The sequence below is a fragment of the Sciurus vulgaris genome, assembly GCF_902686455.1.
Source record: "Sciurus vulgaris genome assembly, chromosome: 1".
Classification (NCBI taxonomy): domain Eukaryota; kingdom Metazoa; phylum Chordata; class Mammalia; order Rodentia; family Sciuridae; genus Sciurus; species Sciurus vulgaris.
In genome coordinates, this window is record NC_136461.1 from 165085706 (window position 1) to 165374063 (window position 288358).

The 288358-nt window shown below is 36.2% G+C and overlaps 3 protein-coding genes and 1 long non-coding RNA gene across 5 annotated transcripts; 2 read left to right on the forward strand and 2 right to left on the reverse strand.

Annotated features, from left to right (window-relative positions):
- Positions 1-3398: 3398 nt before the first annotated feature.
- On the reverse strand, positions 3399-39384 carry NBN (nibrin). 2 transcript variants are annotated; one of them, XM_079143780.1, is made up of 16 exons: positions 39082-39373; positions 34587-34720; positions 32601-32749; positions 32027-32186; positions 29402-29505; positions 25602-25719; positions 24854-25047; positions 18084-18181; positions 13745-13874; positions 11635-11886; positions 10011-10458; positions 9096-9161; positions 7947-8102; positions 6814-6927; positions 4744-4793; positions 3399-3576 (listed from the first exon to the last, which is right to left on the reverse strand). In XM_079143780.1, exons 1-16 carry the CDS (start codon positions 39116-39118, stop codon positions 3546-3548), a joined length of 2241 nt encoding a protein of 746 aa, XP_078999906.1. In that variant the 5' UTR covers positions 39119-39373; the 3' UTR covers positions 3399-3545. The 2 variants fall into 2 exon arrangements, with proteins under 2 accessions (XP_078999906.1, XP_078999907.1); XM_079143781.1 differs by lacking the exons at positions 29402-29505; positions 32027-32186 and having other exon boundaries at positions 39082-39384.
- Positions 39385-44435: 5051 nt separating this feature from the next.
- Positions 44436-48626, forward strand: LOC306663612. The gene is made up of 3 exons (XR_013764486.1): positions 44436-44767; positions 44956-45055; positions 48154-48626. It is a non-coding gene; the product is annotated as an uncharacterized lncRNA (long non-coding RNA).
- A 2173-nt stretch (positions 48627-50799) lies between these two features.
- DECR1 (2,4-dienoyl-CoA reductase 1) lies at positions 50800-90493 on the forward strand. Its single transcript, XM_079143815.1, has 10 exons — positions 50800-50956; positions 66958-67160; positions 68256-68313; positions 68436-68522; positions 69456-69603; positions 80768-80867; positions 85846-85918; positions 88442-88588; positions 89013-89075; positions 89179-90493. Exons 1-10 carry the CDS (start codon positions 50888-50890, stop codon positions 89236-89238), a joined length of 1008 nt encoding a protein of 335 aa, XP_078999941.1. The 5' UTR covers positions 50800-50887; the 3' UTR covers positions 89239-90493.
- Positions 90494-96316: 5823 nt separating this feature from the next.
- Positions 96317-119672, reverse strand: CALB1 (calbindin 1). The gene is made up of 11 exons (XM_079143937.1): positions 119408-119672; positions 118813-118889; positions 115214-115288; positions 107321-107404; positions 107167-107223; positions 104085-104162; positions 101471-101526; positions 101344-101383; positions 101166-101219; positions 98340-98411; positions 96317-97996 (listed from the first exon to the last, which is right to left on the reverse strand). The coding sequence occupies exons 1-11, from the start codon at positions 119484-119486 to the stop codon at positions 97883-97885; spliced, it is 786 nt and encodes a 261-aa protein (XP_079000063.1). The 5' UTR covers positions 119487-119672; the 3' UTR covers positions 96317-97882.
- Positions 119673-288358: the final 168686 nt, after the last annotated feature.

The window sequence follows — 288358 nt, forward strand, 5'->3', positions numbered from 1 at the left end:
CTCAATTCATAATAGTCAAGTTATGGAACCAACCTGGTGTCCTTCAACAGATGAATTGATAAAGAAAATGGAATGTTATCAGCCATATGGCATTTGCCAGTAAATAAATGAAATTGGAGACTATCATACTAAGTAAAATAAGTCAATTCCCAAAATCCAAAGGCCAAAGCTTCTCTGATATGTGGATGCTAATACACAGTTAGTGGGTGGGGAAGAATAGAATGCAGATTAGACAATGGGGAATGAAGGGAAGGACAGGGAAGGATGGGGGATAAGAATAAGAAAAATGGTAGAATGAAATTAGAACTTTACTGTTTGTATATGAATACACAACCAGTGTAACTCTGTATCATGTACGACCACAAAAATGGGAAGTTATACTCTACATATGTATGTCGAAATATATTCTACTGTCATGTATAACTAAAAAGAACAAATAAAAAATTTAACAAAAAATCCAATTTAATTTTTCACAATAACCTAGACTATTTCAAGAATTTCTTAATTGCTCATATAGTAGAAATTGTAGGTTGGCTCACCCCATTCCATTCTCTAGGAAGGTCAAGAAAGCTTACAAACCACATGACTGACTATCTTGCAGCTACAGAGTTCTACCTGCAAGTAGTCTGAACTGGCAAAAATAGGTTAATTAGATTCTGGCAAATGGAAGGTGAAAACAGCTTCCTGACCCTTTTGCTATTTCTAATTATAAGGGAGGTCATGGAAAAAAATAATTCCCCTGTGGCATTGTTCCATTCCTTATTTTCCAGGAAGCATTGTTCCACTCCTCATTCTCCAGAAAACTGATTAGCTGGAGTGATTCTTAACTGGACCTTCCTCCTCTCTGGATCATAGGTACACAGAGGTATTATTGAACTTGGAGCTCCATTGAGGCCTCCGAGGTAACAATTACTTGAATAGGTCTTTTCTAAGACCCTGACTAGAACCTACTCCAAGTCTAACCATTTTAAGCTTCTAATTCCTTATAATCTTTTCTTGCGTAAGACACAGTGCTTTGCATCAGTTAGCATTCAGTGTAGAAATGTCTGTCTTCTATTTCCTCATATGCCTTATGTAGAATACACTGATTTTGAAATTCCTATTCAGAAAGTGTCAAAAACTCCCCCATTTTCTATGGAATACAATCCAGATCTCTTATCCTGATGTTTAAATTTGCTAACAAAGCTGATGCTTCATTTTAAAGAAGTGCTATTCCCCTAGTTTGGGAGCCTGTAGAGTGACAAATCAGAAGCAATTCAGTGCTACAGTTCAGCAATAAAATACCTTCCAACATATTTACCCACCCCATGTCATCATCTTTAAAGGAAAGTGGTCTGATTCAATACTTTTATTCTTATAAATTCAGTCAACTGCCTGACAAGAAGGGCAAAAGCATTCAAAAGGGAAGCTATACAGAGCCTTGCTATATTGAGGGAGAAGACATTATCCAAGTCCCAATTTGCAGCAGTCGCTTAAGGAATTTGGGTCATGATTCCAATTCAGATAATCAGATGTAGATTTTCAGTGTGACCAACAACAGAGCTTCAGCTGAACAATCAGGAAGAAGTCTAGGGGAAATAGAATCCTCAAAAATAAGTAAGCTGTGCTCTGAGAAAGAGAAGAGGGTGTGCCACAGGATGGAGCCTGCTGGGGAACAGTAACTGTCAGATTGTGGCAAAGGCAGGTCACCTCTTCCCTGCCACTGGGGAGCTGAACTGATCCTTAGCACCTCAAACCTTAGGCTAGAAATGGGGTCACAGTTCCTATTCATCTAATGAAGAAAGGAAAGTGGCACATTATCCCTCCTCTTCTTTCTCCTAAAACACAGAGTTAGAAAAAGAGTTCCCAACAAAGGCAGGGGGAAAATTACAGACCCCAGTTAAGCAAGCCTGTGACTCAAGTTGTTCAGTCAGAACCACATTATACAGATGAAACAGTGCTGAAGCAAAACAATGGGAAACACATCCATCCACTTAAGCTTTTTCTATGCTAAATAAAACTTATTATTTTAAGAAAGGACCATCAGTTCCAAGTAGAGATCTTCAGTTATTAATCTTTGAGTTCCTTCCTCTGCTAGTTAAGAATTTGAAAGTATAATGAAAGGTGAGAATAAAACAGACCTAGGCTGTGTACAAACGATCTCCATTAAAAAAAAAAAAAGTATATTCTGAGGGCAGGTCAAAGGGTATCACGGACAAACTTTGAAATGTGACGACTTCTTTAGATTACATATGAACATTGAATCTTTCATGAAGATTTAGCTACTGTATATATTAACTTACACTAGTTTTACATTTTACACTCTTAACAACCTATAAAAGGTAATATTTTAGGGTGGCAAAACTTGCACAAAACAGAAGACCTTCAGTCAGTATAAAAGCCTTGTCATACTTTGTAGTATATAATGCCTCAGTCCTTAGAATTGATAATGAGACCATAATTCTAAATATACACCCAGAGTTGAAAACCACTATCTATATTAATGAATGTGAAAAATATTTTCTGTTACCATCTACCTTAAAGGTTAAAAAAAAAAAATACAGTCTCATCATTTCTATTTGATAGTAAAACTAGGATTTTTAAGAAGGTCAAAACAGGCACACTTAGCTCAGTAAGACCATCAAAAAGGGATATAGGGCTCTTCATTCTGGTGAGATTTAGCTATAAGTTTGATGAAGTTACCCATCAAACTTGTCTTCAGTTTCGAGTAATAGAATAACATGTGACTAACATGTTCACCACTGAAGCCATTCTACCTGGGTAACATCAGTGTAGGAAGGCTATAGTATGATGGAGAAGAAAAAAATTAAAAGAAATTCAAAATTACATTGATATGCTTATGATCTTCAAATCCATTAGATGAAGAGCAAGGTGCAACATTGTATGCTATGCAGTCATCTGTATAAAATGAATAAAAATGATATGCATAGGAATTTGAACAGAAATTAAAAATCTGGACGACTCCCAAGAAATGAGCATCATGCATTTTTTTCTGTAATAGCTAGATGGGTGGTAAAAGGAATGCTGGTCTTTACCCTTATGTACTTTTTTGGGGGGTACGAGAGATTGAAGTCAGGGGCACTCGACCACTGAGCGACATCCCCAGTCCAATTTTGTGTTTTATTTAGAGACAGGGTCTTACTGAGTTGCTTAATGCCTCACTTTTGCTGAGGCTGGCTTTTGAACTTCTGATCCTCCTGTCTTAGCCTCCTGAGCCACTGGATTACAGGAGTGCACCACTGCACCCTTATGTATTTTTAAGAATTTGGACTGTGATTATATCAACCATCAAATAAAAAGTAAACACATTTTAAAAATAGAAAAAAATTTATCATGAGATATGAGATGGCAAAAGCATGAAAACAGAACAAACAATATTCATTACCACACACAACAAATGGAGTTCTGGGCACTTTAATAAATTTAGGACATGGAGTACTTGTGATTGAAATCTCTGCTATATGCTATTTCATATATCTCTGTTAGGATGGACGCAAATGATTGTTAGGAAAAGTGTGTCCACAGCTTCCTTTTAAAATTCTCAGTTATCTTCTCCTTTTTACATTAGGATTGTATCTGCAAAACAAGAAATGGTGTTAAGAGACATTTAGATAAATGATCTCATTTTTTCACCTTTAAAGTTAAAGGGATTAACGCTAGCCACACTTTGACAAACAGGATGAAAGTGATAATTTTTGTCCTCAGAATCAGAAAATAAACACATTTTTATTTCCATTTATTCTCTTGATATTGCTTTGATGGTAAAAACCAAAAATCACCCAATAACAAAAAATTGTGTAAAGCATTAAAATAATTAAAGAAATATTAAAAATCTAGTACAGCATCAAAACAGGTCCTACACCAGCCCTTCCTTAAATCAAACTATACCACTTGCACAAAAAAGGCATAATTAACCTAAAATATAATTACTTCTTTACAAAATTTTCTCCTATAGACATTAAGCAAATGTACCTGGGAAACCAGATAGTCTCATTTGATTAATTATGAAAAATCAGTATTGTTTATCAACATTTTCATCAGCCATTTATAATGTCAAATATATAATTTGAGAATCATAAAACCGCCTCAAAACATACTTAAAAATATAGTATTTTCTTACATAAGTTTGGGAAAATGTTACCCTCTGTTTGCCAGCCTGTACCACCTACAAGGTATTTTATTAGTTTCTGAGAGGCAATTATCATAAGGTTTGTTGGGCCTCCACAAATGCTGAAATTGTGTTGAATCAGAATTACATTATAATCACTCATTATACCGCTCACAAAAACCTGCTTTGAAATCCTAATCTAGTCTTTGTTTTCATTCATGTGCCAATTAAAACTAAACATGTGCTCTGGCTTTTTACTTGTCTAAATTCAAACCCATTGATTCATAATTCTTCTCAGAGCTTAAAAAACTCACAAATTTATAAAATAAAATTCACCCAGTAGAAGCCTCATTTTGCCTAAATGCTCCACACAATTTTTTTTTGTATCTTATTGTACAACTTAATCAGCCCCAATCCTTGAAAGTATAACCAGTAAACATAATTAAGAGGTGAAAATAATAAAAAGAAATATATATGTAAAATAATATTCTTTAGGTGAGGGACTAAGTAAAGACTAAGTAAAGACAGAAGAAACATTTTTAATCTCTGTGAGCAAAACTGAATTTTATATATATCTCTCAAAGGTACAAAAGAAAGCTGAATCAATAATTTACCTAAAAAAAGAAAAAATTTACCTAAAGAGATCATCAGCCATAGACTCTTCTTTTGCATGTTTTTGTTGTACCTGTCAAAGTTAACAGAATTTCAAACATTTGCTTTGTAGTAAATATATAGTTAAATGAACTGCTATATGTACAGGTTATGGTAAGCCATCTTTGTGAGTTCCACATCCAAGATGTTATATTATAGTCTTGTCTCTTCAACAACTCTCCCATTCAACAGTTCCTCTCTATTTTCACTGCATGGTAAGATTATTGCAAAATTGCTCTAATTAAACAACTTTCTCCAGCCAACTGCCTCTGAAAGGCAATAAACATAGATTGCTAGCTTTCTGAGTTTTAAAATTCCTTTCCAGCAGAATCCTTTTACTGAATGAAAATTCAGTGCTCTGGGGTCAGATCACTGATGAGACCGAGAGGGCACTATTCACCCCACCTTCAACCAGGGCAGCTCTGCAGGTAAAGGGACTCCTTCCTTTTTGTTTCTACATCAGAGCTTAGAAGTTGCTGAACTACCTCACCCACCAAATAATTTTAAACGCAAACTCACCAAGCTCCAAAAGGGCCTTAGGATTAGAAAAATCCTATGCTGAATACATCTTCCTAAAGTCCAACTATGATCTTATCATTTGCCATTTGAAACCCTTCCATGACTTCCGTCAGCTACCAAACACAATACACACTCCTGATTCTGATCCTTAAAATATGAAAACAAATCACTGAAAGATACACTATGCCCACAATAAAGCAAGAAAAGGAATTCTGATAGGTTAACAAGTACAACAGCCAGCTTTTGTCCTCAGGTATCTGTAAACCATGAAAATTTGTTCTCATTTGATATCTATATGGGGTATGAGTGATATGAAAGGTAACCCAAGGTACGGACTTTAAAGATCCCAGTACTAAAGGGAGAAAGAGAAATAATAGAAGGAAATGGCAAAGAAACTTACCTATTTTGACTTTAGCACTTGGTGAAAGAAAGAATGAAAAGTCTTACTTGAAGTTTAGGACAAGTTGGCTATCACTCATTCTATTGCAAATACATACTAAATGCTTGAATAACCCAAAACAATCACAAGAAGAGATTTTAACAACAAAGTGAGAGCTAGGAATGTAGCTCAGTGTACAGTGCTTGCCTGGCATGCAGGAGAGTTTGATTCTAGCACTGCAAAAAAAAAAAAAAGTGTGTGTGTGCGTGCGTGCACGCACGAGGGGTGGGGGCAGACTTAGATTGGTAGAACAAGACTCGCAGACACGAGCGTTATCTTCTGGAGGAAATAAACCTGAATTTAAGACTAAGGAAATCCTACAGATTACATTTCAAGAAAAATGATCTATTCTATATAAAGATCACAAAGGATATACTCAGAAATAAGACACCCTAAGAGCAAAAAACAGATCAACAACAACTTTGATATCATTAGGCAAACACGTCAGCAGGGAATAAGAAGATTTAGAAAAGAATGAAATATAGTTCTAGTCATGAAAAAATGAAACAGACTGAGTTTAAATCTCAATGAATGGGTGCAATACTAACCAGAGTTGAAGATAACCTGAAGAAATTATCAAAAATATCATCCAGAGAAACAAAGAAAGATGATGAGAAAATTTAACTTAATGTCAAAGGGAAGTTCTAGAAAGAGATAATGAACAAAACAGGAAAAGGGTAATGTTCAAGAAGATGAGAAAATTGCAGAACTGTTGAAACACAACTCCTAGATTTAAAATGGACATTTTATTTATATATTACCTCATTGATATATTTGTAATTTTCCATATGACTATACAGCCATCCTTTTAATTATTATTCTTTAGTTTCTTTTCAGATTTTTGTGACTTAAGTTTTTTTATCCCCCTTTACATTAGGATATACACTTAATTCATCTGTTGAAGTCCCACACTTAAACGATAAAAATAAATCTAGAATTCCCTTAAAGAAATGTTACAGATTAATATCAATGCTCTCTATTCTAGGAATACATTTTTGAATGACCTTAAGTTTGCTTTTAAGAAGAATCTGCTCTAAGAAAATCACAAAAGACTGAAGTGCAACTCAAAAAGTTTTGGGCCTTACTTCCTACTAACCTCCATTTCCTGCCTCAGCCAATCTTCTAATTCTGTATTCTTTCGAGCATGGTGAGCTATCAGATCTGATCCTCCAATGATATGTGGAAGCTTTCCTGTTCCAGGAAATGTGACCTGTTAATAACAGTAGTGAGGTTAAACATGTTAGCAAATTAAGATGACCATTTAAAAAAAGGATTAAAAAGCAAAGATTATACATCATGCATAAATTTCAAAGATGTTCTACAACTTTGAAGATATTCTACAACTATAAGTGAGAGAAAGGAAACTGCTACTAAACCCATCTGCTTTTGCCTGTTTCTTCTCTAGTCATAACCATATTAAGATTTAGACATGTCACTAAATATAAATTTAAATTTATATATTTAAAAGTATATATTATTTATATATTTAAAAGTTTTAATTTGTAGTTTTTATTTAAAAATGGCCTTAGGTTATCAATTAAAACAACCAAAGTGAATATACACATTGTAATTTAAAGCACCATATTTTGTTTCAAAGATTTCAGAAGGTTTACAACCTCCCTTTCTAGTACTGATGAAAATTTTAAGACTTTTCAAAACTTTTCAGTTTATAGAGCCTTAGCAAGGGATGTTGCAGATGGCAACAATTTGTACTTTCAGTTGACATTTTAGTTGTTGAAAAACAAAGGGATAAGGGCTGGGGTTGTAGCTCAGTAGTAGAGCACTTGCCTAGCACTTGTGAGACTTGGGTTCAATCCTCAGCACCACATAAAAATAAATAAAATAAAGGTATTGTGTCCATCTACAACTAAAAATACATTTTAAAAAACCCCAAAAAATCCAAAGGGGTTAAAAAAAAATCCTATGTAAACTTTATATCAAGTACACTGATAATATTGTATTTTAGAGAATAAGTAATAAATAAATTCTTAGTATTTATGGGACATGCCAGGTTTAAGTAGTAACCTATAAAGAATTCAGTCTTGATGAAATCTTTTTTCATTCTAGGTGTTCTATATATTATTAGTTTATATCCTTACTAATTTTTTTAAAGTGGAAGAAACTGCATTAGTTTTCAACATACTGTTTTTATTACTATTTAGTGCTACTGGTATTTCTAAAAACATTCTAAACATTGCCCTCTTGTGACACAATTAAAGAAACACGTACCTTTTTGAATTTCTTGAAATTCTTTATTTGACCATAATCATTATTTACCACACATGGATTTCTGCAAGTGGAGTTATTAACCACCAGTGATCTAAATTCAGTCAGTAACACCTTTCTTGGAAGCATCTCACTTTTGTCCTGAAAGTCATCACTGTTCTTAAATGGGGTTAAAATGGATAAATTAGAAGAAATAAGAAGGAAAAGGAAAATTACTTTTTATTTGGGTATATGAAGAAAAAAGTTAAACTATTTGATAAACAAAACAAAACAGTAAGAAGGATTTATTTCTTGTACCTGAATTTTGCATTTGGAATCAAAACATCTATCAGTATCAATAGTTACTAAATCTGAAGATTTTTCAATTGTTCAATGAAATTTCTTGCTTTATTATTTAGTACTATATAGTTAGCTACATATCAACATTGTTATAGCTGCTTAAGGCTAACCATCTTAATTCTTTTCACTGCTGAATTATATAATTCAAATGAAAGTTGCTATCAGGTCTAAGATATGTGCAAATAGGAAGAAAGGGAGAAGCCAGAAAAAAAGATCATCTGATAGTGATAGAATATAATCAGAACCTCAATTAAATAAAAATGGCCTAACTCTTTTGGAATTTATAAATATTTCACATCTATTACTGTATTTGATATAAACAACAATTATTGTATTTAATATAAACAACAACCCAGCTAGAAAAGCATCAACCTCATCTCACAAAGGACCTCAAGTTCATAAATATGAAAATGACTTTTTCAAGGTCACTTATCTCTGCAGTAGAGCAGAGAATTATACCAGGCTTTTCTCTACACAACACTGTATCATGATTATAGTATGATTTATCCATTTCCAGAGGAGGCACAATCATGAAAGAGTTCAGAATTATACTACGCAATATTTAATCCTAAGAATATAAAATAAGAGAAACTGATAAGACAATGATCCTTTTAAGTCAAATCTTCATGCAACATACATCAGATAAAAAAGAATTTCCTGGGCTAGCGTTGTGGCTCAGTGGTAGAGTACCTGCTTCACATGTGAGATACTGGATTTGATTCTCAGCACCACATATGAGTGAATAAATAAAATAAAGGTACATCAACAACTAAAAATATAAATATTAAAAAAAAAGAATTTCCTTATAGATACCTCTTCTTTAGTCGACCACAGTGATTCTTCGTTGAGCTCATGTTTCTTCCCAATTTCATTTTCTTGCTAAAGAATTAAAATAAAAAATACTGTTCATAGAAGTTATTAATAACATTTCTAAAAATCTTCGAGATATTCTTGCTGACCCAGCTACGTGTACCTTCAAGTATATTTCCTAAATTATGAGATGAAAATAAAAATAAATGTAGAAATATTCTAGTATGAGTATTGAAGCAAATAACTGGAAGCCATCAAAATTCATATAAATTATATACTTAGAGAATACTCAAAAATATGAGAACATAATTTAGAATTCACATTTTAGTTTCATCAGATCTGTGTTCTCATCTAATGAGTTAATCACTACAGAAAGTTGGTCAACTCACTGATACCTAAAATAGGAAATAACATGAAGAGCCTTCTTAGTGAAAGTAAGATAAATTACCAACATTCATGAAAACAGAAAAGCACAGTAAAGAGCAAAATTCATAACAAATATCCTAGTGACGTCATACACGTTTTAATCTAAAATTTTACTTAGTAGATAAAGTACTTGGTTCTACTAATGTCCTTCAATTTTCTGTGCTGTTTATTCTTTTAAAGCATCCTCCATACTTACTAGCATGGTCAAACGTCTTTTATAGCAGTATAGTTTAATCTGGAAGTCTACCAAAACAATCATGTGTAATAGTTCTATTTGTTTTCATTTAATTTATCAAGCTGAAAAACCACTGTATTTTTATACTTACCTAATGGATCAACAAATTCTTATACTTCATACTGAGTGTTCAAGACATTAATTTCTTTTTCAAGTAGACAAGTATGGATGCTCATACTGTGAATACAAAATCTAAAGTAGTTTTTACCATTCTAAGTTTCTACTGGCAAAAGTTCTCATTTAAAAATGTTACTTACAGATATTTTGCTACTTTCTGGTATTGTTTCATTATTAGAATTAGTATTTGTTTCTATTTCCATCCTTGGCTTCTTTCTTATATTGAACTCTTCCTCTTGTTTTTGAACTTTCACTTCAATTTCTAACTCAGGTTTCATATTCTTGAGTAACTCTTTTGATATTTCATCTTCTATGGACAAATCATCTATTTCTTTTCTTTTTATTGATCTAAGGTTTTCTGAAGAAAGAGATTTATCAGAAGAATTTTTCACACTGGATTCTAAATCTTCATCATCTATAAATAAGTTATTTGATTTTTGGTCCACAGGTTCATTCTGAGATAGATTTTCTGCCTTATTTTTCCATAGTGAGTGTGTAGCAGGTTGTGTTTGTTCTAAAAGAGAACAAGACATTTCTATTCTTGCTGATTTGGATGAAGACAATTCTTGATTTTCTTCATCCCTTTCCCTTAGATTTAAAAAGAAAAGAGAACAAAACCAGAAGATCAACACGGTTAAGCAGTTTCTAAAATTTGTCACTATTCACCAGTCCCTCCATTTAATTCACAATGTAATCCTGATTTTATTAATAATATCATTAGAAATCAACAAATAAACATTTGAAAACAGTACACAATTCACATATGTTCTGTTTTGAGAGGACTTACAGGCCCTATAAAGCAATGGAGAACTCTATTTCCTTTGCTGAAGTAGAATCAGTTGATATATCAAAGTGAAAGAAAACAAAGATAAATACACAAAGGACCTACTACTACCAGGAGATCACAGCTTACTTTATAATGTAGGGAACTTGTGGGTAGGGAAAAATTAAATTGGGTATATAACCCTATGGGTTAATGGGAGATGGATTCAAGATAATAAACAAAACTGGCTAAATATAAAACAAACTTTATAATGCATATACTATGTGAATCTATCACTGAGAGTATTCTATACAATACTGTACCATTCACTCAAAAAACGTTGAAAACTCTGTTCATGCAAACTGTACTGAAGTCCACAGAAGACATAGACTGAGTCTCTATTCTCTAAGAGCTTAAGGGATTCATGGTGAATTGAATAGTAAATGTGATGTACTAATAACACTAATTTAATGTCAGGGTACTGGGCACACAGATTATTCAAAAGGTTTTTGTAATAACTTAGATGGTCAGAGTTTGAAGGAGGGAGCTGACAACACAAATAGATGGCAAGGAAAGGATTGATAAGCCACTGAAAATAAGAATCAACAATGTTCATTTGGGAAGGCAGAGGAGAAATACACAAAGATTATACTAAGGTAAAACTCACTTTACCTTGTGAGAAAGGTTATCAAGGGAAAAAAGCAAAAAGGTGATTTTGGAATGCAGGTGTAAGTAAACTCTTCTCAAGAGAAGTTCAGCAAACAAAACCACAGATAAGCTAAGGTATAGAAGAAGAAAGATGAAGAAGAATCTGTTTAATGGTTTAAAAAGGGAGGAAATTAGGGTACTACTCAGAATGAATGAAGGAGACAGGGGGCCAGAGCTTTCCAAAGAAGCATACTAAAGCAGAACAGACTAAAAAAATACTCTTCTACAGTAATATAAAAAAATACTATTTTTTTTTTTCCAGAGATACAAGAAAAAAGTTATTAAAGAGATACCTTTTTTTGGCAGATGGTTGAAAGTAGTTTTTGATGGAGTTTGTCTGCTGCTGTTGAGAAGACTGATCTCTACTTTTATTTACACCTGGGAATTTGGTTGGTGAAAGCTGATAGTTTGGAACTTTTTTCCTAACCAAAGTATTTGATACTATGTTGTTATTACTGAAGCTTGTTTTGGAGGGTTCCTGTACAGTTTCTTTTTGTTCCATCCTGGAGATACTTATTTCTTTTGAATTTTCACTCAAAAACATACTGTAGCAAAAGAAAATAATAGAAGGTAAAGTTCATAGCAACTTCTATGTAGAAACAAAGATCTTTAAATGGTTCTAATGTACTATAGATTTAGAAAATTATATTTATATAATAATTTGGGTAATATATTGTATCATCCCAAGAAAGTAGCTCCTTGGTCATTGAAGTGCCCTGAAGAAGGCTGATATCTTACTCTTCTTCATTCCCTATGATACATATGTAGAGGCATGTTCTACTATAAATAACTATCAAGCACACATGGAATATCCACCTACTATCCTATTATAAATTAAACCAGGTGATAATACTAGGTAATTTGTTTTGTTTAGAATTTTTAAATTATTTCTGTGCAAAAGTACCTTAAAAACTGGAAAATCAGAATAAACTCTTATGATTCTAGGGTCTAAGTACCAGAATAATAGGATCACTTTAGATAAACTGATACGATTCTATCCAAACTTTAAAAAGTTAAATCTGGACCCAATATAAAATATGACGATAGTAAAAATTAAAATAAGTATGATCTAATATAGTGATATCACAAGTACATTAAATAAATACATTGATATAGAATATTTAAAATACACTGTACTAAATAAAAAATACCACAGAATTAAAAAAGCTAATCCTGTCCATTGTTTTTTAACAAAACAAAACAAAACCTAGAATCCCTCTTCAAGTAACTAATGAAAAACAATCTTTATGGACAAATATTAACTATTCAGATAGCTAGGCAGACTCTATCAAGTATCTGAAAAATTAAAAGTAATATTTAAATATAATCATAATACAAGACAGATATACATATGATACCTCACCATCTTTAGGGGATACATTCCAAAACATTCTATGCATGATTGAAACCAATGATAGAACGAAACTATATAAACATTTTTTCCTATACAAATAAAACTAAGATAGTTTACTTTATAAATTAGATGAAGAGACTAAAAGTGAATAATATAAGTTATAACAGCATACTATTACAAAATTCATACAAATGTAGTGCCTCTCAAAATATTGTACTATACTCAGTTTTCTTGTGATGTGAGATGATACAATGTTTATGTGATGAGATGAAGTAAGATGAATGACATAGGCATTGTGATGTAGAGTTAGGATACTATGTAAGGATTATTTAAACACAAGTACTGCAATACCAAGACAGTCAATTTGATAATCATGATTGCCAATAACTAACAGGTAAGTAGCACATAAAGTGTGAATTCCCTGAACAAAGGGATAATTCACATCCTGGGTAGGACATTAAAAGATTTCATCATGCTATTCAGATAGGAGTACAATTTAAAAATTATGAATTATTTATTTCAGGAGTTTTCCATTTAATATTTTTGGACCACAGCTTACCACAAGTAACTAAAACTGTAGGTAGTGAAACTGTAGGTAAGTGGAAACTACCATATTTCAAATTTATTTCACCAGTACTATAATTCTTTTAGTTTCCATGTATATTTATAAAGGTATGAAACAAATTATCCTATGACAGGAATCAACAAATTACAGTCTATAGGCTAAATCAGGCCTGCCACTTATTTATGTAAATAAAGTTTTACTGGAATATAGCCACACTCAATTATATGCTGGCTGTCTTCAGCTACTTTCATGTTACAATGGCAGAATTAAGTAGCTACAAGAAACCAGTGGCCCACAGTGCCATATTTACTTTATAGAAAATCTGTTGATTCCTGTCCTAAAATATCATTTTTCCTGACATCTCATTCTCCCATGCTTTATCTCTTAAGGAATAACTTGCTAAAGACATTGACTTCACTTCTTGAGTATTCTATTAACCTATTGATAAAACAATAGTAACAATGTTTTAACAAAGAAACTTTACCATGTATCTGCTTGCTCTGATTCTGTGTCAGCTACGCATGTTGTAGTATTCATGGAAGCCTTTGGCATTAGTTTTTTATTGACTGATAAACCTTGTGAAAGGCTGGGTCCTGGAGTTGTCGTCTTTAATCCTATAAAATGTATAAGTGGAAATAAAAATATTATGACTACCAGACACAAGATGGACATTTGATCACTTAAAATTTTAAAAAAAAGTGTCACACTGAGAATTAATTAGCTAATATTGCACCTGGTGGTCTCCAGTCAGTGGAGCCAATAAATACTTAATGAAATAGTCTATAAACAGCCTGTTGGGTGGGATCTATGATGGGCTTATCTAAAACAAATGACTTTAACTCTTTCGCTGTGATGAATTATCAACTTTCATAAAAATAAAATCAACTTAAATTCTAATTTGAATGATGTTTTAAGTCAGTTTAGCAAAAAAAACCCCTTCCATTTATTCCCCATAGAAAGTGTATCTACCCTGCCATCTACACAAATCAGAATCAAAGAAAGTTTTAATTTAAAAAGGAATACATTATTTGCAATGAAAACATGTAACACCATATCTTTTTTGACTACTCCAGAAAACCATAATGATTCTCTATTTAGTTCCCAGAACAGCAATGTAGTTCAAGCATCACTCTTTGGGAGTAATTATTTTGGAAACTCCCACATTGGACTATGTGATCCTCAATTCTGTTCCCATCCTACCCTAATGAATCACACTAAAGATTCACTTATCACTAGTTGCATGATGTGAGTTATTTAACGTCTTCATGCCTCAGTTTCCTCATCTATAAAATGGGAACAATTATAATACATTCCTCACAAAGTTGTTTTGTGGCAAAATAAATTGATATCAAGATGACATTTAGCAAAATGCTTAGTGGGCTGGGGAGGTAGCTCAGTGGTAAAGCATTTGCCTAACATGCATTAGGCCCTGAGTTTAATCTTCAGCACCACAAAAAGGAAAAAAGGAAAAGAAAGAAATGCTTGGAATGTAGTAAGCCCTATGCCAATGTCAGATGTTACCATTATCATAACTTATTAAACCGGAAGCTCCATGAGAATAGCGATGAACTCTTCTTCATTTCTATTAACTTCAGGGCCTAGAGTGATATTTGGTATATAGGAAATTGTTAATTGAAAAATCTTAAAAGCTGACATTTGCTAAGTATTTAAGCTATATTATTACTTGGTTTAGGTCCTCATGATACAGAAGGTACTTAAGAAGCATTTACTACTGAGTCTAAATTCAAATTATTTAAATGATTTCTGCCACTGCATTTCCTTAAAGGCACATATCTCTGTAATTCATTTTAGCTTGCACATTAGTTTGCAAAGAATAAAAATTATAAATGCTTATCAATCACTAAAATAAACATTTATAAATCTAATCTATGACCCAGAGTAACTGGTATTCACTAACAATAAGATTATTTATGATGTTTTCCTTACTCTAAACATCATGAAGCAAGGATTTGGTGTGATTGTCTCACCTCACTATTCCTGGCGCTTAGCTTGATTACAAATATATAACAAATATTTGAAAAATATTTACTGAATAAATGAATGAATGAATATGAACAGAAAAGAGAAAATGAAGAAGGGGAGGGAAGAAATGAAAGAGATATTCACTCTGTTCCCCCAAAACTGGTTGTTATAAAATTATGTGAGGGGTCCATGACTTGTAACCCATGCTAAGTGTACCTATGAATATGCACAAGTAGTATTACTAATTACAATTTACATTTCATTCTTTAACACATTAGAAGAAGTGCTGGTCTAGTAATCAGAAATCAAATTTTAGGACTGGCCATGAAGTACTTGGAGAATTCTATTTTTTTCTTTGAAAATTTTATTAATAAAGAATAGCTGTAGATTTACAGAAATGAAAAGTTGAGGAGCTAATAGAATTTCCACAGTCTTCCTGTTAGCATCTAATATCCATATGTATAGTGTATTTTTAAAATTAATAAGCTAAGGTTGATAAAGTATTATTAAATAAAGTCCATTATTTAGTCAGATTTACTTTTTATATAACATCCTGTTCAAGGATACCTTGATATATTTACTTACGTCTTCTTTGGCTGCTTGTGTCAGACTCAGTACTTTTTTTTTTTTTTTTTTTTGATACTGGAAATTGATTCAGAGGCACTTTACCACTGATCTACATCCCCAGTTCTTTATATTTTTTGAGACAGGTCTTACTAAGGATGGTCTTGAACTTGGGATCCTCCTGCCTCAAATTCCTGAGTTGCTGGGATTACAGGTATATATCACTATGCCCAGTAACCAATCTTTTTTTATTTTGGTACTGAGGATTGAACCCAGAGGTACTTTACCACTGACCTCAGTTCCCATTCCTTTTTGTTTTTCATTTTGAGACAGGATCTTGTTAAGTTGCTAGGCCTGGCTAAGTTGTTGAGGCTGATTTTGAACTTGTGATTTTCCTGACTCAAACTCTCCAGTTACTGGGATTATAGGCATGCACCACCATGCCCAGTGACTTGTCTTTTAGTAGAAAAATTAGATGATCTTGAAGGATCTTTCAATCATAACAGGTGGATGAAAGAATTTTGTTGCTCCATACTGATAAAGATAATTTCATACACCAATAGGTTAGTAAAATTAAGCAAATACTTACACCTACTACAAGTACTATAAGTACTACAAGTACTACACCTACTATAAGTACTATGCTAGCTGCTCTCAGGGGTCCAAAACTAGTAAGATCTTACAATTAATCTAGTAGGGTAAAAGAGGCATGGAAACAACTGGTTGTATCTTCAAAGAGGGAAGAAACTCTATAGTTGGAATGTAAAAAACAAACTAACCATTCATCACCACCACCACAAAAATGTTACTGGAATAGAGAAATTAATTCTGACTTGCAGGATAGTGTGGGAGAGAAACAACTTAGAAAATCTTCACAAAAGAGGTAAGCATTTGCAGAATGAATCAGATTTGATGAACAGTACTGGCACTTTTGAAACCAGGAACATGATGAGAAAGGTTAGGAATGTGGGAACTATAAAAATGATGATATGCATATTCAACAGAGACTTTTTTTTGTTTTGTTTTTTGGGGGTAGTGGTAAGGATTGAACTCATGGGCACTTAACCACTGAGTCACATCTCCAGAACTATTTTTGCAACAATGTATGTAAAATGCTAACTCTAGTTTCTACATACTCAAAAGATGACAGTTATTACTACTACTAATCACTAATGACCTACACAACTAATAAATTCCTGGTCATTAGGCCCTAAATGGTTTACATCTTCCAAAATGTAGCTTAACACATTCCTTACCTATTTAAACCAAGATTGCAGAGCACTCAGCACCAATTTCATAGGTGTCGTTCAATGGACTACAGTGTAAATGATACTCCTGCCCCCAGATAACATATAATGATATGGTTTTGTTCTCTAATTTGTCTGTTAGCCAAAGTGCAATAACTGTTCATGGAATAACTGCAGAAAGCAACCATAAAGCAAATAAATGTGCACAGTAATACAGGCTGGATGTTTTGGTAGCTAGGCAAAGAAGAGACAGTGATTAGGAAGAAAAAAGGTCAAATTTTCTAAGGTAAAATAACAAGAAAATAATAAAGGAATGATCTTTATAATGACAATATCGATTTATTTCCAAAAAAGAGATAAAAAGTATAAGAATATATAGTCATTCCTAAGCATCCACAGAGGACTGGCTCCAGCAACAGAGGACTGAATATAAAAGGAATAACAACAACCATCTCTGAGTACTACTACAATAGCTTTCTACTGATAACCCCACTTCCATTGTGGACCTCTGGAATCCATTCTCCACACCAGAGTGATCTGTTCCTTCTACCTGGGATCCTATGCCAGATTCTCACATGCTTGATTTTTCTTGTCATTCAGGATGCATGAAGCTCAAATGTCACATGTTCAGTGAGACCTTCCCTGACTAACTCTCTAAAATAACCTGTTTCCAGTCACTATCACATCACGTTGTTTTGCTTTCTTTTTTGTACTTGGCCCTGTCTAAACTCATGGTGTGTGTTTTTCTGCTTGTTCATTATTTGAATCTTGACCTTTAGAATATAAAGTTCACAAGAATAGGGCTCTTCTTTACTTTTTTCACCACTGGAATCTTCAGCACCTAGAACAATGACTAGTACATGGCAATGGCAGAAATACTTTGTGAATAAATAAATGAATACACTGTTTAGTTTTAAAGGAAGGTGAATACAGTCACATCTGGCTGGTACAACTCCAAAGTGCATACAATCCATCATCAATTTCTATAATAATGTTGCTAAGAAATCAATCAGATAATGCTTTAATTACCTATATTGGGCTGGCCCTGAGGATCACAGTAATTCTCTGTAGTCATGAAAATAACTGCCAATCCAATTTCTGCTTCAGGAATAGGTCTAAGACCTTGCCTGTTAGAAAAAAATAGTTTAAGTATAATATATTAAAATGACTTTTACTGAAATGGTATCAAGCTGAATACACTTTTTTTCCCTCCCAAAGTCACAGCAGAATTTTATGGTGTGGACAGAATCTGAAATACACAGAGCACTAGCTTACTCACTGGGAAACTTTATTAGGTCAAGTTCATCATCTGTTAGTGACTCAGTTAACTTCATCTGTAAAATAAGGAGCTAGAGGAAAGGATACCTAATTTTCTAGTTCTAAAATTCAATTATTTTCAGAATAAAAAGTAATATGCACATGAAATAATAAAATAAATTTTTAAAAACAAATTTGATAACTGTGATTCTAAAAGAGGAAAGGAGGAGAGGGGGAAGAAGGGATAGAAGTACAAATAACTATGTGTAAGTTATGTCTGTTCATGTGTATAAGTTTAATAAATTAAGTCATTTTCCAAAATTTATATATATTAAGGTATCTCAGTAAAGAAATCTGATGAATCTATTTTTTGCTTTTCTGTAATATGAATGATTTTATAAAACAAGGAATACTCAACAAAATTTTCAGGTAATGCTTTATAGAAACTGCACCTAAATTTTTTAAGATTTCTTTTCATTTGTTTATTTATTTATTTTTATTTTTATTTTGCGGTGCTGGGTATTGAACCCAGGGCCTTGTGCTTGCGAGGCAAGCACCCTACCAACTGAGCTATCGCCCCAGCCCTCTTTTTATTTTTTAGTGTTAGATGGACATAATAACTTTATTTATTATATGTGGTGCTGAGGATTGAACCCAGTGCCTCTCATGTGCTACGCAAGTGCTCTACCACTCAGCTACAACCCCAGCCCCTAAATTTTTTTTTTTTTATATAACAATTCAATTTTTTATTTTTTTCCTAAAAGTAACGTATTAAACACAGTGAAGAGTATCTGAGTGTTGAAAACTTGGAAGATGAGTTCCCTAATAATTTTCTACATTGTTTTTAAAATTTATGTAATTTCATAAAATAGCTCATATTACAGTTTGTCAATACATGAGTTTAAAAATGGAGACTTTTTCTTTTTTTATTTTCTTTTTTTCTCTTTTTATTTATTGTAAACAAATGGGATACATGTTGTTTGTCTGTTTGTACGTGGGTTAAAGGCATACCATTTGTATAATCATAAATTTACATATGATAATGTTGTTTGATTCATTCTATTATTTTTTCCCTTCCCCCCACCCCTCCCATCCTTCTTTTCCCTCTAAACAGTCCTTTCTTCCTCCATTCTTGTCCCCCTCCCTAACTCTAACCCTAACCCTAACCCTAACACTAACTCCCCCCACCGTCCCCCTTATGTGTCATCATCCACTTATCAGCGAGATCATTCGTCCTTTAATTTTTTGAGATTGGCTTATCTCACTTAGCATGATGGTCTCCAATTTCATCCATTTGCCTGTAAATGCCATAATTTTATCGTTCTTTATGGCAGAGTAATATTCCATTGTATATATATATACCACAGTTCCTTTATCCACTCATCAATTGAAGGACATCTAGGTTGGTTCCACAATCTGGCTATTGTGAATTGAGCAGCTATGAACATTGATGTGGCTGTATCTCTGTAGTATGCTGATTTTAAGTCCTTTGGGTACAGACCAAGGAGTGGGATAGCTGGGTCAAATGGTGGTTCCATTCCAAGTTTTCTAAGGAATCTCCACACTGCTTTCCAGAGTGGCTGCACTAATTTGCAGCCCCACCAGCAATGTATGAGTGTACCTTTCTCCCCACATCCTTGCCAACACCTGTTGCTTGTATTTTTGATAATCGCCATTCTAATTGGGGTGAGATGGAATCTTAGGGTGGTTTTGATTTCCAGCCCCTAAATTTTAACAAAAAGCTACACAATATCTTTTAATACTCATTGTAAATATGTTTTATGTGGTTATATTAGTCTAAAATACTTAACACTTTTTTGTGTGTGTATTGATTTACTTAAACAGGATTCAACAGTATGTGCAATTATAATAGTATTACACTAACAAACCAAGATTTTAAAAACATCATATATAGCCTAGCTGGGTGTGGTGGTGCACGTCTGTAAACCCAGTGGTTCAGGAGGCTGAGGTAGGAGGATGGATCACAAGTTCAAAGTCAGCTTCAGCAATGGCAAAGCGCTAAGCAACTCAGCGAGACTCTGTTTCTAAATAAAATACAAATAGCGCCGGGGATGTGGCTCAGTGGTTGAATGCCCAAGTTCAATCCCTAGTACCCACCTCCCCAAAAAAGGATCATAACCTGGAACAGTGGCACACAACTGTAATCTCAGCAATATAGGAGGCAAAGGCAGGAGGGTCCCAAGTTGGAGGCCACCCAAAGCAACTTAGTGAGAACCTGTCTCAAAATAAAAAAGAGTGGGGGATATAGTTCAGTGGTAAAAGGTCCCCTAGGTTCAATTCTTGGTACCAAAAATAAAATGAATAAAAAAATTTCAAATCAAAATATCAAAATATTAGAAAAATATAAATGTCTTCTTGATCTATGAATAAAAGTCATAGAAATACAAAAAGAATTGATTATAAAAGGATATTAATTTTTACTATATTAAAACTAAGTAATGTCTTCTTTTTCATCCCACTAAAAAATGTTAAGTTATAAAGTGGTAACAGATTTTGCAATGTACTGAAGTGAAAAAAGGCTATAACATCAAGAAAATGTAGAAAACTGCTACAGATCAAAAAGAATACATGAAAATGTAATTACCATAAGGCACAGCAATTGGTATCCCTGTGCATTTAACCCAGAGAAATAAAAACTTGTTTACATAGAAACCTGTAAATGAATTTTCACTGCAGCTTTATTTTGTAACAATCACTGTAAACAATACAAATTTCCTTCAGTGGTGAATGACAGTAAACTGTGGTATATTGGTACCATGGTACACTACTCAGCAATAAACAAGTATTAACTATTGATACAACTTAGGTGAATCTCTGAGGAATTTTGCTGAGTGAAAAAAGCCAATACCAAAAGGCTACATGCTGTAGGATTTCATTCAAATACATTTTATTTAAAAGCCCGGTGGGGTAGCTCATATCTGTAATCCCAGCGGCTCAGGAGGCTAAGGCAGGAGGATCTTGAGTTCAAAGCCATCCTCTGCAAAAGTGAGGTGCTAAGCAACTCAGTGAGACCATGTCTCTAAATGAAATACAAAATAGGTCTGGGGAAGTAGCTCAGTGGTGGAGTGCCCCTGAGTTCAATCCCCCAGTACCCTACTACCACAGGAAAAAAAAAAAAAAAAAAAATGTTAGAAACAAAGTAAGTGGTGGGCAGGGTTTCAGGACAAGGAATGAATAGTGGGAAAGGAGATTTGGAGGTGGATATAGTTATAAAAGGACAGTGTGAGGGTCTTTGTGGTGATGGAACTGTTTTCTATGTTGACTCCAGTGATGAATATAGACATACATGTGATAAAATTGTATAGAACTAAACACACATACACTAATGACTAAAACTGAAGAAAATAAAAATAGGAAAATATAAAACTGGGTATAAATAATACTGGGTAAATTTGTATTAAAAAGAACACAGGGCTGAGAGTATAGGTCAATGGTAGAGTGCTTGCCTAGCATTTGCAAAGCCCTAAATTTCACCCTCTGCATAAGGAGAGAAGAAAAGGAAAAGAACATAATTAACAGAAAACTGGACAAGAGACATAAATGGTATTGCACAAAAGAAGGAAATCAAATGTTTTATAAATGTGTGAAGAATTAAGTATCACTAGTGATTAGGGAAACACAAATCAAAACCACAGTAAGAAATGATTACAAATCCATTCACCAGGTAAAAATGAAAATGTGACAATACCAAATGTTGAGGTACTGGGGTCTGAATTGGAACAAGATATATTCCATGCTTGTATAATTAGGTCAAAATGGATTCATTGTCATGTATAACTAACAAGAACTATTTTTTAAAAACCCACGATAAAATTTATATTTAAAAAAAGATGATATGCATCTAGAAGGATCTCTCATATCTTGTGGGTAGGGATGTAAGATGGAAAATAGTTTTATATTACTGTAAAGTTGAGCATTCACATAACTTATGATTCTGAAGTTCTATTCCTATTTCATATACACACATTTTTTGGTACTGAGGAGTGAACCCTGGGGTGCTTAACCATTCAGCCACATCCTCAGCCCTTTTTTATTTTGAGACAGGGTCTTGCAAAGTTGCGTAGGGCCCTGCTAGGTTGCTGAGGCTGGTCTCAAACTTGTGATACTCCTGCCTCAGCCTCCAGAGTCACTAGGATTACAGGCACAGGCAAGCATACCTGATAATAGAAATATTTTTAAAAGGAAATCTTGTATAAGTACCAAGAGGGGAAGGTACAAAAATGGTAACAATGTTTACAATTATAAAAATCTGGAATCAAGGTTTCAAAACCAGATGGTAAATCTGGAAGCTGTATAAATGAACTGATATATTCACAAAGTGAAACATTCTACTATTGGAAAAAAATAATTTACTGCTTGCCTAGCATGCATAAGGCCCTGGGTTCAGCACTACCAAAAAAAAAAAGTATAAAATCAAAATACTTACGATATGGATAAAGAAAATGTGGATTTATATTTGATGGAATACTACTCAGTTTTAAATAACAATGAAATTATGGCATTTGCTGGTAAATGGATGGACTTGGAGAATATCATGCTATGCAAAATAAGCCAATCCCCCAAAATCTAAGGCCAAATGTTTTCTTTGATATGTGGATGCTAATTCACAGTAAGTGGGGGCACTAGGGAAGAACAGAGTTACTTTAGATTAAGTAGATGGGAGTGAAGGGAGGGGAGGGGATATGTGGATAGGAAGGATAGTTGAATGAAACAGACAATGAAACGTTATGTATGTATATGGTTCCATGAACGAAGTAATTCTACAATATGTAAAATCAGAAAAATGAGAAATTATACCCCATTTATGTATGATATATCCAAGTGCATAAATGTATTCTACTGTCATATATAATTAATTAGAATAAAATAATTTAAAAAAAGAAAAAAAAACAAATGAGAAAATAACAAAGATTACATGTAGCAAATAACCATGTTACAAAGTTAAATAAAAGAGACACATACAAATTCATATTAGGAATACATTAAAAAACAATGAAACTGTATACACCAGCAAGCAGGTAAATTGAGTGTGGTGTACGCCTGTAATCCTTGTAATTTAGGAGGCTAAGGCAGGAGTATTGCAAGTTTGAAGGCAGCTCAAACCACTTATCAAGACTCTCAAAATAAGAAAAAGTAAAAAGGGCTGAGGGTGAAGCACCCCTGGGCTGGATCCCTAATAACACACACACACATACACACACACAGAACAAAAAAAAGAAAGAAGGAAGGAAAAAGTACAAGCAGATAAATGAAGATAACAGGATTCAGAATGATCAAGGATCTAGCACATAAAGTGGCAGACTGTAAGATATTTATTGCAGTATTAAAAATAACTAATTATATAATTATTGTATATAAACCATTTATGCATGGTTGGACAATGGCAATGTATCATTTATAATTCATCCAATTTTGTGCAAGTCTGGCAAATAGATGAGGAAAGGAGATGATAAAGTAATAACAGGCAGAGTTTCCAAATTTCATCTAAGGTTCTAGAAAAATACAGTATATTTTGTTGTAGTAGCAGAATGGTGTAGCTTTGTTACAAAAGCTGCTTTTATAATGGTTAATACATATTTAGTAAGTAAAATATTTACACAACAGATGATTAAATTTTAACTTTTTATTTTGGGAAATCTGTTTAGAAAAAAAGCAATTCCCATAGTCAAAAGGACTTCTGGGAAAGGAAACATGGGTCTTTTGGAGGGAGCTAGTTGTGGACTTTTCAGACATTACATTCTAGGCCCCAAATGCTTTTTGCTGGTGAATAGAAATTTAATCAACAGACAGCCAAGTCTGGTATTTCTATTAGTTTTTGGCTTCAACAATGCTAATATTATGTAATAGAGTCTAAGGAAGTCAGGTGTGGTGGTGCACAACTGTAATCCTACTTCACTAGAAGGCTGAGGTTGGAGTATCAAAATTCTGAGGCCAGCCTGGGCGACTCAGTGAGATTCTACCTCAAAATAAAAAATAAAAAGGGTTGGAGATGCAGCTGAGTAGTAGAGTTAGATTCAACTTTCAATACCACAAAAGAAAAACAAAAAGTCTATGGAAACAAACGCTTGATGTAGCTCTTTTATATTCTCCCTCACCAGTATGAACATGCGTAAGTGCCCATATAAGATGGATAGAAATTTTATATGCATTTTAACGAGTAATAAACATCAAGAGGCAAATACATTTCAGCTTCAATTTCAGAAAAAAAAATTACGTTCTGACTTTTCACTTTGCAATATATTCTACGGAAAAACAATATTACTTTATTAATTTAGAGAGAGAAGTTCTATAAATTCTAGAGTAAAAAAGGCAAGCAATCTTGAGGTACAGTTGTTATGTACGCAGATATTCTAATTCTAGCATACCAAGTCACAATCAGTTCTCATGTATACTACAGGTTAAATCCTTTATAATAAGTCGATCTACTTTTATACTGCTAAAATGAAGTACAACAAGGAAAGTTACATATAAAATCTCCTCCTTGCATTTTTTTTCTTAACTAATATAGAATAATTCTGTACCTTTGGAGCATATCCATAATTGAATGGACCCATTTTTTCTGAGAGTCAGGAATTAAGATCTGTGTATTTGTTATTCCTATATCAACAACACAAATTCCAGGAGCTGAAAAGAAACTATCTTCTTCTTCATTTCCTTCTGTTATCAACCTAGCTTCTCCACCTCCAAAAATGACTGCTGAACTTAATTTCTTATGCTAAAAATGAAAAGAAACATTTTTAAAAAGTGATGTAACAGCCACAGTTCTTTTTTTTTTTAGTACATTCTTCGTATTTAAGAATTTAGGGATTCGAAGTAGAATTTGTTCTACTTCCTGAATGGGCAACTTAAGGTTCCACTTCGGAAAAAATCCCTGGTTCAGCAGGTGTCTCTGCAGCCCTTTAATATTTACCTTGCCTGTGGTTCATCACATTTACCACACAGTCTAACTTACCTGCATAATTCTCCACTACAACATAAACTCTTGGAATCGGCATTTTGATAGACAAGACATTCCACAAATGTTTACCAACTAAAGAAGTTAAGATATAAGTTTTCTGTCCTGTCCAGTTTATTTATATAAGCTTAATTAACTGATAATAAGAAATACTGTAATCATACACAGGATTACTTGGCAGGTTCTGGTGCCTAGGCAGTTTTTTATTCTATTTCTCATAGCTACATAATGTTCCCAAATGAAATGCCATTAATAACTATTACGAAGAGTACTAATGTGTGCTATTCTGTAATGTTTTCTTTGGGAAACATTACCTGTTTGGCACTTAAAAATACAAATGTTTTTCCTTTGAAGATTTGTTTTCTCTCCTGTCGTCCTGAGAGATCAATATTTTTACTTCCAATAGTTGGTTCATCAATAGGTGGGTAAAAACTGTAAAAATAAAGTATACTCTTATACCACTTGTATGTTTACTATTAAATTTGTAAATGAAGTGACTATTTGATACTAGAAAGACTCAATTTCCATAATACCATTTCTGTATTTAAAAAATAATTAGAGTTCTATCTGGCACAAAATGATAAAATGCATCTAAATACCTTTTCTAGAATATGGTGGCAGGTGACACATATTACAGCAGAATTGGTCTTTACTTTCTCAAAATAAAAAAATTCAAGGTAGTAATCACAACAAGATACAAATTAAACATATGAATCAAATAAATTATATGAATTAGGGCTGGAGTTGTGGCTCAGTGGTAGAATGCTTGCCTAGCGTGTGTGAGGCATTAGGTTCTATTCTCAGTACCACATACAAATAAATGAATAAAATAAAGGCCTATCAACATCTAAAAAATATTCTTAAAAAATTATATGAATTAAAAAGGTTGAAAGTTTTGTGGCAGGCCTCCTCACCCAAGTTCTACAAGGAAAACAAAGAAGGCACATTATAGTAGTTTGTTGTGAGAGCGAGGAACAACGACCTTGAGAAATTATGGTTTTATAACTATTTAGAAGGAAGTCTGCTCTCTGCCCAGGGAGGGAGACATTACTTCATTTTTCAAGGTTTCTCACTGTAAACATTACTGAGAAGGGGACTGTGTAAAGGGTTTTCAGGGATGTGTATTCTTGGCATATCTAACAAGTTGTGTATAAATGCAAGAGACCCATGGAAGATGGGTCCACAGTGTTGACCCACTGATGTCCTAAAAGTGTTTTCCCAAAACAATACTTTTTTGAAATAAGGTAATATATTAAGCACTCCATAATATGAGAGATTCTGTGAAAATTAAAGTCCTCTTCTTTTCTAAGGGGTAATGTCTTTACATTCAGACATATACAATATTTTAATAAACATCCTTTATTACAATAAAGATGATCAAAATTAAATATGCCTTTTAAACAAAATCTTTTAAAAATGACTTCATCTACACTAGTACCTTGAGGATGGTTTATGAAAATGAGATATCACAAATCATGTCAGGTACATGAAGGTGTAGCTGCTTATTGATGACAGTTCAAAGATACAGATATAGCTGATATAGCTGTACTAAGCAGGACTGCACTTTTTTTTGGGTAAAAATATCTTTTTGCCCCCTAACTTAAATACAGAATTAGTAATGATTTTTCAGAACTAAAATAAAAGTTACTCATATAGTCAAAAGAGTCACTAAAGTTTATTTCCTATCTCTTTTGGAACTCATTTCTATTACTAGTTAATGTTTTTAAATAAAATATTTTTTTTTCTACTAGTAACTGAGTACTTAAAGAAATCTTCAACAAGTATATCAAAATAGATCCAGATAGGTGCAGGAATCTATTAAGGCAAATGATTAGGTACTTTAAAATGATATTAAAAACCTGATTATTAATTGTCATCATCAAATATGGGCTAATGTAATAGACTTTCCTGGTTAACAGTGAATTAGAAATTATTCAACAACCTTAAACTAGTGATGTTTTCTTATAGTCATGTTTTTAAAAGCAGACATCTATCATTAATAGTGATATAAACAGTACCTAAAAACTCTGCATTGAATGAAATACCTTATAATAAATTAGTAACAGTTTATATTCAACTAGGAAACATTTTAATTTTAAAACCTACTCAAATATTAAAAACTCTCCTGAAGAAACATGATGAGCTTATAGTAATGCACAGCCAGAAATTAAAGCCAGAAACTGTGCTGAACCTGTGATCAAAGACAGATCCAGATTAAACAGAGGAATATGAAAAGGAGGAATCCATGACCAATTCTTTTTTTCTGTATCAGGGATTGAACCCAGGGGCACATAACCACTGAGTCACATTTCTAGCTCTTTTTAATATTTTAATTATAGACAGGGTCTTGCTGAGTTGCTTAGGGTCTTGCTAAATTGCTAAGGCTGGCTTTGAACTTGCAATCCTCCTGCCTCAGCCTCCTGAGTCGCTGGGATTACATGTGGGTACAGTGGCTCAATGACTAATTCTAAAAATTCCAAGACCAAAAAATACATCCACCAGTAGTGAAAACTTATCAGACTCTCTACACTAAAGTAATCTAAAATGACCAATGGCCTATTATTTACAGGAATTATGAACTCCCTCAGGAGGTTCATGAATAAGTTTCGGGGGTAAAACATGATTTTGTTACACACTAAGTTTGTAACATGTAAGTGAAGTTTACTGAGGAGAGCCCCATGTTTTCACATTCTCATAAGGGTCTAAGACTCAAGAAGAGTTAAGAATGTTCTATTTCAAAATCTGAGAACCTTTTTCCAGAGTCCAGAAGTTATACTACTGTTTGCCAGGTTATAAAATATTAAAAAACCTCCCAAATGAAAATCATAAAGAAGATGAAAAATCTGATTTTTGGCAACTAAGAAAACACATCTATTATTATTATTTTTAAATATATTTTTTAGTTGTTGATGGACCTTTATTTTATTAATCTATTTATATGTGATGCTGAGTATCAAACCCAGTGCCTTACACATGCTAGGCAAGTGCTCTACCACTGAGTCACAACCCCAGCCCAGACATTTACTATTAATAGGGATATAAATGGCACCTAAAAATTCTGCATTGGGTAAACAGTTTGTAATAACTATGGATAGTTTAAATTTAATTTGAAAAACATTTTAATTTTTAAAACCTGCTCAAATATTAAAAACTGTCCTACAGATATATGACAAGCTAACAGATAATCTATTATGCCATACAGACTATAATCTACTGACATGTATTTTTAAATAATGATGTTCTTATGCTATTCAATTGACTAAATTGTATCATGCAATTTGAAGAAGAAGCCAAATATCTTCCTCCTCAAGGATAATTTGTATTACTTCTATGCATCACTAACACAATATATACAGGGCTAGATCTTCTAGTCTGTTGGTTCACAAACTTGAAACAGCATCAAAATAATAATAAAGCTTTTATGAATCTTCCCATATATTGTTTTAATTAGCAACAAAGACCATTTTTTTAAACAAGGACTAATTACGACATTGGGCAACATTCTCAGACTTTAAATACTGTATATTCTTACTAATACTTTTTTTTTGTGTGGTGCTAGGGATCCAACCCTGGGCCTTGTGCTTGTGCTTGTAAGGCAAGCACTCTACCGACTGACCTATCTCCCCAGCCCCCTTACTGATACTTTTAAGTACTCAGCTGCACCATTATTAGTCTCATTTTTGTAATGAGATAACTGAAGCTCAGAAGAAAAAAGCTCTATAATCATGGTAATAGTTTTACTAATATTTTTGTTGTGTGCTACATGGCTCCTGAAGATGGTTGCTGCACCATGCACTTTCAGGGGTTCCTTTTACATGATGGAACATGTGCTCTTCTGACCAAATCTGAGGGCCCTTTACTATCTTTCAATTTTTTTCTTTACGTAATTAGTTATTTAATTAACATATGTTTCATGAACATAAGAAACAACCAAGAAGGAATTTGGGGAATCCTATCTTTACATGCTAACAACAAAGTGCCATTAACAATATTGAACAATAATAGCAACTACTACATGCTAAAATAGTCATTAAACAGGGTATTAATCTAAATAAAATCAGTGCTATTTTATATGTTCTATCATGTTATATTACATTCAAAATATATGATGTACCTTTCAATTTGTGGAGGCTGTTTCTTGGACTGAACTGCTTTGAGAAATTCAGTAAAATACTCTGGCTTTACAATTGGCCGTCCACAAATGAGTGCACATATTGTCTGAAATGAAGAAAATTTACATAAATATATATAATCATAAATCAGTTTTTCCTAAAAAATGAAACGTTTTAAGCTATAAACTACAAAGATACTGTTCTATGCTGTTTTTTCTTTTAGAGTCCTAAATTTATAAAGGAAGCACAATTTATAAAATACATTTGGTCACTGCTTAGTTTTGGAACACAAGTCATTATAAAATCAACTCAAGCTTAAGAAGCCACCATTCACAAATTTAATTTAATAACTGCTTTTTTGGGGAGGATGGGACATGTAACAAAATGTCAATCAATTTAAAACACATTCCAATTTTAAAAACATTAAAAATGTGAAAAGCATATTATAGAACTGAGAAAATGCATCTGTTGCAGAGAAGACTATTAAGAAATAAATGTGAGACATAAGATCACTTTAGCCAATTGCCTTTTGAAAAGTTTACAACCATGGAATAAAGCATTTAAAGAAAGTAAAATGAAGAATTGTATGGGGAAGTATCAAAATTCAAAGTAAGTATCAGGCAGGAAAAAAAACTTTAAAATGAAAATAAGCTATGAGCCTCAAATAAGATACAGTCACAAAATCTGAAAAGATTTGAAAATATGACAGTGGGCAATGGAAATGAAAATATAGAAGACTGGGCGTAATTCTATGAAATAATACAAAAAAAGAATTTATAAGGATGCTTTTAATAACAAAGGGTATGGCCTAAACAGGAGAGAGCAGATATAGGGCATATCTCAAGAAGAGAATCTGAGATGTTAACCTCCAGTATATATGAAATAAACAACTTACAGCATGAAGCAGTAATGTGCAATTTAATACTGGCCTGCGTAAACCATAACACAAGCGACTCCGGGAAAATTATTTAATTGTTCCATATCTCAGTTTATACTTCAAGGTTCTCTTCTGGTCCTAACAGTCTACAATTCTAACAATATAAGTTAACTTGCATTTTGGAAAATTTTCCAAAAAACCAATATAATGACAATGTTTTCTTTTTTGGCATATGATTAATCAGAAATAGGGAAAAAGATGAAAAATAATGAAAAAATTCTGCAAACCATGTTGATATCTAATGGGGAAAGAGTCACAAGATGACCATTAGCCATATGGCCATAATGTTTAGGTCTGTCATGAACTCAGTACAATTTCTTAAGACAGTCTAGCTACCTTTGATCTGTTTTACACCTACCAAGCCAGTGTAATGATTATCTATTCCATTTCCCTAAGTACCTTACTATCTTTATGGGGATTTCCTGAAGCCCTTACTCAAATATTCCAAACAGTGTAAAAGTATATTCTTACTATAAATTAATAAATAGACATTCTGATTTATGAATCTACTACCTGTGGGTTTATCAGCATGAATTAGTACTATGGAGGCTATTCATTTGCTGAATATGTGAATCAATCTCATAAACTTGCAAAGATGAAAAATTCCTGATGAGATAACCCCAAATCAAGGTACAAGTTTAACTTGAGGTTCAATCTAAGCTGCAAGTCTTTTTCTATGACACTTCTTTAGAGTAATGCTTATATTTTATTAATTATATTAAACATTAAAATATTTCTGAATCATCTCTATATAGATATTAACCTAAAACAACCCCACATATCTACAGTTAACCTGTTTAAAAGGAGACAAATCACCTCCCAATGCCATTCTTCAATTAGATTTAGATACAAACAAATCTGAGGAAGATGCAAAATCTGAAAACATACCAAAATATATTTCTGTTTTAATATATAAGCAGCATCTTCTGAAGGTACATATCTACATATCTTTAGGTTGTGAAGATTCACTAGTGTACAACTACACAAGAACTTAAAAGTCCTTGTGATTAGGGCCTTAAATCAAATAAATACTGAATAAGAGAGCTTTGAACCACAAAATGGTATCAGAAACTGGAGGAAGACAACTTGAGAGAAGAGACATGACATGCTCATTTTGAAGACTGGCAGGCAGCTGATCACTAGTCTTTTTGCTTCTAGACTGAGAGCACAAACTATGCACTCCATTAAACTTTATGGTGAAAGGATAACAACAAATCCTTTCTGAAAATGCTAAATCAAAATCTGCAGTCTAATTTTATGTGCTTCTGCTTATCTCAGATAATAAACACATTACTCAAAAACCATTTGGACCTAAATAAAGCCAGGGGGTAGAAATACATAAATCTATGACTAACAGTTTTGATAATCTCAAAGCAAATCTTTTTAAAAGTCTGCATAAAAGTCTGCATATAGGCCAGGTATGGTGGCACATACCTATAATCCCAGCATCTTGGGAGGCTGAGGCAGTAGGGTAGCAAGTTCAAAGCTTCAGTAACTTAGCAAGGCCCTAAGCTATGTAGCAAGACACTGTCTCAAAATTAAAAAAATAAAAAACAGATGTGGATGTGGCTCAGTGGTAAAGTGACTCTGGGTTCAACTCCTGGTATCACGAAAAAAAAAAAAAAAAAAAAGCTTAGTAGGTGAGTAAGCTTAAGTTTACAGAACTTAATTTTAACATAAGAAGACCTACTTTAATGGTAACTTTAACTGATATCATAACAAGGTGAGTACATTCTTCTGTCCAGTTGTTTACAGTAAGTCCTCCAAGATGCAATATAGCTTGATTTAAAGCAGTTTTCCCAGAGACATCTAAACAAGAAGAGCATGCAACCAAAGGCTCATATTCTACTCTGTAAATGAAAATAAGTTATAAAAAGTTCTATTATTATAGTTATAAACATGACAATTTTTAGTGATTTAAACTTTTAAGTCACATCACATTTTTATGTACCATTAAACTTTCTAACCTATGAAATTATCACTTCCTAAGTCTTGAGTTCCAATGAAGATAAAACAATGATCAAAGTTAACATTATACTTTCACCTATGTCAAGCAACTGAACTCCCATTAAGGCTCTGAGTCCACATAATCTGACATTCACTCTTGTCACTATGATTGACAAATGCATAACTACATGGGTTCACCACTGTGATATATAGACAGACTGTTTTTAATTCATTATCCATAAATATTCTCATCTTTTAGAACTAGATTGGTGTGAAATAAAACTGTTCATTTTAATATCAAATTTAAAACTTCTCACCTGAATTTACTTTCAAATACTCCAAAGGTAACTCTATCCCCTGTCTTCAAAGTTTGAGAAAGGCCATTCTGCATTTTTTCTTCATTAATAAAGGTACCATACTTAGAATTATCTTTTATTGTTAATGTAGGGATTTCATCTGTTTGACTCTGAAAAAAAAATTAACAAATAATTTATAGTCTTTTACTACTCAGTAATTCAATTTTCAGGAAAAAGCATTTCAAAAGATAAATAATTTTTTGAATAGGAAAAAGCTAAGTAGACAATATAGTTTAAGGCTGTCTTCAGGGAATGATCACTCAAGTAGTAATTAAAAATTTCTTAAAGAAATTTCTTAAACCCAGAATTACTCCTTTTAGAACATATATTGTCTTTTTCTTTTTTAAATCAGTGAATTTATATTGATAATCATAAATTACAGGATTTTCCTGACTCCCTGATTTCACACATTTTATAAGTTTTTGCTTTGGGCCAGTCTGTTTCATGTATAACATGTTTCAATCTGAAAAAAATTCTCTTTTTTTACATTATCAAAATAACATTGTAAAAATTGGTTCAATGAGAATAAAGAGTTTAGCTAGAGTTTCTGACTTATAGTAATAATTTTTCTTTTTCTGTAGGAATTTCAATAATAATGTTTCTGAATATCTAAAAGAATAGTAACAAAACCAAAATATCACAGAATGAACCCAGGTTTTGCTAAATGTGGTCACTGCTCAAAATAATAGATCATCTTTTTTAGTAACACAAGCATTATCATGAGCACACATATTTATATACATTTCTCTTATACACTTCTACCCATGCTTGTGATTAAAATAAATAACCTCAAAGCTATTCAAAGGAGCTGTGTGGCATACTTTAAGTGAAAATTTATTTTATATGGGAAATGCTTGTGTGTATAGGGGGAGTCATGAAAGTCCAATCATTCACTGCTCTATTCCTAGACTTGGCACAATGACTGATACAATTACCCACTCAATAAATGTGTGATTCTCTGGACCTGGAGTGCATCCCAAAGGCCCATATGTTCAAGGCTCAGTTGTCAGCCTGTTCCTCCTCTGGGAGATGGTGGAACCTTTAAAAGTGAGCCTGGAGGAAGGAAATGTGCCCCTGAAGAAGATAATGGAACCCTGGCCGTTCCTCTTTGTGCTTTCAGGCTGCCATGAAGATGAGCAGTTTCCTCCACCAAGAACTCCTACCATAATATCCTGTGCTGTGACAGGCCCACAGCAACATGGCAAGGTGACCATGGACTCAAACTATGAACCAAAATAAATCTTCTTCCCTTTAGGTTGTGTGTTAGTATTTCTCTGATAAGTGGATGATGATACATAATGGGGGGGGCGGCAGGGGGAGCGGGGGGAGGAGGTAAGGGAAGAATGGAAGAAAGGTGGACTTTGTAGAAGGAAATGTGGGGTGGGGAGGGGCCGGGGGGGGAGGGAAGATAATAGAATGAGACAAACATCATTACCCTATGTACATGTATGATTATGCAAATGGTATGACTCTAGTTCGTGTACAACCAGAGAATGATAGTTGTACCCCATTTGTGTACACTGAATCAAAACAAAACAAAGAAGAAAAAATGTAAAAGAAAAGAAAAGAAAAAATATAAACATGTCCTACTTCCTCTGAGTTTCTAAATCACTAAAAGAAAGAGTAAGTTATTAACAGAGAAACTTCAAATTTTGAAACAAATATCACTGGTACCACTGCCAATTATAAGGTTGTTTTAAAATTTTATTTATATATATTTTTTGTAGTGCTGCTAATTAAATATAAGACCTCACACATGCTAGGCAAGTGCTCGGCCACTGAGCAACACCCCAACCCCAATTATAAGTATTTAATTTTGTTAACATTAAAAAAAAATCCAGTTCTATGAAAAAGAAAGGTTCAAATGAACTCTCATTTGCACCAAGATAATCTTTTGTGATTTCAGTTGCCTTACTGCAAATTAATGAAATAAAATTAGTAACATACCAGGTTGGTTACAGAAAAGTTAGCTGTTAACACAGCATGATTCCGACTGATTGACTGATCCTCTTCAATTAAAATGGCACAGTTTTTTCTTCCAATAATGTACTCAACACCAGTCAAAAGTCTGTATGGTTCTCCTAAGCAAAAAAAAAAAAAAAAAAAGTAAATTGAAGGTACACATGTATAAATACACATAAATACATATGTATACATGTATACAGAAAATGTGATGTCAAATATTTAAATAAAACTTTTGTGGTTTAAATGTTAATCAACTTTGTTTATATCAAACTTGTGTTTTCTAATAAAGTCTCACAGAAGGACACAAAATATATTACCTAAATAAATGAAAGGCTATATCATTTTTCTAAAGGGAAAACAATATCAAAAGAAGTCAATTTCTTCTAATTAAATTGTAAATTTAATATATTACCAAAAAAAATCATATATTGTGTTTGGAACTCAATGAGAAGGATTTAAAAATTCACTGGGAAAGTACATCTAAAAGTAGTCAAGAAAAATCGGAATAATATTACAGGGACTTGCCCCATCAGATGGCAAAGTGTGCTATAAAGCCATAGTAATTAAAAAGTCTAAAAGTTACAATTCATCCCTAGCAAGAAGAATGAAGCAAGAGGCACCACACTACCAGACCTTAAACTATACCACAGAACAACAGTAACAAAAACAGCATGGTACTGGCACCAAAATACACATGTAGATCAATGGTACAGAACAGAAGACAGAGATAAACTCGCATAAATAGTTATCTCCTACTAGACAAAGGCACCAAAAACGTATATTGGAGAAAAGACAGCCTCTTCAACAAATGGTACTGGGAAAACTGGAAATTCATATGTAACAAAATGAAATTAAAATCTCTCTAACCATGCACAAAAATCAACTCAAAGTGGATCAAAGACTTAGCGCACTAGAACAGAGACCCTGCACCTAACAAAAGAAAAAGTAGGCCTAAATCTTCAACATGTCAGCTTAGGACCTGACTTCTTTACCAAGACTCCTGAAGCACAAGAAGTAAAATTAAGAATCAATAAATGGGATGGATTCAAACTCAAAAGCTTCTTCTCAGTCAAGGAAACAATCAATAACGTGAAGAGGGAGCCTACAGAATGGGAAAAAATCTCTACCACCACACATTTCAGATAGAGTACTAATCTCCAGGATACATTAAGAACTCAAAACCAAAAAACCAAATAACCCAATCAATAAATGGGCTAAGGATCTTCACAGAAGAAATAAAATCAATCAACAAATGAAAAAACATTCATCATCTCTTGGAATTAGAGAAATGCAATGATTTGCATTCTGACTCCAGTCAGAAAGGCAATTATCAAGAATACAAGCAACAATAAATGTTTTCAAGGATGTGGGGAAAAAGGTACACTCATACATTGCTGGTGGGACTGCAAATTAGTGCAGTCACGCTGGAAAGCGGTATGGAGATTCCTCAGAAAACTTGGAATGGAACCACTATTTGAATGTTATTCCGCTTGTCGGTTTATTCCCAGGGAACTTAAAAATCGACATAAAACAGTGAGGCAGGCACATCAATGTTTACAGCAGCTCAATTCCCAATAGCTCAACTAAGGAACCACTTAGATGACCTTGAACAGATGAATGAATAAAGAAACTGTGGTACATATACATAATGGAATATCACTCAGCCTTAAAGAAGAGTGAAATTATGGCATAAGCTGTTAAATGGATGGAACTAAAGAATATCATGCTAAGTGAAATAAGCCAATCCCAAAAAAAACCAAAGGCCGAATGTTTTCTCTGATAAGTGGATGCTGATCCATAGTGGGGGGTGGGTAGGGAAGAATGAAGGAACTTTAGATTAAGCAGAGGGGAGTGAGGGCAGGGGTAGGGCGGTGGGGATGTAAAACCAATTAGAACAAAAAAATTTAAAAAAAGATTTGGATCCTGACATTAGTTAAGAGAGATCCCACTCTCTACTTGTACATACCTTTTGTATTTTAAGTTGTGCATTTAATTTACAACGTTTAGATATAAATTGTACAAACTAAGAAAAAAAAAAAAAAGAAAGTTATAATCCAGCTATACAACTCCTGGTGAAGTCAGCAAGCAAGAGATACCTGCATATCGATGTTCATTGTGGCACTGTTCACAAAAGCCAAGATAGGAAATCAGCCTAGGTGCCCACCAATAAATGAATTAAAAAAAATATATGGTATATATACAGAATGAAATTCATTCAGTCATAAAAAAGACTGGAATGCCATTTGCAGGAAAACGAATAGAAATGGAGGTTTTCCTATTAAGTGAAATTAGCCAGACACAGAAAAATTAAGTACTACATGTTTTTAAAACGGGGGAAAAAAAAAAAAAAGACCTGAAAATAGAAAATGGACTGTCAGGGAAGGGGAAGGAGACTGGAGGGTACTAAAGAGGGCGGATATAATCAAAGCATCACGTGTAGCCAGGTGTGGTGTACACCTGTAACCCCAGCAACTCAGGAGGCCTAACCAGGAGGATCACAAGTTTGTGAGGCCCACCTGGGCAACTAAGTGTATTTAAAAAAAAAAAAAAGGCTGGGAATGTAGCTCAGTGGTAAAGTACCTGTGAGTTCCATCCCCAGTACCACCAAAAAAAAAAAAAAAAAAACAACAAATCCCAAAATAATAAATGTACATATGGAAGTGATACAGCGAAACCCATTAATTTGCAATTAATATAATTGAATAATTAGAAAGCATTCAAACATAAACCAATAAATAAAAGGTATTAAATGGGTTAGGAATAAGTAATATAGATCAAGATAATAAAGTCTGGATGGGATTCAGATGCATATTTTGGGGACTTCTGTTTTTAGGTTAAAGGTAGCATCAGTGGGAAAAGGTTATTAGTTTTAAAAACATGTTGTAAATCACAAATTGCTGAAGGATATATGTTGGAATTTAGCTTAGAAGTAGGGGATTCCATTACCACAATGGTAGGATGATTGGAGCAGATGCTAGACATTTGGAAAAGAGCCCAGGAAAGCCCTGATCTCCATTCTAATAAGTAATTTGGACTATATATCCTGTTAATCACAGATTCATAATCTGGACAGTTTCAAGAAAAAAACTTTGTGTTGGTTTACCACACAACACAATAATGGAGCAGGGGACTGGTCCACAGCTTGCATTAGATTATGAGAAGAGGTTATGACCCTCCAAATGTAAATAGTGAACCACAACCTTAGTATCAGTCTATTAGAGTGTCTGCAGCTGATCAGACCAAGGTTACATGTCTCATCACACTATGCCCAAATGAGGCAAGTGCTGAGGTGGAACTAATCAAGCTGTTTTGTATGTCACTTCCATGTTCTGTCTATAAATGTTGCCTGGCCCAGATGTTGGGTGGAGCCCTCTGAACATTTACTGGTTGAGGGTTATGCTTGATCCACAAATTCTTATTTCCTCACACTCTGCTCAACTTAATTTGTTCCAAGTTTCTGTCTTTGTTTCAGCAGTGCTAGCGTCTGGCACATGCTAGGGAAGCATCCTATCACTTTAGGTTTCCCTACACTGTCCTGACTGGTCTCAAAACTTTTCCTGCCTGGGCCTCCAAGTAGCTGGGATTACAGGAATGCACCCGAGGCCCTGGCTGGCTGATGTTCTCCTTATAACATACCTATAGGAAAACAGTCAGGTTTCTTTAAATGAACGGAATTCTAATTTGCCCATCAACACAAAATTTGTGTTCTACCTTCACAGTGCTCCAAGCCACAGGGATGCCCTTTTCTTTGCATTTCTGTAGTATTTAATCTTCACATTCCTATACATTGTCAACTCTTCACTGATCATTTTTTTTTCCCCCCCAATCATATGTAAACTTTCCGAGGGCAAGACCCAATTATAGGTACTGGCTTAATCTTCCATCAATGAATAACTACACACTGGAGGCAACCAGTTAACTTATGATGAAAAGTCTCTACTGCTGGAAGTGCAGGAAAGTGTGTGGATGGGTGGGTGGGGTTCAACTTTTTCCACTGCACAGATATTATTTGGGTAAGGTCTGAAACAAATCTGAAAGCAAGCTTTCCTGTTTGCCATGTGGTTCAAAAAAAAAAAAAAAAAGAAAAGAAAAGAAAAGAAAGAAAGAAACGCTATGTCCCAGACAGATAGCTTCATTGTCAGGCTGCAGTCTGGCTTTGGTAGTTTGCTGGTGGTGTGTGTCCAAAAGACCAGGCTCCCAACAGGTAGGCGGCCGGGGCTGGCTCCCGCAGCCCGTGTGAGCCGGGCCGGCTGCAGTCTGGCGCTGGAACGAGTCACCGCACAGCCCCGGAAGAAAACACGGACGGTGTCCTCACGCAAACTCCCGACTTTCGCATCCCGCTAGCACAGAATCCCAGGGCGGGTATATGGGCAGCGCCGGAAGGTAATGAGAGCGGACCGGAAGTGTTGCTCTCCACACTCCCAGCAGCGGCGGCTCTGAAGAAAACCGGCCCCCTACCTTTCCCTTCCACCCTTACCTGGGGCAGGGCCCGCAGCGGGAACCAGCTTCCACATGGGTCCGGCTCCTCAGGACCCGGGCGGACCACCGGCCGCGTCGCAGGGGATAGCCGACGTGCACGCGGTCCCAGCGCCTGCAATGCGCGGGAACCCGAGGACGTGCGCGCTCCCGGCAGCCGCGCAAGCCCGTTGGAAACCGAGGGATGAGGTGGGAATACGATTGAGCGCTAGGGCGCCACCTGGTGGTAAGAAAAGGAGCAGCGCGTTATGAATTGAAGGGTGTTGCATTAAGAGAACGAAAGCCGTATTTTATTTTAAGGTGTTCATAAAATATATCTACTTTTTCTGATTGTGAAAGGAAATAAATTTAAAAATTAGCCTTAAATCAATTTGAGGAAATCGTCTGATTAAATACACTAACTGATCATGCATTTGCAATGTCTTAAGTTACGGCTGTTCCTTTGTATCAGTCCTAATGATGCTAACAATGATGAAGATAAGGATTTCACCTCAAAGTCAACTCATTACATTAAATATTTTCCAACTTTAAATAAACTTTTCTATTTCATCAGGTTACACTCTCATCTCATCCCTTTCTAAGTACTGGCCAGACTACTTTCCATTTCCAACTGTCCTCTTATTAGCCCAGTATTCCTCAGGAGGACACCGCTCACCTCTTGCATATTGCCAAATAAACACCCGAAGTCACACTTTTGACCATATAATTTCTAGTTGACAAAAGTGGATTGTAACAGAAAATAAAAATATATTACTTTAAAAAAGCTTGGATTACCAGTCTGTGTTAGTTACCAACGTGAATGCAGAAATCCTAACACAAGATTAGCAAATTGAATCAAGTGGTATTATAAAAAAAATAACCATAGCCAGGTGGGGTATATTCCAGAAACAGAAGGGTGGGTTAACACTAGAGGAAAAAAAAAATCAATCTAATTCACCAGAATAATTTCTTTATAAAGGAGAAAAATCTTACCACCATCTTAATAGATACAGAAAAAGCATTTAATAAAATTCAAAACTCATTCATGACAAAAGCTCTCTGCAAAATAAGAATAGAAGGATCATTCTTGATCTGACAAAGGACATCTACAAAAAAAGTACAGCTTATACTTAAGATAAATTATTGATCATTTTCCCTTAACATCAGGAATGAAATAAGAATCTCTCTGTTCTCTCTTTCTCTCTTTTTTTTTTTTTTTTGCAGTACTAGGGTTTGAACCCAGGACCTTGTGCTTATAAGGCAAGCACTCTACCAACTAAGCTATATCCCCAGACTGATGTCTTCTTAATTTTCTTTTTTTGCTACTGGGGATTGAATTTAGGATTTTTTTGAGAGGGGCTCTTACCAAGTTGCTAAGGCTGGCCTTGAAAACATGTTATTGAATGTTCTAACCAATAATAAAAAAGAAAAACAAAACAGACTAGAAAGGAAGAAACAACACTGTCATTATTCACAAATGATGTGACTGAGTACACTGGAAATCTAGAAGAATCTGTTGACAAATTATTTGAATTGAATTTAATAAGGTCATTGGATATAATGTGTAACTTTATTGAATAAATATAAAATAGGTGATTATAATTGCACCAAAATCAATTACTTAGTAGTAAATCGATGATGAGATGTCATACAAAACAGGATTGTCTACAAAACATGATAGAAGTGTTTTGGATTATTTCAGGTTTGGGGATATTTGCATATATATAATGAGATATCCAGGGGATGAAACTGAAGTCAAAACATGAGATTTATTTATCTTTCATATACATTATACACATAGCCTGAAGGTAATTTTATATGATATTTATTTTTAATTTTATTATTGTTGTTATTATTATTATCATTATTTTGTTACAGGGGATTGAACCCAAGCCTTCCATGTCTTGAGTACATGCTGTGCTACTGAGAAATATCCTCAGCTTAAATAATTTTTTTTATGAAACAAAGTTTCATGGTATGGAATTTTCCACTTGTGGCTTCATGTCAGCATTTAAAAAGTTTTGGTTTGGAGCATTTAGGATTTTGTAAATATTTTCTGTTACTTGGGATCAGTACATATTCACAGGATTTAGTATAGGTTCAAGTTATAACAAACAGATATATAGGTGTATATCTAGGAATCTTATTGGAATTACTTATGCTAATTGAATGTGAATACTTTCATAGTAGACTATGCTTTCTGACAAAGTTGGGACAGAACATTTTCCTCATACCAGTTATCTCAAACCACTTATGTGAAGTTATGTTGCTCTGCTTCTGTAAGACTTTTTTCTCTGTTTCTTTCATCCTTTTGTCTATACTGAAGATTGAACCTGGGAGCTTTACCACTGAGCTATACCCTCAGTCCTTTTTCTTTTTTATTTTGAGACAGGGTCTCACTAAGTTGCTGTATGTTTTGCTAAATTGCCCAAGCTGGTCTCGAGCTTGCTTCTTCCTGTCTTGGCCTCACAGGTTGTGGGGAAGTATAAGTGTGTGCTACTATGCCCAGCTGCTTCCATAAGACTTCACATAGTGTACAGTGGTCCTAATTGGGGTTATTACCTGGTCCAGTTGCAGTACTGTTTTTTTTTTTTCTCTAAAAATGATTTCTTTAGAGCAAAATAACTACCATTCCTCTATATTATTTTTTATTTACTTTGTTGATGGTGCAATTTTAGAGGCTCCCTATTGGCCATTTTGACAGCTTTTACATCATAGGCAAGCAACTGACGTGGGGTTGACTAATTAACAAGTAGGTTCATTTCTGTTATACTTTTGGAAACTAGGAAAATGACCATCAGAGAGGTTTGTGTGCCCCATGTACTCTGCTATATGCCACCATATGGGTAAGGACTTCACTATCTGACTCTTGTATACCTCTACTCTAACTGGTAGACATAATAGTATTTTGAGTTCTAACATATTGCTATGGTTTGCATGAGTGTTCCCCAGAAGTCCATATGTGAAGGCTTGGTCCCCAAGGTGATGGTATTGTGAGGTGCTATGGACTTTTAAGAGGTAAGACCTAGTGGTAGGTCCTTAGGTTACTGGGAGCATATCCTTGAAAGGGATCGTGGGACCTGCGTATCTCTTTCTCTCTCTGTCTCTGCTTCCTGGCTGGAGAGGTGAGCAGTTACTCCAACATGTGTTCCCACTGTGATGTGCCACCCTTGACAGAGGCCCAGACCATGGGACTTGAGCCTCCAGAACTGTGTAACCCATGTACCACATTTCATTATAGTGATGCAAGGCTGACTAGTAGAGTATCAGTAATCATCATGTACAACAGTCCTCAAAATGAGCATTCTCTTTTCCTCAGCACATGTTTTCCCAAGTGAGTGGCCACAAGTCCCTTTGGGGGAACGAATGGGAGTACAAAGGGGGCAGAGGAAGTCTTCACCACATATTCTCGTCATGGTGTTGTGTAGGGTCTTTCTTCCCAGCAGCCCTGTCTCTTCTTCAGCCAATGGATTCTGGATGGGAAAACTGGTTCAGATCAGGAAATTGGGAGACTGACATTTTATTGAGATTGCTGCCCTTGGCCTTGTATCATTCATCCATGGTATCTTTTCACTCTTTAGATTGAGCATAACTATTGGCTTGCTTTTATCTTTCCTCCTAGGGATGCCATATCCTACTACCCATCTTTAAGCTCTCTCTGGGTCAAGAGACTCCACTCTTTCAATTTTCCACCAGTAGAGTTACTATGTCCCCCATCCATTTCAGCATATTACATACTTACATCTCTCATAGGCCAGGATCATTTCATGACTATCCTGTATACCTCCTGTTAGTATTACCTATCACGTATATGTCCATATCACTTGTCCATATTCACTGAGGACATTGTTACCTATGTAAGAGTTCTTTACTCTATCCCAGTTCCTGCCGTCTTTCTGAGTTAATCAGAAGCTATACGAGTAAAATCATTTTACACACTAGGTTTACATTTTTTTTCACTTTCTCAGCTCCTGTGACTTTCATCTGCAGACATGTACTGCCCTCTTGCATGGCCACACTCTAGAGCTTCACATCAGCAGAACCCTCACCTTTATTATCCTGCATTCTGACAGGAGCTTCGTGGTCTTTAGCTTATGTGCTCACTTCTATTATACCTGCTGCTTAATCTCTTCCAGGTCTCTGATTCCTCCACTGCCCAGGTTGTTAGTCTTCTTCTATCTTCCTTTCTTTCCAAGCTGGATACCAGGATCTTTAGTTTGATCATTTTTACTCTCACATGAGTTCTTGGTACTGAGCTGTAGCTCTCAGAGTGACTTTTACTCTCAGATCTTAGCTCTTGCTTTCAGCTCTACAACTCACTTATCTATGAGCCCTACCAAGCTCCCAACTCTGAGTCAATCCTACAAAAACCTTCCCTACAGAGGCAAAAAAATCTGTCCATCTCAGAAGATATGGAGTTAATGGAAACCCTAAATTCTAAAATTAGTTGTATTACCAACCAAAATTCTTTGGTGTGTTTTCCTGCTTTTAAGAAACCCATTCTCTATAACCCTGAAGAGTGATTTCAGACCTTTGCCAAACTCCTCAAATCTGGTCATCTTTTCCCTGTGGTATCATATCTAATTGAGGGAATCCATGTAAGAATAGCCTTGTAATTTCTGACCCTACTCCTCTGCTTTTAGTGTATATATATATGTTTTATATTATATACACACACACACACACACACACACACATATACATATGTATATAATGGCAAGACAAACTTCTTTTCTTTTAGAATCTTTACCCATATCTCATTCTTGCTTTCTTATCTCGGCTTCAGGATATGATTTGACTTTTTTTTGGTGGTACTGGGGATCAAACTCAGGGCCTTGTACTTGAGAGGCAAGCACTCTACCAGTTGAGCTATCTCCCCAGCCCCATGATTTGACTTTTTAGTTTAGAACTAATTTCTCCATTTGTACTTAAACCCGTCTTTTTTCATTTTTCTAGGGTTTTGATTTATCAGTTTCCTTTTCTCCTATTTAATCTTCATTTCCTCTCTCAGGTTCATTCATTTTTAAAACAATTTTTTTCTTTTTAAAATTATTTTTATTTGTCCTTCATTTTATCTTAAGAACATTTAAAAGACTCTCTTGCCATTCCCTCAAATTCTATTAACCCTGCCAAAAATGTTTAACTAAGATTAAGTGAAAGTATAGGTTTAATAGAACTAGGATTTACTTGTTTTCAAGATCACATAACCCTTAACTAAGAAAACTAGCTTTTATCTGTAAGTAGGATTACATAATAGTTGCCTTGTGGAATTATTGTAAGGGAAAATTAGATACTATGCTATGTGGTAGGTATAAAATATTAGGTTATTTTCCATTTTTTGAAGGTAGGCATGGTGTTTGAGATGTTTTTATGTACTTACTGTAAAATCATATTTATATCTCTAGCATTAAACATAGTGATGGATAAACTATCCATCATTAAAGTTTTTTTACCCTTCTTTCCATTTATTACATATGTTGGAACCATGAAGGACAGTGGGGTTTGGAGGAATGAGAACCATATGGAGAAAATGTGTTGATGAAAGTTGTATTTTCATGACTCTAGAAATTGATTATATCAATAAGTACTTTACTAGAATAAGTAGTTTAACTTCTGTGTGTTTTACTTGTTGTTATGGTTTTGATCTGGAACATCCCACAAAGGCTCACATGTTGAAGGCTTGGTCCCCAATGCAGCAATTTTCAGAGGTAAGGCTTTTGGGAAGTGGTTGGCTCATAAGGATGCTAACCTCATATTCATAGCAGAATGGGCTATTAGGATGTGGAGTTCAGTTGGAGGAATAGGTCACTGGGAATGTGCCTGCGAAGGGTATATTTTATCTCTGGATTTCTCTCTCTTTCTCTCTCCTGCATTCTGGATGCCATGACATGAACAGCTCTGCTCCACCATGCCCTCTCCACCATGATGCTCTGCCTTACTTACCACAAGTCCACAACAATGGGGCCAGCCAATCATGGACTGAAACCTCTGAAACTGTGAGTCAAAATAAATCTTTCCTATTTTAAACTGTTTATCTCAAGTATTTTGTCACAATGATGAAAAGCTGACTAACATACTTTTTTAACCTTTATATGTGAATATAATAGTGTGTGTGAGGTTAATCTATGTATAATTAATAGAATGAATTGAAACACTTTGAATCAGATTGGCCATAATTTATTTTTTAAAAAATCAAAAGACAAAAGACTGTAAAACCCCAAATTATGGAATGTAAGACCTGACTTTACAGAATAAGAATAAATAAGCCTATATAATGGGATCATGGGTAAGCCTCCCTTGAAGAAGTCATTCAAAAGCTAATTAATGAATGCAAAGTACTTTGAAAATCATAGAAATAATCATCTAAAATGTGTAAATTAGATGAAATATTCAAACACAGAGATACATAAGACATGTCAGTTATTTTATCTTAACAGCATTTCAATGACCTCCTTAGTACCATACCAGGTGGCCTATAATATTTCTGCCAAATCAAGTTTATTTGCAAAATCACAGATTTTTAGAATTTCTAGTGATTGTAAAGTAATTCACACTATTTTTCCTAATTTTGAGGAAAATATAACTGATAAAAGTTTATTTGCCCAATAGCAAAATGCCAATTTGTAGCAGAGTCATGACAACAAGATAGCCAGATGAACTGCTTCTCAGTGCAGCTATGAACCCCAGAGCCCATACTGGACAGAGTAGTTGAAGCTCTACTCTGGAGCAATCCCTGGGTGTACAGCCTAGAGTCAATGCTGGGTCAAAAACCAGAGAGAGGAACATTATCAACTTTAGTTTCTTTCTTCATGCACAGATTCAGACTTCTAAAAATGCCAGTGGGCACATGTCTGGAACTTCCCACCAGAAGTAAGCATGGCTCTTCCTTTCAGGTTGGCCCTCTAATGTTCTTTAGTAATGAGAAACCAGTCAAAGAATTACTCAGTCACTTTACTCCCTGTGCAAAACAAGGCTAAGCAACCCTCCAGCCATTTCTGGAAGATACGATTCTTCATCCTCCTGGCAGTACAGGACATTGTAATTAAACAGCTTAGGACTGGGCACCAGGAGTTTTGCCCAGAGCTCGCTGCTATTAGGGCAATATAATTAAAGACAAAATCTCTACCACTCCAGACAACCTTTCCACAAAGTTAGAAGAGAAAGGAAACTGTTTTACTATTGAGTAAGTGTCAGACCATGCAGGCAATCTGCTGAAGAGATTGCAAAGACATAACAAAAGCTTAGCCTTCTACAGCCAAGCAGAAACAACATCTTCATACATGTTCTTGTGATAAATAATAACTAATGCTCAAGAGGACTTGGCAGCAACACTTGTTACATAGTTCATAGTAAATTTACTTGGTAATTGGGATGGTAGCTAACTGGTTCAATCCAAAGGAAAAATAAACTTATCATATCTTACTGACAGAAAATAGGTTTGCAGCTTGGAGTCAGAACCGTCAAATATTAGGTTCCTACCTATAAGGTCTTCCTTGAGGATTCTTCCTTGTGGATTACATTTCAAACGGATGGCTTTTACATCCCTGAGAAAGACATTGCTGGGTTACTAGCAAGAGGCTTACTTAGCCTTTTTTAAAAAAAGATTTTACATACATTCGAAGACAAAGAATTTATAATGACAATTTGTGTTAGTCAGCTTTTCATCACTGTAACAAAATACCTGAGATAAACAACTTATGAGGAGCAAAGGCTTATTTTGGCCCATAGTTTCAGAGGTTTCAGATCATGGTCACTTGGCCCTGTTCCTTTGGGCCTGTAATGCCATGGTATTATAGAGGAAGCACATAGTAGAGGAGGCCTATTCACCTCATAGCATCCAGGAAGTAAAAGAGAAAGAGAGAGATAAGTTCCAGAGTCCCAATATCCCTTTCAAGGCATGTTCCCAATAACTTAACTTCCTCCCACAAGGCCCCACCTCCTAAAAGTTCTACAATGTTCCAGTAATGCCAAAGGCTAGGGACCAAGCCTTTAATACATGGGCCTTTAGAAGATATTTAAGATCCAAACCATAGCACAAGTTTTACAAAATGCAATAACTTAAAAAAAAAAAAAAAAGTCCTGTACCCTTAGTGTCCCCAGGGAATGGTTCCAGGATCCCCATGGATGCCAAACTCCATAGATGTTCAAGTCCCTTATATAAATGATGGCACTGGGGTATAGCTCAGTGATAGAGCCCTTGCCTAATGAGCATGAGGCCCTGGATAAAAGTAAATAAACAATTAGCATATTTGTGTATAACCTCTATACATCCTCCTTTATACTTTAAATCATCTCCAAGTTACTTATAATACCAAGTGAAATGTAAATGCTGTGTAAATAGTTGTAATACTGTATTGTTAGGGAACACTAAAGAAAAAAGTTGGTATGTTTGATACAATTTTCTTTTTCTGAATATTTTTGATTTGTGGTTGGTTGAACTCCAAAATTCAGAACCTGTGGGTATGAAGGGGCCATTTGTAAATGCTCTAAGAAAAGGGATTAGGGGAACCTCTTCCTTTATTTTCAACAGGGAGAATTAAGACTTTTTTTTTTTTTTTTTTTTTGGGTACTAGGGATTGAACCCAGGGGTGCTTTATCACTGAGCTACATCTTCAGTCCTTTTTATTATTTTTATTTTGAGATGCGAGTCTCACTAAGTTGCTTAGAAGCTTGCTGAATCACTGAGACTGGCCTGGGAATTTACCTCCTGCCTCAGCTTATTGAGTTGCTGGGATTATAGATGTGTGCCACTTTGTGGCTAGCCTCATATTCTTTTTAGTGTGTGTGCGAGTATGGGTATAGTTTAAATCTATAAATGTCCCCTGAAAAGCCCATATTTGGGAGACCAATACATTATGGTCCCCAAAACAATAAGGTTCAAAGGTGGGGGCAAGGATGAGAGCTGCAACCTCATCAATGGATTAATCCACTTTATGGATTGATAATTTGAATGCACTACTGAGTGGTGGCTGGAGTAAGAAGTAGATCTCTGGGGGCATTCCCTTGGGGATTATATTTTGTCCCTGGCTCCTCTCGCACACATGTTCTCTTCTTTCTCTCTTTCCCTGCGTCCTGGCTGCCTTGAACTAAGCAGTTTACTGAGCTCTGCCATGCTTTTCTGTCATGATGTTCTGCCTCACCTCAGGCCCTAAGCAATGGAATCAGTGGACCAAGAACTGTGACCTCTGAAACCATGAGTCCAAATAAACTTTTCCTCATCTAAGCTATTCTTGCATGTATTTTATTCACAGTGACAAAAAGCTAAGGAACCCAGGGTTTATTCGTGGTTAAATCCAGGGCCTCACACATGCTAGGCAAGTACTCTACCACTAAGCTGCATTCCCAGAACTTTTTTAAAAAATATTTTTTAGATGTCGATAGACCTTTATTTTATTCATTTATTTATATGTGGTACTGAGAATCAAACCCACTGTCGCACATGTGCCAGGCAAGCACTTTACCACTGAGCAACAACCCCAGCCCATACGTTCCCAGAACTTTTTACTTATTTATTTTATTTTGAGACAAGGGCAGCTAAGTTGCCCAGACTGGCCTTGGACTTGTGACCTTCCTACCTCAGCTTCCCAAGTAAGTTCTGTATTCTTAATTGTCTTTACATTGCCAGGCTGGGTAGAACAAATCACTCTTTTCTCAACCTCTTCCCCTGGGCCAGAAAAGTTGTGAGCCTTTGTCCAAATACATTTTTATAAACTGATTTTGGGTACTATATATCAGGTTTTATAAAAACTCTCTTAACAAATATCTTAAATAGTATTGTGAGTAATTATGAGGTACTAATGCTTTGACCAAGGCATTTGAAGGTTCTTCCCCCACCTTTTTTTTTTCCCATGAGATAGTATATTTTCTTGGTATATATACTATGTAGTATATAATCTTGTTAAATTTGCTCAATAGTTGTATGTAGCCTGTGATTCCATAAAAAAGAAACATTATTATAATAATGATGTCAGAGGTTCTCCTCTAGTTTTTGATTAACACTGGTCCACTCTTTATGTGTTTACTGGTTGTTGATGTGCTGGGCTCTGTTCTAAGTGTTTTAAATATATAATCTCACCTGTACCTAGGTAGAACTTCACGAGTGCTTAATATCTGCATTTCACAGATAAGGAACTCAGAGTGTATAACCTGTTAAACATTACACATCTCATGAGACATATAACTCACTTTGAACCTCAGCAGTACAGTACATGAACAGTCGCCAAGAGCAAGAACACTACAGTCAGACAGTTGGGCTCAGATTCCATCTGATTCCATAAGTTGAAAAATTTACCTAACTGCTCTCTGCCTTGGTTTCCCCAGTGTTGATAATAATAGTGTAAACTTCATGAATGCTTATGAGGATTAGTGAAACATACGTACAGGATGTTGAGCAGTTTGATACCCAAAAGAATTTTGAGAAATATTAGCCTTCATAAGTAATATAGCGCCAAGCACTAAGTTGGTTATATCCCATGGCTCCTACCTAATGGAAAGAATTTGTTGCTTCTGGAATGGCATTTTTCTTTCATGCTTCTAGTCTATTCCTTAGTAGCTCCTATGGATGCTACAAGTTTTCCTCTATTTTTATTTTCCCATGTTTAGAAAATGGCAACAATATCAATACTTATTCATTGGATAAATGTTTGTTGAAGGCTCACTATTGTGCTGAAGGGGGGATAAAAGAATGGTAAATTAACCCACCCTTCCGAAACTCCTTCCAAACTTACCTAGTAATACCCTGCTGTCAACTGGAAGCCTTACCATTAACATTAACAGTCAGCACATATTTTGAATGATTATGTTATATTCAGCAAAAAAACATGAAAGAACTTCAAGGGATCGCTTTTTACTGCAATATGTACTGCAGATCATCTAAAAGATGGTGACACCCAAGCTCACAGTAATAGCAAAAGGAAGTGGCTATGAAATGATTAACATAATATGTACTACAGTTAATTTTATGCATCTATGATTTAATGCTGAAGCTTGACCTTTTTTTACATTTCTATTGACTACAAATAGCACCATGTATGGTCCATGTTTGTGTGCCTTTTTTGACTTTAAAAAATAGATTCGTGCCTATTTTTTGATAGTACATAATAAAATAGACTTTGCTATATGTATCTAATGCATTCATGATATGTAAGTTTTATTTTTTTCAGTATTTCTATGATCCATGGATTGCGAGTTTTTTTCAAAATTTTCCAAACCTCAAAAATAGGGAAAAATTTGGGGGGAAGTAAACAGACCCTTGCCGTTCAAGCCCCTGTTCTTCCAGGATCTATCTACCTTTGTGTATCAGTTCCTGTGGGAGAAAAACTGTCCGGACGGTCCATGCCACACTGCATTTCGGCGATAGGCGGCGGTGTGTCCTGCAAATTAGCAGCAGCTTCTCCTTAGGAAAAGCGAAGCCTTGTTTTAAATCTGAGATACTGTTCCGCTGGTAGTTTGTGAGTTAGCGCGCCATCGACAATGGACTTAAACGCGCACTTAAGGAACAGACACAAATGACCGAGAAGGGTGTTGGCACTGGGTGGGCAAGGGGTGTATGTAGCGCGTTTCTGCAATTTTGCAGACCCTTGTTTGGCGCCGGTGTCCGTCCACCCACACTGGGAGCACCAGAACCTCTATGCCCGCTCTTCAAAACGCTCTGGGTCTAGGCAAGGGGGAAAAGTGGCCAAGAGGCCGCGAGATCGCGTCCGCGGCGGACCCGGGATGGCTGCCCGCACTCCCGCAGCCGCCAGCGCCCGGGCCCGGCCCCCGGAACTCGGTACTGCCGGGCCCGCCTGAAAGCCCCGGGGCCTTCCGGCCGGAGTGTCAGAGGTGACATGGCGTTACTGGGCCGCGTGTGTTTTGCTCGGGTGTCTCAGCTGCCCTGTGGCCTCGGCCCTCGGCGGGTAAGGCGGCGCCGGAGGGGCTGAGGGGCCGGCTGCTCCCCGCGAGCGCCCTGCTGGAGCCTTCCTCGGGGAGGCGGCGGGACGCGCGGAGCGGGGACCCCGGGCCCCAGGCGCAGGGCTGCGCGAGGAGCGTGGACGCGCAGCTGCCCGGGCCCAGCCGCGTGCACTGCGAGGAGCCGGGCGCGGGTCACAGTCCCCTTTCACCTAAGAAGGCCGGTGAGCGTAGGTGGATAGGGAGGCCCGCGGTCTTCCGTTTCCGCGATTCCTGCAAGTTTCGAAGTCGTGTGTAAATAGGCGGAAGGAGGTAGGAAAGGATACGTCACAGCTCCTCTGGTGAGACGGCCTTGTCGGGAATGGTCCCCAGAGGGAGCGCTGGTGTTTTCACGATCAGAAGTCTTCATTACCCCCTCCCCTCGTTCTGAAAATGAACCCAGACCCCGGCTCCTGCTAGGCAAGAACTCTGCTAAGATACCTTAATGTGTTAATTAACTCAGTCATTCATACAGCCCTTCAGAAGTTAAAAATACAGAGACGAATCTCCAGTCAAGGGACTTTTATTTGGATTGCAGTCCACACTGGGTAGCTGGTATGTCCAGAGAACCAAGAGGTTTTATTAGGACAGAGAAATAGCTATTTTGGAAGAAAGTTCATTGGCATCTTACCTACTTTTAGCAGCTGGCAGGCTAAAGGTGGTCTTAAGATCATAGCTGGCAGTTCTGTAGGTAGTTGCTAAGAAAAAAGAAGTCTTATAGAATCGGCAGTTTGTTTTCTTGGATTGGTTCTGTGATACAGTTCCTGGAGCAGGCATCTCTGAACAGAGGGTGTCCCTTTTTTTCCCGCTTCTCAGTCCGTTTTAGTGAATGTGACAGAAATGGCCCCACATTGTACAGTGAATTTTCACAAAGCAAATTCACGTAAAAATGAAACAAACAAAAAAATCAAAAGCTAAACTGTATATAGACCCCTTCCCAGGGTTAAATATGGGAGAGGTGCATCTCATGATGTAGAAAAGTTTATCTGTCAACTGTTAAAAAACCTTTCTTAAAAAATCAGTTTGAAAGAGTGGATAGCCATAGTGTTCTCTTTAGAAGAATATGGGCAGCATTGGTGCCAGTTACGAACACAGGAATGGGTATGGTGATTCTTTCAAGTCAGAGAACTTTTAAAATGAGATTTGTTCAGGACTAGGGAGGATTTTGTTGATACTGTTTCCTCTTCCTGTAAAAATAAAGTTATAGACTATTGTGGGGGGAAAAACAACCCCAAAACCAAAACTATTTTCTTACCCCACCAAGAACTGCCTCATTTGAAATCTACAACAGTCTGAGGTAAAAAAAGGTTCAGTTTTTGTTTTATTTTTCTGAACACAGATCATTAGTATTGTCATAATAAGGTCAGTTAGAACATATCCCACTTCCTCTGAAACAAGTAGACAACACAGTTTGAGAAGAAAAAAAAGAACTCATTTAAAAATTAATTGTGATTTATTTGCTAAATTCCTTTGCTTAAAAGAACTGGAAGTTTCGAGGTTTGAGGTTTTGAGGCCAGAGAGCCCACTGTTAATGTGGTTTTTCCCTCATTGGCACATGGAGGTTGGAGTTTTAATTCCTAGTAGAAGAAAAGTCTTCACATCTGTGAAGTGGGAGATTGTTCCAGGAACCTCATGTTTTTGAGGGCAAATACAAGTAGTTACAATTAAAACCCCTAATTTGAATATTTTGTTACTATAACCAAGAGAAATGTTTCCTGTGTCATAAGACCTATTTGTGAAATGGTATATTAAATTGTGCCTTTAGCTAGTGGGCTGAAATTCAGTACCATAAACATTTTTTGAGAGCAGTAAATGACCCTGTGCTATGTCCTGGAGATGAAATAATTAAAAAAATATGAATCCTGTTCTCAGTTGCTCTTGGTTCCCCTGAAGAAGACATTCGATCATTCAGTTTATCAGGAAATGCTAACTTTACATTTCTACTAAGTTTTGTGTATTCTTTGGTGGTCTTTGATTGAAAAGACAATTTTACCTTCAATGGGGAAAAACTTTCATTCATTTTTTTTTTTAATCCTTTTTCTTTTTGGTACCAGGGGTAAACTCAGGGCACTTAACCACTGAGCCACGTCCCCAGCCCTTTTTATGTTTTATTTTGAGAGAGGCTCTCAGTAAGTTGTTTAGGACCTCACTAAGTTGCTGAGGCTGGCTTTGAATTTGTGATCCTCCTGCCTCAGCCTCTTGAGCCTCTGGGATTATAAGCCACATTCATATTTTGAAGCTGCAAATAGTAGCTCTTGTTGGGCCTTGAAATCAATGTAGTAGCACAAAATATATTAAAATGTAAATTGAAATAAAGTAGGCAATATCAGAATTTGTGGTAAGGTTAAGTTTACTTTATGAAACTTTTTAAAGCTTTACCATTCTTTGTAGATTCATTAGTACTGACACACACTGCCATTCCAACCTAACATTCTAGAACATAAGCTCTATTACATCTGGTTTGGAGTAAACTCTTTACATATTTTTAAAATGTCTGAAAAATGAAAGTCTAGTGAGTCACCACCAGACATCTATAAACTGAAAGCCTGTACTCTGATATATACAGGCATGAAACCGTCTATAAGAGGCAGTGAAGGCTTCCTACAGGAGGGAAGCCTAGAACTGAATCAGGAATAGAATACAGGGCCTCAGAGGTCATCAAGCTGAGGATGTAGCTCAGTGATAGTGCACTTGTCCACCGTGTGTGAGGCTCTGGGTTCAATCCTTAGTATCACACAACATATACACACAGAAGAACAGCATGATTCTTTTTTGGAGTGTGACCTATTTTTTAAAATTCAAGTGTATGGGTATTGTGGAATTTGTGACATGTGAGGGCAAAAGTGAGACTGGTCAGGCTTCTGGGGGCCAGGATATTGTGTGCTTCCCTTATTTATGTAGCAAATTGAGCATTTACTGTGTGCTAGGCACTGTACCAGAGAGATAGGAGTGAGAAGAATCACTGATTGTTACATGCAAAAAACTTACAGTGTAATGACATCATGATATAATATGGTGCATGTTGGGGTGGATGTTGATTTTGGAGGTGATACAAAATAAGTAATCTCTTTTTTTTTTTTTTTTTAACTGAAAGACAAGAGTAAAGATTAAATCCTTAGTATTGCTTTTTTTAGGGCTTGTTTTGAGTTCCTTCTGGACCTTAACTGTTGACTGGACTTCCCACTCAGGAGGAGGGCAAAACTAGCTCTCTGAGGGCAGCTAGCTCCCAAGAGGGCGGATAGCTCTCATGCCCAGTGATTCTCTCAGAATTTGCCAGTCAGATAAACCATCTCTACAGGGATAGGATATCTAAGGAGGCAGAAAGGAGACTGGAGCCACATATCTGAACTACCTGTGAAAGAGAGACATGAAAACCAGATGTGGTGGTTTACATACATCTGTAATCCCAGTGACCTGGGAGGCTGTCAGGAGTATCACTAGTTCCAGGCAAGCTTTAATAATTTAGTGAGACCCTGTCTCAAAATCAGATTTTAAAAAGGGTTGGGGATGTAGCTCAATGATACAGCATTTGTCTAGCATGTGTGAGGCCCTTGGTTCAGTCCCCAGTGCTGAAAAAAAAAAAAAAAAAAAAAAGGTGGGGGTAAGGGAAATACCAGACCTTGGAGGAAGCATTTCCTATCCCTCCCTCACCCAGCATTGGAGAGCGTCTAGTTTTATGGGAGCATTGTTTTGGGTGCATATTTAAGCTGAGTCATGAAGAATGAAGAGGAGTCAGCCAGTGGGAGAGGTGTGAGAAAGTTCTATGTCAGACAGTGGGCTGTGTGAAGGCCCCAAATTAGAGGTTATCAGAAGAGTGGTCGTTAAAATATCACTAGTTGGTCTCATAACCCAGAACCTTATACAGAAACAGGCTGTGAGAGACAGCAGCCTGCTGGCCACATGAATGTATCAGAGTTTTGTTCTGAAGCCATGGAATTGGGGTTTAGAGTGGAGGCAGATAGTCAAACCTGAGTGATTGTCCTCAGCTGAGGAATGGCACTGGCTATGGGGAGACTTGAAGTGGAGGAATGTTTAGGAGATATGTTGAATGGTTGAAGGCAGGAGCTGGGGATAAAGATGGAAGATTGGAAGGGGCTGAGAAGGTGATATGATGCCATCACAGTTGCAAGCAGGAGGATGATTTCATTGGGTGGAACTTGAGAGAGGGAGATCAGAAGTCAAAACAAAAGTGATGAGAGGGCCTGAACTAGGGGCAGTGTTAAAGCTACTAAGGACTAAAATGATCTGGAATGATGGTTCAAATGTGTGGTATATGATGAAGTCCAGATCTCTGTCTTTGACTCCTGAGCTAAGGACCATGCCACTATTCAAGGGGGCATTTAAGGAGGAGTTGTGTGGAGGAGAGGAGTGATGTGAATCTTGAAATGTCAGCAGGCGCTGGGACTCCTGCTGGCTTATATATTCTGTCTGGGAGTGTCAGAGAGGGGGACAGAACTCTGGGTTTGAATGATGAAGTGGGAGTGATGGTGGGGAGTGATTCATGACAGATAGGGAGGTAGGAAACTGGTGGACCCCTGAGCACTTTCCCCCCGAGTATAAATTTCAAATAAGATGAGGCATGGGAGAAGGGCAAGAGCTAGGTCCTGACAATTTGGCACGCTCTGTGAAGCTGAGGAATCTGCACTTTATGCAACTCTTGAGAGCCATTGGAGAATACTAAGAAGAGAAGTAATGTGGTCACATTTTGAGTTCCCTGGAGACCAGCATTGTGGGTGGGTTGGGGTGAGCAGAGACTGGAGGCGGGAGACTATTAAAAGATGACACCAAGCTGGGTGCAGTGGCACACACCTGTAATCCCAGGGGATTGGGAGGCTGAGGCAGGAGGGTCTAGAGTTCAAAGCCAGCCTCAACAAAAGTGAGGTGCTAAACAACTCAGTGAGACCCTGTCTCTAAATAAAATACAAAATAGGGCTGGGATTGTGGCTCAGTGGTCGAGTTCAATCCCCAGTACCAAAAAAAAAAAAAAAAAAAAAAAAAAATGACATTGAGTAGGCCCTCAGTATTTGTGAATGGTGTGAGATATGGGCCTTTGCAATCAGGCAGTGGATAGAGAGGAAAGATACAGTGTCCTAAAAGCAGTGACAGATCTGTAAGCTTTCACAAAAACTCTGTTTTTTTTCTGTTTCAAAACTGGTTTAGGTCCTGCCTGCCTGCCTGCCTGCCTTCTGTCCTTCCTTAGAGTAGTGGTCTTTTACTGAATCGCTAAAATATCACTAGTTGGTCTCTTAACCCAGAACCTCATACAGAAACAGGATGACTCTTAGATCTTATTCATCAGTCTGCTGAACTGTTCGGGAACATAGATGCAGACCAGAACTTCTTGATATCGATATCCTTGTTTTTAACTCTTTGCTGAATCAAAGCAGCTGAATGTGAAACAAGTTCAGTGTCATTTCCTTCAAGGATTAACTCTTCTTTCTGGGCTTGTTATCTGAATAGGCACTACCTGTCCTTATCCGAACCCTAAGACTATTTTTTTACCCAAGCACTGAATAACAGTGCTGATGGAGAAATAAGCATACACAGGCCTCATCTTGTCGTGCCCAGAATCTCCCCCTGGATCATGTTCTGTATGTGGCTACAGACAGTGTGAACAGTAGCCAGTTCCTTTTTGTTTCTCCATCATTTGTCAACATGGTGTCTCTTTTCTTTCCAAGGAGATTGAGTTCTGTATTGATGTCCCTCTGGAGGGTTCTTTTAGGACTCTTCACAGTTAATACGTGTCTCTTCAGAGTGATTCTGCAGGCGGATTGCCGAAAGTGTTCTTCATTCTTATAGTAGGTGTGGCAAAGAGCCCAGTTTCAGCATTTCAAGTCTAGAACTCTATCCTCAGTCCTCCAATGTGGGTCTTCTCATGTCAATCCAGTCATTTTAGTTACACTGCCATCCTGGGCTCTTCTCTTATTACTTCTAGCCAGTTAGTATTTGGGTGCAAGCTAATTTATAGGTTCAGTGTGTGGAATGTGTTGTCTCTATTTTTAATGCTCCAATATCTCTCACCTAATTAATGCCTCCTGTCTGATGGGTCTCAATTCTTCTTCCTAGCTCAGTTAAATCTTAATCTTTCTAGAACATGAAGACAATGCAGAAGTAGCAGAGGTATTGAGGTAAAGTTGAGACAGGTAGAAAAAGTTTTGTCAATTGAATGGCCTTGACCTTTTCAGTGACCAAATAGACCACTTATTTATCCATTTTTAGAAAAACTAGGTCAAAGTATAAAGAGGTTGGACTTAAAGTAAGAAGAAAGATTTGAACCAGGCAATGTTAGGTGTAGTGATACTGATCACATCCTCATTTTCTTGGACCTTCATATTTGCAAGTAATTTTATTTGCCATTTCTAATGATTAACATCCTGGCTTAGGCCATTGTCAAGTCTTGCCTGGTCTGCTGTACAAATGGCTTAGTCTCCCTGCCTCTAACCTTGTTCCCTACCCTCCATTCTCAACATAGCAGCCAGAAAATGTCTCTGAAAACTTAAGGCAGATCATGTTAATCCTGTGCTCAAAATTTTTCAGACTTTACGGTCAGCTCAGAACAAAAGTGAAAGTCTGCTTAGAGACTGACTCAGCCTGTGTGATCCATTTGCCTCATTGTTGTCTTCTCCTCCCCCTGACTCCCTCTCTCCTACTCCAGTCATGATGACCTCCTGCCCTTCCTCCAAACACTAGGCTTCCTCCTAAGGGCCTTTGCTATATATTCTTCCCTTTGCCTGAAATTGAGTGACTCATCCTCTACCTCCTTCAGGCCTTTGCTCAAATGTCACATCAGTGAGGCCTTTGCTGACCATCCTATTTAAAGTAGCAATGCTCTGCCTCTATTCCATGCCTAATTTTTCCCTGCAGTACAGATCAACATTTAATATACTATCTGTTTCACTTAATTTGTTCATCCCTTGTTCTCCCAAATATAATATCGCTAAGGAGCGACCATTGTCTCTGTTTCATTCACTGCTATATTGCCATTGCCTGAAACAGGGTCTGAGGCATAGCATATGCCATAAAACTTGCTTGTATACCTAACCATAATGTCACGTTTATCTCTAGTGCTTTTTCACAATAGCAAGTGCCCAAATCAAAAGAAACCCTTTGGGAGAGCAGGGATTCTGATTTTTGGTTAAAAAAAAAAAGAGTCACATTAGTTTTGGCTATGGAATAGGGGATCAGTAAGAGATGACTCAAATGAAAGGCAGACAAGAGTGAAGATCCTAGTTGAATGTTTCAAATTGCCTCCTAATTTACTCTCTGATTTCATCTCTTTCCACTGTATAGTATTGGGAAACATCTGTTTGGTCTCTATCTAACTGCAGATAGATAAGAATTGTGATAAAAATGGGGAGTACACTCTATAGCACAGAGCATCTACTTTTTCAAGGACTCATGTTCCCTGCTATAACATGTATCATTATTCAAAAATGTAATTTCTGTCTTGCTACTGGCAGTTGCATGATTCAGCCTAGCCATGGAGTTCAGTGAGGCACTTTTATATTTGCTCAGCCTTACCTTCAAGTTGCTGTGGGAACAAGGTCTGTGCTCTGCAGTAGCTCAGACACCAGTGTCCTCTATGCAGTGCGCTGCTTTAGGTTAAAGATTGGGTGGACATGCTCAAGCAATCCACACAGACACAGAGCACCAGCTTACCATGGCCTGTGGTGAGCTGTGGATGTGGAAGAGTTTGGGTACTTTAGTTCTTTAACCTTTGCTACTGGCATTTAGGGTCAGACTATTCTTAATTCTGTGGGACTATCCTTTTCTGCACTGGAACATCCAGTAGAGGGCATCCTACCTAGCTGCCTTTTGTATTTCTGGATACTCCAGCCAAGAACTTCGTGCACCATGCTGAGGAAGCAGTGGTCTGGGTATTGAAAAAATAATTTTGTGGCACTGACAGTAGCTTCTAGCAACTGGACAAGATAAAGTGGGATGTAGCTATAGAAGGGTTAGTATGTGCAGGGAATACATGAGGTGCTTTAGTAGTACAAAAGTGAGCATTTTTCAGATGCATCCTTTGAAAATTATGGTTGGCCAGTGTTTACCAACCTGACATTTTTATATTACAGCTAAGGCCAAGTTTGTAAAGTTCTTAGGATGGGAATTTGAATCAATAAATTTGACTTAAAAATATTTGTTCCAAACTGACATATACTTCAAACCCCTCCCCCAAAAGAAATGGAATTATTTCATTGTCTATTATAAAGCTCACATTCAAGTATTGAATATAGAGTACTTACACTTCAAGTAAGGCATATGTCCATATTGAAACTGATCCTATGCCACTTTTCTTCTTCCTATAACTTTGTTTTTCTTTACACCCTTCCTGTATTGTGTGCTCATATATGTGATTCAGTTTTGTGTTAACTGTTTTTAATGACATTAATTAATGAACATATGGAACATTCAAGCTATACCAAAGAATATACAGTTGTCCATACAGTAAGAACTTCTCCCAAGAAGTTACTATAATGAATAATATCTTATGGGTTTTTCCAACAAATTTTGTATATATATCAGCATATGTACAAAGATACTCTCATTTTTTTAAAAAACACCCAAATGGGAGCATATGATATATATTTCTCTGTCTTGAGTTTTTCACTTAACACATAATGTCTCACATTATTGGTATTCACCAAATGTTTATGGAATGACCGAATCAATAATATAACAATGTTTATATTCAGCATATAAGTTCTCTTTTTAGTAGATAATAGAGCCATACTTTAATGAACCTTGTTGGCTGTTTGGATTCTGTTGCATTACATATCAATTTTAGGTAATTTAGTCAACCTTTGCAGAAGCCCATTTGGGATTTTGATAGGGATATCATTGAATCGGTGGATCATCTTGGGTGTATTAACCTCTACACAAAATGAAGTTTTCCAGTACATAAACATAGGATATCTTTTCATTTATTTAGGTCTTCTTTAATTTTTTTAAAATGATGTTTTATAGGTTTCAGTTAACAAATATTGCATTTTTGCATTTCTTTTATTAAATTTGTTAGTATTTTATTCTTTTCTTGTAAATAAAATTTTTTAAATTTTATTTTTATCTTTTTTTTTTTTTTTTTGCTTTGCTGGGATCAAACTGAGTCTTGTGTGTTAGGCAAGTGCTCTACTTCCCTTTACCGCCACCCTGGCACTTAGTATATATCTTTGAACAGAGCTTCTTTTCCCACCTCTCCCAAATGAGTCTATCTATTGAGTAAATTCCTGAATGTGGAGCTATTGAATAAAAGTATATTTATATTTAATATAATTTTATATATTTAATATTTTGATAAATGTTTTCAAGTTGATCTCCAAACTTACTACAGTTCATATCAATAGAGTGAGTGACTTTACTGTTCGTTTTGTTCTGTATTATGAAATTTTGAATTTAAATCAGTCTGGTAAGAGAAAACTGATATCTTCCTTTGTTTACACAAGCTTATTCACTTATAAATATGATCATATGTATGTTCTTTGTGTGGGCTACTTTTTCTAAGCCCTTTTTCCTATTTGTAGTTGACTTATTAATACTCAGATAGATTCTGATTTTCTTGGTATAAGCTTACAGTTAAGATGCTGTAATTTGTGGTCATTGGAAATGATTTCTGATTTTTTAAAATAAGTGGCAAAGAGCTGGACTTGTATTGTATATTTGTGTTAAGACTACATGTCTGCTTCTGTGCATTTTTGAATGGAATTGGAGCCTGGCCAACCAGTGTTACATCCAATAAAACAAGCATTTGTTGAATGCCTAATTGGAGCCAGACACCCTGTGACAGTGAGGAATAAAGTATGTTCTGCCTTCCTGAGTGCAGTGGAAGTCAAGAGTCTAGTGGAGGGAGAGGTTCATTGACCATATTTAATTGAGGAGGCACTTCTAAAAGTTTCAAGGAAGGTGTTGACATTTTTGCTTGGTTTGGAAGCTGATTCTGCTAGGTTGAGAAAGACAGTGGGTATTCAGGTTAAAGAGAGAGCAGGAACAAAGGTTAGAAGATGAAAGTGCTTGACAAGTTTTGGGAATGCTGAGGAGTTAGAAAGTCCGTGAGGTGGAAGCTAGGCCAAGGCAATATTGTGCTGTGGTTTGAATGCTAGACTCAAGAATTTGACTTTTTCTTTTTGATTCTGGAGGATATCATTGTGTTTGAGGAATGGGATTTTAATATGGAGGCCTTACTAGTAGAGACAATGATGATAGTAGTGGTAGTAAAGTAGCTAAGCTAATGCTTATTTAAATATAAATTTATCTTCATAACTTACATGTAAGAGGCTATTACTATATAAATTTTTACAGATGTGAAACAATTTGCTGAAAAATATATCTTACCACATTAAAAGAATATTTTTATAGAAATCTGTTTTATATGAAATTTCAGAAACTTATATTATGGTGCCAAAAGAACCCCCCCACACACACACACACATACACAAATGAAGATCCAGCCCTCACCTTCTTCTTCTGTATTGCTTTTGGTTTTATTTAGACTAGGGGTCCTATACTCAAATACCTCAGGTTCATAAAGATTCTGTAAATGAAAGAGGCCACGCAGTAAAAAGGGCTTACTTTCCCTGTGGGCCCTGGGAGCCAAGCAGAGCCAGGACCTGTCCCAAAGGACAGGCATGGTTATGCTGAATCATGTAGGAAGGTGGACCCAAGTGTTGGTAGCGTCTCTGAATTTTGTGAATTCACCTAGTATTTAAATATTGACTTGAAATTTTCAAATTTGGTTTTATAAGACACATTTGGCCTAGGATCACCAATCTACCTCTTTAGATTTTGACTCTAGACATTTTAGACTCGCCCAAATCCTTAAGTAATTTAGGTGTGACTCTTGTTGACAACAGTGTTTATCCTCCAGGGAAGAGATAAGGTCATGACCATTAGAATTGCCAGTTTGATGTTAGAAGCATGGTTGTGACTCATTAGTTGACGTGTGATTTAGCAATACAGAAAGGAGGAAGATATTGTTTATATGATGTGGGAAAGTGACAAGTTTGGAGATGGAGGTACACCAGTCATAGCCAATCTTCTTGAGGCAGATTATAGCTTCTAACACTAAAAAATAAATGTGTATTGTCAAAATTGGAGAACTTTAGAGAGTCTTAAGAATTTTAGGTCACCAAAGATCTCCAGGGAAATGAATCTTGATAGGAAAGGTGTTATTTCCATTTTCTTTTAAAAAATATTAAAAACTTATTTTAATTAGTTACACATGATAGTAGAATGCACTTTGATACATCAAATATAATGGAGTATAGTTTCTCATTCTTCTAGTTATACATGAGGTAGAATCCCACCTGTCATATAGTTGTATATGTACACAAGGTGATAATGTCTGGTTCATTCTACTATCCTTCCTATCCCCATACTCCCTCCCCGCCCTTCACTCCCCTCTCTCTAATCTAAAGTAACTCTATTCTTCCATAGTCCACCCACCCCCATTGTGAATTAGCATCTGCATATCAGAGAAAACATTCGGCTTTTGTTTTTTGGGGTTGGCTTATTTCACTTAGCATGGTATTCTCCATTTCCATCCATTTACTGGCAAAGTTCATCATTTCATTCTTCTTTAAGGCTGAGTGGTAGTCTATTGTATGTGTGTGTGTGTGTATGTGTTTGTGTATCTCATTTTTTTTTAATCCATTCATCTGTCAAAGGGCACCTAGGTTGGTTCCGTAGTTTAGCTATTGTGAATTGAGTTGCTGACTTGTGAGTTGAACCACATTGATGTTGCTACATCCCTGTAGTATGCTGATTTTAAGTCCTTAGGGTATAAACTGAGGAGTGGGATAACTGGGTCAAATGGTGATTCCATTCCAAGTTTTCTGAGGAATCTCCATACTGCTTTCCATAGTTGTTGCACGAATTTGCATTGCCACCAGCAGTGTATGAGTGCACCTTTCTCCCCACATCCTCAACAACATTTATTGTTGTTTGTATTCTTGATAATTGTCAGTCTGACTGGGGTAAAATGAAATCTTAGAGTAGTTTTGATTTGTGTTTCTCCTATTGCTAAAGATGTTGAACATTTTTTCTAATATTTGTTGATTAATTGTTATTTCTTCTTTGGTAAAGTGTTTGTTCAGTTCCTTAGTCCATTTATTGATTGGGCTATTTGGTTTTTTGGTGTTAAGTTTTTTGAGTTCTTTATATACCTTAGAAATTAATGCTTTATCTGTGTAAAGATTTTCTCCCATTCTGTAGGATCTCTCTTCACATTATTGTTTCCTTTCCTGAGAAGAAGACGTTTAGTTTGTATTTACATTTTCAAAAACAACTTATTTCTATACAACTTGTGTTTTGAAAAACTACAAAGCAAGATTTGAAAAATCTTTCGAGGCCTATTTTGTATCCAGTTTTTATAATTCAAAGGAAATGCCCAAGTACAATTATGGTTATTCAGGATTCTTCTTTGTAGAAATATGTGAGTGAATACAGTGTGATCCTGTGAGACCTGATCATCTATGTATCTCAGTGTTGAGATGAACAACTAACCTTGAACAGGCCAAAGGACGGCTGAATTTATATTCACGTATATGCTGTGGATAGTCAGAGGGTAATGTGAATTAAAATAGTATACCAGGGTATTTTTTTTTTTTTTTACTTTTGGATTGATAAAGTGATGAAGTCATAAGATCAGTATTGATCAGATCAGAAAAGATAGGTAAGATCTTGTTATGCAATAATCTGTTATAGATACTTACTAGTATTATTACTATTATCAAATGTGATGTTTTACTTTTAGAAGTTTTCCCCTACCAGTTAGGAGGTTGAGAAAATGTTTTTAAGTTGTATATAAATATCTTCTTTAGTTATTTTTCATAAAGCCACACATCTAATTTTCTCCACAAACTAAGTAAAAAATATTCATGGTAGCACCTTTGGAAAATTAGAATACATTTTTTTCATTATTATTAGGTAGTGACAAATTTACCAGCCTACTCATGCAAACTTCCTGATTCATCATCTTAATGCAGTAATTCTGGAGGTGGTGGCAGCCTTAGGTAAAACTGCCATTTATGTAGAAAAAGATTATTATAGGTTACTTGAGATTATCAAGCTTTGGCAAAAGGATACCAAAAAGAAAAAAAAAAAAAGCTGTGTCAACATGAAGTTAAGAGAAATATGATGACTGGCATTGAACATAACCCGATTTGCAGTTTATCTTCAATTTTTTTACATACGTTTTCAAAATTTATCTTTCAATAACATTTTTCCTGATTATAACATCACTGGGTGGATTTTGTAAATACTAAAACCAACCAAACTGAATAATAAACAAATAATTATACATAATCCCATCACTTAGAGGTAATAACTGTAAAGAATAGACTCTGAAGTCAGACAGATCTTAGATTTGGATCACTTATGTACTTTTAAAAAAATTTGTTCTAATTAGTTATACAGGACAGAATGCATTTTGACACATCATACATAAATGGAGTATAACTTCTCATTTTTCTGGTTGTATATGATGTAGAATTACATGGGTCGTGTAATCATATATGCACATAGGGTAATAATGTCCGATCCGTTCTACTATCATTTCTACCCCATGCCTCCTCCCCTCCCGTCACTCCCCTCTGTCTAATCCAAAGTACCTCTCTTCTTCCCGAGCCCCCCCACCCTCATTGTGAATTAGCATTTTGAATTAGCATCCGCATATCAGAGAAAATCTTTAGCCTTTGGTTTTTGGGGACTGACTAATTTTGCTTAGCATGATATTATCCAGTTCCATGCAAATGCCATAATTTCATTCTTCTTTAAAGCTGAGTAATATTCCATTGTATATAGATACCACAATTTCTATATCCATTCATCTGTTGAAGGATACCTAGGTTGATTCCATAGTATAGCTATTGTGAAGTGAGCTGCTGTAAACATTGATGTGGCTGTGTCATTGTAGTATGCTGATTTTAAGTCCTTTGGGTATAAACTGAGGAGTGGGATAACTGGATCAAATGGTGGTTCCATTCCAAGTTTTCTGAGGAATCTCCATACTGCTTTCCATAGTGGTTGCATCAATTTTTAGTCCCACCAGCAATGTATGAGTATACCTTTTCCCCACATACTTGCTAACATTTATTGTTGCTTGTATTCTTTATAATTGCCGTTCTGACTGGAGTGAGATGGAATGTCAGTATGGTTTTGATTTGCATTTCTCTAATTGCTAAAGATGTTGAACATTTTTATCATGTATTTGTTGATTGTATTTCTTCAGTTCCTTAGCCAATTTGTTGTTTTTTGGTTTTTTTGAGTTCTTTATATATCCTGGAGATTGATGCTTTATCTGAGGTGCATGTGTTAAAGATTTTCTCCAATTCTGTAGGCTCTCTCTTCATGTTATGGATGGATTAAAGTACTTATTATATAAGTACTTTATTACTAAGTAAAACTATACAAATAAGTAGTGAAATACTTAGTATTTGTCTCTAAAAATGCATTATATGGTCTTTCTGTGCTTCAATTTCCTCATCTATAAAATGAGAATGGCAACAGAATTTACCATATGAAGTCTTTGGGAGGAAAGTCTAAGAGACCTTGGTAGATGGTAAATAATCCATCTATTGCTTACTGCTATTGTTTCCTTCTAGTCTTTTTTGCTGAGCATTTGTTTTTATTTAAGAACATACTATATATTTTTCTTTCTTTCTTTTTTTCTTTCTTTCTTTTTTTTTAACTTAACTTCACATCGTAAATGTTTTGTGTAATTTCCAGTTGCTAAATAGCCTTCCTCTAAATTATTGACCGTATTTCTGATTAATTTCTTTAGGGGAAATTTCTGGATATCCTCGATCAACTGATGGCAGCTTCTTTAGCTTACAGGAATACTCTAGCAGGAAAAAATAAGACTCTGGAGTTTTAACCTTGTGATTGTTTTCCTGGTGGGAGAATATCAAATACCTCACTTATGTGATCATTAGGCAGGAGCTTGGAGACTAAATAGAGGCAGTATACAAGGTGGTTATCAGAGGAGGGCTCCAGAGCCTGTCAGCTCATGTTTGAATCTTGTTCCTGCAACTTGCTCAATTGTTTTAATATGTCTGAACCCTTCCTCTAAATGGGATAAAAATAATACCTATTTCATGTGGTAGCTGTGATTACGTAGTTTAATATTTGACCCAGGCATATGGTAACCCCTTCTTAATGAATGGTAGCTCCTGTTGTTCATTATGTTAACTCTAAAAGTTTGTTTTTATAAATTAAATGTGAGAGAATAGCAGTGATTTTCAAATATAATGTGATTATAAATTTTTAAAATATAAAATAGAGCAAAGTTAATATTTCTTGGTTTAAAATGGGTTGGTTTTCCCCAAATTAAATATAAAAGAAATATTTTATCTGTTCTAAATTTATTGGTTAGAAGAAAACATAGAGGCATTTGATATAATTAGCATTAAAGAATTTTTAAGTAATTTTTTTCTTCAGTAATTAAAAAATGAAATGTGATATTTATCCAAATTATTCTTTTAAAAAAGAATGTTTTATATTAGTTTTTTAAAAGTAAAATTTAAGTAAAACCCTTGCAAGTAATGTTAGTATGTGTAGAACATATAGTACATGTTAATGTGCTATACATATATGTTGTATACATATATACATACGTATGCTATATACTATAGTTATAATTATTTCAGGTAATCCTATGAGGATAAAGTTCTTTTATTGCCATTTTATAGATGAAAATGAAGCACAGAAAGGTTAAATAACTTTCTGTTTTCTATATAACTAGGAAGAAATTCCACACTATTTAGTCTAGCTCTAGTACCCATGCTTTTTAAGCTCTTCATTACATTACTAAAAGGAATAATAATTGATTAAATACAATAATTATGTTTGCAGTACATTTGTATTAATCCAGTAATTTAATTAATATTAAGTTCAAGAACAAATTTAAAAATATCTCTTGTACAAATATATGTCTGCAGTTCGACTTGCTTCATTTTGTTTTTTTCCCTTTCAGTTTTTCAGTTATGTAACAAAAATATTGTATCAAAACATGGAAGCTTCACGTTCAAAATTCTTTCCACCCCTTCAAAAAGTGATGCTGCCACCTAATAGCTTTCAAGGAAAAGTTGCATTTATTACTGGAGGAGGTACTGGCCTTGGCAAAGCCATGACAACTTTTCTGTCTAGCCTGGGTGCTCAGTGTGTGATAGCCAGCCGGTAAGTCTGTCTCAGCAGTTTGCTTCAGAGTCTATTGAAGAACCTGGATGTGCCACAGTATTGAAAACACTGCTTGCTGGGGTGTTTGATTTGCATCTTAAACTTATATGAAATATTCTGCAGATTACTAAATAAATCTCCTTGGAAAAAGTCATTATGATTTGAGATGATAGAAACAATGACAATTATGGAACTGATGTTTACTTTTCCCAAATCCAGACTATAGAATTTTTTTTTCTATGTATGAAGTTAAATATTACTATGTAGAGGCTGCTTTGTTTTCAGTGGGAGTGTTTGTGATTACTGCTTCAATTGACAATTAACCTTGTAGCAGGATAATGGAAATAAGCCTTCCATTTTCTTTTAGAGGCACAGATATTTCAAAACATCTGTTGTGATGAATATGGGAAGAGTAAAACCAAGTGGAAGGAATTTCTTCTTTCTTAGGCATATCCTGATACCCTGTGACTATGTAATTCTGGAGCATTGGTGACTAGCACAAGATCCACCCCTTCCTCCAGTTTTAAGTGGTGTAAAATTTTAGGTAGATCATCTGAATGACAGTTACTGTGTCACTCGCAAATGCTCATTGACCAGAACATTTTTGTTTTTAATGTTGCAATGTTTTTAAGTGTTTTAAAATATTATTTTCATTTTAATACTACATAATTTATATTTGTGGTTTATTTTGTGCATTTCTTTCAGGGACGTAAGACTGAAGTCCTACAGGTTATCTGAACAACTTACTAACATTATAGCATGAATGTTTTTATTTTTAATTTTTGTAAAGCTGGCTTAGGTGGAAAAACAGGTTCAATGATTGTAATTAAGGTAGTAATTTAAATCTTAGTTGTCAAAGTAAATGGTATAAAAGTGCCCAATTTAGTGAATTGCTATCAGATATATAAAAATGGTTTGAATTTAACTTTTAAAAATGAATTCATTCGAATTGATTTGTGTGTATATATAACTCATATCTTCTCAAAATGCATTCACTTTAAGCTAGATTCTCTGTGTCATTTGACTTATGGAATTAAAAAGAAAAATATGAAGTTATTTCAGAACTCATGCCATGTACCATGTGTTTATTTCTAGGAAGATTGATGTTTTGAAAGCTACTGCAGAACAAATTTCTTCTCAAACTGGAAATAAGGTACATTTAAAGAGTCATTTAAATTAAATTTGTGAATTATAACATGTTTAAGTAATTTACTCATGTTTTTGGTGTAGGTCATCTGGGGAGTATAGATTTCTTTTTTCTTTTGTTTTATGCAGGTTCATGCAATTCAGTGTGATGTGAGGGATCCTGATATGGTTCGGAACACTGTGTTGGAACTGATCAAAGTCGCAGGACTTCCTGATGTAAGCGTAATGGTGATAAAGCCGAAATGCGAGTCTTTTGAAGTTCATAACTTCTATCAGGATGCAAAAAGGAAATAAACTCTGATGTGAGCAAGGGCTGTATTGAGAAGCACTTATTTTCTGTCCCTAGGAAAATGCCAACTCTGCTTAAAGCAGGGAGAAGATTAAGTGGACTACTACCCTCCTTTCTTGCAGGAATACTTTAAAAATGCATTTATAATCATGGAACAAACTTGATTTCATTTTATGTAATAAAATTATGAAATAACAAGAGCAGTTTGTCCAAGTTTACATAATTCATGGTCTTTGCTCTTCTCAATAACTTTTGATTATTTCTCAGTGGATGAGAACAGTACAAATAAGAAAAACTACAGGAAATTCCAAATTTCTTCCAAGACCTGAGATATAAATGGACATTTCACTTTTATTTGGTGCATTTAATAGAAATAAGCTATTTGTTCCAATAGTCTCAATGAGAGTACTTTTCTATATTAATGATATTTTTAAACCATCTAATAATATTGAATCTGTCATACAACTAAGCAGTTGATAGTGAAGAAACAGATCAATGACCAAGAATTTCATCAAGTTAAAGTAAAATGGTACCAGAAATTCAAAGGCATTTCTTGAGATTCTCTGAAATAGTGTAGTTACATGATAAACATCCTGACCCTGTTTTTCTCCCTTAATAATAGAGTCTACCCTAATTTAAAGACGGGTTGGGATTCTAAACTTGGGAAATAACATAAGAGATTTTCAGACTCAAAGAACATGAAACTGAACCCAGGCTCATAGTATTGTTTAAATAGCTGACTGTGAACTTCAGCCATATTGTATTATTTGGATTAATAAGCTTAAAAACTAAAAGCCCTAGTGGGAAAATGTTCTTCCTTTTCTGAAAGTTTATGTAACTTGCCTTATCCACTTAATTAGGTCGTGATAAACAATGCAGCAGGAAATTTTATTTCCCCTACTGAAAGACTCTCTCCCAATGCTTGGAAGACCATAACAGACATAGTTCTAAATGGCACAGCCTATGTGACACTTGAAATTGGAAAACAGCTTATTAAAGCACAGAAAGGTATGTTTGTTTGTTCTTCCCATATTTATTTGGTCTCTCCTGTGCACGGGTTCTGTGCTAAACCCTGGGACACTTAAAAAGAAAAATGAGACAGTTTTTACTTACACAACTCACTTTGTAATGGAAGAGATGCTTAAATAAGTATAATATGTTATGATGTAAGTCATAATGTTTGCATGTTTCAAGGGCTTGGAAACCCAGAGCCAGAAATGATGACTTCTCCCTAGGGTCAGTCAGCTTATTGAGGAATACAATGTAATTTGAACTGAATTTTAAAAAAATCTAGATGTGAAAAAGAGAGCTAGGAAATGTGTTGTCCCTGGATAAAGAGGCCTGGTAGAGGGAAAAAGCAGAAGCATTTAGGGAATGATGTGGATAGAGAAGGGGAGAGAGAGGCCTAGGGAATCACTCGGGGGAAGTAGGTAAGGTGTAGCTGGAAAGGTTTCCAATGCCCAAATAGGGACTTTGATGTTAATTCTTTCCATTGACAGTATCTCATTAAGAATGTTACTTAATTCATCTCTCTCTCTTTTTTCTCTTTTTCCCTCTTTTTTCTTTCTCTTTTTTCTCTCTCTCTAAAAAAAAGAATGTTACTTAATTCAAAAGTTTACTGGCAACAATGTGGGGAATGGAAAAGTTTGAAAAGCCCCATTCAGGAGATTTTTTATTTTATTTTTTAATATTTGGCATGTGTATACATGGCATGGGAGATAAAGTAGAAGACATAGAAAATAAGAACAAGAGGCCTTACTAATTAGATAAAGTAATTTGTAGCTGGGGTGAACAGTTTGGACAGTGATGACATCAATGAGATGGAGAACACTAGAGGGAGAGCAGATTTACGTGGAAATTACTAGATTTTTTTTTAGTACTAAGAACAACTTTATTGAAGTTTTGTAGACATAAATAGTAAACACATATAATGTATGTATGTGTATGTATACCTGCGTATGTAGGACCAACTTATATTCATCTACAAACACTGCTGACTTGCATGTGCTACATGCCTGAGGCAGAGGTGGACAAGACTCTGTCCCTGAATAAGTTGGACTTGTACCTTGAATGAGGGGGCGCTTCTCAGAGAGGGTGGAGAGTACTCTGGACAAGGACAAGGAGGAAGAATCCTGATCCTCTTTGAATGGCCCTTGAGGAGTAAGGGGAGAAAGGCAGGCCTGGAGCTGGCCAGGTTCCCCCTACTGGGTCAGAAGCCTTTGTCTTATGAGGTTCAGTGTCTTCTGTACAACATGGCTAACCCGCAGCCAAGCTTGAGGAAGGGTGTAGAAATAGAAGGATGATGATGCTGAGGCACAGGTTTTTTTTCCTTGTTTTTGGATACTAATAACTTCCATCCTTTCCCCATACACCTGTTGAAATTGAAGTACCTGGTCCCTCCTCTGCAGCATAGTGGATATGATGTACATTTGCAGTTTATATAGTTTTTAATTTACTTTCAGAAGAGATAGGTAAAATTGGGGAGGGAGACAGAAAGAAAGGGCTTACTTCCCTCTCCCCTCCTCTGTTCTGGACCTTTGTATCTCTTCTTTGCTTCTCTGTGTCCATCTGATTTTTCTCTCTTCCTACTTCTTGCTCATATCTTTATTTTTCTATCTCTCTGCCTTTGTGAATTTTTCATTTTTGGGTATCTGTTTCTCTCTTTATCTCCATCTCTTTCATCATTTTGTCTTTTTCTGCTTCATTATCTCTTTTATTTCTTCTCTTGCCCATCTTTATGACCCTTAGATTTCTGTCTGACTTTTTTCTCATTATTGTCTTTCATTTTAACATAGACTTTGATCTATTTTTATTCATCACATCAGATTAAAATTCTATGGGCTTCATTAAAAATACATTAGGTAAGACTTTTTAAAGATGGAAGCCAGTTTTTATTCTTCCCAGATTCCTGTCAGTTATTGATGTTGTAACCTGACAGAATTTGGAGAACTTGGACCCCTGGGCCAATGAGAGTACAGTGCAAAAGGGTCTATTCTAGCAACGAATCAACAGTGAAAGAGTTCAAGTGTTAAGACCTCTCAATTGTGTCAATGTGGGTGACTCTGGAAGTCGGTTCAGAATCCGCAGTGTGTGGTAGTCTGTGATGAGAAGTATGTTAAGTGGCCCAGAATGTAAGAAATCAGTCAAGGAAGGATATTGGGACAGTCAGTCAGTGAAGATCAGAGCACAAGAAAGACACACTAATGTGGGGGGTTGAGGGTCTAGTCACAGGGGATGTGGATAGCATAAATACTGAATTTTTCTGTTAAATAACTAGATTACTGTAAACAACAGGGACCTTTTGAAATTCACAAGAAGTGATGTTTTTGATATGTAGTAAGAATTGTTTTGTTGAAGTAGTATGGATAAACATTTTAATCAGTTAAGGCTTCTTTAACAAGTTATTATGGGTTGCCCAGTTACTCTTCCCATCTTCTGTAATCTAGCACCCTCAACCTGTCCAGTCTGTGTTCTTTCAGAATGTTCTTGTTTGCCCCTTTATGCCTGCTCTGACTAGTCATTTTTTCTCTAGGCTAGTCAGAATCTTTTAGCCCAGCTTGAGTCCCCACCATTCAATGAAGGATTCTCTCATTAGAGGCTGTAATGTAGACTTCAGCATTTAAAACCAGGCTGCATATAGCTCTTGTTTCACGGTAGAAGTCTCCTTTTCATACCCATCAAGATCTACAGGACCCATTCCTTCTTCCTTACCTTTAAACACTTTCTATTCTTTCTCCTCACCGTTCTTCTTTTTTTTAAAATAGGATCTCACTAAGTTGCTTATTAGTTCCTTGCTAAGTTGCTGAGGCTGGCTTTGAACTTGGGATCCTCCCGCCCTAGCGTCCTGGCTCTGCTATTCACTATTCTTATTTTGAAACACAAAGATGGTGCTTTGTTCATTCAGTGAAACCTTGTAGAGACCTACACAAAGGTAGTTGAGGACATATTTAACCCTTCTTTTAATTATGTCCTTCAGCTTTACCTTTAGAGGGCAAAGATGACCACATAACTCACAATAGAATGGAGGCAATTGTGTCCTATTTCAGAATAGGAGGAGAGCAGAATAGGCTTTGAGTATTTGTCAGCAGCATGAGTGTGCGGTGTGTGCTGTTGAGATTTTAAGTATATAAGAACCATGTGGGTACATTTGTTTGGCTCATGTCCAAGCCTTTCTTAACTGCATTTAAAGACTATTTGAAAGAGTACTTTTAATAACCAATTGAAATTTTTATGGCAGCATTAGTATCCTTTTAAAATCCCTTTTTGCTAGAGTCTCCTTGCTAGATGAGTAGAAGATTTCACTCACATTTGTTAAACCAGCGTGGAGTAACTATGTGCCTTTGCTGTTTTGTGAAGAGAATGTAAAGATAAGGTGACTTTGGAATTTTGAAAAGAAATCTTTTTTCTTTTTAACTATGTAGTTGAAATTTCATAAAGAGACTGATTTACAAGTCAGCTGTTTTGTTGCTGTGACTAAATGATCTGATCAGCACAAATATAGAGGAGGAAAAATTTATTTGAGGGCTCACGGTTTCAGAGGTCTTAGTCCATAGAAGACCTGCTCCACTCCTCAAGGCTTGAGGTGAGGCTGAACATCATGGCAAAAGAATGTGACAGAGGGAAGCAGCTCACATCATCAGGAAGCAGACAGAGAGAGAGAGAAAGAGACTCCACTTTCCAGATACAAAATATATACCCCATAGCCATGCCCCAATTCCCACCTCCTCCAGCCACACCCTACTACTTCAGTTACCACTCATTTAATCCCTATCAGGGGATTAAATCACTGATTGGGCTAAGGCTCTTATAACCCAGTCATTTCTCCTCTGAACCTTCTTGGTTTGTCTCCCAGGTGAACTTTTGGAGGATACTTCATAGCCAAACCATAACCCATAGTAATAAAGATTATTGGTTCTAAAACCAAATGGTCTAGCCTGAGTACATCACTTATTAGTCCTATGTACTGGGGCAAATTACTTCTCTGTCTCTGCCTCTTCTGTTAATAATAATGCCTAGCCCAAGCTAATGCAGGTTAGCTATTGAAGAAAATGTTGATTTCCTCTATAAGTGTATTTTTAATGCTTCTTTTATAAGGGGACTGTCAAGTACCTGAACTTTAGCCTATGACCCATAATTAAAATGAATTAGAAAAGCCAGAACCCTGGTTATCACTTATTGTAACTTAACTTGCAAGTTGCAACCTACATGAGAATGTGATATATTAAAGATTTAAATGAGAAGAGTTGTTACTTGATAGATAATATTCTATTATATAGTGCTACTCAAGTTTCTTAAAAAGATATGTGGGCATTTGGCTAACTTTTAAGAGCATTGATGCTTTTTAGCTTAGTCTGGGCTTTATTGAAAAATGGCTGAGAAACAAATTTCCTTATAACCCTCATCAAAAGATGAAATTTCTCTTCTTAGGATTGTGGTAAGATTAATTGCCAGCAATAGTAATAGAAGAGGTAAAGCTGCAAACAACACTTAACCTGTGTGTTCAGAAGGTAAAAGGGGTACCATACCACTGGAGAGGCAGGGGATGTGGATTTTATCCTCTAGAGATGGGTAAAGTTAAACTGGAGGGTCTTAGGAAGAGTTACGTTCAGAGTGGAGATAGGACCATGGCTGATGGCTCAGGGGAAGGCCCAAAGAAAAGAGGTATTAAAGATGATGCAGAAAGAAGAGACAGTCAATGAAAGTATATTCTAGTTTTCAGAGCTGTGAATCTGAAACACAGGTGGAGGTGCTTACTATGTATGTTGAGAGTTAATGAGTTATGTTGAGAACCCAGATGAAATGTGTTGACAAATCTTTCCAATGACATTCACCCACATTTGTAACAGTATCAAACTCCCTCTAGGTAAGAGTGAAGAGGCAGTTGTGTTGAGGTTGTGGGTGAATGGCTTAAGAGATGGCAAGGAACTGAGTGATTAATTCACATCATAGTCCAGACTGAACATCTGAAAATTAGAGTAGGAGGAAATTATAAGCCTAAAGAAGGAGAAGAAACACCCAGAATTTGTAAGAGTCTTAAAAGAATACATGTTGTATGAAGGTGTGAGAGAACTGGGATGACTGAATCTTGAGAATGAAGCATTATATTCACTATTTTGTAATGATAACAATGATTAGGTAATGGCTAAATTGGGGAAGTACTAAAGGTCCGTGGGGGTGGGGATGTCATAGAAACTATAGGATTTATGATTTTATCCACCCAAATGTTGGTACCAGGGTGATGGCAGAAATTGGGTTTGAGATGTGGGTACAGATGTATTTGTAACCTTGAGGCCAGGAGTCAAATTTTAATAAAAGCAGCAGAGTAGCCGGGAGGTCAAATGTAGGCTCTATTGAAGTTACGGATGATTAAAAAGTAGGATATTATTAGTTTCAAAACGGGGCATTTTCCTTGAGGTAGATGAATAGTGGCTCAAATCTGAGTCCAGGTATCTTTATACTATACTGGGCTATCTCCGTTGGCACCAAAATTGTTCATTGACTGGTTTGATTTTCATTCTTTGTACTGAAACAATATTTTTAGAACTTTTGGGTCTTCTTCTGAAATTTGGACCTAGTCGTATATACATTTTATTATTTTAATATGCAGTGTGATTTTTTAATATTTCTGTATTATAATTTTTTCTATTTCGAAATAATGAGGACAGGCTAACAATTTTTTTTAATTTTTATTTTTTCTAAATTTCTTTTTACAGACTGCATTTTGATTCACTGTAGTAATTTTTAATTTTATATATTTTTTTAGTTATTATTCATGGCTTGGTTCTGTACAAAGAATATAAAGCAGAAGCAATGAAAGGAAAAGGCACACCAGACCAAGTCCGGGAGACCAGCTTCTGGAATCCTCTCCCACTGGAGTTGCACAGTTCATGCTTAGTTCTCCTTTCTCTGCCTCCTTGCCAGCATTTGTAATGTTTTTTGTCTTTTGATAATAGCCATTCTAACTGGGGCGAAATGGTATCTCCTTTTAGTTTTAATTTACATTTATTTCCCTGATGATTAGTGATAGTCAGCATTCTTTTTTTCATATACTCATTTGTATGTTTTGGGGAAATGTCTATTCAGATAATTTGCCCATTTTAAATTGGATTGTGTTTTTGCTCTTGAGCTTTTCAAGTTCTTTGCATATTCTGGACGTTAATCTCTTTTTGGATAAATAGTTTATAAACATTTTCTCTCATTCTGCTGGTTTTATGTTCACTCTGTTATTTCTTTTGTTATGCAGAAACTTTATGGTTTGATATAATCTCCTTCATCTATTTTTGTTTTTGTTGCCTGTGCTTTTGGGGACTTATCCAAAAAATCCTTGCCCATTCTAATATCCTGAATTGTTGCCCCTGTGTTTTATAGTTTCAGGTCTTAAAATTTAGGTCTTTATCCATTTTGCGTTTAGTTTTGTAACTGATGAAAGATAGGGATTTCATTTCATTCTTCTGCATATGAATATTCAGTTTCCCCAGCACCATTTATTGACAAGAGTATCCTTTCTCCATTGTATATTCTTGGCTCTTTTGTCAAAAATTAGTTGACTGTAATGTAGTACATGGATTTATTTCTGGGTTCTCTATTCTGTTCCATTGGTCTCTGTGTTTGTTTGTTTTTTGTTTGTTTGTTTGTTTGTTTGTTTTTCTTTTAGTACCAGGAACTGAACCCAGGGGCATTTAACCACTGAGCCACATCCCAGCCCTTTTTATATTTATTTAAACAGAGGGTCTCACTAAGTTGCTTAGGGCCTTGATAATTTGCTGAGGCTAGCTTTGAACTTGCAATCTTCCTGCCTTAGCCTCCTGAGTCATTGGGATTACAGGCATGTGCCACTGTGCCCTGCTCTGTGTTGGTTTTTATAGCCTAATTTTTGTTTCATTCACTGCTCCCTTTTTCCATTTTCTTGACCTCAGTAAATAACATAAATTCATTTTTGTCATCTGTATTGGGCTTTTAGAAACTTGCTACTTACAAATCTCTTCCATGGTTGTTACTTTCATTGAAATGGCTGGCTTTCATACAAAAATAAAGTGTATCGGTGACTATCCCTGGGAATTTGGCAATTATTTACTTTGAACTTCTGGTACCACTGTTTGTTTTTTGAAGTCCTACTGCTAATTGTCTCACCATGTAGCATTCATTCTTGTTGGAACAGTGCAGTTTCTTTTTATTAAAAAAAAAAAGTATATATATATATATATGTGTGTGTGTGTATACACACACACACACACACACACACACACTCATTATTATTATTATTATTTTTGGTTGTCAGTGGACCTTTATTTTTCATTTATGTGTGGTGTTGAGAATCGAACCCAGTGCCTCACACATGCCAGGCAAGTGCTCTACCACTGAGCCACAACCCCAGCCCTGGAACAGTGCAGTTTCCAAGTTTTCTTCCTGTTTATGCTCAGGGAAAATTTTAAAAAGAGCAGTACTTAATTCTAGGTAGTGGACTATCTGGATTTTCTAGACCGAGAAAATAAAACTACAGGGAGAAGGAGAAGTTGCAGTAACTTTCATTTTGGCCTCTAAATTACATTTGGAGAAACATCCTTTTAATCTTAGTTGGGAGATAGTGCACTTTCTGTTGGAGCATTTGTTTTGCGTGAGTAACTGTCACTTTTGAGGTAGTTTTTAAATTTCAGTGTACGAATGATGCTGTTAGCATCTGTTGTCAGGACACTGTAATGAAGCACACTGGTGTTCCACATCTCTCCTTTCTCACAGAGTAAGATTTTGGAAGCAAAGGAGTTTTCAGAGATCTGAAAAGCTGAGTTTGATATATAAAAGGAGTCACCAGAATGACTCACATCACTGATCTTATTTCTCATATCCTCAAAATGGTACTCCTGCCCCCTCCTCCACCTCCATGTTCTCCAGCATGTGCTGAGTTTTGCTTCTATTCCAAAGAAATGTTAAAGGAAAAAGAAACCAAATATGTGGAAGATTTAAAAAAAACCAAAAAACAGAAAACAAAAACTTACCTAAATGTTTTTCAAAATACTTCTTATAGTCTTTCAAATTTAAATTTCTTAAAGCATGTTTTATAAAATATATAAATGTATTTTGATTCTTTGTGAATATTAGAATACTTTCTTTTCCAGTGCTGTAACTAAAAATATAGAAAATTACTGATTTCTTTGGAACTAAAGATAAGTCTTTTCATCTTTCATTAATCTCTTTTATTTATGGAGAACCTGCAATACCGCAGGTACTATTGAAGTCGATATGTAGTATTATTTGTAGCATACCTTTATACCATCTGTTTTTTCCCTTTGTACTTACTTTTTCCTTTTTTATGTGTGTTTTACTTTTTTTCTTTATACAGTCAATTACTTTTAAAAGAAATTTTAAAAAAGAGAATATGTCATACATTTACATACTGGGTTTCTTAGCTTTTCATCACTGTGACAAAATACCTGAGAAAATCAACTTAAATGATGACAGATCTCTTTTCTTGGGGGGTTGAGTACTGGGGATTGAACTCAGAGGCACTTAACCACTGAGCCACATTCCCAGCCCTTTTTTCTGCATTTTATTTAGAGACAGGGTCTCAGTCAGTTGCTTAGTGCCTCCCTGTTGATGAGGCTGGCTTTAAACTTCTGATCCTCCTGCCTTGGCCTCCCAAGCCTGTGTAATTATAAGTGTGTGTCACCATGCCCAGTGAAAGATCTCTTTTGACTCATGATTTTAGAGATTTCAATCCATGGCCGTCCTCCTTCATTGTCTGAGCCTGTGGTGAAACCATAATCATGGTGGAAAGACATGTTGTTGTACATCTGCTTACCTCATGGTGGCTGGGAAGCAGAGAAGAAAGAGAAAGAGAGAGAGAGAGAGAGAGAGAGAGAGAGAGAGAGAGAGAGAGAGAGAGAGAGAGAGAGAAAGGGAGGGGGAGGGAAAAGCCAGGGATGAGATATACCATTTAGATGCACAACCCCAGTGACCTACTTCTAACTAGCTCCTGCCTCTTAACATTTCTGCCACCTTCCAATAGTGCCACCAACTGTGGACCAAACCTTTAATACCTGAGACATGGGTGGACATTCCCTATCTGGACTATAACATCTATGTATTTACTATTTCTAATATTGATCATTTTTTCTGATGATCTATTCTTTCATTTTCACTTAGCCTAAAAGCTTTTTTCAAAATGTGTTGTAGTGTAAGTCTTGTGGCAATGAATTCTCCCAGCATTTGTGTATCAGAAAATATCACCTTTGTTTTTGAAGTTTATTTTTTCTAGATATAGAATTCAAGGTTGACTCCCTACCCACACACACCTCAAAGATGTCCTTCTGTGGTCTTCTAGTTTATATTTTGATGAGAAGTCATGAAAAATGTTAGGTGTTCCTTGATTACCAAACCATCCCACCCCACCCCACAACTGCTATTGAGCCTTTCTCTTTATTCCTGGTTTAAGTGGTTGATTGTAATATGTGTTAGTGGGGTGTTTTACCTCCCCTATTTATTCTGCTTGGGATTTGTTCAGTTCAGGATAAGTTGCAGTTTTTCTCAAATTTGAAGCTTTTTTCAGTTTTTGTTTCTCAAATATTTTTTTCTTCCTTCTTAGACTCCAATTCTATATATGTTAGAAGCTTAGAGATTGTTCCATAGGTCACTGATGCTCTGTCCTTTAAAAAAAAAGTTTGTTCACCTTTTTCCCCTTTTGTCCTTTGTTTTGAATAATTTTGTTGCTCAATTTTGAAGATATTTTCTTCTATAGCTAAACTCATTCATTTAATTCTTTTTATTCCAGATATTTTTCTGCTATAGAAATTTGGTTTATTTCTATTTTTTTTTTGTTTTCTTTTTTTTCATTATATTCTTTTCTTTGATATCTTTTAGCATGTTAATGATAACTTTTTTTTTTCAGTACTGAGAATTCAACTCAGGGGCACATCTCTAATCCTTTTTATTTTGTTGAGTTCGTGTCTTCCTAAATTTCTGAGGCTGGCCTCAAACTTGCAATCCTCTTGCCTTAGCCTCCCAAGTCACTGGGATTATAGATGTGCACCACTGTGTTTGGCTTATAATAGTATTTTAAAGGTCTTTGCTCATGCTGTATTCTCTGTCATTTCTGAGATTCTGTTAATTGATTTTTGCCCTGGTTATATTTCTAAGTCTTTCTATGTGTAGCAATTCTTGATTGCATCTTGTGAAAGATGTTGTTGTTGTATATGTGTTTATCATTTTGAGTTTCCTTTTGAGATATGTTGAATTTTATTTTGGCAAGCAGATAAATTACTTGTGGATTGGCTCAATCATTTTAAGGCATAGAGAAGCCTTTACTCTCAGGCTAATTGAGCCCTTCCACTGAGCTCTCTTTTTGATTTCTCTCCATAAAGCCCTGAATGTTCAATGAAGCTGCTTAGAACTCCCGTGTCTCCTACCCTATGTGAGCTCAGTAACTTACATAGTTGTTCATAGAAGTGAAATTGTTCAACTTAACAGCTTCCTGGAAATTGTTCTTTGCTTGTCTTTGTGGAATATCACTCTCACATGCACAGCTCAGTATTTGGCCAGAGTGAAGGAGACTATGAAGAATGATAGAACGCCATCCCTGCTTAGTTTCCTCAGCTTCCCCAAACTCTGATCACATCTCCTTAGCTGAATGCCATTTTCTGCTTGGATTCTTTTTCTTTATGCCACAGTCCATGTTGTACCTTTAGGCTAAAACCCAAGATGATTTTAGGGCTCATTTCATTCTTTTTCCTTCTCTCAGGGATCACTGTCCTTCTCTGCCCCTGTACTGTGTCTGAAAATAGCTGTTTCTTGTGTAGTTTTTCTGTGTTTACAAAAGGAGGATAAGTCTTTCATAACTGAAGGCAGAAGTTCATAATTTTATTTTAATTATTATTTATTTTTATTTAAGTGATGCTTAGTTAATGGGAACACCAAGCACCTGATTACATAGGCTGTTATAGGAACATTTCTCTGAGGATAGGGCCTTTGTGTTGACTTACTAGGTGTATAATTCTAAGTATGTACAGACTGGGCCATCTGTAAGATTTGTAGCAAGACAGCAATTTTCTTAGAAAAAATTAAAAATACTTGAGTTTTTGTGATATTCCCTTGAATCAGATCCTGTTCATGTACATACTGCCTTCCTGATGGAAATTGATGTAGGTGTATTATTAATTGACTGTATCCTTTAATATTTCAGGAGCAGCATTTCTTGCCATTACAACCATTTATGCTGAGTCTGGATCAGGTTTTGTAGTACCAAGTGCTTCTTCCAAAGCAGGTGTGGAAGCCATGAACAAGTGAGCACTATATGTTAATCCTGTTGCTGAATATAGCTCATGGAACTAAAATTCATACTTTCTGGTCTCCATCCAGAGAAAAGTCTAACAAAGACAAATTGGATTCATTAAAAGACACATTCTCCTGGATGAGTCCTGTTTTTCTGTAGCAGCATTATCCAATAAAACTTTTTACAGTGATGGAAACATCCTATAATATCCAATATACAGTAGCCACATGTAGCCACTGAACCTTGAAATGCAGCTACTGTGACTGAGAAACTAAATTTTGGAAAAAATTTTAATAGTCACTTGGGATACAGTGTCTACTATTTAGATTTCATAGGACTACAGTCTTTTTCACTCTCTCATGTGTCTTTACTAATGCCATCCCTAAATTTGTGAATACATCTTCATCCTTTTATTGTACCTACTGTGTAAGATTAATGGGGCTAATACATACTATGAGCACTTGCCAAGTCTAGTGGCCTTTCTTTGGAAGATTGTGATGGCTTTTTGAATTTGTTTTCAATTGGCCTTTCTCATTGTCTTTGTTGTTATGGGGTCTCTTGTCATTGCTTGTCTGGCTTCTGGTAATAATCCTGCAATATACTGCTTTCAGCCTCTTCCTCTTCCCCTTTTATTTTTGTTCACATTCTCACCAGAAGTATCATTCTTATGAAAAAAATATATTTTTATGATATTCCCTAGATAAAAACCCTAGCTCATTTTCCGTTAGTATTTGGAATAAAAGCTGTAGCTCAGTATGGCATTCTAAACAGACTTGTCCCTGGCCTTTGTGTTTTTAATTAAGTGTTTTTGTGTGCATGCCTTTATAGAGATACCAAGGATGTGGTTGTTATGGAAATAGAACAGTCCTGGTCCTCACCTGTTTATATTCTTACACCATTTCATCCATTATTCCTGTGTTTTAATTTCCATTGAATTGTTTCACATTTCTTTAAACATGCTAGACACTTTATTTTTCTTTTCTTTGTTACTGGGAATTGAACCCAGGGGTGCTTTACCACTGAATCACATCCCTAGCCCTTTTATTTTTTATTTTGAGACAGGGTTTCACTAAGTTGCTGAGCCTGTCCTCAAACTTGTGGTCTTTCTGCCTCAGCTTCCCTTGTTGGTGGGATTATAGATGTGTACCATGAGGCCTTGCTTGTGCTCGATATTGTTATATGTCTGTAACCGGGTTATGCTGTTGTTGGAATTTGCTGTGATATATTGTCTACTTTTATGGTTCTTGTCATATCACCTCTGTAGCAGTGTTTCCTCTCATTACACAGAATTTATCATTACTTATTCTCTATGCCTTAAATCTTTGTTTAATTCAGTCTAGTGAGGAGACAACACTGAAAAATAGATTCTAAGATGAACTTAATATGTTGATGTAGCAGGGACACAGAAAAGGGAACAGTAGACTTTTAAACATAACATTAAAGCTGACATCCCCACTGAGGTGTGAGATCTTTACGAGGAGGGACCGTGTCCTTGTGTCCTCATTACCCAGCAGGATCTGGTACATCGCTGGTGTTCAGTGCTTGTTGAACTGCATTGCTGTTCTCTTCTTCCCAAGTTCCAAAATACTCAACATTTAGATCTGCAGTACACATTTGTTTGAGACAGAAAGGAATATTATTTTGTATCTTAGTCCATTTTGTGCTGCTATAAAAGAATACCTAAATTGGGTATGGTGGTGCACACCTGTAATCCCAGCAACTAGGGAAACTGAGTCAGGGGGATCACAAGCTTGGCCAGCCTGGAGGGTTAGTGAGACCTGTCTCAAAAATAAAAGAAGTGGGGGCTGGAGTTGTGGCTCAGTGGTAGAGCACTTGCCTAGCATGTGTGAGGCACTGGGTTCGATTCTCAGCACCATATATAAATAAAAGAATAAAATAAAGATCTATCAACATCTAAAAAAAATTAAAAAAAAAAAAAATAAAAGAAGGGGGGCTGGGACTATAGCTCAATGGCAGAGCACTTGCCTAGCATGTGTGAGGCACTGTGTTTGATCCATAGCATCACATAACAATAAACAAAATAAAGGCATGCTGTCCCATCTACAACTACCAAAAAAATTAAAAATTTAAAAAAAAAAAAGAAGCTCTGGGAATGTAGCTCAGAGGTAGAACACGGGTTTAATCCCCAGCACCCCAAAAAGCAAAAATAGAAACAAAAAACCCTGAAACTGGGTAATTTATATCAGGTAATTTATAAAGAAGAGATTTATTTATTCATAATTCTGGAGGCTGGGAAATTCAATATCAAGTTGCCGGCATCTGGCAAAGGCCTTTTTCCAACATCCTTCCATGGCACAAAATGAAGAGAGAGCAAAGGGGCCTGATCTATGAGAAGCCATTCTCACTACAACTAACCTGTTCCTGATTTAACATTAATTCACTCTGCCCTCATGGCTTAATCACCTCTTATTAGGTCTCACCTCCCAAAACTATTGTTTGAGTGTAAAATTTCTAACACATGACCTTTAGGGACACAGTCAAACCATAGAAACTTTATGCAGAAGTTGAATCTTAGTCCGAATAATTACCTTTTTTTAATGTCAGAAAGAATTGGAAATAAAGGACAAGAACATAATAGTATTTGTGTAATGTCAGTGTTTGTTTCAATGGGACCTCTGACTTAGAGGTTTCAATTTCATATCCTTTCAGGACTTGGATTCCATGCTGCTTCTCGTTGTGTTCCTACGTAGTGAATTGAACTTACTAGATGCTCAATAAATATGTGCTTTCCTTTGCAGCCTGAACTAACCCTCTTTCCTACTTTATAGTACACAGTCAACTGGATAAAGGCCTGTAGATTCCCATATACTACATGTTGTCTGCACCTTTGCCCTTTTCTCATACTGACCCATAGGCCTGGACTACCTTTCTCCAGCCTCTCCTGGAGAGACACCAATCCCTGCCTCCCTGCCATTATCTCCTGCAGCAAACTCCTAATCTTTTTTCAAATGCCAGCTTCCATACCACCTCCTTAGGGCCGCCGTCCCTGCCCTCTCAGTTTGCGCGGGTGCCTTGTCCTTCAAACAGCCGTGACACACTTTACACTATTCCAAGTCTAATAACCAGTATACAACCAAATTGGCATCTCTTCAGATGCTCTTGAGAGCAGACACTGACTTCCTTACCGGGGACTACACAGTACTTAAGGAATGTTGGCCCATGGTGTTCATGATAAACATTTGTTGCATGAACAATAATGGCTAACATATGTTGAATATATTGTACCTCAACTTAACATGCAGAGCTGATCAAATGAGGTAGATTCAGTATGTAACCTGTAGATTCAGTATATAACCTAGTTTAAGAGAGCAGATAGACTGTGCTAGCACGAAACAGATTTATCTGGCACACCTCTTAGCAGAGATAGGATGACTTTTCCTCTAGGTAGATTTTCTTAAAAAGTTGCACAGTGTTTCACAGGATGACAGATTCTGCTTGACTAATTCTGTTAAAACACAAAGTTACTACTTCTCCAGCAATTTGGAGTAGGTGTCCTGTAAGTACAGGCCTACGATAGGCATGGTCATGAATATTATCAAGAGCACTACTCAGAAAAGCAGTATTTATTTTATGTATGATTTGCCTGGAAGAAATGCTGCCCACCCATTTTTCTAAAATGCATCTAGGGTAAAAGTGTATCACAGTGAAGACAACTATTATGCGTGGTTATTATTCACTTAAAATTTAAAAAATAAACAAATAAAATGCATCTATGGACTAAGTTAGATTGACAGGTTGTACTAGATCACATGTCCCCTATCCCACTGAACTGGTTTTACTGAATTGACCTTTGAAGTGCTGACTGTAGTAAGATATATCTTATAGTCTCATAAAACTTACCCCTTTTTTTATCCATTGCAGACACATGTCTTAAAGACATTATTGTTATACAATTTTCCTTTTATAAATTTTCAAGGAAGAAATATTCTGATTTTTGTATCAGAAACAATTGTGCTTTTCCTGTGTATTAGCTTGCTTCTTCCTTTTGGGCAATGTGAGCTGGGTAACTGATTAGGCTTGCCTTTTTTTATATAGGGTTATAGAAAGAGTGGATAGAAATGTGTGGCCTGCCTGTTACAATCACATACAACATAGAATATATTTAGATGTTAACTTCATTCTTAGTCCCTTTGTATTTCTTTATCCTTTTTTTTTTCTTTGCCTTTCCTGCCTTATATTCTCATTTGTATTATCTATATATACCCTAACTCATTAACTGAAACTAGACTGTTTCTATATACACACAAATATACATTATCAGTATAAATTCATAAAATGAGTTTAGATTTTAAAAAAAGAACTGTTAAGTCTGTTTTTCAGTTTGCTTTAAGTTTCCATGTTTGCTATTAATGTTATATTTTGCTTCAGAACATTTAGTACGATTCCATTAGATTTTTATATCCTTTAAAACTCAGTTCAACAATTATATTAAAGCCTAGTTAAACATGGATGTGGTTATTTTAAATCTGTGTAATTCACTTATTCAATTAAAGTACTTGTGATGCCACAGACATTGGAATCCAATGCCCAGGGCTGTAAGTAAATTTATAATGAACTTTGTAAATGTAGTATTGAACTCCAGAAAATGTGAAGGAAGGGCATGAAGCTCTCATATTTTTATATGTTTAGTGAATACCTACTCTAAAAATCTGTATTGATACTAAATTTCTTATTCTACAATGTAAATGATTAATGGCATTAAAACAAATGGTAGTGGTACTACAGAGTGATTAAGGGCACAAACTCTGGGGCTAGTCATTTGAGGTTGACAGATTAGCCATATGACCTAGGGAAAATTATTTCATCTGTCTTCACCTTTACTACCTTATCTATAACATAGGAAATAATACTAGTATGTACCTGCTGGGGTAGAATCTTTGTGTGGAGTAAGAACGCAGTGAATCTTGGTTATTCGTGTTTTCAACATATGATGTAATATTTTCTAATGTGTGTTTTAAAATTTTTAGATCCCTTGCGGCTGAATGGGGTAATTATGGAATGCGATTCAATGTAATTCAGCCTGGGCCTATAAAAACCAAAGTAAGTTTTAATTGCCGTATTTTAACATTGTGAATGATTAAAGAATGAAGCAGTGATGGATGCATTCTGAGTGTCACGGGAAGGACTGTCCAGGGAGGCCTGGTTTTGAAGCCTTGGTCATACGGAAGAGAACTTTTGTCATTGTTCAGTATGAGAAATAATGGGGTGGGAAGGAATATAGCAGCTGTGCAACATCATGATGAGGTCTATTTCATTGTCTTCTAGAATCTTTTACAACATCAGCATTGTCATGCTTTTCCAATTTGCTTCTGTTATTGTAATTTGTTATCGTCTGGTATTTTTTTATTTTTGCCAAATTTTAAAGACTTGTTACTTTGACATCTTTTTTTTTTTTTTTTTTTTTTTTTTAATCATGGAAATGTAACTATATTTTTAGTTTAAGAGTTGCCCTAAAATTTTATCAGGAAGGCTTGGTCTTGCTATAGGTAGCATTTTCTTTGACTCATTCCTGTGCCTTTTCATTTTCCATCAATTATGGATGTCATCCAACTCCTACGTTTCTCTGATTAAAAATCCTCCTGAAGGCATGCATTTCACCTATAATTAATAATCCTTACAGATACTCAATGCAACTCATAATTATCACTAATGCTGCTACAGATGTTGCTCAGAATATCCATGGGTTCTCTATTCACTAACATTACCCCCAGATAATTTCACTTTCACACTTTTTGTTGGCATGTAAAGCAAGAATTTATAATCTCAGCTAGGTTATAGCTTGAAACCCCAGCCAAAATGCATAAGAATATAATAAACTATACTAAACAACATTTGGTGTCAAGGTAGCTCCGGAGTATTAAATATTAACATGGAAATGGCAACAACAATTTATTTAGCAGTTTAATGTGTGGAAATGGAATGAAAAATTACCAGAGTGAAGCTTATTTTAATATCTTCTATGAATCTAATAAAATCAGGGAAAAAAATAACTCAAAAACATTTATTAAAACACATTGCTTAGGGTGGCCTGTGCTCAGAATTATCTGAAAAGGATTCTGCAGTCACAGAAACTTACTCCTTGGACCCTAATATTTAGGAAAGATCACTTGCATTTTACTATTTATTTAACATACATTTATTGAGAGGCCACTGTGCACAAAGGTTCTGAGAATGATACAACAACATTTGTGACAAAATTCTTGTTATCAAGGAACTTACAGTCTAGCAGTAGAAATATGACATGTACCCAAATATTAGGTATATAGTTTTAAAGAGATTAAAGAAAGCTGAAAGGTAGAAGCTCTCTAGCAGGTGCAGCTAGAACAAAGAGTTTGGACCAGTCCCTGTGCTCTATCTGCCTAGGAGAACTAGAGTGCTTATGAGGAGCCTTAAATGTGTGTTCTATCTCAGAACTGTGTTGAGAAAAACCATCAGCTAGAACTCAAGGCTCTAAGACAGAAAACTCCAGTCATTTTTATTAATCAGTGCACATCTGTACCTCATCTTGGTCTATTTCCTGCACATCATTAACACAAAAACAAATTGGCTAAGTTAGTTATGACTTTTCTTTAAGATCTACATGAATTTAATATCCCAACATGCTTGTTTTAATCCTTTCCTATTATTTTGAGAAAAAAAGAGAATATAAGGAACTTCCTCTTATGTATCTCCTACTTGAGTCACCTTTCTCCGTTCATTAAATGAAATGACCAGTAGTGCCCCTTCCCACACTGTGGGAATTCACGTTCCATCAATTATGGATGTCAGAGGACTTTTGTATACATTTGCTAATTTGGTGCTTAAAACTTTGTAAGGTGGCTAAAGTACATAGTCTCATTTTACCAAGAAGAAACTAAGGTAAAAATGGTTATGTTCTCTGTGGGAAACCGTCCATGAATGGTGTAAGATCCATGTGAAGTTTGAGCCAAGAGACAGGAGTACCTGGTCTCACAGTTGCAAATCTGTTCGAGAAAGCCTGAGTCACATGGTATCCTGCACTAGCTCACTGCTCAGGTTCAAGTACAAGCACCAGAGAAGGGAGTGACCTGCTAGAGCCAAATAGCCTCCTTATCCCCACCCCTATCTTTTTCTTGAAGAAGTTTCTTCCAGTCCCTTTTGATCTCTACCTATATAAATAAAGCAAGTACGGGCTCCTTCCTTTGTTAAAGCCAGACCTCTCTGGATGCTCAAGCAGTCATGCCCTTGCTCTTAAGATATTCTTGTCTTTTGTCTTTATTTCTGATATATAAATTTCATAGCTTTTATTTTGCAGCCAGCTCATCCCTCCAACGGGAACCCTTTCTCTCACCTATGAGGGGTGTGAGCAAGAGTTCTCCATTGATTTTTTTTTTTTTTTTTAAATTTCAAATTTAGGTAAAATAATCGGTTTTGGCTTAAAGTGAATGTTAAAGAATTGAGTGAAATTCTATTACTCACAAGGCCTAAGATATGAATGGGATGCCATAGTAACATTCCATTTTATGCAAATTTGTTTAAGTAGGAGAATAGTTGCATTAAACACACACACGCACACAAAACCTAACTGTTTTGTTAATTTTTAAGGGTGCCTTTAGCCGTTTGGACCCAACTGGGACATTTGAGAAACATGTGATTGACAGAATTCCCTGTGGACGGCTAGGGACCATGGAAGAACTTGCAAACCTTGCTGTTTTTCTTTGTAGTGATTATGCTTCTTGGATTAATGGAGCAGTAAGCATTGCATCTTTTGACTTTTGGGGAGTTTGGGAAACCTTAATTTGGAAGCAGTTCTGACAGTGCTGCATATCATATTATTTAAATTATATACTTACTGTAAATAGTATAAAAATGCTATATACTTTTTAGCCCATAAAATTTATTCAGTAAATTATTTTATTAATTGCAGGTTACCCTGGTAGGCACAGCTTTAAGATGATCTTTTAGATTGGGTAGAATTTTGAAATTGTAGAGATGTTGGAAAGAGGATTCTAAAAGTAATAAATCAGTTTAGGTTTAATCATCAATTTTATTCTCTAAAATTTGGGCTTTGAAAATGCCAAGGAGATATTCCATCCAATTAGGATATGAGAATGGGTAATGGTTTAGAAGCTTTCAAAAAGAAGGTAATTTCAGAGTTTTTAATATTTTTTTTCAGACTATTAGATTTGATGGTGGAGAAGAAGTATTTATGTCAGGTGAATTCAACAACCTAAGGAAGGTAATGCCATTTTGTATATATAATCAATATTTTCAGCTAGGATGCTAAACTTTGTAAACATGCAAGAACCCCTGTAAGCTGATATTTTTTTTTCTTCTGTCAGGTCACTGAGGAGGAGTGGGACATGATAGAGGGACTCATCCGGAAGACTAAGGGCTCCTAAAACCACTCTGGCCTTCATCTTGGGTGCAGTAAAATTTAGACTACAAATGATATAAATTGACTGTCTTCTTTCAAGTATTTTCACATTTAATAAATTGTTAATTAACAAGCATTTGCTGAGAGCATATCATGTACCTGGCGAGTGGACGCTATTATATATTTGAAGATGAATAAGATAGGATATCACCTGTTCAATTTTCTTTCTTTCTTTCTTTCTTTCTTTTTTTTTTAATAGGAATGAGAGTAGAGAAAGGCTGACAGGTAAAAAGTGCTTAAAAGTGAAGAGTGAGGCATCAATAGTTGTGATCTGGAAAGTTAGGGGAAACCTGATGGTGAGAGTAGTATGTAAGTTGCATATTACACTATGCTTATTGTGCTGGGGCCTAAAAGAAAGAAATCTACACAAAATTCAATGGCTTCTGCCTTTCTGATAATTTCTTTTTCATTAGACTTGTGAATATCTTTTTAAAAATTTGTTCTTTTTGGTTATACATGACAATAGAATATATTTTGACATATTATCCATCCATGGAGTGTAACTTTCCATTCATGTGGTTGTACATGATGTGGAGTTACACTGGTCCTGTTTTCACATATGAACCTAGAAGTTATGTCTAATTCATTCTACTGTCTTTCCTATTCCCAGCCCTTGCCCTCTTGAAACTTTATTATCTCGCAGGATAGACAGACATATAAACAATTGGGCATGATACATTATTCCAGTAGTATTAAAGTGTGGAGGAAAAAGTTATTCTTTATGTTTCTGAAGTTCAAAGAAAGTGGCTCCCATGAGACAACATTCCATCTCAGCCTTAAAGAATCTAGATTCTTTGGGGTAGAGAGGATAAATAAAGCTTACAAAATATTGTTTGTGTATAATTTCATATTTGTGTTGACTAATTTATAATTCTGAGAATCAAATAATAAGAAGACCAAAGACTCAAGTCTATAGTTACAATTTTGAGCCTATATTTTTAAAAAGGCCATTTGCTTTCATAGAAATCACTGATAACATGTTCACTAGACTGAGTATTTCTGTTGCCCAAATTGCCAAGATAGGGGACCAGCTTCTATCTTACCTTATCTGAATAGGTCCTTGGAAGAATTCAGTTTTCCTATTTGAATTATATGCTGTCTGCCCTCATGACAACCTTTTTACTATGACAGTTATGTATCAATTACATTTATTTTGTTTTATTGGATATACTCAGGATAATGTTATAGATTTGGAATAAATGACCTTGGTTTTCACTGGCTTTTTAGGATGTTAGTACTTCTGCATGCTCTTCAGTACAAATACCCCATCTCTATTTTACCTTAAACATTAATCCTTGTTTTCTTCTCACTCATCTTGTACTGACAATTGTACTGACTATTTCTTAAAAAAGAAAAGTGTTAGCAATTGTGTCTTATTTTTTATTTCTTCATCTAATACAAGATTAGAATATCTGCTTCATGGGTTGTTATGAGAATTAAGTGAGAATAAATAAGTAAAAACACTGTAAAATATCAAACAAACAAATGAAAGATGGCCTTTCTAGTTTTTATACTCTTTCATTTTTAAGACCTGGTTATCATCATAGAAAAAGTGAGAATGCAAGAGAATAGAAAAGGACATGCTCACCAATTTCCTAAGGAAAACTTATATTCATATTTTGGAATAATTTTTCAGTCTTTTGCTCTTTTACTTAATTATTTTTATGAAAGTGATCTCTATATAATTTATAGAGTCTACCATAGTCCCCACTCCACCAATCATTTCCCATAGCAACTATGTTCAGCTCTTTTGACTGTTTTTTCGTTCTTTCTTTTTTTCCTTCTAGAATACACTTCTGGTTTTTTAAAGAAACATACTAATTTAAAATTTCTTGAATTTTTCCAGTTTTAGAAGTTTATTTCTTCCATGAATGATGGTTTAGCACTCTTACTCCATTTCCATACCCATCTTCAACCCACCACCTGTCAGCAAAACTACATGGACTCAGACACACTCCCTTCACTACTTCTACCAATATATCCATATGCCTACTTTTGGTTAAATTAATATTATATTTATTTTTATAACTTTAAAAAATATTTTCTCGCTGTGCACCATGGTTCACACCTGTAATCCTAGTGGCTCAGGAGGCTAAGGCAGGAAGATTGCAAGTTCAAAGCCAGCCTCAGAAAAAAACAAGGCGCTAAGCAACTCAGTGAGACCCTGTCTCTAAATAAACTACAAAATAGGGCTAGGGATATGGCTCAGTGGTTGCGTGCTCCTGAGTTCAATCCCTCCTCCTGCAAAAAATTTTTTTCTCTAGTGTTTTCTCAGCCACTTCCGTTTCTTTTCACAGTTCAGATTATATGACCAATCAGATCTTACTTTTTATAAAAGTATGATTTTTAGTGTTCTGTGGTTTATATGTAGCATAGTTTAATTCTTTGTTCTTAAAATTCATATTTTTAGTTAAATTTTTTTCATTCAAGTATACTTACTGGTTTGTCCTTTGGCAATGCATTTTAAAATTATTTGATTCATACATTATAACGGGTACATTTACGGAGGACAGTCTGATGTTTTGATATATGTATACAATGTGAAATGATTAAGCTAATTAGCATATCCATCACTTGGCTGATCTATATCATTTTAATGGTGAAATATCTGAAATTTGCTCTTTTTAACATTTTGGAATTTAAAATGCATTACTATTAACTGTAGTTCCCATGCTGTGCAATAGATCTCAAAAACCTGTTCCTTCTGTCTAAAATTCTTGATCAACACTCCCCACCCACCCCTAACTTTTGGAAACCACTATTCTACTTCCTACTTCTGAGTTTAATAGTCCTAGATTCTACATGCAAATGATATAAGGTTATTTTTTTCAGGCTTGTAAATAAAACTATATGAACATCTTTGTGTGCATAAAACATTTTTATAATTCAGATTTTTTTTCATAACAGATTCTTTTTTGGGGGGGTACCAGAGATTGAACTCAGGGGTACTTGACCACTGAGCCACATCTTTGGCCCTATTTTGTAGTTTATTTAGAGACAGGGTCTCACTGAGTTGCTTAATGCCTTGCTTTTGTTGAGGCTGGCTTTGAACTTGTGATCCTCCTGCCTCAGCCTCTCAAGCTGCTGGGATTATGGGCATGAAGTACCACGCCAAGCTTCCTCATGACAGATTCTTAGAAATAGTATTATTAATCAAAGGTTCTGAAGCTTTTAAATGCCCTTGATATATATCCAAATTTTTATTCCAAAAATGTGTATGGGTTTAAACCCCACTGAGCAATATGTGATGATTCCAATTTCAACAAATACCTGCCAACAATGAAAACTATTTACCAGTTTTATAAGAAACAAAGGATAGCTCTTTTACTTATGTGTCTAATTACTAGTGGGTTTGAACACTTTCTATACATGAGAATTTTGAGTTTGTCATTTTACCTGATGGAACCTTAACAATGTATTTAAATTTTTGATTTGTTATGAGTTTGTATGTAATTTTTTTCCTTCTATTAGTTATCTCTTGGAAGTTTTTCTCATTATATCACAAGAGGTTTCTGAGGGAGCTAAGCTTGTGAGCATGGCAGAGAGGACCATAAAAGATAGAGCTCATGGAGATTCCCCTACTATACATTCTTCCTGAGTCTGAAAGAGAAACAGATATTACTTGTGGATAGTCACTATCCTGATGACAGACTGCCTTTGGGCCATAGTCACATCAGCGTGTCACCTGAAGAGTTATTACTGTCACTCCACTTAGAGTCCTGCTCCTTTTGTACTAATGGAAGAATTAATATGTAGCCATTTAAAGAGAGGTCTATTGTTAACAATGTAGTTCATCTTAAAACTGACTTGTGGAAACCACCAGGAAATATTTCCATTATAGAGGGACAGTCATTTCTTCCTTATTGTTCTTGTGGAAACTAAAGCAGGAGGAATGTGACTGAATAGTAGAATCTTTTTTGTGGGGGGTGGTGAGTACCTGGGATTGAACTCAGAGGCATTCAACCACTGAGCCACATCCCCAGCCCTGTTTTGTATTTTATTTAGAGACAGGGTCTCACTGAGTTGCTTAGCACCTTGCTTTTGCTGAGGCTGACTTTGAACTTGAGATCCTCTTGCCTCAGGCTCCTGAGCCACTGGGATTACTGGTCTGCTCCATTGTGCCCTGCTAAATAGTAGAATCTTACAACTGGAGAAGCCTTAGAAGACATTCATTCTCAATCCTTTACTTTTTACAATTGAAACTACCCAAAGTCCAAACAAGTTGTGTGACTTGTTCTAGAACACATAGTAAGTCAAGCTCAGGTTGGCCCAACTGCATGTTTCTTGAGTTCATAACTTAAATCAAGATAATAACAAGGTTTTATGAGAGACAATAATATTGAAAAATCCCATTAGTTTTTTAACATTTTAATTTAAAAAGTGTACCAATCATGAATTATCACAAAATTAACACACACTTGTAACCTCTACCCAGGTCAAGAAACAGAATGTTACCAGAAATCTAGAAACCTCTTATTTGTCCTCCATCAAGACTCCCCACCTCCTTTTAAGACTACTGTCTTGACATCTAACACTACTATAGTTAATCTGCTTCAGAAATTGTATAAATAAAATCATGCAACATATATTCTTTTTCTGGCTTTTTTCTGTGTAGAAATTGCTCACACATTCTTATTGTCCTAGATCATTCCTTTGAATGTATACTATATATGAATATACATAATATATTAGTTCTGTTGTTAGTGGATATTTGGCTTGTTTCTAGTTTGAGGCCTTGCCAAATACAGTGCTGCTATGAACATACTTGTCCTTTGGATGGAGGAAAAGTATATATGTATATATGTTTATACACACATACATATGTACATAGCTTTCACCATTATTTTGATAAAACCTAGAAGTGAAATTTCTGGGTTATAATGTGATAATGTGCGCATATTTGAAATTTAGTAGATATTGGTAAATGGTTTTTTCAAGTATTTACAGTTTAACCTCTCACCAAGCAGTATGTGAGAATTTCCACTGTACCACATCCTCATCAATACTTAGAAAAGTCTCTACGTTTGGCCTTCTTGATAAGCATATGGTGGGATCCTGTTTTTTAAAATTTGCATTTCTCCTGAGTAGTGATACAGCTGATTGATTACTCTTTATATGTTTATTTGAAATTTACATATTCTCTTATTTGTGAAAAGCCTATTAAACTTTCTTGCACATTACTCAGTTGCGCTATATTTTTTAAAATTTATTTTTATGAGTATTATTTATGTATTTTTGACATGTACTTTTGTCAGTTTTATTGTTGCAAATATCTTCTCCCACTCTGAATTTTTTTTTTCTCTCTTAATAGTGTCTTTAGTGAACAAGCTCCATTTAAAAAATAGTGGCCATTTTTACTGTATAGTAAATCACTTCAGGGAAAGGCTGTGAAACCTTCTGGCTTCATAGGAAAAGACCTATCATGGTCACACACTGTTGGGAGCCTGTGGGACTGGAGACCAGGGGGGGAGCCACAACATGGTGGAAAGGGTCCGATGGACCCACTTGGTTGCGGGAGTGTTCCCAGAGGAAGAGACTGCTGGTCCAAACCATAACATCCTAAATAGTAGCATTCAAGATGAATCCGGGCTACAGTGAATATCAGAGGCCTAAGCTGGGGATCAGGGAGGACAACAGTGTTACTGATGGCTAGTTCAGTCTCTTGAGCAGATGGGTCTCATCAAAATCTCCTTTCTAGGAGTTGTAGCAGACACTTAAGACATTAGGTGTCAGGTCTGGGGTGAGGTAGGGGAGGCTCTCCAGCTCTATGACCTTTCAACTGTCCTAAGCCTAGGGTTACCGGAACTTAGGAATGTATATGAATTCCATCCTACCTCTGATGGGGCAGTTGGGACACACATTACTTCTCGACTGTTCTCAGTAACCTAAGAGAGCTGAGGACTTTGAAACTTCTACTTGCAGGGGCTCAGTGTTAAAGAACCCTGAGAGTTCTTTAACCTTTATCCTGGTGCACCCCTAAGATCCAGAGCACTGGTGTAGAGTCTGAAGTCCTGAGGGCTCATGTAGGCATCTGGTTGGATGGCCCTAGACAAGCAGTCTACCTCTCTCCACTTCATGGTTTGTTTTAATAGAGATGATCATTGTTTGGGAAGCAAGCGAGTCCCTATAATTATTTTAAATTGATATTAAATAAAAACATTTTTTCCAGTGTCCCCATTGCCTTTAGGTACTCTACTATATTGAAATGTGATTTAAATATGAGAAAAACTTTTGTGAATGTAATTTCTTAATTTTAATGTAGTACCATTCAGTCTGTTTCTTCCTAATTGGTTAAGATACATTTTCATACCTGGGATTTTGAAAATGCTCTTCAGTGTTATTGTCTGCATACCTTTTATACTTAGATTGGAATTAGCAATGAATTTTTTTTTTTTTTTTTTTTGGTGGTGTGAGATAGACATTGTGCTCACAGTCTTACATTTATTTATCCTTTCAGGTCTTTTTTTTTTTTTTTTCCATTCTTCATCCTGCTTTCTGTTCTAGAAAGCAGGCCTGTCAACATATAAGTAAATGTGACTGATTAGATGAGGTATGTGAATTTCTTTGTCTGATAGTTTTTAGGAGCCAAGGCCAACATGACAGTCATTGTTACCATCAGCTTTCCGAGAAATCTTTTCAGAAATATTACCATTGTACTATTTTGTCTTTAGTGTTTTTCTTTTTCTGTGCCATTCCTGATATAATTTTGGTGTATATTTTATAGTGAGTAGCTATTTTTCTATAGATGAAATGTAGGAAAATTCTTTATGTTCCTCCTGTTCCTTGGAAGATACTGCATGAAGAACTATCTGGTTATATCAGCTAGCCAAAAAACTCCAAATATTTGGATTTGTTGAAATTTGTCAGGTATAGTGTCAGAGAAACCTCTTAATTCAACAGGTCATCTCATAATTCATTAAGTGAAGTTTGCCTTTATTTGGATTCCATAGGCTGTAATAATTTGAGCATCCTGTATTTCCCACCTGGATTGTTTATGGATTATATGTCAACTAACATTTTGGAGAAGAAGCAAGTACAAGAGATTAAAGTCATCTTTATCTTTATTTATCCTTAGTAGTTAAATTCAGTCTAATGTCAGTGTTTCCATTTACTCACTACACGCAAAGCCAATCTATCACTCACATCATTGGATAAATTTTATTTTTTGGCAGATTTCTTCTATTCAGTCTTGAGGGAAAGAGATAACTCGCATTTTTTTGTTGTTATTTTTTATGAATTGAAAAAGGAAGTGTTGAAAGGGAACATTGAAGTTGACCCAGAACCATCATTAATTCTTTGGCAGTAACTTTATAAACTCCACTCAGATATTCTCTCATCGCTCCTGGCTTCATAATCATAGAATCTGAAATCACCAACCGTTACATGTCAACTATAACCAGTATAGAATATTCTAGCTACAAATAACGTGAAACTGTGACTGAGATGTGGGTCAAAGAAGGTTTCTGAATCCCCCTTGCTAGATAAGATAAATGATTACATTAGCATTCTCTTTGATACTACTTTCAACTCATTTGAAACTATTTGCAGATAGAAATAGAACTATTTTGAATGCTTAATCTCAATATGAAATATAGAATCCACAGAATACACAAAAGTATTGATGATATAACATTCAATAATCAGGATGCTATGAATTTTACATTAAAATTCAATTATGTAGTAAAAAATAGAGTTGTTATAGCTAGAAAAAAATATTTTCAGAGGCAGCAGATACCCTTGGTGGAAATGAACAGTTCTACATAGAAAGAAATCCAGGAAGTATGCAAACTGACACCAGGATACTCAGTATATTAAATTTAATCAGTTTACACACAATATGACATAAAGAGCAGTTTACTAGAATAATTATATCTGAAACACATGAAAATAGTTTAGAAAATGGATTAAGGTCATATTCTCAAACAGTAGACTTGTTGGAAACAGGCGCAGAATCAGATTTATGTTATCTGGTGCTACCTTCCCTTGTCACCAAATCAACTTGAGCCGATAGTTTGAATGGATTCAAGCAGTAAACATTTTGTTGATTAATAAACTAAATCTCTAGTGAGACTGTTAACTTCATAAAGACATAATTAACTGTTTATTGGTAATTTGGTGAGTATTTTACTAAATCAAAGAACATTCCTCTTAATAGTTGGAAATACAGCTTAGAAATATTTTGTGGGACAGTTCTGTGATTGTCTAAAATAAAAATGCTTGACTTGCATGTATAATTTTCATATTCAGAGCCAAATGTTCATTTACACATCAGAGATTAGAATTTTAAAGCTTAATCTTGGTGGAATATTTAGAGAAATCTTAACATCCAGCTGTATTTATGAAAGCAAGGATATGTTAGACTATTTTTTTTAATTGGGTTACTGATTGACCGAAGCATATGCTTTCTTCTTTTCAATCACAAAGTTACAAAAACTGTACATTACAAACAGTATAGAAACAAGCAGAAAAGAATGTGCCACACATCCTGGATAGTTATCTATATGCAATGAAATTTACAGATATAAAAGAAAATACAGCCTACTCCTTTATAGTGCACAGTTATTTTTTAGATACAATGTATCGCTAGCAAGTGGTTGTGGCCACCAACTCTAGTTGTCCCCAGCAGAGAGAATAAGGGCAAGATCCGTTCGGTACAGCTTCCCTCCATCCGACAAAGCCATTATGCTTTTCTTGTATGTTGGAATATTATTAATGTCCAGATCCTGTATAGAACATAGATGGCATTGTAATCCAGGAAATATGAAAGTTAATTAACCGCTGTCAAGTGAGAAAATGTGAGATGAAAACTGCTTGTTACATCAATCCATTAAGAAAAGAACTATATTAAATTCCCATACAAATGTGAACAATCACAAGATTGTTTAAAAAATCTATTTATCACAGTTACACTGATTTAGGCCAGAATCAAATTGAGTTAAGAAGTGAAATCTGCTGCTTATCTATTAAATTTTTAAAGCACATTTCCAAAATGGAAGTGTGGTTGCTTTTGGATGGATCCATGAGAGATGATTAAAGAAATAAGTGGTATGGTAGTAACTAAATTACCTGTTTATTTTTCTCACAGAGATCTTTCAGTAAAGCATCCAGTTCATTTTCATCTATATATCCATTGCCATCCTGGGGGAGGAGAAATAAAAACAGTATACAACTAACTCCATCTCCAGTAGTAGGGAATGAAGTGAAGTACAATGGAAATAATTGGAATCCTCAGAAAGTCTGTCAGTTGCATACTTGGCAGATATTCTAACCTGTTACATCAGACCTTCAATATTTTTAACCTCTCTGACATTGCAAAATGGGTGAGTTGCCTCTCATTCAATACTTTGTAAGATACCTTGAACTATTCAGAGTGCTTTCCCATTTTCTATTTTACTTGATGTCAATAATACCATGGTAAATATAAGTAGTCATAAATATATCCATGTGACAAGTGAGGACACAGGCCTGGGGAAGCTATGTCACTGGTCTGTCACACCAGGAGAAGGCATTTGTTCTAGAACCCAGGCCCAGGAACAGAGAAACTAGAGTAATAAGCTAAAGACGAGAACTGATGTCATCACAGTGTCTTTCTGCACACACAAGGTGTCACCACTGACTATGTGGGAGGCTTCATTCACTTGTTTATGAATGAGGAAATGGAAGCTCAGGATTTGGATCCCTTGTTTAAAGCCTCATGGTAGACAGGTCCTAAGGTGGGATTGGAATCAAGGTTTGTGCAATGTGGGACATGCCATCATACATTTGAGAAGAATGCTTTGGTTGTACAATTTTCACAGTCTGTTTTTCTTTTAATATGAACCTTGAGTTGAGGTTTTTACTTTCCCTTAGTGAACATTTTCCAGATTCTCAAGAATCAAATTACAGATAAAAGCAAACTCTTAGGGCATCCACATCAAAAAAGGAAGAAGTAAAATTCCCTGTATTCAGGTAATATGAATTTTACATTTAGAAAACTCTAAAGACTCCAGTAAAAGCTATAGGCATTTAAAAATTTAGTAAAGTTATAGAATATAAAAATCTACATTCAAAAATCAGTTCAATTTCCACTACTAACAAAAAAAATCTGAAAAGGATTAGAAAAATCACACTTAACAATAGTACCAAAAAAAGAAATTACCTAGTAATAAACTAAGGAGTGAAAGACTTACGTACTGAAAACTATAAAACATTAATGAAAGAATGAATAAATGCAGGCAAATGGAAAGACCCTTTGCTGTGGGCTGGAAGGCTTACTGTTAAAATGTGCATGCTATTCAAAAAGTCCATAGATTGAATGCAATCACCTTCCAAACTCCAATGGCATTTTTTTACCAAATTGTGAAATGATACTAAAATTTACATGGAATTACAAAAACTCCAAAGCCAAAACAGTTTTTAAAGAGAATGAAACAAGAGGCATCACACTTCCTAATATCAAAGTATGTGACCAAGCTATAGTAATTAAAATGATATAAAAGACCATCATAATCAGTAATAATAGTAATAAAGACAGGAATAACAGTAATAAAGACAAACAGACCACAAGAGAATAGAATAGAGAATTCAAAAATCTGTCCATATGTAGTCAACTGATCTTTGATAAGGATGCTGAGAGTACACAATGGGGCAAGGATAGTTTCTTCAACAAATGGTGGGGAAACTATATCCATATGAAAGGAATAAAATGGGCTCTTATCTCACACTAAATACAAAAATCAACCCCAAATTAATAAAGACTTAAGACTTGAAGCTGCAAAACTCCAAGAAGAAAACAGGTAAAATCTTTATGACATTGTTCTTCACTAGAATTTCATGGATCTGAGACCATCAGCACAGACAGCAAGGGCAAAAATAGTGGAACTATATCAAATCAAAGACTGCACAGCAAAGGAAATGTCAGCAGAGTGAAAAAGAAACCTACAGAATGGGAGAAAATATCTGCAAACTGTCAGATACAGTGTTAATTTCCTTACATGTAAATAATAAAATATTTAAATATATAAGGAGCTCCTACAACTCAATAACCCAAAACCTAATAATCTGATTAAGACATTGACTAAAGATTTGTATAGACATTTGTCTGAAGAACACATAAATGGCCAACCAGTTTATGGAAAGACATTCAGTATCACTGATCATTAATAAATAAATACAAATTAAAACCACCTTACACCTATTAGAATTCAGCTATGATCAAACAAGCAAAAGGAAAAAAAATTATTGATAAGGATGTGAATAATTTGGAACTCGTACATTGTTGGTTGGAATGCAAAATAGTGTAGCTACTATGGAAAAGAGTACACAGATGTCTCAAAAAATTAAAAGTAGAACAACCACGTGATCAGCAATGCCAGTTCTGGGTATTTATCCAAAAGATCAGGATTATGAAGAGATACTAGTTAGTACTCAATATTCACTGGAATAATGTTCACAATAATTAAGATGTGGAGACAACCAGAAAGTCCATTGATACATGAAAGGAAAAATGTGTGTGTGTGTGTGTGTGTGTGTAGATAGGTATAGATATATAATGGAATATTATTCAGCCTTTAAAGAGGATATCCTGCGATAAATTGCAACATAGATGAACCTTGAGAACATTTGCTAAGTGAAACAAGGCAGTCCCAGGAAGGTAAACACTGCATGATATATCTAAAATAGTCAAACTCATGAAATCAGAGTAAAATGGTTGTTTTCAGTGGTGGGAAAAAGGGAAATGGAGAGTCACCATCGGGCATAAATTCTCAATTATGCAACACATAAATTTTAAAGATCTGCTATACAACATTGTTTCCATAGTTAGCAATACTGTATTTCCTACTTTAAATTTTAAGAGGTTAGATCTTATCCTAAGTGTTTTTTTATCACAAGAAAAAAAGAACAAGCTTTTACCTGATCATATAACTCAAAAGCCTTATTGAACTCTTTCCCACACATTTTGACTCCCTAGAAGACAGAGAGCAAAGGTTAAGATGCAGTCATTGTATTTTAGTACATTTCTCTTGATGAATCTCCCATATTCTAACTAGTCAGGGAAAGTATCATGCACCATAGAGGAAAAGCTAAATACCTGAAATTTAAGAAGAAAATTCTCCTGCACTGGTAGTAACCTTTTGAAAGAAAAACATATTAATAGATTAGACTTTTGGATAAGGACCAGTTTATTCTAAGAACATTTCCATAGTCCCTAAACTCACCTGGCCATCTCAGTCAATTCCAGCTTCCCATCATTATTGGAGTCAAATAATTTCAGCTGAAAGACAAAAATTTTTTTTTTTTTTGTTTCCAAAGACAAAACAAAATATCATTGAGGAATGATTTATTGAATGAAGATGAACATTCAAAGTCAAGTAACTTACATTATCCATAAAGCAAAATTTCAGAAACTAGCATTTTTTAAGCTTTTGTATTTTGTCTTTTATTTTTTTGGGTGGGTACTGAGGATTGAACTCAGGGGCACTCAACCACTAGCCCTTTTTGTATTTTATTTAGAGACAGGGTCTCACTGAGTTGCTTAGCACCTCGTTATTGCTGAGACTGGCTTCAAACTCATGATCCTCCTGCCTCAGCCTCCTAAGACTTCCAATTTTATCAATTGCCAAAGTTCATTGGAACAATGTAGAATAGTCAAAGTAACCGTGGTCTTAGCTGGGTTTCTAAAATACTGTAAATTCATTTTTGTTGCATATATGTTTGTATGTATATCAAGAAGGCAGAGGGGTCGTGCCTAGAAATAAGTGGCACTTCCTAAATCTTCCAGATGATGGTAGGAAAATAAATGTTTAATACGCTTCACCCTTTTAAAGCACGATATAGTACAAACACAAGCAATAGGCAGATAACATGAGAGAATTCTTAGAGAACAGAAGTCTTGAATAATTTTGAATTATTTTACTTTCCACTGGGTACCAGATGGTCAATAATCTCCCTACCTCTCTACAGTACTTATGCCCATCCACACACTGAGACATGTCCTGACAGAAATACACTTATTCCTATATTTGGGAAGCATTTGCATTTTTAGAAAGTAGGAGCTATTATAATGTTATATTGAAATAGTACATGTGAAATAAAATACATGGAACATGTATACTAAGTGAATGCTAAATATGTAAACAAGTAGCCTTATTTTTGCTTTCAAAGAAAGAGACATGATCGAGTTATAATGGATCTAGGTTTAGTGAGATCTTTTTAAGGAGAAAGGAAGGGCATTCTATGGTTTGAGACGTTCTAAAAATTCTTTGTAGGAAGCAGGATTTTCATTGTCCTATCCTGACCTATAATATTGACCATAGATTCTAATATTGTCACACTGCCTACCAAGATACTGGACAACTAGATCACACAGTTTAGAACCCATAGGGAAATATTTCCCCACCTATATATTCAAATTTTAATTAGTTCTTGATTAATTTGCTTCCTGGATTTGAACTGGTTTATGACATTTAATCAGATATCCCAGGCCAATCCAACAGGGGGAAACTCCCATCAGAGTGTTTTTTGAAAGGCTGTTTCAAATTTCCACCTGGAAAGACTTTACTTTAAATAGACATCCTTTAATAGTGGAACAGCACAGAAAATTAATAAATATAGGTTATTGTCTATTTCACAAGAATTGAGTGAGGCCTTAGATCTGCCCACTGTGGCATATGGCAAGAAATCCCATTTATTTGCTAATATGCTATTGTAAATGGAAATGTAAGGAGGAATTAAAGAGAACCACACACAAAGCTTTTTGGTTATTTTAAAACTAAAGATTAGTCCCACTTTATAGTAAATATCAGTTTAGTGAATAAGGCAATAGTAATGTTTTAGAACTTTGTTTTTCTAGATAAAGTAGGCTGAAAGTAAACCTCAGCTGCTACAACAAATATATCAAACCTGTTTTATAAGATTGTTTCTCAGAGTAACCAAGAGTTTTAAGTTGCTCATCAATCTAATTTAGCATGGCAACTTTAATAGTATACAGTATATTTTATGGGTTATTTATTTAAATCATGGAGTAAGAATTCAAGGTACCTTCACAGTACATGTAAATATATGTATCTCCTGGAAGTCCCAATTCTGTCATAAGTTAAAAGGACCAAATTTCACCTATATGAGACAAAGTAACTTCATGGACACTGGTGTTTTTTGTTGTTGTTGTTTTTGTTTGTTGGTATAGAATCTCAATTATTTTTTCCTCAAACATTTGGAGCCTATGTATAAGAGGTTTTCTTGGTTCCATTATTTATATTCTGTAATAGATCTTGCTTAAACTGCTTACCAAAGCAATGAACTCAGGGTGGAGTTGGATTAATTTATCCATAGCATTGATACAATACCCCAAAAATCACAATCAAAAGAAAAGAGATCCATATTAAGTAACTTAATGAATTAAGTAACCAGAAGTTCTATTAAAACTCTAAAAAGTCTATGGTTTCATAAGCTGTAATAAAAATGGATTCAGAACCTCTGTAATAAGTGAGTTTGGGGTGATGTGATTTATAATTTATATATATAATATAACATATACACGTTATATAATTTGGTGATAAAGTCATGTGGACTTTGTAAGAAAAACAAATCATCTTTTGAGAGAGAAAAATGACATAGCCTTACAAGAAAAGAAATGTTCATATGTTGATACTTAAAGCCAATGCCTGTAGCACTCAACCTAAGATGGAAGCATTCTTAAGTATTTCAGTTTTCAAAGGAAATGATGTGCACGTGGTGGTTTGTTTATTTCATTCTGTGTAGCCTGGAAAATTAGCAAGAACACAGTTGCATTTCATGAGCTCTTGGTTACTGTCTTTTCCAGATCAGTCTTACCATTAGGTCCGTATACTCAGCTAATTTTGTGTCATCAACCGTCTTGTTTGCTTTTTCTAGCAGGTCCTTTAGAAAGTTCTGTTAAGACAAAGCATACCCAGGTAAATTTCATCAATAATATACTGTCTCTTTTTCAGCATGCCTTGAAATAGAATGTTTTAGGAATGCCAACAAAGCAGGTGAAGAGAGGACCTTAGAAACCAAACTGAACCACGTGGTCCTCATAGCATTCCATTGATGAGCCTGCCTTTGACAGATACAGTATCTGCTTTTTGTTGAGACAAGATCTGTTGCAGTTCTTAGCTATATCATGTGTTCAGGATTCCAGTTAAAGGAGGAACTTGATTGTGCACTGTTAGGAATCTGAATTAAAATAAAAACCAGGCAACCTAATGGATACCTTTCTACTTAATGATATCTTCACAAGTACTCATGTGATTCTTCTGTAAGAAACCCAACGGCCTTTATACTTCTGTAACGTGTGAAAAATTACCAGCAAACCAGATGGAGTTCTACCTCTAATTTCAAATTCATGTTCTGCCCTCACAGGCTATATTTCAGAGCAGTTTATAGCCATTATGAAGTCTGTTTCTCCAGAGAGCTTACTGGTTAGCTTTCAGTCTTGATGTAATGCAAAGAACTTTTAGTCAAGATGCTTCAACTGAATGTACAAACTAAAACAGTTGGTCACAGATGATGACATCTAATCCTTGAAGGATACATGAATCATAGTAAGATAGAGATTAATGTGGGGAGGATGAATAAAGATGATTAATAATCAAGTTGAATCTTAGGAGTGAATTTATTATTTTTTTAACAGAGATACAAATCAAATAAAAGCTTTACAAAGCCTTGCCATATAAATCACAGTGTAAGTCCTTAAACATATAATGGCCTTTCATCTTATCCTGTGTTAATCATTAGCAACTTTTTATTTGCTCAGAAAATAAATTAATGCAATTATGGGAACTGAGTGGATCCTGTGCAGAGATACTATTGGAGAACTGGGTTTCTTTGATTTAGCAGTGGTTTATCTCCCTCCAAAATGAACCAGTTCTATTGGGCTGATTTGACTTCAGTCTCTTCTGGAAGGAGACTTTTTCTTGGCTTGATAAATTTATTTTCACTTCAAACATTCTGTTTCACATCCAAAGTGAGGCATGGAAAATTCGCAGTTATCTGGTGGGGGTGAATTTTATTTTTGAGACTTCTGAGACTTTTGTCAGAGATTAATTGGGTTAAAAAGCCTCATCAGAGACTAAAATGGTGGTCACAAAAATAGCCTGGGAGAAACCTTGGAACGCTAAGATTCAAAGTCATGTCTGAGAGCAAGTGATGTTTTACTCTATTATGGATCTTAAAATTAGCTTTCTTGAAAGATCCATTAAAAAAGAATGCCAACTTATCTTCAAAATTCCCCAGGGAGCAGGACTTCTATTTAGAATCTCTTTCTGAGAATAAAATTTAGAACAAAGAAGGAGACTTTCAGAATATTTTGAGGTCAGTGTTGGAAATGCGCTAAGCTTTTCATTATGAACCAAGATGATTTTTCAAAGAATTTTTTTAATCTAATGGAAAAAAGACACAATAGCTTCACTGTCACCTTGTGGGCTCTAGATGCAGAGCCCTAAGTATGTAAATGACATGGTTTTTCAGCAACTTCACATTGAATGTGTTTTAGCAATTTTGCTATGGTGCAAAAGTTCCAGTTACATCTCTAAAATTATATGTTCTTTAAACCCATGTTGAACTATGACTAGGAAACTGTTTGATACTTGTATTTCCCCACATAGGAGCATCAGAAATAGTTCAATGAATGAAGCTTTAAGGCATGTGGTGTTATAGGAAAAAAGCACTATTAACATCAGCAGATATTCTAGGTCCAAACCTGGGTTCCCTTCCTAGGTAGCTGTGCAATCTTGAAAAATTATTCAACTGCTCTGAACTTCGATCTCTATACATCAGGAATGTTAAAATACATTTAAAGCACATAGTACCATGACTACTACCACATAGTAGGTGCATATTCAAATGCTCAGTAAATATTAACTTGTTTCCCTTTCAGTCACTCTGCAGTTAAGGAAACAGAATCTTTCAGATTGTGACACTTTAAGGTTGATTTGAGGAAATGTGATGAAAGATTTGTCCACATTTCTGAAAGGCTAGTAAGTTGAATTAATGTATAATACGATTTATTACGCCTTGCATTTCACAAAATCTTTCACGTATGACATCTTATTTGAGCTTTGCAATACATCTGAGAGGAAAGTATTATTACCCCAATTTTAAAGATGAAAAATATTAGATAGAACCAGGGAGTGATTTGCCCCAAGGTAAGACTTGATTTCAGATCTCTTTTCCATTATATCTTCCTCCCACACCACCTCCTCAGTCCTTCTGTGGGATATGAATTGATAAATTCACTTTCAAAGTTGCAATTTCACAAGTTCAATTCTATTAGGATTTTGTTGATGATGTTGTTGAGAGGCAGTAGGTTGTATGGAATATATAGGGGCTTTGGAGGCGGACAAGTCTGGGTATAAACACTGCAGACATATCTTTTTTTCTGTTTGGTCTTCAGTAGATCACTTAACTTCTCAGAAACCTTTTGTTACTGGGGTAATACTAATCTTGAAACTATGCAAAACTTAAGACAATGTGTGTAAACCAGTTGACATGAAATAGGTATCCCATAATTTGTCTTTATCTTTCTTTTGAAATGAAAGTCTATTTGTATGTGTTTATTTTATAAGATAAAATTTCCAATTTCAATGGAAATGGTGTGTCTTATTGAGCTTGTATATAGTTCTGTCTATGTATACGTTTGCCTGCCTTATATAATAATTTATGTACACCACAGAAAATGCTAATTTCTCACATTGCTGAACAGAATTTCAAGAAGCACTTGAAGTCTCTTTTTTGATCTGGTATTTCATTAATGATATGGAAGAGTGGGTGAAAATGTGCCATTGCTCAACATCGGTTTCTTTTGTGGGAGGTTTTTTAAAAAGCTATGAAGCCCTTAGCAGTTCATAATTGCATTTGAACGGAAAAAGCTTAGCCTAAGTTCGTATTTGCTTACCTTAAGCTCCTCAGTTTCTATGAAGCCACTGTGATCAGTATCATATTTTCTCCATGTCTGTAAGTAATTTGGGATAAGGAAAACAAAATTAAAAAAGAAAGTTGACAATTTTTGCACATTTAGCAGCTTTCTTAAAGTGATATCTTTCTTCTACCTTCATGAATTCCTCGCAGGACTTCAGCTGCTGGCATCGGAAGAGTAGCAGGAAATTCTCTTCTGTGGGTAATACGTGAGCCAACTGGAAAAGATTTAAAAGAACAGAAACACTGTGATAAAGAACTTGAAAACAAATCTCTGCTATCACCTGCTGCTTAGTTTTGTTTCAACATGTTCCTAAGAAGCAATTTTATTGCTTAGAAAAGCAGGAGAGGAAAAACATGAGCTGATATTCTCTTTCTGGTATTCTGCTCCTACAAACTCTATCAGGTTTCCCATTGCTCATGTGTTCTTGAGTACTTGGTTCTCCCGTCAGTGAAATGGTCATTACAGGACCACACACAAGCAGCTTCACCCTGGCAGCTTGAACCCTTCAGTATTCTGTGCTACGAACCAGGTCTCTCTCAGGGTTCACAGATGGCACACTTGGCCATGAATTTCATGTGAAATGGAGGAAACAAGAATGTAGGGGAAAGGAGGGAATTAAAAAAGTGGGTTTCCAAGTCAGAGGAAAAAGTCTACTTATGAGATGCAAGGGAAGTTGTAAAGCTGTGGGAAGATAGGCTGGGAGACCATTCACAATGAATAGTGGGAAACTGAACTGTCCTCAGAAAAGTCGAATTGTTGGGTTCTGCAAAAAGGACTTTTTAAACCCAAGGCATAGGTTAATTTTTGATCTTTACTGTCTGACTCTATGACGTTTCCCCTAGATTTCTATTCATAGCTTTAATACTTCCTCTTTCTTTTGGTTGGGGGAGAGGACTCTGGATCCCATTTTAAGACTAATATAATCCATCTATTGCATGCAGAGGAGGAGGAGGGAACTGGATTGATGGCCCCACTGCAGATGCGAATTCTATTTCTGGATCAGCTGCTAATGAGCTGAGGTCCCAGCAACTCCCTCATCCATTTCTGGACCTCAGTACCCTCCCTCATCACTAAAATAAGTTGAAGGAGAAATCAATGTCTCTTAAATGTGCTAGGTTCAAAACATCTTCTGTTGGACCCATTGTGCCTTCAACATTGAAGAATGAACCTACATGCAGTATACTTCATCTAATTTCTAGAACTTGATGGATTCCCTGGGGTGCAGACATGAACCCTCATTCCTGCAGTTTGAAGAAAGAATTAATATAAGTCCTAAAAGTGCTATCAAATTAGATTATCACACCTATTTTTAAAAATTTTATCATTTTAGTTTCATTAGAAATTTAAAATTTAATACAAAATAACATTTTAACTTAAATGCCAGCAATCTCATCTTCCTTAGGCCTGCATAATATGTCCTATAAATTATTTTGTTCTAGATCTTTGAAATAATAGCTCAAGTAAAAACTGTTTAGTTTTAGGCCATATACATGGGGATGAGACTAAGGGAAAGGGCCAAACAACTTATTAGGATGTTTAGCAGGACCCTGCCAGAAAACATCTTATTTTAAAGCAAAGATCACGAGTGTGGGCAGATGCTAATAAATCTAAAAGGTGGAAATAGGGGTTTCAGATTTACCAGTAATTTAAAAAAAAAGAGTCAGCTTTTAGTCCCCAAACGCACATATCACTGCAGTGTGTGCTTGTGTGTGTGAGAGAGAGAGATTGAGAAAGAGATGTGAGAGAGATCTAGATCTTAATAAATTCAGGTCTCTTCTATGGACTTTGATTTCTTTGAATTCTTAAATCATGGAATTATATACCTCAGAAATAATGCAGTTGAGTTTAATTTAAAGTCCCGATTTTTGAGTTGAGGATGCTAAAAATCCAAAGAGATTGAATAATTTGGTGATTGACAACCTTTGAAAATCAGTTTAATTCACTGCTTATTAGAAAGTTGTTAGCAGAATGCTTCTTGAAGACAGAAATAGAAAGGATAGGTTGCTTCTTCAATCTTAGGATACAAATAATATACTTGATGACTGATTTTTACATGTGACAAGATTGTCTGGATATGATAGATTATGTTTCTATTCATTGAAAATTAGGACACTATTTTCTTTATAACATCCCCTTTCCTCTTCATCTGTGAGTGGGTTGCTAGTGGAAATTGAACCATATCTGTTTCAAAATTTAAAGCTCACGTAACTCATAAAAAGTTCAGGGTTCTCTAAAATGTCAAAAATAAAGAGGGTCAAATTGTTCTTCATGTCTGAGGTCAGTGTGTATTTCCTGATCCATGCTGTTTTGTTCTTTAATGATTAAAAATTATTGCTGTATCTATCTATATGCAACATATTCATTCTTTTTCATTTTACTGAACTATTAATGATATTCTCAACACAGTACTGCCCTATTTTACAAACATTGGAAATGAATCTTGAACATGTAAATTATCATTATAAGACAAACCAGCCATTAAAAATCAATGACTATATATAGATAGGAAGGATGTGACTGTAGTGAACATAAGTCCTTTTTAAGGTGTGTTTGACATTGTGGTGGTCGTGTGTTGTCGATTGATCCTTCAGAGTGGGGCACGGTAATTTTCCAGCTGTAGCATCTAAGACTACATCTATAATGTGCTAATGGACCTTCATAGAATGTGTTAAATAGGGCTGCATTATTCTTAGATTTTCTAAGTCACTGCTGTCCATAGAAGTACCCAGTATTGCCTATACCAAGATGCTGGTAATTTATTAATCCTTGGGCTGCCTACCAGCCATCCCAAAACTTTTTTTATTGGTCAACAGAAGATAGTGGAGAATATCAAGGGAATGAATGGAAAAAGGATCCCTGTAGCTACAAACGGAATCCCTCAGATCTTCACTTATGAGGATTGATTGTCTGCTCCTGAGAACAGGGAAGCAAAACTTTCTATTCGTCTGTTTACTTACTGTGTTTTTTTACACAGCAACTGCACAAATTTCAGTAAATATTTATTGACGCGATGAATGAAGGCAATTGACTTTGTGTAGGGTCAGTATAGGCTATAAATAAATGAAATAAAATTCCACTGGAGATTATTCAAATAACTTATTACTGAGCTGTGGGTAAGGGTTGGAGTGGGCGTTATGATATGCTGCCAAGAACTCCAGGTTTTGGAGTATGCTGTGGCCTCAACTGTCAGACCCCTTTGAGGAATTGCCTGGATTGAAGAGAGCTGTGAGTCCAAGAGGTGGCTTCCCGTGACAAACCTGTGTGGGAATATAAATGGCTGAACCTCTCATTCAAAACTTGGGAAATCTCTGCAGGGTCACCCCTGCTTCAGAGCTCAACTGTAGGGTTAACCAAAGCCTCTATTAAGACTGTCATATCCCAGCATCTCCTTTTGTCCAGTCCTGTTCTCTTTACATCTTTATGCAGGAAGTGACCTCAAAGCACTTTCTAATCACCCTTCTCATTACTAGTCTCCCACTCAGATTTGCTTCCCACGGAATTCAGCAACTTTTCATCTTTGTTCTTTTTCTGGCACAGTATAGAGCCCTTGTCTTAGGTTTTGGAGTTGATGTAAATCCCATTCTAGGGTTCATTTGGCTACTAAATACAAGGTCACTCTGTTAGTAACTGGTAATTCATAGTCACCACCAGTAAGAATCTTACAGGGAGACGGATGATTTCAACCAAATATTTTTCTCGACAGTTTCAAGCAGGCAATAGACCCAGTGATAAAGTTAAATACTAGGTGTGAGCAGAGTACACATGAAGGGCGATTTCATTAGAGGTATACATGACTGAGATACATAAAGTGTATGAGGCACAATTCCTAACTTTCAAAGACAATCCCAGTGTATGTTCACCTTCTTGAGCATATTAGCCAAGCATTCACTTTTTTTTTTTTTTTTTTTTTTTTTTTGGGTGCTGGGGATCGAACCCAGGGCCTTCTGCTTGCAAGGCAAGCACTCTACCGACTGAGCTATCTCCCCAGCCCTAAGCATTCACTTTTTCATTTGAGATTCAGAGTAACATCCTAGCCAATAAGCAGGGAGTTTAGGAAACTTGCAAGGCAAATGATCTCATACATTTCAAGCTACTTGAGTTTAATGATTTGAATTTGACAAGTTATATAAGAAGTGGGGGGAAAAGAATTAGTATTCAGAATAGTGTAGATTTTTTAATAAGTTACTCTTCTATTTAATAATAATAGCAAACACATTTATTGAGTTTTTACAGTGGGCCAGCATCTATTTGTTTGATGTGTATTATCACATTTGATGTTAATACTTATAACAACTTTATGAAGTTAATACATAGGTCTTTCTGTTTAGAGCTGAGTAAATAGAGGCTCAGAGAGGGTTAATAGCCTATTCTTACTTAGCTTGTAGTTTGAGCCAGATTTGAAGTCAGTCAGTCTGACTTTTGATTTTTGAGATCCTTGTCCCTTACCTTCCTCACCCTCCATTTAAATCTTCAATAAAAAAATGCTTTCCTAAAAAATTATTTTAAAAAATAAAAAAAATTTGAGTCAGATTTTATTGTCAGTCATTTTCCAAAATTATAAGGTGAATGGATAAAGAGTCTGTCATGAAATACTATATTCACTCTGGCTAAACTTACATGCACAAATCACACTGTAGAAGGAAAGAAAAAAAAATTGGTTAAAGAAGTGCCTGTTTTCCTGGGAGGGTTGTTACACTTTTAGGATTAAAATAGCTCTTAGATCTATTTTTTTTTCAGTGGATGCACTGACCTGAACAGATAAAAATACTAAGACTGGAGAAGATGGTAGGGTCCCACACATTGCCCAAGGGATCAGGAAAAGCTTACAGATATGACATCCAGCTAAAGGAAATATGTATACTTCGTGTGAATCCCAGAGAAGAAAATTCCATTCCCTGCGAAATCACTTAGTCTCCTTATTTAATTGTTTTAATTGGACTTCTTTGCAAAGAGCTATTAGTTTGCATACACTTAGAACCATTTTTTGATTGTCGTACTATTTGTTAAATTATTTTAGAATTTTAATACTTGTTTTAAGTTTATATTAAGAATCTGTTATTACTGAACTGAATTTGCATGAATTTTAAAATCCATTTAAATGCATGAAATTATTCATGTATTCATATTCAGAAAAAAGTCATTTGTGCACATTACATATTACATTTGGAAAGATGGGGATTCCTGTTCCTTTAAAATTGGTTAGGATTTATGTCTTTGCGTTCCATATTACATGGAGGATTTCTAAGCAAGTAATATCATATTTGGAGTTGAATAAAGAAAGGATGAGCTTCATTTAATACAACTTTCTGGTAACACCAGAGGTCACACTGTAAGTCCAGGCATTCTCTGCTCTGTTTTCCCCATTTCCTACATGTTATCTGTAACTTTAAATTTCTTTTTTCCAGCTATTTTTCAGAACAGCTCTTTACTCCTAGTTAATCACCCTAAGTAACATGTATATGAACTACTGTGGCCATCTCCTCCATTCTCCCATTCTTTCATTCTCTTCTCTCCGAAGAATCCCACCCCACCTGTTCCCACGTCCATAATCTTCCTATGTCTTTGATAACTCAGGTTAATGCAAAGAGTTCAGGGATCAAAGTCAGATCTAGGTCTAGATGCAGGTTTTCACACTACCTGTTAGTGGGCTCTTGAGCATATCATTTAACCTTTCTGGGCTTCCATTCCTTCATTCTGAAAATGAGGAATTTTGGCTAGTGCTTCTCGAGGGTCCTATCTAGCAAAAAATGCCATATCCCAGAACACTAAAATCTTGTAACCAATTCTTACATGTCACACTTCTCTCCCTTCAAACTCTTTCTGCTTGAACTGATCTGAAAAGTTCTACCCAAATCAAGTTTCAAGTTCTTGGGCCAAATAGCCTCTCTGTATAATCCCCCAATTAGGATGGTTCAACTTATGATTTTTCAACTTTACAATGGTCTGAAAGCAGTATACATTCGGTAAAAATTACACATCAAATGTGAACTTTGATATTTTCCTAGGATAGTAATATACAGTAGGATATTCTCTTGTAAAACTGGGCAGTAGCAGCAAGCTGAAGCTCCCTGTCAGCTATGCAATCATGAGAGTCTGCAACTCTACTCCACAATGTTCTGTGTTGCTAAGCTGTGATGTCCGGTAGGCATAATGTATTAATAATACATTTTCACTTATGCTGCTTTCAGCTTCCAATGGGTTCAATCAAGATGTAACCCCATTGTGAAGAAAAGGAATTTTAATTTGTGTAACATTATACAATTTGTAAAGTTTTCAAATAAGTTGTCTTATTTGATCCTCATAACAATAAAATAAAGTCTAAATATAAAAGGAGGATCTATTTTTTAGTTGGGGAACCTGAACCTGAACAGTTTCTTATCTTAAGTTTTTGGGGAACTATATCATCAAATGTCCAGGACAATCTGCATCTGCTGAGTGACCTCTTGCTTCTCATTCACATTAGAATGAGATAATAATTATGTTATAAATGATAGATTACATCATGTATAGTAAAAGCTGGATTTAAAACATATCCACCCATTTTTTTCTTTTGAAAGTATAAAATTCATATGAATAAGAATCATGATTTTTACTGTACAGCCTAGCATCAGTAAAGAAGTGAAAGAATAAATAGGTAGATCCACTGGAGTCCTTCAAGGTGTAATATGTAGAATATAAGATGACAGTCTTTCCTCTACTACAATTATAGAGTACACCAAACTCTGAAATAACCCATCTAGACTTTCACTAATGTCAGATTCTCAAACTAGTTTTGAATAATTAGATTTACTGCATCTCATTTACCTGTGTTCATTTTAAAGTTATTTTATTATTCTTGACGATTTTATATCTTGATTAATTGGCCTCTATCTCAATCTGTAACTCCCATTACTAATATCTATTTATATATTAATGAGTTATACCTAGGCAAAGGGAAAAGGGCATACTCCAGGGAAAAATTTTAATTGCAAAGATAATAATAGTATGCCCTCCCTTAACTCTATTTGTAGCAGCTGTTTAAAATTAAGTGTATTTCATGCCAGTACCACAAGTGTCCTAATAAGATCAATTATTTGAAAACCAGGTTAGTTCTCTGAATCAAAGGTAAGTTATGACTAAAAGTTGTTGAGAGCCAGAACACCTGTCAATCTAATGCACTGAGAACATTCTATGAAAGTATTATTATACTTGTGACTTGGCGTAGTTTAAAATATGACCTTATTACTTTTTCTGGACAAAAATTTCCATTCAATCGCTATAAGTTACTTTGGAAAAGTAGAAATAAAGGAAGCAACAGGATTTTATTTTTTTTTTAAATAAATCTGAGAATGCAAAATGGATGCATTATCAGTTTTGCTTCCTTGATTCACTGACAAAGTAAATTGTCCTCAATAGGAAATGACAGAATTTGACACCTATGGTTTAAACTTTTAGAGACTCAAAAGAAATATTTACCTGTAACATAACCAATATTCACTTATTTCATTGGGTTCTTGTGGTTTTACTAAGGCCATAATCCAATCAAAAATAGAATTTCAGAAACCAGGATACAGCTTTTTGCCATATCTTTATGGCAACCACAAACATTTAATTTTAAATTTCAACAGAAGAGTCTACATGGTTAAATGATCATACGTACCAATGAAGCAGGTATTTGACTACATGACTGAAGTAAGGGTGAGTGGTGTTATGTGATGGGCACTCACCCAGAAGTTGGGGACTCCTTCCTCTAACTGCGCTGGTGCCAGCAAACATCTACATGACCACACTGAAACCATTTCATTTCTCAAAGGGTCTAAACTTTGCAATATATTATACTTAGGTTCTGGATTAGGTAACTCTTAGGTTTCTTTCATTTCTAAGTATTTTTTAAATTTCATATTTCTGAACAGAAGATTATGTATTACTTAGGTAAAATAGGACTCTCTGAATAAGTCTTGCCATATCATATTTGACTTGAATACCACTTTAAAAAAATGAAGCTCATTTATTAAATCAGAAAAAAAATGCACATGTTCCTTACCTCTACAATGCCTATTTTTCCATCATCTCTCTGCCCATACTGATCCACAAAAGTTTTCATCTCAGGCGATAACTCCTAAAATTATATAAAAGCAGGTATGAAGTTTATAAAACAAAACAAAACAAGATAATTATGCTTTTGATGGTGTTAATCTGTTAAGAAAAAAACCAAAGTGGGAACCATTTAGAGTTATGCATGTTGATACATGATTGTCATGAAAATTAGATGTAATTAATATAGTATTTATTAGTTTCAAATGAAATATTTATAATTATGATCATTTTTGTATCACTATAATTTATCTTTTATTATTAGTTTTGAGAAGGTGTTATCCTTTGAAAATATAGTTAGAATTACTCATCATTATTTACTTTAGTGAATTTAAATAGAATGATAGCTGTTAATACACTTTAAATATTAGCTTCATTAAAGATTATTTTATATTCTGCACTATCTTGTCCTTTACCATTTTCCTTATGCTGGTAGCATAATGTATGATCCATAGAAGGTAGTAGTATGTGTTTTTGATTTAGATAAGCAAAAAAAAAAAAAGTGAATGTTGAAGAGTAATTTACTTGATAAACAAGGAATGTTCCTAGCATGAGACAGGCATTCATTGATTAAATAAATTTAAAAATTGGTATTGGGATAAAAGTATGAGATGAAAAAAATGATTTTATCAATTTGTACTTTCACTAAGAGACAGACAATATTGATGAGCTTATTTTGGTGACCTTATTTTAGACTAGAGATTGTATACTTTTTTTGACTCCAACAGTAATTTAGGTAGAAGTTTTAAGTGTTTCCACTTCATCCAAGATATTTTCTTCCCCATATATTTTAGTACAATAAAACATGCTTAAGAGTGACAGAAGTCAATGCTATCTTGTAGCTTTTTTCAATATATTCTGTTGCTTTTATAATCTCTTTAAATACTGAGAGATTAGAGAGTTATGAACTAAAAGCTGTGATCTGAACATAGAGCTATTATTCAGGAAGTTTAATTTTTTACCCTTGGGTTTCTACAAAGCCCATTTAAAATAGCCCTGTTGCATTAACTGGAGCCTATTTGAAATAGGTCAGCCCTTACTAATATTCTACATCCTTCTGAAAGCAAATTAAGGACTCAGTTTTCATCATTACTGACAACACAATGGTTACCTACCACACAGGTTTGTTCTAGAGATAGACAGGTTAATGTAATTTAAAAGCTATATTGAGACTAAATATTACTGGTTATATTTACAAAATCCTTTTGATATCAGTGCAAATATCTTTAGTTGAACTAAGGTGATAAATAGTAACAAAGCAATTTAATTATATTGTAGTCTTACAAGAACTCTTCTACTGGGGTAAATTACCATTTGCATTTATTAAATTTTGTTAGAACAATTACAAGAAAATGAAATGATATTCCTATGGCAAGAGAGGTGTATCAGTCTTTATATTTTCACACAAATCTTAAAAGTAAAATAAAACCAAAGCATTCATTCTTAAATCTTACAACTACAGAAAACTATTAGTTTAACTAGCAGACTTAATATTTAGTTGTGAAATCTCTGGTGACAATTGTGTCAAAATCTATTTTGTAAACAGTGTAAAATATATAATTATCATTAAAGATTTATAAAGAGGAGTACAAATTTAAAGACAAAACATTATATTGGTGTAAAAGGGTAGTAGTTTCAGAAATATGTTGGACTGTCATCATTCATTTATGTTATATTCACTTGTTAACATTTTTGAAATTCCTAGAAAAATACTTAAGAACCAAGGTATTAAATAAATTGATATAATCTGTGCTCAAGTTTGGTATTATTGAAATAAAATTTAATAATTGGAGCTTCATACATTCCAGAATTAGAGTCTAGGCAGTAGAAAAAAATAAGGAAACTGTAAACTCTAAAACTCCAATATGAACATATTGTTTACAAAAAGGTTCAAATTTTAAAATGGGAGGAGGAAAGTAAACATTGGAAAAACTGTATAGAGCTCATGAGTATTTGAATTTCTAAGGTGAAAATAAATTTCAATATTAAAATTACTTCTAGAAAAAATATAGTCATTTAGCCTTTGGAAGCATTTTCAAAGTTTTAATTCAAAATTTTATGGAAAGTAAAACTTTTTCAACTGGGTATTTTAAATATATATTATTAAATTAGGAAGATTGGGCTTTTATTGACCAAAGATTCATAGAACTAGAATGATAGGATTCTATTAATTTATTTATATAGTAATGAATAAGATGGGAGGAGGGTGAGGGTGTGTAAGACATTTTTAATTTGATCTCATTCTATTTATTTTAGATTTGTATTATATTAAATCTGTATAAAACAATCCCTAGAACAAGATCTGGTTTAAACTCAGTTTGGTCAATGATTTTAGTAACCTAAAGTTCCGAGATACTCTATAATACATTTTAGAACCTTCTGGGATTCTTTTAAATCTGTTTTACAGACAAGTGATTTTAGATAGAACAAAAGATAATTCTATTAGTAAATTATGTATATGTGCATATATACATACCAAACAATACTAGAGGTGGTGATCGTCCATGTTTTATATCTATATATGACATGTATATCATTTGTAATGTAAAAATTTATTTCTAATCATAGTCCAAAGGCCAAAGACCATTAATAACAAATTAGATACCCAACACTTCTTTCTGAATGACAGTCTTACATAAACCCCAAAATATTGGTAAAATTCTTAACACATTTTTCTCTGTATGACCATCTCATGTTTAAAAGTTGGGTACATTTTATTTTTACATTGACAATGTCTTTTCTTAATAAGTTGATTTATGTTCAAATGAAATTTATAATTGATAAGATTTGTCATTTGCTTAATTAACTAATGGCTTAAACTACAAACAGCTATTTTCAAAACATCATTAATTGCTTCCCATTAGAATATCTCTTTTTTTTTTTAACGATACATCGAATTATTAAAATTGTTTTACTTTTTACTGCTCTAACGTTTGGGATTCTCCCCTCCCACAAACATGAAGACATTTTCTTGCTAAACTATTGTGCGCTATTATATTACAAATTGACCAAATTTCCCCACTAAAGGGGTCAGGACAGGATGCCTTCTCATCTCCCCAACTACTTTAACATCACAACAATAACTGGCATTAGAAGAGATTCGTAATCTGCAGATCTGTTTCCTGACCACCAAGGGGCAGAAATGTATTTCTACCCCCTTCTCACAGCAAGTAAGAGAGAAGTTAAAAATTATCTAACAGAATTCAATGATAGAGGTGGTGGTCTGCTAAAGGGTCTCACATAACCAGCTTTCTTTTTCAGACCTGTTGAAGCAGTTACAAGTACAGAATGTATATATTGAAAGCTATGATTTAAGACTGTAAGGTTTTTCCTGCCTCTCCCCCTCTCTTAGGATTCCCCCCTTCCGTCTCTCCCTAATACTCTCTTTTTCTCTCTATGCAATTCGAAAGCTGTTCTCTCCTTTCTCAGTCAATAAATGTTTACATTCCCTGGGAAAGCCCTTGACCCCCCTGACGGTTTATGAAAACACAAGAATGTTCATGTTTTAGGGTTGAACGTCGTTTTCCCCTTTCCCAAACTTAAACCTACCAATCCAGCCTTCTTCCGCGCCTGCTGGAGCTCCTGGATCAAGTTCTGCAGCTCCGTTCCTTCCAGGTAACCACTTCCTGCGAAGAGAAAGAGGCGCCCAGGTGTCAGATACCTCACTCCAAGTTTTCTCCTGCGTCCTCTTTCCACGACAGCTATCCTTCTGGCAAACTAAGAGGCTCTCTGGCCTCGACGTTGATTAACCAGCTAAGGGGTACAGCCGCGGCAGCTCCCCGCTTCTGGGGTGTCAAACTTTAGCTACACTGAGGACAAAGGTGGGTAGTGGGGTGCTGCTGAACGCAGCCACAGAAAACTTTGGTGCGGGGGGCAGGGTTCCCCAATCCCTGCTCTCTCTTTCTCCTATCGTTATCGTTCTTAGAAAGAGGAAAAGTTTATGGTTTGAGTATTACACACAAGCAATATAAACTTTCACGTTGAAGGATCAGCAGCCGGTAGGGAGATAAAATTAAACAGAGTGGGGGAAGAAGTAAAGAATAGAAGGGTGACGGGATCAGGAGGCTCAGGGAAGTGCAGAGAAAGGGTGGGTGGGGAGGGGTAAGGGAAGGGGCCCTGAAACGGTTAAAAAGATGATAATTACCGTCAGTGTCGAAATGAAGCCAGATCTCGAAAAACTGTGAGGCTGTGATCAGGGATGATTGCAGGTGGGATTCTGCCATTGTACAGCGGGGTATGTGTCTGTGCGTGTGAGGGTCGGTGAGAGAGTGAGAGTGGGGCGAGCAAGAACCTCAATGTGCCGGTTAGGGCTGCGGCGGAGCAGGACCTGGAAGTGGGCGCTGCCGGGCGCTGTCCTCGGTGCTGCTCAGCGCAGGCGTTCCTCCCGAGTTCTCTCGGCACCCCGCACCCAGTTCTCAGTATTTATCCCGACCGCCCCAAGCTGGGCCACGCCTCCTCCTGCCTCCCTTGCCTCACACTCCCCGCCTCTTGCTCTCACCAACCTTCTTCCCCTCCCTCCCAGTTTTCTCCTCTCTTCCCAGGAAGGCTAGCTAGAGCAGGAGTTTTGGAGTCCAGAGAGCAGCAGGTGGTGGGAGATCTTTTGCTTAAATAGTGGATGTTGAAAACAGGCTCATTTTCCCTCACATTTTCCTAGCCTAGGGAGAAACATATCTGAATATTATAGCAAAACAACACACTTGGAAAGGGTCTGATTTTCAGATGGAAGGGGAAAACATTGAAGGGTAAAACCAAAGAAATTATTTTATTTGCATGCGGTTTCTCCAAGGCTTTTTGGTATTTGTTTGAACAAAGTCAGGTGAAAGCTTGACAAGTCCTAAATTAATTTGATTAATGTGTACAATGAATTGACTGATACCAATAATTATTCCCTTTTGTGCTTGTGAAAATTTTCATGTGAATGTTTCTTTAAATGGTTTATATGAACTAACTTTACCAAAATGAGAAAGCAGGATTATGGCTTGTTTGTTTTTTTAGATTGAAGTAGAATTATAATTGGGAAGCAAATGAATTGAATTATAGAATTTTAAGATGTTAGAAAAGGAAGTGATCTTAGAGATACTATAACTTAGTGCTGTGAAGTTTATAAAGAGTAAACTAAAGTAAAGTAAGGGAAGTATCTGGTCATTAGGTAAGCTGTGACCCAGACACAGCTGCATTCAGTGACCTTAATACATCTACTCCTCCTTATTTCTATCCCAGGTGGAGAAGTTTTCAGAAACCAGAAGTCACTAGAGTTGAGAGAAACTACCTAACTAAACATGTGTTACATTATATATATTTGTATATTTGTTATAATGTAACAAATATAACAAATGCTAATTTAAATTATTTATTTATAGAAATACTTCTAAAGTATATGTTTTTCAATCTTTTGGGTCTGCTCAAAGTGTGTTCCAAGTGTTTTATTACAACAATACAAAACAAAATAAAGAGACAAAAGAAAATTCAAACATAGCCAACTTAAAACTAAAGTGAACTGGCTAAGTTTTATATTTTTAACCTTGTGTAATTTATGTTTCTGAGACTGCAGATCTATCCAGTGGTAGATTTGCAAGACTTTTTATGAGTCTCATTTGCAGAGACCCATCCTATCAGAGCTGGCCTCGTTCAATCATCTTCTCCATGGAGTCCTCAATGCCATCATACTTTGCAGTTCATAATTATTTTCATTTCAGTTACCTTATCTGATTCTCACATATAGTCTCTGAGGTTGATGCTACACAGAGATAAACAGGAATTTGAGATGTTAATAACCTAATATTTTTTAACTTAAAATGATTCATTTAATGTCATTTATTTGCACTTTCCTTCCTCAATGAACAATTATTATGTCAAGTATTCTACTAGACTCTGGAAGTAATGAGATAAGAGACATGGCTCCTGCCATTTTGAAGCTTAGACGTACGAGGAGTAGCCACATAGGCATAAATGACAGTATGTATTGATACAAAGGAAACATGTGCAGGCAACTTTATGAGCATTAACCTCCTCAGTTTTCTGCATGTGTGAGAGGTGAAGCTTAAGTCACATTATAAGTTTTCTCACAAAGAAAACTTATTTTATGGTAGGTGCTTTTGGTAAAAAGAGAAGTGGTCATAGTAATGAAAGACCAACAGCTTGTGCAAATTTATCCTAATTCCTGGAAGACTCATCCTGAGAAAGTCCTGTTTGTCATTCTGTGTCCAGGAGCTTTGTATGAAACTTGTGGTAGGTAATGTGGAGGCCAATGCTAGAGCATAGACTTGGAAGGGAGGGCAAAAAAAAGCAGGGACTATGGAATGACTGGAAGACACACCCTGACCCTTCTAGTCCTGTCAGATTTGACAGTGTCTGGCCTTTGGGAACAATTTTGAGACAAAAATGCCAGGGAAAAATTAATAAAGGGATAAGGACTGAACAAACTGATGCGAAGAGAACTAGCTTTTCTACTCCTTTTTCTAATTATAATGAATTTCCTTCTGGAAAAAGAAAACAAAAACACTTTCCCAAACTTTTCTTATATGAAAAGCACTTCAATTTCACTTTCCTGAAACTATGACATTTCAGACTTTCCGTATAGGAAAGTTGAGGTGTTGGGACTTGGTGGGAAGGTGGTGGAAAGGAAACAAGCTTTTTCTTGGAGCTGTGTACAAATACCAAGCACATTCTTTCTGCTTCTTTTTATGTTTATGTGGAGTGATTTTTGAGGAAACTAATGTGAATTGTGGAGATCTAAAGTCACCTTCAGGGCTGGAGAGGTAGCTCAGTTGGTAGAGTGCTTGTCTCACAAACCCAAGGCCCTGGGTTCAAAGCCCCAGCACCACAAAACAAAAAAACAATGATAAAAAACAAAGTCACTTTCAAATCACTTCTTACTGCTATTGCTACCCTGAGGTAATCAGTATTGAAAGCACCAGGCTCTAATACCAACATACAAATAAGCATATACATGTTTTTTGTGTGTTATTTTTATTTGGTTTTACAGAAAAGGACTATGTTATGCATATTACCATCTGTTATTTATTAATTAAAGAACAGCCCTCCAGTATTAACATTAACATCTAATTTGTACTTTTTTTTAGAGTTGAATGCTATTTTATTGATTAACAATAATTATAGATATCAGCTTTTTCTAGTGTTTTGCTGTGACAAAAAATGCTTCAGCAAACATCTTTATATATTTATCACAGACACGTTTCTGATTACAACAGGAAAAACTCCCAAGAGTTGTATTGTTAGTTCAAATTATACACTTTAAATTTTAATGCACATTTCTAGGTTATTTTTTTTCCAACTTGTAGCAACTCAACTCAAATGAACAAAGTGTGAGGATAGCTTACCTTCACGGCTATCGCTGTTGTTGCCTTGAAAATTTTCGTATTAATGTAATGGGCAAAAATAGTTTGTTATTCTTGCTTTAATTTGCATTCATTAGTAATTCTTAAAATTCATCTTTTTGTAAGGTGGGAATTTTATTGCTTAAATTTTAACAGCAGAAATGTAATTTATAGGGAACGTTTTTTTCCTTGAAATTGCTACTGATTCCATACTGTCATGGCTAATCAATATCCCTTTTCAGACTTGTATTTTGGGTCATTTCTAGATTAAATTCTACTTTAGGGTGCCAGTAAGGAAGTATATGTTCCATATCATTGGTCTGAAGTAACTTAAGAAATTCTTCTCTTACCTGGTTCTTTAATTCTTTAGTTCATTAACCAAGGTAGGAAGGACCTTACTTCTTAAGTGCTTAGAAATCCTTTTATGTCTAGAATTCTGGGAGAACTACAAATACTTTTAATAATGAGAAGATTTTTCCATAAGATTGGAGTTTCTAAAAACAGCATTGCAAACACAGCATTTTTATGACTTGCTTTATAGGCTTCATTACCCAACATTAAGGTGAATGGGTTCATGATCCCATATTGTCATAAAAGTAGAAGCAATCTATGTGAAAAAAAAATTCAGGGTAATTAAATTGCATTTCCCATTTTATGTTACTGAATTACTATATCTCCATTCATATTCAGACTACCACAGGCCATTCCAGTTCACTATGCAAATTGGAAGACTCAGAACTTTCCAGGTTTGATGAATGCTTATTTAACTTCCATTCAGAAATGAAAACTCTCAAAAATATTTTACTCTGGATTCAGTTGCTTGGGGAATATAGGGGTCCACTCTCCTGTAGCATCCTACTCTCTCACAGACGAATCCTTAATAGATGGGTAATTCATGGTTTTACCTATTAGTGTTCTCTAAAGGATCCCTGATCAACATCATCTTGTCTATGTAATTCTTCCTGAGGATTGAAGAATTTACATATATTTAGTAGGAGAACTCTGTCCTCTTGGCTGGCCAACTAACATGGGAATTATATTTCATTCTTGGAGTCACACATTTTAAAAGAAGAACTGACCAAATATGGCTTATTATAGGGAATAGTAGAAAGTCTTGGAAACAATAAGGTATGCCAGGTTGTGGAAGGAAATTGGGAAGTTTGGTTTGGAGAAGCTGCCTGCAAGCATTTACAGGGCTTAGTTAAGAAGAAGAAGCAGACTTTATCAGAAGGCGAAAGAGTTGGTTCTTACTGTTTAACTTCTAGAATCCAACCCTGCTAAGATTGACACTCCTGAAGATCCATTCATTCATCAAGCATGATTACTGGTCATAGTATATTATTCAGGGGGCTATAATGATGAGCAAGGCAGAGAATCTCTGTGCTCATGGGCTTAGAGTCTAGCAGGAAAGACTATAGAAGTGGAGGTTGAATGGCTGGTGGGAAGAAGATTGTAGAAAGGATATATACCTTGGGGGGGTTGTTTTATAACTTCTGTGATCCCTCTGCTCTCTTTAATTTTATAGTTTTGTGACAGTGCTTGTTCTGGGTAGTTTTGTGAACAGTAGCATGCGTGTGAATAAACAGGATTTTCTTGATGACAAACTTGATCACTTGGGATACTTCTCAAACCTTTGACCTCATTAAATTTGGTGACTAGCCTTGAAAATTACAAAAAATAGTAAATACTGTTAAAAACATTTTAGTCCCTTAACCATATGTTCATTTTTTAAAGACATAGAATCCCTTGATTTATAAAGAGAAAAGGACATAAAAATGGGAGGCAGACTTTATCAAGTATTTTAATAGTGATATCTAAAGTCATTGGGCTGAAAATTGGGATAACAATTTTCATCGATTCTAAACTCTGCATTTTTTTTTAACATTTTACTATTCTGAAATGTGGTGCATCTTACAGTTACTGTTCTATAATTAGCACGTCTATATGTGATAATCATGTTTCTCTAATCAATCATGTTTTAAACTTGAGAAAATTTGTTAATTTCCTTCAAAAAATTTCAGTGGGTACCCATTTGCATGAAGAATAAAATTTAAGTTCTTCAACTCAGAATTCAAAAACATATGTTTTTCACCCTATTTCCAACACTGTCCTTATAATATCCTACTTTCCAGTCACATACACACACACACACACACACACACACACACACACACACACACACACACACAAATCTACATATTTTGGACATATTTATGTTCATATTTTCTTGTTTGGGAAAATTTGTTTTTCTCCTTCCTTCAACTTTTCCTTGTTGGAATAATACCCCATCAGAGCCTTGGACAGTTGCAGATTTCAGCAGGTTGTTCTCTCTTGATCTCTCATCAAGAGATAATGCTTCTGCCCTTTGGATAAATTTTAGTAGCTTGTTGTTCTCTATCTTCCCTGCCTGGTGTCTCAACTGGACTGGGCAGTTATTTATCAAGGGGTTTTAAAGTCCAAACTAAAAGGAACTATGTTCAGGAACTATATCCAGCTAATAACAATGATGAGAAATTTATCACATCTTGATTTCAATCTAAATGAATACCTGACTAGAAGAAAGCCATTACATGTTAATATCTTTGAATTTTCTTTATTGTACTTTTTCCCCAACAGATTTTTGTAACATTTTTTTTTAAAGTATGAAAAGAGACATGCCTGGTGGAAGGCCCTCAATACTTGGTAGTGAGTTAAAAATTATCCTTTAAAAAAATACAGCAGGAATTGAAAAGTAGTTCATCAAAAGAATAAATATGTGTTATTCTAGATCTTCAAAGTCTTTCATAAGGTCTGATGTGCCTTCCTTTTAGATTACCCAAATCTTTCCAGCCACTCATCCTCTTATAATCTTTAGCCCATCTGTACTGAATCCTTTTCAGTTCTGCAAGACTCTATTGTCTATAAGGCAGTTGCACATGGTCTTTCCTCTTACTGGAGCATCTTCGCGCACTTTGTTAGTTGGGTTCATTACTGATCACCATCAGGACTTGGGACTAGAGTTAAACATTACTTTTTAAAGAAATCCTTTTCAAAATTTTCTATCTGCCATATGCCCACAGCACCCTGCAATTCTCCTATCATAACGTCCATCACTCTAGTTTTTTCTGTCTTTTCCCCACCAGATTCTATGTTCAGTGAGGACAGAAATCAAATCTCTTTTCCTTTCTTTTTTTCAAAGAGATTGGCACATAGCAATATGGCAAATTAGTATTTTTAAAGACATTACTAAATATAGGTAAAGATGTAGTTAGATTTAAGGAATTATGTTTTTGATGTTGTATTTAAGAAATCTTTACCTAATGCAAGGTCATAAAGATCTTCTCTTATGCTTTCTTCTTAATCAGAGGGGGAAATCTCCTAATTCATTATTTAAAATGCTACCAGTACTCTTTTTAAAGAACAAATATGACTATATCCTTCACATTCAATGGTTCACCATCCATGACATATGAAATTCTCTGTGATTTCACTCTGACTTCCATCAGTTCTTCCAATGTTTTTTTCTTTTTCCTTTCCCCAATTTTTTGGCTGTCCTGAGTTATTTGCTTTTCCCCAAATATTTTATGCTTTGACTATTTTTGTCTGCCATTTCCTCTCCCCCTAATCTACCAGGATTAAGAATCACTATGTCTTAAGCTTTTCTTGACCTTTTCTTTTGGTGCTCAGAACTGATCATTCCTTTATTTGTTCTTACACTAACCTTACACTTACTTCTATTATAAAATTTATTACACTGTTCTATTTCTTAGAATATATTTCTCCTTGTTTGTTAGTCTATGGAGACAGAGATGAGGTCTTCCTAATTTTTGGTCTGTCAGTTTTAGACATCATGCTTGGTACATGATGAAAGTTCAATAAATTGCTGAACAAATTAGCAGAGTTGGAATGGTGAGTTTAGCATACCATTTAGGGCTTTAAAGAAGGAGCATTATTGCAGTGGTTCCTAATCATGACTGCATGTTAGAAATATACAGAAAGCTTAAAGAAAAATCTTGATGCCCAAATTCTAATATTAACTCAGAATCTTGACAATGGGCTTCAGACATGAATATATTTTGGAACTTACCCAGGTGATCCAAAGCTGTAAACAAGGTTGACTAGCTTAGTGTTACTTTATTGAAGTATAAAATGAAATAGAGTCCAACCATTTTAAATACATAATTCATTTTATTTATTTATTTGGTGCTGGAGTTGAACTTCACCACTGAGCTACAGTTTCAGTCTTTTTTATATTTTATTTTGAGACAGGATCTTGCTAAACTTCCCTGGGCTGGCCTAGAACTTGCAATCCTCCTGTCCTAGCCTCCAGAGTAGCTTAGATTATGGTTGTGTGCCACTGGTTTGGCTCATTTGTTGATTTTTAATAACTTTATAGAGTGTGAATTCACCAGCTAAGAACTTTTTCCTCCACTTCCTGAATTTAGCCTCACTTGTAAATTTTTACTTATACTCCTCCCATCTGGGCATATACTGACTTGCTTTTGTATCCATAAATTTCACTTTTCTGGATGGTTTATATAAATGAAATCAAGTAATATGTAGTCTTTTGCATCAGGCTTCTAATGTTGTTAAGCTTCATCCATGTTGTACCATGTATCAATATTTTCTTCCTTACTGAAAAGTAAGAAATGTGATGCTTCCTTTTGCTGTTCTTTATCAAGCTCTGGCTAATCTGGATCTTTTGTGGTCCCATATGATGCTAAGTATTGTTTTTTTCTATTCCTGTGAAAAATTCCATTGGACTTGATAAGGATTGTGTTGAATCAGTATAATATTTTTGACTGTAAGGACATTTTAGCAATGTTCATTTTTCCAGTTGATGAGCCTGGAATATCTTTCCATTTATTTGTGGCTTTCTCATTTTTTTTTTTTTTCAAAGTACAGATCTTTCACCTCCTTGATTTGTTTTTTCCTAAGTATTTTATTTATTTTGATGCTATCTGTGTAAATAGAACTGTCTTCTTCATTTCCTTTTTGGTAGGTAATTTTGTAAAGAAACAATTGATTTTATATCCTGCAGTTTATTGCATTTGTTTATTAGTTCTACAGAGTTTTGATTTTGCTTTTTGAAGAAGAGCCTTCCAGGTTTTATACATATGGTATTATTTTGTCAGCCAACAGGGATAATTTTACTTTTTTCTAATTTGGATTTTTTTGGCATTTGGGTGCTTTTATTTCATTTATTTTATTAATTATTGCCCTTGCTGTTAATTTTACATTCTGATCAACAGTGTGTAAGTGTTCCCTTTCCCCTCATCTTTGCCAACACTTGCTTTGTTTTGTGTTTTTAGATTTCTGGAGTTCTTAACTTACGCTTGTCTGCTCTGAGCCTCCAGCAGTTTGCTAATTATAATTCAGGATTTTCTACCCTGGTGCAGGTTCCCATAGAAGTTTCTGCTTGTGATTCTCTGCTCAGATAAACTTGTGACTCTATTCAGCTGCCTGTCTCTCCAATCTTAAGGCCACGGTTTGCCTTTTGACCTTACTTCTTTTATGGCTCAAATAGAGCTCTTGACAATTTAGGCAAATCAGCGGTTTACTTCTTGTTAGGATAGAGCAGCAACTTCTAACCTCCTTACATGCAGAACCAGAACACCCACTATGAGGATTCTGAGATTAGAATTTGGGGGAAAATTTTTTGCCACCACTTTGTTTTTCTTCTTCCTTCTCCTTCTCTTTCTCCTAGATTTTCTTTAGAAGTTCTAACCAAGTTCCTGGGGCTTCAACCACCCTCGCTGTGTAATTCTCAAACAATGTATTTGCTTTTCGAGTAAAGTTTTAGGGCAAGTAAGTCCCCTAATGACCCTTTCAGTCAGATTTTCCTATATAGAAATTTGATGCTGTCAATGCATACTTTTCTATATATAAGGATGCTTTTGTTTACCTGTTAATGTGTATCCAACCCTGGACTCCCTGTAAGGAAAAGGAGTTTATATGTATGTTAACAGAAGAGAAAGAGGAAAAGAAAGTGGTGACATGTTATTGTCATTTGTTATGCTAACAAAAAATTCACCTGACTTCATATTTTTAAATTCTCAACTAAGGATATCAGTCTGGAAATACTGGCATGAAGCAGGCTGCTAGGCCAACTAACATTTCCTATACATGAAAAAGACATCAAAATCCAAAAAATGTTTTGTATTTTTTTCTAGTTTTGATTTCCTTTTGTCTGATGCTCTATAGAGGGAAAGAAAAGAGTAGATTATAAATGTGTTTATTTCTGTCTATCTAGTAGCAAAGAAGGAATCCATGGGTAGGATTCATGAAAACTTAAAAAATAGACATCTTCTTTTGGGTCTGGTGAGTATAAAAAAAAATCAACATGTTTTAATGCTTCCTATCATGCATTAAACGATAACAGATATCCCTGAATTGGAATCACAGGAAAGTAGGAAAAATACAGGCTTTGTAGATATGGAGATCTATTAAACATCTCCATTTTGCTACTTGCTAGTTTTATGGACTGCTATAGGTCAAGAGGAGTCTTAAAATCTGTAAAATGGTGATACCTATCTCATGACTTTGTAAGGATCAACAAAGGAAACACCCATATGCAAAACACCTTGTAATAACCAGCTCAAGTAGTTAGTGATTAAGGCAGTTATAATAAGCATGTATTACTGTTAGCATATTAAAGCTCAATTTAGGTTTTATATTTGGTATCTTCAGATGTATTTAATCCTATTCCATTATAACTTACTGGGAAACCTTTCCCATGATAGCAGAATTCAAGGATGATTTTATTGGTGCATGGTTATTGGATGGTTAATTTTCATTCATAGGTCACAATTCACTAGCTAGAGGTGCTGTTTTGAATCACCTTTTGATTTCTACTTTGCAAACAATGCCAGCATGAAGTAAAGTCAAGAATATTGATCACGATAAGAATCATTTGCATTTTTGAGGTACAATCATGCATTGCTTACTCATAGTCACAAGTTCTGAGAAACGTACCTTAGTGAGTTTTGTCTTTGGGTTAACATCTTAGAGTACACTTACACAAACTAAGAGGCACCATGCAACATGATCACTGCAACAGATCACATGTGGTCCATTCTTGACTGAACTATTGCTGTGTGACACATGACTATGCTTAGTGGATGAGAGCACTCGTGCAATCTCAGTGACAGAGGGTATTCTTTTCCAATTGACCAGGACACGAAGAGGCACTGATGGTATAGTGGTGAACACAGCTGCCTTCTAATTAGCCATGACAAGAGTCAAGAAATTCCCTGGGAAAAATGAGACATAGAAAGGAATTTTTTGTTACCCACAAAAATGAGGGTCAAAGAAGATAATCAGTAACAAATAAAACAAAACAAAAACAAAGAAAATCTACCTTCCAAATACCAAATTTTGTTGTAGAACCTTTGTGAGTGTGTCTTCCGGAAACAAAACATTAAGAATATTCTCTGGCCTTCAGGGGAAATGTGAAAGTTGGATTCTTCTCTAGTTTGTTTCTCGGAATAATGATACTTTTATATACTTACGGCTGCAACTGGTTGAAATATTTTACATTATACCTTTAATTCCTCTAGGAAAATCCTGTTTTTTAATTATCTTTCTTTTTCTCCATTTGAAACATCTTGTATGTGCCCAGGGAGAACAGTGATGAGGACTAAATAAATCTCTTGTTATATAGATGGGAAGCAATTAGAATGTGCTTAGAGGTATTACATGGTAGCATTTGATGCCATGGAAATGCAAATTAACTAAAATATCAGTAATCATTGTGTTAATAATGATGAGCATTGTTTAAAAATTGTTTTAATATAAGTAGGCAGAGATTTTTTTAATAAGTAGATAAATGTATACTAACTACATATGTATATTTGCAAGCATATATAGAGTAATTTTTACTTTATGAAATATGTTTATGTTAATAGAGTTTAATTTAAGGTGATTTTTTTAATAAAGCAAATCACATTTTCCAGCCCATCCTATTAATATAATTGGAAGTATTTTTCCCATGGAAGATAATGAAACCAAGAAGCTAGTATCAGTCTGAAATTTGAAAATGAAATTTCTATTTAGCAACTTTTCAACAATTTCCACATGTTCTCCGTTGTATATAAACTGGGTAAACAATGCTAATTCAATTGCTCTGTTTTCATGGGTTTTATCCTTTAGTTTGAGACACTGAATATACAAGGAATTTCTACACAATGTGATATGTGTTATATAAAGATAATGTAAAAAACCACAGAGAATATTGGCATCTAACCAAGTCAACTGGAACAGGGCAAGGTTCCTGGATGAAATAATGTCTAAGCACAGTAGGAATTATCTGGGCAAAAGTGAGTTGAAGGTGGATTTGAGAGGCTAGTAATGGTGGTGCATATATTGATGATGGTGGTAGTAAAGGGAACAACATGTACAAAAGAAGCAAGAGGGAATATAGTGAGCTCATGGATCTACCTGCACATTGTAGGTACTGCTGAGGATAATGTGGGCCTGGAGAGATGTGGATGGTGACTTGAGACTGGAGAATTAGGGACCAAAATATGAATTAGTCTATAGCCTGTGGAAGGAAAACTGCTGTTTTTGGTGTGCTGGCAAAGAACTCTCTGAATAAAATGCTCTGTTTTGTATTGCTTGCCCATTTCTGTGGTGTAAACACTCCTGCCATGGCTGATTTCATACTACTAATAATTTAACAATAATCTTGAAAAAAATCCATGAATATTGAACAATTGGCTCTTGAGTATAATGTAATGAGACTACTGAACTTTTTAAAATCTTATGATGTGGTAGGCCTTTTCTGACACTGTAATTTGGGCTCAAATTTGGCCAATGGCTAAAAAACTTAGAGATTTTTATACAAAATTGTAGAAAAAGACAGACTGTCAGAAATGTTCCATGATTCCGCCATCACGTAGTGTGATTTTTTTTTAAATATATGAAAAAGTGCTCATCATCTCTAGTAACTAGAGAAATTCAAATTAAAACCACCCTAAGATTTCATCTAACTTCAATTAGAATGGCTATCATCAAGAACACAAGCAATAATAATATGTGGGGAAAAAAGGCACAGACATACATGGCTGGTGGAGTTGCAAATTGGTGCAGCCACTCTGGAAAGCAGTATAGAGATTCCTCAGAAAACTTGTAACAGACCCAGTTTTGACCCAGCTATCCCACTGCTTGGTTGATACCCAAAAGACTTAAAATTAGCATACTACAGTAGTGCAGTCACTTCAATGTTTATAGCTGCTTAATTCACAATAGCTAGATTGTGGAACCAACCTAGATACCCTTCAAGAGATGAATGTATAAAGAAACTGTGGTATATATACACAATGGAATATTATTCAGCCATAAAGAAGAATAAAATTATGGCATTTGCTGGTGAATGGATGAAGTTGGAAAATATCATGCTAAGTGAAATAGGCCAAATCTAAAAAACCAAATGCTGAATGTTTTCTCTGATAAGTGGATGACAACACATAACGAGGGGGATGGGTGGCAGGTGGGGGAGAGAAGAATGAAGGAACTTTGGATGGTGTAGAGGAAAATGAGGCAGGAGGGACTGGGGCAAGAAAAGATAGTAGAATGAGACAGACAGTATTACCCTATGTATATGTATGATTACATGAATGGTGTGATTCTACATTGTATACAACCATAGAAATGAAAGTGGTACCCCATTTGTGTACAATGAATCAAAATGCAGTGTGTAAAAATAAAAAAAAATTAAATAAAAAAAGGACAAAAAGTAAAATAAAATAAAATAAAAAATAACAGGGAGAGAATGTGGGCTGGAAAGGGATGTGAGAAGATCATTCACCATATACACAGAATGTATATATTTAAGTAGTTTATAAGAGCTTGAGAGTTTGGGCTGTGATTTCAGCATGTTTATACTGTGTTCACCTGGTGTTCCATGATCAGTTATAAATAATTTTTTTCTAATATTTAGCCCAAATAATTTGTATGTCCTGGAAAATCCTTAGGAAAAAATAAGGCATTGCCTCTGTGTAAAATAAATGTATTTGTTAATTTGAAAGAAAAGTTTTTAGAGTTCTTTAAGATCATTTGGAATTCAACTAATGAAATGTAAAATTTGCCTACATGTGTTTAATGCAATTTTATTATGCCCTTGTTAGTATATGAGAGGTCATAATTTTCCTTGAAAAAATATTCATTCTAGCAAGCTGTTTGGATGTAGGGGGATCCTTTATAAGGGGTAGCAGCCCTAAATGAATACTGGAAATTATGATCTGTGTAATTCCAATTGCTTTTATTGTGGAGATAAGTCAATTGCATGTGATTCAAAGCCAATATATCATAGGATGGGCATCTCAATAAAGTTTTATGTGGAAAAAAACACTAAAGTACACAGCCCGAAAAGGTTAACTAGTTCATCACTTAACCCTGATGAACTTCAAACGGGTCTATATTGCCATAGGGGATGATAAGGAAACTAGTGTAATTAGAATTTGTTATTGCAAACTCCTTACTCAGTCCTGGAATTACCTCAAAGAAATTTATTCACCCTGCCATCATCCAGGCATGTTTTCAGCTAGTCACACCAGGGACTCCAGCAGCACTGAAGATCAGTTTGTGATTTGTTCCCAAGTGTCATTTTCATTGACATTACTGGGTGTGAAGTGTGAACATAAAGGAGAAATCATTTTCCTTAGCAGTTTCCATAAAGTGAAAAAATGAAAGCAATTGTAAAATTACAATATGTTTCTTTTAAAGATTTCCAGAAAAAAATATTCTTAGAGGATTTTGTTTTTGTTTGCTAGTTCATGGTCAGAAGACTAGATTTTAAAATTTTTCCTTTATATTCAAACTGTGAATCTTACATAATTCTTATTAGTAACGTTTTATGCAGGCAAAAATTAAGTAACCATAAGTCATATCCTGGTTAGGAACTTTGTTGATAATAAGACAGTCCAAAAAAACATAGTAGAAGATTGATTGACATGTGATAAGAATTAGAATGAAAAGAATTTATCTACCTATTCAATCTCCATCAAATTAGAGACAAAATTAACTTCTTTGGCTTAACTTTAAAAGTTCATTTCAAACTTCTTGGTGTACAACTTTGAAACTTCTCCTTCTTCCAAATATCTTTAAATTTGAAGCTCAAATTCCTTTTTCTTTAGTATAAACTCCCAAATCCAAGCACACTGTGTCAATAGCTAGAAAACCAGGCCTCTGAAAAAGAATGGCTCTTAGAGTGATACAAAAGGAGTAATATATATGTGAAGAGATGAGAGTGAAAAATAGGATAGCTTCAGTATTTTCTAGAATAATACAGTATTGAGATTTGAGTTTTCATCAATTCTTCCACCCATGTTCCCAAAACTACAAGTGCCATATCGTTTTGTTTGCATATCTGTTTTGTATTTTTGCCAATTACAATAGTAAAGAATGTGTTTCTAATGCAGAAAAGTTTAGGTATGGCCTATGAATTCTAATTTTGGTGATACTCAAGTCTGTGGAATGGTTTCAAGCAGTCATTTTACTGTACTATGTCTTGTTTTTCTTACTTATAAATTGAAGAGACGAGGAATGGTCTATCTTTTAAAGTGTTAATGTAGACTAAGATCTTTTTAGATTTGTCCTTTAGCAGTAACTGAATTTTCCAGGAGATAGAAAATCTAGTCTCTACTTAAAGCCCATCTTTGTTCTCTTTTGACCTTTAGTCTTATTCCAGCATTTAATGACCTTCATTTAAATGAATTTTTCCTTGTAAATAGAACTTAAGCCTCTTCTCTCCTGTTCTTGCTCTGCTGGAGAAAAGAAATACACAGATTTTGTTTTACTTTTTTCTCAGAAAAATTGGAGTGTCTTACCTCATTGCTTAGAAAAGATTAAATGGTTGAACGTGTTATTAATATTTGATGATATTTCACTATCATAATAGTTTAGAGCAAAGCATGTTTATGAAAATAGTTCAGAATAAACAATTGTTGAGCACCATATCTTTGATTTTTAATCATCTTTGTTTATATGCCTTCTAATCTACAAATTGTGGTAATTTTTAATGTTCCTCATCATTATTAGTGGAAGTTAGCTAGTGAATTTTTTCATTCTGTGATTTTATATAGGTGGAGGAAGTCAAGATTATTTTGCTTAGTGAAAATTAGGCAGAGTATTGGGGCTGGAGTTGTTGATCAGTGGTAGAGGGCTCGCCTAGAACTCGTGAGGCGCTGGGTTCTATCTTCAGCACCATGTAAAAATAAAATAAATGTATTGTGTCCACGTACAGCTAAAAAATGCATTTAAAAAATTAGGCAGAGTTGCAGTCAATGAGAAGCTAGAATACTATAGGATAGCATGCTTTTAGTCACAGAGTTCAAGACCACCCCGTGTGCTGGGAGTGTTCAGAGTGATGGAAAAATTGTTCCTATAACAAGACACAGCACTCCTTTCTGCCAGTGGGGTATTAATGGTGGCCTGAAAGAACTGACTGGTTGGAATCCCAGAAGAGAATCAGGTGATTAAACATTGTAAATTCTCCCCTTTCCCCTTCAAGCTGTGGCGACTGAAACAAGATAACAGTTATCTATTTTTTAAAAATTCTTGGGAGGGAGAGATTTTATAAGAATACCATAATTTCTTCCAAGTGTCTAAATTAGTTCAATTTTCTTCTTATCTCCTTAGCAAAAATGGAGATAGCAGTTGAATGCTCATTATCTACGAAAATTTCCTGCTGAGGAAACTGAGTCTAAGACAGACAAAGAATTTTCCCAAGGCTATTCTGAATTTGAATCAACTGCCTGACACTGGAAATAGGGTTTCATTCTCTTAATATTTTATTTTATTTTGTCACTGTAGACAATTAAGATTATTAGCCAAATGCATAAAAGAAAACAGATTCGTGTTTTTATAATTTAGATTCTGTTTGAGTTTTATTGCTTGCTAACCAAGGAGTCTGGGGCTCCACCTAGTTACACTTTCTACTTTCTACTATTTAGGTATAGTTTCTACTTTCTTGCTTAGAATTATTCATACCTAATTCCCAAATGGGTCTAAAGATGAAATAAATTCAAACTCTGTTCGCCAGTTTGGGCTCTGAGGAGGCTGAAGAGGGAAAGCCCCTGTTTGGGGTCAGAAATTGGACTTAATGCTTGACTCTAATATTTATTATCTTTGTGACTTTGGAAAAGTTATTTCATTTGCCTTATACCTGTTTTCTCAAAGTAGTATGGAGATAACAAGACTATGAAAGCTTTTGGAAGATTTAAATGGAAGGTGCATGAGTTTTTCTTGGTGTTTTTTTGCTTCTCTTCTAATCTTCTTCATCAAAATTGACTAATCTAATGCTTATTGGGTGCCTGTGCCCCTCCACAGCACCCAGACTAATGAATGACTGTACCCAGAAATGATCAGACAGTGCTAGAGAAAGTTTGACAGTGAAAATTCACTCAAGCCCTCTACTGCTTTTGCTTTTTAAAAAAAGTGACTACTTAGCTTATATTTTCATCAAATTGGCTGCCGTTTCTACTATTTAATCAGAATGGTAAATGGGCACTTTGGTTTTCCAGTAGGCTTAGGTGTGAAGAATATTGCCAAAAAAAAAAAAAAAAGAATATTGCCTATAAAAGTTATATTGTAACTTTGGTTTGCATACACAAATTCATTTACTAAATAGAGGGAAACCATCAACAAAGAATTTGTTTATGTAACTAAATTGTTTATCATGCAAAATGACTTCAAGCACAGAATTCCATATCTTCCAAATAAAAATATTCCACTCTACATTTCTGTTCTTAGAAACCAGTCACAGAAAAACTGTTTTAAACAAACATTTCTTATATTTTCACACAAAATCCTTTTTGTCAACCTGTCATAATGAAACTTGAAGTTGATTTAAAGGATAATTACATAACTACGAATTTTCAAAGACTGTATGTACATATTACACAACTGAGAGTACTGTTTCATGAACTATTGCATTTTAGGGAGCAAATACATGTTCAAAACAAATTTTTTTTTCCACTGCTAGGTATAAAACGTAACAGATTTATTTGATTGGATGGTAGATTTGATTTCATAGAACTAAAGTGCTTCTAGGATAACATACACTACGTTAGAGATATTTTTTTGTGTGAAAATTTTTCTTTATGTCCTTTTCTGTGATACTAGTAACATTCATGTCAAGGAAAACATTTCAGTGCTTTCATGATAATCTGAGCAAACCAACCAGGAAAATATATTCAGTTGTCTTAAGCTTTTTCTTTTTATTCCGGCTAATGGGTATCTTTAAAAGAAAGAACACACATGGCATCTTTTGATCAATCTAATAAAAACTCATATTCCTTTGATCTTGTAAGTGACCTCCTTGGGTAGCTAGGAAATATAAATGAGCAAATGAGTTGCTGTGCTCAAACGAGTTGAAATGCCTAACACTGAAATCAGTTATTCTCTTATCTACAAAATATTGTCACCCATTTTATGTTCTGCTGATTTTTGTACAGTATTAACTTTCAAAAATGAAAGAAAAAACACTTGTTTTTTTTTCCCTATTGTGTATACAGTCTTTTTGCTAAGAATCTCAAATATATTGGAACTATAGTTCTATTGGTAGATACTATTGCTCAAAACCATAACTCAGCTGTATTGTGGATTCAATATTTAAAAAATGTTATTTGCTTCAAGTCACAAGTGTATTCATCAGCACTGGAAAGTAATCCCTTATTTTACAGCTGCTCATGAATGCTGTAAACATTTATTCAGACTAATGATTTCATTGGAAGGAGAGTTGGAAAAAAGTGTTAATCAAACTGATTCTTGAAAAAATGGTAAGGTTTGGTATTTCTTACTCTCTTTTGTTTCAAAATGGCAACTATCTTTCTGGCAATACAAATCATGGTAAAAATTAGAAAACAGAAAAACTTAAACTTCCCTGTCATCTCACTTTGTAAAGCTATAAATTTACTGTTAATGTTTTAGCATATTTGCCTCCAAAATTATACATATATGTGTAAATGTGCATATAATCAAAGTAAGGAATATGTATTTGTCTTAAAGATATTTTGTGGACCATTTACCATGCTAATAAAAGAGTTTCATCTTTTTGAGAATTTATTTAAAGTTAATGTTTTTCCACAAAGACCATCCATTTAATGTTCTTTGCTGTTATATTTCAATTAATATCTTTGTATATCTTTGTCTTATTATTTCAAGTATATTTTCAGAAATAAATCACTGAATCAAGTAGTATGTACATTTGAAAGATATTGGGGTGGTTCTTCTTAAAGCTTTCTAACTATATTTTGTAAAAAATCTATTTTCTTATGTTCTTGCTAGAACCTTGCATCTTAAATTTTTTAAAAAACTATTCTTCTAGGTAGAAAGACAATAGAATCTTTAATACTTCTATTTGAATTTTTAGAATTAGAAGTTAATAAGCAATTTTTCTTATTTTTTTCTGTAAACTTTATTCTTCATATATGCCTATTTTTCTATTAGGGTATTATGTATTATAACTATAATATAGGTAAATATAACATAATACTAAGGAACATAACAGGATATTAAATACTATGAATATTGTTTGTTGTACATATTTTGATGTTTTGTTTCATTTTGTCATGTTCAAGTCTTATAAAATTTTACATTAATATATAGTCATACCACTTTATAGTTTTTAGATTTCTTATCACCTAAGATATATTTCTTTGCCTTTCTTCTTCGGTATTATAATAGTCTCCTTTGTTTTATTATAATAATTCTATGCCAAAACATTTGAATGTTAATATATCTTGATTTTGTTTGAGTTACAGAAAGACATTTCTTTCCAAATGGTCAGCCAACTGTGTCAAAATTATTTGTCACATTTAATATATTCTTTTTTACCCACTGATTTGGAATGCCACATTTGTAACACAAAGGTTTGTACACACACACACACACACACACACACATATTTTTATGAATTTGTGTCTTTTTTGCCTTTTTTTTTTATCAATCTTTTCCTGTTCCAGTGACATATTGTTTAAATCACTGTAGCTTTTTTTTTTGTTCCGTCCCCTCGACCCCTCCCACCCCTCTTTTCCCTCTATACAGTCCTTCCTTCCTCCATTCTTACCACCCTCCTTATCCCTAACCCTAAACCTAACCCTAACCCTAACGCTAACCCCTCCTACCCCCCATTATGTGTCCTCATCCGCTTATCAGCGAGATCATTCATCCTTTAGTTTTTTGAGATTGGCTTATCTCACTTAGCATGATATTCTCCAATTTCATCCATTTGCCTGCAAATGCCATAATTTTATCCCTAAACCAGACAGAGACACATCGAGGAAAGAAAATTTCAAACCAATATCCTTAATGAACATCCACACAAAAATTCTCAACAAAATTTTAGCAAATCACATACAAAAATATATTAAAAAGGTAGTGCACCACAATCAAGTGGGTTTTATCCCAGGGATGCAAGGTTGGTTCAACATCCGGAAATCAATAAATATCATTCACCATATCAACAGACTTAAAGTTAAGAATCACATGATTATTTCAGTAGATGCAGAAAAAGCATTTAATAAAATACAGCATCCCTTCATGCTCAAAACACTAAAAAAAATTGGGGTAGTGGGAACATTCCTTAACATTGTAAAGGCCATCTACGCTAAGCCCATGGCCAATATCATTCTAACTGGTGAAAAACTGAAAGGATTCCCCCTAAAAACTGGAACAAGGCAGGGATGCCCTCTTTCACCACTTCTATTCAAAATCATTCTTGAGACTCTGGCCAGAGCAATTAGACAAACCAAAGAAATTAAAGGGATACAAATTGGAAAAGAAGAACTCAAACTATCCCTGTTCACTGATGACATGATTATATACTTAGAGGAACCTGGAAATTCCACCAGGAAACTTTTAGAACTCATAAGTGAATTCAGTAACATAGCAGGTTACAAGATCAATGCTCATAAATCCAATGCATTTTTATACATAAGTGATGAATCTTCAGAAAGAGAAATTAGGAAAACTACCCCATTCACAATAGCATTGAAAAAAAATAAAATATTTGGGAATCAATCTCACAAAAGAGGTGAAAGACCTCTACAATGACAACTACAGGACACTAAAGAAAACAGAAATTAAAGAAAACCTTAGAAGATGGAAAGATCTCCCATGTTCTTGGATAGGCAGAATTAATATTGTCAAAATGGCCATACTACCAAAAGTGCTATACAGATTCAATGCAATTCCAATTGCAATCCCAATGATGTACCTTACAGAAATAGAGCAAGCAATTATGAAATTCATCTGGAAGAATAAAAAACCCAGAATAGCTAAAGCAATCCTCTGTAGAAAGAGCGAAGCAGGGGGTATCGCTTTTTTTTTTTTTAAATCTTGCTGTTCAGTAGAACAACTATCCCCCTTATTTCTCTTTTTCTAAAACTCCTGGGTCATTCTCATAAATTTATGTCTCCTCATGAAATTAACAGTTTGGCAAATTCCATGCATCACATTAGTTCCACAAGAAATTTAATTAGAAGTGTATTAAATTTACAAATCATGTTGGAGAAAATGGACATGATTACAGCTGCAAAGAATCTGCCATATCATGCACTTTATTTAGAGTCTTTTTATGTTCTTCAGTAAGTGTTTGCTATTTTCTTTTTTTCTCCTTATTTATTTATTTTTTTTCAGTGCTGGGGATTGAACCCAGGGCCTTGTGCCTACCAGGTAAGCACTCTACCACTGAACTAAACTCTTGGCCTATAATTTTCTTAACAGAAATTTTATATGGCTATTTTTAGATTTATCTCTAGGAATAATGTAGTTCAATAGGATTGCTAATTGGACTGTTCCATTCAAACATCTAAGTGATTTTTGCCAATGTTTCATATTTACTGATTTTTTTGTTAGTGTTATAATTTACTCACCTACTACACTTTATTTTTCTCAAAGTTCTTTATTTGAGAATCTATTGTGTTTTTGTGTAGATAATTATATAATTTGCATATCAGCTTAATTTGCTTTCTTTCTTTCCTATGTTTACCCCTGTTCTTTCTTTTTCTTGACTTATTGTATTGACTAGAAACTTCAGAGCAATGTCAACCAAGGGAAGTGACAGCAAATATCTTTTTTTTTTTTTATTGTAAACAAATGGGATACATGTTGTTTCTCTGTTTGTACATGGCGTAAAGGCATACCATTTGTGTAATCATAAATTTACATAGAGTAATGTTGTTTGATTCATTCTGTTATTTTTTCCCTTCCCCCCACCCCTCCCACCCCTCTTTACCCTCTATACAGTACTTCCTTCCTCCATACTTGCCCCCCTCCCTAACGCTAACTCTAACCCTAACACTAACCCTTCCCTGCCCCCCATTATGTGTCATCTTCCACTTATTAGCGATATCATTCGTCCTTTGGTTTTTTGAGATTGACTTATCTCACTTAGCATGATATTCTCCAATTTCATCCATTTGCCTGCAAATGCCATAATTTTATCATTCTTTATGGCTGAGTAATATTCCATTGTATATATATACCACATTTTCTTTATCCACTCATCAATTGAAGGGCATCTATGTTGGTTCCACAGTCTGGCTATTGTGAATTGAGCAGCTATGAACATTGATGTGGCTGTATCTCTGTAGTATGCTGATTTTAAGTCCTTTGGGTATAGGCCAAGGAGTGGGATAGCTGGGTCAAATGGAGGGTCCATTCCAAGTTTTCTAAGGAATCTCCACACTGCTTTCCAGAGTGGCTGCACTAATTTGCAGCCCCACCAGCAATGTATGAGTGTACCTTTCTCCCCACATCCTCGCCAACACCTGTTGTTGCTCGTATTCTTGATAATCGCCATTCTAATTGGGGTGAGATGGAATCTTAGGGTAGTTTTGATTTGCATTTCTCTTATTACTAGAGATGTTGAACATTTTTCCATATGTTTGTTGATTGCTTGTAGATCTTCTTCTGTGAAGTGTCTATTCATTTCCTTAGCCCATTTGTCCACTGGATTATTTGAATTCTTGGAGTAGAGTTTTTTGAGTTCTTTATAGATTCTGGAGATTAGTGCTCTATCTGAAGTATGATTGGCAAAGATATTCTCCCACTCTGTAGGCTCTTTCTTCACATTGCTGATAGTTTCCTTTGCTGAGAGAAAGCTTTTTAGTTTGAATCGATCCCACTGGTTGATTCTAGCTTTTATTTCTTGTGCTATGGGAGTCCTGTTAAGGAAGTCTGATCCTAGACCAACAAGGTGAAGATTTGGACCTACTTTTTCTTCTATAATCTGCAGGGTCTCTGGTCTGATTCCGAGGTCCTTAATCCATTTTGAGTTTAGTTTCGTGCATGGTGAGAGATATGGGTTTAGTTTCATTCTGTTGCATATGGATTTCCAATTCTCCCAGCACCATTTGTTGAAGAGGCTATCTTTTCTCCATTGCATATTTTTGGCCCCTTTGTCTAGTATGAGAAAATTGTATTTATTTGGGTTTGTGTCCGTGTCCTCTATTCTGTACCATTGATCTACCTTTCTATTTTGGTACCAATACCATGCTGTTTTTGTTACTATTGCTTTGTAGTAGAGTTGAAGATGTGGTATTGCAATACCCCCTGTTTCACTCTTCCTGCTAAGGATTGCTTTAGCTATTCTGGGTTTCTTATTCTTGCAGATGAATTTCATAATTGCTTGCTCTATTTCTGTAAGGTATGTCATTGGGATTTTAATTGGAATTGCATTGAATTTGTATAGCACTTTAGGTAGTGTGGCCATTTTGACAATATTAATTCTTCCTATCCAAGAACATGGAAGATCTTTCCATCTTCTAAAGTGTTCTTTAATTTCTTTCTTTAGTGTTGTATAGTTCTCATTGTAGAAGTCTTTCACCTCTTTTGTGAGATTGATTCCCAAGTATTTTATTTTTTTTGAGGCTATTGTGAATGGGGTAGTTTTCCTAATTTCTCTTTCTGAAGATTCCTCACTTATGTATAAAAATGCATTGGATTTATGGGCATTGATCTTGTAACCTGCTACTTTACTGAATTCACTTATGAGTTCTAAGAGTTTCCTGGTGGAATTTCCAGGTTCCTCTAAATATATAATCATGTCATCAGTGAACAGGGATAGTTTGAGTTCTTCTTTTCCAATTCGTATCCCTTTAATTTCTTTGGTTTGTCTAATTGCTCTGGCCAGAGTCTGAAGAACGATGTTGAATAGAAGTGGTGAAAGAGGGCATCCCTGCCTTGTTCCAGTTTTTAGTGGGAAGGCTTTCAGTTTTTCACCATTTAGAATGATATTAGCCATGGGCTTAGCATAAATGGCCTTTACAATGTTAAGGAATGTTCCCACTATCCCTATTTTTTCTAGTGTTTTGAGCATGAAGGGGTGCTGTATTTTATCAAATGCTTTTTCTGCATCTATTGAAATAATCATGTGATTCTTGACTTTAAGTCTATTAATATGGTGAATTACGTTTATTGATTTCCTGATGTTGAACCAACCTTGCATCCCTGGGATGAAACCCACTTGATCATGGTGCACTATCTTTTTAATATGTTTTTGTATGCGATTTGTTAAAATTTTGTTGAGAATTTTTGCGTCGATGTTCATTAAGGATATTGGTCTGAAATTTTCTTTCCTTGATGAGTTTCTGTCTTGTTTAGGTATCAGTGTGATATTGGCTTCATAGAATGAGTTTGGGAGGATTCCCTCCTCTTCTATTTTATGGAATACTTTGAGAAGTATTGGAATGAGCTCTTCTTTAAAGGTTTTGTAGAACTTGGCTAAGAACCCATCTGGTCCCGGACTTTTCTTTGTTGGTACGCTTTTGATGACTTCTTCTATTTCAGTACTTGAAATTGGTCTATTTAAATTGTTTATGTCCTCCTCGTTCAGTTTAGGCAATTCATATGTCTCTAGAAACCTGTTGATGTCTTCGAAATTTTCTATTTTGTTGGAGTATAGGTTTTCAAAATAGCTTCTAATTATGTTTTGTATTTCAATCCTGTCTGTTGTGATATTTCCTTGTTCATTCCGAATTTTAGTGATTTGGGTTTTCTCTCGTTTCTCTTTGTTAGTGTGGCTAAAGGTTTATCAACTATTTATTTTGTCAATTTTTTGTATTGTTTCTTTTGTTTCAATCTCATTGATTTCAGCTCTGAGTTTAACTATTTCCTGTCTTCTTCTACTTTTGGTGCTGTTCTGTTCTTCTTTTTCTAGGGCTTTGAGCTGTAGTGTTAGGTCGTTTATTTGTTGAGTTTTACTTCTTTTATTAAATGCGCTCCATGAAATAAATTTTCCTCTAAGTACTGCTTTCATAGTGTCCCGGAGATTTTGATATGATGTTTCTTTGTTCTCATTTACCTCTAAGAATTTTTTAATTTCCTTCCTAATATCTTCTGTTATCCATTCATCATATAATAGCATATTGTTTAATCTCCAGATGTTGGAATAGTTTCTGTGTTTTACTCTTTCATTTATTTCTAACTTCAATCCATTATGATCTGATAGAATACATGCTAGTGTCTCTATCTTCTTGTATTTGCTAACATTAGCTTTGTGGCATAATACATGGTCTATTTTAGAGAAGGATCCATGTGCTGCTGAGAAGAAAGTGTATTCGCTCTTGGTTGGATGGTATATTCTATAAATGTCCGTTAAGTCTAAATTATTGATTGTGTTATTGAGATCTATGGTTTCTTTGTTCAATTTTTGTCTGGAAGATCTGTCCAGTGGTGAGAGAGGCGTGTTAAAATCACCTAGTATTATTGTGTTATGGTCTATTTGATTTCTGAAATTGAGAAGGATTTGTTTGACACACATGGATGAGTCACTGTTTGGGGCATAGATGTTTATGATTGTTATATCTTGCTGATTTATGCTTCCGTTAAGCAGTATGAAATGACCTACTTTATCCCTTCTGACTAACTTTGGCTTGAAGTCCACATTATCGGAAATGAGGATGGATACTCCAGCTTTTTTGCTGAGTCCATGCGCATGGTATGTTTTTCCCCATCCATTCACCTTTAGTCTATGGGTATCTTTTTCTATGAGGTGAGTCTCTTGCAGGCAACATATTGTTGGATCTTTCTTTTTAATCCAATCTGCCAATCTATGTCTTTTGATTGATGAATTCAGGCCATTAACATTCAGGGTTATTATAGAGCTATGATTTGGTTTCCCGGTCATTTGGTTCATTTTTTAAATTTTATTTATTTATTTGTTTGACACAACTTGTTTCCTCCTTTATTTAACAATTCCTTTAGGATAATTCCTCCCTTTGCTGATTTGCTTCTTTGTTTTTCATCTCTTCCTCATGGAATATTTTGCTGAGAATGTTCTGTAATGCTGGATTTCTTTTTGTAAATTCCTTTAGCTTTTGTTTATCATGGAAGGATTTTATTTCATCGTCAAATTTGAAGGTAAGTTTTGCTGGGTATAAGATTCTTGGTTGGCATCCATTTTCTTTCAGGGCTTGAAAAATGTTGTTCCAGGCCCTTCTAGCTTTTAGGTCTGGATTGAAAAATCTGCTGATATCCGTATTGGTTTGCCCCTTAATGTAATTTGGTTCTTTTCTCTCACGGCCTTTAAAATTCTGTCTTTATTTTGTATGTTAGGTATTTTCATTATAATGTGCCTTGGTGTGGGTCTGTTGTAATTTTGTGTATTTGGAGTCCTATAAGCCTCTTGAACTTGATTTTCCATTTCATTCTTCAGATTTGGGAAATTTTCTGATATTATTTCATTGAATAAATTGTTCATTCCTTTGGCTTGTTTCTCTAGTCCTTCCTCAATCCCAATAATTCTTAAATTTGGCCTTTTCATGATATCCCATAGTTCTTGTAGATTCTGGTCATGATTTTTTACCATCTTCTCTGTTTAACTTTGTTTTCAAGGTTAAATATTTTGTCTTCAATGTCTCAGGTTCTGTCTTCCAGGTGTTCTATCCTATTGGATATGCTTTCTATGGAGTTCTTAATTTGGTTTATTGTTTCCCTCATGTCAAGGATTTCTGTTTGGTTTTTTTTCAATATCTCTAACTCTTTATTGAAATGATCTTTTGCTTCCTGTATTTGCTCTATTAACTGTCGATTGGTGCGATCATTCAATGCTTTCATTTGCTCTTTCATCTCATCATTCAGTGCATGCATTTGCTCTTTCATCTCATTGTTTGCTTCTCTGATCCTTTTAATTATGTACATTCTGAACTCCTTTTCTGTCATTTCTTCTGCCATGCTGTCATTGGGTTTTATTGATGTAACATCTAGATTTGTTTGCAGCATTTTCTTTCCTTGTTTTCTCATATTTTTCAGGTATCAGTGGACCGCTGAGATATTGCAGATTTCCTCTATTGACTTACAATGTCCCTGAAGATTTCTATATATATCCCCCCTTAGCCTTCAGTAGGCTGAAGTCTTGGAGGAAGTTGATAATGCGGTGCTCCACAAGGAAGCTGCCTCTCCAGGAGTGGTGGCCTTCAGGTGGGGTATAATCCCTGCTAGTGGGCAGAAGTGCCTCCACTTGTTGACCAATGGTCATCCAAAGGGGTCCTAGGCTGCGGGCTGAGGCAAGGCCTGTTTGGGCCTGAGTCTCTGGTTTTACCGTCCTTGTGGGGAAACCTCACCCGCCAGGGAAGACTCACCCGGTGGGGAGTTGTCGCTGGTCAGTTCGCTCCTAGAGGTTCCCCTCAATTTACAGCTACCACCTGGGCTGGGCTGCCTTCCTCTGCAAAGTTCCCAGGGGCCCGGCCCTACCTCCTGGGCCTGGGAGCCTCACCCTTCGCAGACGAATCTCCTTAGGCTGCCCCTCCTCAGAGAATCTTTCCGCAGGCCTGGAACCTTCGCTCTGCCCTAAGCCTGTCTCTGTACGGCTCTTCCACCAAGAAGACTCTTAGATCCTGGGACCCTGCTCTGCACCTAATCGCCTGGCTATGCGGCCCCTCCTCTGAGCAGCCACCTGGGGCCCCATACAATCGCTCTGAGTCCCAGAGACCCGCCACACGCCTCTTCCTCCAGACAGCTGCCCAGTATTCCGGTGCGGTCACTAGGAGTCCAAGAAACTCACTGGTGCTTCCACCTCCCACCAACCACCTGTAGCCCTGGGCAATCAATCACTCCGAGTCAAAGTGACCCTCCCCGTTCCTCCTCCTTCTCCAGATAACCCCCCGGGTGTTCAGAAGCGGCCGCTCTGAGTGGCTCCGAATCCACGCGACCCGCTGCACGGGTCCTCCGGGCATCCGCCCGGAGCTCCAGCGCGGCCACTCAAGACCAAGCGACCCACCACGCCTCTCCTCCAGGCAGCCCCCCTGTGTTCAGGAGCCGCCACCCCAAGTCCAAACAACTCACCACTCGCCCCCTCCTCCGAGCAGCCGCCTGGAGCGCCAATGCAGCCACTGCTAGTCCAAACGACCCGCCGCGCTCCTCCTCCTCCTCCTCCCACTCCTCCGGGCAGGCCCCGGGGTTCAGAAGTGGTCTGAGTTCAAACAGCTCGCCACGCAGCCCCTCCCCCGGCAACCGCCTGCAGCCCCGGTGCAGCCACTCCGAATCCAAGCGGCCGGACCCTTTCTCCTCCTCCTCCTCCTCAGGGCAGGCCCCGGTGCCCAGAAGCGGTTGCCTAGAGTCCAAACAGCTTGCCGCGTGCCCCGCCTCTGGCAACCGCCTGCAGCCCTGGCGCAGTCACTCCGAATCCAAGCGGCCACGCTCCTCCTCCTCCACAGGGCAGGCCCCGGTGTCCTGAGTCCACACAGTTCTCCCCGCCACTCCTCCCCCGGGCAGCCGCGGGAGCCCCAGTGGTTGCTCCGAGTCCCAGCACTGTGCCGAGCGGTCTCCTCCATGGCGCTCCCAGTTGTCCGAGCTCACCGCTCCAGCGGGGGGGCGTCTCGCCGGCAGCTCCACTCCACAAAGTTCCCTGCGTTCCGGGACCACCGCCCCATCGGGACGCCTTCCCAACGGGCGACAGTCACCCGGCTGATTTGAGCCGGTCCCAAGTGTCTCAACATCTCCTCCTCCGAATCCCGAGTCCCTGAGCAACACGAAATGCAGCCACCCTCCAGGCCGCCATCCTGAAACCTCCCTCTCTTTTTTTTAATCTTTGACTAATAGAAATGCTTCCAACTTTTTCACCACTAGTAATGGTGATGCTAAGTTTTTCTGTAACACTGAATTACATTAAGAAAGTTCTATTCACAATATGGGGTAGATAAATTACACCTAATGTCTTTTTATTATTTATAGATATAAACATATAGGTCTAACCCATTGATCTATGTATATAATGAAATCCAGTTCAGTATCGAATTTCATGAGTTATTCTTATTTTCCTGGAATAAATTCAACTTGATTATGTTGTTATATGCTTTTGATATAATGCCGGACTTGATTTTCTAGTGTTTTAATTAAGATTTTTTTCACTGTACTCCCAAATGAGATGTTTTATAGTTAGTGAACATGTGGGTAGGTTCATGCTTACAGCATACAAATGCAATTCATTTTGAAAATTAAGGTTATAGTAGGTGCATGAAATTAACAGTGAACACCTCCATCTCATTCTCTGTAATGGTTTAAATAATATGGAAATTTTCTTTTCTTCGAATCTATCTTGAAGTCATCTTGTTCTGGTGCTGTATAGGAAAGGTAGATTTCTGATAGTTTTCTCTTCTACATGTTATTATATCAAGCTTGCTATTTGCCACTCAAGTCCCCTCTTTTGTTATGTGATGTCCACTTGTATCAAATTCTGAGGGAAGTGTGCTACTACATCTTATTATGCAATAGTTTCTCTTTATAAATTTTGACTCTGTGGAGCAGGAGTGTTATCTCAGCTTGTGTTCCAGGATTGGAGGGCAAATACTCTCTAAGAAGTGTAGGTTCAAAGGGGAATTGAGGGAAGGGAAGGGGGAACAGGAATAGGAAAGACAGTGGAATGAATCTGACTTAACTTCCCTTTGTACATATATAAATACACCACAGAATCTTCACATAGTGTACAACCACAAGACTGGGATCCTAATTAGAATAAGATATACTTCATATTTGTATAAATATGTGAAAATATACTGTTGTGTATAACTAAAAAAAAATAAAAATAAAAAATGGAAATATAGGTGCAGAGTAGAGAATTAGCACAGTGAAACGATGTGTTAGTGAGCAACTTACCATTATGAGGTACTGGAGTTTAGTCCCTCTGGGAAACTCTTGGGAGTTGGTGTAGAAAGCATGCTGCAGGGCTGGGGGTATGGCTCAGTTGGTAGAATGCTTGCCTTGCATGCACAGGCCCTGGGTTCAATCCCCAGCACTGCTAAAAAAATAAAGAAAGCATGCTGCAGAATTATCCTGGTAAAGGACTTAGGGAGTTGGTGGATTGATTGCCCCTCCCCCTCATTAGTTATTGTTTGATGACTACTCCAGAAGTAAGAGGCATTAATTCTGTATTTCTGAACAGCTTCATCTGCGATCAACATGGGCTTTAGCAGAGAATGACAACTTTTTTTTTTTTTTTCCCCCAAATTCAAATGCTGGCAGCCAGAAGTCAGGCCTGAATAAGAGGGGAAGCCACATATTCCATTACTGTTCACAACTGTTACAGACTTGTGATGTTTTGTACTTATAATTAAAAAATGCATTTATTGAACAAATATTTGTTTTCACACAGGAATGAGAGTTTGACCTATCATTCAGAGATACGGGGTCATGATCATTTTCTGGAAGAATTTCTCATGTTCTGATTCATAGACTTGGTTGTCAGGGCAATACTGTTTCTGCTAATCATTGTTTCTATTGATTTATCAATTTGGTTGATCATTTTTCTAATTACTAAAAAGTATTTGTTCATCTATTGTGCTTTCCCAATAAGCAGTTTACTTTAAAATGCAATATTTATTTTTCAAATTCACTTGAGAATTCTAATTAGAATTTTTAAAACGTTCTCTCCTGTTTTCAAATTAATATATTCACTAGTAGTCATTGTTCAGATTACCCATCTGGGTCATCTTCTTTATTGCATTCTGTTGTTTTTTCATTCCTAGGGATCCTCTATTGCCTACAATATTAATAATGATAAAAATGATTAATTTACATTAATCGATAATAAATCTAGCATGTATGATTTCCTGTGGCAACTATGTAGACTAGTAGTTATAGACTGTCTATTTTCACAGGAATGAACATTTTAAAAATTGAGAAAAGAGCCAAGCATAATGGCACACACCTATAATCACAGTGACTTAGGCGGCTGAGGCAGGAACATCGCAATTTTGAGACCAGTCTCACCAACTTAGTGAGACTCTATTGTTTAATAAAAAACAAAAAGGACTGAGACTGTAGCTCAGTGGTAAAGCACTCCTGGGTTCAATCCTCAGTACAAAAAAAATTGAGAGAAGACATGATAATTCAACTTAAAAACTTATAATAAGTTAATTGGGAAGTTACTACCTATACTTAATCATAGATCTTTTAAAAAATATTTTTATTAATTTATTTACTTACTTATTTTTTCTAATTAGTTACACTTAATACTGGAATGCATTTTGATGCAGCATACATAAATGAAGTATAACTTCTCGTTTTTCTGGTTGTATGTGATATAGAGTTATACAGATCATGTTGCCATATATGCACATAGGGTAATAATGTCCTATTTATTCTACTATCTTTCCTACCGTCTACCCCTCCCTTTCCTTCACTCCCCTATCTAGTCCAAAATACCTATATTCTTCCTGCCACCATCCCCATTGTCAATTAGCATCCACTAATATCAGAGAAAACATTTAGCCTTTGGTTCTTTTAGATTGACTAATTTCACTAAGCATGATGTTCTCCAGTTCCATTTATTTAACAATAAATGCCATAATTTCATTTTTCTTTAAGGCGGAGTAATATTCCATTGTGTATATATACCCCAATTTCTTTATCCATTCATCTGTTGAAGGGCACCTAGGTAGGTTCCATACTTCAGCTATTGTGAATTGAGCTGCTACAAACATTGATGTGACTGTGTCACTGCAGTATGCTGAATTTAAGTCCTTTGGGTATAAACCAAAGAGTGGGATAATGGGTCAAATGGTGGTTCCATTTCAAGTTTTCTGAGGAATCTCCATACTGCTTTCCAAAGTGGTTGCACCAATTTGCAGTCCCACCAGCCATGTATGAGTGCACCTTTTGCCCACATCCTCCCCCACATTCATTGTTGGATGTATTCTTGATAATTGCCATTCTGACTGGAGTGATGTGGAATCTTGGTGCAGTTTTGATTTGCATTTCTCTAATTGCTAGAGATGTTGAACATTTTTTCGTATATTTGTTGAGTGATTGTAGTTCTTCTTCTTCGAAGTGTCTGTTCAGTTCCTTAGCCCATTTATCTATTGGGTTACTTGTTTTCTGTTTTTTTTTTTTTTTTTTTTTTTTTTTGTTTGTTTTTTGTTTTAAGTTTTTTGAGTTCTTTATGTCCTAGAGATTAAAGCTCTATTTGAGGTGCATGTGGTAAAGATTTTCTCCCATTCTGTAGGCTATTCCTTTACGTTATTGTTTTCTTTGCTGTGAAGAAGCTTTTTAGTTTGATTCCATCCCATTTATTGATTCTTGCTTTTACTTCTTGCATTTTAGGAGTCTTGTTACGGAAGTCGGTTCCTAAACTAACATGGTGGAAATTTGAGCCTACTTTTTTTTTTCTATTAGTCAGGGTCTCTGTTCTAGTGCCTAACTCCTTGATCCACTTTGAGTTGCTTTGAGGGTGAGAGATAGGGGTTTAATTTCATTTTGCTACATATGGATTTCCAGTTTTCCAAGCACCCATTTATAGAAGAGGCTATCTTTTCTCCAATGTATATTTTTGGTGCCTTTGTCTAGTATGAGATAACTATTTATGTGGGTTTGTGTCTGTGTCTCCTATTCTGTACCATTGGTCTATGTATCTGTTTTGATGCCAATACCATGCTGTTTTTGTAACTATGGCTCTGTAGTATAGTTTAAGGTCTGGTATTGTGATGCTTTCTGCTTCACTCTTCTTGCTAATGATTGCTTTGGCTATTCTGGGTCTCTTATTTTTCCAAATGAGTTTCATGATTGCTTTTTCTAGTTCTATGAAGAATGTCATTGGAATTTTAATAGGAATTGCATTAACTCTGTATAACACTTTTGGTAGCATGACCATTTTGACAATATTAGTTCTGCCTATCCAATAGCATGGGAGATCTTTCCATCTTCCAAGAACTTCTTCAATTTCTTTCTTTAGTGTTCTGTAGTTTTCATTGTAGAGGTCTTTCACCTCTTTTGTTAGATTGATTCCCAAGTATTTTATTTTTTTTTTGAGGCTATTGTGAATGAGGTGGTTTCCCTAATTTCTCTTTCAGTGGATTCATCACTGACATATAGGAACACATTTGATTTATTGGTGTTAATTTTATATCCCGCTTCTTTGCTAAATTCATTTATTAGTTTTAGAACATTTCTGGTGGAATTTTTTGGATCTTCTAAATATAGAATCATGTCATTTGCAAATAGTGATAGTGGAGTTCTTTTTTTTTCCTATTTGTATCCCTTTAATCTCTTTCTTCAGTCTAATTGCTCTGGCTAGAGTTTTAAGGACAGTGTTGAGTGTTTCACACTTTTATTAGTGGTGAAAGAGGGCATCCTTGTCTTGTTCGTTCTTAGAACAGGGGAATGCTTTCAATTTTTCTCCATTTGGAATGATGTTGACCTTGGGTTTAGATTAGATAGTTTTTACAATGTTGAGGTGTGTTCCTACTATTCCCAGTTTTTCTAGCATTTTGAACATGAAGCGGGTACTGTATTTTGTCAAATGCTTTTTCTACATCTATCAAGATGCTCATATGATTCTTGTCTTTAGGTCTATTGATGTGATGAATTACATTTATTGATTTCCAAATGTTGACCCAACCTTGCATCCCTGGGATAAACCCCACTTGATCATGGTGCACTATCTTTTTAATGTTTTTGTATGTGATTGCCAGAATTTTATTAAGAATTTTTGCATCTATGTTCCTCAGGGATATTGGTCTGAAGTCTTCTTTCTGTTGGAGGCTGCTGCCCTGTAGGACCTGCAGTGGTGGCTGGCCTCGCCCTATGGCGCCGAGAAGCCCAGCTTCAAGTGCTTTCTATTGGCTGACTGATCTCCTCCGCGTCCATGCTTAGCTCGTGATCAGTACATGTCCTCATTACCCACCATTAAGTCTCCACGAGCCAAACGCCTGACCCATTAAGGTGATTGGCTGTTATATCCCATAAAGCTGCGTACTTTGCATGGCGGGGAGAGCAAGCAAGGCAGAGCAAGCAAGGCAGAGGGCAGGCAGCAGCTGTGGGACGAGAAAAGAGGAGAGGCGGCCGCGGCGCGACGAGAGAGGAAGAAGAGAGAAGTGGCAGCTGCATGAGAGAAAAGAAGGAGAGAGAAAGCTGCGCGACAAGAGAAGAAGGAGAGAGAGAGAGCTGCGCGACAAGAGAAGAAAAAGAAGACGGCGGTGGTGGAGGAGGAGGAAGAACCAGGCACTCGGCTCAGAAGCTCTCCCATAAAAATAAAGACCTTAAAACTTCATTTGAGAGCCGAGTCTTCATTGTACTCGCTGGACGAGGCACTTTCCTTGATATGTCTTCGTTTGGTTTTGTTTCAGAGTGATACTAGCTTCATAGAATGGAAAGTTTCCCTCCTTTTCTATTTCATGGTATAATTTGAGAAACTGCTTAAGAGAATTTTACATCAATAAGATATAACAATCATTAATATTTATGCCCCAAACAATGGAGCATCTATGTACATCAAAAAAACCCTTCCCAACTTCAAGAATAAAAGAGACCATAACACGATAATACTGGGTAACTTTAACACACCTCTCTCACTACTGGATAGATCTTCCAAACAAAAACTAAACAAAGAAACTATAGAACTATAGTTTAGATTTAACAGACATATATAAAGTATTTCATCCATCAATGAGCAAATGCACTTTCTTCTCAGCAGAACATGGCTACTTCTCTAAAATAGACCATATCTTATGCCATAAAGCAACTCTTAGCAAATGTTAAAAAAATAGAGATAATATCCTGCATCCTTTCAGATCATAATGGAATGAAATTAGAAATCAATGATAGGGCTGGGGTTGTGGCTCAGTGGTAGAGCACTTACCTGGCAGGTGTAAGGCACTGGGTTTGATTCTCAGCACCACATAGAAATAAATAGATAAAATAAAATAAGGTCCATCGACAAGTAAAAAATAATTTTTTTTTAAAAAAAGAAATCAATGATAGAATAAAAAACAGAAACTAACACCCAGAGACTAAAGAATACATTATTGAATGATGATCGGATGACAGAAGAAATCATGAATGAAATAAAAAAATACTTAGAGGTAAAGGAAAATAGTATTAGAACATATCAAAATCTCTGGGACACCATAAAGTCAGTGGTAAGAGGAAAGTTCATTGCATTGAACTCATTCATTAAGAGGATAGAAAGTCAGCAAATCAAATAACTATCTTTACATCTCAAAACCCTAGAAAAAGAACAAATAAACACCAAAAGCAGTAGAATACAGGAAATAATTAAAATCAGAGCTGAAATTAGTGCAATTGAAACAAAAGAAACAATTAAAAAATTGACAGAACAGAAAGTTGGTGCCTTGAAAAAATAAATAAAATTGATAAACCCTTAGCCACGCTAAAGAAGAGAGAGAATTCAAATTAATAAAATTCATGATGAAAATGGAACTATCACCATGGACACTACTGAAATACAGAGGATAACTAGAAACCATTTTGAAAATTTATACACCAATAAAACAGAAACTCTTGAAGACATTGACAAATTTCTAGAGATATATGACCTGTCCAAACTGAATATGGAGAACATACACAATTTGAACCCATCAATCTCAAGCAATCAAATAGAAGACACCATCAAAAAAGACTACCAACTAAGAAAAACCCAGGACCAGATGGATTCTCAGTCGAGTTCTACAAGACCTTCAAAGAAGAATTAATCATAGATTTATAGAAGAAAGAACATATTAATATTTCTATATGAGACACATATAAAGTAGTGTTCTTATATAGTAGAAATTTGGTACTATACATACTTAGAACATTGATCTTTATTTTTTCACCTCCCCACAAATTAATGGAAGCTTCCCCTCTGGTAGGCGGTGGAAGCCAATATGGTCATACTTTGACCCTCAAGCTTCACCTGATACTTGTCCACTTCACAAGTAGTTGTGGTAGTTGTGGATGTTTTCAGGGGTCAAAGCTCCACTTCCTGTGTTACCCCTACTTTGTGAGCCCTGGGTGCAATTACTGTAACCACATGTACTAGCTGAGGGGCTATGGAGGGTTCAAGGAAGTCCTTCAGTTTACTCTCTGCAGTTGATTTCCAGGTTGATTTCAGTTGAAAATGACACTCTTGTGACTTTGTGTTTCCCAGCCTCACTTACCATCCAGGGGATTAGTACTACCCTTCCAAATGTTCTCCATTTACCGCTCACGACTGAGCCCTGTGCTTGTGAGCTGGAGTTTACTCTCTAGGCTTGTCTAATTTTTATCATTATTTGTAAACATTTTTTACAATTGTCATATGAATTGGGGCTTTCTTGACTTTAGGAGGGTTAAAAGAACGTTAGGTTGTTTTTATGTTGATAAATGTTATTGAGATGTTCTTCTATCCTTGTGGCCTCTTTTACAAATTACCTAGCTTTGTCCTTTACCACTGCTGCTGTCTCTTTGTGGTTCCAAAATCCATGGATATTTGTCACCGCCTGCAGCAACAACTTGCACGGGTCTTATGGGTGGTGGAGTGGAAACTGAGGCACTTCTATCTTTCTCTTTGGTGCACTGCTTTCTTGCTTGTTTATAGAGGATAGAGGAAATGAGGTTTACTTGCTTTGAGAGGAGAGAGAGAAAGACACTTTGCTTAAGAGAGAAACTTTGAAAGAAAGACAGGCTTTTCTTACAGCTTAGAAGGAGAGAGGCCTGCCACGCCTTAAAGTCCTGCATCCTGTGAACTAAGGGTGTGTCTACCTAAGGTGCCCTAGTGATGCGTCTCAGTTCTCCGTTCCGCAATCTGCCTTCCGCAGCTGCCCCTACTCGCTGCTGTGTTTTTCCCTCTGGCTGCTTCTAATGGCTGCTGTGTCTCTGTCTTGCTCCGCCTACGCTTATATCACCTCCAGGACGCAGAGAGCAGGGCCACGCCTCTTACGCAAAGATTAGGCGAGGCGCTCAGAGCAGGCAATTAGTGCTGGAGAACACATGCACATACATTGTGTGCGTGGACGAGAAAATCACCTGAGTGTGCTTATGTCAATTAACCTCCTTGCTGCCGATGTGATCAGGCGCCATCCCCGCCGCCAACATGGCACAGCCCCTAACAACCACAGTTTCCATGAATGAATGGTAAGGATGTTTTAGGCCATTTCAGGGAACGTTTGTTCAATAGGAATGAAAGGAGGGAGGAAACTTACTGAGTTCCTATGAAGTGCCAAGAATGGCTAGGTTACTTGAATTCCTCTAAAACTCATTGCAAGGTAAGAATTATTGATTACCATTGGCAGAGGAAGAAATGGGGGGGGGGATCAGAATATTTAAATACCTTGTTCTTTGTCATGTAACTAATTAGTAACAACTTGGATAGAATGTAGATCTTTCTGTTTCCTTCAGGAATAAGTTTTTTTTTTCAATACTCCACTACCTTCTCTAATGAATTTATTGAACAGTCATAATTCTTTACTGCATATTTAATGAGGACCTGGCCAAATAATTATTAATGACTTACTTCAACATTTTAAAAATAAGGTTTGGTTATTTTAAGATTCTTAATCAGAAATACTAATAAAATTCTCTCTTTGATTCCATCTCCAGCATAAGAATTTTAAATTCATTGGGTAGTATCAATTATTTAAATAATTTTTTATGGAATTATAAGCTCTGTCCTTAGAAAAAGTTATCTACAAACAAATTTTTATATATAATTTCAGGGACTTCATGAATTACTCAGATGTCTGTCAACAGACGCCAGGATAAAGTCTTGCATTAAAGATTATCACATTTGATCAATACTTTTTGTATGATGCCATGCTTTCCTTGAGAGTAAAATTTTTAGTGATGCATAAGGCTCTTTCTGGTTTTAAGAGAAGATATTCTTTGATCCTGGTAGCTAACAGGAAATATGCCTTTCCATGTCTGACTTTTTAAAAAATGTACCACCTAATTTGCTCTTTCTGAGACAGTTAGTATATACTTAATATATTTTGTGAACTGTAGTTTTCACTCCTTATTCTGTTTTCAAAGCTGAATTGCCTGGCCTTAAGGTTTATCTCCCTGTACATACTGGTCTCAGGTGTGTTTGCATGTTAAATTACAGTTGAGTTTGATGATTTCACAGTTCATTGTGACTCAATATTTTATTTGTTAGTTTGAATCCCTGGAGAATCTCAGGGACCCAAGTCCTTGTATACTGATTTCTCATAGGATGGAAAAGTCTGATGTTCTTTGTGTACATATTTGCCTATCTAAAATTTATTGGGTTGGACTTAATAATGAAAATTTTCTTCAGGCTATTTTGGCAATGCGTGATGAAAAATTATTGGTTTTAATGGGATAATAATAATAATACATTATCATTATTATATCCATCCGTGAAGCAGATTATATAGGCTATGTTGAAATACTGCTTCTTATTAAAATTCCTTTAACATATTGAAATATTTCAGTGGTTGCTGATGCAATGTTGATAAGTTGCTGGAATAATCCATTGTTTCATGATTTCTTTGAATTCCAAACAGTGCTTTTGTTAGACAGTGGTCATGCATAATTGATTTGCTTGAGAATTTATGAGATCAGGCTCTGTAGCCAAATCTCAGGTCAGTAAGATGTAGGGCAGTTGGACAAGGGTCTCAGTTCATATAATATACAACTTGACACACTACAAACCAGCCACAGGATAAATGCCCTCCAGACTAGTTTTGTTTGAACTGAACAATGCTTTAACTATGTTTTGAATTAGTTTTCAACAAGTACAAATTGGGCAGTTTTGCAGAAAATCCGTTTTTGCCTTCCATTGAAAAATCAGAAGATCTGGGATCACTTGGCCCAAATTTAGCATAAAGGAGAAACATGGTTTCCTTTTTGCCTCCCTAATAAGGAACCTGAATTTCAGCTGCCATGGATCGCTGCATGTCTATTATTTTCTTCTGTAGAGAAAAAGATGATTTCTTGTGCTTTTATATCTTATCAAAAAAGAGAAAAGAAATGATAAGCTGAAAGGGTAGCATATGGGAGAGAGCATATTTCTTTCCAAAAGTGAAGACTATTCTTGTGCTTAATATGTAAAATATGCCTTTGTCCAAAAATTCAACTGAAAATACCATTATGTAAGAAATCACATTAAGAAGTATGATTGATAAATGGAAAACTTATTTGATGAGAAACTTCATGATCTGAGAAAAGAATACAATTTTTTAAAAAACTGGGCCTGGTTTTGAATTTTTTTAAAAAAAAATCTAATACTACAGTAAAATCCAGGTAATTATTCCCTCAAAAATTTGCCTTGGCATCAGAAACTTTTTTATAGATTAAAGTATATAAATAAAGTGCACTATAGACAAAAGAAATTATGTAAGACAATCATTTAATTTGGCAAATTTAATTCCAATCAGAGATATTCACCGAGAATATTGAAGAAACAGCTGAGAACCTAATGAATAAATTGGAGAAAGTTAAAATATTTGAGTTGAATTCAATTTCAGCTGATGAAATCCCATACGTAAGAATTTTCAGTAGGTTAACTATATTTATATGTATTATAAATGAGAATATAAGTGAGACTGAAGAAATTTTGGACCTAAAGCCCATGAAAGGCTTTAGAAAATAAACTGTGTTGTGGAGTCTTTAAATGCTTAATTAAGAACTGCCAAAAAACAATAGGAAGTGATTATAAGTGGGTCCTCCATTGAAATGTATGTTCACATCTCAGGTGTTATAATTTGGATGAACACATTGCAACTTGTTTGGAATTATTTTGTATCAAATGATTAAAAAGAAAAATGATTCTGAATTGAAGTAAGCAACACTGCTAGCTGTAAATGCTCACTGGCTTGAGATGTAAAGACCTCAGGGCTTTCCTTGAGGTGCTAGAAACATAATTTAGTGTTGTACTATGCAGAGACAAGGTGACTTAGTTGTGCCACTTTAGCGTGTTGATTTTTTTATGATTCTAAGAAATAGACTTACGCCATTTTGAAAAAAAAATCTTTGCTTCAGCTCACCAGAGGGATATTAAATCTTGGCCTTTTTGTTGCTGTTAAAATTCATCTATGTATTGTGAAAAGACATTCACAAATGGTTACAAATGATTAAATGTATCATTTTAAGCAAAATGATATTTTTGGAAAAGTCATCTGACAAAAAAATATTGGTTTACATTCCCCTGATGGAAATAGTTTCCAGAAGTGACAGGTATGTCTTGAACTACACTCCCCCAAGACTCAAGTTGAGACATAGTTCTCTGATTTTAAGGTTTATAAAAGTGAGCCACCATTTGGCTTTTAAGAAAAGTAAGTTCTCTCAATTAATTTAAATCATGTGAACAAAGAACTTAAATGGAAGTTTCTGAATTGTGGAAATATGTTGCTGAACATTAAATAGAATACTCGAATTTTACAAGTATCTCTGTGCAGTAGTTTTCTTAATGGTAAAAACATGCAAAGATTTTATGTGTCCAGATTTATTTATATTTGTGATTATCTGTTTTCTTTTCTGAATAAGATGAAATAAAACTCCCCCTCAAGAACTTAAGGCTGAATTCTGTGCTGTATTACAAGGTAAAACACATAGCTGCACACAGCCATCCTGGTGTGGAAGAAAAGGGGTGAATTTTCCACTTCTAAATCAAATAAGCAAAGAATTGAGAAAATAATTTAAATCAATGGGTGATTTAAAGTGTAGTCTTCATTATAATACATGTTTTCATTATAATGTATTTGAGCCATAATTTAGTACAAATGAAAAATGATTATATTTTAAGCAGTTTATTGTTTTAACACCTGGTTTACTTATACTTTTATTATCTTTCCGAACCACAGGCATTTGAATTTGAGACCCTTGACTCAGTATTTGCCTTAGTGACAAGAAAAAAATCTGGCTTTCCCCTTTAAAAGCCTTTAAAATAAGAATGGGAAGTGGATGATGATTGACTTCTCTGGAGGGGTACAGCCTGATTATTGTATTTGCCATGACAAAGACCTTTGGTTGGGTAGTGACTGTTTACTTCTTCATTCACTTTTTCTTAGAATTGCTAAAATTGTTGGTGTTCCTTTCAAAATGCTGTGATTTTTTTATGTGAATCAAGATTTGAATCAGATATAAATAAATCATATTTATAAATAATATAAATAATATTCCTAGCTAACGTAAATGTATTACAGTTTTGTGTCTCAGAAAAAATTTATATGCAAATAATAATGTCCTTAATATTATCAAGATGCTGTCTCCTATATTTGTCAAAATTATTGTACTTAAGGGTCATGTTTAATGATAGCATTTATGATATTTTTATTAGATTATAAACTGCACACAGCATATTTTTAAAAGAAAATATTGACTAATATATTCTACACACTCAGTAGAGTGCCTGGCATGTAGTAGCTACTCAATAAATATGTGTTGAGATATTATTTCAGGGGTAAATGAAACAAACTATCAGTTGAGTAATATATTTTTCAGATCCTTTGATACAAATTTCCAGGTGTGAAAAGAACTTCATCCCCTAGGAGGACCATAAAGCAGGTTGATATGTTATATGCTTGGGTCTTCCCAAGCATATAACTTTCTGAATTTCCCAGAAATTCAATTTAACATGATGATATAAAGTACATTTGGAACAACTTTCATAGTACCAGATGGGCAGATGGGCCCTGACATACACTAATGGGAAAGAGCATGGGTCTCAAAAGTAGACAGATATTCCTGGAACTAAGACCTCTTGCGTTGACATATCAATTCTCTTAAAGACAAACTGGGTGTCAGCCACCAAGACAATAACATTGTCACCTCTGTTCATGTTTACATGAGGACATGTAAAATCTTCTGCATTTCTATTTCTGAGTAAATTCTGTTGATTGAATATACCATTAGTTATTTCTAGGCTGTTCTTTCCATAATTGTGTGCATATTCTACAAAATGATTTGTAGCTCATTACAGGTGAGGAACACAAAATAATTCAGATAGCAAATGTTTATTGAAAGACAAGTCTATGCCAAATATGAGATATGTGATGTATGCATCACCTGATACCTTTTATACTCTTACCCAATGTTCAATAACTTATGATCCCTAAATAAGCAATACTTGCTTAGGGATTGAAATTTTTGCACATATTTCTGTCTTGACCTTGAAGGAGAGACTGATTGTTTATAACAATGAGGGCAACTTTTACCAGAATGCTAGAAGTCACCATGGCACTATAAACCTTGTGAAAAATGACCGTCATGAACTCTTCCTCGGTGACTCAAATGAAAAAGAAATTAACCTAGATCAATAAATTGTGCTAAATAATGTTTAAATGATCTTCTAGGACAAATTTGATATATAATCAAATAAAAAGTTGGGTTTTAAGGCACAGACTATAACAGCAAATTCTTTGGGAAAATTATGTATGTAAATAGACAATAGTAGTTCCATTTTAGTGATGCTATCACTGAATATTATTATTATTATTCAGAATAACAATAGCCCCTGACTTAACTGGGAGTTAAGTAGTTGGTAGTTCCTATCAGAATGATGGCATCATGATGTGTTATAAACCTGCAAAACGAGCTTCTCTATTCTTCAATCATTCATTGTCCAACAGTTGTCCGACGCTATCATACTAAACTGGTGCTCTTTTCTTCCAATCAAAAGTCTTAATGCAGGCTGGGGTTGTGGCTGAATGGTAGAGTGCTTGCCTAGCATGTGTGAGGCACTGGGTTCAGTCCTCAGCACCACATCAATCAATCACTCAATCAATAAATGGTATTTAAAATTTCTTAATGCTCTTAATAAGGCTTCAGATCTGTTTCTTACATTGAGGATGCCATAGATAAAGAGCTTCAAGTAAGTCATTATCCACAACACTACTCATCATGCTATTTGCTCTGGGAAGCTTTTGATTTTTTTTTCTTTTTCTTCTTTCTTTCTTTTTTTTTTTTTTTTCCTTTTGACATTTTGACTTTTATCAGGAATATATTTGGGGGAAATGAATTCAAGAGAAACACACTTGCTAGAGCAAAGAGTTGAGAAATGAAGCCATATGTTATTTCTTTAGAGTATTCCTTCTAAAGAAGAGACAAATATCAAATTACAGTTCATGGTCTAATAAAAAAATAACATAAAACCAACACTTCAAAGCCTGCAGTTTTTGTGATAATTGGGGCAGTAAGAAATACTTGTTGTATCTGCAAAGCAAAAGTTAAATAGGGGAACTGCTATGATTTGGATGGTTTAATTGCTCCCCCTCAAAGGCTCACATGATTGAAGGCCCCCACCCCAATCATGGTGGTATAAGGGAGGTGCTGTGGAATCTTTAAGAGGTGAGCCCTGGTGGGAAGTCCTTGGGTCTCTGGGAAGTGAGTTCATGTGGAACCCCTTGAGTTCTCCTGAGAAGGTAGTTATAAAAGAAGCAAGCCTTGCCCCTTTGGTCCTCTCCATCTCCTGTTTGAGATGTGGTCATTGTTTGCTCCTCCTGTCTCCCTGCTCTTGCTCTCTGTGCCATGAGGTGATGCAGCTAAGGGGTGACTCTTGCCAAGTGTTCACTACACAATTTGGATTTGCCTCCCAAACTGTGAACTAAATAAATCTCTTTTTCTTCATAATTAGCCAATGTGAGGTATCTAATTATAGTACGATAAGCTAATACCATGATAGAGGGGATCAAAACAAAAATTGAAAAACTTGCAGACAAATCTTGAAGTCTTTTATTTTATCAAGACTCCCAACTCTACTGCTGTATAAACAACAGCAATAAATAAGTAAATACATACATACATACATAAAAACATCAGAGATAGATTCTTATGTAGTCTTAGATTCTTCTGCATTAATATGTTGCTAACTGCCATTTATGGTCTTTTTTTTTTCTCACCATCTTATAAAGTTTATGAAGTCAAGTGATACAGTAGTGTCTCACAACAGATTTATTTCCCCTGTTCTAGTCACTGTTCCAGAGAGACAGCTCACAAAGTTCTGATTCCCACATAATAGGTTAATGCTATACCAAACTTGGGAGGTTCAGCAAGTTAGCTATCAGAGGACAAAAATGTCATCACCCAAATAAAGCACTTATGCAGCACCATATATAATCCTGATGTAGCCAGAAGTCTGTTCCTTACCTAGGACAAGGCTTCTGCCCCATGCTTCCTGCAGAGACTGCCCTTGAGATATTGCACACCAATCTCCTTTTACTGTATCAGCAAGAAGGAGGGATTCCTGTAACTGTAGCTTCAGCTAATGTTTGTGGTAACTCAGGAACGTTTAACTCTACTCTTTGTAATTTGGGCAGTGCAATCTTGGAAGCTGCTTGGTAGGTTAGTGAAATCAAGTCCCTTAGGCAATACGTTTGCATTGTCAGTTTGTTGTGTAGCTGAGGTGAGTATTCCTGTATATGCAATTGCCAGTAAGTTAAATCAAGACAGCAATCTATTCCTTAAAGTATTTTCTTTTATCAAGGGGAACATGTCACTGAGTGTGATGGACAGACACTATATTTTCAGAGACTGGCAAAGAGCACACAACTCTTAACATAGCTGATGTGTATGAAATTGTTTTTTTTTTTTAAATTTGATTTTAGCCACAGTAAATTTATGATTTTCTTTTCAATTTTCTCCAATTTAATTCAGTAAGTTTAAAAGTGAATTTTCCAAAAGTAGCTATGAGTTGTTCATTATGACAGTTTGAAGGGCTCATTTTTCTACTTTTTCTACTTTTATGAATGTTTAATTTTTTCTGTTAACAATATTTTTGAAAGTATTATAAGTAGGTTTTCAATATCTAATATGCATGATGCTACAAATTCAAATTTCGAATTTTAAACATAACTTTTATGAAATTTCTGGGTGGGCACACACTTTTCCTTGTATTTCTACTTGTTAATACATGTCACTTATTTGGTCCTTTAGGTAATTCAGTCTTTAATATATTTAAGGAAGGAAAATTCATTTAATGAATACATGGTACTGACCTGGATATTTGTGATCACAATGAGTATAATATAGTTGTTATTTTTAAGGCATCTATTTCTTGAAGACAGGTGCCACGCATCAGACTTTGCCACATTTTAGTATAGTTTGTTCTGTGAGGGTTAATTCCAGCAGGTGGAGTTAGCCTGAGCTGTTTTGCTCGCGTCTGTAAGGGAGCAGAACTTTGCAGGTTAAGACTGCTTAACCTGTGAGAGTATCGTTCTGAAACCATGGGTCTGATGATTCATATTTACCCTGTGGCAGCGAAAAACCAAAGAATATAAAATTTCAGAAATGTAGGAAGGAGGGAACTCACCAAGGTAATAGTACAGGGTTCAAGGAAAAGGTGTACTGTGAAGTTTTTTTTTTAATTGTTTTAAACTAGAAGATCAAGTATAACCTTCTGGAGAGAGATTTCAATTTAAGAGAGAATGGGAATAAAAATTTGGTGCTGAAAGAGAAAGGGAGAAATGAGGTTAGAACTTGAAGAGAAAGAGGGTTGATGGAGAATTTGTGTATGGTTGGCCTGGAGGCTGAGGAGGGGTGGGTTGAAATACAAAAGGTGAGAGGAATTGATGGGCAATGCCTTGGACAAGGGGACGAGGATAAAAGCAAGAGGAAAAAAATGAAAATGAAATGAAAGCTGTTTCTTCTGTGAAAGGAGAGAAAGAAGAAAACATGAGTTGTATAATAAAGTGAGAGTTGGGCTCAGTGGTAAACATCTATAATCCAATGGAATCAGGAGGCTGAGGACAGAGTATTGCAAGTTTGAGGCCAGCCTGGACAACTTAGTGAGATCCTGTCTTAAAATAAAAAATAAAAATGGGCTGGGGATGTAGTTCAGTGGTAGAGCACCAAAGGGTTCAATCCTCAATATGCAAATAAATAAATAAACAAACATACACAAATAATATTTTAAAAGACAGGCAGTTTGGGATATATCTTAGTTTGTTTTCTATTGCCATAACAGAATACCTAAGGCTGGATGACTTATAGACAATAGAGATTTATTATGGCTCTGCTGTCTGAAGGCTAATAAATCCAAGAACATGGTGCTGACATCCTTTTGGATTCTGGTGAAGACCTCATGCTGCTTCAACTCATGACAGAAAGTACCAGGGGAAGCAAGCCCATGCAAAAGACACAAAATACAAGAAGGAAAATTATTTTCAAGAGAACAGCATTATCTTTCTTAATGACCTAATCACTTAAAGGCCCCACCTCCTAGCACCTTTGAATGGCATCAAATTTCAACACCTTTTCCTGGAATTCAAAACTCTGAGCAGTCTTAACCTATCTTTATTTACACCTTTGCAACAATAAGCATTATTGTTATGAGCTGAAACTTTACGTGGGTTCTCCTAAGTATTTTCTTAGGAATATTTTGTTTCTTTAGTATCTTGTTTTGCTCTCTTAAGTATTTTCTAACAATGTTTTTTTAGGCTGTCCATAAGAGCTTTTTTTTTTTTTTTTTTGTACCCGGGATTGAACCCAGGGTGCTTAATCACTGAGCCACATCTCCAGCCCTTTTCAATATTTTATTTAGAAAAAGGGTCTCACTGAACTGCTTAGGGCCTCACTAAATTACTGAGGCTGGTTTTGAACTCACGATCCTCCTGCCTCAGCCTTCCAAGCTGCTGGGAATATAAACATGTACCACTATGGCTAGTGAGAGCTATGTTTTTAAAAAAATTTTTCATCAAAGTTTATAGGTCTCCACACTGACTCAGTCTGTATTGCAATATTTTCTTTAACTTTTCAAGCTAATTGAGCAATTCTTCTAAAATTAATGTTAACTACAACATTTATTAATTTTCCATTTCAAAGTTTGTACCCAAGTATTATGCAGACAGAATTTTAATTAGCTTTACATATAATAGAAAACTTATGACTCCAGTCAAAATAGAGTAATAGACTAGATTTTTCCTCTTTCCTGAAACAACCAAAAAGTGGGCAAATTATAAGGAATCACAAAATTCATTATATTAGACACAAGAAAATGAAGCATAATGATCCATGAGAGAAAAATGAGATGGGTCCTGATTGCTCCAGATTTTTACCTTCAGTTTTCAAGCTGGGGTGTAAGGCTGAGCTTGCCAGACTGCCTGAGTTATAGTACCTGTGTGTTAGGAGATTAGCTGAGTCATAGGAAAGAACTTCCCTCAAAGTGCTAGAGGAAAGAGTGCCCGGGGCTCACATGTGCCTTTTTACCATTAGGCAGAATGGAAACCCTCGTGATTTATGGGATAGTGGGCAGACAACCGAGAAGGAACTTTGTAATTAGGGATAATCAACCCAGACTGAGCTGTCTTGCCTAGCAAAATCCAAAAGCAAGACATGAAGGGATCAACAGTTCTGACAACAACTTACATCTTTGTCCAAGAGCAAAATTCAAGAATATGTACAGGAATACACAAATATTCAAGACCTAAAAAAGGTAAAATTTACAATGCTGAGTATCCAATAAAAAATTACCAGTTATGTAAAGAAGCAAGAAAATATGAACTGTAATGAAGAGATAACACAATCAAAAGTAAAGAAGTAAACAACAAACCTGGGACTAACACAAATATTACACTTAACAGAGAAGAACTTTAAAGCGGCTGTTATAAATCTATTTTATTTATTAAAAATGTTAAATTGAGGAATGGAAGATATAAGGTGACCTAGGTTGAAATTTTATAGATGGAGACTATAATGTATGAAATGTAAAATAATGTACACTGGATAGGATTAATGGAAAATTAGACATTTCAGAAAAAAAAATCAGTGAATATGATACCAGATGAAACCTATTCAAAGTGAAGAACAGGGGAAAGGGACAAAACAAAACAAAACAACCCCCATTCCCCAAAACTTGAAAACATTAGTAAGCTGTGCAACCATTTCAAGTGGCCTAATGTACGTGTAATTGGAATTTCCAAAGGAGAGAAAAGTATTTGTGGAAACAATGACCAAAAATATTTGAAGTACTAATGACCATGTAAGTTTGGAAAATCTAATGAAAAATATGTGCCCAGAGATTCAAGAAGCCAACAACCAAGAAGCAAATTCAAGAGACATGAAAACAAACTCTACTAATCCCATAATGATTACTCAATACCAGTGATAAGGAGGAAATCTTAATAGGATTCAGGAGGAGAAACAAAACAAATAAACAATAACAACAACAAAAAACCCAGATGTTACATACAGTAGAATAAAGATAAGTGGGCAGCAGATTTATCATCAGAAACAATTTGACTGAGAAAACAATGGAGCCACATCTTTAAAATATTGAAAAACAAAAAAAGAGATTAAAGTACAGTTCTGTAACCAGTGAAAAAATCTTTGGTTTCAGAGGTTTGATTTATACCTGGTTTTCCTTGTACTTATCTTTCTGGGAATTAACTGAGTTCTGTGTATGTGTGAAGTCTTCACATTTGGGATATTTGTGGGCATTATTTTTCAATGATTTTTCTTCCCTCTTTTCTCTCTTTTATCATCCTGGAACTTTGATTATGCAGTTAGACCATTCTCTATTGTCTTGCAGACCTCTGAGACCCTGTGTATATTGTTTCTCTCTCTCTCTCTCTCTCTCTCTCTCTCTTTTTCCAGTTTGGACAATTATATTGCTCTATATTAAAATTTAAAGAGTTTTTCTTCTCTTAGCTCCTAATGTTGGTCTTATCTAGTGATGTTTTATTCCATGTATTGTTATTTTTGATTCTAGGGTTCTCATTGTTTTTTAAAAAATAATTCCTAGATCTTTTTAGACATTCTCCATTTGAGCATTAATTATGACCATCTTTTGGTTGAAGTCATCAGTCATATTTACTCTAGGAAATTTAAAGTTCTTATTTGGAAATATGACATCTGGGTCATCTCAGATTTGGTTTATATTGATTCTTCTTTTTTTTTTTTCAGGTGAAGTGTCAAAATTTGTGACCTTTTCATATCTCAGTAATTTTTGTCATATAATGGACATGGTGTTTACTACATTTTTTAGAGTATGAGCTTTTTGTTGTTTTGTTCTTTGTTTAAGCATCGTTGCTTTTTATTTGGGCATGTATTACATTTACTAGTGGAGCAGACTCTTCCTTTTCAGAGTTTTAAAAAAACTTTATTTACTTATTTATTTTTTTAAAGAGACAGTGCTGAGAACTCCTGGACTCAAGTGATCCTACTATTTCAGCCTCCCGTGTAGATGGGACCATAGACAAGTATCACTGTGCTCAACTCTTGTGGTTGTTTTTAAGCCCAGTTCTGACAACTCTAAAGCAGTTTCAACATGCAGTAGAGTAACCCTGCTCCTAAGGCAGCTCATTCTCTACCCTACGTATCTTAACCCTGGGAGACAGGATCTCCATTGAGCTAATAGCTCCCCAGTGTATCTTAGAGTATCACCCTGACAACTTAATAATTATTTGAAGACTGAAAGAAACTCATGCAGATTTCTAGGGTGACTGTCTAGTTCTCTTTTCTCTAGTATCTTGTTCTGCAAACCTTAGCCACCATAGCAACCCAAAACTTATGTTCTTCCTCAGGAGTGTATTTTTCCTGATTGAACTCTACTTCTCCAAGCTGTGATCTAGAAAGTACTCTCAGACAGAAAGTTGAGTTGACCTTGTGTCTTACCTCACATGTTGTCCTTCTCTCAAGGATCACAGTCCTATACTATCCTTTGTTTGATAATCAAAACATATCAACTCATATTATTCATTTCTGGGGTTACTTATAGTGGCTGTGCTACTCTTTCCTAAGTAAATCCATCATGACTGGAGGTGGAGGTCCTATTTAATTTAACTTTCATATTAGTATTGTAATTTAATTTTTGTATGATGTGAGATAGATAAACTTTGTTTTCCCTTATAGATATACAATCAACCCGGTGTCATGTCCTTTATTTAAAGATGATCCTTCCCCATTGAATTGCAAGAGCCTTTGCATGCTACCTTTAAAAAAATCTAAATATTTTAAAATTAAATTTTGCTTAAATACAACATTAGTTAATTTTACCATTCCGAGAGTATTTCTTTGTACATTGCATTTGGTGACAATACCAATCACAGAACCAAGGGTTAGGAACTTCCAGTTATTTAAGATCACAATGCAAATCAATAGCAAAATTGGCATATCTGTGTTTTCAGAATTAACCATTTTCATTCCTCGCCCCCTTTTTTCCCCTAGCTACTGATTATGAGAATGTAAAATCTTTAATTTGGAAATCAGTCTTTTTTTTCTATAATAATTAACATTTTCTGATGGACAGATTAATAGTCATACTGCTATTGATAACAAAACAACAAAAGGTTTCACATTTTCTTGGAATACTCGTTTGAGGAAAGTCATCCAACATGTAAGAAATCCACTACTTGAGACCATGATATATGAAAATTCTCCAGCTGCCATGTAAGAAGTTATATGGAGAGAGGATGGGAGGAAGGGAAGGAAGGAGAAAGAGAGGGAAGGAGGAAATGTGGGAGGAATAGAGAGGGATGGGGTTGGAGGGGAGAGGAAGAGAAATGTCTGTGTCTGGCTAGTTCCCAGATGTTCCAGGCATATTAATTACCTGGTGTGCAGACATCTGAGTGAAAGAGTCATATGGAACATCTAGTGCAGCTGAGCTCTTAGCCTGACACTAGGTGACTGCAACCACAGGAGAAATACAGGAAGAACTGCCTATCTAAGCACGTACAACTTATAAAACCACTAGATACAATAAAAATTGCTGTTTTGAGCCACTAAATTTATGGTGATGTAATATGTTGAATAGCCATAGATAACCAGACAATAGCAGTAATGATTGCTGCAATTTAAATCTGCTGTTTATGTCTCAATGATTGTTACTTGCATGGGCTTTTGTCTTCTCCAAAATGACAGACTCCACAAATTATTTTGCTATTAAAGAGTTGTTATTATTTTCAAATCTTTAAATAACATTTAGTTGTTCTCTGTGTTTATCAGGTTGCACTCACATCATTTTGGAATTTACAAGACCTGCTGTTTCACTTAAAATTATTGAATACATTTGTCACGATTTTATTGTAGAACTTAGAGACTTGCTGTTATTGGGCATGGCTTGACTTGAAGAACCAGATAGTTGCTCCCTTCTTTCTAATGAATTTGTTTCTATTTGCATGCAGTTTAAAAAAATCAATATTATGTTGTTATCCATGCTTGATCGAGCTTGCGTAGACCAACGAAAGTGTTAGGATTTTTCTAATTGTACCCATGAAGACTATTGATTTGTGGAGATGGTCACTATTTTAAGAATCTCTTTTCAACCAGGTACTCAGCTGCATATTCCATGCCTTGTTGATAGAAATCTTTCTGTGTTCAAATGGAACCCAGTTTCATTGATTTTTGTGTGGAAAGCTTGTCTGCCTACTGAAGGTGTTTTAGGAACCTCTCTTAGTAGTTAAGTCTCCTATTTTGAAGTTTTGATTCAGTGTGTTCTTGCCACTCTTTCCTGCCCTTTCTGCTGTACTCTTTCATATTGTCATCAGATAAGAGTCACTCAGCCACTCTCTTGTTACCTGTGTGCCCAATATGCTCTAAATAGTGAGCAGAATTATTTCCTTTATGCTAGCAAAATGGCTTCGTTGTATATTATTACTAGCGATTATGGTATTTAGAAAATATTTTTTATCAGTTAGCAACTCAACTCTCAAAAAATGGAAAATGCATGATACTAATTTCCTTTAAGTAAAAACTATTCCTAGCACATATAAGTATAAAGGCAGTGTGTGATATGTTTTGACTTTTCATGGTTTATATTTTCTCTGTTCCACTTTTAAATTATGAAGGACACTAATTTAATAAGCAAACAAGAGTTTATAATTCAGCTAACAGCTGCAAACTATCACCGGCTAGGTTATTTACTTAGTATAAACTCCTAAGCTGGATTCCATTTGTGGTCATGTAGAATCAGTAAGCTAAAGATGCTGCATTTACTTAGAAACCTAACTGCTACTCCTAAACGCTGAGAAAATGTTTATCATCAGGTGAACAAATCTCTTAAAAGTTATAAAAAGAAAAAAAGAAAACACTCGTATCTATTTTGTTGACAACACTTGTATCTATTTTGTAGTGGAAAAGACTATCCTTCATCCAAAATAGGGAAATACAAAGTCATGCAGGTTGTGAATGAGAAGACGAGAGGCAAAAAAGAGAACTCTGAGAGACTATTGTCAGGTATGTTTTTAAACAATGGTATTGTTGTGGATCAAATACTAAACAGGGTGTCAAATAACCCGTAGTTTATTACTGTCTTCTCTACTCATGTTAGCATTTACATAGAATCATTCACCCAGAAAGTCTTATGAATTATTAAGCTGGAATCCTCTTCATTACATTCATCCAAGATAGATAGGATTTTTTTTCTCCTAATTTTGTAGGTGAGGAACGCTAAAGCATGAGAGTGGAGGGGTTACTTTTCATAGAAACACACAATGGCATAGCCAGGAAGAGTTTGCTGACTCCTGATATAAACCCTGAGCATGAATACATTCAGACTTAATGCTTAGGAAATATTTAATAGATGTTTAGAAATTAATCATTGAACACTCCAGCGAGTACAGCAACCCATTTGCTTCCTGTTTTTTGCTTCTCCATTTCTAATTGCTAACTAGATGTTTCCTTGCAAAGCACATCTTTTGTTGCTTATGAATTCAAGGAAAGACATCATTAGAGATGGCCCAGAGTGTCTGTTCAGCTCCTGCTTGTATGTATACATCCATGGGGTCTTTCTATGTCCTCCTCTTTCTTATTGTACACCATGGGGTTTTATGACCTACCAGTTCCAGAATTAAGAAGGCACAGGAAAGGGTTTAGACTCTCTTTGCTCCTTACCTTCAGAACTCTGAGGTCTTTGCCAATTATTATGCTTCTTTAGTAGTAGAGGAGATTTTTCAATGGTTTTATTCTTTTGTGTTTACTCAGATTTCCAATAAAGTAAAACACACTCAGGTGCAATGCTCTTATGTTGCTGCCAAGAGGTAACAGGAGCCAGGAGGCTGATTCCATCTGTGAGGTCCTCAGTGGAATGCAAACCGTGGAGTTGGCAGATACCTATCAATGAAGATTTCGTTTCAATGTGACACAGTTGTTTCAGAATTCACCTTGGGTTTAATGTTCCTGGAGGTTTAGCCAGAAGACCAAATTGCTTCTATAATGAATTCAAATATCTAAAATGTCTAGGTACTTATACAGTTAGGCATAATATATATAGTTAGGCATATATATATATGTATATATATACACACATATAAAATATATAAATATATATTTATGTAAATATATGAAATAAATATAATGTATATAAATACATAAAAATATATAAATATATAAATATATATTTATGTAAAAAGTTGGGCAACTAGATTGTTTTAGAAAACAGAATGGGAAAAAATATCTAGTTCTTCTTTGTATTTTCTTGAGACTATCTTGATAAAGTTATCTTGTTTTAAGAGAAATATATATATTTGTTTAAAAGAAAGGCAAAAACAGGTAATTAATAAATCATAGCTATTTTATTGTCATTGCTATGGTGATTACTATCAGTATTGTTATAGGGATATTGAACAGGTAGAAGTCAAGGTATTTAATCCACCACAATAACCTTACTGGAAGCAGTCAAGTTTCTGGTTAAGAACAATGCTAAATGATGTCCAAGTTGCATTTTGAATCTTTACATGGGTCATTGTGAGTAAGTAATATGAAAAATACAAAATATAAAATAAAAATCTTGATTGTCACATTAGTAAATAGTGACTAGAAATTCCTTGGCCTGCAATGTTCAAGAGTTGGGTAAAGGGTTTTGTGAAGTATTTATATTCACTGTGAAATTTAATATTTCAAAATATAATTTATAATTTTCATATATTTTGTTGCAAACTTCTAATCTTAATGAGGGGGGACGATTTAAGTGACTTTCTTCATAGTTTGTGCCCCAGTTCCTTAACTTTTGGTAGCTAGCTGATTCAACATGTCTCAAAGACACTTTTAACTCCTGAATTATTTACTCTAAATGGCAAGTTAGCATCGCTCATGGATTTTTGTCTCATTACCTTACAGTTCTGGTGTCCTTGAGAATTTAAAAAAAAAAAAAAAAGGAACAAACAGAGGGAAGACAGAGGGCAATTTTCTTAAAATGGGCTCGTAGTAGACTATTTCTTTTTGACTTGGTTTCTAAATATGGATTGATTAGCAATAAAAAATATTGCATGTGCCTATTTATGATGTAAAATTTCTAAGCGGAGTGTCCTGAAAGTGTTTCAGGAAGAGTAAGACACAGGTGTGGGTTTGGATACCACCTCCTTCTTTTGAAGCAATGACTATTTAGATTATAAAGTGGGGTGAGTAGTGATTGATTGCTTCTCAGTTGCTATGTTATGGCAGCAAGAGTGGAATGCTGTAGAGTCACAAGGTTAAGGGCTGCCAGGTTCTCCTTCTTGAAAAGCTTATGACTTTTTATAATCTCTTTCTTTTACCTCTGTATTGGCCAGCATAGATGTAGATAGTCTATGAATTTTCCAGTCTCTGTTAGTGATTGGAAGAGTAATTACAAAACTCATCAATTTAAGAGTGTACAGGTCATGAAGTAATCAAATTATGAACTTTATTTAAAATTAAATATTTTCTCCTCCTAGCTAGGATGTGCTGCAGGAGCGAAGCCTTTGGTTTGAGAAGGGTACAAGAGGAAGGATGTTCTGCTTAGAAATTTCATGTCATAAATAGGCACATGCAAAACATCCTTCTGTTGCCAATCAATCCACTTTTAGAAACTAAGCTAGGCAAGAATCTACTACAGAAAACTAAGAGTCGTTTCTTTCCCCTCTCTTCCTCTATCTTTCTAATCAAGGTTTGTTATCCTTCCTGGTTGAGGATAGGAAAACAGCATGAATGATGCTGGTATTACAATTAAATAACCTTCCACATTCCACTTCAAAGATGCCTGATTTGACTCCTTCCTTCCTGTTTTCTTTGCACAAGGCTGTCACTGAGAGCATTTGAGATGAGAGCAATATGTTTTCCTTCAGTTGCTTCCCTGACACTGCTCTTTTCCACCGCCCCCCACACTGCCCATTCCAGGTCTTCTATGGAAGACCTTAAAAGGGTTTTGGAAGAGCTATTTCTCTTGTGTGAAATACTATCTTTTGCCTGAGAAGTGTGGTCTGTTCTCAATGACGGTATCACTCTATTTTCTCTGCTGCCCAAGCATCCAGGGAGCCCATGGCTGCCTCTTAGAACTACCAGGGAGAAGTCCAACACCTGGCCAGCTGTGTCCCTGTGGCTGGAGACACATCAGTCCCTGGCTGAGAGCTACAGCTGAAGCTCTTCTCGTCAGGTCTGCAGGGAGGGGGTCTCACCCCACCTACCACCACTGTCTCTAAAAACATCTTTTTCACAAATCTGCTTCTCATCTGCTTTCTCTAATGCCATGTCCTCTTTGTGGCTAAGGGACTGTTATGTTCTTGGTCATTTCTTTGAAAATTTGCATTTTGGCAGGATACCTTGTGTTGGATTTGTTTTCTATTGTATTTTGTTGCCTTAGTGAAAATATCTACTCTTTTGCCATTTTGGAGTCCTATCTTTTACAACTCTTTAAAAAACCTTCTGCTTTGGTCAGGGTTCTGCCTTTCTCTTTGTGAGTTCCTTCACATCTGATCCCTCTGTCCTGCCTTTTTGAACATTTCCTGGTCTCTGCCTTGCTCCCTGTCCCCAGATTATCACCTATCTTTGTCCAACCCATATTTTCTCGGGTAACTTGGTTTAGTTATCCAACAACAACTATTTTAGGTGGAGTGTTGTACTTTCAAGATGATATTTCCATTTTAACTCAAAAGAGTGAGCAATGTGGGAATTACAGGTGCTTGGAAGAAATAGTGGAAAACACTTAAAACTCTTCAAACCACAATAGTCAGCTGCCTCCTCACCTTATGTCAAAGGCTGGCTTTGCCAATCCCCTGCCTACGTGGGGCTACTCAAGAATAACTTCCCTCCCTGTAGCCATAGCTGTAATGAATGCTCCAGGAGGAACCATGATTAGGAGAGATGCTAGTTGGTTTTCTATCACAGTATTATTTGTGAAAATTATCACCGTTGAACTGGATGTCACAATCTTAGAGATGGACTTGGGTTCAAGGTTGAATAACATAAAATGTTCAGATTAGTTTTGCCTGGTTATTGTCAGACAAGCACAGTGTCTTGTTTTCCTCTGCTGCCATCTCATAATCAACACAGAGATCTTCTGACACTAGGAGGTATGGGAACTTTTCCCCCGTATGCCGAGCAAGCAATTAATTCTGCAGTGAACACAAGCTGAGTGTCCCTAATCCAATTCAGTTTTGACGTTATGCACCCCGAGACAGCATCAGATCCCACAAGTCGAGAGTTGAGTCTCCAAAACTGTCCCCCTTATGCCTGATGTTTAGCTGCCAAAGTGCCAAGTTGTGTTACCCATTTTTCTGAATAATTGATTATAAATCATGGTTCCCACAAACCCCTCCTTGGGTTTAGGTAATTTGATTGAGTAGCTCACAGAACTCATGGAAACACTTACCTTTACCATTTTATTTTAAAGTACATTACACAGAATAAATATAAGTAGATGTACAGAGCACGGTACAGAGAGAAGAGCATCAGTGACTTCTCTAATATCACTACCCATTTGGCTACCTGGAAGCTCCCTGAACCCTGTTCTTTTGGGTTTTTATGGAGATTCATTGCATAGGCATGACCAAGGTATAGAATCCATATATGTGAACAAGAGGGGTATGATCTAATGCTAATAGGCTGTATGGGGAACCCAGTGCATTCTACTTAGATTCTTCTTGACCTTCTGTGAAGCATTCCTTCCTCCAGGGTATGGGGCAGGACCCCTCTAGAAGAGTGAAGGAGCTAGGTCAGAGAATTTTTTTTATGGCCAGCTCCAAGACAGAAAGGTAGTGGAATATTAGAGTTTCTGTGAATCACCTTGGGGAAGAAAAATGCTAATTTCTACAGCTTGTATTATGGAGGGAGTGATGAGCCAGGAACTCTGGACAAAATCCAAATATCTATATATCCTTGTGACTGTTCCTTTGGATTATCAATTTGGTTGGATTAAGAGATGCCTAAGATTAAGAGACTTCTAGATGAGTCTGTGAGAGTGCCAGAAAAGAGTGTCATGTGGGACAGCAAATTGAGGGGAAGATCTAACGTGACTGTGGGCAGTGCTGTCCAATAGGCTGGGGACAGAACAAAGGTGGAAGAAGGAGGAAGCTTATGCAGATGTGAGCTAGATTCCTTCTGAGCCAGGGCTTTGATTGCTGCTGCAATTGCTCCAGGATATCAGACCCTAGCTCCTTCGCTCTTCCAAATTTGACTCTGATTAACAGTTCTCCAGGGTGTTTTGTTTCCAGGCCTCTGTCTCAGACTGTGGCTGCAGTATTGAAGAAGGCTCCAGGTCCTTCAACTGAGCTGCTACCTTCTCAGGCTCTCCAAACTGCATACACACATGGTGGGACTATCCAGCTTCTGATCATGTAAGATCAATTAAATTTCCCTTCTGTAATCCTAGAATATTGATATATCCTGTTGGTTCTGTTCCTCTAGAGAATCCTGACTAATACAATCATAATATCACACTTGGGGAATGAGAGAGGACACTTGATCAATTGGTCAGTATCAAAAAAAATGAAAATCTGCCTCCTCTACTTGTAAATGAGAGCGGGAGAGAGTATTTTGTGCCTTTTAAGAAGAAAGTAATGAGAGGAAAATACATATCTAAGTTGTAATGAGGAATGAGGAATGCAATAAACTTGAAGTCAAAGATTTATTTTAATTACAAAATTGCTTAACTGATGAAAAAGACTTCATTTAAATTTATTTTCATTGACATGTTATAAGTAAAGGAAATCAAAGTTCAGTGTTGATGCATAGTAGTTTTGTAGTACTTATTTTTATAAAATATATTTAGGTTTTAAAACATAATCATTTGTAAGTATACAGGTTGCACTTATTTTTTTAGTATATGGAAACAAAATCACTGGGAATTAAATTTTATAATTTAAAATATGACAAAGTTTATAATAAAATAATACACTTAAGAAATTCACCATTTGGGTATGGACTAATTTTCAGTAAGATCAAAGTTTGAAAGGATAGCAAGTGAATTCAGTAACATTCATATTCTGTCTAATAACAAATATTTTTGGAAGATATTAGTATGAATTTGAACATAAAAATGAAGAATAGTTAAAATTAATCAAATACCTAGACACAGATGACTTCGTTCCAATCACTATCTTCTTTTGCTTTTCATTTCAAACTCCTGTGATAACAGTCTTCCCTTCTCAAGTCTTCTTGATCAAATCTAACAGATAAGATTAATCTGTTTCATAACTAATATTTTTTTGGTACTGGGTATTGCACTCAGGGGTGCTTTAACACTGAGCCATGTCCCTACTCCTTTTTGTTTTTTATATTGAGACAGGGTCTCTTTAAGTTGCCAAAGGTCTTGCTAAGATGCTGAAGCTGGCCTCCAACTTGCAATCCTCCTGCGTCAGCATCCCGAGTTCCTGGGATTATACGTGTGTGCTATGGCACCTGCCATAATTAGTAATTTCTGATGTTCTAATATGTGATACTCCAAGTACTAGCTATTTTATGGAGTAAGAAAAATGAATCAGGTATAAATTAAATGAATTCCTATCATGTCAGCGAAATTATGATTCAGGATATTAATTTTACATCTGAAAATGGTTCTGGGTCACTGAAAAAAAATTCAGAACTCCTACTTGCAAACATAAATGTAAGATAAAAATTGCATACTTTAATGTATGTAGCTCTGTAATAATTTGGAAAGGACTGAAAAGTACAAAATGTATATATATTTTTTTCTTTTTTAGCAAAGGAAAATAGAAAGAACAAGAACAAAGTAAATCTCAGTGGCATATCATTGGGTACAATGTGTAACTAAAGAAGACTATAAAGGTTGCCAGTAAGTCACTCAATCATAGAGTCAGAGAGAGAAGGGCCCTCAAGAAGTCATACAATCTAGTTCTCTGCCCTAGAGGAATAGGAAGGCTCAGTCTTTCAATTCTGGCCCTCTGGACACTCTGAGAGACTTCAAAATGGATTATACAGTTTTTCAGGTCAACAAAGTTACTGAGTTCCTCTGTGTGGGAAACACCGAGATAGTAGGATTAAGGAGATGAGATCTCTTCCACTGTCTGAAGGCATTTCTATCCAGGTGAGGAAAAGGCACATGCATATAATTACACTTCTATAATATTAAAGGTTGGCCAAGTGTGCAATAAAATCTGATTAAAAAAAAAAAAGTCAGTATCATTTAAACTTGTGACTCCTTGTTCTGTATTCAGGTTAAAAAAGAGTGAAAATGTTCTATCAAATAACAAGAAGGAAGAGAACGTGATTGATATATTTGGTATGTCTATAAAATATCCATTTAGATATTTAAAGATTTCTAAGAAAAATATGGAATCAAAGGAAAAGGAAACCAAGGTGAGTAGATAAAAAAGTAGCTGACCAGAAAAGAATAAAAATATAGTTCTTTTTATTTTATTTTCAATTTTTTATTAAAGTACAGCATGAATAAAGAAGAGTCCAAATAGAATCTATGGATTTTTCAAAAAGTACATATGCTCTTGTAATCACCATCTATAATACAAAATAGAATATTCCCAATACTCTACAATTTTTCTTTGTGCTGCCTCCCAGTTATTATAAAACCTCAAATGTAACTGCTATTTGACTTCTGGTTTCAAAGAATAGTTTTGCCTCTTTTTGAACTTTCTTTTTTTTTTTTAATTTTAATTGTAAACAAATGGGATACATGTTGTTTCTGTTTGTACATGGAGTAACAGCATACCATTCGCGTAATCATTCATTTACATAGGGTGATGATGTTTGATTCATTCTGTTATTTTTTCCTTCCCCCCACCCCTCCCACCCTTCTTTCCCTCTATACAGTCCTTCCTTCCTCCATTCTTGCCCCCCTCCCACCCCCCCATTATGTGTCATCATCTGCTTATCAGTGAGATCATTTGTCCTTTGGTTTTTTGAGATTGGCTTATCTCACTTAGCATGATATTCTCCAATTTCATCCATTTGCCTGCAAATGCCATAATTTTAATTCTTTATAGCTGAGTAATATTCCATTGTGTGTGTGTGTGTGTGTATATATATATATATATATATATATATATATATATATATATATCACAGTTTCTTTGTCCATTCATCAATTGAAGGACCTCTAGGTTGGTTCCACAGTCTGGCTGTTGTGAATTGAGCAGCTATGAACATTGATGTGGCTGTATCTCTGAAGTATGCTGATTTTAAGTCCTTTGGGTATAGGCTGAGGAGTGGGATAGCTGGGTCAAATGGTGGGTCCATTCCAAGCTTTCTGAGGAATCTCCATACTGCTTTCCAGAGTGGCTGCACTAATTTGCAGCCCCACCAGCAATGTATGAGTGTACCTTTCTTCCCACATCCTCTCCAACACCTATTGTTGCTTCTATTCTTTTTTTTTTTTTAAACTGTATCAGTAGTTTATAGTCTCAGTGAGAGTGTTGAAATAGAATCTAGACAACATAGGATGTGATCAAACATTGGAGCAAGATGTGGTACACCACTTCTAAGGTCCTTTCAGTCCTTAATGTTAGTCAATGATCTGGCCTGGTCTGCACATCTGGACATACCCTGAACCCAGTTATGTGACCATACTTGCTGATGTGTCTCTACTCAACAAGCCCTTATTCTTCCCGTATGTTCTAGCTATGGAGATTAAATACAGCTTTTATTTGATTAATACATTTATCAAAAAATGCTATTGCATTCTTTTATTTTATTAAAAATCATAAATTTACATAGGGTAATGTTGTTTGATTCATTCTGTTATTTTTTCCCTTCCCCCCACCCCTCCCACCCCTATTTTCCCTCTATACAGTCCTTCCTTCCTCCATTCTTACCACCTTCCTTATCCCTAACCCTAAACCTAACCCTAACCCTAATGCTAAATCCTCCTACCCCCCATTATATGTCCTCATCCATTATCAGTGAGATCATTCGTCCTTTAGTTTTTTGATTGGCTTATATCACTTAGCATGATATTCTCCAGTTTCATCCATTTGCCTGCAAATGCCATGATTTTATCATTCTTCATGGCAGAGTAATATTCCATTGTATATATATGCCACAGTTTCTTTATCCATTCATCAACTGAAGGGCATCTAGGTTGGTTCCACAATCTGGCTGTGGTGAATTGAGCAGCTATGAACATTGATGTGGCTGTATCTCTGTAGTATGCTGATTTTAAGTCCTTTGGGTATAGGCTGAGGAGTGGAATAGCTGGGTCAAATGGTGAGTCCATTCCAAATTTTCTAAGGAATATCTGCACTGCTTTCCAGAGTGGCTGCACTAATTTGCAGCCCCACCAGCAATGTATGAGTATACCTTTTTCCCCACATCCTCGCCAACACCTATTGTTGTTTGTGTTCTTGATAATCGCCATTCTAATTGGGGTGAGATAAAATCTTAGGGTAGTTTTGATTTGCATTTCTCTTATTACTAGAGATGTTGAACATTTTTTCATATATCTGTTGATTGCTTGTACATCTTCTGTAAAGTGTCTGTTCATTTCCTTAGCCCATTTGTTGATTGGATTATTTTTATTCTTGGTGTAGAGTTTTTTGAGTTCTTTATAGATTCTGGAAATTAGTGCTCTATCTGAAGTATGATTGTCAAAGATATTCTCCCACTCTGTAGGCTCTCTCTTCACATTGCTGATAGTTTCCTTTGCTGAGAGAAAGATTTTTAGTTTGAATCTATCCAATTTGTTGATTCTTGCCTTTATTTCTTGGGCTATGGGAGTCCTGTTAAGGAAGTCTGATCCTAAGCCAACAAGTTCAAGGTTTGGTCTTACTTTTTCTTCTATAAGATGCAGGGTCTTTGGTCTGATTCCGAGGTCCTTAATCCATTTTGAGTTGAGTTTTGTGCAGGGTGAGATATAGGGGTTTAGTTTCATTCTGTTGCATATGGTTTTCCAGTTTTCACAGCACCATTAGTTGAACAGGCTGTCTTTTCTCTATTGTATATTTTTGGCACATTTATGTAGTATGAGAAATTGTATTTATTTGGGTTTGTGTCCATGTCCTCTATTCTGTACCATTGATCTTCCTGTCTATTTTGGTGCCAATACCATGCTGTTTTTGTTACTATTGCTTTGTAGTATAGTTGAAGTTCTGGTATTGCGATACCCCCTGTTTCATTCTTCCTGCTAAGGATTGCTTTAGCTATTCTGGGTTTCTTATTTTTCCAGATGAATTTCATGATTTCTTGCTCTATTTATGTAAGGTATATCATTGGAATTTTAATTGGAATTGCATTGAATCTGTATAGCACTTTTGGTAGTATGGCCATTTTGACAATATTAATTCTGCCTATCCAAGAACATGGGAGATTTTTCCATCTTCTAAGGTCTTCCTCAATTTCTTTCTTCAATGTTTTGAAGTTTTCATTGTAGTGATCTTTTACCTCTTTCGTTAGATTGATTCCCAAGTATTTTATTTTATTTTTGAGGCTATTGCAAATGGAGTTGTTTTCCTCATTTCCCTTTCAGCTGTTTTGTCACATGCGTATAAAAATGCTTTAGATTTATGTGTGTTGATTTTATAGCCTGCTATTTTGCTGAATTCATTGATGAGGTCTAGAAGTTTTCTGAAGGAGTTTTTTGGATCCTCTAAATATAGAATTATGTCATCAGCAAATAGTGACATCTTAAGTTCCTCTTTCCCATTTGTATCCCTTTAATTTCTTTAGTCTGCCTAATTGCTCTAGCTAGAGTTTTGAGGACAATGTTGAATAGAAGTGGTGAAAGAGGACAGCTCTGTTTTGTTCCCATTTTTAAAGGGAATGGTTTCAGTTTTTCTTCATTAAGAATGATGTTAGCCATGGGATTAGCATAAATAGCCTTTACAATGTTCAGGTATGTGTCTACTATCCCTATTTTTTCTAGTGTTTTGAGCATGAAGGAGTGTTGTATTTTGTTGAACGCTTTTTCTGCGTCAATTGAAATAACCATATGATTCTTATCCTTAAGTCTATTGACATGGTGGATTACATTTATTGATTTACGGATGTTAAACCATCCTTGCATTCCATGGATGGACACCACTTGATCTTGGTGCACAATTTTCTTAATATGTTTTTGGATACAGTTTGCCAATATTTTGTTAAGGATCTTTGCATCTATATTCATCAGGGATATTGGTCTAAAATTTTCTTTCCTTGATGTGTCTTTTCCGGTTTGGGTATGAGGGTGATATTAGCTTCATAGAATGAGTTTGGTAGGGTACCCTCCTCTTCTATTTCCTGGAATAGTATTGGAGAAGTATTGGAATGAGTTCTTCTTTGAAGGTCTTGTAGAACTCGGCTGAGAATCCGTCTGGTCCTGGGCTTTTCTTGGATGGTAGGTTTTTAATGGCTTCTTCTATTTCATTGCTTGATATTGATCTGTTTAAATTGTGTATGTACTCCTGGTTCAGTTTGGGAGGAGCATATGTCTCTAGATATTTGTCAATGTCTTTGGTAGTTTCTATTTTGTTGGAATACAGATTTTCAAAGTAGGTTCTCATTATGTGTTGTATCTCAGTGGTTTCTGTCGTGATATTTCCTTTTTCATCATGAATTTGTGTTTTCTCTCTCCTTCTCTTTGTTAGTGTGGCTAAGGGTTTGTCTATTTTGTTTACTTTCTCAAAGAACCAACTTTTTGTTTTGTCAATTTTTTGAGTTGTTTCTTTTGTTTCAATTTCATTGATTTCAGCTCTGATTTTAATTATTTCCTGTCTTCTACTACTTTTGCTGTTATTCTGTTCTTCTTTTTCTAGGGCTTTGAGCTGTAATGTTAGGTCATTTAGTTGTTGACTTTTCATTCTTTTCTGGAATGCACTCCATGCAATGAATTTTCCTCTTAGCATGGCTTTCATAGTGTCCCAGAGATTTTGATATGTTGTATCGTCGTTCTCATTGACCTCTAAGAATTTGTTTATCTCCTCCCTGATGTTTTCTGTTATCCATGTTTCATTCAATAACATATTATTTATTCTCCAGGTGTTGGAGTAATTTCTGTTTTTTATTTTGTCATTGATTTCTATTCTCAGTCCATTATGATCTGATAGAACACAAGGCAGCATCTCTATTCTTTTGCATTTCCTAAGGGCTGCTTTGTGGCGTAACATCTGGTCTATTTTCGAGAAGGATGCATGTGCTGCTGAGAAGAAAGTGAATCCACTCGTTGATGGATAGAATATTCTATATATGTCTATTAAGTCTAGGTTATTGATTGTGTTATTGAGTTCTATGGTTTCTTTGGTTGGTTTTTGTTTGGAAGATCTATCTAGTGGTGACAGCGGTGTGTTAAAGTCATCCAGAATTATTGTGTTATGGTCTATGTGATTCCTGAAATTGAGAAGGATTTGTTTGATGTACAGGGATGCACCATTGTTTGGGGCATAAATATTTACTATCATTATGTCTTCCTGAGTTATGGTTCCCTTAAGTAGTATGAAATGTCCTTCTTTATCCCTTCTGACTATCTTTGGCTTAAAGTCCACTTTATCTGATGTGAGGATGGAAACCTCCACTTTTTTCCTGAGTCCAAGTGCATGGTAGGTTTTTTCCCATCCTTTCATGTTTAGTCTGTGATGTCTTTTTCTATGAGATGAGTTTCTTGCAGGCAGCATATTGTTGGGTCTTTCTTTTTAATCCATTCTGCCAGTCTATGTCTTTTGATTGATGAGTTTAGGCCATTAACATTCAGGGTTATTATCAAGATATGATTTGTATTCCCAGTCATTTGGCTTATTTTTGGTTTTTAAGTTGGCTTGGTTTCTCCTTTGAGTGTTTTTTCTAACTATTAAGGTAGTTCCTCCCTTTGCTGACCTCCATTGTTGTTTTTCATTTCCTCCTCGTGGAATATTTTGTGGAGAACATTGTGTAGTGCAGGCTTTCTATTTGTAAATTCTTTTAACTTTTGTTTATCATGGAAGGATTTTATTTCATCTTCAAATCTGAACGTTAGTTTTGCTGGGTATAGGATTCTTGGTTGGCAACCATGTTCTTTCAGAGCTTGAAATATGTTGTTCCAGGCCCTTCTAGCTTTTAGAGTCTGGGTTGAGAAGTCGGCTGCTATCCATATTGGTCTCCCCCTATATATAATCTGATGCTTTTCTCTTGAGACCTTCAAAATCCTATCTTTATTTTGAATGTTGGCATTTTCATTATAATGTGCCTTGGTGTGGACCTGTTGTGATTTTGTGCATTTGATGTTCTGTAAGCCTCTTGTATTTGATTTTCCATTTCATTCTTCAGGTTTGGGAAATTTTCTGCTATTATTTCATTGAATAGGTTGTTCATTCCTTTGGTTTGTATCTCTGTGCCTTCCTCAATCCCAATAATTCTTAAATTTGGTCTTTTCATGATGTCCCATAGTTCTTGGAGATTCTGTTCATGATTTCTTACCATCTTCTCTGGGCAATTTTATTTTCACAGTTAAATATTTTGTCTTCATTGTCTGAGGCTCTGTCTTCCAAGTGGTCTAGTCTTTTGGTGATGCTTTCCATTGAGTTTTTTATTTGGTTTATTGTCTCCTTCAATTCTAGGATTTCCATTTTTTTTTTTTTTGAGAATCTCTATCTCTTTGTTGAAATGATCTTTTGCTTCCTGCAGTTGCTCTTTCAGCTTATTGGTATTATCATTCATTGCCTGCATTTTCTCTCTTATCTCCTCCTTTGCTTCGCAAATCATCTTAATCATGTATAATCTGAAGTCCTTTTCTGACATTTCTTCTAACATACTGTCATTGGGTTCTATTAATATAGAATCTATATTTGTTTGGATCATTTTCTTCCCTTGTTTTTTCATGTTGTTCATGTATCTTCCCTTCTAGCAGTGCAGATCTGGGGTATTGCAGTTTTCCCCCTATAGGCTTATAGTGGCCCTATAGGTTTTCCAAACCCTTTCTTTAAGGGGAGATCAATATTAGCAGTGCCCAATTCAGACACTATGCAACCCTAGACCAAATTGCCCCTATAAGGACAATAACAAAATTGTCATAACAAACAGAATGAGTTCAAATATTATCTTCAGTAAAACAAACAGATTTGCAATAAGGTCTGCAGTTTCTAATGGAGGACAAACAGGATGCAGAGGGATGTAGAATGTAGCTGTTAATGGGATAAGAAAAGAATATACAGAAGTTCTAGATAATAGAAAGGGTGAAAGTGTAATCAAAAGAAATTGGATGTTAGCATGCAAAAAAGAGAGAAAGAGACTCTGAAGGAACAGGTAAACAAAAGGAAAAGAGAGCAAGAAAAGTAAAGAAATAAAAACTTAAAATTGTTCAATAAGGAGAAAAAAGAAAATCTACACTATAACAGTCATATAGTAATGAAACCTCCCAGTCTTTAGCAGCCTGATGCATGAGAGGTACCTGACAATGATCTTCAAATCTCCAGCAGGCATCTCAGGATGGGATTTGCCCCACCTAAAGATTGGAGCTACAGCTTCCAGGATTATCCATGATGGCCGCTCTGGCTTCCAAATGTGTTGGCAAATGGGGAGCTGCAGCTCAGGGTGTGGACGTGGTAGGCTGGAGGTCCTGGAGGTGGGGTGTGGTTGGTCAGGCAGGGGTCCTGGAGGTCGGGTGTGTTTGGTGTGGTTGTGGGATCCTGGAGGCCGGGTGCAATCAGTCAGTCTGGGGTCCCTGTGATAGGGTGCAGTCAGTTGGTCTGGAGTCCTGGTGGCAGGGAGCAGTCAATCAATGTGAGGGCCCCAGAGGAAGGGAGTGATCGGTCTGGCTGAGGGATCCTGGAGACAGGGCTCAGTCAGTCCGGCCAGGGGTCCTACGGGGTCTGGCTCTTGTCTCAAAATGGCGGCAGCCACATGTAATCAGATCTGCAAGTACTGTCACACTGAACTTCAAGGCAACAGCAGGCAGTTGGTGCTCCACTAGTGGTCAGCGATCAGTTTGCTGACTGTTGTCGGACGATTGGGAGGTGAACCTTGTGCGTTGGGTGATGGATAGGTGTAAGGCAGGTGATGGACAGGTGAGAGGCAGGCAAATGGCAGATGATAGGTGCCTGTCAGTGAGAAATCTGCACTCAAAAAAGATGTCCACATGCTGGCAGACTGCAGGTGATCACAGCAGACAAATGGGGTAAACAGTAGGGGATTGACAAGCAGCAAAAACTGCCTCACCAAGAAACAGATATCTTCTGCTTGAAACCGGAGTTATGGAGTGACAAGGAACACAGCCTCCCTCTAGTGTGACATCTTGGATTTCCTGTTTTTGAACTTTCTATAAATAGAATTATACATTTTCATGTGTGCCTGATCTCTTTCATTTCACATCATGTATATAATTTATCCATGTTATTGTGATTAACAGTAGTCTATTGTGAATATATCACAAATTGTGATTTCCCAGTAAATAAATTTGGATTGTTTCTATCTTTGCATTATTAAAATAATATTTCACAAAATTCTTGTATGTTCTTTAGTATGCATATGTAAGCACTTATTTTGGCTTTCTATCTAGGAATGAAGTAATGGGTCATAGGTAATGCTTCAATGGACACTCTAAGTTTTACACTTCCACCAGATTTAGAATTTCAGTAGCTTCACATTCTTGGTAACACTCAAGGTTGTCAATCCTTTCCATGTTAGCAATTCTTGTGAGTATTTACTGGTAATTACAATGTGATAACCTTTTCATATGCATACTGTCAATTTATACACCCTCTTTTGTGAAATCAGTTTTTCAAGTTTTTTGTCTCTTTTTAAATAGAGTTGTCTATCTTTTCTTATTGTAAGAATTATTTATGTGTTACAGATAAATCCTATTTAAAATACATATATATATACACACACATTCACACACATATATATGTAAATATATGTACATATATATTGCAAATACTTTATCCTGTTTCTATATCTTATATTTTACTTTTAAATATTTCTCTGAAAAAAATTATTATTTTAATGCAGTTCAAAATTATCAAGCTTTTCCTTTAGGATTAATGCTTTTCATAATTAGTGTTCTATTTAAGAAATCTTGACTTACTCTAAGGACATAAAAATATTTTCTAAAAGCTTTACTGCTTACATTTAGTGGATGATCCATCTGATTTGATTTTTATGTGTTTTGTGCAGTAGAGATTAACATTTTTTTTTTTTCTGAGTGGATAATCAATTAAGCATCATTTATTTGCAGGTACTGTTTCATTGCAGTAGCAATTTTGCTTTAAATTATGTGATTATTTTTGTGTGGATCTAAATCTAGATACTTCCTTCTGTTCTGCTGGTATGTTTTTGTGTCTTGTTGCTTACCACATTGTTTTAATTACTAAACTTCATAATTATCCTTAACATGAAGTAGTATACTTCTCAGTTCTTTTGCCTTTGCTATTCTTAATTCTTTGAATTTCCACGCATCTTTCAGAATCAACTGGGTGATTTCCCTAAAAACACCTATCAGGATTTTGATTGAAATTTTGTTGAATCTAGAGATTGAAATAGGGAGAGCTGACAGTCCTATGCAATTGAGTCTTTCAGTTCATGATTATGGTACACCTTTTATTTTGGTATTATAAATGGTATTTAAAAATTGTTTTTGAAAGCTTATTGCTTGTACATACAAATAGAAGTTATTTTTACATATTAACTTGTATCTAGATATCTAAATTCATCAGTTTTAGTAGATTTTAGTATCTTCTAGGTATGTCAGTGTTATTTACAAACAATACAAGTTTTATTTATTGCTTTTCAACCTTCAAGTCCTCTTATCACCTTTCTTCCTTTATTGCCCTAGTTGGTCCTCCAGTGCAAGGTGAAGGGATTGGTGGCAGCAGCCTTGTTTTCTCTTTCTTTCATTCATTCATTCATTTATTTGTTTATTTATTTTTAGGTGCTGGGGATGAAACCAGGGTCTTGTGCATGCTAGGCATGTGCTTTTTCACTGAGTTACATCCCAGCCCCAGCAATTGTTTTCTTATTTTAGCTCAGGAGGAAATCCTTCACCATTTCACAGTTCAGTTTGATAGTTGCTATGGCTTTTTTTTTTCCCCCTTCTGGTGACACTTTGTATACAAGTTCAGAACTTGTTTAGAGTCCTAACTTGCTTAGAGTTTTGAACATAAAAGGACATTGAATTTTATTAAATTTTATCTGCATCTATGAATTGATCATAGATTTCTACCCACTTTATTCCACTAATGTTATATTAATTTTGAATATCTAACCAACTTTGCATTCCTGGGATAAATCCAACTTACCTGTGATATATCATTCTTTTAAATACATTATTAGATTCATTTCCTAATATTTTACATTAAATTTTTTATTAAGAATATATAATTTTCCTATATTGTAGTAGTTTAATCATTTTCTGGTATCAAGTTTATGCTAACCTTTTAAAACAAATTGAGAAGTCTTTCCTCTTTTCCTGTTCTATAGAGTCGGTTTATATCAATCTGATTTTTTTCTTAAATATTTGAAAGAACTTATTAGTGAAGCCATCTGGGCCTAAGCTTTTCTTTCAGGGAAGATTTTTAAGTTATTAATACAATTTGTTCAATAGATATAGTAGTTACTGTTTTTTTCTACTTCTTACTGAATCAGTTGTTCTTTTCAAGGATTTGTCCTTTTACTTATATTAAAAAAAAACAAAAAAAAAACAAAAAAAACAAATCCAGCATAGAACAATTAAATTTGGTGAAAATATTTATTTTGAAGGAAGTGTTCACGAGACTTGATAAAGAGAAAACGGACCATAATCGTTTGTAGAATTTTATTTTGCCTTCACAGTCTTTCCCCCTTTATGTAACAAAACACTATCCATAGAACAGTATCAGTTGGTTAAAGTGTGTTTAATAGTTAGTTTTGCCAACTAAGAAACTACTTCAAAATTTAATGGCTCAAAATGGAGACCACTTATTTAGCTCTCAATTCTAAGGGAAAGAAGTGTGGTCTGCGTTGGCCTTGGTTCGTCTTGGTGAGACTCATTTGGAGTCTGTGGCTAGTTAGTGATTTGGCCAGACCTGGCTGGCTAATGACTGGGCATCAGAGGTGTTTTCATCAATGGCTGTGTGATCTCTGTGACCTTTCATCCTCTAGAAGACTTGCCTGGGCTTGTTCTTGTAGGACTCACAGAGTTCCCAATGAAGCAGGAGAACAAATGTCCAATGCTTATGCACTTTTAAATTCTCTGCTTGTGTCACAATTTCCACTAACCCATTGGCTGACTCCAGGTGGTCAAGGCCAGATTCAGTGTGGGAGCACACCAGGGGGCGAGATGTAGGGAGGCATCCATAAACAATCAGTTCACCACAGCATGTTTGAGATCTATTTCCAGTTCCAATTCTTGTGAAAAACTTCTTTTGGATAGACGTGAAAAAAAACTCTGGTAAAGAGTGATAGTTGTGTTTTCCACTCAGAGGCAAAGATAACCTGTAACTGGTAAAGGGGACAATTTAAGGCAACCTAAGAGGCTGGAGATATGGTTCAGTTGGCAGAGTGCTTGCCTTGCATGCACAAGGCCCTGGGGTTCAATCCCTAACACTGCCAAAAAAAAAAAAAAAAAACAGGAATAAGATGACCTAAATTCAGCTCAGAAAATCATTCACGTGATTATTGTAAGCATGAAAAGACTTGTTTTGGAGTGTATCTGAAGGAACTAATAAAAGGTGAATTTAATTCAATGCATGTGGTGAGAATTGTGTATTTTTGAAGACTTGATAAAGGAAGATAGTTGACCTAGGTCTGCTGAGGATCTGAAAAGGAAAAGGAAGTAAAATATCATAGCAGGAAACAATGTGGAAGAGGTAGGGAGGGCTTTATGATGGGAAGGGGAAAAACAAGAGTAACTTAAGGTGTTGTTTGGAGAATAAATATGGTACCTAGGGAGAACAATATCAACAATTAACATTTATTGAGAGCCTTCGTTTTATATTCATTATTTCTATTAATCCTCATTACAATACTATGTCTAAAAAAATGTACACAGAAAATTATCAGAGGGAGTTAGTTTAGAAAAGGAGACAAGGAAGACATTCCATATAAAAGGGCATGTTGTCTACAATCCATAGAGAAGGAAAATGAGAAGGTAGAGAGGGTCTAGTGGAAAGCGGCGAAGGAGAAATAGAGATGAAGGGTGTGAGCTGAGCGCTGACTTTGAGGTGAAGACACTGTTGAGCTGGAGGGGAAATTAAAGGAGGAAAAAATAGAAGTTCAAAGGAATCATTGAGTGATAATTAAATTCTACACAAGTGTAGGAAATATATAACTCAGATGGGGCCATGTACAGTGGGAATCATAAAAGATAGCTAGTGATTTTGAGTCCAGTTCAGAGACAACAAATCAGACAGAGTGAACATTAAGAAAGGTAAATAGATAAGGGTAAATCTGTGAAGTACAAATACATTAGAGAAAGTGGTCATGACTTTTTTTTTTCCTGATTCAAAGAACAAGAGAGGCACACTAGAGTGGGGACTTCACACACACACACACACACACACACACACACACACACACACACACACGTGCACACAGAGAATGTTGATGTTTAAATGTGCCATGCCTGTTTTAGAAATTACGTGACTGGAAAGAGATTTGATTTAAAAAAAAATGTGTCTGCATCCTTCCAAACTCCAAAAGAAAAATAAATAAATAAATAAAAGAAATATTAAGAGAAAGATTTTTGAGCAAGTGGGGAAAGACATAACTTTTTTTTTTTTTATTAATTTTAGAAGTGTGATGTTGCCAGCTTTCATCTCTCCTTATAATGTGTTCAAAGTTATTAAAAAGTGGCTTATGGCTGTTGCTGTTTCTAGTCAAGCAGCATATGTCCAGGTTATGGGAGGCAGAGGTTTGAGGAACTGTGGCCTGATATGGAAGTGGAGTGTTGTCGTCAGGAGGATGGGGAAAACTTCAGAAAGACAGGTGACTATACCTTGCTACTCATATGCAGTCCATGGGCCTGCAGCAACAGCCTACCTGGGAGACTATTAGAAATGTAGGATTATCAGGCCCCTTCTCAGGTCAAATGAATCAAACTCTGGCATTGGTATCTTGCAATCTCTGTTTCTGAAGCCCTCCAGGTAATTCTATTGCCCGCTGGAGTTTAAGAGCACTAGATTGGAGAACACAGGGGATAAGAGCAGAAAAATAAAGTGAGGCCCAGAGAGAAGAAAACATATGTTTTTTTAAATACAGGAGATTCATGTATTCAACAAAAATGCTGATTATTTACTATCTTAGGGATGAACACAATCAATGGACCTCAATGTTTTCATCACAGTGAACATTTTTTTGTTATTGTGACCCTCCCATGAACCTATGAACCATGTGTGGAATAGTATTTCTGAACAATGGCATATGGACATTTGGGGCCAGATCCTTGTTTGTTGTAGGAGGCAGTCCTGTGCACTGTGAGGTGTTGGCAGTCTATGGGCCTCTACCCATTTGATACTGATAGCATCTTCATTTGTGATAACCAAAAATGTCCCTGGACACTACTGAATGTCCCCTGAAAGCCAAAATCATCCCCAGTTGAGCACTAGAGATTTAAAAGAGAATAAAATCAAGCAAGTTATATTTGTTAAGTGCTATTATATTTTCCTGTTTTTATTAATCTAGATATATATAACTGACAACAAGAGTGTGAGGTGAGAAGGATTCCCTCCCTGCACAGTCTTAACTGCATGTGCAGTTCAGATCCTGGCTCTCCAGCATGTTGAACATGGGCAACGTTGGCATTATTTTAAAAACCTCAATTTACGATGTGTGGTGTCACATACCTGTAATCCCAGGGGCTCAGGGATCTGAGACAGGCAGATTGTGAGTTCAAATCCAGCCTCAGCAACTTAGTGAGGCCCTAAGCAATTTAGTGAGATCCTGTCTCAAAATAAAAAAAAAAAGGGCTGAGGATGGAGCACAGTGGTAAAGCACCCCGGGTTAAATGCCCAGTACCAATAAATAAATGAAAAAATAAATACATCATATCTATCAATACTATCATATAAAAACATCATATAAGTATACATCAATACTATCATATAAAAACTTAGATAAGTTATTGAAAAAATTATATATAATAAAGTGTAGAAAGTGCTTAGTAACTTTGTGAAGACTGCTCTACAGATTATGAACCAATCATTATCAGTATTGATTCCACTTAATTCTAGCAAAAAATCAAAGTAACTAGAAATTTCCATTATATTTGACCACCTTATTTTAGATAAAGACATAATTTCCATTGTGTTTCTGGAACTATTTGAAATAGCTAAGTATCCCCATTGCTATTATCCCCATTGCTAAGTATCCCCATTGCTATTATCATGGAATTCCAGTGTCTATAATTCCATAGTGAGAAAATTAAACTAAATCTTCCTTAATGTCTCTTCCAGTTTTAATGTTCTGTGGTTCTATTTACATCTACATCTAAGGTTTTAGATTTTTTGGTTTGATCTCATGGAAGCATAAATTCTCTCATTAGAAAAGGGCACAGGTTCATGATATATTTCCAGGTTCAGGATGTTTCCAGAATTCCTGAGGCTCATTTATAAGTCAGATTAAAACTCTCTGATAAATATGTCAATAGTCTAGAATTTACTTACAACCAGGAGAGTGGGCAGGTAGGGCTGACAAGAGCTTTCAGGGGAAAGCAGAATTGAGGTTGACACTGGGAAAGTAAAAGATGTCACTCTTCTAACCCTGAATAAGTGAAAGCCAGAATGAACATTTTAGCACTGGTTTGGTGTGGCACCAAAGGAGAGGGACTGTGACAGAATCCAATTAGAACAGCAGGAAATAGAAAACATGTCAAGAGGGACAACCAGGAGGAGGCAAATCTTGTTCTGCAGAGGACAAGTGAAGATAAAAGTGAGTGCTATTGGATTCAGGCCATAAGAGAACATTTGAAATGCATGTGAGGAGAGAAGGTGGGAGCAACACTGAGAATAGACTACAGGAGGGGCAGTCTTCAAACTTGTGTACAAGTCATGCACACAAGTTATCTCTTGTTGCCATAGAGAACTGCTCCTGGACCAGTTGTTTTTGATGATGTGATGATGACTGGAGATGCTTACAGAATTATTTCAAAAGCAATAACAGGTTCAGAAAAGGGGAGAGAGTACATGCCTTGGAGCCAAGGGTCTAGTGGAAGAGGCAGTGCATCCTAACAGATAGCTCACATCAAGGAGTGAGCGGAAAGAAGTGAGGGCAGAGATGGAGAGCGGCCTGCAGCTCTGAAAATCCTCTGCTAACTTCTCGTGACTTGAGGGTCCAAAGTGAACCTTAACAATTATCATTTTCCAAATACAGTGAGAAAAATGGAAAAAGTTCACAGAATGGAGCAAATGATGTTCAGTATATATCTAAAAGGCAACAGGACACATTCAAAACTGAAAGCCTGTCTTTACCAACACTGATCCCTGAATGTATACCTAGAAATTCTGATGCAAAATTGACTGAAAAAAGCAGAGACCATGCTATTAGGTGAGCAGAACAGAGCCAACTGGATGTAGAAAGGGTGACCAGAGAATAAAAGTAGCAATTAAGTATATGCATTTGGAATGAGAGAGGAATGAATTCAAATGATTGGTGTGATCTTTGCAAGGTACCTCGTTTTTCCAAGCTTCATATTTCTTATCTATAAAATAAATACAGCAATATGTGTCTCTAAGGACTGTCATGAACATTAGATAACATCTGAAATCAGAACGTCCCCAAAACACCTGCAGAGAAAACCCTTAATATATGGTGGTTGTTATTCAATGTTCAGTGTGTTCTAGGTTCTTTTCATATATTTATTAGCTTAACCCTGACAACCACAATGCGTGATAGGTATGACTGCATACATATACACTGTATATATTTTATTTTTTGTAGTGATGAATTTTATTTTATTTTTTAATGTTTTAGTGGGGGTGAATGAACTCAAGTTACCACACATGCTAACCACATGTTCTGCCAATGAGCTACATGCCAGGCACAACTATATATACTTTAATGTGTTTGGAAAAAGTATAAGGGTGTAAAGAGACAATGACTGAAATGTTAAAACCACAGTAATAATTTCATGACTTTATATGTTGGTATTCCTAGCAGTCCTTAACATGAAGCAATTCCTAAGGGACAAGGGACATAGTTTGTTTTTTGTGTCCCTTATACTACACTGCCTTGTACCCTCTGTGGGTTTATGTGTCTTAGTTAAAATGACCTCTCACAGAATGATACCTTTATAGTGGAAAAAGCCTTGGTGGTCTGTAGTTCCTCTTTACTCATATAGTCAATGGGATTTCAAAGAATGGATTTCTAAAGATCACGTGCATAGCCTAGAATGCAGAATGTCTGATTCAGTTTCTAGAGTATGTTCAGACTTTTGCTTTGTATGAAAGTCTGTGTGTTCCTGGAGCGGTAGATGGGGGCCTGAGGAAGGTGTAACTGCCTACAGCGTGATTCCCACAGCTCCCAGAACCATTGTCTTCACGTCCTAAAAACCTCTCTAGGGGCAAGTACTTGGCAGAGGGTCCATGCTTGGCAGCTGCCTCAGTAATTATTCACTCTACAGATTTTAAAGATAGTTCCTTTAAAATATAAAGATAATCACTTCCTGCAATTTGGTGCCCCAAATGTGCCTGCTGTATGAAGAGGGAGACTTGGGTCTTTGCCTAGTATAAATCTAATGTGCACTGGCCCTAAAATTTCTCAGGTGGAAAATTAAGTTCAATTTTAAGCCTCTTCAAAGCTTGTGGAGTGGTGTGTGTCCTGGGGTTGGAAGTATCAGGAAGGCTGTATGTAATAGGATGTGAGTAAGGTTTGTGATTGCAAAATTCTAGAAAGGATGTATTATATGGAGCCTCTCCCAAGCGCCTATCATCTTCTTGAATGTTCCCACTTTAACTCACTTCTCTCTTTTTCCTTAGGAATTTTTCTGATATCAGTGATTTCTACTGATTCTTTACTCATACCAGTGGATGGAGTTCCTCTAAAGTTGAATCATCTTGGATTTGCTTCCTGACTCAGGCTGTGAGACTGTGGGAAGTTCCTCCACCCCTCTGAGCCTCTGCTTCATGTTCTCAGCTGTCAAGGGGGAGAATTCTGGTGCCCATTTTATACAATCATGAGGATTAAATGAATGAGCACACCAAAATGTTTATCACAGTGCCTGCCACAGAGTAGGCCTTTACCATGACTTTTTATTACCCTGACTCCTAGGAGGGCTTATGTTTGAATTTTTTTTTTTGGTGGTGCTGGGGATTGAACCCAGGGCCTTGTGTATGCTAGGCAAGCACTCTACCAACTGAGCTATATCCCCAGCCCCACATTTGAATTTTTGATCTCTTAACTGTGTACTGTAAGTCATTGTGCTCCATGAAGGAGGTTCATGTTGTTAAATCAGGCTGAGGAGGTATAATGGAAATAAGAACCATATTGGATTTATTCTTGGAGAATCCCCTGTTCTGCTAAAACATACTGTCAGCCTGTATAGGAATGATGATGGTGAAGCTGACCCAGAGAATGATCATCATGTGAGTATGTATGCACGGGACACAAAATTATAGTGTCTATGAAGACTTTCACTTTATGACTACTTAAATTATAGGTGTCATCTTTCCCACTTTGGTTAATACAGTGTCTGTGGCAAAGTGTGGCTGCCATTTGAACAGTGTGCTACGAGTTTCTATCATGTACAGCAAGATGCTCTGAACCTGCAAGTTGCTGTAAATGCCACTTTCCTGGGCCCACAGAGCTCCTGTGACCTTCTCTCCTACCACTGAGGCTGTTTAGTGGCTTTAACATGTACTGGTGTCTCTTACTAGTTGAATACCTCCTGAGCATAAAGCTTATTTATTTTTCTATCCTAGCACCTAGCATAGTGCATGGCCATATAGTTTTCAACTAATATCTGTTGAAATGGGTCAGAATATCTAACTTATTATTTAAATGGTTTGATGGGACAATTTCTGTATTTGTGAAAAGAAATCAAAATGGGCTATTACCACGAGAAGTGCCCATTTATAAACATGAACGTTTCACATTGTTCGGTATGTCTAAAGAGGTACTGCTTAAATCCTGGTGGTGATAATGGCAGGTTATGTGGCAGTAGGCCAAGCACAATTGAGAAGGCTGAGACAGGGAAGCAAACCTGCAATCAGAGGAATTTGACAAGAGTCATTGGAAACCAAAGTTTGATGTCAGAATCTGAGCTTGAGAATAATTATACCTCCTTACAGAAGAATCGAGAGCAACCAAGGGTTGATGAGAATTAATTTTTCCCAATGTCTTATTCTCACCTGGTTTAGGCATATTTACTTGAAAATGTCTGGGTTCATCAATAGACCATCAATAACTTTAAAGGTGGTGCACCACCATCAAGGATAAAGAAAAAAACATGATATTTAGGTAGTAATTACTGCACATACAGCATAGTTAATGTCTTATCTTTTTCCTGTACCAAAAATAATCCCCAACCAAGTCATCTTATATATGTCAGTATACCTTGAATAAAGAGAGTTTAGTATAATTGTTTTCAAGTTGTAGAATAGATTCTCAAAGGGATAGTATTATGTAATGGTTGGGAGTATTAAAAAGAACTCAGACAGACCTAGGAGAAAATTTTGGTTCTCGGAATTTCTGGCCTTGGGCCAGAATTTCTTGGCCTCTCTAAACCATAGCATCCCTGTGGAGTTGTAGTGAAGATCAAATAAAATAAGTACTGTAAAGTGCTTACCACAGTGCCTGGCATCAGTGGTCAGTAAATGGTGGTAGCTATTATCATGGATAGGAGCAACAGAAACACCACAGTCACAGCAGTGGCAGTGACACAGGAGCAGAGGCAGGGTCCATCCTCAATGGGCACAGCAATATGGCAACCACTTGCAGAGGGGGAAACCAGAACTCAGTAGGCCTGAGTCTGAGGTGGGAACAGAAACTCCTGCCTCTCTTGGGAATCTGGACAATTAAGTGTCTAGATGATCTTTTGAGAGAGAAATAAACAACTAGTTGGGGAACCATACTCTTTAGTTAAAGAGGTTGCTAACTAAAATGGAATATGGCTGATAGATCAGATAATCACATTACAGATCGTCTTTCTTTTGTTCTTCTAAGTCTTTTCAGTCTGGTTTAATCTTCACCTCACCACAGGTTTGCCATGGACCAGAGAGGAAATTGGGATTTTTTTTTCCTATTTGAGGGGACCCCTGTTATGGTTCTTCTCCATTTGAATCTATTACTCTTCTCCATCCCAATAGGGTTAGTGAGGCTGGAGCAGGGGTCACTAGCAACAAGTCCCAAGGGGAAAGTGAAGTTGGGGACACAAGGTCCCCACAAAGAGAGATTCTCCCTCCATTGATAACCTTTTTTTTTTTTTTTTTCAAATCAAGAATGCTTGTAGGCATCCAATTGGCACTTGTCAATGTTTAGTATGTTCAATATAACCTTTCTATTAGATCACAAACTCCCTGCAGGCAGTGACTTTATTGTACTTTTTAAAAATCATCTGCAGCATTTGGTACAATGATCTATGAATAAATATTCACTAAACATGTTTACTGTTTATATAAAATGTTATATTCACTTGGGTGTTGGTGATACCCCAAGACCTTACCACCATAGTACTGTATTTCCCTAATCCATCAGGTGCTTTAGAGCTGCAGATATTTCTGTTTACTATCAGAATTGGGACTCGGTTTGTTTTCACCAAAACTGCAACATACTTTAGAGAATAATTAAATGCCAATGTTCTCAATTCCCCCAAAAACATACAATTTGGGAGCTATGTCTAGTACTCACCACTCAAATGTAGCTGACACAAAATTTAACTAAGGTGTCTTACACAGGAAATGGCATTTAAATTCACATCTTAGAACATAAATTTCTGGAGAATTTATAATAGAGGCTGGATGCAGGAAATTAGGAGGTCCTCTATAAATGAGGTGAGGTGTTCAAAGAAAGCAAAATATTAAAGATCCAGGAAGTGGTACACACATAGTTCTCAGTTCAACATCCTAATACCCTAAGTGAGGGCAAAATAAACTCAAAATGTGGACTCAAACTTACTAATGACATTGTTGCAGCATTTTCATTTTCATTTGGTTGTAAAATAGTATTAAAATATGCTTTTGTTTCTTAATATCGGTGAAGAGATCATAGCCATTTTTAAATTTGAGAGGGTAATAGTTCGGTTGAATAAATAAGAAACTCTTCAATGTACATAAAGAATCTGTCAGAGCATGCTTCCTTCCCTGTGATGTAGAAAGCAACATCTTTGACTCTGCATGGTCCCAAGGGATAGATCCAGAGCCTCCAGCTCCCAAGCAGGTGCAGGATGGAGTGAAGGTAATGAGAGATGAGGGCCAGTTGACAGACATTTAAAACACTTGTATGAATTGGGTCCAAGTCTAAAGAACATTACAAATAAAATAAAGGCACTTTTTAATTGTTTTAAGACCTCTGCACACTAACATTACTTGAAAGAAATGTGACTCATTAATTAAATTCTAACTATGTCAGCCATTACAGCAATTTGTTTTGTATGCACTATCTCTATTAGACTCCTCAAACATCTCATTTATTAAGATGAGGTAAGCAAGGTCCTACATTAAGCAACGGGGAATCTGAGACTTCAAATCAATCTGTCTGACTTCATTAATTCCTTAGACCTATGTTTTTTGGCCTGGTGTTTGGGAGTGTGCTCAATAGCATGCTTAAGCTTAGTGTCCAAAGCAACCTTAGACCACATGTTGAGGATGATGTGATATTGTCTAGGCTGAAATTTCACCGGAAAAATGCTGCTGCTTTTCAAGGGTGGAAAAATTCATCTACCAAACTGTTCCCAAACATATTTGGGTATAAGCTGAGTGCTCATGACGATATATTGATCTAGTATTTGTAGACAAGAGGAATAAGTATCACTTAACCTTTGCCTTGATGATGCTGTTTTGTATTCCTGCCTTCCAGAGGCAATCCTTTCTATTCCTCTCATAGGTATGTTCCTCTTTTCAGTTGTCAGGTGATTATAAAGGATAGATATAGAGATTTCATGGCATTATAATACCTTAGTCCTGCCTTGTCAATCATACCTCCTGATTTGAGATTTCAGTGGAAATATTACAAATAAGGAATCTCATATGTATGAAGCAAAGTTCTGCTTTAGTAATACTTGGGCATAAACCTCATAGCGTGCCTGCAGCTCTGGAAAAAGACTGTTAGGACTGAGGCTTAAGTAAGGACTTATCTCCTACTCCACACTCCATTCTCAGAATAGGAAGTTTGGGATCAAGTGATTAAGGTTTGTATGCATTCGTGCAAAAAAAAAAAAAAAAGTAGAGATGGATGGGATTTGTGCTTACATCAACACATTTTTGTAACTGCATTGTATCTCATCCATACTATCTCGACACTCACTGTCTTGGCATATGCTGAAGGCATCCTACTGTCTGCACCCAGGACTCTTCCACCTTGGGGCTTATTCTCAGCAGTAAATTCTGGGAATGCTGGGTACATGGTGAGTCTGGAATTGTTCTCAGCAAATGGAAATTGAAGGATAAATACCCTAGCTTCTTCACTCTGCAGGTGGAACATATTGGGGACTAGTCTAATGTCTCCCAGATTTCCCCAGCAGAGTTCAGTCTTGCTTGTCTACAGTGGTAATCTGCTTAACAATTATAGTAGGCAGATTGATGGCCCCTAAGAAGTCTGCACCCTCATCCCTGGAACATGTGAGAAAAGAGGCTTCACAGAATTAATTAAGATTATAGATATTAAGATAGAGAAAGTAGTCAACATTATCCTGGTGACCAGTATAATTACCTGTGTTCTTAAAGCAAAGACCTTTCTTTAGCTGGAGGCAGAAGAAGAAGTCAGACAGATTCGGCACATGAGAAGGAGATGATGCATCATTTCTAGCTCTGAGATGTAAGGACCAATGTTCAAGGATTAGAGAGAGATCTCAGGATCTATGGGTTGTTACCACCCAGTAGCAAGGAAGATCTCAGTCCTACAACCACAAGGATTCAGACAATAACCTGAATGAGTTCCCCCAGAAAGATGATTCTCAGTCATAGCTTCTAGATAAGAGACCAGATCAGCTAATATCTTTGTTTCAGTCCTGTGAGACTCTCAAGTGAGAACCAGCTCAGCTACATCATGCCTGGACTCCTGATTTGTGGAAACTGTAAGATTATAAATGCATGCTATTTAAAGCTGCTAAATTTATGGTAATTTGTTATGACATTAACAGGAAATCAACACCATCAGACACACATTCTTGGTCTGATCCCTTCCCTGATTTACCTTTCTATTTCCTACTGGTGTTTCCTGGGCTCTCTTCTCAAACCATTTGCATGCAAACCCCAAATGGAATCCCAGTGGGGCCATCTTGGAGGCACACTATTCGGTTCTTCAGACCTCCTAGATCTGCTGCAGTGCTCAAGCAGAACACTCTCTGCTTGGGAGACTGTGGCCAATGATCAGACTTGGTGGAGAGCCTGGCCTAATCATTCTTCCCAACTCATGACTGCTGCATTGCATCCTTTGTGCTGCTGTCCCATGGTGCTGTCTGGGACTCTTGAGTGTTGCACCATAGCTTTAGGGTTTTTTCTACAACTCACCCCCTTTTCCTTTTCTCATCTCATATACTAGGTCTATTTTGCTATCTGAGGGCTTTCTTTGTCTACTCCTGCCCCCTTTTTCTTTTATAGTTGTAACTGAAGAGTGATTTAAATGAATCTCTTGCATTTTAAATTCTGTCTTGGCCTTTGTTTCCCCAAGGACCAACCTAATAACACATGCTAAGTCTTGTCCAAAAAGGCAGAACTTGCTTAGACTAACTAAACTCACTGAAATAAAATCAGATACATAAGAAAAGAAGAGAAGAGTGACCATATGCCTGCTAAGGCAGAATAATATCATCTACTAAGAACTATGGTCTAGTAAATTCTGATGAACAATTCCACAGAAAGGTAGGAAGGGCTCAACTATGGTTGAAGGCACCCAGCTGGAAATCAAGACACAGAACTAAAATCCTCTGCCTTCCTTTTCTGTTTTTTCAGTGACCCGGGTTTCACATAGTTTATCAGTGGGATTATGTGAAGTTGCAAAAAGTATGAAAGTTTAGGAAAAAGGAGGTTATCGCTGAACGATATTGTATTCTACAGCATCTACACAGAGATAATGCATTGCTGGCCAAGAAGGTCTTCCTAGAAAAGCAAGTCATATAGCCCTATTTCTTTTAGGGGGCAGGATTCTTAATAGAAAACCATATCCAAAGGGCAAGACTGAGTCAAAAACTGATACTCAAAAGCCAGTCTCAAGCTGAGCAAACATAAATCTAGATATGAGAATTTGAGTTTCAAAGGCACTCTGCTTTTTGAAAGCTAGTTATATTGTATGCTTCAATGGTGGTAATAAAATTTATAGCAAAATAAGCAGCTGCCTTAATTAAAAATAGAGAAATTTCAGTCTAAGTTGTAACCGAAGAGTGATTTAAAGGAATTAGTTATAGGTGTATCCATGTATAGATGTATCCACTCATGGGGTGTTAATTTTACCAAGTTGGGCCAATATTATTCTTAATAGCCTATATCCTAAAAGTGTTATACAAAGAAACTTAAATACCAGTTAGTTTTCCATTCAAAGTTCTTGTGTCCAGTGGGTTCATACTCAAATGATTTTCTGAAGAGCGATAAAAATTGTAGTATTTGCTGAGGGAATTGCTATTTATGAAATCCCTTACACAATAGAGGTCAAATCTGGAAATATCAAACACCGACTTATGCTCCAGTATATTTAATCTCCAAAATCACCACCACTGAAAATTTTTAAGTCAAAGAAAACAGTCCCTTCTACTTGTTTCATGTAGATATCTAATATGTGTTGTCTGTCTTCAAGGTCAGAATCTGTACACTGACCTCTGTTTGTATCCCACAACTAGTACATCTCCTATGGACAAAGGGAATGCTAACTGACAGGGCTTCATAGCATGGAGGTGAATATGAACTCTCTGTTGGAGCTCAAAGACTAGTCCTAGACAGATAGGACACTTGGCCATTTTCAGCTACATTGCAGCACATGCATTAGCATCATACTGGGAACACAAATCAGAGACTCTAGGACAAAGTCACCTCCTTGACATGATTCTCAATGTGTCAATTGCCTTTGGAGATGCTCCTTTTATAGCACTAGGGGTGTAGTATATGACCAAGACATCATAGCTTAAGGGTTAGTCTTATGGACTTGTTTGATTTATGTTTGGTTTCCTCTCCACTTACTCTACTTACTAGCTGTGTCATCTTGGAGTAATTTCTTAACTTTTCCAAGCCTCAGTTTCAATATCTGTAAAATGGGGAAATAGTAGTATCTACCCCACAAGGTTATTGTTAAGATAAATGAGATAATAAACATAAGTGTTTAGTGATACCTGATTGCATTAGAACTTAATAAATACTAGATTGAAAATATAGTAGCTCATAATGTCTTAGAAATTGAATAAGAATGTCTAACACACTGCTTGGCAGAGAGGAGGCACTGAGTAAATGCTGCCTACGTCAATCAGGATGAGCAATATAGTGCTATTGCAAATTGACTTGGGATGTGATGGCTCAAAATCAAGCAACATTTTATTTTTCTTTTATAAAAAAGAGCAAAGCAACATTTATTTTTCCCTTATAAAACACAGTAAAGTAAATGTTCCAAGTCAGCAAAGGGGATTCTACTCCACACAGTCATCCAAGGATTTGAGGTGAAAATGATGAGCCATCTCCAGCTTGTGATGCCCTGGGGACACCATCTTTGTCAGCTGGCATGGAGTGCAGGAAAGAGTAGAAGGCACCCCACTGGGAGGTTCTCTATGGACCAGGTCTGAAAATGACACTGTCTTTCTTCTTGTGTCTATCATAGAGATTGGTCACCCTGTCATTCTCAACAGCAGTGGAGATCGGGAAAAGTAGGTACGTTGGGAAGATGGATTTTCATAGACTGCTAACAGTCTCCACTAACACAATTTCTTTTGGAACAACGAACTCAATGCTGATTCATTTATAAGATTAGATTTTTTTTCCTTCAATTTTAAAACTTTAAAACCTTAGCAAGTTATTAGAGTCAAGAAGTTCCTACAGATTTATATGTAGGTAGGCCTATATAGATCCTATAGTGTTTTTAATTTAAGGTTTTATTTCATACATACTAGAAACTTCTAAAGGAGGCAGTCATAAAAAGTCATGCGTATTATATGCCATAACTTTAGAAATATATTCTGACATTAAAACAACCTATATCCATTGGATAACTCCAAGAGCTGTGCCTTTCAGTATGGGTGATATTATGAAATAGATCTAGTCCTCAGAGAGCTTGTAGTCTGGTAGTGACATGATGACATGTCCACTTTAATATGTCCAAGTTAATATGAAGTTGGAGAATGAAAGTATTGTAGAAGAAGAATGAAGTGTTAGAAACAGAAGGAAACCGGCTTTGATTAGGGCAGAGCTACCCGCCCTTCCATTCCCTTGGCATTTTGGGGTTTTCTAACTGGAATCTCTGCTGGTTAAGTCATGTATTTCTCTTCCAGCCTTCAGCTGGTTGGGGTGTCATGAAGTGTGCCTCCTCCTCTCCCTTAACATTCTCATATACAATTAAAAAAATTCTTTCTTGTTTAATTTGAAGAGGAAAACTTAAGGGAAACTTTCTTGAACTAAAGTTAAGTTTAGCTATCTTTGGGGGTTTTCTTGGAAATCATTCTTAGCAAATTATTAGAACTGCAAAAACAAGTTATATCACAGTCTTTAAATTCCTATCTTTCATGCTATTTTTTTTCCTTTGGAGAGATTATGAAGTTCTATCTATCTATATACTAATTTATTTTTCAAAATATTCTGGTAAGAAGGTTTTGAGAGTATCTATTCCATCAGTGTCTATTTAAAGATAGAGCTGGAAATAAAAGCAATTTTAAAATTAATCACAAGGATATTTCATTAAATTTTTTTTTAAAAAAAACTAAGGGCAAAATAATTTCCTTTCTTTCAAAAGTAAAATATAAGTATACTTTGATTATAATCATGCTGTTACTGATTATTAAAAGAAGATATGACTATACCCCAAATTAAACTTTCTGGAAAATATCAGTTTCTATTTCAAATAAAAAGAAGTTTGAACACATTGTCTTTGTTCCTTTTTGTAAGATGTTTTTATCCTGGACTCCTTTAGGCACAAGATGAGTGTTTTCTGCTTTGAATAAGTGGGGGATGACTTCCAGTTTTGTGGGTGCATCAGCTGCTCTTTGAAGGTCTCATCCAGTCCACCACAGTGCTGTTCAATCTTCCATTGCATTTCATTTCCATTTTCTCTATTAAAGGCAATGATGCAATGTACGGTTTTGGATATTTAACTTTCTCTTCTTTTGAAATATTTCCTTCCATTTTCTCATGATAAAAGGAAGCTTTTAAACCAGTGTCTAAAGTGTATCACGTAGTTGAAGCATAATCAAAACGGGCCATCGTCTCAGCATTTCATCCTACAGCCCGCCATCTCCATTCTTGCTTGCATGTGTAGGGTCGTGGCACCTATATGGAGGAGCCCAGAATACCTTGTGAATGCTGTCCTTGCTGAGCTTTCTCCCTCTGACCAGTCATTCCTCCTCCTCCATCTTTGTTCCTGTCTCTCAGCTGGATCTTCTCAGGTCTAACTGTAGTTTCCTTCACACAATCAACTCTTTTGGCAGTGAGATGATTCTTGGTGTTGATCTTGGTGTTGTTGCAAATAGATTCTGACTTCAGTCACCCACTATTTCTCTGACTTCAACTCAAATCTAAGTCTCCATTGTTTGTCACCTAAATATGGTAACAGCCTCCTAACTGGTGTCTGTGTTCCCACTATTGACTATCATAGTCCATCCTCACAGAGCTGTCACAATGATTTATCTAAGCACAGTAACGATAACCAACATTTAATGAGTACTGTATTTGCCGGATCCTGTCCTGAACTCCTTTCCTATATTTGTCCATTTAAACACATTGAGATGGATATTATATCTGTTTCCATTTTTTATGGATGAGGAAACTAAGGCACAGGAAATCTAAGGAACTTGTCTAATAATCAAAGTATTGCTAGTACTCAACAGAAGTGGAAATTAAATGTGAGCAACCTAACTCATTAGTTGATCTCTTAAATGCCATACTTAATGATTATCAAGTCACTCATCTGGCTAAATTATTCTAATGGCTTCTCATGGCAAATGGACTAAATCTAGCACCTTGCTAGGGCTGTAAGACCCTATATAATCAGGCCCCTGAGTACCTTTATTTTACTTATCTATTTTTTTGTGTGCTGGGGATTGGACTCAGGGCCTTACGTATGCTAGGCAAGTCTATCACCATTGGGTAACATCCCCAGCTCCTTACTGTCTTTTTGATGTAATCTTATATCCCATTCTTCTCTCTTCTCACTCACTATACCCTAACTACATTGGCTTTCAATCTACCGCTCACTCCTGTTTTAGGCCTTTATATTTGCTGTTTTTTTCTTGGAATTCACCTTGCTTGCCAGTTCTTTGCATGGTTGTTTTCTAATGGTCATTCAGAGTTTATCTCAGTTGTCCCCACTTCCAGAGGTCTTTCCCAAACACTCTGACACCAGTTATTCTCTTTGAAGCACTTATAACCACCTGAATGCATCTCACTTGCTTGTTTGTGTGTGTGTGTGTGTGTGTGTTTCCCCATTAGAAGGTAGAGTTCTTTAGGGCATTTCAGTCTTATTCCTCTCTACTCCCAATGCTTTGACAAGTGAAGGCACGTAGTTTAGTCAGATTTTAGTCAGCTTTTTCGCTGTTGAGACTTAAAGACCCAACCAGAACAACTGAAGAGGAGGAAACTCGAGGGCTCAGGGTTTCAGAGGTCTCAGTCCATAGACAGCTGGCTCCATTCCTCAGGACTTGAGGTGAGGCAGAATGTCATGGCAAAAGAGAGTGACAGATGGAAGCAGCTCACATGATGATCAGAAAGCAGAGAGAGGTCTTCAACTTGCAAGGTACAAATTTAATACCCCAAAGACATGCCCCCATTTCTCACCTTCTCCAGCCATACCCTACCACATCAGTTGCCACTCAGTTAATCTCTATCAGGGGATTAATTCACTGAGTGGGTTAAGACTCTCGAAACTCAGTAGTTTCTCCTCTGAACCTTCTTGCATTGTCTTACCTGTGAGCTTTTGGGGGGATGCCTCACTTCCAAACCATAACAAGACGTGACAAGCCTCGAATCTGAAAAGGCAATGGCACCTCTCTTATAGGGTTACTATGAAAGATTAGTGAAATTGTCCCCAGGGAATCCCTTTGCAATGTATGAAGTTCTTCACGTATGAGGGATATTATTTTTTAAAGCTGGAAACCCTGATGAGCAGAGACCATGACTAAAGTTAAAGTCTTTTCTGCCCCTAGGGAATTTTAAACTAAGAAAAAAAAATCAGTGAGAAAGTAAGGTAAATAACTGACACAAAAAATTTGGTATTAAAGCAAGAAACAGGACATTTATCAAAGATTTAGGTCACATCAAGAAGCTGTGACATGAAATCCCTGGAAAGCAGTATTCTGCTGTCTAGAGAGTATGTGGACACCTCTATTTCCTTGTTCACATGCATTGTATTGGGAGTGTGCCTTCTAACTGGAGAGTATGGTGTGTCTGGACAGGGCTATTACAGCTAATTATTTTCAAGGGCCCCTGCTGCACAGTCAGCAGGAATATTTTTACAGTTCTACTTTGTGAGCTCCTGGGGCCATAAATATCTTCACAGGTTTCAGAACTGTATTCTGGGGCAATTAGAAGCTGGTTGGGAGAGGTGCTGTCAGTAGTGACTACACTGACAAATTTTATTACATAGAAACATTATGATTCTGGTTATATTTTTTGAGTACCCCTGAATGTACTATAATCTCAAGAACACTGATTCATTAAGTACCCAGAAATTCAAATTTTTAGGCAAAAGTCAACAATTGTGTGCATTCTCTGCTTTAAGCATCATTCCAACAAGCTTCTTTTGTCATTATTGCTAGGATTTTTCTGAGAATTTTATTTTAGATGCTCAGATTTAAAATCACTTCCACCCTGCAAAGTGAACTGGGTGGCCATAGGCCCATGAGACAGGGATGCTGAGACTCAGAAGAATCTGAGGAGAGCTTGAGAGAAGAAGGATGCCTTGTTTTCTGAAGGATTTTGATAGGGGATGAGTAATACATTTCCAGTGACCAAGAGTATATTTCTAAGAGAATATTTCTGGTTTCTCTTCCTGTAGCATGATTCTAAGACCCAAACTCTGAATGTGAGAGACTACAAAGAGTCATCTTAGTCAGGGTTGCTGAACCTTGATGATTACCTGAGGCCCTAGGTTTCCAGACAGTCCTGAGCAGACAGCCTGGTTGTATGTGGTTTTATTGAATATACTGTATGTGCCCGTGAAGCTGGGCCACAAGGAACCCAGATCTCAGCCTCCTATGCTCTTAATTTTTCCTCAACTTCATGATTTTTCATTTTTTTCCTCTGAAGAAAAACAAAACTGTAAGAATTAAGTTCAACAGAAGTCAATTTATAAATGTTAAGTCACCGCTGAACGCTCCTGAGACCTTTCCCTTTTGTAATCATCTCTTCAAATCCAGGCTTCGGGTCCTACAGACATAGCTGTCTTATCGAGAAATGAAACTGCTAAAACTTCCACGTGCAATATCTTGTGAAAAAAAAAAAAAAAAAAAAAGACACAGAACTAGGTAATCCTGGGATTTAAGTTCTTATATCCACATGTTTTCTATTATCTGAGTTTCCACATGGTCCTCACATTCTTTCTTTAAAGTTGGACTGATCATAGTAGATCATTTACCCTCACAGAAATGTGATCAAGTAGATGTGAGAAAATACAATATTCTGGAAGTGTGTGTGTTTGCATGTACTTATGTGTCCACACATACTCATATCCCTCAATAGGGCAGCTGATTGGGGTGTTAAGGGCGTCTTGTGTCCTAATAAACTCCCATGCTTCACACTTTGCTGTTGGGGCTGCTTGATTCTTAGGTACAAGATCACACCAGGCACAAGATCAGTTTTGACCTTACCATTAGGAATTTAAAGAATTTTGAAGACATAGACTTTTGAGATCAGCATCCTCTTTCCTGTTACCAATCTGGTTATGACTTTGTCCGTCAGTTAGGAGAACTGGATTTCTTTCCTAGTCTGGAAGTCAGTAGTTCTAAAAACTGGATCTCTAATTTGATCCTGTGTCCAGGTCAGAATCTTGGGAACTTCCAAGTGTTCAGACCTTTCTATCACTCCTTATCTGCTTGGATCTCTTCTGTATCTTATTCTAAGAGTGCCCTCTGCTCTCACTACCTCAGTGATGATGACCACTTCAGTGGACAGGTGGAGTCTTCCTACAGTTTGCAGCAGGGTCTGTCCCTTTGTTGGGGTTGGAGGATCTAGTTCTGTCTGGACTCTCTACCACCCATCTTGTATCTTGTAGCCAGTCATGCAGAGATAAGATCAGGGATTAGGACAAGTAGTAAAAAAAGCCTTAAGGACAAAGCAGACACCTGGCTCCAAAGATGAAATACACCAATACCCTTATATTGCTTGGGTGCCTAGATGCTGGGGCAAAAAACAATCCAGAGATCACTAGGGTCAGTGCCCTCATAGGGTTTGAATTTTAGCAAGGGGAAAGTAAAACATGTAAACTGACAAGTAAATGAAACGTTTATAAGTGATGAGGAAGGGGGCTTAAAGAGAAGTTGAGAGACTTGTGACAAAGACTGGAAAAACAAAAATGCAAAAAACCTCGTTTTATGTGCTCACACACACCTGCCTTTAGAATGGAGAAAGATTCTCACCGTCCCTGTTCTTTGTAAATGTGTCTCACCAGAACCAAATCCATTCCAAAGAGATGACTGTAAGCATTAGAGTTTCCTTGAGAAGCCAGGATGTGCTTTGCTGTCACTTAGGCTCTGGGACTTAAAAACCCACTTCGTTTTCTGAACAAATTTAACAACCTGACCTTGAGACTTGCTACATGCTTTCAGGGTGTGGAATGTTTCTAGAGGCAGATTTTACTGAGACTCAGAAAAATAAAAGAATGAAACGAAACACGACTTCTTACATCTCAAGTGCTCTGCCTAATGATGCACGGTGGAATTTACTTATAGAGTATAAGTGAAGTGGAAATATAGATCCCTGGACTAGTCTTGCTCAGGATTTTTTCCCCCCACAATTAAAAGAATTTCAGAGCAGAGTGGTTGCAATGGAGGCACACACAGAACTGGGTCCATCTGTCTACAGACACAAATAGAAAGCTTGTCACAATGGAGATAATATTAGTTAATCTTTGCCCAGGAAACCATGCAGTGGCAAGTGCTGGTAGCATGCCTTCAAAAGTAGCATGATGCTGAGCTGCGATAGGAAAATCATATTAACAAAGAAAATGTGCTTACTGGAAATACGATCTGTAGGATTTCATTAATTAAATTCTCCATGGCCCTATTGGTCAATTTTATATAACCTCAAGTCTAGGCAGAATTGTGAAGAGGTGGAATGAAATTACTTACTGGTCTTTTTAGACACCCCCTCCTTCTTCCAATGATAGACCAGTGGAGTGACAGCTCTGGATTTGGCAGTATGGTCAATGGGAACAAGGAGGCGGTGGGAAACCAAGATAGAATCAGCACCTACTCCTTAGCTACTTGTTCCATGGCTGCAGCCAGTGTCAGTGAAAACAGCTGAATGTGCAAGGAATGACAGCAGCCAGCATGAAGTGCTCTCTTTTCTGTTGGGGCCTCCCATGACCTTCCTCAAGGATCTGTTTCACCATTTCAAGGTTCTGTTTCATTCCAAAGACAACTGGACATGGGGCCTTTGATGCCTTATTATTTACATCTTTTCCTTTGCAGTTTGTTGAAGGATGGAGTGGTTGAACTACAGAGCATCCGATAACCATTTCAGCTTTAATTCTGGAGAGGGAAGCAGTTATTTTTCAGGTGAGCACCAGTTTTGTGCCAGAGTTGTCTGGTACTGGTCTGTTACTTTGCACTTAGTGATACCTTGTTAATATCCTAGTGATGGTGGGGAACTTACACCCAGGAAGTTGGCAAATACTACACATCAGAGTCCCCTCACCCCCATAGAGAATAGATTTACCTGCATACCCTGGATAATTTCAGATATTTTATAATTTTCATGGTGGAAACCAGCTTACATCTCACTTTGCACATGTGAGAAATCTTGTTAAATGGATTAAGTGACATTTGTTTATGTACTTCCAGTGTTTTGCCCCTGAGGACAGCAGCAAATGCAATATTTACTTCAAGTGACAGCATCCCTGTCATTATAAACCTTCAGAGGAGATTTGGATGAAGATCAGGCATCATGAGTGTAACTCAGGCAGGAAAATTGCTGGTGGTAGTTATCTTTTCAATTTCCTGGCAAATCCAGCTTCTTCTGGATTGCTCACTTGCATGGTTAGTGGAAGCTTTTTTAGGCATCTACATCTTTCCTCATTTTGAATAGTTTAAGTGTCACAGTTCTTATCTCAAACATTCTTGCTCTTATTACTGTAGCTGTTATGTTTATTGATTTCTTATGCGTGTTTGTTCAAAGGTACTTCTTCTAATTTAGAGTCAAAGAAGTCTTCTTTGGGAGATGTATCAAACTGCCTTTGGCAGAAGAAGGTGGGAGTGGGTGGTATTTTACTTGGAATTAGGGTATTTTGTGTAAAAGAAAGACTATAATAGGAAGAGAGAAAAAGATGTAGAGTTAAGAAAATGTTTCTCCCTTTGTCAATTTTATTCATCCTCAAACCTCCTCTGGATGGGATTTTGACATGTTATTCGTAAATCATTCTAATGCCTCCTCCATTCTAGGTGGATATTTATTTTGATTCAACATGACAACTAGCAAAAATTCTGTTATAAATGGCCAGGTTTAGAAAAGCAAGGGTGTTACCAAGGGGATGAGAGGAAGAGCTCTCAGTCTATGCCTAGCCAAGTTGTGAAGGAGGGAAACTTCTGTTTCTTACCTTTCTATCTCTCTTTTTCTGGAGTTATTATTTTTCTTCAGGAATTTCCCTACCTTGAGAAAAGGGTCTTCCTTATTCCTTCTGAGTAGCCCAGTTCTTTGCCCAATTTACCACTGTACCTGGTACCATTCAGTTAAATTAAACAAACGTATCTGAGTACATTTTGCATGCTAGAAATTGCCCTTGGCACAGACCTTTCTACATTGAATAAAGCACAATCCATGCTTCAAAGGAGTCTCCATAATTGAGTGGCAAACGCCCTCCTCCATGCTAAAGATTTCCAAAAGGAGACACAATATTCTATCGATATAAATCGAATTCCACATGGATACCAGGGGATTAAAGGTATCTTTACAGACTCAGAAGGAGGGAGGAGGGAAAAAAAATAAACATATTATACAAAGAGTTAGCATTCATTGAACATTTATAGACTTGTTGCCTTTCTAAGGGCTTTGCAGGTATTAAGCTCATTTCATCCTTTCAATAACTGGATTCGTAGTAATATTTTTGCCATTATCTATGGGAGCACAGGGAGGGCAAGTTGGCTACCACCCACGATAAGTAAGTGGCAAAGGTAGTTTCGAACCTAGTAGACCTGTCATAGTTACCACTATGCAGCATGTGAAGAGACTTTTTATTCATCTGTCCATAAGAACTATGTATGTATGGTAATTAAGTAAACAAGTCATTTTATTTTATTGTGCTAGCTCTAGTAATATAATGAAAAATTAAAAATGGTTCACTTCTCCTGTAGATTTCAAAATCTCCTGTAATACACATCTCAGTGAAAAAAAAATTAAACAAAATACAAGATTGATGACGGAGTATATAAGGGGCTCCTAACTGGATAATATTCATTGGGTACAATGAATATTAGTTTAATTATATACACATTACCAATTTTTTTAAAAAAGTTTTATTTAAAAGAACTTTCAAATACTCAGGACATATAGTGTCTTTGAAACTCTTGCAAACTTTTGACTGGGACTGTCAATACATTAATTTTATCAATTTTTCACTCTCTCTCACCTACTCTGCATCTGGACCCTCCTGGTAGAGCTGTGCGGGAGAGGAGCATGTCTCATGTGAACAGTCACTAAATCAAGAAAAGTTAGTGCTACTCAGAAAACATGGTACATTTCCATGATCCATTCATTCCCTCTGTCCCTACACCAACTACTTCAGACCTTTCCTACTTTTTTGCAAATTTCCTGGGACATTTTTAGTTGCAGCACGTGACTTTCTTTCCTCTTCTCCATATAAATAGAGGACAAATGAGAGCTTCCGCATACTTTCCACATAGCCTAACCCTCCCACCTGCATCAGTCTCAGAAGCTGCTTTTCTTTCTGGTTCCTGTATGACTTGTCTCAGCTCCCAGCAAAAGGCAATACCCTTGTCCACTGGGTTCCATCCTTTCTTTTTTTTTTTTTTTTTATTGTAAACAAATGGGATACATGTTGTTTCTCTGTTTGTACATGGCGTAAAGGCATACCATTTGTGTAATCATAAATTTACATAGAGCAATGTTGTTTGATTCATTCTGTTATTTTTTCCCTTCCCCCCACCCCTCCCACCCCTCTTTACCCTCTATACAGTAGTTCCTTCCTCCATACTTGCCCCCCTCCCTAACCCTAACTCTAACCCTTCCCTCCCCCCCATTATGTGTCAACCTCCACTTATTAGCGATATCATTCGTCCTTTGGCTTTTTGAGATTGGCTTATCTCACTTAGCATGATATTCTCCAATTTCATCCATTTGCCTGCAAATGTCATAATTTTATCATTCTTTATGGCTGAGTAATATTCCATAGTATATATATACCACAGTTTCTTTATCCACTCATCAATTGAAGGGCATCTAGGTTGGTTCCACAGTCTGGCTATTGTGAATTGAGCAGCTATGAACATTGATGTGGCTGTATTTCTGTAGTATGCAGATTTTAAGTCCTTTGGGTATAGGCCAAGGAGTGGGACAGCTGGGTCAAATGGTGGTTCCATTCCAAGTTTTCTAAGGAATCTCCACACTGCTTTCCATAGTGGCTGCACTAATTTGCAGCCCCACCAGCAGTGTATGAGTGTACCTTTCTCCCCACATCCTCGCCAACACCTGTTGTTGCTCGTATTCTTGATAATCGCCATTCTAATTGGGGTGAGATGGAATATTAGGGTGGTTTTGATTTGCATTTCTCTTATTACTAGAGATGTTGAACATTTTTCCATATGTTTGTTGATTGCTTGTAGATCTTCTTCTGTGAAGTGTCTATTCATTTCCTTAGCCCATTTGTTGACTGGACTGTTTGAATTCTTGGAGTAGAGTTTTTTGAGTTCTTTATAGATTCTGGAGATTAGTGCTCTATCTGAAGTATGATTGGCAAAGATATTCTCCCACTCTGTAGGCTCTCTCTTCACATTGCTGATAGTTTCCTTTGCTGAGAGAAAGCTTTTTAGTTTGAATCTATCCCAGTGGTTGATTCTAGCTTTTATTTCTTGTGCTATGGGAGTCCTGTTAAGGAAGTCTGGTCCTAGACCAACAAGGTGAAGATTTGGACCTACTTTTTCTTCTATAATCTGCAGGGTCTCTGGTCTGATTCCGAGGTCCTTAATCCATTTTGAGTTTAGTTTCGTGCATGGTGAGAGATATGGGTTTAGTTTCATTCTGTTGCATATGGATTTCCAATTCTCCCAGCACCATTTGTTGAAGAGGCTATCTTTTCTCCATTGCATATTTTTGGCCCCTTTGTCTAGTATGAGAAAATTGTATTTATTTGGGTTTGTGTCCGTGTCCTCTATTCTGTACCATTGATCTACCTTTCTATTTTGGTACCAATACCATGCCGTTTTTGTTACTATTGCTTTGTAGTAGAGTTGAAGATCTGGTATTGCAATACCCCCTGTTTCACTCTTCCTGCTAAGGATTGCTTTAGCTATTCTGGGTTTCTTATTCTTCCAGATGAATTTCATAATTGCCTGCTCTATTTCTGTAAGGTACGTCATTGGGATTTTAATTGGAATTGCATTGAATTTGTATAGCACTTTAGGTAGTATGGCCATTTTGACAATATTAATTCTTCCTATCCAAGAACATGGAAGATCTTTCCATCTTCTAAGGGGTTCTTTAATTTCTTTCTTTAGTGTTGTATAGTTCTCATTGTAGAGGTCTTTCACCTCTTTTGTGAGATTGATTCCCAAGTATTTTATTTTTTTCGAGGCTATTGTGAATGGGGTAGTTTTCCTAATTTCTCTTTCTGAAGATTCATCACTTATGTATAAAAATGCGTTGGATTTATGGGCATTGATCTTGTAACCTGCTACTTTACTGAAATCACTTATGAGTTCTAAGAGTTTTCTGGTGGAATTTCCAGGTTCCTCTAAATATATAATCATGTCATCAGCGAACAGGGATAGTTTGAGTTCTTCTTTTCCAATTCGTATCCCTTTAATTTCTTTGGTTTGTCTAATTGCTCTGGCCAGAGTCTCAAGAACGATGTTGAATAGAAGTGGTGAAAGAGGGCATCCCTGCCTTGTTCCAGTTTTTAGGGGGAATGCTTTCAGTTTTTCACCCTTTAGAATGATATTAGCCATGGGCTTAGCATAAATGGCCTTTACAATATTAAGGAATGTTCCCACTATCCCTATTTTTTCTAGTGTTTTGAGCATGAAAGGGTGCTGTATTTTATCAAATGCTTTTTCTGCATCTATTGAAATAATCATGTGATTCTTGACTTTAAGTCTATTAATATGGTGAATTACGTTTATTGATTTCCTGATGTTGAACCAACCTTGCATCCCTGGGATGAAACCCACTTGATCATGGTGCACTATCTTTTTAATATGTTTTTGTATGCGATTTGCTAAAATTTTGTTGAGAATTTTTGCGTCGATGTTCATTAAGGATATTGGTCTGAAATTTTCTTTCCTTGATGAGTCTCTGTCTGGTTTAGGTATCAGTGTGATATTGGCTTCATAGAATGAGTTTGGGAGGGTTCCCTCCTCTTCTATTTTATGGAATACTTTGAGAAGTATTGGAATGAGCTCTTCCTTAAAGGTTTTGTAGAACTCGGCTGAGAACCCATCTGGTCCCGGACTTTTCTTTGTTGGTAGGCTTTTGATGACTTCTTCTATTTCAGTACTTGAAATTGGTCTATTTAAATTGTTTATGTCCTCCTCATTCAGTTTAGGCAATTCATATGTCTCTAGAAACCTGTTGATGTCTTCGAAATTTTCTATCTTGTTGGAGTATAGATTTTCAAAATAGCTTCTAATTATGTTTTGTATTTCAATCCTGTCTGTTGTGATATTTCCTTGTTCATTCCGAATTTTAGTGATTTGGGTTTTCTCTCGTCTTCTCTTTGTTAGTGTGGCTAAAGGTTTATCAATTTTGTTTATTTTTTCGAAGAACCAACTATTTATTTTGTCAATTTTTTGTATTGTTTCTTTTGTTTCAATTTCATTGATTTCAGCTCTGAGTTTAACTATTTCCTGTCTTCTACTACTTTTGGTGCTGTTCTGTTCTTCTTTTTCTAAGGCTTTGAGCTGTAGTGTTAGGTTGTTTATTTGTTGAGTTTTACTTCTTTTATTAAATGCGCTCCATGAAATAAATTTCCCTCTAAGTACTGCTTTCATAGTGTCCCAGAGATTTTGATATGATGTTTCTTTGTTCTCATTTACCTCTAAGAATTTTTTAATTTCCTTCCTGATATCTTCTGTTATCCATTCATCATATAATAGCATATTGTTTAATCTCCAGATGTTGGAATAGTTTCTGTGTTTTACTCTTTCATTTATTTCTAACTTCAATCCATTATGATCTGATAGAATACATGCTAGTGTCTCTATCTTCTTGTATTTGCTAACATTAGCTTTGTGGCATAGTATATGGTCTATTTTAGAGAAGGATCCATGTGCTGCTGAGAAGAAAGTGTATTCACTCTTGGTTGGATGGAATATTCTATAAATGTCCGTTAAGTCTAAATTATTGATTGTGTTGTTGAGATCTATGGTTTCTTTGCTCAATTTTTGTCTGGAAGATCTGTCCAGTGGTGAGAGAGGCGTGTTAAAATCACCTAGTATTATTGTGTTGTGGTCTATTTGGTTTCTGAAATTGAGAAGGATTTGTTTGACATACATAGATGAGCCACTGTTTGGGGCATAGATGTTTATGATTGTTATATCTTGCTGATTTCTGCTTCCCTTAAGCAGTATGAAATGACCTTCTTTATCCCTTCTGACTAACTTTGGCTTGAAGTCCACATTATCGGAAATGAGGATGGATACTCCAGCTTTTTTGCTGAGTCCATGTGCATGGTATGTTTTTTCCCCATCCTTTCACCTTTAATCTATGGGTATCTTTTTCTATGAGATGAGTCTCTTGCAGGCAACATATTGTTGGATCTTTCTTTTTAATCCAGTCTGCCAGTCTATGTCTTTTGATTGATGAATTCAGGCCATTAACATTCAGGGTTATTATAGAGAAATGATTTGGTTTCCCGGTCATTTGGTTCATTTTTAAAATTTTGTTTATTTATTTGTTTGACACAACTTGTTTCCTCCTTTATTTGACAATTCCTTTAGGATAATTCCTCCCTTTGCTGATTTGCTTCTTTGTTTTTCATCTCTTCCTCATGGAATATTTTGTTGAGAATGTTCTGTAATGCTGGCTTTCTTCTTGTAAATTCTTTTAGCTTTTGTTTATCATGGAAGGATTTTATTTCATCGTCAAATTTGAAGGTAAGTTTTGCTGGGTATAAGATTCTTGGTTGGCATCCATTTTCTTTCAGGGCTTGAAAAATGTTGTTCCAGGACCTTCTAGCTTTTAGGGTCTGGATTGAAAAATCTGCTGATATGCGTATTGGTTTCCCCCTGAATGTAATTTGGTTCTTTTCTCTCACAGCCTTTAAAATTCTGTCTTTATTTTGTATGTTAGGTATTTTCATTATAATGTGCCTTGGTGTGGGTCTGTTGTAATTTTGTGTATTTGGAGTCCTGTAAGCCTCTTGAACTTGATTTTCCATTTCATTCTTCAGATTTGGGAAATTTTCTGATATTATTTCATTGAATAGGTTGTTCATTCCTTTGGCTTGTTTCTCTAGGCCTTCCTCAATCCCAATAATTCTTAAATTTGGCCTTTTCATGATATCCCATAGTTCTTGAAGATTCTGTTCATGATTTCTTACCATCTTCTCTGTTTGTTCAGCTTTGTTTTCAAGGTTAAATATTTTGTCTTCAATGTCTGAGGTTCTGTCTTCCAGGTGTTCTATCCTATTGGATATGCTTTCTATGGAGTTCTTAATTTGGTTTATTGTTTCCTTCATGTCAAGGATTTCTGTTTGGTTTTTTTTCAATATCTCTAACTCTTTATTGAAATGATCTTTTGCTTCCTGTATTTGCTCTTTTAACTGTCGATTGGTGCGATCAATCAATGCTTGCATTTGCTCTTTCATCTCATCATTCAATGCTTGCATTTGCTCTTTCATCTCCTCGTTTGCTTCTCTGATCATTTTAATTATGTACATTCTGAACTCCTTTTCTGTCATTTCTTCTGCCATGCTGTCATTGGGTTTTATTGATGTAACATCTAGATTTGTTTGCAGCATTTTCTTTCCTTGTTTTCTCATGTTGTTCAGATATCAGTGGACCGCTGAGATATTGCAGATTTCCTCTGTTGATTTACAATGACCCTGAAGATTTCTATATATATCCCCTCTTAGCCTTCAGTAGGCTGAATCTTGGAGGAGGTTGATAATGCAGTGCTCCACAAGGAAGCTGCCTCTCTAGGAGTGGTGGCCTTCAGGTGGGGTATATTCCCTGCTAGTGGGCAGAGGTGCCTCCACTTGTTGACCAATGGTCATCCAAAGGGGACCTAGGCTGTGGGCTGAGGCAAAGCCTGTTTGGGCCTGTGTCTCTGGTTTTACCGTCCTTGTGGGGAAACCTCACCAGGCAGGGAAGACTCACCCAGTGGGGAGGTCTCGCTGGTCAGTTTCCTCCTAGAGGTTCCCCTCAATTTACAGCTACTGCCTGGGCTGGGCTGCCTTCCTCTGCAAAGTTTCCAGGGGCCCGGCCCTACCTCCTGGGCCTGGGAGCCTCACCCTTCGCAGATGAATCTCCTTAGGCTGCCCCTCCTCAGAGAATTTGCCCATAGGCCTGGAACCTTCGCTCCGCCCTAAGCCTGTCTCTGTGCGGCTCTTCACCCAGAAGCCTCCTAGATCCTGGGACCCTGTTCTGCACCTAATCGCCTGGCTGCGTGGCCCCTCCTCTGAGCAGCCACCTGTGGCCCCGAACAATCGCTCTGAGTCCCAGAGACCCGCCACAGGCCTCTTCCTCCAGACAGCCGCCCAGTATGCCGGTGCAGTCACTAGGAGTCCAAGAAACTCACTTCGTGCCTCCTCCTCCCACCAACCACCCGTAGCCCGGGGCAATCAATCACTCCGAGTCGAAATGACCCTCCCCGTTCCTCCTCCTTCTCCAGATAACCCCCTGGGTGTTCAGGAGTAGTCCCTCTGAGTGGCTCTGAATCCACGTGACCCGCTGCACGGGTCCTCTGGGCACCGCCCGGAGCTCTGGTGTGGCCCCTCAAGACCAAGCGTCCCACCACGCTTCTCCTCCAGGCAGCCCCCCTGTGTTCAGGAGCTGTCACTTTAAGACCAAACAACTCACCACTCGCCTTCTCCTCTGAGCAGCCGCCTGGAGCGCTAATGCAGTCACTGCGAGTCCAAAGGACCCGCCGCGCTCCTTCTCCTCCTTCTCCTACTCCTCCGGGCAGGCCCCGGGGTTCAGAAGTGGTCAGGGTCCAAACAGCTCGCCACGCAGCCCCTTCTCTGGCAACCGCCTGTAGTTCCCGTGTAGTCACCCGAATCCACGCGGCCGCTCCTCTTCCTCCTTGTCCTCAGGGCAGGCCCCCGTGTTCAGAAGCGTCGTTCTGATTCCAAACAGCTCGCCGCGCGGCTTCTCCTCTGGCAACCGCCTGCAGCTCTGGCGCGGTCTCTCCGAATCCAAGTGGCCACGCTCCTCTCCTCCTCCTCAGGGCAGGCCCCGGTGTCCTGAGTCCACACAGTTCTCCCCGCCACTCTTCCCCCGGGCAGCCGCCGGAGCCCCAGTGGCTGCTCCGAGTCCCAGCGCTGTGCCGAGCGGCCTCCTCTATGGCGCTCCAGCGGGGGGAGGGGCGTCTCGCCGGCAGTTCTACTTCACAAAGTTTCCTGCGTTCCGGGACCCCCGTCCCATCCGGGATGCCCCCCCAGGGGGTGAGAGTCACCCGGCTACTTTGAGTTGGTCCCAAGCATCTCAATATCTCCTCTCTTGAATCCTGAGTTCTGGAGCAACACGTAATGCAGCCACCCTCTAGGCCGCCATCTTGAAAAAAAAAAAAAAAAAAAACCCCATCCTTTCTTAATTACCAAATTTTCTCTCTTGAATGGATTAAGCTTGCTCTTATTTTTCTTAATAACATAATCTCGTTTCTTTCCATCTATAATACCCTCCTCATAGATCAAAACTCCCACTCCTTGGCTTATACCCAAAGGACTTAAAATCAGCATACTACAGTGATGCAGCCACATCAATCTTCATAGCTGCTCAATTCACAATAGCCAGATTGTGGAACCAACCTAGATGCCCCTCAATTGATGAATAGATAAAGAAACTGTGGTACATATATACAATGGAATATTACTCAGCCACAAAGAATAATAAAATTATGGCATTTGCAGGCAAATGGATGAAATTGGAGAATATCATGCTAAGTGAGATAAGCCAATCTCAAAAAACCAAAAGACGAATGAACTCGCTGATAAGCGGATGATGACACATAATGGGGGGTGGGAGGGAGGCAAGAATGGAGGAAGGAGGGACTGTATAGAGGGATAAAAGGGGTGGGAGGAGTGGGGGTGAGGAAAAAATAACAGAATGAATCAAACACCATTACCGTATGTAAATGAATGATTACACAAATGGTATGCCTCTACTTCATGTACAGAGAAACAAGTTGTACCCCATTTGTTTACAATAAAAAAAAAGAAACTGTGGTGTATATATATATATATATATATATATATATATATATATACACAATGGAATATTACTCAGCCATAAAGAACAATAAAATTATGGCATTTGCAGCAAATGGATGAAATTGGAGAATATCATGCTAAGTGAGATAAGCCAATCCCAAAAAACCAAAGGCCGAATGATCTCTTTGATAAACAGATGATAATACAAAATGGCGGGTGGGAGGGAGGCAAGAATGGAGGCAGAATGGATTGTATAGAGGAAAAAGGGGTGGGAGGAGTGGGGGAAGGAAAAATATTAGAATGAGACAAACATCATTAACCTATGTACATGTATGATTACGCAAATGGTTGTACTTCATGCACAACCAGAGAAACAAGTTGTACCCCATTTGTTTACAATGAATCAAATAAATAAATTATTAAAAAACCTGAAAAGAGTTGTCCACATACTTTGTCTCCAAATGTATTCTTCTCCAGTCAGGCTCTTGCATCTGTGTTTTCCCTATAACTACACGGATGAAAGATAACAATTAGTCTCCATCTTAGTAAATCAGATAGTCTATGTTTTAATGCCCATCTTTCTTGACATTAATCATACATTTATGTATTCAATAAATACATTTTTCAGCACCTATCATTCCTAGGTTCTCCTAGATGTTGAGAAACACACTCTCCTTGTTTTGCTTCTGCATCTCTAGCTGTTCTTCTCAGTCTCCTTTACTGGTAATGCATCATCTTCTCCTATCTTTAAACAGAATGGTCAAGACTCAGTATGTTGACCTTTCTTTTTTTTCTATCTATGCTGCATATCCATCGATACCTTTCTTTTGAAGTATGTTCCATTGCCTATTTGACTTCTTTGCTTGGATACTTAATAAATATTCAAACCTAACATGGCTCATTATACTCGTGCTATCTCCAAACCCTTCACAATCTGCACTGTTCATAGTATTCCTCGACCTCAGTTAAAAGCAATTCCATTTTTACAGTTGCTGGCACTGAAAAACCTTGGCAGGGCAATCCAAGATGGCGGACTAGAGGGTGACTGCATCTCCAGTCGCTCTAGAACCCAGGATTCAAGAAGGGGAGGCATTGAGAGACTCAGACTAAAATAGAACCACGGGGTGAGTCTCCCCCACCCGGTGAAGCTCGGCCCTGGCGGCAAGCCCAGATTCGGGTGGCCATGTTTTATGCCACAAAGCTACTGTTAGCAAATACAAGAAGATAGAGATACTACCTTGTACTCTATCAGATCATAAAGGATTGAAATTAGAAATAAATGACAGAATAACAACAGAAACTTCTCCAATACCTGGAGATTAAATAATACACTATTATATGATGAATGGATAACAGAAGACATCAGGAGGGAAATTAAAAAATTCTTAGAAGTAAACGAGAACAAAGAAACATCATATCAAAATCTCTGGGATACTATGAAAGCAGTACTTAGAGGAAGATTTATTTCATGGGGCGCATTCAACAAAAGAAGTAGAAATCAACAAATAAACGACTTAACACTACAGCTCGAAGCCCTAGAAAAAGAAGAGCAGATCAACACCAAAAGTAGTAGAAGACAAGAAATAGTTAAAATCAGAGCCGAAATCAATGAAATTGAAACAAAAGAAACAATTGGAAAAATTAATAAAATAAATAGTTGGTTCTTTGAAAAAATAAACAAAATTGATAAACCATTTGATAAACTAACAAAGAAAGAGGGAGAAAACTCAAATTACTAAAATTTGGAATGAACAAGGAAATATCACAACAGACACGAGTGAAATACAAAACATAATTAGAAGCTATTTTGAAAATCTATACTCCAACAAAACAGAAAACCTCGAAGACATCAACAAGTTTCTAGAGACATATGAATTACCTAAACTGAACGAAGAGGACATACACAACTTAAGTAAATCAATTTCAAGCAATGAAATGGAAGAGGTCATCAAAAGCCTACCAACAAAGAAAAGTCCGGGACCAGATGGGTTCTCAGCCGAGTTCTACAAAACCTTTAAAGAAGAGCTCATTCCAATACTTCTCAAAGTAATCCATGAAATAGAAGAGGAGGGAACCCTCCCAAACTCATTCTATGAAGCCAATATTACCCTGGTACCTAAACCAGACAGAGACACATCGAGGAAAGAAAATTTCAGACCAATATCCTTAATGAACATCGACGCAGAAATTCTCAACAAAATTTGAGCAAATCGCATACAAAAATATATTAAAAAGATAGTGCACCATGATCAAGTGGGTTTTATCCCAGGGATGCAAGGTTGGTTCAACATCCAGAAATCAATAAATGTCATTCACCATATCAACAGACTTAAAGTTAAGAATCACATGATTATTTCAATAGATGCAGAAAAAGCATTCGATAAAATACAGTATCCCTTCATGTTCAAAACACTAGAGAAAATGGGGTAGTGGGAACATTCCTTAACATTGTAAAGGCCATCTACGCTAAGCCCATGGCCAATATCATTCTAACTGGTGAAAAACTGAAAGCATTCCCCCTAAAAACTGGAACAAGGCAGGGATGCCCTCTTTCACCACTTCTATTCAACATCGTCCTTGAGACTCTAGTCAGAGCAATTAGACAAACCAAAGAAATTAAAGGGATACAAATTGGAAAAGAAGAACTCAAACTATCCCTGTTCGCTGATGACATGATTATATATTTAAAGGAACTTGGAAATTCCACCAGGAAACTTTTAGAACTCATAAGTGAATTCAGTAACGTTAGCAGGTTACAAGATCAATGCTCATAAATCCAATGCATTTTTATATTTAAGTGATGAATCTTCAGAAAGAGAAATTAGGAAAACTACCCCATTCACAATAGCCTCGAAAAAAATAAAATACTTGGGAATCAATCTCACAAAAGAGGTGAAAGACCTCTACAATGACAACTACAGAATACTAAAGAAAGAAATTAAAGAAAACCTTAGAAGATGGAAAGATCTCCCATGTTCTTGGATAGGCAGAATTAATATTGTCAAAATGGCCATACTACCTAAAGTGCTATACAGATTCAATGCAATTCCAATTGCAATCCCAATGACATACCTTACAGAAATAGAGCAAGCAATTATGAAATTCATCTGGAAGAATAAGAAACCCAGAATAGCTAAAGCAATCCTCTGTAGAAAGAGCGAAGCAGGGGATATTGCAATACCAGATCTTCAACTCTATTACAAAGCAATAGTAACAAAAACGGCATGGTATTGGTACCAAAATAGACAGGTGGATCAATGGTATAGAATAGAGTACATGGACACAAACCCAAATAAATACAATTTTCTCATACTAGACAAAGGTGCCAAAAATATGCAATGGAGAAAAGATAGCCTCTTCAACAAATGGTGCTGGGAGAATTGGAAAACCATATGCAACAGAATGAAACTAAACCCCTATCTCTCACCCTGCACAAAACTCAACTCAAAATGGATCAAGGACCTCGGAATCAGACCAGAGATGCTGCATCTTATAGAAAAAAAAGTAGGTCCAAACCTTCAACTTGTTGGCTTAGGATCAGACTTCCTTAACAGGACTCCCATAGCACAAGAAATAAAAGCAGGAATCAATAACTGGGATAAATTCAAACTAAAAAACTTTCCCTCAGCCAAGGAAACTATCAGTACTGTGAAGAGAGAGCCTACAGAGTTGGGGGAAGGGAAAAAAATAACAGAATGAATCAAACAATATTACCCTATGTAAATTTATGATTACACAAAAGGTATGCCTTGACTCCATGTACAAGTAGAGAAACAACATGTATCCCATTTGTTTTCAATTAAAAAAAAGAAAAGAAAAACCTTGGCAGCATTCCTGACTTTTTATCTGATGACCAACCTTACATTCATTAGCACATAATGTAAATTCTACCTAGAAAATGCATTCAGAATTGACGACTTTACCTTCAATGCATCTTTTTGGTTTAAGACATTTCTTTTGCCTCTATTATCTTAACAGGTCACCTTGCTCATACCCTGATATCTTAAGGTTTATTCTTGACAGAGAAGCCAGAGTGATACCGTTAAAACATAAGTTAGACCACATCAGAATTTTGCTAAAAAATTTCTAGTGACCTTCCATCTCCCTCAAGTAGAGGAAAATACTCTTAAAATAATCTTTACAGTTCTGTATTCTCTGGTTCCCATTAGATCTCTGACTTTCCATATGCCAGGTGCCTTCGTGGATCACTGTCTTGCCTGCCTCGAGTTTTCAATCAAATCTTACTTTCTTGATGAGTTCTTTTCTTTGTAATATCGCTCCTCTCCATCCTTCCAGTCCCTGAAATGTCCTAACGCCTATTTTAGGATAATTTTTCTCTTTGCAGTCATTACTACCTAGCTCACTCAGTATTCTTCCTCCATCACTAAGTTATAATCATCATAGGGATTCTGTTACTTAGTTTGTTTTGTTCATTTCTGAATTACTTCTATTATCCTAGAAAAGTTTCCGGCATAGATTATGTGACCTACGATTGTGTGTCGAATGAAGTAAGAGCAACAACAACGAAAAACTCAACAATAGTACTTTAGACAGATAGAGGGCTTGTTTTTTTTTTTTTTTTTTTTTTTTTTTTCAAGAAAGGACAACATACTTATTTTTTCTCTTTTAGCATCAAATATACAGTATTTAAAATTCATGACACATTCAGTTTGATTAAAGTCTATTTCACAGTACAGAAAAGAACTCCCCACCTTTGTCTTTGCAACTCTGCTTTCAGTGATGGCAGTTGTTTAGAACACTGTATAGACTTTTCAATATACAACAAATTTCTTTTGTGTGAAGAAAAATAGGAGGAGGCATTAGGCATAGTTCACAAAATAATTTTGGTAAAGCCATTAGGAATATATAGTTTACATTAAAGGCAGACATGGAAAAAATTTGGACCTGTTCAAAAAAGGAATAGAGACATTCCTTGGTATCCATGGGCAATTGGTAGATGGCTTGTTAAATAATAAGTGGCACAAGGTTTAATGTGAATGTAGTTGAGGAAAATTAGGCAAATGGAAAGCAGAGGTAGAGCTATAAAATTAAGTCAAAATTTAGGGTAAATTATACCATGGACTTCAGTACTTTTGCTTAGGTATTTGACTCTAACGTATCAGGTAGGTAATACAAGAAGAAATGTGTCATGATTCACAAATCTAATAGTAAGGCAGAGCTTCTCATACAAAGAAAATTTATTCCAGAAAGGTATTCCTCCCGAGGGTTCTAAAAAGAGAAGGCAGAATGAAATATAATGAAATGATTTGCCAACTCCTTAAAGCGTCCCTCAACTGGCCAATGACATCATTCCACAGCATAATTCCTGTATTAACAACTTTTAGAGGATCCGATATATTACTTAGGTACCTAGTGCTCTGCCAGTGTTGCTTACCTTGGCATACTTTAAGGAAAAGTCCATAGTACAGATTTTTCCAAAAATTGGTTTTCAATTTGCTCACTACACAAATATTTATTATTTATAATGAACCTCTAATGGGTTTAGTACTTGGTACACATCTGTATACAAAAAAGATCTTATCCCTCATGTCAAAAATGTCACAAATCCAAAAATAGCCCTTCTTTTAGTCAAATTTTGAGGAAAATTGTGTTTGAATTGTGTTTTCATTCCAGAATCTAGAGTGCAGTTATTGAGTTTATATTTTTAATATATTTCTACATGTTTAATAATCCTTTACATTGTGGTTGTTAGGCTTAAGCAGATCAGAATTTGAAGTTTAACTTCATCACTTACCAACACCTTGGGCAAGTTGCTCAACCACCTCAAACTTCAGTTTCCTCTTGAAAAAAAAAAAAAACAACAACACCAACAAAAAAAAAAACAAAAGAAGAACATCTGATTAAAACTTAGCACACAGCCTAGAGTTTTGAAAGGGTCTAAAACTTTATTAATTATTATTGTCAACCAAGCTTTAAAACTGAAAACCCTAATGAAGCTTTAATGGACGGTGTTAAGTCCTTAGGCCAAAGTAACTCCATTTTGAAAAATCAGAACCTGCCCACCCCGGCATGACCACCCCCAAAGAGTCCCTAACTATTGAAACACAGCAAAGATGCCAAATAACAAACCAGGGCCAAGGGGTCATTTTTAACTACTCCCATTGTACATGACTATATAGTTAAGAATTTTTTTTCCTGCAGGCTGCTGCACCTTGCAGAAGGGCAGCCTGGCAGACTTTCTCTGTCAATAAACCTTTGCTTGAAACTGAGATATGTGTCTCTTGTGGATATTTGCGCCAGCTACCCTAATACAAGACCACTCCTACTTCACTTGGAAGTGGCTATGAACTATGTGGGAGAGGACTTGAATATCTGACTTGAAAAGCAGGCAGGAAACCGGATGCTGTATTACCTGCTAAGGAGTTTGCTTGCTTGTTTATTCAATGCTGGGAATCAAATTCAGGGTCTTGGGCATGTGAGGCAGGTGCTCTACCATGGAGCAACATCCTCAGCCATTCTAAGGAGTTTGGATTTCAGTTTTAGGGATGGGGAACTATTGATGAATATTAAGTCTGAGAATGAAGTAATTAGATTTATGTTTTACCTTTGTCATTCTGTTGTCAGCTGGAGAATGAATCAGAGATTTGGAAATTTGAAGAGACTAGAACCAGAGAGATAATTAATAATCAAGGTAAAAGATGATCAGAGCTTAAACCAGAACAGTGGGACTGAGATTAGAAAGAGAGGGGTCTTTTGTATTTATTCCTCCTATATGTCCCTGTTTTCTATCCCTTTCTTGGAGAACATAGTCACATGACTGTTAAATTTTCTGATATTTTAATGTGACCCAATTTTTTATTATGGTACTTTACTGTGATGCCCCTACAAAGACCATTAATGTTTTAATATTACCTTCAGTGCCTGAATCCAAGGCTTTATTAATATTAGCATTCTAAGTACCAAAGCAAAAATGATTGAAAAAATTTCTTGGGGAAGGAAAAACTTTCCCTAGTTTACTTATGCTCAGGGAAAGCCTTGATTAATTCTGTGCGTAGTGAATGCTGGCTCCTCCTTTCCTCATATAACCATATTTTACAAAGCACTGTAAGCATTCTATAAACTCTGAACAAAGGGAAACTCTCTTATTAAAGCAATGCCAATGTTATGGCAGAGGGTATTAGATATTTTTGTCTGGCTCTACTTTTCTGATGTTTTTACCAGAGTGATCCAAAGTCAAAGAGAAAACTTTATTTTTTTAACTGTTTTAATAACTAAGATCTGATTTAAACAAAGGCATATCCTACCAGCTCACTACAGAGGAGAGGGAGTCAGTGTGGTGAGTCACCACCTTGCAAGTGTCAGATCTTTAAGCCAAGCCCTTCTTAGGTGCTGTTTCCTGAAGTGTGATCCATAGGGTCTTTGTGATTGATGGATCCAGTGGTTGTGAGAGGGTGGGTATAATGGAGATAAGAAGGTGTGGGCAGACAGTGGGAAGGAAGAAAATACCATCTTCTTTTCCCTTTCTTCACTAAGTTCTTATGACAGTGGGAGAAACCTGGTAGAAGCTTAGAGGAGCCAGGAGACTTCTTCTACCTTGTCTTTCCAATATATTACCTGGTTCCCTGTGTGCAGGTCACTTAACTTGTTTTCTCAAATGTACATTTCATTAAATATTCATGCAACCAATATGTACTGAAAGCCAGCTCTATGTTCATCCTCGTTTTAACTAAGCATGAGCAAACAACAATGTAAAACCAGATAAGCCTCAGGTAGTGTAATTCTAATAGGATATGCAAATATTAAACAAAATGCAAAAATATGGTATTGATATATAATGTATTACAGTTTATATATAATATATGCTTTATATATTTGTATTGTATTTGGTATATATTAGTACATAAACTATTGATAAGTAATAAGATACACAAAGATACATAAAGTCATTATGTAATAAATATTTCAGAGAGTAAATATATAATGAAACGAGGGCAATAATGTCTTTCCTCTAAACCCATAAAAGGCATAATATTTGAAATTTTAAAAAGTGTTTTGAAAAATATAATGTGCTATGTAAATGTAAACCTTTGCTCATTCACAGGGTTGTAAGAGTGTTGCTGGACTTGGTGTCAGGGTTTTTAGTCCTTTGCTTTAGAACACTGATGCTTACATTCATATCCTTAAAGGGTCTTGAAGACCATACATATAATTGATTGTGGATACGTAGACCGAGATAGTCTCTAGTCTGTGGGTGCTATGTCTGGGGGCACTTTCCTTGCTTAATATGCTCCGTGGTGTTTAGATGATGGCTACCCTAGCAGCTGGTATATATCTTATACCAATTATTATACTGTAGATGATTTTTATATTTCCATAGGAACAATAGAGATGCCCTTCTGCCTAGGAAAATATCTGACTCCTGATAAATTCTCAATAACTGTTGAAACAATGATTATTTGGGAACATGGAACTTGTGATGTATAACTTTATGCGTCACCTTGACTGGGCTCAGGGATATCCAGATACCTTGTAAAACATTATTTCTAGATTTCTGAAGAGTTGTCTTTGGAAGTGATTAGAATTCGAATTAGTAGACTGAGTGAAAAAAGATTGCTCTTTTTGTGAGGGCAGATATTGTCCCATTGTTTGGAGGGGTAAGTAGAACAAAGAGGTAGAGGGACAGTGAATTTGCTTTCTCCATTTGAACTGGGACATTCATTTTCACCTATCCTTGGACACAGACACTTCTGCCTCTTGGGCCTTCAGAGTTGACTTGGGACTTAGTCCAGCATACTCCTGGTTCTCAGGCTTTTAGAAATTGACTGAATTTTACCATTGGCTTTCCTGGTTCTCTAGTCCACTGGAGGCAGAATGTGGGACTTCTCAGCCTCAATAATCATGTAAGCCAATTCCTGTGTCTGTCTGTCTGTCTATCCATCCATCCATCCATCCATCCATCCATCCATCCATCTGTATTCTATAGGTATGTTTCTCTGGAGGACCTCTTCAGGGGTTGATGAATGTTGTAGAACTACATGGTAGAAGTGACTGAGAACTTGCTTCTACTCTTGGTTGAGGCTCCATGCTGCCTTCCATGGTGGTTTGCTCTATGGGAGTCCCTGCACTTCAGTGCGGATCTCCTTTTTCCTTTTTAAAGTAACTCAGGGAGAGAGGAAACAAATGTAGTTGGCACCTCTGGAAGCTGTGTTCTTCTAATAGTTATTTTCTCTTCTTTCTTAAGAACATCTTGCACTGATTCAAAAGATTTATTTATGTTTTCTCTTCTGCATGACAATGAAGCTAATGGAGTGGTTTTTTATTTTATAGTAGTTTGAAAAGTTCTTTTCTCATGGAGATATCACTCTATGGCTCATAAATTCATTGAAAGGTTTGCATCATTTTATTATCTTCAGAAGTGTAATTTTTTTTTTTTTTTTTTTAGAATTGATGAACCAGGAAGTATTGTCTACTTTAATTTTTTTGGAGCCCATTGTAAAGTTACCAAAATTAAAATGGCCTTAATTGAGATTGAAGCATCAACAAATTGTTAATATGAAATTTATCCCCAGAGTTTGACAAACCACTTTTTCCTTGTGAGCAAATTTGGATTTCCAGGCACAGCTTACACTTCTCTGGCTTAGGGCATAATTGAACTTTTATTAAGGAATTGTTAAGTGAATCTAAAGAATCTTAGGAATCTATAGGTGAGTGCCAATTACTCCAGAGTTGGAATTTTTTTTAACTATTTTTGCATTGTGGGATTGCATAAATTTCAGCTGATATAAACTACATGGATGCTGTTAACTCCCTATCTTCCAAGAAGATAACTCATTAACAGGAGTAACTGAGCTAGACAAGATTATCTTGTCAAATTCCTGGTAAATGCATTCTTTTTTCTCCCTACTGTGTACTCACATGGAAATCTGAAGAACTAGCAAGTAGAAATAGCCTAAATTTAATGGTAATACTGACAGATAAAGATGTTTGGGGTAGAAAATTGTAGTAATACACAAACAAAATATCCTAAAGATTTGAATTAAATTAGTTTATAGGTAACATAGTCTTTGATTTTCCAGAAAAAAGGTAGAAAAGAAAAAGATGAACTGATTGGGCCTCAAAAATGTTGGTAGTCGCTTGAATTTCTGCAATTTTTGATCAGGCCAGCTTTAATTTTGGTGTATGTTAAGAAGGGTTAGAGTGGAAATGCAACTGGGGCTCATTACTTTTGTTTTTGTTTGTAGGAGCAGAGAGCAACCAGGAAACAAGTGGGAAATAATGCAGAGACTGAGGTAATGGGCATTGATTCAGGTGCAGATGGAATAAAAACTCTCTTACTTAGGTGGAGAAGAGTCAGGGGACCCCTGAGTTCGAATTTTTTGAGTGCTTTAGCTGCCATATTGTTTGAGAATCACTGACAGACAGGAATTCTGAGTATAGGGAATGAAACATAAGAAATGGTCAAGCACATTGGAGCACCTGTAATAGTGTCTAGGGAAGCTGGGGCCTGAGGATCATAAAAGTTCAAGGTCAGTTTCAGCAATTTAGCCAAATTGTCAGTAACTTACAGAGGACTTGTCTCAAAATTAAAAATAAAAGAATGACTGGAGGGTATACTCAGTGGTAGAGTGTGCCTGGATTCAATTCCTAGTACGAAACCAAACCCAACCAACCAACCAACCAACCAACCAACCAACCAACCAAACAACAAAAACAAAAACAAAAACCTAACATAGAAAGAATGATTTCTTTGTAAAAGAGTAGGGACTTCAAAACTTCTTGAAAAGAACAGGGAATTCTGAAATTCTTGAACAGGGAATTCTGAAACAGGGTTCAAGGATGTTTTATGAATGGGCTTCATGCTTTCCATGAGTATTTAAAAGTATAGATAAAAATTTGGGAGATTTGTAGGTATGCCCTGGGAGTGATTGTGGAAATGGTCTACAACGTTGATAAAATTCTGAATGGGTCAATGACACAACAAGGAAATAATAACATTTGACTCTAACCTCTGTGATTCTGTGATCAGTTACTTAATGTCTGTGAAGTTTTGTTTTCAATATGTATGAAATTAACTGTCCTGCCTCCTCCAACAAATGCTGTCGTAGGGAGCAAATGAGATAATGTGTGAGAAAATATCCAGCCACACTATTGTAGACAGTACTTGCCATGTACCAGGTGCATTTTTAAGACATTGATGCATTTTCTTTCACTTAATTTTTGCAACTCTGTGAAAGGAGAATGGTCTTTTCCCCTATTTTACATAGAAGAAAATAAGTACAGACATATGAAGAAATTTTCCCAGTCACACTTCTAGTGGCAGTGGGGCTTAAAACCACTCATTCTGACTTCAGAGTGCAGGCTCTTTGCTGAAATGCCTCTCTAATGCCTTTGTAAAACATTAAAACATGAACTAACTCATGAAAGATGGCCAACAGAGATATTCTGAAGATGGAGAAGTTAAATATTTCAGTTAAAATTTTCTTTAAGGTGGTGATTGCAGTGGGTGATGGGAATGTCAGCTTTGAGGAGCCGTCAAAAGCTCTAGGGGGGGACACAAAATGTAGGCATGAAGCCTACCAGTTTGGCCAGTCTTCGGATTTGATGTTCCATACTCAAATTGGTAAGGAAAATTGCACCTCTCAAGCTAATTTAAACAAATGAAACACTGCTTGAGCCAGGCTAGCCTTAATGTGCTTGGCTAAGCTGAGCTAAGAAGAACCTAATGGTTTTCTCCCTCATCCTGAAGTGTTTGTTCAGTGTGGCAGCTCTGGCTGATTTATGATGAAGGGCATATGGAGTGTGGGCATGGCCATGGTTCCCAAGAGTGAGCCTTGAGGGCCTGGATCGCCATAGAGGTGGGGAAGGTGTTTGCTGGAGCAGTAAGTATCTATATTTGTTATACTGTGTTCCCGCTTTTCCTGCCCAGGCAGCGTGTGCTGTTTCAGCTGTGGACTGCTAGTGTCTAGAAGAGATGTAGAGCAAGAAGAATGACAGCTTAGGGATTCCAGCCTGATCCCAGAAGTCAGAGATAATTGGAGATGAGAATGTGCTACTCAGAACATAGCGTTCCTTTATCCCAGGTACCGCAAAGCACCTTGCAGAATTGCAGAGCTGCAAGACCTCACAGGTATCTTAAAACTTCAGAATCTTCACCAACATGTGCATTTTTCTGAGATGATCTATAGCTTTCATAAAATTCTCAGAAGTTCGTGATTCTCATGAAAAATATAAAAATAAAAAGAACCAACAATTTAGTCCCAAACCCAGACTTAGAAAAAACAAAATTTGCTGTAATTTGTCTAGAAGAGACGACTACTTTAAAAAGCTCTTGAGAAGGAATGCACTAGATACAACTCTTTTCAGCTACTTCTGCTTCTGGAAAAGCTCTTCACTTACCTCTGGGAAATTTCTGAAGCACTTTAAATTCATTTACTTCAGTTATAATCTCTGTGGTGATGGATGGAAAAGAGCTGGGGAGGAGTGCCTTCCCCGGAAGTCTTGAGATCAGTTGCCATGTTACCAAGTTTTCTTATATCTGGACTAATGGCCCTGGCTTCTTTGATCTCTCCTTCTTCATTTTATTTTTTAACCTTCTAATCATTTTTGTGGCTCTTCTCTGGGCTCTACCTATCTTGCTTAGATCCCTCTGACACTGTGGAGAGGGATCACAGTCTAAGCAGTGCTGAATTGTAGTGGACAGGCCACTTCCTGCCTGGCTGTTATGTCAGTCATCTATTGATTATTTGAAATTGCAGCTTTGCAGTGTGGACTTCATTATCTGGCTGCTGTGGCCTTTCTCTGAAGGACTCATCATAACTATTTGGAGATATGACAGAGGACACATATTCATTTACTTTGATAGGCAAGGGGCACAGGGAGGTTAGGTTACTAAGCAAAGTGGAGATGGAATTAAAATGATCTCCTAATTTCCTTGAATCTTAGAACTATATTTACAAGGATTTAAAAAATCTCCAGTGTAGATCTGAAATTCTTGTGGAAACTTTACATTTACCTCATATGTAAACTGGGGCTACAGAAGTTCCTGGCTTCACTTTCTGTGGTTTTAGTTACCTAACAGGTCAACTATTATCTGAAAATGTTAAATAAAAAATTCCAGAAATAAAACAGTTTGTAAATTTAAAGTGTATGCTATTCCGAGTAGAATAGTAAAATCACAAACCATCCCACTCTGTTCATTCCAGAACATGAACCATCCCTTTGTCCAGCGTATCCACACTGTGTATATTACCTGCCTGTTTGTCACCTTTCAGTCACCCAGGTTATCAATTCAAACTGCACAGCATGGCAGGACTTACTTTCAAGTAATCCCATATGTAAAGTCTAATACTGCCCATGTTATTTATCTTACTTCATCTCATCATTTCACATCATCACAGGAAGACGTGTGAGCAAAGTACAATAAGACATTTTGAGAGATGGAGGGAGGAGAGTGAGAATATTCACATATTTTTATTACAGTATATTGTCATAATTATTTTATTATTAATTATTATTGTTAATCTTCTTACTGTGCCTTATTTATGGATCAAGTTTTATCATTTAATTGTGCATATGGAGTTCGGCACTCTCGGTGATTTCAGGTATCTACTGGAGATGGTGGAACATACCCCCATGGATAATCTACTTTCCCCAGGATCACACAATTTCTAAAAATCAATGTGCTCAGGGAATGGCAAAGAACACAGATGGCTTTGAGCTCTAGTACTTATTCTGTCACTAATTTATCTGTTTGATTTTGCTTTGCTTTTTTTTTTATGATGTGATGCAAAAATATTCAGACAGAAAACCTCTGGTAAATTTCATATGATTAAAAGTGAATGAAAACCAATAGAAAATGTCTGAAAGCATTCAAACTTGGGACTTGTGGGTCACAGTTTTTATACATTTAAGTTCAGTTGGCACAGAAGTATGCCATACTTGAGAGATTGCAAATAATAATTCAGATAATGGCTTTTGTACCATCCTTGCTTTAGGGCGTCAGTAGGGACTGGCAGTATCGCCCCTTGAGGTGGAGATATGAGGTCTCTAATTTGCCTCAGTCCCTACTTACTGAATTTTTGACAATTCTTATATGAGTAAGACATCTAGAACTTGGAAGTTCTATAAAGTATATCAAAGTGTACATTTGCAATAGCTGAAAAAATATTCATACTGTGACTGCATAATTGAATGTGGTCAGGGAAAGTAAGTAACTTTCGTGCTTCTATTTCCTTATATTTAAATTAAGACTCAAAGAATGATCTTAATGACAACATCAAGAAGGTTATAGGAATTGCTAGACTCCCTTGCATTCTGAAATTAAAGAATAAAATAAGGCCCAAGGAAGAACAGTTACACACTTAACTGAAAAAAGTCTCTTTCGTCCAGCTTGCCTCTAGTGACCCATGCAAGATATATCCTTCTAGAGATTTGTGATAAACATCAGCACACCAATAGCCCTCTGCCTGATTGAGCCCTAAAACTGGAGTTTCTCCTTTTTTCAATAAATTTTTTGTTCTAATTAGTTATACATGACAGTAGAATGCATTTTGACATATCGTACATCAATGGAGTATAACTTCTCATTTGTCTGGTTGTACATGACGTAGAGTTATACAGGTCATGTAATCATATATGTACATAGGGCAATAATGTCTGATTCATTCTACTATCATTCTTACCCCTGTGTCCCCTCCCTTCCCTTCACTCCACATTGTCTAGTTCAAAATACCTCTATTCATCCCCTGTCCCTTATGTGGATTAGCATCCGCATATCAGAGAAAACATTTGGCCTTTGGTTCTTTGAGATTGACTTATTTAGCCTAGCAAAATAGTCTCCAGTTCTATCCACTTCTGGGCAAATGTCATAATTTCATTCTTCTTTAATACTGAGTAATATTCCATTGTGTATATGTACCACAAAAATTGGAGCTTCTTTGTCAGATGCCAAATAAAAGCTAAAGAGGCTGTAGACCCCAAGATAGAGGGAAGGGAAAGAAAGAAATTTGCTGGGGCATAAATGTGCAGAAGCGAAGTCTGTTTAAACTTCTAGGGCTTAAGGGCTTCTGATGACTTCAGTCATATTGGCCAACACAGATTATTGCCAAAACAGCTGTTTGGCAAACCATGTTGAAATACTACTAAAGTTAAGTATTCTTTTAAGAATCAAAAATATTTATAGTTATTACCAAATGGAAATAACTCATATATAATATGTTCTTAAAATAAAAACAAGGTTTAATTATGGCTTGTCAATTTACTAGTTCCTTGATTTAGTTTAAATTACTTTAATCTGTGTGTTTCAGTTTTCTCATCAGTAAAATGGATATAATAATGGTACTGATTCTGAAAGATTATTGAGAGGAATGAACCAATAAGCAAAGCACTTAGAACATACTGAATATTCAGTAAATATTGAGTATTGTTTTATTATTTGGAAGATTTTCTAAATATTCGAAAGCCAAAGCTTTAGTCAAAGTCTAGAAATATAAGAATATTACATTATAATATTTACTTATGTAAAAACTTTTCTCATCCTAGCCTCAGTTTTAACTTCTGTACACTATATAATCCTCATTATGTTTATTTACAGTCTATCTTTTTAAGTACCATAGGCAATGCCTTTAGCACTATGAGCACGAAGAGGAACCATCTTTCTCAGGACTCTTCAAAATCGATTAAGAAGTTACACTTGATTGGAAGGGAAAATCTGCACTAAAGACATTGATTCTTTGGATTTGCTCCCCTGGCCTGCTTGACAGATGGACCTCTTTACATGAGGACACCTGATTCACTGAAGGTCAGAGACAGAGTAGCTAGGCTGAGACGAACTTCTGGTTTTCCTGACTTCTGGTTTCTTTCTTCTGTTTTTATTATGAAGAAGAAAAGAGAATTCTAAAAAAAATATAGTTGAAAAAATAAGTATTTCACCACCCAAACTGCTTCATACAGTTTAAAACTAGCCATGCATTAAGAATAGAATGCTCATTCTTATACTTTCCACTCATGGAAGAAAGGAAAGGTAATAAGGAACTTACCTGCCTATGCTTGGTGATTGGGATCATAGCATACCAAAGGCTTGGGGTTCTGAACTCTGTAAAACTCTCTGGATTTCTGCTTGAACCTAGCCATTCACAGCTTTTTCACAGTAAAGCTGATAACCCTTTACCCTGGTCTTAGTTAAGGAGCCCTTTTCTCAAGTTATGTGTTACAAGAAGGTGAAGCATTCATTATTTGATGCTCTGAAATTCTCCTAGTTCAGCAGGATTCCAAAAGAAGAGCTCTCAGTAAAGCATTAAAAATTTAAACTGCATGAGTGTCTGCAAGCCAAGTTTCCAGCTTACTAGCTTTTTGTTTATAGATCTGTAAAAGGGCTTAAGTAGGAACTCTGAGCCTGTGAGAAATCTTATTTGTGAAGTAACTTTCCCAATGTGTAGGTATGTGACACAGTTTTTTTGATATGCAAAGCCGTTCAAGTCATTTTACTAGAGGCTTTCTTGAACTTGTCACAATGTCAAGAAGGCTAGCTAAATGTTGTTCTTGTGACCTTAAAGCTTATCACATAATAAAGAAGTTCCATGGGCATATTTCAAGCCTGTTGGAGTTTACAGATATTGTACCATTAAAAACCCCAATTTTCACATGTAGTCATTGAGACAAATTATCAAATGCTTTAAGTTCCACTGATGTCTGTGAAGAAATTCCATTCCTCCCATCAATGAAATAGAGGTTTGTTCCCACCAAAAATGGATCAGGAACAAATATTTGAAAGTGCTACGTTTTTCCAAATGTGATTGCTCAGTTTATATTCACACACTTCAACCACTCAGATTCAATGACCTCCTTGTCATTTAATCAATGGTCACTGGTTCGCTCATGTGAAATTTTACTGTTAGATATGGCTGACTACTGCTATGCCTCTGGCTCTTATGTAGGTGAGTCATCACCGTCTTTTTGGTCCTGTTCAGATTTTAGCATTGGAAGTCTCAAGCCCCTCCCTAGAATATGAACCTCCTGGTTTTCAGACATAAGTGTAGAAGGTTGATCTGTAAGTGTGAATGTCAATGGTGCTGCCAAACCCGGAACCGGTTGATACAACGATCTTCTCAGTTTTAGATGAGTATGTCCTACAACATTTACCCTTTATATTTACTGTCCCTATTTTTTTCCCCACTCCTTTTCCTTTGCTCACTGATGTTGGTAACGATGATTTGTAATTCACAGCAATGGATGGGATTAACGTGTCTGAAATTCTTAAGTGTGTGAAATTCATAAAGTCCGTCTTTGCTTTTGCCTATGGATTAACTGCTTTTTATTGAGATGTGCTATTTTAACTATTTTTTTTCCCTAAGAGTGACTCTATCTTCTGAGAATTAAAGAAAACAAAAATGCGAGTGATTGTAAAGTCAATGTCAGCATAGCCTGCCTACCCATCATGAAAAAGAAGTGTGACTATTGAAGAGCTGCAAGGATAATACAGGCAAATATCCTAAAGAGGATCACGTGATAGTCAGAAAATAGTACAGGACAGGGCGTTATTGTGAGGGTGATGCAAAAGCATACGTGAAGCGTGGGTCTCCTGAGTCAGGAGGAGGCCGGCAAGTACTGAAGTTCATGAAAAGAGTTTTCATCTCCCGAAAAGAAACCAACGCTCAGCTGAAAACAGAAACTCCTGAATTAGCTTGAGCACGCCACAGGAAAGAAACACATTATTGTGTCATTCCCTTGATTGCTCTGCGAAAGTTAGTTTCTGAGGTCACAATTCATCTTACAATGTCCTATGAATCTGACCTCAGAAAAGAGAAATTTAAAAAAATTTGTTCTAATTACTTATGACAGTAGACTGCACTTCTACACATTGTACACCAATGGAGCACAACTGCTCTTTTCTCTGGTTGTACACGATGCAGTCACTCGGTTCCTGCAATCATACATGTACATAGGGTAATAATGTCATTCTCACTCCACCATCTTTCCTACCCCCCACCCCCATCCCCTCCCCTCACTCCCCTCTGCACAAGCCAAAGTTCCTATTGTCCCCTCCCCCCATCATGGATCAGCATCTGCATATCAGAGAAAACATTTGGCCTTTGTTTTTTTGGTATTGACTTATTTCGCTTAGCATGATATTCTCCAGCTCCATCCATTTACCTGCAGATGCCACAACTTCATTCTTATTTAAGGCTGAGTAATATTCCATTGTGCACATATACCACAGTTTCTTTATCCATTCATCTGTTGAAGGACATCTAGGTTGGTTCCACCATCTAGCTATTGTGAATTGAGCTTCTATAAACATTGATGTGGCTGTGTCACTGTAGTATGGTGATTTTAAGTCCTTTGGGTATAGGCCAAAGAGTGGGATAGCTGGTCCAAGTTTTCTGAGGAATCTCCATACTGCTTTCCAGAGTAGTTACACCAATTTGCAGTCCCTCCAGCAATGTTTGAGTGTACAGAAAAGAGAAATTTTTATAACAAATTATAGAAATGATTATCTGACCTCTTACTAGCATTCATTCTTTCAGCAGTATGTAGAATGATAATTCAAATCACAGCAACAAAAAATGTTCCCACTGTTCCTGGGTACTTTGATTTGAAAAAGGGAGTTTCATAACATTTTGATTTCTATGAAGATTTCAGGAAAGCCTCTGAAAACACAAAATATTGCTGATACCTTGTCAAATATATGGTGAACTCTGCTCAACCATCTGCATATTCCATAGACAGTGCAAAGAGAAACTTTGGTGAAGACCACTGTATTGGTAACTTCTTCCCAAAATTAATGAAGGAGATCTTATCACTAAATGTCCTGAAGACCTTGCACAGAGCACTGCTGTAAGGAGTATATCTTATCTATGGGACTGAATCATTCATGACCAAAGTTATTTGCTACTTTTCAGTATTCTCAAAGTGTGAAGTAGTTAATGATACATTTGACTTCATACACATGGAAGGAGGGACTGGAGAAGTAGGGATTATATCACTTTGGACTGAGACCAAGCATCAGTGCAATGTGGGTCGGAGAAGAGCAGAGATGAAAATCAAAGTGAAATCTATGTTTATGTTCAATTTTACCACTACATAAAAGCCTAAAGCCTGAGTCAGTTCAGAGGAATATTATTGGGAAAGGAACTAGAAAGAATAAAAATATCTCGGGACAAAGAGAAACGTGTCAATATTTTTTAAATGTAAGTAATCTCTATTTAACTAGTCATAAGTATATTTTCTCAAAATTATATTAATATATTTTAAGAGTAGATGATATCTACTTTTTTGTATGTCAGAATATAAATGGGGACATCACTCAGTGGTAGAATGCTTGCCTAGTGTTCAAGAGGCTCTGGGCTAAATCCCCAATACCACAAAAGAAAAAGAAAAAAAAAAAATGTGATATTAAAAAAAAAAAAAAAAGACACACTGGTCAATGGAATAGAATAGAAACCTTCTAAGTTGAATCATACATCTACAGCCAACTGAGTTTTAATGAAGTTGCTAAGAACATGCATTGGAGAAATGATTATCCTTCCAATAAATGTTGTTGTAAAAATTAAAGTCATGTTCATAAGAAGGAAACTAGAACTCTCTCACTACTTAACAAAAATCAACTCAAATGGATAAATAATTTAGATCTAAGTTCTGAAACTGTGGAACACCTAAAAGAAAAACAAGGGAAACACTTCAGGACATTGTAATGGTCATGGATTGTTTTGAACAAGACCCCAAAAGCACAGGAAATGAAGCAAAAATAGACAAATGGGATTATACCAAACTAAAAAACTTTGGCACAGTAAAGCAAACAATTAAAAGAAGTGAAACAATCAGCAGAATGGAAGACAATATTTGCAAATTATACATTTGACAAGGATTTGATATGCAGGGGATATAAGAAACTCCAAAAACTCAACAGCAAAGAAACAAATAATCGATTGAAGAATGAGCAGTAGACCTAAACAGATATTTCTCAAAAGAAGACATACTGATGACTAACAGGCATATGAACAAACTGTTCATCAGGAAAGTAAAAATCTAAATCACAATGAGATATCCCCTCGCTCCAGTAAAAATGACTGTTCTCAAAAAGACAAGGGAATAATACATGCTGACAAGTAGGTGGAGAAAAGGGAGCCCTGAACACTCTTGTTAAGGATGTCAGTTATCATAGTCATTATGGAAACCAGTATAGAAGTTCCTCAAAAATTAAAAAATAGAACTGCCACATGATCCAGTAAGTCCATTAAGGGTACATATCCAAAGGAAATGAAATCAGTATGTAGAAGAGACATCTGCACTTCCATCTTTATTGCAGCATTATTCACAATTACCAGGAAATGGAAACAACCCAAGTGTTCATCAGCTGATGAATGGATAAAGAAAATGTGGTAGATATACATAATGCAACACTATTCAGCCATTAAAACAAGATGAAATCCTGTCACTTGTGACAACACGAATGGAACTGGAGATCATTCTGTTAAGTGAAATAAGCCAGGCACAGAAAGACAAGTACTACATGAGCTCACTCATCTGCTGAATCTAAAAAAGTGAATTTCATAGAATTTGAGAGTAGAATGGTGATTACCCGGGGCTGGAGAGAGTAGTGGGGTGGGAGGTATGGCAAAGGTTCTTCAGTGGGTTCTAAGTCTTACTTCGGCTTAAGAACTTCTGGTACGCTCTTGCACAATAGGGGAACTATAGATAATGATAATATGCAGTATATTTCAAAAGTTAGAAGAAAGATATTAAATGTTTTTACCACAAAGAAAGGATAAATGTTTTAGGAGATAGATATGATCACACTGATTTCAACATTATACAATGCATGCATGTACTAAACACCGTATGGTACCCCATAAATAGGTGCAATTTTTCTGTTTTTTCTGTATATATGTATGTATTTATTTTTGTGGTGCTGAGAATGGAACCGAGGGCCTCACATGTGCCAGGCAAGCACTCTAACCCTGAACTATGTCTACAATACTTTATTTATTTAAAATGAATTTAAATTTTGAGAAGTTAAGGACAAATAGAAAAATGAAAAGGAGTACACATTAATATAGCCTACAAAATTTGAATATCCAATTAAGGTTAGAAAGGTTAAAATCATTTGCTCTTTGGATGACATAAACATAATATCAATTGTGTTTACACATATTATTTAATTAGTCCTACTGTAAATTACTACTAATAGTTTACAGACTATTAACTATTCCTATTGTTTTGTATTTATAGAAAAAAAGTAAATGTTACAGAATAATGTATAGTCTCAAGAAACCCCTATTTTTCCTATTTTAATATTAATAACCTAAACTGTTATTTTTGTATATATTATATAATATATGTAAATATATGTATGTAGTAAAATAATACTATATTATTATTATTTCTTGCTTGATTTGACTCTGTCTCATGTTGGCTTTCTAAAGAGATGTTCACCCCATATTTAAGCAGGGCTGAGGTACTCCCTCCCCTTATTCCCACACACAAATGCAGTTGAGGCATGGAAACCACAGAGTGGTTACCAGGAATTGTTCACAATCATCATTATTTTTTCTCCAGCTGTTTTTACTCTGGTAAAAACACTCTGGTGTTTCTGACTTCCATCTCTTGACCCTCATTCTCACATGGAGTTTGACTTTGAGGATATTTTTATTTGTGTCCTGGGTATTTTACTTTCAGTTTCTATCTAACTTGACTGGGATTTGTCCCTTTGACTCCAATGCTTTTGGTGACTATAGATGACATGCTGTAATCTTACATGGCTGAATGGGAGCAAACTGTTCCCAGGACCTCTACTTTGTTTTCTGTTGTAATCCAAAGTACAAACAAGTGCTAACAATCCCATTAGGCACAGAAACTTTAAACAGTGATTTCTGTACTTGTGATTTCTTAGTGTTCAGAATCCACTTGGGGCTGAACTAAAAATCAATACATTATCTCTAAATATCTGGGTCAAACAATGCAGAATAATAATAAGCTCCAAACCACAATTCTCTAAGTTTGTATGAATATAGATTATCTAAATACAGTACTGCAAACATATTCCCTCTACTAATGGAGTCTTGTGCACTTACACACACACACACAAAGAATAAGTATTGAAAAAAGTTAATTTTGGACTTTTTCTTAAGAGTCAATATTTATGTGCCTAATTAATTGATATTTCTATGTGAAAATGCTGTCATTGATTTGTTGCCTAATGTAGGCACTATGGAATATCAAATAGATTTTCAGTTACTCATTACCACTAATAACCCTAATTAAGTAGAAACTTCTGACTTTAGAAAAACAAATAATTAGTGTTGACAGTGGAGATGTAATTAAAACATGATTAATTTATTTATCATTAACAGTATTAGGTTTCAAATTCTATGGGTATATTTGACTACCTGTTAATAGTTGAGCATATATTTTATTATATAAGTAATCTCATGAAGCTTATGGATAAGTTTTGATTTGAATTAAGAAAAGATTCAGGCATGTTCTTCTTTTTTTCTTTTGAGATGGGGTCCTTCTATTTTGCCCTGACTGACTTTGAATCACTAGGCTCCAGCCATCCTCCCACCTCTGCCTCCTGAGTGGCTGGGACTATAGCTGTGCCCTATCACACATTGCACAAGTCTATTATTTTCAGATAATTATTTAAAAATAGGAAGAATATATCATTAGAAAAGGAGAACATTTTAAATAACATTGCAATCTTAAACCAAATCTGAAGATAAATATAAATTATTATAAGAATTCTTTTCATGGGAAGATCTTTGTGGAAGCTATTACCTCAGTGAAAGGATAGTTTATAGTCTTTAAAAATAATGAATATTAAAAATAAAAAGTTATTCTGAACAATAAATGTGACTCCAATGGATAACTGTAAGTCATAACAACAGCATCAATGTATTGAGTTATATCTTCAAGTTACATCTTAATTTAATAACTTTTGACTCATTGAGGAATAGGACAATGTCTTATTTATCTCTGTTATCTTGCATAATGCCTACTGCTATGTAGACAGAGTAAGTGCCCATGTTGAAATACTTTTTCAAAAAATGCGACTGTTCCAACTGGAAAATAGCATGAAAAATAGTATTCAGTCATATTTTGTTAAAGGTAATAAAACAATGATGACTTTTAAAAATAAAAATCAATATATATATGTATCATGCACATTCCCATTGGTTATCATTGGTTATTAATTGGTTATCAGTTTTGTTCAGCTCTTCCTGTTTCAAATCACATCTTTACATTACTCTTTCAATTGTTATCTTTCAATGATAGTATTTAAAATATTCTACTTAGAAATTGTTAGAAATGATGTACTACTAAGACTGATATGGAGTAAATTCTCTTTGATGTTTTTCTTTCTTTCTTTTGGACAGGGTCTTGCAAAATTGTGGAGAATTGTGATCCTACTGCTTTAGCTTCCTGAGTTGCTATGGTAACAGTTCTGTGCTACTGCCCCATATTCCTCTTGTTTTCCTTGAAAGGTAGGCTTTCTTTTTAAATGCTGGTGGTCATTGGGATGGGGATTTATCACTTTAAATGGTTTGTATCCTCTCCAAGTGATCTTAGTTCCATGGCTTCAATTATTACCTGAGTGTTGGTATCTGATCTGGATCTCTAAGGTTCCAGAATCTTGCTTTTAATTGCTTAAGAGATAGTAGATTTCTCCACTTTAATGTTTCATGGGAGTCTCAAAATTTGTGCAAATATAATTGAATTTATTATCATAACCCCTGAGGCTGGTAGCATTGTTTACTTTTGATCACTAGTCATTTCTTTCTTCCTATGCTCCAACAAGCCACTTTCTCATGATACTATATAAGTTACTAGTCTAAGCATTCCATTTTAAAGTCTCTTGGGACTAGGGTCCTGGATGTATTTGAGGGTCTGCCAAGGAGATGCATTCATGAGCTCTAGGGAGGGTGGAAGGGATTCTTTTCTACAGTTGTATGGGCAGAAGGAACAGCTCCAGCAGACAAGAGTGTGGGAAGCTGGCACTCCGTATGCCATTGTCAGACCTCAGCTGTGATATTGGCTGCAGCGTCCCTTACCTCAGGGTGAAAACAGCAGTTGCTCATCTGTGAACTTTGTGTCTTACACCAAGCACAGACTGATGTCTTCCCCAAATTGCTTCTCACTATGCAATTTCTCAACAATTACCTCAGTCAACAAATATGCAGATTGTTCCCATATCCGATTCTCCACTATTGACCTTTGAACTTTTCTGTTTCCCACATCTTCATTTTCCTGTCAGATAGATTGACTTAACTGAACCCCATCATGAACCTGACACATCTAGACTAATACTTCTAAATCAATTTAGAATAATACTTCAAAATCAATTTAAGATAATGATACTATTATTGACAAAATTACACAATCCTCCCAATTGAAGTATTCTGGATCTGTTAATTGTAAACTTACATTTCTTCAAGGATTTAGGCTTGCTGTGCTAGACCATCTTTCACTCTTCCCTCTATTTTCTTTAATTTTCATCATTTTCTGTTTAGGTCACATACCATATAGCATTGCATTATTCCAGTAGCCTGTTAACTGGTATCCATATCGCTGTCTTTCCCACTGTAGTTTGTCTTATTGCAGTGACTATGTTAATCTTAAAATTCTACATTGAGTAACTCCATTCTTCATAAACTTTCAGTGATTTCCTACTAGTTCTTTAATAAATTTCAAACATTTTAACCCAGCATTTAAACTGCACCATCATCTCCTTAATTTACTTTCACTAATCTTCTGTTTCTTCTGTGAAATAGTTAGGATGGAGTAGGTTATGCTGTAGTAATAAGCAGCTCCCAAATTCAGTGGTTTAAAGTAACAAATGTATATTATCTGTCCTTGAGGCTCAGTTGGGCCTCTGATCCACACTGTCCTTATACTGGGTCCCAGGCTGATGTAGTAACCACTTTCTGAAACACTTCCACTCCTGTGTGACTGAGGGTAATGGAGCTCCAGGGGATCTTAACCTACAGTGAAATGCTTTGGCCAGAAATAATCATGTCGTCAATCCCACCACCCTCCCTTTCTCCTGTGAGGGAAGAGACAGAAATGTAACTAGTGCTCTTCTACTCATTGTCTTTACCTGATGCTTCTCTGTCTTCACTCTGCTAAATTATTGCTTTTAACATGAAAGTTTCCCTCTCTGTCTATATCATGGCCATTCCTTTATATCCAGCTTTCACGTCTCATTTTCCATTAAGGCTTCACAGATTAGCCAAATCACAATAATTTCTTCTCCTTTGCACTCTTTAGAATAATTACCTAATTATTGTAACATTCCTATTTTGTTGCTTTATATTATCACTTACATTTAAAAAACATAGTGCTTTGCCTCTTACTGGAATAATGTACGATGGTTCCTTTCCTTGTTTCTGCCATCTACTGTAATTACTACCAAACTCTTCATTCATTGGTTCTCAAGAATTTTAAAAATTTTGATAAATATCTTGGAAATAGATGAAGTGTGATCAAATTTGTGAGGACCCCCCAAATTGGAACTACAAAGTATATTTTCCTCTGATATTTAAATTGAAAATTTAAATAATTACCTAAGGTAGAACATATTTTAAGTGTGGTAACTTATTATTAATTTATTGGTAAATTACTCAATCAATGAAATGTTAAAATATAAAGTATTTCAGCAAAGAGGAATTATTCTCTCACTGATCACACAACTTTAGGCAAAAGCTTTGTTACATATTTATTGTTTTAAATTTTGTGTTAATTCCTAAGAGCCAAGCATAGGGTATATACCTATAGTTCCTGCTACTTGGGAGGCTGTGCCCAAGAGTGGGAGAACAGCTTGGATAATATAGTGAGACCTCATCTGAAAAATAAATAAATAAATGAATAAATAAATTTATTTCTTCTAGTGGCCAGATTCTTATTTTATGTTCAACATGTCCCAAACTTTTAAATATTGCTGCACAAAAATATGAGAGACAGAAAAATTGCCAGTAACATAAAAATATGAGACTATTGCAATATTTTCAGGTTATATTTTAGGGCTCTATATTGATTTGAAGATGAATTTCTCCACTTTCTCCATTATGTCCTTGAGTATTTAGTACAGAGCAAAAAAGAAAGAAATACATCTGTGCAGAGTGAGTAACTTAAGATACAAAGATTAGCAAAAGTGAACCAGACAGGCAGGACATTTGGGAATGTACAAACTATTGCTGGTGCATTTTTTGTTACTTAACAAAGTGGCTAAGTAGCACATTGATCTTCAAAGGACAATAAATTGTGCATAGTCTGCAGTCATCTCATCTTTATGCCTACAAATTGTGTGTTGTGCAGAATGAATTCTTGAGGAGACACTTGTTATGAAGAAGGGGACCTCAGCATCAGCTTTCTGGTACTGACTTGCAATTATGTCACATTGGAGCAGTGAAGATTGGTGTCTTACTTTCTTCACTTGAAAAGTTTTTAATCATTTTATTAAACATTAACTAGATAAGCCAGAGTAATAATGTGAAAATGTATTTTGCATTAAAATGTAAATATGACAGTTTTTGTTTCAGTTAGCATTTATATAGACTATAGACTGCCTTTTCCTTTTCTTATTTTTACCTCAATACAGCTGATAGTTAAAAAATTCAGTTTTAAAAATATTTGTCTTCTTAACTGGAGAGTAGTTTCTCCAATTGGCCTTTTTTTAAAAAAAAAAAAAACTATTTGTGAATATTATCTTTTATTTGTAATTTCTATCCCTTCCTGTCTCATTTTTAAACTTGTGAACAGAGGCCTGTAATTGCTGCCGTCCATTGCTCTCCACCCACTGATTCCTGATGCTCATGCAATCTGATTTCCATGTACTCCATGGGATGATAGGTAAGCCATGTAAGCCATGTTGCCAGTTCTTCCTCCTGTGCCCAGGGCAGACGCTAATTCACTGAACCTGGACTTGTCCTCAGAGTCCCTCTGCACATAGCACCCCTGGCACCTACTGCCAATTGATCAGAATTGGCACCTGAGATGAAATTTATTTATCATTTCTACATGTGCTATCTTGGTTCATTTCCTCACTATATTTCTTCTTTGTTCCTGATGATAGTGTTTTTTTTTTTTTTTTTTTTTTTTAATCTGATGAATCTTTAAGGCCTATTCCTCAGGTTTTTACTTTTTCTCCTGTTGCACATATTTTCCCCCCCTTGGGCAAATTTACTGAGCTCAGATCTGTAACAGTCATGCAGGAACTTTAGATTACATAGAGGGAAAAGAGAGGGAGGAGGGTGTGGGGGTATGAAAAATGGTGGAGTGAGACAGACATCATTACCCTATGTACATGTATGATTACACGAATGGTATTATATAAGTTACTAGTTACAGGTTCTACATGAATTCAGTCAATCATGAACTGAAAATATTTGAAAAAAAACTTATTCACACTGAACATATAGAGACATTTTTCTTGTCATTATTTCCTCAATAATATGGTATAACAACTATTAACATAACACCTTGTATTAGGCATCAAGTAATCTTGAGATGATTAGAATCATATGGGAGGATATGCGGAGGTTCTATGAAATACGACAACATTTTTATATAAGGGACTTGAGCATTCATGGATTTGGTATCTTTGAAGGTCATGGATACCTTTCACTTATTTCTAGCCTCTTTTTAATTTTTTAAACTTTCTCCTTTTTGCTTTTTTTTTTTTTCCCTTTACTTTCTCATTGAATTTATTGATTTCATTTCTATGGGTTGCGAGATTATGTATTCTACCTACAGTATTCTGCTAGTTACTTCAATGATTTCAGCAAGAATGTTAAGAAAACAAATTTAAATTTAAATAATAGAATATAAATAATATTTTTACCCTATTCCCAAATTATAGAAGAATTTGTAGAATACTCATATCACCCTTCTCCTGACTTACAAGCTATTGTTGTCCAGGCTGTTTATTTATTTTGGTATATTACTCTTTTATACACTCAGTATTTTGATTAGACTTGCCCACTTGTGCTACACTTTTGTTGTTTATTTTTCTTATTCCTTTCTGCGTCTCAGAAATTCAACAGTGTATGATTTTCTTCTGTCTGAGATGAATCATTTAAAATGTCCTGTGCTGTGGGTTATCAGTGTTAAACCTTTTCAGTTTCAATTGAAAAGATAGTTGTACTGGATTTATAATTATTAACTGATAGTTTTCTTGTGTGTGTGTGGCTGTGTGTGTGTGTGGGTGGGAAGCAGACTGAAGATAGTATTCTACTGTGTGATCCAGAAATATGACGCCTAGCCATGATGTTATTCAAGTATGCAGTAATTTAAATTATTAGTATTATTAAAATTTTCTATTATAAACACAAACCAATTTTCTACAAATAAAGCAATGTTTTCTCTTAAAAGAAGTAAATGTGCCAAATGTTAGTAGTTTCTTAACACATTTGTAAATTTCTAAAAAAAATAAAGAAAATAGAAGATTTTTCTCTATATGCTCCCCCGCTCCCCCATAGTCTATATAGAACAAATCTCCTGAAATTTTTATAGGAGGATTAGCCAAATAATGCTTTTTGTCATTTCTAAGAGCTTAAACATACTTCTGACTGATATAGGGATATTGATTCAACCTTGGAGCTCCTTTCCCTCTGGGTTTACCTCCTTCTTTTAAACATGCATCAGTGTCTACAGTTCTTATATCCATTTGTGAATTCCTCTACTGCAAGCCTTTCCATCTATTTTTAAAATTTTTTCTTAGTTACTCAGGTAGCTCTCTTAACCCTGTTTGAGAAGGTTCCCTTTTTCTTGGCCCCTCCATAATCTGAATCTCAAAAGCCTGAATTCTTACGTGGATTGATTTCAGGATTATAGAAGAATTTGTACTGCCACTGTGTCCTTATACTTGTATCATCTGTATAATTTCAAAAGATGCACAATTTGTGGTAGCTTACAGTTTACAAGGAAATATAATTTTCAGGATCTATAAGTACAACAGTCAATCCTAAGGTCCAAATAGCATACACATTTTTCTTTCATTTATAACTGACTGTAATAGATAAAGAAATAAAGATTCTGATGTCCAGCCAATTTGGTTTGATTCCCAGTTTATCTACTTGCATTTTGCAATCATTGGCAGATGTCTTTAGCTCTTTGACTCTCAATTCTTATAAAGTGAGGATTATGAAGCCTACCTCATAGTGTTCTTGAGAATTCAATATGTTAAAATGGGGAATGCATGCATTTATTATTAGACTTAAAATATATAAAAGTGAATTCACTAGTAGAACTTTCTTTAAAAGTAAATTATTTATAATCTTCAACTATTTTCAGTCACTACTCAATGAAATCTTGATTTTCTTTTTTTTTTTTTTTTTTTTTTCTTTCTTAAGATTTAGGCTCAAATCACTAAATCTCTGATCTTGGAAGTAGATGGAGAGATTGTTTACCATAATGGTTAAAAAACAGAATTAGAAGCACAAAGCATAAAATTTGCATGCCTTTTTCTGCCTTTATTATATTTGTTACCATAAGCAAGTTGTTTAACCTCACTGTGCCTTGGTCTCCCCATCTGAAAATCCATGCTAGACAGCCCTTATGTCTTAGATTTGTTCAGAAGATTAAATGAGTTCATCTTTGCAAAGTGCTTACAGTATAGTACAAGGCTGTATTTGGGAGAAAATAAAAAGATACCACTAAGGAAGAGTCAATGTTAGATTATTTTTGTATGAAAAGTGGTTCGTATGAAAAGTGTATTTTTGTATGAAAAGTAACTTTTTTGACTTTGTGGTTACTCTATATGTATTCTTAACTCTTCTTAAATACTCTTCTCTCATGTTTTGACTCTTAGTTTCTCATCTTTTAGGTCTTCCCTTAAACAGATTTTTCAGCTTTGTTTCTTGGATCTCATGGAGGAGATTAAGTGGTGGCATCTCCAAGGTCTATTTTCCCTTCTAACCCATAGGTGAGTTCTGTGAAGGTGAAGATTAAACTGTCTTGCTCACCCTGGAAGGCTTAGCTCTCAGCACTGTGCCTGACAATACCAGTTCCACAGGGAAGAAACACTTCTTTTACTCAATAGCATAAGGGCTCTTTATTGTGATGCTAATAAGTGCAAATAAAGGAGGGATGTAGGATTCTCCTGTCACCTTCCCATTCTTTAGGACGACCTAAAATTTCCTCTAAATGCTTGCTGACTTCCTCTTGTCACAGATGGGCAGAAAGGTTACAGTTCCACTTGCCGTCAGAAGCATGAACATCCAGGAGGGATTTTTCCCTCAGAAAGAGCCATTGGTTTTCACTCTTAGAAGAAAGAAGAATCATTTTTCCCAACAGGAAAGTTACAGTTTGCTGCACCATTTTTGAAATTCACAAATAATTTACTTAATCTTTCATCTTTCCAGTTGAGATTACCCTGGCAAGCAGCTCCCATCTCTGAATCAGATTTCTACTTTCTGTCAGCATGTCTTTCTGAAGAGCTAGAGTGCCTTTACAACAGGGACATTAAGTCAGAATTTCAGAGGTTTGTTAGAGTCCCACAGTAGTTTTCTTACAGAATGCAAATGGCCTGATTATTTTCGGTTATTATTGGCTTCCCATTCATAAATGCTGCTCAGCAGGAACTCTCAAACTTCTGTCAAAGAGGCAAGATCCTTAGAGAGGAAAGTGAAATAATGTTGATGGAATTCAGATAATATGCAAATCAAGCATTCTTTAGATCGATTTCAATCAACTATTTTATCATCACTGAATAACAAATGGGCACTAATGTCAACATCATCATTTCAGAATATAAATGGTTATAAATATGATCAAATAAGACTTCATCATTACTATTCATAATCATGAAACATCTGAAGAGTAAAAGATACAGAAATAAGAAAATGGTCTTTGTTGTCCTGATTATTCAGTCTATAAAAGAGAATAACACTTGACCATAGCAATACAGGCATATTCCTCTTATTTTTTAAATAATACTAAATGCCCAAGGGAGATAAATCCACAGAAAGATGTCTGTTAACTCACACAGGTAAGCAGAGGAGGGCATCTGTAAAAGTCTCTATGTGAAGTGTCTGCTTTTGAAATTTGGAAAAGAAACATCAAATATTTAACAACATTTAGATCCATCTATCAGGTCTAAATTTGGCCACATCTTATCCAGGTCAATACAGAGCTTACTGGCATGATAAACTGATTTTTTAAAATGAATGTTATTTGGAATTTGTGGAGCAACCTTAAAGATAGAAATCTACTTACTCTGTGAATGCTACTGGATGTGTATCAGTAACCTGAAATGTCAATTTTATATCTCCATCCTCTTTCATAGGGATGGTGTCAATTAGTTTTATTCTATGTTTATGTGGTGTCAGATATCCAGTCAGTCAAGAGCATTTAATGAGAGTCCACTGTGTACTCTGGGGGCTATAAAAGTAAACAGCTCCTGTCCTTGAGCAAGTTATAATAAAGTGAGAGAGACAAGGCAAACACATGAAAAAAAATATATAATGGTTGTCATAGAGTCTAGCCTTAGCTTTCTGATAACAACAACAAAAGACAGCTCAGTTTTCCAATTTCTTTTGTTTGAAAGTTCAGAGGAAAATGTCACTTATTTTCAGGGGGTTCTAGAGGACTGAGCAAATATAAAAAATTATTTTAAACATTTTAGGAAAATTCCTCAGATTTTCTGAGTCTGTGGGAGTTATCGAATTCTTCAGAAGGATACTTTAAATGCTCACTCATAGGTACAAATCTTGGCTTAGGTTCCTGAAGTTGGAGTTGAGTATAGGGACAGTATTGGGTTTTCAACATGTTGAAATTTCTGTTTTTACGATTTTGATACCTGTTAGCTTTTGACTTACTTGCATCTTATATGATATAAATGGTAAGAAAGTGATGTTTTCTTGTATTGTTTTTTCCTACATCTATGAGATGAATGAAATGAAAGTTTCTGGTTTCTTCAAAGTTTGACTTCTGGGCAACAATTGCCAATAAGGGTCACCAGTAAAAGCTATGCAATTGCTCAGTGTATGAATAATTCCTATCAAGGGTATGGCCCTAACCTTAAGGAAGACTACATCTTTTTTTCATGAAATATTGCAAACTTGTCCTCAGTGCCTATCCACCATCAGTCCATACCCTCCTGCCCCAGGTGTTTCTTTGCTTCAGTACCAATATTTCTAATTTCCTGAGTTCTCCCACGGATGTTTTGCTAATGGTTCTGCTAGCTATTCTGAGGGAAGTTCTACTTCTGGATATTCTCCCTCACTCCCAAACTCACCTATTTTGTCTATGCAAACTAGTTAGTTAATCCACACTAATTTATTAATGACTTCAATAATTTATTATGATCTAATATTTGAACCATAGTTAAAATTTCTGAAAGTAAAATCTGTTTCTCATATTGAAACTTAAAATAGTCTATGGATGCCTAGGAGGGTTTCTTTGGGCCTTGAGTTATTGTTCCTCCAGTGAATTCTATTCTCACCATCATAGGAGATCCATGCTAAGGTTTGGGGTGAGACTGAATAATCATAACTGTATCTGCTGAATTTAAGTTCTGGTTAAGGAAAAAGAAAATTGCTTCCTTATTGACAACCTGATCTTAGTTTATTGAAGAAATGATTATTTATCACACTCCAAACCTTCTCAAAATGTTTCCAGGTGGTGGAGTGTGAACACTTCTGCTCTTTCAGCATCTTCAGTTCTTAAGGAATGACACAAAGGAAAACTGATGACAAATTAGGAAGAACCTTGCGGGGGGCACGGTGTGCAGTGACCACAGTGGTACTAGGAAGTCCGTGGTGCATGATCATCACAGGAATGAGGCGAAGGGAAAAGAGACCCTTCCTGGAAGCCTGTTGCTGTAAATCTATGTCACATTTCCTTCTTTGTCCTCCAAATCCCTGTAAACCAGCAGAGTATTGTCTTTGGGGTAGAGGTTTGATTACCACAAACAAGTGTGTAAGCAGAAACAAAGGCTGGTGGCCGGGCCAGTAAAGCAAAGACAGTCTCAGTTGCAAGTTTTGACTTTGAGTTGGCTGGCTGTTGAGTAGGGCCAAGTCCAAGGACAGAAACTCTGCTTCTCTTTGCCATGATCTTGGCAAGTGACCTCCCTTGGTAGACCAAACTTCTTAGGCATGACCCTTTTACAGCTCCTCAATGAGTTTTCTCTCTGCAATGAAAGACTATCCTGGTTATTTTAAAGTTACAGTGTATGCACTCCCATGGAAATGAAAATAAAAAGGAGAGAAACAGTAGGTTTTCCCTCTTTAACTCTTCTTTGTTCTCCCCTGCCTGCCCACCCACTTTCCCTCCCTCTCTCCTTCCTTCCCTCCCCTCCTCTCTTTCTCTTTCTGTTTTTCTTTCTTTCTTCCCTGGCTGGACTCATCCATTTTTCAGCTTTTTCAATTTCTTTGCTGATTTTTCTCATTGTAACCTCATACTCAGCAAGTATCCTAATGGGAATTTCTGTTAACTTGAAATATTAACAATGATATTTTAATTTGTATTTTTTTGATGACTCGTGGGTTGAATATGTTTTTATTTTTGATAATTTCTTTCTTCTCTAAGATTACTTATCCATTTTCTTCATCATTTTTTCTTTTTTCGGAGTATTCATATTTTCCTTAACAGAGGTCAGTGGTTAAAATCACAGGTGCTCTAGAGTTGATTTTCTGAGCTTCAAGCTGGCTCTGTCACTTCTGTGGGACACCAACTGAAGTCATTCAATGGGACAGAATGGCTGTGTGCTTTGGTTCTCATTTTTAAAATGGGGAATAAAAAAATATCTCTATGTCTAAGAGAAGTTGTGAGGTATAATATGATAAAGCAAGTTAAAACTATATTTTCTTTTATTATTAGATATCTAAATATTAAAGATATTATTCCTCTGAAGGTTACTTTTTTTTAAACAAACATTGTTCTTCATTTGATATTTACCTCTTCATTTTTCTAAGGTGTGACCTTCAAATGTCTTAAATTTTGGGCAGTTGGAATTGTTGATCAGTTACAACTTTGCATTTTCCTCCAATGATTTTTACACTCAGAAAATCTTCCTCAATTTTTGGAAGAATGATTTTCACATACTATCTCTAATTTTTAGTAGCATAGATCTGCACATACTATCTCTAATTTTCATTTCCTATTTACAGCTCCTTAATCTCCTGCTGTGTGACTTTGTTTATCTCTGTTCTTCCTTTTTCTATTTATTTTTATTTTTAACTCTGTTAAATATACATAACATCATTTACTATCTTAATTGTTCTAAGCATAGTTCAATATTGTTCATTTACATTGCTGTGCAAGCAATTTCCAGCATTCTTTCATCTTAGAGTACAGAAACTCTATATCCATGAAACAATTCCTCATTCTCCCTCTTCCCTGGGTCCTGGCATCCACGATTCTACTGGCTGTCTCTAAAAATTGGACTATTCCAGATATCTCATACAGGTGTTATTGTTTAGTGTTTGTCAATGTGATTATTTCACTTAAAATGATATTCTCAAGGTTCATTTGTGTTATAGCATGTGTCAGAATTTCCTTTTATTCAGGCTGAATGAAATTTAATTTTATGTATGTATCACATTTTGTTTATCCATGCATGTACCAGTGGAGTTTGCTTCTTCCCTTTTGCAAATAAGGCTGCTATGGATATGGATGCTATAAACATCTCTCTGAGACCCTGCTTTTAATTCTTTTATTTATTTACTCAGAAGCTGAATAACTGGACTATAAGGTAATTCTAGTTTTAATTTTCTGAGGAGCTACCATAGTGTTTTCCAAAGATTGTACTGTTTTACATTCCCACTAAAAATGTACAAGGGGGTCAGTTTTTCCACATCCTCACCAATGCAAGTATTCAAATGTGACAAGATAGAGATATTTTCACACATGAAAAACTAATACAGATTATTGTCTACAGATTTGAAGTAAAAGACTTACAGTTTGTGATATAGCAAAAAGACGATGAATTCAGAAAGAGGAGTACAAGAATTTCTGAACTCCAGTTTGATAACATGTATTGATAAATTTAGTTGCATTTTAATCATATAAACAATTTTGTTTTTAGGGGTGCAATTAAAACTATAAGCAATGATAACAAGATTGTGTGGGAGGTGTCTAATGCATAGTCAAAGTACTCACAGAAATTCTTAGAATAGGAAAAGAAAAGTTAAATAATAAAGGTTCTATTAGATTAAGTTATATTTTGTAAAATTTGCAGTATTTTAGCACCTAGCAGTAGTCTATTCTCTTTATTGCTGAGTAGTGTCTCCTCATACCGTACATTTGCTTTTGCATAATATCCTCAAAGTTCATGTGTGTTGATAAATTTTTCAGCTGTTTCCAGTTTTGGGCTCTTATGAACGATGTTGCTGTGAACATTCATACAAAGTCATGGAAAGTTGTTATTTCTTTTGAGTATATACCTAAAAATGGAATTGCTGGGCTGCATGGTAAATATACACAAAACTTTTTAAGAAACTGCCAAACTGTTCTTCAAATTGGATGTACCATTTAACATTTCCACCAGCCATCCGTGACAGTTCTAGTTTCCTGCATTCTCTCCAAACGTGGCCATGGTCTGTCTTTAATGGAGCCATCTTAGTGTGTTTGAAGTTTTATCTCATTGTGGATTTAATTTTATTATTTCCATCTATTTTTTCCCATTGGTACATTATATTTGTGCATAATGGTGGAATTTGTTATTACATATTCATACATGCACACAGTATACCAATAAAACTTGGCCAATAACACTCCGCAGCACTTCCCCCTCCCCTATCCTCCAACACCTTTGTCCCTTTCTTTCATTCCACAGATGTCCCTTTGATTTTCATGAGATTCCCCCATCTTTTTTCCTTTTTCTTCTCTAGCTTCCATATATAAGAGAAAACATATGACTGTTGACCTTCTGAGTTTTCCATATTTCACTTAACATAACGGTCTCAAGTTCTTCTATCCACTTTTCCTGCATTCTTCATAGCTGAATAAAATGCCATTGTGTATATATGTCATATTTTCTTTATCCAGTCATCTATTGATGGACAGCTAAGCTGGTTCCATAGTTTGGCTATTGTGAATTATGCTGCTATAAACATGGGTATACAGGTATCTCTCTAGTGTTATGACTTTAATTCTTTAAAAATACCAAGGAGTGTTTTAGCTAAGTCTTATGATGGTTCCATACCTAGTCTTTTGAAGAAGCTCCATACTGATTTCCATTGTGTTTGTACTAGTTTATAATCCTAGCAAAATGTAAATGACAATGTAAATGTGTTCTTTTTTTCTTCTCATCTTCTTCAGTATTTATTATTGTTTGTATTTTTAATGATTTCCCTTCTGATTGATATGAAATGAAATCGCACTGTGGTTTTGATTTGCTGTTCCGTAATTGATAATGACATGGAACATTTTTTTTATATACTTGTTGGCAATTTGTACTTATTTTTTGAGAAATGTCTGTTTAAATCATTTGCTCATTTTTTTAAATGTCAAGTGTTTCGAGTTCTTTATGTATTCTAGATATTAATCCTCTCAGAAGAATAGCTAGCAGATTCTGTAGATTTTCTCTCCACATTCTTAATTGTTTCCTTTGATGTGCAGAAGTTTTTAATTTGATGCCATCCCATTTACTAACTTTTGGCATAATTTCCTGAACTTTAGGGGTCTCATTGAGAAAGTTGTTGCTTGTACCTATATGTTTGTTTTGACCTTACATTTTCTTCTAGGAGTTGCACCATTTGAATGAAAGACCTAGGTGAATTCCTAGGTCTTGGTTCATTTTAAGTTGATTTTTGTGCAGGATGAGAGATAAGGTACAGTTTCATTTTTCTGCATGTGGATAACCAATTTTCCCCAGCATCATTTGCTAAAAAGACTACTTTGTCCAATGTATGGTTTTGACACCTTTGTCAAGATCAGATAATTGTATCTGACTGGGTTTGTCTCTGTGTCCTTTATTCTGTATCATTGGCATGTGTGTCTGTTTTTATGCGAATAACATGCAATTTTTGTTAGTATAGCTCTGTAATATAATTTGAAGACAGGTATTGTAATGCTTCTAACATTGCTTTTTTGACTTAGAATTGTTTGGGATAGTCTGAGTCTTCTATTCTTCTAAACGAATTTTAGAACTTTTTCTTTAGTTTTGTGAAGAAGGTCATTGGTATTTTGGTGGGGATTGCATTGAATCTATATATTGCTTTTGATAGAATGACCTTTTAACAATATTAATTCTGCCTATCCATGAACATGGGAGATCTTTTCATCTTCAGCATCTTTCTGCAGTGTTCTATAGTTTTTATTGTGAGATATTTCACTTCCATGGTTAGATTGATTCCTAGGTATTTTATCATTTTTGAGGCTATGTTAGTAGGATTGTTTTCCTGATTTCTTCCTCAGCAGATTCATTGTTGGTATATAGGAAAATATTGATCTTTGTATGTTGTTTTTGTAACCTGCTACTTTGCTGAATTTGTTTATAAACTCAAGCAAGTTTTTTAGATCTTCTGAGTATAGGGTCATATCATCTGCATGCAGTGATTTTGACCTATTTCTTTCCTATTTTTATTCTTTTTATTTTCTTCTCTTGACTAATTGCTCTAGTTAGAATTTATAGTACTATATCATGTATGAGTGGTGACAGTGGACATCCTTGTCTAGTACCAGATTTTAAAGGAAATGCTTTCAGTTATCCCCCATTTACTATTAGGTTTATTTTTTTTTTCTTATACATCCACATGATGTAGTTAGGTTCCTTATATCTCTAGTTTATTCAGTGCTTTTACCATGAATGGGTGCTCAATTTTGTCAAAGGTCTTCTCTGTATCTATTGAGATGGCTAAGTGATTTTTGTCTTTAATTCTATTTATATGATGGATTACATTTTTTGATTTGCATTTGTTAAATAATCCTTGCATTTCTGTGATAAAACCAATTCATCATGATGTACAATCTTCTAATATGTTATTGAATAAGATTTGCTAATATTTTATTAGTGATTTTTTGTTCCAAATTTCATTAGAAATATCAACCCATAGTTTTATTTCCTTGATGTGTCCTTATCTGATTTTGGTATAAATGTGATACTGACTTCATAGAATGAATCTGAAAGTGTTTGGTCCCTTCCTATTTAATGCAATAATTTGAGGAGCATTGGGATTAGTTCTTCTTTAAAGGTCTTATAGAATTCAGCTGAGACTTCATCTGGTCCTGGACTTTTCTTTGTTGGAAGGCTTTCTATTACTGCTTCTATCTCATTACTATTTCTTAGTCTGTTTTGTTTTTCTATGTTATCTGTATTCAGTTTTGATAGGCTGTATGCATATACCAATGTAATCATTTCTTCAAGGTTTTTAAATTTATTGGAATGTAAATTTTCAAAATAGTCCCTAATGATTTGCTGAGTTTCTGTGATGTCTGTGATGATTTCTCATTTTTTTCTACCTCTAATTTTATTAATTTTTGGGTCTTCTCTCTTTTTCTTTTTGTTGTTTGGCTACCCTTAACCATTAATTTTATTAGCTTTTCAAACAACCAGTTCTTAATGTTGTTGATCATTTGGATTTTTAAAAATTCTCAATTTCATTGATTTTGGCTTTGATCTTAATTATTTTCTTCCTTTACTGGTTCTGGAATTGGTTTGCTCTTCTTAACATTTGGAACATTTCTATTTTTCTTATGTAGGCATTCATGGTTATAAACTTTCCTATTAGAACTGCCTTTGTAGTGTCCCCAGATTCTGGTGTGTTGCAGCACTATTCTTATTTGAGTCTAAGAATTTTTAAATTTCTCCCCTGATTTCTTCTATCACTCCTTCATAATTGAAAAGTGTATTGTTTTATCTCCATGTGTACATATAGTTTCCATAGGTCTTTTGGTATTGATTTCTAATTTCATTTTATCATGATCTGATTAGAAGCAAGGAATTATATATATATGTTATATATATAAAATTATTAAATTTTATTATAAATTAATCATATAATTTAAAATATATACATATATGTGTGTGTGTGTGTGTATATATATATATATATATATATATATATTTGTATTTGCAAAGAGTTGCTTTGTGACCTGAAATGTGCCTTTTGGAGAAGCTTCCTTGAGCTACTGAGACAAAAGTATATTCAGGTGTTGTTGTATAAAATGTTTTAGAGATGTCCATTAAGTCCATTTGATTTATAATATTTTTCATGTTAAAAGAGTCTTCACTGAGTTTATGTCTAGATGACATATCTAATGTTGAGAGAAGTGTATTGAAATCACCCAATATTATTATACTAGGATCTCTCTGAGCCTTTAATTTGAGCAGTGTCTCTTTCATATAATTAGTTGCACCATGTTTGGGGCATATATATTCATTATTGTTTTATCTTCTTGTTGGACTGTTACTTTTGCCAGTATGAAACTACCATCTTTGTCTCTTCTGATTAATTTTGGTTTGAAATCTGCATTGTCAGATCTGAGCATAGCTACTCCTGCTTGTTTTCAGGCTACATTCACATGGTATGTCAATTTCTATCCTTTCACTTTCATCTCGTGACTGTCTTTGCTTGTAAGACAAATCTCTTACAAACAACATATAGTTGGGTCTTTTCAATCCATTCTAATAGCCAGTGTCTTTTAATTGTAGGATTAAGACCATTTACATTTAATTTTATTATAGAGAGATGTTTACTAATTCATGCCATTTTTGTTATTCCTAATGTTTAATTTGGTCCTTGTTATGGTTTAAATATAAGGTATCCCCCATAAGCTCATGTGTGACAAAAAGCAAGAAAATTAAGAAGTGAAATGATCAGGTTATGAAAGCCTTAATATAACCAGTGTCTTAATCCACTTGAATGGATTAAGTGGGTGGTAACCATAGGCAGTTAGGATATAGCTGCAGGAGGTTGATTTTACAGCATGCTTTTGGGGTATATACCTTGTTCCTTGACAGCAGAGTTGCTCCTTCTCTTTCTCTCTTTTTGCTTTCTGGTTCCGTGTCCTGAGCTGATTTTCTCCTCTATACCTTTACACCATGACGTGCTGTCTCATCTTGGTCCCAAAGCAATGGAATCATTCATGTATGGACTGAAACCTTTGAAACCATGAGACCCCAAATAAATTTTTCCTCCTCTAAAATTGTTCTTGTCAGATCTTTTGGTCACGGTATTGAAAAATGCTGACTAAAACAGAGTTGGTAGAGAGAAGTGGGGTTGTTTTATTGACTAACCTGACAATGTGTTTCAGAAGTTTTGAAGCATTTTGCAATTTGTGGGAAAATTTTTGAAAAGTTTAGAGAGACAAGCTGGAAAAGTTATTGTAAGCAACTTTTAGACCATTGGCAGAAGAGCTTAATGGGCATTTTTGGGGGAGTTTTTAAGATCAGAATGCTGACAGGATTGTGGACAGTAAAGACTGTGTTCATGAGGTTTGTAGGGGAAAAGGAGGACTGTATTGGAAATCAGACTAGAGGCCATTTCTGTTACATTCTGGTTAAGAACTTGTTTTATTTTTGCTCATGTCCTTAGACTTTCTATAAGACTGAGTTTAAAAGTGATGGACTTCTTAATTTGGTAGAAAAAATTTCTGGTAGCATATTATGGTAGTGGCATGGATATTACTGGTGTCCTTTAGTCAAGTTTATTCTGATAATCAGGAGCAAAAACAGATAGCATAAAGTCTCGAAAAATTTATAGTTTGGGCAGACAACTGTGAGTCAAATTTGGGCTAAGAAAGATGTGGTTGTTAAAGACATGGCAGTCACTAAAGAAACAGTAAATACTTTACCAAGAAACAATAGTAAAGATGGTTTGAAAGTACCTCAGGAATTGGCAGGGCCACACCCATCACAGGCTCAAGGATGGAAAAGTAAAAACTGCTTTCAGAAAAATACCCTGGGACACCCTACTTGCACAGGGGGGTTGAGGAGGTTGTTTCACAGTGCTAAGCTCCCAAGGTACACAGAAGCTGCTGCAGCCAACATTTCTGGAGGCTTGGTACTGCTCAAGATGGTGACAGAATTTGGTGGCAACCACTTGATGCTGGTTCTGCAGGAATCCAGGGTGATGGAGTTAGGGGGTCATGGAGGCATCCACTGAGATTTCAAAGGAGGGCCTGGGAGGACAGGCAAGTTTCAGAAGGTCAGAATCCCTGTGGGCTGCCCCTGAGAAGGAATTGCAGGAAGATGTGAAAAGTAAGCTAAAGCAGAAGAGAAGACCCATGAGATTAATAGATAGAGGTACTATGGAATGTTTCTGCTGAGAAAAGTTGCAGGAATAAAGCAGAAGTAATTCAAGAGAGAGGCCATGTCAGCTGCAACCAGCAAAGCCACAGGGGTGGAGCTATATAAGCCATTTGGAAACAAAAATCACAATACCATGTGCCCTAGATACTGAATGTGGAACTACAGGATTTTTTTTCTTCCTAGCTGGATTTTGGTCTTGGTTTGGTCCCATCTATTTTTTCTTTGTCCCTATTTCTCCCTTGTGGAATGGAAAATTTTACTCTATGCCTTTTTATATTGGATATGTATAACTTTGGTTTTACAAGAACTCATGCTGAAAGTTTACCTTGAGTCTCAGAGAAGACTTTGGACATGAACTTTTGATAATGCTGGAACTGTTAAGAATATAGAGGAGCTGGGGTTGTGGCTCAGTGGTAGAGCACTTGCCAAACTCATGTGGGATACTGGGTTAGATTCTCCACACCACATAAAAATAAATAAAATAAAGATATTGTGTCTACCTACAACTAAAAATATTTTTTAAAAGAATATGGATGGGAGGGGTGGGGGGGGGAAGGGAAAAATAACAGAATGAATCAAACAACATTACCCTATGTAAATTTATGATCACACAAATGGTATGTCTTTACTCCATGTACAAACAGAGAAACAACATGTATCCCATTTGTTTACAATAAAAAAAGAACAACAACAACAAAAAGAATATGGAGACTCTCAAAATGGATTATAAAGAACTCAAAAAACTTCACACCAAGAATACAAATAACTCAATCAATAAATGGGCTAAGGAAATGAGCAGACACTTTGCAGGAGAAGATCTACAAGCAATTAACAGATATATGAAAACATGTTCAACATCTCTAGTAATAAGAGAAATGCAAATCAAAACTACACTAAGATTCCATCTCACCCCAATTAGAATGACTATTATCCAGAATACAAGCAACAACAGGTGTTGGCGAAGATGTGGGGAAAAATGTACATTCATACATTGCTGGTGGAGGGTTGCAAATTAGTGCAGCCACTCTGGAAAGTAGCGTGGAGATTCCTTAGAAAACTCAGAATGGAACTACCATTTGAACCAGCTATCCTACTCCTTGGTCTATACCCAAAGGACTTAAAATCAGCATACTACAGTGATGCAGCCACATCAATCTTCATATCTGCTCAATTCACAATAGCTAGATTGTGGAACCAACCTAAATGCCCTTCAATTGATGAATGGATAAAGAAACTGTGTGTGTATATATATATATATATATATATATACATATATATATATGTATATATATATAAAGGAATATTACTCAGTCATGAAGAAGAATAAAATTATGGCATTTTCAGGTAAATGGATGGAGTTGGGGAATATCATGCTAAGTGAGATAAGCCAATCCCAAAAAACCAAAGGCTGAATGATCTCCCTGATAAGCAAAGGATGACAAATAATGTGGGGGGGAGTGGGAGGGAGACAAGAATGGAGGAAGGATGGATTGTATAGAGAAAATAAAAGGGATGGGGTGGGGGAAGGAAGAAATAACAGAATGAGACAAACATCATTACCCTATGTACATGTATGACTACTCAAATGGTGCGACTCTACTTCAGGTACAACCAGAGAAACAACAGTTGTACCCCATTTGTGTACAGTGAATCAAAATAAATAAATAATAATAAAAAAGACCTACTTAAAAAATATGGACTAAATGTATTTTTCTTTGTAGGTGGGCATAAGCTTTTGGGGGCCAGGGAGAGAATGTTATGGTTTAGAAAAAGGTGTCCACCAAAAAGCTCAAGGGTGAGAAAATTCAAGAAAGTTTAGAGGTGAAATGATCGTGTTATCAAAGTCTTGACCTAATCAGTGCATTCATTCACTTGAATGGATTAGCTGAGTGGTAATGGTAGGCAGGTGGGGTGTGACAGGTAGGAGGCGGTTCTCTAGGGACATGACCTTGGGGCACACATTTTGTCTCTGCAGAGCAGTTTCTCTCTGAGCTGCTTTCCTCCTCCATGCCTTTCTGCCATGATGTCTTGCCTCACCTTGGGCCCAGAGCAATGGAGGTGGCCATCTATGGACGGAGACTTCTGAAACCATGAGTCCCCAAGTAAACTTTTCCTCTTCTAAAATTGTTCTTGTCATGTTTTTGGTTGCAGCAGCAAAAAATCTGACCAAAGCAGTCATGTCTCTCATTTGCTTAGCTATTCTTCAAATGAGACTTATTCATTGTTAGCTCTGGGGTTTGTTTTTAAATTTTTTCCTCTGTGAAGTGTTTATTTAAATACATTACATAGGGCTGGTTCAGTTTTCATAATTTTTTTTAGTTTCTCCTTATCTTGGAAGATGGTTAAATAAGTGAAGTATATCATGTGGTAGAATATTATGCGTATATTTAAAATTTTTATTTTCTAAGAATACTTAGGAGCATGTTTGGTAATATTATGTAGGGGCTAACCCCCAATCCACTTTAGACATTCATTCTTATCATTGTTCTATGTGGAAGCATTCAAAGATGCTGGGAGTCCTTGTTTTGGCTATACCTTATGGGGTAAATAAAATTCTGCTAGCCAATTAAAAATAGTATGTACTCGGGACTGGGGCGATAGCTCAGTCGGTAGAGTGCTTGCCTTGTAAGCACGAGGCCCTGGGTTCGATCCCCAGCACCCAAAAATTTAAAAAAAAAATAGTATGTACTCATACTCAAATATAGTCTGGGAAATAACAGTTGAAACATGCCTCTCTCACAAGAGAAACTGATAATTTTAATGAGTGTATTATATGAATTTAAACATTAAGTCAGGTGCTGCAAACTGAAATCTACTGATTTGAGTTAAACATTGCTACAGACAGCTTTAAGAAAGTTTGAATGGGGTGGGGGAGGGGAGAGAAAGGGGAGGAGAAACTTAGAACCCATGAAATCATTTTTTATTGCCATGCAAATACAATCTTTAATGAAACGGTGTTTTTTTAAAAAAAGGTCTTAGAAAAATGTGTAATAAAGATGTAAATTATAAAAAAGAACTTCTTGAATGCTCAAGACTAGCCACATTATCTTCCAGCTCTAAGATTCTGTTTTCAGTATAGTCTACTCTACAGAGAGACTTTCAGCTAAACATTTTATTTGATTTATTGTGCCTTTCTCCTTGATTTTTTTTTCTGTATCTCTATTTCCTTATGGAATGTCTCTTTCATATCCTGTATAGACTTCCTTAATTAATTCAGTTGTCTTTCTGTGTTCTCTTGGAATTCATTGATCATTTTTTATAATCATACTTTTGAATTCTTTATTCGATATTTCATTCATTTCAATATCTTTGGGGTCAGTTGTGGGTGAATTGTGAACTTTAGGATGTTTCATGTTTCACGTTGTTTATTTTTCATATGTCTTGCATTCCTGTGTTGGGTTTAATGCATTTGTTGGGATGGATTTCTCTTCCATTTCTATGTTTGAGCCTTTTTAGGGCAAGGCCTTCTCTTACTAAAGTATCCTATATGATATAGATGGATTCTCCCATAGTCTGTGTTAATTATCTCTTTTTTTTTTTTTGCTGGAGTAGTAGATGTTCATGAGTGGGACTTGAGGGACCAATCTAACCATTTCTATTTTGGGCCTGGTCATTAGTTTGGGGTTTTGTTTCTTTTATTCTCTGTATTAAAGTATAGCTGAAGTTTGAGTGTCATTAATTTGTGTATGTAGTAAGTTGTGCTGTCTTTGACTGAGTTTAGTTCAGCTACAGAGTCTCTACTCTGTGAACTTGTTGTGTTCCCAGTACCTCACAGAATAGGGGAAAACAAGTAATAGACACAACCCATGCAACAATATATAGCATTAAAATAAATATGTGGTTCCTACTATGACATCTACAACATTAATCACCACAAAAAACAGAAATGGTGAGGTCAGTAATTGCCAATAGCAAAAAGAATAATCATGAATTAAATCGGGTATTAAAGCAAACAGCAGGTGTCAACTATATCATCCACAGCAGTAATGATTGCAACTGCATGAATGATGGGGACAGGAGTTACATAAGCCAATTAGTTCTAAAAGATGGTAAAAATACAGTTCATTGAGAGAAAATAAAATGTGGTAGGAAGTGGAAGAGAGCTTACCATGTTCAAAAGTGAATAGGGAGAATTGCAGAAGAAGGAAGGAGGAGAAACAGAGAAAACAGAGAGAGAGAGAGAGAGAGAGAGAGAGAGAGAGAGAGAGAGAGAGAGAGAGAGAGAGAATAAGAAAATTCAACCACTAGAAGATGAAGAAAGAAGAGAAAGAGCAAAAAGTAAAACAAATTTAAACCAACATAAACAAACCAAAATCCTAACCCTGAAAAGACAAGGCAAGGAAAAATAACTTCATTAAAAAAATGCTAAAAATGAGGGGAAAATTCCAAATATGTATATATGTTGATGAACTAAGAGCACAGTAAACACACACACACACACACACACACACACACATACACAATGGAAAATAGATTCTTAATAAGAAATGAAGGAGTTGTTTCTGTTGAAGGGGTTGAAATAGTGAATGAGAATGGATGGTCACTGCTTATGCCCAACTGTCCTTCTTTCTGTTTCTTCACTGAGCTGCCAAATGGAGTGGCCTAAGACTGAAGCTAGTTGAAATAGCTTTCATCTTCCCTTCTCACCAGTATAAGGCAGGATGGAGTGGGAAGTGTGGGGGTCCTCTCTGCCACGTCCTGCGTGGAGGAGGAAAGGGTTAACTACTGGAGGAGGATGTTGGCGGTTTTTCTATCTTTTACTCAAAAAACTTATCTACTCGATAATGCACAACAGCCAATACTCTTTTTAAGAGAGAGGGGGTGTGACTGGTTGGGCCATACCAGCTCTGGCCTCTTACAACAACGTGGAGTCACCCAACTCTCCTTTATTTATAATATACAGGTAAAGGGGTCAAGGACTGGGAGGAGCTTCTTCTGTGATGGACAGGATAGGGTGGAGTTAGGGAAATCATCCTCTTAGGGGAAAATTCCAGAAGGAGACAGGGAATCACTCCCACACAGTGCCACATGTTCCGGCTGTTCCTAGAAGCCCGGGCCTCTGTGTCACATGGCTCAACCTAGTCTTAATCTGCTAAATAAGGACAACTTCCCATAGGGAAGTATTCTGGATTGGAGTTTGGTCTACACAAAACAGATGAGTGCACTCCTAGGATGGGGCTACTTTTGAGTTCTATGAAAGGAATTTCAGCTACTGGGGCTTAGGTCTTATCAGGCCTTAGGGGCTTGGTGGATGGTATCTGCTCTGGAGAGATTAGATCAACACCCCTAGGGCCAGGCAGATGCCAATCTCTGCTGAAAGTCTGGATATCAGGAGCCTCGTAGGAATTCTACTCTTGGAGCAGGGGAGTTAATCTTCCACCCACTCTGCTGCCCACAAACATAGCCTTCCCAGACTTAGTCCTTGAATGTATTCACACTTATTATTCAGATTCCTGATCCTTTTTAGCTTGTCATGTGAACTGCCAGACTCAAAGAAAGAAAAAGCTTGCTTGGCTCTTCTTCATTTTCCAGACTTGAATCCCGAGCATGATCTTCCCTGTGCCTGTTTCACTCATGTTCTGTTTGGTACACACTAGGCCACATGGAGAGTGCCAGGGCAGTATGGCTGTTTGCCAAGATCTCCTCGCCTGCTTCAGCAGCAACCTGTAGCATAGCCACCTCAAGATGGCTCCCACCTCAGCTCTCTGTGGCTAGTTGAGAAACACCGAGCACTTTTCAAACACCAGATTTTGGTGCAGTCTCAGGATCAGCTAAGTTCAGGCTGCTTATCTACAGATTTTTCAGTGCTGAAGTAAGACAGAAGAGGCTGGACACCGAAGAATTTTCAGGAAGCAGGTTTATTGACTGCAGAGTTCAGAGGGGCTATCGCCTGAAAAATTCTCCCCTGGATGAAGAATCTGGAAATTCTTTGAACTTTATACCCAGTGGGAAAAGGGGCTTGGAGGTTTACATAAAAGTAATTTTTTTTTTCTTTGAGTTCTCAGAAAGTGTTTTTTTTTTTTTTTTTTTTGTTCCATCCGCTAGACCAGACAAAGGTTTCACAAGTTTTTTCTTTTTCTTTATTTTTTCTTCTGCAAGCCTGGTATTTACAAAAAGAGGAAACTACCAACCACAAGGTCCTCTGCAGAAGTTCTTATTCATAAAAAGCTTTCTGGCAAGAAGAGGAATTTACATGTTAGAAATATGGTGGGGGTTTCTGCTTAATTATGGTAAGGGTCTTCTGGGTGAGGGTCTCTGGTCTGTTTCAGTCTTAACCCTCTCCTCTGGGGTGAACCAGCATAGCTACCACTGCCGCAACTGGCTTGACTCCAGTGTACTCTTTCTTCTTTGTCCAATACACCTGAATCTATGAGCCTCTAAGATACTCTGACTGTTCAATATTGAATTTAGTGAAATTGCTTTTTTACCCTCCTTGCTGAGAAGCTGTATTTCTGCTGCTTGAATCCCAAGCACGGAGCAACTAGGAATGAAGCCGTCCTCTAATCCACCATCTTGAAAATTCCTGGCTTTGATTTTAAATATATCCTTTTGAATTAGTAAAATCTTTGCTAAACTGATTATGATGCCTTTCTTGCTCTCTGGACTCCCAAAACTTAATCTACTACTTAGTGCTGTTTTAACAATATGATATGGTTTTATTCATTCATTGATTAATTAATGCAATAGTGATTAATGGAATAGGTCAGGCATTATTCTGGAGAGAAAAAGAAGAATTAAAATGATTCCTGGCCTGAAGGACTTGACTTACCTAATTGGAAACCTAGGTTTAGACATTAAGAGTTACAATACAATGTAATAGATGCAAATAAAATACAAAACCTTATTCAAGTTCTTGTCTAGTTAATCATAATATGTCAAATACTTTCAGTTACCATTGTCCTTGTCACGAGAGCATCTTTATTGCGTGCTCAAGGTTGATTTCTAATGGTGAGGGAATTAGGTTGGAATGAGATAGGAGCTGACTCCCAGCAACCACTATTGCAGTCCTCATATTTCACTTTAGTCCATTATCAGGGCTATTATCTAGTCCAGAACTTGATATGCTGAAAACACCCTAGTTTCTGTTCTTGCATCTTAAAGTAGAAAGATCAGATGCTATTTCCATTAGTTGTCCATCTAAGGATACCATACAGGCTATTCCCTTGATAGATTTAGTTTCACTACATTACACTGACTTTTTCTTAAGGAGGAAGCAGCTGGGATGAGCAAGCAGTTGATTTCTGAGAATCTGAAGGCAAAAGTATTTGCAAGCAATTTGTAGCAGGTAAAGTAGAGGAATCCCTCAAGTACTTCTTTCTATGGTCTTGTGATTTCTGCTGCATTTGTTTGTCCTCCAAACTCCACCACTACCACTACCACCTCTTCTTGCAATCACCAAATGACTAACTTGCACAACATTAATCCATAGATTTTTAAACATGAATGCAAAGAAGGAATTCCAGTGATGTTTGGTACTTCCACTGACACTTAGGTGGGAATCCAGCAAATTATTTCAGGAAGATATTTACATATACCATCAGCTATTCCTATGGCAGAAATCCTAAAGCCCGTTCTATTGTTCAGAAATCCTGAAGTCCATGATTTAACATGGGCAATAAACTAGACAGTTGAATAATTTATCCAACTCATATTTAAAGCACACTTGACTGAATTGTTTAAATGTGTCAGAACACAATGTGTACATATAAAAAAATTGGTGAAGCCTGTTGTGAAAATATAATATGTTCATTAATTCTGTCAGTTAACAGATGCTTATTAGGTATGGGTAATATGTCAGGCAATATGCTAGTTACTGTGTATACACAGATGAGAAAGAGATGAGGATCATCTTAAAGGCACACTCATTGAAGAGGCAGACCTTTGAGCATAGAACTACCACACAGTGTAGTGTAAGCATAGGTAGAGCATTTGCCTGGTACGTGTGAGACACTGGGTTCAATCCTCAGCATCACATAAAAATAAATAAATAAAATACAGGTATCATGTCCATCTACAACTAAAAAAATTTTAAAAAAGAGCATAATTCATCATCAGAACAACAAGGTATTTTTGGGGACTTCCAAAGGAGAAGTGCCTTGAACTGTATTTTAATTATTTGTTGCTTGAAGTGTGGTTTGCTCATCAGGTATATTAGTCAGCTTTGTGTCACTATAACAAAACACCTAACCCAGGTTACTTGTAAAGAAAAAAATTATTTAGCTCAATTTTAGAGGTCCAAAGACTTAGTGCCTGACCCAGCTTAGTTGGGGACTTCATGGTAAGTGGCAGATGTGTGGAGAATGTGCAGGAGCACACAACTAGTTACATCATGAACCAGAAGCAAAGACATATGGGTGTGGCCAAACAGGTTTTTACAACAGCCTTCTTTCAAGATTCATGAAGGAGTCCCACAAGAATTACCTTCCCAGAGCACACCCCAAAAAACCTAAGGGTGTCTTACCAGGCCTCATCTCCCAAAGTTGTCATTACCTCCAAATAGCACCACTCTGCCAAAAAAGACTTCAGTCATAATAGACCTTTGGAGACACTCAAATCACACCCAACTCATTTTACCAGGGCATTTGCATAGTCTGAAAGGGTGCTAGCACTGTGGAATCTCAGGTTCTGTTATGGACATACCACATCAGGATTTTCATTTTAATAAGATCTTTAGTGATTTGTAAGACATTAAAATTTGAAAAGTTTTTTTCTTAAAGAATGCTTAGGAATTCCCAGATAAATAGAGAGGAAGAGAAGAGTATTTTCTAGAAGTGGGAATTATATATTTAAAGAGGTATGGAGTAGAACTCTCTCCAGAAGCAGACTCTGGGACAAAGTTGGGTACAAGCAGTGTATTTGGGAGGAAGCCCTAGCAGGTGAGTGGGGAGTGAGACAGAAAGGTAAGAAGGACTGTGAAGCGTGTTCGTTTGTTTGTTTGTAGCAGGTTTCCTCTGTGACAACTAGGTCTCAGTCTCTTGGGAGATCTGGGAAACCTGTGGACTATGAAGTGGAATTATTCATGAACACCAATCATTCTATGATTGAGGGCTGCTCACAGGAGATGTTGATTCTCCAGCACTTTAGATTTTTTCCAGATGCATCCCTATGGACTCTGACCACCAGAGAAAGCCTTTAGAAGAAGAGTTTCAGGTAAAACCCACAGTTTGCATTCACAGAAATGGTGAGCGCACTAAAGGATATGGGTATCACCCATGGCAGATGCTTCAGAGGTCAAGGTGTGGAACCACACTTCAGGTCCCACCCAAGGAACAGCTGACTGCTCAGCATTCTGGGAGGGTAGGGAACAAATGCATATGTATCAGGTTATAAGGCTGCCTACATAAATAGGAGCCAATCCATGAAGAGTCCCTGTGAGGAGACACACTAAGAAAGAAAGTTGGAATTTATTCTGTGGGCCTTTTTTTTCTTTTTTAAATCATGATAGGAGTTTGTTTTCAGAGATTGGTTTACAGCCTAGAGGTTGAATGAGAGCAAATGAGACTGAAGGCAACAAGGCCAGTTAAGGATCACATAACCAAGGGCACAGCGGCTGTAGCCGGGATATCACCATTAGCAGACCGGATTAGTTAGTTATCTTTACTGAGTTCCTACTAGGTTCAAGGCATTTTGTAAGCTAGCTATGTAAGATACAATATACTGTCTCTATTTTCCTTTCTCGTTAGAGAATTAAAATAATCTCTTTAAACTGAAGTCTGTTCATTATATTGGTGCTACTGCTGTCTGTTAGTAGGTGTTGGTGTTTAAAGTTGACATGAGCATGTACATTTCATAGGTCTTGGATACTCTAGTGGATGGCCGGTACCATTTATTTTTTTTAAGAATAATAGTTCTTATGACAGAACTTTGCACATTTAAACTAATTATTTTATTTTATTTTTACCAAGGGGACCTACAAGTAAATCCCCAGTGAACTAACATTTTAATCATTTACCCTGCTCATGGATATTATTCACATTTTATTCATGACCATTACCTTATCTCATATGGTAAGAATTCCGTGGTTATTGCTGTTTTCACTCATCAAATTTTTTTTCTACTATTTCACTTAGCTGATATTGGTAGAAATCTTCTTAAAGGCAGAGTAGTAATGGCTAATGTACTTCTCCTCCTTAGATTTAAAAAAAAAAGTCATCTCTTACGTTAAATAGGAAATAAATCTCTGCTGTCACTTCATATTCCAGACCTTAATTTTAGTGTTGTGTGAAAGATGTGTATGTATAAAATGTCATGTTTTTCAGACTTTGTCTCAATCCCTGCATGTATTGAGAAACCTCTACAGATTATCATTATAAAGATTAGATGTAGTTTAAAGGGACATTTGCTTTATTAATTCAAACTCCTTTGTTCACTTCTCCATCTGAGGGATTAACCCTCTCCCATTCTTGCATTTGAATACCTCAATTATTTTCATTATTGAGATCTTGGTCTTGTAAGAACTAAGAGTCTTCAAATTCACAAAAGGAAGGAGGTTCTAAGGTTGGACTACTGTGATGACTAGATTTGTATTCAGTATTAAAGGGAAGTATTCACTGGCCTCTAGCTTATTCTTCACTTGAACACAAAGAAAATTTATTGGGGAGATCCAAAATGACAAACTTATCTAAATGGAAGACAATAAGCAAGAGGCTAGAATAGAGTCCAAATCTCCCATAACCACTGTGGCTATTTGATAAGAAAGTTCTCTCTGCCAGGCTGCATCAGCTTAAAATAAGCTAAATACTAACGAGTCATGACTTAGTCTGTCCTCTCATTTTACTCACTGTGGTGAGGATTCAACAATAATTGATTAATGTCAAAGAGGTTTTACTCTTTATTGGAAGTCTTGCCACAGTGACATGTTATTTTGTTTTCTACTCACATACTGCAGCTTTTTCCGTGGTCTCACAGAAAAGCAGTTGGCAGTTTCTGTTAGCTCATAACACATTCTTTGACTTGAAAAGCGAAACTACCTGGAGGTGGTGTAAATTGATCTGATGCAATAGGGAAGTTCCCGGGAGAATGTAAACAATATCACTGGCTTTATATGAATTCTAAAAATAATTAAATAATCTTAAAAATCTTGACTCAATCTCTCTGAGTGATTGCACACGTATCTTCATGTAATGAGACAGTGAAGAGACCCCAGGAAGTGGGTTGCTTTGGATCTGGATTCACATCTGTTAGGTCAGCATGATTTCTGTATAATCAAACTAGAGGAAGTTACTTATCCCCTCAAGAGTAGTGCTTGTTTTAATGTGAGACAATGGACAATAAGTCTCTAAATATGAGACTGGCATGGCACACAGTGATTAGTGGTTATTTATTTCAAAGCTTCACAAATGGGAGAAAGGTAAATATTTGTGGATAGTTTTTACCTGTTTATAAACAGAAGAAAATGATTGAATATTGACGAAGGATCCAGAACAAGTTCCCTTTCTTTTCATATTTTCTAAATTTCCTGTAACTTTCCACTCAAACCTTTTTTATTCTAGTTACATGTATTTCTTCTGGGGGCATTATGGGTTATCATTACAGTTGTGCACACTTTTCCATTTAATTTTGAAGTTCCATAGTTCTATGGACGATAAGATTGTTATCACAATTCTAAGGTCAAAGTCAATGAATCAAAGAAACTGGAGCATAACACATTTTCTTCCACCATTTAAAAAAAAAATCTCATTTATTTTGAAAAACAAAAATAAAAACAAAACCAGGAAGCCTATCCTCTTTCCCTCTTCTCCAATGTTAATCCAATCTGAGCTTCAGTTTTCGTTTTGTTTTGCTTTTTTTGCAGTATAATTTGTAAAAACGGATAGCTAACCTTAAACTTGGCAAAAAAAAAAATGTTTTCTCTTCTTTTTACTTTTACTGAAGTGAGCCCTTTGGGACATCTGTAGTCGGCTCTTGTTGGTGAGCTGATAACAATGGAAGCACCTGCACTTTGGAATTTACTCAACATTATATCAAAAGAAGTCAAGCAGCAAAGGTCAGGCAAGAGCATGGATCTTGACGCTGGTGTGTGCCCCAGGCAGGCATTCTGTGGAATCTGAGAAGCCAGTCTCTGGGGAGAGGGAGACATTGTGTTCCTGCCAAACTGTCCTCTACTGCTCTGTAGGGCAGCTCTGTCATACCTAGTGATAGTTGGCTATGCTCAGGGGAAGGGAAAAAGAAAAAAGAAAAAAACAAAACAAAACAAAAAAACGTTTAGGGTGAAAGCAGGAGCAATGAAATATGGAGATAATCATGAAAATAAAGTGACTTTATTTTCCCTCTCCCTCTGGGTGTGTTCATCCCATGGGCTGCCTGGAACGAGAGCAGCCATCTTGGGACCTTGAAGGGAACCGATCTAAGCAGATAGGTCACCAAACTAAGGATGGATTAAACCATAGATGGCTGCATGGACAACTGGGCAGTGGGACCTATTTGGAGGATACTAGTAGGTCACTGGGGGCATGCCCCAGAAGGGTTTATCTTTTTCCTGTCCCCTTCTTCTCTCTCCTGCTTCCTGGCTTCCATGAACTAAGTGACCTTCCTCTGCCACAGTCCTCATCTCAGGCCCAGAGCAATGGAGCATGGATTGAGACCTCTGAAACCATGAACCAAAATAAATCTTTAGTCTTTAAAGTCATTTTCCTTAGATGTTTGTCACAGTGATGAAAAACTGACTATCACATCGATAGGACAAAGAAGAAGATAGTCTCAAGAAAAAATATTTTTTATATACTAAAAGGTGATTTTTTTAATGTCAACACTTATAAATTGAAGAAACTTCTTTGAGTGGAGTCTAAAATTGAAATCTTTTGTTATAGTTTAATAATCAAACCTGAACAGACTCTTCACCGAGGCAATTTCTTTTGAGGCAGTTGATTTTAAATCTTACTTTTGGATCCATTTTCTTTTTCTTCTTATTTTAGTTTTCAGTGCTGGGGATCAAACACAGGGCCCCACGTATGCTAGGAAAGTGCTCCATCCCTGAGCTCAGTCCCAAGATCCTCAGTCTCACAATATTTTTCTTGTTCAAGTAAAATTCCTTAGGGAGAAATCTGTAGAGGTCAGGTAATTAAAGAAACCATATGAGGGAAGAATAAACATGAAACAGCTTTGATAATGTGATACTAAAGGATAGACAAGAAACTCCTCAATCAACTCAGGTTTCTTTCTCTTTGAATCATAGGGTTGGCATCCAACGAGTGAAGTGGTGGGATGATGTAACGCAGACGCAGACATCTAGAGACTCATTTTTTCCATCACTTAGGAGAATTGACACCAGCCAATTATCCTCTACAAAATAATAGTTATCTGTCTTCCTATATACGTCTTAGAAATGATGGGAGGATCCTATGATTCATGTCTGTGATAGGATTTTGGTCTCTTGGTTTTGAAATTGCCCCTGAATGTAGGTGTTATTAAGATGACACACTTGCAAGAAGCCCAAGTTCATTGTCCAGACCCATTGTAAAAGCATGACACTGTTACTCTAAAACCACTCTAGGTTCTACTTTCAGTGAAGCAGGATAAAGTCAAGATGAATTCCTAAATAACTCTACATACTGTGCAAAACTGATAACTCTGTTTTTAAGGCTGATCCAGACTGTTCAAAACCTTTAACTTTTTAAATTTAAAATTAATTTTAATGAAAAAAAAAGGAACATTTGTTTTTGGTCATTTCGAGCAAAGTCATTTCTTTTTGGAACACTAATGGCTTTAAGGTAGAAGGAGAAAAATGAGGCACTTGCTTGTGTGCTTTATGGAAGAAACATTATGCTCTCAAAATGAGAACCCAGAGGTAATTACTTCACTTGAAGAGGAAAGGGAATATGGCACTTTGGCACAATCTGCAAACCTGTTATATGTTAGCAAAACAAGTAGACTTAGAAATGCCACTTACTTATAAGTTCAAATTTTAGAGATCCACTTTATCTCAATACTCCTCTGCCTACCTAATGCACATCTGAAAGTTTCTCACCTGTAAGCAATAAAATACTCCTTAGAATATTAACTTAGCATTAACATAGGTTATGGAAAAAGCCAGTGAACCCAGTACTAGAATGTGATACTGTGTATGTTAATACTCCCAGGAAGCACAGTGGTGCTAGAGAGTCCCAGCTGCACACCCTGACCTTGGGTGACTCATGTAGTTATGCTTTGTTGGTTTCCTCATCTGTAAAGTGCAATGGTGATATTATCTACTTTGCTGGTGTTCTGCAAATATTACTGAAATGGTAGTTAGCTAGGACTTTGAAGGAATGTGCTATTAAAAATGCCCTTATTGCCATCACTTCAGGGCATAGAACTCTTTTCATAGTCAGGAGTTATTATCCCTGGACAAAGTGTCCCTGGAACTTGGACAGGAGGAGAATGTGGAATCTTAGAAGAAAGCTTGTTTGATGATTTAAATCATGACAAGGCGATGTACTGATTTGTGGGTGGAGTGGAACCAATTTCGCATCAGGCAGTGGCCACCCACAGAGGAAAATAAATCAAATTAGGTGATATTCCCATAATCCCTAAATAAAAAATTTTCAACTAACCAGAAAAGAAAGAAACATGCATATGTGTTGAGGGGAGTAAATATATATCCGACATGGGTACTAATCAGTACACTGGAAGAATGTCTGTTATTTTGATATAATCTGCTTATAGCTAATTCACTCTCACTGCGATTGGGATTTTCATTAGAAGCCCATACTGAAATCGAAAGGCAACCAGTTTGAATGAGGGAAAAAAGGAAAGACTAGAAACGGCTGTTATTTCAGCTTTAGTTTTTGTACAAGATGCCCATGTTCAGTTACCTGGCAGCTGTTACTTGCAACAATGAAAATAGTAACCTTAGAATTCCATGGTTCACAAAATTTCTGCTTACAGAACTAAAATCTTTCTTTTGAAGAATGTGCATCAGAATAAAAACAACTGGTCAAGATATTTTAAAATGCATTTAGATGATGAGAAATGATCAGTAACAGTTACAAAATCCAACCCCTATGTGCCATTAGTGGCCACACTTTCAGCTTTCAATGCCATTAATTGTCTATAATCCAGGCATATTAAGTCTGTAAGAGGAAAGGATGGATTTTGGGGCCATCTGCCTATTGCAGTTTAAAATAGAGTAATAATCTTAGTTCTCCCATGGTCGAGTCTCAAAGGCAGTGAGGCCGAATCATATAATTGTCTATTTATAGATGCTCAATGAGCAGTGCATCTTAGTTCATTGTGGTACTGTTTGGATGTTACATAACTATAAGAGCAATTAAATAGCGATTCTTGTAAATTGAGGGGCTTAAGGAGAGTCTGGCTAGGTCAGTTTTAGGTTTCAGTGTAGACAGAGTTGCCCTTCTCTTTATTTCTGTATGCCTTGCTCCTTTAGACTATTTCATAAGTGGCAAACTCTCCAGTTTGGAAAATTCTGTTTAGAACTCAAAAATATTCCCTTTAAAGAACTTTTTAAAATGCTCTTTTTACGTAGCTTGGCCAGAGATGAGGAGGCAGTGATCCAGTAATTCACAGCATGCCTTCTACATCCATCTTTCCCTCTTTAACCTGCACTTTCATATGTACATAATGTGCATGAGTCAATAAACGAAGAAAAATGTACACATTTCCTACTAAATTCCCCAGGTGGGCAACTCAGACCATTATTAGCCCTTCAATCAACTAGTAAATATGCTTTCTGCTAGAAAGAGCGGAAAAGCAGAAGGGTCTGAAATTGCTCAGCTCTCTGGGTAAATTCAGCACACATGGATCGGGGCTTTCAATCTAGATATTCCAAAATCTCTCTCTCTCTTTCTTTCTCGGTGAGTATTGAGGCCACTCATTGGTTTAGAAAACTGTCAGTGGTCACAGGTAAATCTTAAGAATTGTAAACTTATGACTCAGTTTGCTGATGTATGTTCTCCCAATGGCAGAGTTGTTGGCACCTGTTGGCTTTTTAAGTAATCCCAGAAAATGGATGTTAAAGCCCTCTGGTGATTCAGCAGTGGGTGGTAAGTGTTATTGCTGTGCTAAAGGATTTGTTTCTATAGGCAAAGAGCTTTTATGTATTTGTCTGGATTATTTAATAACACAATATATTTGGGTTCATAGAGGCCATTTATTCACGCCTCTCTGTCACTGGAACATTCTACTCTGTTATATAACTGATATTGCACAGCACTGTCTTACACTTTTGAATTTTATACACTGAATTAGGCCACTATTTCTAATGAACACACTAGAAGACTGTTTTTGGGACTGACCTCCACCTAAGTTGTTTAATTGCACATTTAAAAACATCGCTCCCCTTTAACTTCTCTTCTACAAGTCTGAATCAATCCTCCCCCACTCCCGCCAGGTGAAATTACACTTCATACCAACTCATCCAGCTTGCAAGGCATCTTTTTCAATTTACTCTACAGATATAATCCTGCATTTGAATAATTGAGGTAAGCATAGTCAATTGCTACCATTAGGTACTGTCATTGCAACGGGAGGCAGTCATTAAATCAAAGATAATTTATGGTTCTTATCACCACAAAAGGTGTATGAAACTTTTTGAACTCTGCAATCAAAAAGAACTACAATACCCATAAATCTGAATATTACCATCCTAAAAGCTTTGAGGATGGAATTGGTGTTATCTCCTTTACCAAGTCATACTGCATATATAATTACTTTGCAACAACGAAAGGAAAAAAATAGATACTAATTAATGTGAGAAACTCTTAAAATAGGAGTTTCATAAGATGGAGTTCCAGTCACAGGACCAGGGGTTTCATGACTTAGTTGTCATAATGAGAGGAACCCATTTAAAACATCTATGTGTTGTGCTAGGTGCTGCTCAAAGGCACTTAACTTGGTATGCTTCTCATTCTATAAGAATTTAAAAATTTAAGACAAATGAAAGTTAGAGTCTTAGTTTTATAAAAAGGAAGAAGTTCTAAGTAAAGAGTCAGAAGAATCATTTCTTCCATACATTCCAGACCATCATTCCACCTCTTGGGCCTGGTCCTCACCTGGGATGTGAATAGTTTGGACTAAATGGTAAACAATATGCCTTTTATTCTAAGAGTCTCCTGGAAAGAAAAAAAAAAAAAAAAAAAAAAAACTCAATGATACTCTAAAGTCATACATTGTAGAAGAGAATGCGTTACATTAAAATATAAAAGTAGTTTTACATTTTAGAGCAAGAAAAAACTAATATAAATTGTATGATGGAGGGAGAAATAATAAAAAGGAAAAACCTCAACAATAGTTTATACTATAGAGAGATAAAATTATTTAAATTTGGTTTGTGGATTGCCTGAAAAATTTAAGAAACAATTCCATTTACCATAACACTAAAAATGAGAAACATTTAATAAAAGAAATAGAAGAATTTTATATAAAAAATTATAAGATTTCATGAAAAGACATACTTAAAAACCTAAAAGTTGGAAGGACAACCTGTGCTACTGGATCAGAAGATTTAATATGTTTCTGATGGCAGTTCTCACCAAATTAGTCCACAGAGGCAATGCAAACCCAATCAAAATCCAAGATGACTTTTTTTGGTTTTTTCAAAAATGAACAGGATAATCCTAAAATTCATATGGAAATGCATGAGATTCAGCACAGTCAAATTAATCTTGAAAAACTGCAACTAAGTTGGAATAGTCAAGACTACTGACTTAAAAGCCACAAAGCTCTAGTAATCAAAATACTGTGGTATGAACATAAAGAGAGCCCTACAGTTCAATGGATTTGTATTGAGATTCCATTTATAATCAATTGATATCCAACAGTGTGGAGACAATTCAATAGAAAAAGAATAATTTTGTCAACAAAATATGCTGGGACAACTGCATATCCACACACAGTTGAAAAAATGAATTTCAGTGCTTACCTCATGCTACAACAAAAAGTACTTCAAAATTGACCACAAATCTAAATATGCCACTGGGATGGCTAAAATAAAAGGCAGAGAATAACGAGTGTTGACAAGGATGTGGAGAAACTGAAACTCTCACACATTGTTGGTGGGCTTGTAATGTAGTACAGTCACTTTGGAAAAAGTCTGAACATTTCTCAAAACGCTAAGCATAGAGTTTCTATATAACCCCATGAATCAATTTCCTATTGCTCCTGCAATAAATACTACAAACTTAGTGGCTGAAGAGAACACAAATTTGTTCTTTTACTGTTCTGTATATCAGAAATATGAAGTCAGGTTCACTAGGTTAAATCAAGGAGACTGCCAGAAGTGATGTCCTTGCCCTTTGCAGGATCTAGTGACTTGTAGCCTTTCCCTCCACCTTACAAATATATAACATTGCCTCTTCTGTGTCTCTGACTCCTATGTCCTGGTTTTAAATTCAGTTTTAATTACTTGAGGCTAATCGGAAGAACCCAGAGTAATCTCCCCAATGCAATATATATATTTTAAACTTAGTCACATTTACAAAATCCTTTTGTTACATAAAGTAAAATTCACAGGTTTTATGAACACATTTGGGATGATATTCATACCAGCAATTTCATATATACATAAAATTGTAGATACCAATTAATGTGAGAAAGTATATACACACACATATGTGTATATGTGTATGTACATATATACACATACTCCCCCAAAGAAAGAAATGAACATTTATATACTAGTGTTTATATTCACACTCTTCATAATAGCCCCCAAATGGAAACTATCAAAATATCCATCCTTGATAAATGCACACACAGAATGTGATATAGCCACAGAAAAGATACATGCTACAAATGGATGGAGCTAAAAACATTATGCTAAGTTAAAGAAACAACACACAAATCTATAGAGTCAGAAAATGGACCAGTATTTGCCCAGGGCTTAGAGAAGAGAATAGGAAATGACTGCAAACAAATATGGGATTTCTTATTGGGCTGATGAAAGTGCTCTAAAATTAAATAGTGAGGCTGATTGTACTACTCTGTGAATGTATTAAAGTCCACCAACTAGTATACTTTAAATGGGTGAATTTTATGGTATGTGAATTATATTTCAATAAATCCATTATTCAAAAAATGAGATTGTGGTTTTACATACCAGTTAACTAGTCTTATGCCTAAGGTTCTGCCTGGGCTATAGAAATAATTGTTTTGGCCATTAGAGCAGGTCATGGCAGTCAACCTGACAACCTGAAGATCTTGATTATTGCTTGATAGACCTGTCCACTTCAAGTTATGAGTTGTAACGAGTTAAGTTAACGAGTTCTGCAGTTACAGTGTTCAGTAAGCATCGGTGTTACTGTTTTTAGAAACGACATGGGCTATAGTAAAATAATGACATATTTTTACAACCCCTTCCTTCCTTCCTCCCCCCCTCCCTCCTTTCCTTCCTCCCTTCCTCCCTTCCTTCCTTCCTTCCTTCCTTCTTTCCTTCCTTCCTTCCTTCCTTCCTTCCTTCCTTCCTTCCTTCCTTCCTTTTCTCCTTCCTTTCTTCCTCTCTCCCTCCCTCTCTTGCCCTCTTTCTTTTCTCTGGGATTGAACCCAGGGCTTCTGATATGGTAAGCACACACTCTCCACTGAGCCACAGTGGGTACTTTTTGGTGATGGAATTATGATTGATTTCTAGTTTGAATACTTTTAAGTTTAATTGAAGTTTTTACTTTTTTACTTTACACTTTTCTGAACTTACAGGAAATGTGTATTAAATATAAACATTTTAAATAATTTGAAAAAAAAAAAAGACATCAAATTAAGTTTCACCAAAAACCACCTACACACCAGCCTTGTCACTTGCCATTGATCAGTTCTTTATCATGTGTATCTCATGTTTTGTTGTAGGATATAAGTAAGCATTCTTTCCTTGTCCTCACATTTCTCAGAGGACTTAAATATCTGTAAATGAAGAGGGATGAACTAGATTGATCTTTAAAGTTCTTTGTATCTCCTAATGGTCTAAATCATAATTGTTTGATTGAAAACTGACAGAGATCTTGGTTCAAGAATGTACCCTAGAGAGGTTTCAAGAAGGCGGACTAGAGGGTGGCTGCATTTCATGTTGCTCTAGGACTCAGGATTCAAAAGAGGAGATATTGAGAGACTTGGAACCAATTCAAAGCAGCCAGGTGAGTCTCTCCCGTTGGGGAGGCGTCCTGGATGGGACGGTGGTCCCAGAACGTAGGGAACTTTGTGAAGTAGAGCTGCCGGCGAGACACCCCTCTCCCCGCTGGAGCAGTGAACTCGGACAAATGGGAGTGTCGTAAAGGAGGCCACTCAGCACAGCGCTGGGACTCGGAGCAACCACTGGGGCTCCGGTGGCTGCCCAGGGGAGGAGTGGCGAGGACAGCTGTGTGGACTCAGAACACCGGGGCCTGCCTTGAGGAGGAGGAGGAGGAGCGTGGCCGCTTGGATTCAGAGTGACTGCACCAGAGCTACAGGCAGTTGCCAAAGGAGGAGCTGCACGGCGAGCTGTTTGGACTCAGACCACTACTGAATACCGGGGCCTGCCCTGAGTAGGAGGAGGAGGAGGAACGTGGCTGCTTGGATTCGGAGTGACTATACCAGAGCTACAGGCGGTTGCCAGAGGAGGGGCTGTGTGGTGAGCTGTTTGGACTCAGACCACTTCTGAACACCGGGGCCTGCCCTGAGGAGGAGGAGGAGGAGGAGGAGGAGGAGGAGGAGGAAGAGTGCGGCGGGTTGTTTGGACTCGCAGTGACTGCATTAGAGCTCCAGGCCGCTGCTCAGAGGAGGCGGTGATTGGTGAGTGGTTTGGACTTAAAGTGAACGCTCCTGAACACAGGGGGCTGCCTGAAGGAGAAGCGCGGTGGGTCAATTGGTCTCGAGTGGCTGCACCAGAGCTCCGGGCGGCTGCCCAGAGGACACATGCAGCGGGTCACGTGGATTTAGAGCCACTCAGAGCAACCGCTCCTGAACACCCGGGGGGTTACCTGGAGGAGGAGGAGGAACGGGGCAGGTCACTTCGACTCTGAGTGAATGCCCAGGGCAACGGGTGGTTGGTGGGAGGAGGAGGCACACAGTGAGTTGCTTGGACTCCTAGTGACCTCACCGGAATACGGGGCGGCTGTCTGGAGGAAGAGGTGTGCGGCAGGTCTCTGGGACTCAGAGCGATTGTACGGGGCCCCAGGTGGCTGCTCAGAGGAGGGGCCGCATAGCCAGGCGATTAGGTGCAGAGCAGGGTCCCAGGATCTAGGAGGCTTCTGGGTGGAAGAGCTGCACAGAGACACGCTTAAGGGTGGAGCGAAGGTTCCAGGCCTGCGGGCAGATTCTCTGAGGAGGGGCAGCCTAAGGAGATTCATCTGCGAAGGGTGAGGCTCCCAGGCCCAGGATGTAGGGCCGGGCCCCTGGGAACTTTGCAGAGGAAGGCAGCCCAGCCCAGGCGGTAGATGTAAATTGAGGGGAACCTCTAGGAGGGGAACTGACCAGCGAGACCTCCCCACCACGTGAGTCTTCCCTGCCGGGTGAGGTTTCCCCACAAGGATGGTAAAACTAGAGACATAGGCCCAAACAGGCCTTGCCTCAGCCCACAGCCTAGTTCCCCTTTGGATGACCATTGGTCAACAAGTGGAGGCACCTCTGCCCACCAGCAGGATATATACCCCACCTGAAGGCCACCACTCCTAGAGAGGCAGCTTCCTTGTGGAGCACCACATTATCAACTTCCTCCAAGACTTCAGCCTACTGAAGGCTAAGAGGGGATATATATAGAAATCTTCAGGGACATTGTAAGTCAATAGAGGAAATCTGCAATAACTCAGCGGTCCACTGATACCTGAACAATATGAGAAAACAGGGAAAGAAAATGCCGCAAACAAATCTAGATGTTACATCAATAAAACCCAATGACAGCATGGCAGAAGAAATGACAGAAAAGGAGTTCAGAATGTACATAATTAAAATGATCAGGGAAGCAAACGATGAGATGAAAGAGCAAATGCACACACTGAATGATGAGACGAAAGAGCAAATGCCGACATTGAATGATCGCACCAATCGACAGTTAAAAGAGCAAATACAGGAAGCAAAAGATCATTTCAATAAAGAGTTAGAGATATTGAAAAAAAAAACAAACAGAAATCCTTGAAATGAAGGAAACAATAAACCAAATTAAGAACTCCATAGAAAGCATATCCAGTGGGATAGAACACCTGGAAGACAGAACCTCAGACATTGAAGACAAAATATTTAACCTTGAAAACAAAGTTGAACAAACACAGAAGATGGTAAGAAATCATGAACAGAATCTCCAAGAACTATGGGATATCATGAAAAGGCCAAATTTAAGAATTATTGGGATTGAGGAAAGCCTAGAGAAACAAACCAAAGGAATGAACAATCTATTCAATGAAATAATAGCAGAAAATTTCCCAAATCTGAAGAATGAAATGGAAAATCAAGTTCAAGAGGCTTATAGGACTCCAAATACACAAAATTACAACAGACCCACACCAAGGCACATTATAATGAAAATACCTAACATATAAAATGAAGACAGAATTTTAAAGGCCGTGAGAGAAAAGAACCAAATTACATTCAGGGGGAAACCAATACGGATATCAGCAGATTTTACAAGCCAGACCCTAAAAGCTAGAAGGGCCTGGAACAACCTTTTTCATGCCCTGAAAGAAAATGGATGCCAACCAAGAATCTTATACCCAGCAAAACTTACCTTCAAATTTGACGATGAAATAAAATCCTTCCATGATAAACAAAAGCTAAAAGAATTTACAAGAAGAAAGCCAGCATTACAGAACATTCTCAGCAAAATATTTCATGAGGAAGAGATGAAAAACAAAGAAGCAAATCAGCAAAGGGAGGAATTATCCTAAAGGAATTGTCAAATAATGGAGGAACCAAGTAGTGTCATTTAAATAAATAAATAAAATTTTAAAAATGAACCATATGACCGGGAAACCAAATCATATCTCAATAATAACCCTGAATGTTAATGGCCTGAAATTATCAATCAAAAGACATAGACTGGCAGATTGGATTAAAAAGAAGGATCCAACAATATGTTGCCTGCAAGAGACTCACCTCATAGAAAAAGATACCCATAGACTAAAGGTGAAAGGATGGGGAAAAATATACCTTGCACATGGACTCAGCAAAAAAGCTGGAGTATCCATCCCCATTTCAGATAATGTGGACTTCAAGCCAAAATTAGTCAGAAGGGATAAAGAAGGACATTTCATACTGCTTAAGGGAAGCAGAAATCAGCAAGATATAACAATCATAAACATCTATGCCCCAAACAGTGGCTCATCCATGTATGTCAAACAAATCCATCTCAATTTCAGAAACCAAATAGACCATAACACAATAATACTAGGTGATTTTAACATGCTTCTCTCACTACTGGACAGATCTTCCAGACAAAAATTGAACAAAGAAACCATAGATCTCAATAACACAATCAATAATTTAGACTTAACGAACATTTATAGAATATACCATCCAACCAAGAGCGAATACACTTTCTTCTCAGCAGCACATGGATCCTTCTCTAAAATAGACCATGTATTATGCCACAAAGCTAATGTTAGCAAATACAAGAAGATAGAGACACTACCTTGTATTCTATCAGATCATAATGGATTGAAATTAGAAATAAATGAAAGAGTAAAACACAGAAACTATTCCAACATCTGGAGATTAAACAATATGCTATTATATGATGAATGGATAACAGAAGATATTAGGAAGGATATTAAAAAATTCTTAGAGGTAAATGAGAACAAAGAAACATCACATCAAAATCTCTGGGAAACTATGAAAGCAGTACTTAGAGGAAAATTTATTTCATGGAGCACATTTAATAAAAGAAGTAAAACTCAACAAATAAACAACCTAACACCGTAGCTCAAAGCCCTGGAAAAAGAACAGACCAGTACCAAAAGTAGTAGAAGACAGGAAATAGTTAAACTCAGAGCTGAAATCAATGAAATTGAAACAAAAGAAACAATACAAAAAATTGACAAAATAAATAGTTGGTTCTTCGAAAAAATACGCAAAATCGATAAACCTTTAGCCACACTAACAAAGAGAAGACGAGAGAAAACCCAAATCACTAAAATTCGGAATGAACAAGGAAATATCACAACAGACAGGATTGAAATTCAAAACATAATTAGAAGATATTTTGAAAATCTATACTCCAACAAAATAGAAAATTTCGAAGACATCAACAGGTTTCTAGAGACATATGAATTGCCTAAACTGAATGAGGAGGACATAAACAATTTAAATAGACCAATTTCAAGTACTGAAATAGAAGAAGTCATCAAAAGCCTACCAACAAAGAAAGTCCGGGACCAGATGGGTTCTCAGCCGAGTTCTACAAAACCTTTAAAGAAGAGCTCATTCCAATACTTCTCAAAGTATTCCACAAAATAGAAGAGGAGGGAACCCTCCCAAACTCATTCTATGAAGCCAATATCACACTGATACCTAAACCGGACAGAGACACATCAAGGAAAGAAAATTTCAGACCAATATCCTTAATGAACATCGACGCAAAAATTCTCAACAAAATTTTAGCAAATCACATACAAAAACATATTAAAAAGATAGTGCACCATGATCAATTTGGTTTCATCCCAGGGATGCAAGGTTGGTTCAACATCAGGAAATCAATAAATGTAATTCACCATATCAATAGACTTAAAGTCAAGAATCACATGATTGTTTCAATAGATGCAGAAAAAGCATTTGATAAAATACAGCACCCCTTCATGCTCAAAACACTAGAAAAAATAGGGATAGTGGGAACATTCCTTAACATTGTAAAGGCCATTTATGCTAAGCACATGGCTAATATCATTCTAAATGGTGAAAAACTGAAAGCATTCCCCCAAAAAACTGGAACAAGGCAGGGATGCCCTCTTTCACCACTTCTATTCAACATCATTCTTGAGACTCTAGCCAGAGCAATTAGACAAACCAAAGAAATTAAAGGGATACGAATTGGAAAAGAAGAACTCAAACTATCCCTGTTCTCTGATGACATGATTATATATTTAGAGGAACCTGGAAATTCCACCAGAAAACTCTTAGAACTCATAAGTGAATTCAGTAAAGTAGCAGGTTACAAGATCAATGGCCAGAAATCCAACACATTTTCATACGTAAGTGATGAATGTTCAGAAAGAGAAATTAGGAATACTACCCCATTCACAATAGCCTCGAAAAAAATAAAATACTTGGGAATCAATCTCACAAAAGAGGTGAAAGACCTCTACAATGAGAACTACAGTACACTAAAGAAAGAAATTAAAGAAAAACTTAGAAGATGGAAAGATCTTCCATGTTCTTGGATAGGAAGAATTAATATTGTCAAAATGGCCACACTACCTAAAGCGCTGTACAGATTCAATGCAATTCCAATTAAAATCCCAATGACGTACCTTACAGAAATAGAGCAAGCAATTATGAAATTCATCTGGAAGAATAAGAAACCAAGAATAGCTAAAGCAATCCTTAGCAGGAAGAGTGAAACAGGGGGTATTGCAATACCAGATCTTCAACTATACTACAAAGCAATAGTAACAAAAACGGCATGGTATTGGTACCAAAATAGAAAGGTAGATCAATGGTACAGAATAGAGGACATGGACACAAACCCAAATAAATACAATTTTCTCATACTAGACAAAGGTGACAAAAACATGCAATGGAGAAAAGATAGCCTCTTCAACAAATGGTGCTGGGAGTATTGGAAATCCATATGCAACAGAATGAAACTAAACCCATATCTCTCACCATGCACGAAACTGAACTCAAAATGGATAAGGACCTTGGAATCAGACCAGAGACCCTGCAGATTATAGAAGAAAAACTAGGTCCAGATCTTCAACATGTCAGCTTAGGACCAGACTTTCTTAACGGGACTCCCATAGCACAAGAAATAAAAGCAAGAATCAACCACTGGGATAGATTCAAACTAAAAAGCTTTCTCTCAGCTAAGGAAAGTATCAGCAATGTGAAGAGAGAGCCTACAGAGTGGGAGAATATCTTTGCCAATCATACTTCAGATAGAGCACTAATCTCCAGAATCTATAAAGAACTCAAAAAACTAATCCAAGAATACAAATAATCCAGTCGACAAATGGGCTAAGGAAATGAATAGACACTTCACAGAAGAAGATCTACAAGCAATCAACAAACATATGGAAAAATGTTCAACATCTCTAGTAATAAGAGAAATGCAAATCAAAACTACCCTAAGATTCCATCTCACCCCAATTAGAATGGCGATTATCAAAAATACATGCAACAACAGGTGTTGGCGAGGATGTTTGGGAGATAGGGACACTCTTACATTGCTGGTGGGGCTGCAAAGTAGTGCAGCCACTCTGGAAAGCAGTGTGCAGATTCCTTAGAAAGCTTGGAATGGAACCACCATTTGACCCAGCTATCCCACTCCTTGGCCTATACCCAAAGGACTTAAAATCAGCATACTACAGAGATACAGCCACATCAATGTTCATAGCTGCTCAATTCACAATAGCCAGACTGTGGAACCAACCTAGATGTCCTTCAATTGATGAATGGATAAAGAAACTGTGGTATATATATATACAATGGAATATTACTCAGCCATCAAGAATGATAAAATTATGGCTTTTGCAGGCAAATGGATGAAATTGAAGGATATCATGCTAAGTGAGATAAGCCAATCTCAAGAAGCCAATGGACAAATTATCTTGCTAATAAGTGGATGATGACACATAATGGGGGAAGGGAAGGGATTAGTGTCAGTGTTAGAGTTAGGGTTAGGGAGGGGGCAAGTATGGAGGAAGGAAGGACTGTATAGAGGGAATAGAGGGGTCGGAGGGGTGGGGGGAAGGGAAAAAAATAACAGAATGAATCAAACAACATTACTCTATGTAAATTTATGATTACACAAATGGTACGCCTTTACGCCATGTACAGAGAAACAACATGTATCCCATTTGTTTACAATAAAAAAAATACATTATTAAAAAAAAAAAAAAGAATGTACCCTATTCCCCTGTGACAGTACTACCTGGAAAAAGTTTTGGTCAGGTTATATCTTTTGCTGTACACAAGCAGTTAAGATATTTCTGAGGATGTGAGTTTTCCTGGGAGGATTCACTTCAGTGGTCTTTTGTTAATGAGTACTGAGGCAGGGACAAGAACACACAGTCTGAGAGAGACAGACACATGCGAGTAAGGAGAATCTAGAGGTCTCTTCTGGTGGTTTATTCTTTCTATAGTTTGCTCAATTTTGAAAAATATTGCTTGGGTACTTACTGTGAGCCAGAGCCAGCCACAGGGTTAGATATTGAACAATAACTAAAGATCAAATCTGATGATGCCTTTGTTCTCATGGACCCTCCACTCATCGCCATCATGTTGAGTCAAACGTAAACTGGAAGATTCAGGTGGGCAAGTGGAGGGGTTGGCGTTGGTTTCTTATTTTTCT

What these genes read in the sequence shown, in the direction of transcription:
- NBN (XM_079143780.1), bottom strand. Translation starts at nt 39,118, where the DNA reads ATGTGGAAGCTGGTTCCCGCTGCGGGCCCTGCCCCAG. An exon ending in GTATTTGAAAGTAAATTCAG is followed by an intron (nt 32,187 to 32,600) that starts GTGAGAAGTTTT and finishes TTTCATTTACAG; the next exon opens with AGTAGAATATGAGCCTTTGG. An exon ending in TCAGGGCCAGCCCAATATAG is followed by an intron (nt 13,875 to 18,083) that starts GTAATTAAAGCA and finishes TACATTTTATAG; the next exon opens with GATTAAAGACGACAACTCCA.
- DECR1 (XM_079143815.1), top strand. Translation starts at nt 50,888, where the DNA reads ATGGCGTTACTGGGCCGCGTGTGTTTTGCTCGGGTGTCTCAGCTGCCC. An exon ending in GCTTATTAAAGCACAGAAAG is followed by an intron (nt 69,604 to 80,767) that starts GTATGTTTGTTT and finishes TTAATATTTCAG; the next exon opens with GAGCAGCATTTCTTGCCATT. An exon ending in CTGGGCCTATAAAAACCAAA is followed by an intron (nt 85,919 to 88,441) that starts GTAAGTTTTAAT and finishes TTAATTTTTAAG; the next exon opens with GGTGCCTTTAGCCGTTTGGA.
- CALB1 (XM_079143937.1), bottom strand. Translation starts at nt 119,486, where the DNA reads ATGGCAGAATCCCACCTGCAATCATCCCTGATCACAGCCTCACAGTTT. An exon ending in CGCGGAAGAAGGCTGGATTG is followed by an intron (nt 115,289 to 118,812) that starts GTAGGTTTAAGT and finishes ATATAATTTTAG; the next exon opens with GAGTTATCGCCTGAGATGAA. An exon ending in GAAAAATAGGCATTGTAGAG is followed by an intron (nt 107,405 to 115,213) that starts GTAAGGAACATG and finishes AATCTTTTCCAG; the next exon opens with TTGGCTCACGTATTACCCAC.